This window comes from Apus apus, chromosome 12 (assembly GCF_020740795.1).
Source record: "Apus apus isolate bApuApu2 chromosome 12, bApuApu2.pri.cur, whole genome shotgun sequence".
In the NCBI taxonomy this organism is placed as follows: Eukaryota; Metazoa; Chordata; class Aves; order Apodiformes; family Apodidae; genus Apus; species Apus apus.
The window spans coordinates 3,567,291-3,850,474 of NC_067293.1; the positions used below are offsets into that span (position 1 = coordinate 3,567,291).

A 283,184-nucleotide genomic window follows, 5' to 3' on the forward strand; every position below is an offset into this window, starting at 1 on the left:
TGTTTACTGTATGCAAATAATTCCTGAATTATGCATGAATAATGATGAATGTGCCTGCGGGTTTCCTGAGCTGGCACGTTGCCAGGTAAAATTAGCTTCACTTGAGTGTGAGGGCAAAAACATGTCTGAGGTGGTCAAATTAAAATTGAAAGAAGAGCTCACCTTGAAGGGAACACAAAGTATCAAGCTGCTGCTAGACAAGAGCAAAGTTCAGCTGGGGCCTGGTAGATGCAGCCATGATCTGAGGACTTGGAGGGGCAATGGGTTGCAATGGGACATGGTCTTTTTGCATGGTGACACCTCTTCTAGTTGAAAGGGATCTTCCAGTCATCTGTGCTCCTTGCTCCATCCAGCAAGTGATAAGAATCATGAAATGAATCCAAGCAACATCCCCACTTATGGCCAAACTTGAAGGAGAGGGTCCCGTGTGAGTAAATCATGAATGCTTCCTCTTGCCTCCCTGCTTTATAACCAGACTCCTGTATGGGATTCAGGACAGGGGCCATCTTTTGGCTGCATGCACATGGTCATCACGTGTCAATGAGCTGTGAATGTTGCTGGGGTTGATTAAAACTGTTGTCTTTCAACAGTGTCTTCTTGACTTCCTTCTTTAAATCCTTTCCTTGCTCCCTGCCTGGGGAGGGTCTGAGGGATGCTGACCTGTGGTGGCCCTGTCTGTAGCACTGAACTGTATGGATTTCTGGGCAGGTGGCCTGATCCCTCTTCCTCACCTAGCAGCTCCACAGACACTGCACAGGGCTGGTGCCACACATCATTAACACCCTATTTGATTATTCACCACTTCAGTGGTGACCATTTCCCAGCTAGAACTCTTTTGGTTCTGAATCAGAAAGTGATTATGGGGTCTGTGATCAAATTGCCTTTTCTGCTCACCTTTTCCCCTCGGCAGTTTATCCTTGACTCTTTATAGCCCCTGTGGCTGAGGCTGCTGGGGCTGCAGCAGGTCTGTGGGCTCAGGAGGGCACACACCTGGTCCTGGCTCACCCACCATCACCACCTCCCTTCTCACCCGTTTGTGATTCATGTCTGGGTGCTACTGGGCCCAGAGTGACAACCTTGTCTCTTGATGTGTGTGATGGTTTCATTAACAGAAATTCAGGATGATCCTCTGGGTGCAGACGTGTGTAATCTTCTGGATGGGAATTTCAACTGGAGAAATACAAACATCTGGCACTGGGTACAACTCACAAAGCTTAAAGAGTCCCGAGAGGGAGAAAGTAGATGAATAAAAAAGGGAATTTCTGGTCCCCCTGTCAGAGAATGGAGGAAATGGGCAGGCTGTGAGCAGCCTCTTCCACTGCTGCCCATGGGCACAGCTTGCTGCTGGGCTGTGTTTTCACCTGCAGACTGTCTGCCCCTCCCTGCCAATACAAAAGGATGTTTAATTGGTATGAAAATTAGCCAGCAACATCCTACATCCTCTTTCCTCTTCCTCAGAGGGTGAATGGGGATCTGAGCTTTGCAGAGATCTGAGAAATTTTTTTTCCCCCAAATATTCAGCCTACTCTGCTCTTTCTCTGTCCTTTTATATTTTCCCTGTTTTTCATCTGCTTTCCATGTTTTTCTTATCGTGACAATGTTGGTAAAAGTTAAATGCTGCAGCCAGAAATGCTGCTCTAATAAAGCTGCAGTTAAAATAGCAAAAATAATGCAAATTAAATACCATAATAATTTAGAAGCTGTAGTTTCTATTAAATATAAGTACTTTCTACCTCAGCTTTAGAGCGTGGGTGGATTCTATTAAGTGTAATTATTTTCCTGGAGGTTTGCAGGGTAAAGGTGTCTCACAAGTGCACAGATTGCAAATGAGGGTGATTTCTTTTCAAAACAGCACAGAAAGGCACAGTTGTTAAATATATGGATGATAAAGACATTGTTATTGACTCAGCCTCTCTTTCAAGTCTGCATTTGTCTGATGTTGCTGTTCTCCAGAGCTCCCAGAATGAATCTTTCAGAAATATTAATTATATATTTATAAATATAAACACTAGTGAAGTTTGCTCCTCAGCGCGTTGGAAGGAACTTTCCTTTTGGCTTCAGTCAGAGCTGGACTGAGCACTCATAGACCTGGGCTTTTGAGCTTTGTTGGACTTCAGTGCTGAAATCCAGCTCTCTGCTCAGCTGCTGCCTGTCTCCAGCAGCACTGCCTGGCTCTAGACACTATGGTTTTCAATATTTACAGTTTGCACCTGGACATGAGAATGTTGTGCCCAAGTCTTGGCCAACAGAAGACATCTGCTTTCCTTTCAGATCTTTGAGGCAGCTCCCATGTGGCACTCATGGAAATCACCCTGTGGCAACCTGCTCTGCCCAGCTACTGTGCTTGAAATGGAGTCCAACACTCAAACCCTTCTGGAGATCTGGCGACCATCTTCCCAGGTAAATCTAACTCTCCAGGAAACCTTGCCATCCTGATATCTCTGCTTAGCCAGTAAATAAATGCCACTGCTTTACAGGAATGCTGAGCAAAGCTGACTTCTTACAGGTCTGTGAGCACAGCTGAAGGTTGGCTGTAGTACACCACGACCATGTGCTGCCTTCCAGTTGGTTGTTGGCTCTTCCTGAGCCATCCTGTCTTGGTGACTTCAGCTGTTGGTGTATTTGTCTGGAGCACTCGTCGAGCTCTGGCAGGGTGTGGACCTGGCTTTGCTAAAAGCTCTGAAGTTCCTGTAGTTTTTACCTGCCAGAGGATCTGAACCACGTTTTCCATTTCATTTGTGCTGAATTTTCCTTCTGAGTAAAAAAAAAAATCGAGGACTTGGAGCCAGGAGGTGGCTGAGGGAACATCCTTGCCTTTCTCACTGGCTAAATCACTGAGCTGTGTGTGCTGCTTGCATGAAGATACGCTAGGTCCAAGATCCTAGTGCTTGTCCATGTGATGCTTATGGATGTAGCATGAATGGCCACACTCCAGAAATGGCCATGCTGAGCTGGAGATTGCTGCCAGGCCTCTTGTTTTGCTGCCAGGCCTCTCATTTTGCAGGCATTTGGTGCAGCCTGGGAAGGCACAGCATCCCCTGCCTGGGAGCAGCAGCACAACATGAGTCAAGGGACACCACAGCATGACATTTTCCATAGGGAACTACCTCTGGTCAGAATTATCTGTGAAAAATAGTACACCACACTGGATGGTGCAATTAAATTATGGATGATGCAGAGAGAAAAAGAAAACTAAGAAGTCCCTGTCCCACCTTCTGTCCATCTGCTCTGCTGGTCAGCAGCATGTGCTGAAAACACTGAGAGTCCCTTATCCACGGCGGGTTTGGGGGCATAAGGAGTTAAAAATCTGTGCTGGTTGTCTGACCAGAGATACCTGGTGGTGCCTGAGTTTGAGAAAGTCTCCTGAGTTCCTGAAAAAATGGCAGCTGTGTCTGAGATCAGGACCCAGCTCCAGCAGAAAATGTGAATCAGGTTTTTTTAAACATCCGTAGTGCAGTATGGAGAACTGGCACCCCTGGGTGCTTTCCCATTTATGTTTACATGAAGTACAGCAACTCTGCTGAAGTCTAGTCTGAGCTAAACGTGGGCATGTGAGAAGAAAATTAGCTTTCACGTTATTCCATTTCATGAAAGCAAAATAATAACAAAGCCTGGGGATGTTTTTCACTGCTTTATGGTGAAAATAGAGTGAGGAAACAGATTCTGGCAACTATCGGTGCTAAACCTCATCAACTGTGTGTCAAGTTTGGAGAGTAGCTGTTACTAGGTCTTTCAAGGTTAATGTAATTGATCTTGTTTTGTTGAATGAATAAATTATTAGTTCCAGAGGGATTAGTTATAATCCAGAAGTTAACGCATCATTTCATCCTTGATGGTGTTTGTCCAAATCTTTTGTATAACCTTTCAGGCAAACAGCCCTGCTAGCTCAGCACTTTTTATGGAGGGGTTTCTTCCAAATCAAGCTATTGTGCTGGATCTTCACATTAGAGCTAAAGGGAAATAATTTGTTGAAATGCTTTCTCCTATGAAAATGCCAACTCATTGAAAATGAAACGTTTTGTAGAACTTTTGCCAAGATGTATGACCCGTCCTTGTTGCCTTGCCAGTGGGCATGCTGAGAATCCTGGGTTGCTACACCCACTTCCCTTGGAATCCTGATTTGCATGTATCCTTTTAAACATCTGTAGCAGTTGTTAAAGGGCAAATTCTGCAAACCTTGTCCTGAAAAGTCCCTCTGTGGACTTTGTGCCTGCACAAACATGGGTTGATGTGTAAGGAACGTGAAACGGGCTGGGAGGAGAGGAAGCTGTGTGGTATCTGAAAGTGCATCTTCTGTAGGAGCTGCTGTTGTCTGCTCAGTCTGTGCAATGAAGTTACAAGTGGTAGGACAAGAGGTAATGGCCCTCTTTGAGCATCCTCTGCCTGGCTCTGAAGAAAGTACAGCTGCCAAATACATTCCTTCCTTCATCTCCTATGGGGGTTTGTTCCAGCAGCAAACTGATCCCACTGAGGGGATGGGATGTGCTGCTGGGCTTGGTCCCTGCATCCTTTCCATCTCTCCCTGTGCCTGGTACCTGCTGAAGCCCTTGGTGCAGGCAGGACCCAACTGCCTCCACTGGGGCTCACTGGAGCTGCCTAGGGCAGGCTAAATTGAGATTGCAGTCTTGGAATTAATCACTATTTTGACAGGCTGCAAAAAAATATTGCTAGTGGCACCAGGAGCAGAAGGAACCCAAACCAAACAATGCTTGTCTGGCTGGGGGCTTTTCTCTCCCCTGAATTTCAGTGTCTGGCAGCAAATGGCAGAGGTGTAAGACCTTCTCAGAAGTAGTGTCAGGCACCATTTCCAATGGGAGAAACTAGACAAACTCAAGAAACAGGCTGCAGGGAGAGGTGAGACCTCTGAGCTGGTTTGCTTATCAAATACACTTCCCATATGTAACAGCTTCCAGGCTTCAGGTGCAGTAATGATTTCAGTGTTCCTGTCAAAGACTAAATGAGCTGAGACTGTAAGCTTCACTCCCTAGGCTTGTATATCCAGTGTTTCATAGGATGTAAAGTTTTCCCTGGGTTTTTCTATTTACTTGTGCACATAAGAGATGATATTGAACCTGTTGCATCTGCCAAGATGTGCTCCTTCTGGGGAAGATCCTTGCATATGTGTGAGGATGAGCTGAAGGGAAGGGAGACATTCCCAACCAATGTTGCTTGTTTCTTATTTTTTGTACAGAAATATAATGGTTTTATGCTTACCTTTCTCTTTACTGTTCTGGGCCACCTACCTGAACAAATCTGTACATCTGTACTGCAGAGAAGTGTGGGAGATACACCCACTGCTGCAGTCAACATCATGCTATACAGGATTTTCCATAGTTAGCTTCCTTCAGCTGTAGTTTTTCCTTGCAGTTTTGTCATCCAAGTGGCATGACAGTCTCCTGATGTTACTGCTAACAGATTTATACATACCAGTGGTACAAAATCTGATCTATAATTGTGGCTGTGGATCCTTTTCTATGATGTATTGACTTTTATTGCTTGGCTTTCAATTAACACATGGGGAAATAGGTATTACAGGTACTTTTATTGCTGCATGTGAATAAGTAGTATATTATAATGGTGTGTTTCCACTTTCTTAGCAAGCATATGGGCAGTTTTGTTTAGATATAAATTTTCCATCACTTGCCTGATATGCACAAATGTGGGTGATTTTCAAAGCCCAGCATTTTAAAATCAATATTTTAACATTTTGCTGTTGGTTCTCCAGGAGTTTATTCTAGGAAAATGAAAGAAATCAGCCAAAAGTTTAAAAATTCTTCCTGTGAGATGATCAATCTTTCTCAAATAGATTTGTTACCCCTAGAATGCTTAAAGTAATATTGATTTTATGGTAAAAAACCCTCAATATTTATTAGTTTTTATTTTATTTGGCCTTTGCTCTTGGATCCCTCAATACCATAACAAGGTATACAAAAAATTTATGGTCGTATAATAAATAGTATTTACAATTCAATTAAAAATCATGCAGCATAACTATTTATCAAGCCTGATAATTAAAGATCCTGCCATTTTTATGTCATAAATCAGAATATAGACTGTCAGTTTAATCTTCTCTGTTTTCAGCTGATGCCCCCGTGGCATAACATTGTGTTGGTTAGGAGCATTTTCTATAAATGCTTCATCTAGCCCAAGAGCTTCAGTAAGTCCAGGCTGCATTTGTATTCCTTATTGCCCTCAGCAGTGGATTTTCTCTGCTCTTTGCTGGTATCTCCCTGTGCTGACCCATGTGTGGTGGCAGGTGATGCTGGGCATGGTGCTGTGTGGCTGCTTGGGTCCCCAGTTAAACATCTTTTGGGTGCCTCTTGGCTCTTGCCACACGACAGTGACATTTCTGGATGGGAATGTGTTGTTTAGTCATGTGGAAAGCCACTGCTGCCTGTTGGCGTGTTGATATTTCAGTGCTGTAAAACCCTTCATGTGATGCAATCTGTCGTGGTGGTGGACAAATGGATGGGTTCATTTCCTGGTGTCCATGGGAAGGTCAGCTGCCTCTGCCCAACTGGGGAGAGATTCTGCAGCACCTCCAAGAGGAAGAGCTGGAGTGCCCTGTTGTTCTGTTGCAGTTTCTGTCTTGTGTAGACACCAAGATGTTTTAGGTTTCCCTGGATTTTATTCTGGCAGGGAAATAAACTGCATTCAGATGGGAACCTGAAGCACAGCATGAGCTAATTGCATGAACTGGGCCAGGCCAAAGATATGCAACCAGTGCTCTGGAACTCTTGGTAATGATGAGATGAACTGTATATTTTGGGTGGGAGGATAAGAAATGCTCCAGAGTACCCTGATCACCAGAAGAATCTGTAGGTAAACGTGCAGGGAATTGAAATTCAGTTCAAGCGAGGCAGAGTAGGTGTTTGTTCAGCAGATTGTTTAGACTTTAATCATGGATAAATCTTTCTAGTTAGATAATTGTTCTACCAGCTGATAATTTGAATTGTATTAAAGAACAATACACCAACACGACTTCAATGAGAAGCAGCAAAGGAGATTATTTTGCATTCCTTTTTGTTACTTTTTTGTACATTATCCTCTCAGTTCTTCTGTTTTATAATTAATTTCGTTGCACTACAGCCATTTTTCCCTGCAGACACTGGCTCCAAAAACACATTTACTGCCACTGTGACTCTATGGCTTGGGAAGCCTGGACTCATCACAAAGGCTGAGGTCTCTCCAATTTTTCTGGGGTCAGGAGATGTTGTTGCACTTCCAGCTGTGCAGTGGGAACTGGGACAAATTTGCTAGCAAGGACTTTCCTGAGTTTTCCATTTGTGTAATTTTAGGATGAGGGGTCTGTGTTTCTCACAGGCTTTGCTCTACTAAAAGCCAAGTTTCTTGATGGTTTCAAAGTCTGTGAAGTAAAACCATATACTTTTTTTTTTTCAGTTGGAAATTAATTTAACCTGTGATTTGCTGCTTTGTTTTCTTCACTATATAATGGTGCTGTGTGCTGGGACACAGAGTATGACAAGTGTAATGGCTTTTGTGGGGTCCTTTTGTAGGAGACAAGCCATTGAAGGGGGCTGTGTCCCCCCAGATACTCTTCAGTGGGTGCCAGTGACCTTGTCCCCTGCTGGGCTGGAGGAGTTCAGATGCTTGTGGCAGCTGGAGGAATTACTGTGTCCAGCCAGTTCCCTGCAGCTCCCTGGGCTGATGCTACAGTGAGAAAATCTGTGCACGCTGCAAGTCATCAGATGTACCACGTTCTTCATGTTACCAGGGAAACATCCAGTTTTAGACAGAGCCCTAAATGTGCTTCTTGTTCTGTTTGCTCAGTCCCACCTCCCTCGTGGAATGCCAGTCTGACTGCTGGTGTTGGGAACTGGGATTGCTGCGAAATGGGACAGGGAAAACTGGCTTGGAGACATTGGCAAAGAAGAAACGTGCAAAGGAAATGGAAAATTAATAAGGAAAAAGGGATGCATTTTGTTTAGTGGTATGGTTTGGTTTTTTTCCATCTGAAGGATGGAGGGCTTTGCTTTGCCTCAGGTATTTGTGCATTTGGGAATTTCCCGTGTAGGTGCCAACAATCATAGAACGATAGAATGGTTTGGGTTGGAAGGGACCTTAAAGATCCTCCAGATCCAACCCCCCTACATGAACTGGGACACCTCCCACTAGATGGTGATTTCCCAGGAAGGGGATTGAAGTGACTCAGGGAGCCTCCGACTGTCCCTTGGGAGAGTTCATGAGATGGGGTTGATAAGCTCCAGGCGATGCTGAGCACCAGGGCCAAGGACCAGTGGTCTGTGATGTGCATTTCTGTGTGGCACTGTCCCCGTGCTGGGGCTCCACCTGCTCTGGGGCATTAACACTGGCTTCACATCCAACTGGCAACTGAAGCCAAGGGCAAAGCACTGACTGAATTCAGGAGCAGGCAGGCTGAGCCAAAACTTGCTGCTGTTATGTCTCATTTGCGTGGAAGTTAATTACCTATACCTTCAGGTTCACTTATCTTTATGGAGATGGGTATTAAGTCCAGCTCCCCCCTGCTGGTATCCAGGTCTTTTTTGGGCTGCTTTCCAAAGGCTCTGTAGCAAGACCCATTTCAGGTGGGCTTTTTTCTCATCTCTGCAAACAGCGTCTTGGTTGGTGACACTCACATTTTTCTCCCTGTTCCATTATTCAGCCTGTAAAGGAAAATTGCTAAGAACATATTAGTGAGGTGGAAAATCTGCTTGGACTGCTAATACATCTGCCAGATCTTAAACTTAAAAATGGTTTTTTGAACATATCCCAAAACAGGATTTCCAAAGAAGATGTTCTGTCTGAGTGTATGACCCTGAGAAACCTTGTCCAACTCTGAATTTGGCCCTGCTTTGAGCAGGGGATGGAGTAGAGAATTCTAGAATCACTTCCCAGCCTAAGTTTATTAATAGAATCTATTTATAATACTGCAGAGCACTTGTTTAAATGGAAGTCTAAAAATCCGGCTTCTGGTTATCCTAAATGCAGCCTGCAATCTTTCAGGGTTTTCTTTTTTTAGCTTTTGTTGCATTTTCTATCTGTACTTGAATGCACTAATAAAGAGAGAATTAAAAAACAGGTCATATGACATGTCATGAACCTGGTAATGAAGCTAAGATTGCTAATTGCCTGTGGCTGTTTAAGCTCATTTCAAGCAGCTGTGATTCTGCAGTGGAGTATTTTACTATCTTGGCAAGTAAAACATAAAGTCTTTAAAATGAAAGGGAAACCCTCTCCTTAGATAAGTATCTTGTTTCCCATGTTGGCCTTTCCACTGGGGAGCAGCCAGTTATCTGTGTAAGTCAGTGCCTTGCACTGGGAAAAGGGATATCAACTATTTCTTCAGTTATGGGCTGCTATGGATGTCACCAGAGCTGGGGGGGCAGCAGGGCAGTGATCAGGCTGAGATGGCTTCACTGCAGCCCTGAAAGCAGCCCAAAGTTGGGGGATATTTTAGGTCTTTTTTGTATCCCATCTGAAATACGTGTTTTTCCCCCTCTTATCTCCTCTTTTCCTCTCTCATCTATTGCTTAAATAGTTTCCTGGATTGAATAGTTAAGATTTGCCATTAAGAATCAAATGAAGTTTGCCTGAAAAATGATGAAAAAGAAGTATCCTGGGGTTTGCATTTGGATTTATACCTGTTTTAAGGCTCTCTGCTGTCAAGATCATTTAATGGGTGGCAGGTTCCTGCTTGCACTTCTCTTTCTTTGGCAATGGGAGTAGGAAAGGAGATGAGAACAAAAAACCCCTCGAGTTAGATTAACAGAAAGAGTAAAGCCTTGAAAGAAAACCTGACACTGTTCGTGCCCATGTGGTAAATATTAGAAAACACATGCACAGATTAAAGAAAGTAAGATGAGAGTAGTAAAAAAGCCTGGGAAGCAGCACCAGTGGGTTTATTTATAGAGGAAATTATCTGGGGTGGTAGTGACCAGCATTCCCTGAGTTGTTGTTGGACAAGGACTGTGGTAGAGGTTGGTGTTTAGCCCTGCTGGCAGGGGAGTGCTGGAGGAACGAAGAGCCTGCAGGATGAAAGATGCACATCAAAAATTCAGAAGGAAATGGCAAGCAAAGGTTGAGGTGAAATAGCTGGTTTTCTTTGTGGCGAAGGTCAGCAGCCAGGGCCCTGAGGTCCTGCCCCAGGTGCCACACTGCTCAACACCTGTTCTAATGATCTGGGTAGGGAATAACACAACCATCATGAAGACAACACAAAGACCTAGGAAGGACTGTGGGGATCTTCAAAGAGACATTTTAAGTGAGTGAAAGAAATGGGCAATATGGAGGGAATTATTCTGGAATACTATAGGTTTTGTTGGTTGGTTGGTTTTTTGCACTAAATGCAATTCTTCCCCCCCCTTTGTGGCTGTTAGTAGCTTCATTCTTTAAAAAATGTATACCATTTTTTTTTCCTAAGCACAGGAAGTCAAAGAGCTGAATTTTAGCTAATAAGCTAAAACAGCCTAAATAGGTGATTGTTGCTACATCAGGCAGCAAATGTGCACCCAGCCGTGTGGCCCTGAGAGGGGAAAATTACTTCTGTTTCATATGACGACTGAGTTGATTAAAATATTCAGTAGCTGTTCAGTTTGTGCTTTATCAGGAATATTTGCATTCTCCCCTAGGTGAGAAGAGAGCACAGATTTCCTTCTTGGCACAAAGTTTTAAAATGACCCCATTCATCTGTGTGCTCGCTGTGCAGCATGTGCTGTGCTTGTGGGCAGAGGTTCATGCAGATGTTTGTGCCTGTCCACATGTTGTCCCTACCCTGTAACACATCTACATCTCTCAACTGTTAAAATACAATGCCCTTGATTGTTTTAGCTCACCTGGACCTGGTGTACTGCATGTTTCCACCTCTGCAGGACAGCACAGAGGTGGTACAGGAATTTGCCAAGAGCCCTTTGGTTGGGGGCACTGTGATTAGCCCCGAGTGTAACTGCCCTGGAGAATTTTTGTGTTTGTTTTGGTAGATAGAATGAAATACCATCTACCTTATAACTATTCCCAGACACCTAAGTATGTTAAACTGCCTTTTTGTTCTCTCCAGCTTTTTGAGTGTTTGTGGAGCTTCAGCTGAATCCAATTTGTACCATCTGCAACTGGAGCTGTTCTGCATTTGTCACTGTTGGCACTACATTTCTCCTAACCATAATGAGGTGACACTGAATTATTGAACTCTTTATGCTGCTTTAATAATGCCATCATTCAGGTGTTAGGCATCTGTAGCAATGTTAAGGCAGCTAAGCTATACCTCTGGCCAGATGAAAAGGAAAGAGTGTTCCCAAAGAATTTTTGACCAGGTAAACTTAATCATGATTTAAGCCAGAAATGACTCTCCTGCATCTACCTCCCCTGCAGGCAGTCAGGAGGGTGTCTTCTGAGGGTCTTCCTAAAACTTCTCAAATAAATCTTATCTTTCAGGTGGAGCAAGACAGGCATTGGGATAATAGCTTTTTGTGCAGAGACACTCAGGTCAAGCCATGCACTCAAAGGGTGGCTAAAGACACCTTCTGACTAATTTAGAACCCAGTGTCTCACTGAAGGTGCAGGGTGCAGCCCTGCTAGACCCTACAGATAGATTCCTCTGAGCCCAGTGGCAACCTGGAATCAACCCCTCTGTGGCCAGTTCTCCCCATCAGCAGGAGCAGGGCAACCAGAAACTGAGGAGCCAGACAAGAGGTAGGAGTGGGAACGTGCCTGGGCTGCCCCAGAGGCTGCAGAGCCAGAGCACTCCCTGCACCCCAGGGGGATTCAGCTTTGTCCGTGCTGAGAAATTTGACCACTGTAGCAAAACACAACCACATTTTCAAAGCTGTTTTAGTGAGAAAAGTAAGCTCAATTGGCAAATGCAAATCATGCTGGCTCTATCTCTGCTACATATTTTGCCAGCAGAGAAATGTGGCAGATAGAAGCAAGTGTCTTTTTTAAGAATTCCACCACTAGTAGAGCTTGGCAGAGCCTGGTGCAAACCTGGCATGAGATGTCAATTCACTTGATGCCCAGAGTGCTAAGGGAAGGATTGAAGCAAACACCAGGTCTTTCCTGGACACTCACTGAGAAGCTTAATGAGGGCACTAAGCAGAGGCAAAGTCCCGCTCAAACTTTACGCCAAACTGCCCCTTGTTACCAGAGACATCTAGGAGAAGAAATGTTCTGCAAACTTCAGTTCTCCAATTTGTTTTTTGGGATGTGTCTGCTAAATGCAGGCATCTGGGGATGGGAGGCAGATCTCCCCAGGTCCAGAGCCTGGTGGTCACTGTGGACTGGGCAAGGCTTGTGCCTTCATGGTGTTCACGAGCTGTTGCTGCTGGATGGATCCAGGTGCTGTTGGATCCCCTGAGTCAAACATTCAAAGGGTCTTAACTTTTTTTTTCCTGGCTTTTCTGCTGAGTGCAATTTCCAGATGCCTTTGGAAGGGAAACTGCCAGCTGGTTTTCACTGTTGGGCTTATTGAGTTGGGCACTTTGGTCTGCTGTGTGCTGCAGCATGCTCCATTTCTCAGACCTATTAGCTTTGAGAAAGTGGATGTTTGAGACTCAGTGATTTAAGCAGTTTTAGTGCTTTCTTGGGGCCTGATATATTTATGCTGCAAATGGATCATTACAAAACTTCATTAGGAGAAACTCTGGTATTGGTAGAGCTCTACTCCAGTATAGCCCAGGTCAGAGCTGTATGTGACATGTTGAGGTTTCTTTTCTCAGCTTGTTACACAGATTTGTAGAAGTCAGGCTTTTGGACAGAGGGAGGGAGGATCTGTCCTCTTTTACCTGTTGAAATTAATAACAGCCAGAAGCTGTCAAGTGATGAAGGAAGAGGAGTGAATCTGAGGAAGGAACAGGATATGGCTGCTGCACATCAGTGTCCTACCAGAGCCAAACTCCCCTCCATTATCACCTTACCTTTTGCCTTTTGGGATTTCTGTCATGAGAACAGAAGATATGGAAAGCAAAGAAAAATGGCACCAGGTCACTTAGTTGGTGAGTCTCTGGCAAGTGCAAGAAGGTCTGTCCAGTTCCCAAGGTCAAGACCTCAGAGCAATAATGTGTATTCTACAGGGACAATTTTTCTGTTCCCTCCCAGGTGGATGTGTTGATTGAAAATCTCTTTACATTGCTTCCAGAAGGAAATATCTGCAGTGGCTTGATAAAAACCTTTCAGAAAGCTGAAGGGCTGGCTTCAGCTCTGCAGATTGTGGCTCTTGTGGCTGTTTCTTCAGGGGGTCGCAGGACCCCAGTGGAGGAGCCTGGTGGGCTTCATCCTTCTGTTAGTATTGCTTCTCTCCTTGGAGTTGCACAGCATGGTCCTTTCTTGTGTCATGAGGACCACAGCCAGCTCTTCCTGCAGTTTCCATTTTCTCCCTCTACTTTCTCGTCTTTCAATGAATGAATGGGTATTAATTAAAAATAATGTGACAGAATGAGTAAAATGGGTAACTCTATGTATATATTCCTTCTTAATCCCCCAAGAATTTATAATCTAAAATCCTGTTTGTTTGCTGCATCCAGACCTTGTCCACCAGCAAGCTGCTCTGCTGGACTCCCAGCCAGCAGAAGATGGTGAATGAGAGAGGTGGGAAACAGGGAATAGCATATTTGTCTCAAAGCATGAGACAAAGTTCTGCTCTACTAGAGCAGAAACAATGCTGGGTTACCCTGTGGGATTCTCTTTCCCCAGGAAATGGCTTTGGGGGGAGCCCAGGGGGCTCTGCACTCCAACCATTCCCCAGGGTATCTGAGCAATCGGCAGGATTGAAAAGGGTGTGTGGTGCAAGGGGCCAAAGCCCTCTGCCCTGTTGTGCTGCTGGGAAGATTTTGCTTCCTTGCTGGGGAAAGAAAACCAGGAAAGAAATGGTAATGGAAAAAGGCAGAAATGAAAGGCAAATAACCTGCTTGCTTTCTGTGGGGGTGAAGGACCAGTGAGACATTCAGTGGGGTTTGCTGGGTGAGATGCCACCTCCATGTCTCAGGGGACCTCCCTGTCCTGTGAGCACAGCTGTGGTCCTGGGGTCACCACAAGCCATAGGGCACAGTGCACTGGTGCAGCCTTTGCTGTTCCCACACCCCCTGGCAGGCAGAAGTTTCTTTTCTCCCATGTTCTTTGTGCCACTGCTGACAGCAGTGGTTGCCCAGGTAGAAATTTTTCTTACAAGAATTATGTTCCTTTTCAAAAATTGCTTCCACTGCTGATTGCTTAAAAAGAAATCAAATGGCTGCCACGCCAGCTCTTCAATGAGTGCTGCTCAGAGAGCAGCTCGAGGGAAGCAGCAAATAAAAAGTCTCTTCTGTTTCTGGATACTTAATCTGCTCTAAAGGAGGGTTGGAGAGGCAGCAGGAAAGGGGTGAGCTGCATCCCCCAGAATGGTGCCAAGGACTGGAGGGGCTGGCTGTGCTGCTTGGCTCCCTCAGATCCAGGTCTGGGTTGCTCCTCCCTCTGTGCCTTGGCTTTCTTTTTGATTTTAAAACCAGTCTTTGGAGCCAAACTGGCAAATCAGAGACCAGTTGTGTGAAGACACTGTGGGGAGAGACCTGACCACAGTAACACCTCGTGGACCTGAAGTCTGCAAAAGGAACGGGAGGAAATAAGTGCTTTGGGGTGGGAATAAGGTTGCTTTTTCCTGCATTTTGCTGCCAGAGGGATGCTGGAGGTTGAGAGATACTGAAAAGCAAAGAGTTTTTCTGGCAGAGGAATGTGGGCCTCCTGGCTACACCCCGCTGCGCTGAGGATTTGGCACCCAAACAAAGTAGTTCTGTGTGGAGGCGCTTTCTCCCAAAGGTCTGTTTGAGGGGAGAAAAATAAAGAGCAGGAGTAGAAAAACAGCCAGCAGAAATCCCTTAGAAAGAGCAGCTCCTGGCTAACACTGCACTGCAAGCTTTGAAAATCAATGTTGACAATTGGAAAGTGCTGCACAAGAAGAATCATTTGAACTGCAGATACAGAGCTCCAGATTATTTGCAGACACCTGGGCCAGCAGCAGGGTGGAAAACTACATCTCAAAGTGCAGGAGTAGCAATGTCATAGTGTGAATCATGGGACAGGTGATGGCCCTCAAAATATTATGGTGACACCATTAAATAGCATGCCCAAAGCTTCAGACTGTCCTAGAGTTGGCAGGGTTGGAACAGAGCTCTGAAGATCATCTAGTCCAACCCCCCTGCTAGAGCAGGATCACCTACAGTACATCACACAGGAACACGTCCAGGTGGGTTTGGAATGTCTCCAGAGAAGGAAACTCCAAAACCTCTCTGGGCAGCCTGTCCCAGGGCTCTGTTACTCTAATAGCAAAGAAGTTTTTCCTCATGTTTAACTTGAACCTCCTGTGTTCCAGTTTGTGCCCATTGCCCCTTGCCTTGAGAGGTTCTCCTGTCTGTTCCCATCTTTAAGAGAACAACCTCAGAGCAAACAGCTATGTCTAAAACAGCTAATGGTTGGACTCAGTGATCTTGAAGGTCTTTTCCAAACTAAGTGATTCTGTCTTTTAGGTGGAGATTTCTGGCTTGGCCCTGTGTAGCTCTGAGCTTTCCCCAGTTCTCTCCAGCTCTGAGCATTCCCAGCCTGACCACCTTAGCACCGGTGCAGAGACACTGACTGGTGAGGAAACCTTGATGGTGAGGGTCAGGGAGCTGTGGGTGCCAGGATCTGAGCCACCAGAGAAGGATTAAAGCTCTGAAGGGCTCAGACTCCTTCCTATGGTCTGTATGGGGATATCTGAAGCATGTCAGACCATGGACATCCCTCCCCTGTGTCAGCCTTGTCATGTTGTGAAAACCACGTGTCAGTGTGTGTTTGCATTCAAATACAATTAGTGGCCAAGATAATCCCTTTGTGGCTGATCATCCTCAATTTTCTCTCTTGCCTGAAGTTGCTTTTTGATGCCTCTCTTCTTTCCTATTAAGAGCTCAGCTCTGTTTTCCAAAACTAATACTTAATTCTCTTTCACTAAATGCTCCATTAGCCAAAAGCTGTGCTAAAATATTTTTTAAAGAATGAATGTAATCAATATACCAACTTTGCCATTGCAAAAATACTTACTATTCAGTAAGTGCCAGGATTCCTTTTTCCTGAATGATGAGTTCTTTGAAATGGATGGGAAAACGGAGGATGAGATTATCTGTAAATGCAAAAGCAGTTTCTTTCTCTTGACTCTCAGGAGGGCAAACTGGTGTCTTGATAATGCCAAGGTTTTTAATGGATTCATTTTTTTAATGATGTGCAATATTTCTCTTAGACTCTACTTCTCAGATGTGATTTTGTGTATATATGTATAATTATTATCAAAATGTGTTACATGTTGGAAGCAGTGGGGTTTGTGCTCTCCTCAGGCTTACTCTTCATGCTGGTCATTTTTTTCTGTTTATTTTATTTCTGTGGGGTCATTCATGCTCAAACTAGAAGCCAATGAGAGCACTGCTGTTGCAGTGAAAGGTTTTCTCTTGGAAGTGCCCTGGGTGAGATGGGTAGATGCTGAGGGCCTGGCTGCTCCCTGCTCCCTTCCTGCAATGCTCACTGCAAGGATGGGCTCCTGTTCCTGCTCCTGTGTGGCTCCAAGAAGCCTCCAGAAGTGCCTTCACATCTTGGAGATGCCAGGTCCTTTCCCAAACATGCCCAAAGTGGGAAGGGAGGGGGGAGGACCATGGGAATAACCAGGCAGAGTAGTTTAAAGATTTTTTTCTTCTTTGACCCCTTAGGGAACCACACTAACAAATCATGTTTTCAAACACTCAGGATGTAAATGTTTTATTTCCAGTAAAATAAATGTTCTGCAGTCACTTCACTCCCTTACTGGTACTTGGAGGAGCTAAGCCAGAAACATAATGTGTCTGATTTAGTGTCCACACATTCTCAGCAGGTACTTTCTCCCCTCCTGTTACTGCCTTGCATGGTGGTCTCAGCAGTGGTCTGAGAGACAAGGGCCTCAAAGCCCTGGTAACAGCAACGTGCTGGAGGGAAGTTGTCTCTGTCTCAAACACCTCCTCTGTCAGATGTCTATATCCTTGGAGCATGGGAGAAGGAGTGGGGATGAGGAAGGGGATAATACTGCAATGAGAGTATTTTTTTCAGTTTGCTTTATCAATACTTAGAAAAGAAGTAGATCTTGTTACTCTGTTGAGGAGCTTGTGGTGCAGTGCAAAGAAAACCAGCCCAAATGTTGCTGTTGGGTGCAGAATGTTCTAAAAGCAGGAAGACATGAGAGGCCTTTGCTGGGTAGTGGCAGACAGCCAGTGACTACAGTGAGGTGTCAAATCTTTTTTTTTTGTGGAGGGGCTGTGGGATTACCTGGACATCTTTATGAAAACAGGGAGCACTTTGCTAGGCTTTCCCACCAGTGATGGATGGTGGGGGCTCAGGATGAGAAGGGTTGTTCAGCAGAAACATGCACAGAGCCAGAGGCAGTGCTGGGAGAGCTGCTGTACCTGCCGTGCTCTCCTCACCACCACAGTTCCCTCTGTGTCCCCTGACCTCTTGCAGCTCCATCTCTCACCAGGACAGCTTGCAGGGACCTGCAGAGAACTGCCAGGCAGGCTGAGGCATGGAGGGGGTGGCACTGATTTATTAAATGCCTTTTCTAATTGTATCCCACTAGAGGAGTTTAACCAATCCTGGGAAAGGGCGTTTGCCTGTGGAAGTCATAACAAGTAAGTGACATTTGAATTACCACTTTGCTACTATCATTTCTAAAGAGGGGTCTATGAACATGTTCGCTCAAGGCTCATGTCTTGCCTTGCAGGACTGGCCACCAGAGTCTGTCCTGATGCTGCCTCTTCCCCAGTATCTCCAGTGATGTGCAAAGTGCTGGATGCTGCCTGCGCCTTTCAGATTTATCAGTGCAATTTGCAGATGGTTAATATTTGTGCCTCACTGATGTAAAATTTGATTATTATTGGCCTTTACTAATTTTTCTTGTGAAGGTCATTACATTGCTTTATGGAGGTGTTTAAAAAATGCAGAACTTAATGTAGACACATTGACTGCATACATAAAACTTGTAGGAGATACTGTGATAAAGCTTATTGAGCAGCCAGTAAATGTCCTCCTGTTTGGAAAGAACTGGATGTGCTTCGTGATTCATCAACATTAAGGAACAATTTTCCATTTATCAGAGTGTATCACAACTGCAACTTGCCTCATGTGCCAGTGTGGGTTAGGAAAGAACCAAGTGTCACTTCCCCCCGAGCCTGAATCTGCTGCCAGCCACGTGGGGAACCTTCCACCTCTTGCCAGTGCTCATGTCCTCTGTTACATAGTACAGAGCTCTTAAAATGTTGACTTTTAGCAAGAAGGAAAATGTAAAAGGTGATGAAAATTTAACACTGAAGAGAAAAATAATCTTACTTGCTGGCTGGATATGATTTTTTTTAACAGGAAAAAAAAAAAATACCCTCTAGTGCTTGCTGGAATGAGAACACAATTCAGAAAAACATGAAGGAACATGGGGAAAGTTTTTCTGCCAGATGCAGTATATCCAGCCAAACAGGCCTTCATGTTTGGCCATCCAGCTCTACTAGTGGCTGCTGAAGGTGTAAGACAAGGAAGAATTGGACTGGGCAACATGAATCAGTCTTCCATCCATCCCCTGGTACTGAGCTTGAAAACATCCTGAATGATCCATAATTTATCTTTTGCATGTAGAGATTCCTAGTGACTGATTTCCAGTTTGTGTGTTCTGAACTACAGTCAGGAATGAACGTTGAGCAATTAATTCATTTATCAATCATGTTTAGTAAATGGAGATTGTCTGAGCTGAATTACAGAGAGAAAAATTAGGGAGGTTAATGCCTTTTTTCAACTGAAGCAAAAGCAGTGATCAGAGCTGGCTGAATGAAGCACAGGATGAATTGCCATCATTCCTGCAGACACAAGTGGTTTCTGTTGTGTTTGGGGTTATGTTACTCATTGTCCTCCAAGCAGTTGGGCATGCTGGCAAAGCTGGGACGTTTCAGAACATCAGCCCATGTGATCATTCGTGCCAGTCTGCCGATATCCGATTTTTATTGGCCTTTATCCTGTCAAAGGAGGAGGAATGGCTCAGTGTTTCCACCCCTCTCCCTGTCAGTGCCTCAGCCATTATGGGAGAAACTGATGATGGAGCCAAGAAGGTTTCATTCACAGATGAGAGGCGTGCAGCAAAAAGAAACCTCCCTCCCCCAGGGACAGCCTCTGCCTGCCTCCCAGCCAGGGAGCTGAGCTCCTGCACTCCCAGGGGAAGGGACCTCTCTTTGCTGAGCAAATAGAGCCAGGCAGTCCTGGAAATGGGCCCGGCTGGAGGCAGCAGAGATGCTATGTGCTGGGCAGACCATGTCTTTCCTTCCATCCCACTGCTGGTGGGAAGGGGCTGTGGCATCTCTGAACCCACCTCCCTGCTGTCCTGCCACTGGGGAAGTGGCTGAAGCCCTGGAGGAGGAGTGGAAAGCAGGAGGGACAGCAGGGGCTTTGTGCTGCCGAGTATTTAGGACGTGTAAACTGAAGAACTTGAGTTCTTGTCAAGCTCAGAAAATGCATTCAAAGAGGCCAGAGGGCTGCTCAGTGCCTGCTGGTTGTTGGCTCCCCGTGGAACCTGGGCTGAGAGCCTAAACTGAAGGAGAGACCTGGAAAGTTTGTCGTTGGATTGACCAGGGCTCTGAACTGGTGACATCATCATGGATGTAACGGGGGAAAATAGATCCATCCAGGAGGGCAAAAGCTGAAATGGGCCAAGTCAGTGGCTTCCCTGCCATGTGCCACAGCCTTCAATTGCTGCCCAGAAACCAGATCATCTCTTGGAAGCCATGCAGGGGGGGAGAGGAGCAGCTGAGCTGATCCACTTGGCTGTCCTTTTTATTCCTGGACAAGCTCACTACATTTAGAGCTTCTGAAAGCAAAGGCTTGCCCAGAGCCAAGCAGACTGTGGGAAAGCAGATCCCTGCCTGCCAGCATCCAGCTGCCCCTGGCAGGCAGCAGCCCCAGCCAGGCCATCCCATCCATCCCTGCCTTGCCCCCAGGGACACCCTGCCAGTCAACCTGCTCATCCTGCCAAGTTTTGCCATGTACTTTGTGCAAGTAAGTTACCCAGGGAGAACACAGAACTGCAGAGCTAATCTCTGCTCTTAATTTGCCATTAACATTTATTTTCAGCAAATTATTCATAAAATCCATAGCACAGCTGTTCCACATTAATCTCTTCCTTCTTGCAGATTTTTCTTTGGCAAAAGGCAGTTTCTCTCTCCTTTTGGTTGCAGAACCATGTACAGGAGACAGGAGTCTGAGCTGAGCACTTGGGGTGGGAGTCTATGGAAGTAGTTTTTATCTAGTAGGAATTTGGAGAGGAGATGAGGAAGAGAAACCTGTCACCTGAAACATCTCTGCCCCCATGCCAGGGCAGGTCAGGAGGGTTCCTGGAGCACAGATTTGCCAGCCTGCTCTGAGGTTTGGGCTGAGAGGATGTGGTCCAATTTATCCTGCCAGGCGTAGCACTAACAGCTGTAAAGTCCACACATGGACCATCTCATTTCCTTCTCTAGTGAGGAGATGAATAATTAATGTTTCCTTAAAATCAGATTAGTGCTGTGTTGCTCAGTGGGCAAGAGAGGGCTTCTTGGGTAACAGTGTCAAGTTGGGAATTTACTTTCCACTTTTTAAAAATCACCCTTCAGGCAGCTGAAAACCACCCACTCCCAGGCATAATGGAAATGTTCTTCAGCAGAGCTGTGCAGCCCCAGTGCTTCCAGTGGGGCCTGCCCCTGGTCTGGGGGAGGGATTTTCTCAAGATGCCTCATTTCTCTCCATTACAAAGCTCTGCAAAAAGCCACCTGTGTCAGGATGGCATTCCCTGACCAACGTTCCTCTCCAATCTAGAGCTCAGTGTGACAAGCCTCAGGGGCTGGTTAAGGGGGGTTTGTCAGCCCTGGTCCCCAGCACACACACTCCTGCACGGGGACCACTGGTTGTGCCACTGGTCTGGGAGAGCTGGATCCCTCAGGGTCACAAGCAGAACGCTCATTGTTTCTGGCTGTGACCAATTAAGGAGCATTTTAAAGCAGAAATCCCCACTGGAATTAATCCAAAGAGTTGCCTAGCAATTGATGGTGTGATACAGCTGGTGGGTTAGGAGGGGGTTTGAATCTTTGTGATGAATTTCTGGTGAGCAGTGTTCTAGCTCTGGTGCAAATGCTTTCCTGGGAATATCGTGATGTTGAAATAGCTTGTTGGTATTGTAGGCTTGAAAGCAAGTTCTCTTTGCACAGGTCCCTGAACCATGAAATAGGTGACTTCAATGGAAGATTAATTATTATTGAATTTCATTATTTAATATTTGCATTAAATAATATTTAAATTAATAATATTTATCATTCATTTTAAAATGTTGCTGAATTAACTATTAACTGTTATGGAATATTATTAGATACTACTTAAATTAACTATTAACTATAAATACAAGACAAATTGATGCCTTTGAATAAAACAATCCAAATTTATAAAGCAAAGTCACTTTGTCCAGGTAGTTTTAAGCTAATGGTTTGCAATTGCTGTCCTCTTTCTCAGTCCAGTTACTCAGAAACATGTCTGCACTACTGTGATCTTTTTCAAAAAGTAATTTATTTTCCTGGCCACTTCTATTTTCCCTTGTTAACAGACTCTGAAACAGACCAAAGCAGAAGGAGAATGGGCATTCAGTCAGAGTGGGAAATGTCAATCCTGTAAGCTGGTAAATGTTGCATATCTCAAGATGGAGAGTTGAACACAGACAAGAACTGGAAAATACACACAGCATCATTTTTCTTACAAATTTGAGGCTGAACTCTTCTGACCCAGCCATCCTGTGTGCCATACTAATAGCTGTGCCACTGGTTTGGCAGTCCTGCAGCTGGAGGGGGAGTACATGTCTTACTAGAAAATGTGTCTTGTTAGAAATTAGTTTATCCATTACATCTATTGTCTTGTCAATCAACTGATCTTCAGCCTTCCCTTTACATTTACCCCATTCAGTAGCCTGAAAGCCGTGAGGTGTCTCAAAAGGGATATTTTCCTGCTGCTTAAATCCTGCTGGAGTCTCAGATGGATATCCCCTGATATTCAACCAGAAGTGTGTTGCAGAGCTATTTTGGAGACTAGACTGGCAGGGCTGGGAGTGGGAGCCACGTACAGCAAATAACACTAAGTGAAGATTAATGCTGGAAAATACATCTGAGGTCTGTGAGTTCAGTCTCCTCATACTCTCAAAACTTTCAAAAGGTCCTTCAGTGGGAAAAGGGAGGTGGTTTTTAAACTTCTCCTGCCTCATTTGGCTGGCAAGACACTGTGCAGTAAAAGTTAATTTATTTTTGTTTTCAGTTGCTCCAAAAGAGGTGCAAGAAGTGAAGAGGAAAGTAAGAGAAGCAGAGCAAGATGCACTGGGGCAAGGTCATGCCTTGGAAAGAGACACCATGGAAAGCATCATGAATGGAGGAAGGACTGAGGTAAGAGGATTTCATGTAAAAGGAGGAGAAAAATTATACTAGAGCAGGAAAGTGTCAGTATGGGAAGGCAAAGCTGTGGCCAGTGTTTGGGGAGGGAGCCCTGGCTACATCCAAGTCTATGGGAATTTTTCTGTGGAATTCTATGGAGCCAACATTTCTGCCTTTTAGCTTGTGGTGCCATGTTTTGAATCCTGAGCAAGATGCTTTTCTCCACTTAAGCATAACTTGCAGTAGTCCGTGATGCACCTCCCAGAACTGGAGGTAATGAAATAGTCTTTAGTAGGTTTCTACCTGCCTTTCAGTTCAAAGGTTTCATCCTTGAATCTGAACCCCACACTATTAGATTCATGTGCTCTAGTAGGTGCTGCCAGCACCTTGTGCAAGATGATATCTGGAGGCATATTTTATGGAAAATACTCATTCTGGGAAAAAACCCCAAACATTATTTTTCCCTAAACTGCCAATATCCTTGGGCAGGGAACTGTATAATGTCTGGGAGAACTGCTTCATCTCACCCCTACAGCTGGCTTAGACCAGGGGATTGTTCCTGTGGAAAGTCCAAATTGCTGACCCAGTCCTCAAGTTTTGGGCTGCTCTGGGGGGACTTGGTGAGTTTTGTGAAAAACATCTCCTGAAAGCATTTTTGCTTCATCTTGCTGAGGAATGGGAAATCTTTGACCTCTCAGGAGGTGCTCAGATGAAATCAGACACCACTGAGAGAGTCGGAGCTCCTCTCTGGGATCCTATCAAACACCACAGCCAGAACATACCCTTTCTTTAGGTAAGTTGAGTCTCTCCCAAGCTGTCCTTTTCTGCAAGCCAGAGCAGAGCTGAATTTCTTCACATCAAATGGATGTAATTTCCTCTTGATGCAAGTTCCTCCTGCTGTAAGGGCTAATTGATTGCTTGCAGGGCACTTGTGTTTTCCAGGCTGTTGGTTTTGCTCTGAGGACAAATTTACTCAGTGATGAGAATATTTTGACAACTCTGCCTAGCTGTGCTCAGGAACTCCAGTTTGGTGTGAATTTTCTGGGTGTGTTGACCCAGTTTTAAAGCTTAAAATGAGCATGCTCTAGATGAATATGGGAATGCTGTGGTTGGCGAAATAAAACAAAGAAATGGGATAAATAAGCAGAAATACACTATGTTCTTCACAAGAGCTTTCAGGAGAGGTTTTGCTTAGCTGGCAGCAGCATGTTGTTGTCCTGACACTTTCTTCAGAAGGTAATTGTTAAAAAATTATGTGATCCAGTATGCAAGAATGTGTCATTCTGACCCACTTGCACATCCCCTGCTCTTATCTTCAGTAAATCCCTGCATAGCTGTAAACACACAAAAATGAATGTGTCAAACCCAGCAGAATTAGTTTGAAGATAAGGCATGTGTTGCTGCATTATTCCTTTGCCTTCCTGGATCTAATCTCTCATTTAGAATTCTCTCTCATTCATATTTGTGGTGTTTATTTTTATATCCTTCTCAAAGCTTATTTTTAGGCAACTCATGGCTCATTCTTTAGGAATAAAGAAATCATTTCTGTTTTTATGGCTTAGTGTGTGAGTGGAGCTGGGAAGACTATGCTTGTTTTCTTTAAATGATATGACAAATTAGCTTCTTCCAAAATATTGTGCTCTGGAGACTATGATTGCAGGAAGCATGAGGAAATATTAGAATACATTACCAGAGCTCTGTGCAATACATTCATGCATGTTTGTTGTGTACACAGCAAGGTTTTAAGTAGAAATATTCCAATAATTTTGCTACAAACCCTCCTAACATTGTCTTTGTGCTGTCCAGAGTCAGAAAGAAATCTGGAAGTTTGCATGCTGCAGGGTGGTTGATTTGGGTGCATGTTTGGAATGTGGACAAGCATTTATACTGGTTAGACACAAAAATAGGAAAGAAGGTCTCTGCTTCTCTGTAATTTTTCTGATTCAAAATCTGGCTGTAAACAAAGGTGCATTTGCTTCATAGAGAAGTATTATCACTTTGCTTCACCATTTGTCTCTTAACTAAGATTAGCTGGGTTGTTAAGTCATCAAAATGCAGCTGAAAGGCTGATAACGATGAGCCCAGCTGAGCACCTTGTGCTCCCATGGAATGGTTCCTTGTCCTTCATTCCCTGCTGCCTTTTGTCTCTTCTCATCGAGGTGCACACAAATTAATTTGTTGCCATTAAATGCAAATTCATCTTGGCCACTATTTATTTCAGTGGCTGGTGGGAGGGTGACACGGCTGCCCTGTCCCCAGCCCCCAGTGCTGGGGGGGCTGTTAAATTCTCTGTTAAGCCCTCTGGAGCTGACAAAACAACCCCTGATGAGCCAAGTGTTGTGGCACCTTTGTTGGGTTAAACCTGGTGGCACTGAGACTGATTTCTGGTCTTACCCCCAGGCAGACAAATGAACAAATAACCACAGGGCAAATCTGCCTTAGTCCATAAAAACAGAGTTCCCATGGGAAGTGTTGGTCAGGTTTGCCATTGGATCAGTGGGTCTGGGAGGAAGCCTACCCTGTGGGTCAGGACACCACCTCAGGAGACTTCTCAAGCTGGAGTGACCTCATCTTTGGTGAGTGATAATTCTTCTAGACATATCTTGGAGTGAGCCTTGCCCTGTTGGGCAGGTGATTCCAGGTGTCTGAGGGGAGGGCTTTCCTTTTGTCTGAGCAGACGTGCACAGGTGGGATTATTATTATCCATGTTAAGACTAGTCAAAAATAAATCTTGGGAATCCTTAGGTAGCTGTGCTGTGGTGTATTAATCCTTTAGCAGTCGTGCTGTGGTGTTTTCCTGACTGACATCCTGATCTGTGACATTAGTTTTGATTTGTTGGAGTGCTAAATAGTGTTGATTAGAATAAATCATCCCTAGCAAATCCCTGTGTGTTTGTGGCTCCCTCCCTCACACTGTCCCAGAGGCTTTTTGACTGGGGCAGAATGAGGAACTTTCCTGCTGTACAAAGGCAACCGATTACTGGTTGAAGCAGGTGGTTATGGTGCTGACTACAGCTCAGAAAGGGAACATCTTGGCAAGTGGTTTAATTTTAAAATCAAACTTCATCCACACTACGCTCTGTATGCAGAGGAGCTGTGCTATTTGCATCTGCTCAAGCCAAAAGAGCAAATTTGGATCAGACTTCCCTTGCACTGAGATGGTAAGTGTGGGATTTCACATCTGGCCTTTCAGGCTGGGCTTGTTTTGATAAGGCACCAGCAGCGATTTCACTTTTTGAATAAAACCATCAGAAATTCCTTCCCAGGGTTTTGCAGCGTGGTGAAGAGCTCCTAAGTTTGCCTTGATGGGTTTCCTGTTCATCCCCTTTGCTTTCATAGTGGAGAGGAGAGTTCCCAGGTGACAAAAGCAGCAAGGAAAGGAAAATTGTGTTGGCAACTGCAAGCTGGGTGAGCATTCAGCCTGCCCCCAGTGTGGGTGTCTGCAGAGTTCCTGCAGAGCATGGTGATGTTCATAAGCAGCTTACTGACTCATGAGCATGTTTTGAATGTGATTACAAGCAGAGAGACAGAATTAGTCTTTGATTTCCCTAAAAAATTAATGAGAGAGACAGACAGGGACAGACAAATTGAAGAGTTCACTTGGTTAATTTTCTAGCCAGCAGCTGTTGTAAATGTTCCTCTTCTTTAGCAAAGGATGACACTGAGTCTGTGTTGGTTACATTGGCCAAGAAGGACCATTAGTGTGCTGGAGGTTTACCTGAGGGCAAACTGTCAGCAAATTAAAAAAGCAGCAACGTGCTCATTTTGGGACATTTTGATGCATCTTCTACAAGTGCAGTCATTTAAGAGCTCCTCTGGAGATGATGTTTAGCTGCTGTGCTCCTGTGTGGCAGTTCTGTCCTTGTGTGAGCAGCAGGGAAATCATTCCCTCCCATAAAACCAGAGTCCAATTGTGTTTTAAAAGGTGATTCTTTGTGTCCTGGTACAGATGGGATGAGCTGGGATGTGACCATCATTAGTACTACACAGACAGCAAGTGCAACATCTCTATGTTATAATTTAATTTCTTTTTAATGAATAGCTGCAGGCCTGTTTGGAACTGAAATAATACAACCCTAGCAGTAGGTCTGTGATGCAGGAGAGTGCAGTTCACACCCTTTTCCATGGATTCCTGTTTTTTGAATCTCCCAATCTCTTAGCAATCTTATTGCTGAGACAGAAAGATGGATGGATACATGGGTTAAAAGTTTTCAGATCATAAAAAACCAAATCCCCAAATGAAGACACACAGAGTAGGTTAGAGCAGAACAGAAGCACAGGCAGGAAAGGGCAGCACAGCCCAGAGAAACAGGAAGCAATGCAGGTATTCAGCCAAAAAAAGCCAGAGGAACATGTGCCTTGATTCCACATTGGGAAGCCCAAAAGGAGTCCAAGAAGAAGTGGAAACCCTAGTGACCAGTCCATGAGGAAGCAAGTGGTCTTTCCAGTACACCTAGTTTTCCTGTTTCAAGTGGCAAAACCAACACAATGGCTGGATTCTCCCCAGCTTTCTCTTCAATTTTTATGTTTGTGGGAAAGTGTTGCACAGTTTCTCTATAGGTCATCCCAGAAATTTTCTTGAGGGCTCTTTGTGCACATTAGACTTGAAACCTTTCCTTCAGCAGCAAGAGGCACCGCCAGGCCCTTAGAGCTTCTCTTCTGTTTTCCATATCTGTTACTTTAATGGTTGCCTTGTGAGTGGAGAAGCACAGAGAGGTGAGAGATGATGACTTTGATAAATGTAGTAGCAGATGCACATGACCATATTTTCATATAAATTTGTGTTTTCTAGGTGGAACTGAGTTTGTGGTTATTACAGTTTTGCCCTTCTCAAAGGCGTGGAGATTTCAGAGCCCGGAGAAGCACCACCTCACAGACTATGCAGCTCACAGACGTGGTGGGACCTCCTGTGAATCCCATGCTCGTGGTGCAAGCCAATCTGTGCTGCTGAGGAGAGATGCAGATGCTGCAACTGAGAAGCAAAGCCCTGGCTGGACATACCTTTCCAGGTAAACATCACATGGAGCTAATAATGAAAATAGTGTTTGGAATTATTATGTAATCCTTACCTTTGTCTAAGTTGTTATCTGTGTTAGGTGGGTCATTGACCTTGGAGAGGTAGGCATTGATGCTGGCATGCATTGACTTTTTAGAGATTGTCTAAAACTACCAGACTTCAGAGATGGATTTTAATCAGTGGGCAAAGACCCCAGAACTTGAGCTGGGGTCTTTGCAACATGGGGATGGGTCTGTCTTTTGAAGTGCTTCCTATGGATACAAGTGTTTTTGATGAGGTCTATCTCTGGTGGAATTAATCACATCCAGATCTCAAGTCCTAACTCACTGGTATGTGAAAGAGTCAAACTTGGGTCTTGCTCTGAGGGAACCTAGGAACCTGCCATGAGCAGGGTGCTGGAGGGGAGCCATTCCTCCAAGAGGACATTGAGATCAACCCTCCAGCTGGTGGGAACCCTGAACTGCAAAGAAAGTAGGAATGGAAACAGGGAGATGGTGGCTCTCAGGTCTCTGACTTCTAGAGTTACTGATTTATTGTACGTTGTCTGTCTGCTTCTCCTAGAAATATTATAACTTCTCTTTCTCTGCTAAAATCCTTCACCTAAAATATATTAAAGGGTCTAAGCCTTGATTATATGTGGCATCAATCCTTCTTATTTAGAAAATACCAGTGTCTTTTTTTGTCTAACAAAGGTTAAGTTTAACCTTCAGGGCAGAGTGCAAAGAACATGTTTATTCAGCTATCTAGCCTGGGGGCTGAGAAGCATGGTTTGTATTTGGGACCTCCAGCTGACATTTGTTAACTGAGTTTGCATACATTTAAATGTGGTTTCTTGTACCCAGAAGGGGTTGTTTGGAGTATAATATGCTGGGATAGATATAAATAAATATGACCAAATGATTATTTTTCCAATTTATCCCTGCTGGAATACGAGGGAAACTATTTCCATGCCAAATATAACTGTCCCAGCATCATATCATGCACTGACACCAGGGCTTTGGACAGAGGACATGACTTCCATGTGTGCACAGGCTGCATCCCTGCTTGTTGGGGGCACCACTCCTGCTTGTTGGGGGTACCTGGCCCCAGCAGGTGGCTGAGTCTTGGGTCACTCCATGAGACCTCTCAGAACCATCCTTGCCAAAGCCATGCTGCATGAAATCTACAAAGAAAGGTGTGTTTACAAGAAAGGCAGAATACATATATCCAGCAGAAATTATTCTAAGCATTATTTGGAACATTTTCATTGCTGTTATGATTGTATAGAGCTTCTCTTAATGACACCCAAATCTGGGGCTAAACTGAAGCTGGTGGCATCTCATTAAAGCCAACAGAATAAAAATTCTAATGTGCATCTTCCTCCAAGTGTTCACTTTGCAGCAGGAGCCTATTATCTTGTGTGACAATGTTATCTGCAGTGACTGTGTATCTCTACCAGTTTGAAGGTAGAAACATTCCAACATAGAAGATTCTGAGTGTTTCTGATGCTCAAGATAACCAACAACCTGCTTAAAGGGTGAGTGTCGTTTGCTTAATGAAATCAAATATTCAAACGTGCTACTTTATTGTTGGCATTACTGCACTACAGAAGCAAATTGAGGGACAGTCCCCCTGGCTGGTCAGGCCATCTGGGAACCCACAGCTGAGCTTTCTGGACCCACAGTGCAGGGGACACTTCTGCTCACTTCTCTGACTATGCCCTCCTTGATGAGAAAGCACTTTCTCAGCCTAATTTGTGGGGCTGATGAAAATTTTCCCCTGTTAGAAGGTCTTGTGCCTTCCCAGTCAGAGGCAAGCAAGAGCAAAAGCATTCTTTCGTGACTTGGTATGTAAGTAGATAAAATTATCACCTCTAGGGATGGAGTGTTAGTGTCTCTGCATAGGTTTGTAGGAAAAGCCACATTATTGCTTGGAAACCACACACCCACTTGAGGACGATCGTCTGCAGTGGGCTGCCTGTCCTTCAGCACTAGGCACTTCAGGAAAAACAACTCTTCAGGGGGGTAAAGAGAGTGGAAATTTTCATCCCAGTGTGAAAGGGAGAGGAAGGATCCCCAGAGAAGCCATTTTGACTGCCTTCTTGTGTTTGGCCCTGCAGGAGGTATGTGCAGCCACACACCTCCTGTGAGGTGGGGACTCTGCTGTGGGAAGGGGCTGGCTGCAGGGCTGGGGGCTGCTCCAAGCTGCATGGCAGAGCAGGACCCTTCAGTGCTGCAGTTCCCCAGGGTTCCAGGGCAGGGGATGGGAACTGCCCCACTAGCACCATCCCTGGGGAGTTATGGCCCCTCTGCTGCCATTTCCCATCCTTCTGTGATGCTCAGGGGTCAGGGGCACTGTCTGTGCTCTCTGCTACAGCTCAGAGGCATCTTTTCTTTCCAGGCCAGAAAATCTGCCTTCTTGGTCTTCCATTTCACAGGATGCTTCTTTGTGGGAGAGTCTGGAAAATTCCCAGCTCAGCCAATGCACTCAGGCAGTTTGTAAGTGTTACATCCAGTAAGTTGCTGTATCCCTGCCTGCAGGGTGCTGTGGCCCTGGAGGTGCTTTTCATCCACTCTGGATACATTTCAGTATCACTCAATAGGGTGAAAGCTTATCATCATTAATTATGAAAGTTTATGTTGGCAGCCACTTAGTTCCTATGGTTACACCTCTAAGAAATTGTGAAATAAGTACTTCAAGACTCTGGGCAGAGAAACAAATTGACTGTCACAGAATTCATGAATTATAATAACTCATTTACTTACAATGCTAATAAATAATTGGTGTAAAATCATCTAGTTCAGCCTTAGAATGTGTAGGATATTTAAAGGTCAGTGCAGCTCTTAACTCTCCATTAAACCCCTCAAATAGCAAGAATGATCCCAGACAGCAATTACAGTGTTTCAGAGTATCCACTTAGTGAATCCATAATCTGCTCCCTTCCACAGGGTGCCCTGTGTTCCCCTGGCACCACAACATGCTTCCAAGCCTGGGAAGCCCCATGTTTCTGGAAAGCTAAAGCTGTGCCATGGGAAAAACACACACTGCCTTAGTGTCTCATGCAGCCCTTTGGCCAGGCCAGAGCAGGGTCCTGAAAGAACTGCGGCTCTGTGGCAGATAAATACCCCATTATAGGCCAACCCTGTTATCCCACCCCATGAGGGGACCTGAGTCCTTCTGGTCTTCAAGTTCTTTGCCTGGCTGTTGTGCTCATTACCTCACCTTTCATTTTTCAGTGGTAGGTGGGGTATGAGAAACTGCTTTTCTAGCTCTCTTTTCCACCTTTTTTTTTCTTCTGGCTTTCACACTTTTTCATTTCTTTTTTGCCTGTTCTCTGCTTGTCTCAGAGGCAATCAGGCACACACCAGGCTTTGCACTATTTTAGGATGATCTACTGTGTCCTGTCCTACTTGTCTCATCACTACATGTACAACTTCAATTTTTGTCAGTCTTTCCCTGCACAGATCTTGCTTTGCCTGCGATAAAGTTTGTATTCCTTTTCTTTAGCTTGCTGCTTCTCCTGCCTTCTCTCTTGAGAGCTGCCTACCCACAGTGAACCCTGGCTGAGGGAACAGCATCCATTTCTATTACTGTGCTCCCATCCTTGCAGTACTGCTGCTCCACAGCTGAGCTACCCTCACCTTTTTCTTCTGCCCATCAGCACTGTGTCCAAAGCGCAGGCTTTCCCAAGCTGCCCGTGGTGTTGCCCAGTGACTTCAGTTAGTTTAGAGCTTACCAAAGCATTGAGTTGACTTTAAATTCTTCCTGCATGATTCCAGGCATAGGATGAATCAAGATGAATCACAAAGTGATGGAGGTGATTCCTCCCCTCAGCTGAGCCATGAGCCAGTTGCTGTTTTTCGCATAGTAAAGATGCCATTTTGTGTGTGTTACTAAATAATGTTCCCTGCTAAAATCACGAGGCTGAATAAAGTGGTCCATTAGGTACCAGCTTGCAGACTAATACCCAAAATGAATGTCAGCAATACAGCCTTCAGTGGAAGCAAATGGTGTTTAATAATTTGGAGGAGGAAGTCTGGCTCCAGATCAGGAGAAGTCTGAACACACCATCCTCTAGAACTGTATGAACAAGCTGTTGGTGCAGATGGGAAAACAGGCCCATCACAACCCTGTATTTCCTAAAGTCTCTGTAGATCCTGAAAGCAAACTCAGATCTACAGAATGTGTCTGACAGTAGGTGCTGCTGTTTGCAATATTTTTTTTAAAACCCCAACAAACAAAGAAACAACAACAAACAAACCAAACCAGAGAGTGACATTCCTTCAAAATACTCACAGAAATGTGATGCTCCCTGTAGTCACCTTCATTGTGCTTGAAGTCCGTGTGTTGTGGATCTAATGCATTCGTGGTGATTCAGCATTTGTGTCGGGTGGAAAAAGTTCCTTGTTTTGTCCCTGGGCCAAAACCAAGATGTGCACTCTCTTGAGAAAAGGGCGTAAAGCCTGGAGATGCTCTGGGCAGCTGGTCACTTTTTTCTGTCACTTCAAGTTAACAGGCTGTGGTATGGGAGACAGGGGAGACACCAAGACCATGTGGAGAGGTTGTGCTGTTGGAAGTGTGGGGTAACAGGAGGATAACCTTGGAGTTCAGCCAGGGAACAGAGCTTCAGAGTGGGCTCAGGAGCATCCAGCCCTGCAGACTAATCCCTGGATCTCCCATGGCCATGCTGCTTTGCCAGCTGTGCACCAGCACATGCTCCAGGAGAGCTCTCCTGGCTGGGACATGCTTGCATGGCAAGGCCAGTGGGCTTCAGTGGCTCCTTGCTTAGATGGAGGAGGAAAATTGAGGAGCAGGAGATGGCATAAGGCCTGAGGCTCCTTGGCTAAAGGATACAACCAAGTTCCATCCCTGTTGCACACTCCTCTTCTGGGCACAAAATAGCCACATTTTCTTATGAATTGACCTGTTTGGGAAATACCTGCACCTTCTTGTAGGTGTAAGGCTGAGAGATCTGCAACACAAACAGGAGCTTCTGCCCTTTGTTCGTTATGTCTCTTCCAGCATTAGCTAAATAAAGAAAACCCTTGCTTGCTTCACTTAGATTTGAAATGACACCAAATCATGATTCAAACTTGCAGTGACATTTATCCAGTCAGATGATGTTTGCTATAGGTTGAAGGAACTCATAAATACAGTTGTCTTTGTGTCTCAGGCACATTTCTTGGTGTTCCTTGACTGTTATCAAGTGCATTAATTCTTCTGATGCTAATTTCTGTGTAGTGCTGATGAAAAATGCATCTTTCCCAGGGAGCTGGCACTTGGCAAATATCTTGATGGCAATAAATTAAAGTACAAACTAAGTTTCTGTTGCCATGGTTTTCTTCTTCACTGATACCAGCAGGATGAGAGTCAGCTCTGATACTGTAGCTTCACTTCAGCCAGGTTAAAGAAGCAAAACCAGAGCCCAGGCCAGCTTGATGCATGAAATACTCTCTTCTGGCTCTCTCTTGGGTTTACCCTGTTGGTGCTCTCGCTCCTTGCAAATTCCTGTACAAACAAGTTATTCTCATGCAGTCTTGCTGCACACCCAGACCCAGGAGGGCTCTGGTCCCTTTAGAAGCTGGATCAAAAAAAAAGTTGGATCTTGCTGAGTAGGGTGCCCAGACGTGGGAGTTCTTCCCTCTGCCTTCCACGTGCCTCTCCACACGGCCACCCTGCTGCAAGGCAAACCTGGCCAGCACTGCTTCCCTCTTCTTCACCCCACTGGCTGATGAGGCTAAAAGCAAAGTGGTTGAGCCCCAAAAATAAAGGGGCTAGGTTCAGAGTTTGGTGCCCTCACCTGAAGTTTCCTGAGGCTTCCCAGATGCTTTTGAAGGAGTGCAGAGGAACTTCAGTGGCTCTGCCCTGCAGCAGAGGGTTAGCTCATTCTGCAGAAACACCTTTTGTTTCCCAAGGGGAGCCAAGGCAGGGTCATAAACCAGTGCTGCTGCTTCCAAAGGAGTGAGGAGAAGCCAGGCAGACAGCAGTGGTCAGAATATGTTCTTAGATTCTGGATGAAAGGAAAATACTGATTTGAGTGGACCTTCTGCTGCATCTGCAGTACTTTAGCTATAGCATTATGACAGTCCCATTTACCAGGAGAGCTCTTTTCCACCTGGTACTTGATGACTACCTCTGGTTAAAGAAAAGTTAAGTCCTCAGGACTGCTGCTGAGGTCTCCCATCAAGCATATCAGCTCAATTCAGACAGGATCATGGACAGTATATGGAAGCAAAACTTCCCAGCATCCTAACCAAACCTTACCATTTGAAGTAATGATGGCAACTATCTTGATCCAAAGGGAGCAAGCTCCTTAAGATTGTCCACTGGCTCATACAGCTGTGCAAGATCCTCTTATGTATCTTTTCTCTCATCTCAGGTCTGTCTTCTGCTTACCAGAGCAGGTGATCATCACATCCATCCATCACTGCTTTCACCTCCAAACTCTTGGCATCTGAAGGGAAAGAAACTGTAGTTACACAGAGGTCACTCTGAAAAATCAGTATGTGCACAACTTTTATTGATAATCCTGTTATTAATGCTAAATAGTTCACCTAGGAAAAAATGGAACAAATGCAACTTCACAGAAACTTGTTCCCTACAGAAAAAAAAAAATAATAATAGAAATGGATTGCCTGGCTGGCCAGGTCTCTGCTGAGCTTCTCTCTTTGATGGACTGGAAATAGCTCTTTGCTCTACAGCTGGAGACAAAAAAAATATCCTTTCTGCCTTCAAAGAAAGACTCCAAATAAGTGGAGTATTTTACTTCTTTCAAATTGTGAATGTATCTTTGCTCCTGGATAGAATCACAGTTCTGTTTTTCCTTTAAAGTTTGTTGGTTTTATTAAGGAAGACTCTTAACTACTTTTGTTTCATAGACAAGAACTTTTAGCACCATTTTAGCCCCTCTAAATATGGTTAAGTATTTCTCTTTGCAATATACAAAGACCATTCTCTGAATCAAATAGAACACAAGTCCCTTCTTTGCACTGATTCAGAGATCTGTCCTCTCACTGAAGCAAATACCAGAGTTTCTAATCTTAAGATTTAGCAGTTTTATTAAATATATTTGTATACTTTGAGCAGGAAACAATACTGCTGAAAGACAAGGCAGAGTGCAAGCAAATAATAAACTACTCTGCGTGGTATTTTGGGGTGACTGTGCTGGGTTCCTTGGATGAGCTTGGGTGTAGCTGGAGCAAACAGCTCTCCCCCAAGAGGCTCCTCCTTTTATCCCTGGTTTAGGGCAGCCAGACCTCGCTCAGCACTGAGTACCCTGAGCTCTCCCTAAGTGAGGAGTTTGCAAGATCAAGCCCTTGTAGAAAGGCTGATAATGTAATCTGCCTGTATCGTGACTTCTTCTGAAAAACAGGATGTAAAAATAGCATGTAAAGAGGCCTAATCTACATGAGTTAAAGCAATCTGGAATCTTGCTGCAGCCTGTGTTGAGCAGAGATACAAATCCTGGGTGCCAGGGTGCAGTTGCTGCCAGGCTGCAGTCTGTGCTGACAGCTCCTCCGAGTCCTAGCAGGATCACAGCTGCTCTGGGATTTTCTCTTGATCAATATTCAGAGGGCTTGATTTAAGCCCAGCAGCTCAGCAGCAAAACTACCAGTGATCTGCAGCGTGAGGAGCAGGTCACAGTGAGATACACTCCCTGGCACACGGGTTTGCAGCCTGAACAGGAAGGAGAGGCAGGGGGAAACCATCAGCCTGGCTGCAGGCAATTAATATCTGACAGCCACTCATCTCATTCTATACAATACATCTTTAAAAGCTTGATTATAGAGATCAGATCATAATTTTTCAAAGAACGTTTGTTAACAGGCAGCACAAAGTCCTTTCCTTTTTTTCTTGCATCTGTTTCTCAGTGTAAAAGCAAAAACAAATAGCATTCCAGCTCTTTTACTTTAAACAATGGCACATCTAGGGTTCATACATTATTGAATGCTTCTATTTTTTCCCAATGACCTTTTCTTTTTTAAAAAAAATTCTAAAATCACCTGATCTTTGTGCAGTAATTCTCTTGTCACCAAGTCACAGAAGTACCAACCTCAGAATTTCAGAAAAGCCTTTGCAAAAAAACCCAAACAGACCTAAAAAAAAAAACCCCAGTAGCTTAATTTACATCACCATTGCTGAGGGCTCTGCATATTTCTATTCTAAACCCCCAGTTTCAGCAGGCTGGACAACATGGGTTGGTGTAGCTGCTTTCAGCTTTCAGGAGGGAATTTGTTCTTGGAAATTGGGTCAAAGAATTTGGTTTGGCAGGACTGACTCAGGGTGGTTCTGGTTCAAAATAGAAAACCCACAGGCCAGCTCATTAATTTCAACAATTAGGTTAAAACCTTCTTTGTTTTAAAAGTGAGAATAAATTTTAATCAGCTAAGTTATCTAAAGGTGAGCTGAGATGTACAGGTGGAATAAACAAACAGGAGCCACCCAGAAGCCAGGAAACAAAGCAAATTGACAGATGGATTTTTTAATATTCTTCTTCTGTCTTGCTTCCTTAATCCTTCATAGTGTCAGTAAAACTGAGTCTTTCTCAATATTGTGTGTCCTTTGTGCATTTAGCTTTGACATTGAAGAAAAGGGATTATAAATTACACATCTGGCTTGTGGAGATGGGCTTTGAGGCTCCATGGACACTGGTGGAGATGGGCTCTGTACCTCCATGGGCACAGACCTTCTCAGAAGCCCTTGTCAGAAGATCAGGCTCTAAAAATAAACACATTGCAATCCTGCTTTCCTTTGCTTCCTTGTCTCTGGGTCACAGAGATGGCCAGTGGGTCTGCAGGGACATGGAAGCACAGCAGCAGTGCTAGGGTGGCTCATCTACCCCATCCTGAGGAGGGCAATGCCATCACACGAGCCCCTGCATCGTGTGCCTTCCCAGGGCCCTCCTTAACGTGTCAGATCTTCTTAATGATCCTGAAGCTGCTTGGTTGAGAGTGTATTAATTGGGCAATTCCCCCGAGAGGCTCAAGCACTCAACATTTGTGAACGCTTGTCAATTAACTTCTTCCTTTCAAGGACTAATGACTCTAAATAACACCTTCAGCTCCTGCAGCACGGTTGCCACCTCAGGGCAGGGGGACCTTGCACTCAGCACAGCTCTAGATCTGGAAATACATCTGCTAAGAAGATTAAGGCTGCTATGCTAACCCATCAATATTTATACAGCAGGCAAAATCCCTATCAAACCTGTCAGGCACAATCTGTCACCCTGGTGTTTCTAAAAGGTTACCAGCCTCGGGATATATATGTATTATTATTATTTTTCACTTATAAACAGGTTCTAAGACGAATTGTTTTGCAATTTGAGTCTTTGTTTACTGCTAAACTGCCATATTCCTTATTGAATTAATACATTTGCTCTGGTCAGTCCTCAGGCACTGCTCTTGTGCACACAATGAATAGCAATCTGAAGGATCAAGAGGATCAGCTGGAAATGTTTTCACTTCAGAGAAAATGTCTGATTTGTTTGACTGCCCTTTGTCTGTACAAAAGGCAAGTTCTCAGCAGGCATTGTTGGCCTCAGCCATGTGGTCTCTCTTCTGTGCAGCCTGCCCTTGGCAGCAGCTGCTGTGGGGAGCCTGGAGAGGAGCACAAGTACCTCTTTAATATACCAAAAATCTGAGTTGAACATTAGTGCAACAATTTAATTACCAAATTGCACCTCCCTGCCTGTGCTCCCTGCCCCCAGAACTGGACTGAGGGGCAGAGCTATTAGAACCTTTAGGGAATAAAAAAAAACAGGCAGGAGTTGAGCTTTTGCTCCCACCAAGTAGAAAGGGAAGAATCCCAACAAAATGGGTGGCACGGTAGAGCAAGATCTGCTATGCAGAGGGCTGTTAAACACAATTCCTCTTCTGAAGCATCATTATGTGACAGACAGAGCCAAGGAGGAGGTTACTGAAAGTTTCTAGAGACCCACAAGACCTGGAGAGCATCCTTCTCATCCCTGCCACCTCTGACAAGCACCTTCAGCTCCCTGCTCAGCATCCCAGCCCCGTCCTTTCTCTTTCACCTGAAGACATGCAAACCAGGGAAGGGACATTTTTCTGCTGTACACATGATATTGTGAGAGGAGGAAAATCAGCATGGAAGAAAACCATCCAGGTGATGTTTTTCTGGGGAGCAGAATCCCTCAGCCAGCTGATGCCTTCCCCGTGCTGCTGCAGCTCCCTGCGGCAGCGTGTGGGTGAGCAGGTGCAGTGGGAGGAACCCAGGCAGTGCTGACACTGCCTCTTTGCTGTTTTCTTTCCTTTGTCAGGCTCCAAATATGTAGTTTTGATTCTGCTTCTGTTGGTAAGAAAAGTTATATAACCGTGTTCCCAGGGCATTATCTTATTAGCGTGGCACAAGAGTTTCCAGCCTCCTGAAAATAATCTTCAGTACAGGCAGAGTCCTGCCAGGCCACTGCATGATAAATACCCTCAGGTAGCTGGAAGTAATTGATAGAAGCTGCAGAGGGTGTAAGAGGAATGCTTGCAGAGGATTGGCAGGCTCCTCTGTAGCTCCTGCAGGATGTGGCTCTGAAATTACTAGTTTAAAAACCTCAGTAAGGGAGCTTCACAGCTCAGCAAGCTGGAGAGGGACTTTTCACAAGGGCAGGTGGTGACATTGGTGAGAGGGAAATAGATTAAAACTGAAAGAGGGAAGGTTTAGGTTAGACATTAGGAAGAAGTTCTTCAATATGAGGGTGGTGAGACCCTGGCCCAGGTTGCCCAGAGAAGCTGTGGCTGCCCCATCCCTGGCAGTGTTGAAGAGTAGGTTGGATGGGGCTTGGAGCAACCTGGTCTGCTGGGAGGTGTCCCTGCCCATGCAGGAGGGTGGAACTAGATGATCTCTAAGGTCCCTTCCAACCCAAACCATTCAGTGATTCTATGATATGTTGGGACTTCGATCCATTTCCTGTTTGAATCAATTAAAGGTTGCTCTTGATCTCAGTGGAGGTTTTTTTTGAGACAGTCTCTATGTTTTAGCCATTTTTCAGTAGATTAATTCCCTCCTGATGTGTTGTTTGTCAAGGTTAGTCCTCATCAAGTTTCTATGTGTTTTGGGAAGGAACAGGAGCATAACAGAGAATAAAAATGGTCATTTCATAAGCTTGAAATGAGCTGTTAGAATATGCAAATGTGGCTTGCAGATGATGGCCAGCATTGCTTTATCTTGAAGGCCTGCAGGTATGATGGCTAAACTTGATATATTTCATCCATGGTGTAAAAGCTGCCAAGTCCTTTAAAGTCTGATGCAAAGTGACATTTGTGTCACATTTTATCTGCTTCCATTGGTTTATGTTATGTCAACTGATGTGATGTAACCAGACACAGCCTGATAGCCAGTGATGTGCAAAAAAAGGCTTTTTTTCTTCTTCCTAGGCTTAGGACTATTGTAAGATACCACAAAAGAGTCCCTTGGCTTTGTGCATGTGACCTTGTCAGGAGGCAGCTACTGTAGGGCTACACTCTGTGTTTGGCCCCATGATGTGACCCACCTAAAGAGGCAACTCAGCTACATCTTCAGAAATGACAAGGAAGCACATGAAATGCCCTTAATGGCATTGGTGATTCCTGTCTCCAGGCATCAGCTGCAGTTCTTCCCATGGTGGTTTAGTTCAATGAAGATATATTAGAGGGCTCTTTCAGGCTAGTGAGCTTGGAAAGAGGGGAAGCATGCAAAGGGACCACATTCCTGCTCTGTACTTGGGAAAACCTGGGTGACAGAGCTGTAGCAAAGCCTGAAGAGAGATGGAGCCAGAATGTCCTGTTGGCATTTTGGTCCCAGCCAGTGCCACACATCCTAGGGCTCCTTTGAGCAAAGTGCAAGTTGGAGGGGCTGTGTTGAAGTTACTCTGGGAGCAAATCCATTTCCAGCTGTTTGGAGGATCAAAGTACGAAGCACACTCAGCTGCTGCCCAGCTGCTGGGGACTGGTGCTGAGTGTGGCTGTGCCTGGGAGGGTGCACAGGGCAGCTCTTGGGTGTCACAAACCCTCACTAGGCAAAACCCCAAAGACATGATGTGGCCTGTTGAGCTGCTCTTTCAAAGTTGACTCATAATGGGTCTAAATGCCATAACTCACAAACACAGCATTCATTGTGTCATTTTGAATTTTGCCACCACCAGAAAACAATATGTCAAAAAGGTTTGGTGTCCAACACTCTACCAACCAACTTTAGGCATCATAAAACTCATGGGCAGGCAGCTATTCTTGAAAAATGAGCTAAGGCAGCAGGATCATTCTCAAACACTTGAATTTCTATAGGACTGCTCCTCCTTTAAGTGATGGCCAGCTGGCCACCACAGTTCAAAGACCACATATATTGTCAATATTCCACTTTCTGCAAGGTGAAATACTGCTGGTAGAAAGGTCTCTTCTAAGCAGACCCTAAATGTACAACACCAGGTGATGTATTTACAGCTAGGCAATCAAAAAGCTAGAAGAGGTATTTGTCAGGGCAGCAGTGGGCTGGGTAAGTCAGATTTTGGATGAAAGGCCACTTAGAACACTTGAAAAACCAGCATGGGACTTGCTTCTCTGCAGTGAGCCAGTCCTTGTAGTCACACCAGCTGACATGCAGCCCCACAGGGAGGCAAGAGCAAACTGCCTCAGGATTGTCAGCAAGCAAAATGAACCTGCTCACTGAGCAAAGCAGGGCAGGAGCTGCTGCACATGCACCCAAGCATCAGCTGCTCTTTAGCAGCCCCGCATGGTGAGGAAGGTTTGGCTGCTGTGTTGGATCACCCTCAGCCTGGTGACAGCCTGAATTCATAGCTAAACGTGGTGGAGAGGAAGAAGATTAAAGGTGTCAGGAGACGCAGGATCCAGACCTGAGCTGGGAGACTGGCACATCTGCTCCTTTGCTCAGCATTGTTATCAGAAATTGATTGCATCCAAGTGCATCAGCAGTGCTGTCACCAGTGCTCTCCTGGACAGCTTCATCTGCTGGGCCTCTGGCTTTTCTTCATAAATGATGTTATTTTTTTAGACTAGCAAAATCTACTTGATAAAACCAGTCTTAGCCATGGTTTAGGGATATAAAAACATCAGCTCTGCTGGGAATTCCATGCACAGGCAGTTTAAGCCAGTGTCCATGCCTGGAGGGTGTCCAAGTGGGACTGGTCCAGCCCAAGGACAGTGAGGATGGTGGGACTGGTTACAAAGACACCCCCTCCTCCAACACCATGCTGAGGTGAGAGGTCCTCTGCACAAGCACAGCAGGGCAGGGCCCTACAGCAGGAGCTCTCTGCACAGACACAGCTCAGCAAAGGTGGGTGACACAGGGCTCAGCATTCATCTGTGCTCTGTGGATCTTGCTCAGGGTTTGAACCTAGATTTCCCAAAAGCCAGTGTCATCCTTCTCCTGACACCTGTGAAGAGCAGAGTGAGGGCAAAGGTTTTCTTCTTTCTGCCTCAACTTCAGCTGCACCACATTTGCAAGCTCAAACACGGCTAGAGGGAAATTTTATTAGTGGTGCTGATCTGATTAGGCTGGCAGCAGAACAGAGACAAATATAAACCCTTCCCACTAGTCATTACTATGTCCGAAATATCTCTGTGACACCGTAAAGGTCCTTTATATTTTTCCCAGTTCAAGCCATTAATTTATATGGACTGCTCATTATTTTTTTCAACTCAGGAACTTACAGGAACTGTTGTGATAACATTTAAATGGCAAGAGGTGGCTGAACTGTACCAGGATTGGTCTGAGTCCTCCCTCAATCCATTGACATTTCAGGAGGCCTCTCATTATCCATGCTGCTCAGCTGTTTCCAGCATGATCGCTTCTGTAATTTTTTCCTAGGGACATATTCTCTTCCCTAACATTATCTTGTGCTTTCTGTAACTCAAGAAGCTCTGATGGGCAGATGCAATTAATTTGATCACAGCAAAACCTGTAGCACACTGGGAATGAACTGGCATGTTCTGGCTTCTCCTGACTGAGAAAACCCTGACTGCTGAGCAGGGTGTGCAGAGTGTAACCAGGGGGGTGTTCAGAAATTACACCTCATGATCAGATGGGTATGGTCAGGAACCAATTTTTAACAAGATTTTGCTAATTACAGTAAAAAGTTCTAACAAATGTGGCTTTCTACCTTTGCAGCCGTTTGTAAACACACATTGATCTCCCTTCATGATTTCTCCTCGTGATACCTGTAGCTGATAGAGCAGCTAATACACACCCCTACTTTGTCCAACACCTACAGCTAGTTTCTTACTGGGATGAAGTTCACTCCTCCAGAGAATGGTACAAAGTAACTTGCTGAGACACCATTTCCCAGCAAGACAAAACACTGAAAGGCAGAGCAAGGCTTTGGAAATTCCCCCAAGGAGCAGAGGATTCAGTCAGGGATCCCTCACATTAACGTTCACTGTTTCTCTATATAACATCTTCAATATGTGAACCTCTGCAAGTGCTGCTTCCCAATTCCATGTGTTGCATGCTCTAGGGAGAAGATCTAAACATCATCTGCAATGCCAAGAGAACTTGCCACTCTGTGACTGAGCCCCAAACAATGTGTTAACCATGAGGAACAAGCAGTGGATAGCAGTTACCCCTTGGGATCATTTTTGGGAATGGTGCCTTTTGTGCTCAGTACGCTGCCAAAACGTTGCAAGAAAAAGAAACATGCTCTGCACTCATCCACGTCCTCAGAGCTCAAAGCCTTGGCACAAGAATTCAGTTATTCCTGATATTTTTGGTCTGCAGGTCCCTCACACACAGGGTGGGGCAGTTGTGCCCTGAACACTGCACTTCATGCAGGGAAGAGAACTGCAGTGACAACCTTGCAGGAAAAAACCTCTGGGGAGAACCCCCTGCCAGACACCACTGACCAGAAAGGTTTCTGTGCTCAGTGAACTGGTCACTCCAAGCCTCAGGGGGGACACCTCTGTCTGCATCTTGCTTTCCAGCAGTAAGAAGCCACAGATGTAAACTAAAGCACCAGCATGTACAGTCTTGACATCAGCAGTAGTTGAGCACCCAGGAGAGCTGTGCCCAAGGGCCCTGCTGTGCAGGGGCTGCTCCCCTGCCATCCTGCAGTCCCTGCACCCACCTGGCTGTGCATGTGCTTGGAAGCAGCACAAGGACACAAGGCACTCATTTTCTACTGTGTTCTTGCAGGAACTTTTCGGATCATGACAGATTTTTTTGTTCGGTTGGGGTTTTTTTGACCCATCCATTTATTTACAAACTTAATCTCGGGGCCTGAATTAACCTGTCAGGGTTCTCTTCAGCAGAAAGAACATTTAGACAATTAGCCCACTGCCCAGGGAAATGGAGGGACTGTTGTCATCAGCTCTTATGACAATCCTAGATTAAGGTTGCTTTAGGAATAAGAAATCAATGAGACAGTGGCTTGAAATGACCCAAGGACTTTCCAACCCAGTGATTTAATAACATGGCAAATAAAAAAAAAAAAAAAATCTCAGTAAACACTAGTGTCCCTGAACAGAATCTGCCCTAAGGAGTTCTCTGATACTAGTTTTATTTGCTTGTCATAATACATTTCAGCTGTGTTTTCCCCCTTTCTGTTCCATATATTATATTAAAGATGAAAAAAAGTTTCATATTGAGTTTTTCACAGGCCTTTTTCCCTGCCAGTTAACTAGAAAGGCATTAACATACAAATGTTTAATTAACTGAGAGAGCATTGTAACCCAAGTTTGAAAGTGGTTCTTCTGACTAGAGATGCGTGCCTGGAGAAGCAACAAGGAGAAAAATCCCTTCCTTTGAGATGTGTTTAAGTTTTTCTTTCTTCTTTTTTGAGCAGCAATGAACCTTTTTGATCTCACTCTTTTGTAAAGTAACTCTTTGTCAGATGAAATATGAAGATCTCTATCAAAAAAAAGCACTTGGCTTTGACAAGCCTGACAGTCCTATGCAGCCTGCAACTTGGTAATGGCTGGCACTGAAATGAGAAGCACTTGGATAATGAATAAAGATGATTTTAGCAGCATGATTCATAAGTAATACAAAGGCAGCCCTGGCAATGTCTGTACTAATTACAGACTAGTTGCTATGTTGCAACAATCATGGGTATTAAGTGTGTGGGATGCTGAAATGTGTGGGCATCCTGCTGAGCTTGAGCTCAGTTCCTTGCAGCTACAATCCTGCCTGTCCCAGCTGGGAAGTGGGCAATGTATGTAGGTGCTTAAATATGGGCTGAGGATGACTACCTGGGTGTATATATTCAATTTCTTTTCTCTCTTTTTTTTTTGCTTAGCCCTTCTGGTCCCAAACTTCTTGAGCTGTCAGAAATCAAGGAGATGATTACGTGCTGCACAATTTAGCAGCCAGGAATCCTGATGGGTTGCTCTGGGTCTCTTCCTCACCACCCAGCACTGCCACAGTATTTCCAGACCATCTCGGTGTGATTGAAGAGCAGGAGCAGCAGCATTTCCAAGCTAAGTTAGTTCTGTGCAGGCAGATGATGTTTGTTTTACCTCCAGAATACCAGAGCACAAGGTAACATGAGCTGTCATGGCTTTGAAAAGCAGAGTTGGGTTCAAAAGGCTGGTGGGAAATCTTGGATGGGCAACTTGGAGCTGCTCGATGGGAACGTCTGCAATGGGACCATCCCTCTGAGGGATGGGCTTCCTAGTTTGGTTCCAGAGGGATAGACTTAAGCAGTAAGATGTCAATGTGACTCCAACATGTAATTTCATGAAGCCAGGTCCAGATGTGGAATTTACTCCATTTCAACACTTAATGAATTGGAAAATTATCCAAGCTCAATTTTCTATTTCCTTCAAGGTTCTTGCTTCCTAAATATGAGTGATTATTTCCCTTGTCACCATTTGCCCTTGCACACTCCTTGTCTTCCTGTCCTTCAGACTTAGAGGATTTCTTTCTCCCTCTTCTGAAAGAGGGGACCCTCTGCTCATTTTCCATATGCTTTGCCAGATATGAAACACAGAGCTTGACCACACAGAGCAGTGCTCAAAGGCTGCTCTGTCTTAACAATGCCATGGGACTGTCCTACAGATGAATACTTAGGTGGTGTGTGGTGAGGAAGGTGGCCCCTGTGCTGGGAAAGCACAGAATCCATGGGTAATAACTATCTGTGGCTGCCATCTGATGTTTCAAAAGTCATCTCAAGCATGCCAGCAAGCTGAAAGCTCACAGACTGCAGGTGGGAAGGAGAATGAAAGATGTAAGATTTTGGGAAGAGGGAGGGGGGGGGTTGTATTTGGATTATTGTCTCCGGTAATAGAGAACTCAGAGAGGAAAGAAATCTCCTCTTGCACTGTGACCACCTTCTCTAATCATGCTAATGTGGCTGTAATGAAAATTACATTTAGCCTGTCATTATTCCTCATGTGATGCTCCCCTAGATTCCCTGCTTTGTTGCCAACATTCTGGTGAACAAAACCAGGGATATTTTTCAAACATCTCAGTTGTAACAGAGAGAAGAAGCTGCCAGCAGACTGCACTCATGCATTTGCTTTGGCACCAGCTCTCCCTTGCTGGGTGGTGCAGGGTGCCAGCAAAGGCTGACCTGGAGCAGAGCCAGGGCTCTGCTGTGCCCAGCTTCCACGTGCCCAGGAATTGGGGAGCAATGGGAAGAGGTCCCAAAAGGCTCAGCACAGCTCGCTCCATCTCTCCCAAAGCTCTTCAGCACTTGGTGGCTCTTTAAGGCAACAAAGTAGTACAGAGGATTTGCAGATTGTCTGATTGCCATTTGGGGAAAGGAGCCTCCTCCTTGTCTGGCAACTGCTCTAGATCACTGCTTGCAAGCAGCTTTTTTTTTTTATTTAAAAAAACCCAACAAACTACATAGAACATAATCTTTTGTGAACTCTGCTGTTGAGCACAATCTCTTGTTAGATCCTCTGCAGGTTCAAACTGGCCTGTGCTTCCTTCTTCATTTCCCCTTAAAAGGAAGACAAGCTGAGACCAACCACCAGAAGGTTTTCCAGCTATTTCTACAAGTGTATTTTGACTATGTGACCACTAAATCCCCAGCACTTTTGGTTTTATGTTTTGAAGAATGTAATTTCCCATATACATTTAAATGAATAATTGCAACTACAGCAATGGTGCAGGTTGTTATTTAGCTCCTGAATGCACCTGGAGAACATCCTAGTGAAGGTGAGCTGTGAACTCAGCCCAGTGCCAAGGTGATGCTGGAGGATAAAAGGTGAGGACAAAGCAGGTGGGATGTGCAGAGGGGAGTTGGAGGGCATTCAGCATCCCTCTTGCTGCTCTTAGCAACACTCTGGGCCAATCCCATTTCCAGGCAGCTCTAGCAGGAAGGGAGCAGAGCCTCAGCTCTGCCCAGGGGACATCACAGTCCCATGGGAGGGTCCAGGTATAGGAGGCAGAGGGAGGATGTGGCAGAACACAGTGTCCCCTGAGTCCGACAGCCCCGTTGCCTCAAGCTTGTCCTTATTTTGCAGGCTGAATTATTTCCAATACCTCACCCAGGGTGTGCAGAAGCAGGATAGAGATTGTTTTTGCATGGGTCCTGTCCCTCCCACTGCACGTGCAGCTCCCAGTAGCTCTGCAGCACAAACCCCACAGGCACTGGGGACAGATCACTGTGCTTCTGACAGCCTGATCATAGACCAGGAATATGTCCAAGAGGTTGCAGTGAGAAGAACACACATAGTGCAGGACACACACACTGTGCAGCATTTGCTTTGTGTGTACATTGCTTGAAAAGGTTTATCAGAGGCATAATGGATGGCCTGCAGGCAGTGGGGTGTCATTTCAATAAGCTGATAACTTGGTGTCCTCGTTCAGGATTATCTTGAAGTATCCTTCATTACCAACTCTGTCAGCAAGGTCAGCACATTTGTGGAGGAACAAGCTCTGCTGTCATCTCCTTGGCCAGCACGTGGAGAACTCTGCCAACACACTAGCAGCAGAGCTGCCCTTCCATGAAAGACAAACTCCTGAGCAGACCCTGAGACCAAGGGAAGCTCTCAGAAGGGCTCAGCCATTGCTCTCACTCATGCCCTGGGATGGACAATCTCCCACCAGAGGCTAAGCCAACCAGATGCCCTCTACATCTGACACCACCCCCACCACTTAACTCCTGCCTATCAAATATTCCTGTACTTCAATAAGGCAGTAACAGGGCTCCAATATTTACATTCACTTTCCAGGTTAAATTTTAGGTGTTTATTGTTGAGAGTTATACATTCCACACCCCAGGGTGGCCTTCCAAGTAGATCCTTTGTAAACCAGTGGTAAATCCATTCATTGCCAGCATGTCAGTGTGCTGTGTGTTGAACAGCAGCTGCCCATCATGCTCTGGAGTGTGCTTGTGTTTGGTCTTGAACAAGAGATGAGAGCAGACATTATCTTAAATATTCACAAAGAAATGCCAGCACAGATGAGGCAGTACAGAGAGAGGGATGGATGTAGGTTTGGAATAAATAATTTATGGGCATGAGGCATTAATAGCTCTTCTGGTCCCGTAATTCTCAACAATATTAGTTTAAAAATGTAATGCAAATCTTGTCTTTCATGGTGATCTGTAAATAGAACTAGCACTTATTGGAAATGTATTGGCTCGGGAAATCTGGCTGGCAGCTTGCAATTTTAAGAATTGTTGTGGGACTTGAATTAAATAACCCTGTGGGGAGAATCCTCCCCACTGCAAGCCCTGACAAAGCTGGTTTGCAGAAAGTAGCCACCTGCACTGCTGCTGAAGGCAAGAGCCCAGCTGCTTGGGCATCTCTTAATTTCAGAAGTACCTGAAACACCCTAAGCACCCAGAAACAGCAGCCTTGGAGAGGTGAAACTTACCCAGCCAAAGGTGAATTTCCTATTCCTTTCATGTACAGTGCAGCTGTGTGGGTGATGGCATTCAAGGACTTCAGTGTGACCACTGCACGAGGCTCAACAACAAATCTCTCAGAAGATGGTTTTGAGGTTGCTCTGTAAATTCATATCTGCTTTTGCTTTCTGCAGCCACCTTGAATTATGAACTGCTGGCTCAGCTGTGCTTCACAAGAGGCTCTGGTGCAGAACAGTTGTGCTACAGCTGCATCACAGGCTATTGAACACCCTTATTCCCAGGTAGGCTCCCCAGAGGCCCTGCAGGTAACCTCCTGAGGCTGCTCCTCAGTGTGCTGCTGCATGAGGGCTACTCTGGGCTGCTTCTTGCATCTGAAGCTTCATATACACTATTGATTTCTGCTGGATAATGTCAGCTACTTGCACTCTCCTTGCCTGAATCCCTGCCTGCTTCACGTGGTGTGTATCTTCTTGTCTGCAGACTTTGATATAATGATTTCTCTTGCCACTCACTGAACATGGCTTCACATATGAGACTTTTTCCACTACCATTTTTTTTTTGCCAATATACTGACAAGCCTTCCATTCCAGTTTGTTTATGTTCTCTTCTGTACTCTTTCAGGTGTTGTATTAACTTTGTGAGATGTTAACAGGCTTGTAGTTCCAAGGCTTCCTTACACTTCTTGGAAAAATGAAATTTTTGCCTGCTCTGGATGAGGACAAACTTTCCCCTAACATATAACATGACAGACTAGGTCTGGCTTCTCATATTGCTCTTCTCCCACTATTCAGAGGAAATTTCTTAGTAATGCAAGGATAGAGAAGGCAAAAAGCTGCCTGGTCTTAGCTGAGTGTATATTTATGTGTACCAGAATTAGCTGGATAATGTCATTCCCTGTCTGCTCTGCAGGAGATCATGGCTGGATAACCAACAAGGTGACTATCAGCAGCAGAGAACTGTTGATGCTTAGACTGTACATCCTGAGTGGCAGAGAAGACTAAAATTAATTGGGGAAATCAATTATGAAAGAGCAAAGCAGTCACATCAGTGTTCTACATGACATTAGAAGCAGCAGGTTGGTTTGTGGGATGAAAAACACAGAGGCTGGGACCAAGAATTTAGTCTGGGGGCACAGGAGTGGAAAGTTGTTCTCTATCAAGAGCTGTCATTAAAAAGCCAGCTCTGTCTGTGACATTTGCTGACATGGAAAATCTAAGCTGCCAGGTATCATCTTCACCTTCATATTCTAGCTACCATTAAGGAAAAAAGAAATCTTGAACACACTAGGTTTGTGTCTCAACTAGTGAGACATTTGAGAAAGACACACATAGTTAGGAACAATGTTTTGAATTTTTGTAATACCCAGGATCATTTCATCAGAGAGGTATTTGTGTGGTGATGCATCACATTAGCCTAGTGCTGTGCAAGACATATGGAAATGAGTGATGGATTAGATTTTAGACAGCTTATAAAAAGAGCCTTGTAAAACCTTTAACCTTAAAATCGTTCATAGCTGAGCAGTCCATTAAAATCAGTATTGAAGTAATCCTTGGCTGGTACAGTAGTAAGAAATATGCTAGTGATTAATGGGTTTTGGTTGTTTTCTTGAAAGTGTAATTCATAGCAGCAGAGAAAATATCTCTGATAATGGCAGCCATGAGACCTCCCCCTGTTGTCAGAAAAGTTGGATCTAGAGCTGTGAATGTTGCATGTCCTTTTTCCTAGGATCCCATGAACTTTGCTAAGAGCTGGATGCCTTTTGCAGCCTCCCTGCTGGCTGCACTGGAGCCCAACACAGGGGTGGTTGCTGCCAGCAGCCTAAGATACCTTCTGCCAGGGCAACTACAACACCAGGAGTTTTGAGGCTTTGCTTCACAGAGCTGCAGCTCATGCACAAAGGTTTGTGTGAAGGCACTTTGGGTCTGCTTGGGGATGCCTGGTGCTGGTCAAGTCACAGAGTGGTCAGGGTTGGAAGGGTCCTCTGGAGATCATCTAGTCCAACCCCCCAGCCAGAGCAGATCATGTAGGATTAAGTGCAGGCAGCCAGGCAACCTCCCTGGGCAGCCTGTCCCAGGGCTCTTTTACTCTCAGAGTAAAGAAATATTTTCTTATATTCACTTTAAATCTGTGTACCAGTTTGTGCCCCTTGTCCTTTCACTGGACACCACTGAGAAGAGTCTGGCCCCATCCTCCCAACACCCCCTGCAGATATTTATAAGCACTGATGAGATCCCCCCTCAGCCTCCTTTTCTTCTAAGCTGAACAGCCCCAGCTCTCTCAACCTTTCCTCACAGGGCAGATGCTCTAGTCCCTTCATCACCTAGTGGCCTGTGCTAGACTCCCTCCAGTAGTTCCTCGTCCTTCTTGAACTGGGGAGCCCAGAACTGCACACAGTGCTCCAGGTGAGGCCCCACCAGGGCAGGGTAGAAGGGGAGGAGAACCTCCCTTGACCTGCTGGCCATGCTCTTCTTAATGCACCTCAGGAATGTGTCCCCAGGCCGTGGTGTCTCATGTGTGGAGCACCAGGGGTCCCCAGATCTTGTGGTGCCAGCACTGGTGTTCCACACTCATGCAAGTCACTGGCTGGGTCAGGGCTCAGATTTAGCCATGCACTGGTTTCCTCAGTGTCAGAGCAGATTATTCTGCCAAGGCAGTGTCCTGACAGCCTTGTCTGCACTGTTCTGTGGAGCCTGGCTGCCTAACGTCACCCAGCAGAATTTTCAGGGCTGGAAACAGAAGCTTAATGGTGGAAGTGCAAATCAGATGTTCCTTTTGGGACATCACTAGCACTGGCAGAGCGTGGGGTTTGCTGACTCCACAGGGAGCAAGATCCCTGGGGAAGATGCATCACCAGTGACGAGTGCTGGAACGTACACATCTGCCCAGAAAGCCATTGCTAAAGGTCTGCATTTTGAGCTGCTGGGGGGAAGCTTAAAGTTGCAGGAAAGGAATTTCTTCTGAAGTGCAAGGAAAATTCACTCCCACCACAAACTTGCCTTATTCCCAGTGGCTCCTTTTGCTGCCAGTGTTCAATGCCAGCTGCAAAGAGGGGCAGGCTGGCAGCACCAATTTTTAGCAGCAGCATTGGATGCACTCTGGAGACCCCCAGGCTGTCAAGAGTCATAGTGTGAGCATCTCTGGCCTCGCTGGGCTGCCCTTGCTGCCACCCCCCACCAGGGGACTGCTGCGGGCAGCTTTAGTGTCAAAACTGATCTGGCAGTGTCACTGCCTTCCCTCCCAGGGAGAACCAGGAGGGGGTGGTGGCTGTTCCTGTGCAGGTCACATCATCCAGCTGAGCTATACCCGTACCAGAAAAGAGCAGGTAGATCTGCCTCCCCCTTGGCAGCTGGGCAAAAAGCAGAGGCAGGATGCACAGGCTGTGTTTCTGCACAGCTCCTGCAGAAGCAGCATCACCTGCACAGCACCAGCCTGCCAGGACCATGATCATTCAAGGGCCAGAGCTGGTCTTTTACCAGGTGTCTAGAAGGTAATCCCTCTACAGTTCTGCTGGTAGAACATTCTTCCATTTAACAAGCTATAACAATCATTTCTTTTCTGATCTAGGCCTTCAATTTGATGTACACATGTACACCTGACACATGCTTTTTGTTCTTTTAAAAATAATTCTTCAACTCATCCACCCACTACTAACACATTACCTTAGTTTCCATAGGTACATGCTGCTAATTCCAGTGACCACCTACTCAGGCATAACACACCATTTGATGATATTTTTCCATCACTATTCTCAAGACCTACTTTTTTATAGTTGCAAGACTTGCCTTAGCTCTGCTGACCAACTAAGGCCATTACCCTTGGTTGCAGCAGCTGCTGAAACAGCTGAGGTGACCATCAGTGTGCATCCTGCAGCAACTTTAAGAGCTTGCTTTGCCTCCCACCTTTCTCTTCCAGATGTCAGGTGTTAGTGCCAGGGTTTCAGAGTAGCAATCACATCAATTTGAGCAGAGAACAAGCTGTCATAATTCACTAATGAAAATTATGATGACACCACAAAAGAAATCTTTGCCAACCTAATCATCTCACACCACCACAGCACAAAGTTATTTAAAGACTGATGTTCTTTGTAGCATATACAAGCTTAGGAACAATTTCTGAAGGTGATTAAACACTAAAGTGGAGTTGTATGGGTAAGTTAGTTGCTGTTTTGAGAGGATGCATTCCACAGAATTTCACAGAATCATCACAGAATAGAACTCTAAGATCACCAAGTCCAACCAGGGATAAAACCTCAGAGCTCTACAACCAGAGCTCTCAACAGCAGTAGCTGCTTCCAACTAAACACAACTCCAAGAAGCCAAACGCAGGCACAGAGCAGGCCTGCTGTGCACACCAAGGACACCACACTGCTGCAGCAACCTCCCCTCCCACCACCTCCAGACCCCAGCCCCGGAGAAGAAAGCAGCAGCACCTTCCCTTCCCACCACATGAACCACATGCACTGACCTCACTCCAGAGCCTCGGAGCCAAAGCAGCAGATCTAGGCACACTTCCCCGATCAGGCACCGAGCAGCAAGACCTCCCCAGGCACCACTCCCCTGCCTGAGGGAAAGACTGACCCCCAGCTGCTCATTTATCTCCCCAGGACTTTGCTAACCACCCACAGCTGCAGGCCCTGGAGATGGCGAGTGCAGGCAGGTGTTCTGTGGAGGCTTCCCTGCCTGCCCACCCAGCTCCTGTTCTCCTTAAAGGTTCATCTTCTAGGTTTGGGCTGATGCATCAAAGGATAACTTGCTGCTGGCCACCTGGACATTATCTCCTAGCTCATATCTGAGACCAGCATGGTTACCAGTGCTGGCATTTCTTATCTTCCAAATCATTGCTGTGTTTCTACAGCAGGGCAATTCTTCAGAGCAGGGTTGCTTCCCTCTTTTTTAAAACAATTTTTGTTTAATCAAGGGTTATACGAGATCTGATCCTCTCCTTATGGCCTCAGCTCCTTAAGTCCAGTGAAACTGGCTGCCTTAAAAACTAAAAAAGAAGTCCTTAATCCTCCTACCTGACAAGAAGACAACAGATGAAGATCCCTACGGTCTATACTGCAGTTCAAAAGAGCCCACAAGATTTTTAGCTTTCAGTGTTTCCCGAGTTACTTCATGACTGTGAAAGCCCAACAGTGGAACACTGAGCCCAAATCCCCTCCTGTTGTGCCCCAGGACACACTGCACATCTAATCAGCCCTGATCCCACAGTGAGAAAAGAAAATTCTGGCTTAAAAATTCTATAAGCACCAGCTCTATCCCCACTGGAGGAGAGAAAAGAAGATCAACAAAGCAAACTAGAAGGTGGGGAAAATTATTTTTGGCCCAAGAAGTGCTGGGATTTCAGTGTTGCTGCCACGCAGTACTTCAATAGGAAAGACAGATATGGGGATGCATACTCTGAATTTCCTCATTGTGGAATAAATAATAAATTAACTGGGGCAAAAAATTAGAGGAAGAACATGTGATTCAGACTTTCAGTGGTGTGTTAGCTTAGCACCAGTGCAGAGGGAAAAGGAGAGAAGTTCTGGGTCCTCTCCATCCCCAGCACAGAGTCATCACCATGTGTAATAAATACATGTATTTGCTTTATCATCATCTGGGGGGAGCATGTGGAGGAAAGAATCTTCAAAGGTTTACCAAGGGGGTAAAAAAACCCAACATGAATTCAAATTAGTTCAAGGGAGTTGGAAGAACTAGTTTGTATGATTTGATCTACTTCAAACTCTATCTGCAGCCATGACTCATGAAACAGAATGTCAAACTACAGTAAATTCAAGGAGCAGATACAGCATTGAAAGGCTGAAGGAAAGCCAAAATGGGTGTGAAAGTGGGAAGTCAAAGAAAAAGAACAAACAGGGAGGCTAGTGGGAGGATAGAGGGGGAGCAAAGGGAATCTGAGGCAAGGATGTGAACTGGGAATGTGACAATATGACTGATTCCACTGGAGTCTTCTCTTGTTTCGCTGTATATTCTCTACCACCTTATGTGGAGGTATTGTTTCTCAAAAAAAAATTGAAAAATTGGTTTGAAGGAGGAATGGGAGCCTCAGGGAGACAAAGGGACAACTCTGTTCAGATCTGTTCCTCCTTGGCTGGTAGACAAGGCCAGGGAATATTCCTTGGGAAGTGTGGTAATTCACAACTTGTGCTTGTCACTCAACTAAATGCCCAATTCCTGGGTTTCTGTGATGCACAGAAATACCTCACGTTGAAATACAAGGCACTCATGGTACTTTCTCCAGAGCAGAGGTAGGCTGTGGTCTTGCAGAGGCTTCTGACAGCCCAGGGCCAGCAGCCCTGCAAGCACCTTGTTGGTTCTGTGCAATTTCTTGGCTTGGTCCTTCCCTGGGATGAATTTGCTCGGGCTGAGGAGTGTCAGCCAAGCAGCCACAGCCATAATAACCTCAGAGGAGGAGATGATGACTGAAGACTGAAAAGAAAAATCATGGTAAGCCACAAAATTCAGGCTGGGGTGCTGATGAAGAAAGGATTTGTATCCTAGCAGCTCTCAGCATCCTGCTCTTGTTTGACTTTGCAGACCACCACTCTCATTGCACACTTAGTCAGAGTTGCTCACAGCCAGCCTGTGTGTGCTGGGAAGATTTCTGCTCTGATTTCTGAAGGAAATGAGGTGTTTGCAATCAGCATAACTTTTTCTCCCCATACCTGTCCCTGGCCATCCTCTAATGATGTGTGATATTATGGATTCCCATCAGCCAGACTTCACAGGACTATACTTGTCTGTATAGACAAGGGAAACCTGCAGGCCCCAAAGGCTAGATGTGCAGACATCTCAGCCCTCCCAGTTCTGGAAATATTTCTGCAGAGCCCCCACACAAAGATGCTCAACCTCTACAGCCACCTGTCTTTGTTGCTGCTCCCTATATCTGGAAAACCTGTGAGTCCTCAGCAGCATAAGAAGGACTTCTTTGTAAGCTGGAGTAACAAGAATGCCTGCTACTGGTCTTAAACATAAGCCAAATGGGTGCAGAGCCAGCACAGGTTTCTCTGCCCCGCATGCCCCAGTACACCCAGGTCCAGGGTGGTGGCAACAGCTCTTCTCAGTCATTCTCAGGCCAAGATATCTCACCAAGTGAGAGGAACACATACAAAGGCAACTTCAGGGGCTTCAGACCTGCTCAGCTCTGTGCCCTTTGAGTAGCTTATGGATACTGGGAGACTGACTGCAGGCACGTGATGAGCTAAGAGCCTGTATTTATAAGGCATGAGGGCTCTTTTTATTGTACATCCCACTAAAGCATTTACTGTGTATTTCTCTCTATTGATCTAGAACAACTGTATTTTGTTTCTTGGGATTTTAAGTCTCTCATTCAGTTAAGGCAAAAAGAATATATCTTTCCTGTGCAAAAAGGCATTAAATTGCCAGTAAAGTCGTTTTGCTCATTCTAGAGTCTCCAAGAAATGCCTGTGTGTGCCTGGAGCCAGCACTCACAAGGCTGGTAAAGAAGGTGAGGGTGGGACCCAGCTTCTTGCCTGAGATGACACCTCTCTGAGACCTGGGAGCCACAGGGAAAAACCTACCAACCCAAAGGGAAATTTTGAGAAGAAGAGTTGATGAAGTCTCAATCCACACACTGCCTGAATTGCTGAACTCTTACAGGCTGGAAATCTACCCTCCAAGAAAATCCTAGGATTTAAGCAAGAAAGTAGTGAAGGATGTGTTTTGATTCTAAAGAGGACAAGAGGGAAATGCAAATTAGAGAAATCTTTCAGAAGAACATCAGGTATGTCATGATGTTCTTCAAGCCTGTCTTGCATCTAAAGTGTAGTTTAGAAGGTTAACAAAATCCAGACAGCCTCACTGGGAGTGCTGAATCATTACATTTTACACAGTCCTCCGCACTAGGAAACCTGGATGGTTCCCAGGAGTGAGCAATCTGGAAATAAGAATGTGTCTGATCAATAAAATGAAATGGCTTGAAGAAACCTGAGTTTAGTGCGCTGTAAGTCCTAATTGGTTTTGCAAGTATCAGAGGTGACCTTGCCCTTTGCAGATGAGCTGTTATAGTGGTGAGCAGGGTTATTGTGAGAGAACAACAGCGCAGTGGTGATCCTGGTGCTAGTTGGCAGCCCAAAAGACACTGGCCACAGGAGAAATCAGCAGTGAGAAGGCTGGAAAGAAAGGCAAAATGTGCCAGTGGCACCTGATGAGCTGAGGTTTTTGTGCCTTGCTTGGGTTAGGAGGCTGTAACATCAACCCTCCCTCCATCAGACTCTGGTTAATATCTATTTGTAGCCCTACATGCTTATTTTTTTGAAAGACACCAGATGCAGACATACAAATTGCTAATGTGGGTGAGCTAATAAAAAGGCAAGTATGAGTATTGAAACATCATGGGCTATTTAAACTGGGAAGTGAAACAAAATCCATCCCAACTGGCTTTCAACTTTCAGCCCCCTGCTCTAAAAATCAATTGATTTTACTTCCAGAATGCTGACACCTCCAGAGGAAACCCTACACTCTTCTCAGCAGCTTGTGTGGACAGAACAAACTTCAGAGGTTTCAGAGAAGTTACCCAACAGAGACAGCCCAGCAGAGTCCAGGCATCTTCTTCCACAAGTGCTCTTGCTCTCTAGCATGCTGCCCTGCCCTTTCATCAGCACAGTAATAAAATAAGGGAAATGTACAGAGCAAAATATATTGTGAGGCCTCACAGAGGGAACTGGAAACACAGGGGGCTTTAACACACTGCTTGGCTTCAAAAAGAGTCAGGTTTGAGTGGAATTTCCAGCACTGGCCAGAAGTATCCCTGGAGAAACGGTTTTGAATCACTCTACCACAAGATCAGCAGAAGCTCCCAGAAGGTTTCCCTTCCCTTGCCAAGTGGATCTGAGCAGATGAGAGAGGTTTGCCTGCTGGACAACATGCAACCCTGCCAGGCTTTTGCTGCCATTGGTAAAAGTCTGCATATTTCATTACCTGCGCAGTGTAACCTGGCACTGAAAGCTCACTTTGAGCTACAACAAGGTATTTCTCTCCTGTCATGAGAAAATCACACCTTTGCCCACTTAAAAATTCTAATAATACAAATCCAAAATGTGTATTTAAACACTTTTAAATAAAACACTTGATGCTGGTGATGGATGAACAATGACAGCTCAGCCTAGGAGCAGGAGAACAGTTTTGCTGTTCATGTTCTCCATGCTCATCCCAGCTCTGGAGTTGGGATGCACTAGAAGGTGCTATAAGGTCTCCCCAAGAGCCTTCTCCTCTCCAGGCAGAACAACAGCCTGTCTCCATAGCAGAGCTGCTCCAGCCCTCAGATCATCTCCAAGGCCCTCCTCTGGACTCACTTCAACAGCTCCATGTCCTGCCCGTGTTGGAGGCTCCAGAACTGGGCACGGTGTTTGAGGTGGGCTCTCACAAGACTGGGGCAGAGGGTCACAATCACCTCCCTTGAGCTGCTGGCCACGCTCCTTTAGATGCCAGATCTTTCGATCAAGCAGCCTTCACAGGGCCTCTGCAGCTCTTGCAGGAAGGCAACCAGTGCCAGCCTCATGGCTCTTTGGTTTGCCAACACAGTGGCCATAGCTATGAGGTTTGCTAAGCCTTGGCAGCAAGGAATTGTCAGGGGGGAATAAAAAAAAATAAATCCCTTTTCAATAGCTCTAGCAGTAAATCTATTGACATCCAGTGGCAAAACCAGTAACTAGGGACAAGCAGTGGTGCCCAGGATGATGTGCTGCTCTGCTGATGGCAAGGCAAAGAACCAGTGTCATTTCCTTGAAATGTACTTCCTGCTTTATCAGGATAAACATTAAGAGAATACAGCACATTTCTTTATGTTTTTCATTTCCTATTAAACTCCTGGCTGCTTCAGTGAGCCCTCTGTACACAGCTTGGCTGTGGACTGGTGATCTGTAACTTTCTGCAGAGTGATGCTATCATTTCTCAAGTCCTGTGCAACTCCAGCTGTGACTTTTCATGGACAAAGATGGATGCCATGAGCAAAACCCAGGCACAGGCAAAATTTATCTCAGTTTATCCTGGGAAGAAAAAGTAACTGAGGGTACCTTGCTGAAAGCAAAATATACTGCCTGAATGAATTTACAATAAGTAATAAAATACAGCAGGGAGAGACCATTTAGTGTAGGGGAAGCAGGTAATATATTATGTCAGTAATTCACTTTAAAATGATGCTATTAAGCAAGTATAAAGGTGATTGTCACCTTTTTTAGGCATTAAAGTTATAAGTTGCTCTGTGACATCTATCAATATGAAAGAGCCACTTCTAATTTACTCCAGAAAAAGCCATATATGTTTTATACCACTTCCAGGACTGGCAGCTCTCTCAGCAGTAGTGGAGGATGAAGGCAGGCTCACAGCTCTCATGAAGGCAAAGTTCACTCTCCTCAGGACCAGGTTCTAAACACTGAAAAGTGAAACAATTTGCCCAAGCCATGGAGGAACTGCTGAGGTCAGACTAGGAATTAAACCAGTTCTTGGCATTAGTCACAACAAACTCATCTTTGTCCCAGTGTTGCAGCAGCCAAACAAGAAACACTGTCACAGACATTGCGAGCCAGGAGCATCATATACAAAACCAGATTATTTTAGCATAGATTCTAAAGGGAATATAGTTACATAAGGAGGCATCTGGAGATGTTTCATCAACAGAGGCTTTTTGCAACTTTGGGCTCGTTTCAGAGAAGCCACTTTTGGCTCCTCAACCCCAAATCACCACCCAGCTCCCTCCCCAGTTTGTTTGCCTCAGGTGCCCCCTAGTCCTGGAGCTGCCCCAATAAGCCACTTGGACCCCTGTTCTCTGTATTTCTGCCATGGATTTCTGGCTTCTTTGTTTGAATGTGTTCCCTGGGAATTATACAGAATGTGCTTGCACAACACCAGTAACTTTCCTGTCACTACAGCAAACACGATACCTGCAGCAGCTGGGTGTACCAGCTCTGAACCCCTGTGATTTCACCAGCTCTTCTGATACTGGGTCCCATCTGTGGAGATACAGCTCCGAGAGGCAGGTGATTACAGAGGGATCTCAGTGTCTTCTTTGATTCCTTAAAAGATTCAGAATAAAGGCTGAAATATGTGCATTCTAAAGACCTAAATATTAGAAGGGAAGAAAAAAAAAAAAAAGCCAACAAACCCAGCTGTATGACTTTCTAAATCTCATGACTTGTAAGTGAATTTCATGATTTCAGGGCATTTGGGCTTGGCGAGCAGTCTCAGAGCAGAATCACACTCCACAAACCCCCACACAGGGAGATTTTCCAACACAGCCTTGACCCGTCTGTCTCTGCACAAGCAAATGCTGATGTGTTTCAGTGACCTGGTGCCTTTGGGATTACATTTTGATCCTTTAGTGCAAGAAAGTTTAAGGCTGGCTGTGCCAGGGCTGCAGGAACAGCCTTTGGTCTCTGTCAGGAGGGAGGCAGAGTTTAGCACCGGGAAAGTCATTGGACAGAAAGCAGCAACATCAATCCCTGCTGATCCTTCAGCTCAGTGCAGCTGCAGCGGCATCAGAGCAGCTGGGGAAGGGATGAGGAGTGGGAAAGGAGAGCTTTAACCAAAGATCTTCTCAATCCCTGGATGAAATGGCAACTGCCTCAACGGTCCCTGCTTTTAAACCAGTAGCTCCTTTCCCCATCAAGAAGTGGAACTCTGGCAGTGCAGGGCAGAGAGAACCTTTAGTCTGCAGGCAAGGCATTCCTGTTGAGTATGTTATGAATATTGCTTTCACAGAGAAGCTCTCCCCTTCCTTATTAGATTATTTAGAAAACCCCATAATTACCAGGGTTTAATTTATTAACAAGATGGGCAACTTCAAGACTATCTTTGGAGGTAGTGAAATTGTGCTAACTGAGGATGAGAAAGAGGACACGAACACCATGGAAACTGTCACTGACAAAAGCCATGACACCACAGAGAGGTAGTTTGCCCACCTTTTGAGAACACCCAGCACAATTTCTCTCTTAATATGGAAACAGGACAAACATTACTCAGGCTGCACGTGATGCTGGCAGAGAACGAAGGACCAGTTTGTGGATTTCCTTCAGTTGCTGCACCAGTTGTGGCACTGACATACCTGAGAGGTGAGGCAGGATGCATTTGGTGCAAACTCCAGACCACGTTGAAGATAACTGATCTCTCCTGGCACTTCCAGAAGTATGTTCCCTTCCCCAGAAGCCTATTAGATAAAATAGTGAAAAAAAGAAAAAAATAAAATGGTTGCTTCTGCCTTTCCTTCCAGTATGAGGCTGTTCACTAGCAATGACCCACACTGAGGTGCTGCACCCTGCCTGTAGAGCCCCAGAAACAGCAAGCACCCCATCTCTGCTCCCCATAAAGAGTGTTTCTTTTCCAAAAAGCGAAAACCTCAGGGACTGCCTGCGAGGGACAGAGCCAGCCTGCAGGAATTCCCTCTGTTCAGCAGCCCTGGGGATGTGGCTGAGCCTTTGGTAAACACCAGCTGCCATCAGCAGTGACCCTTCCCTGGCAGAAAAGTTGCTGCTAGTGGAGCAATCAGAGGGTTGAAGAAGGTATCTTTAGCTTTAGGGGCTCAGCAGCAAGATGTCAAGGGATGCTGTGAGAAAGAGAGAGGTTTCAGAGGATGCTGGAGAGCCCCAGCTCTGGCACCAGGGTGGCCTCTCCTTGCAGAGCACAGGGAGACATGTTGCTCCATAACACACCCCAGCACTTGGAAAAGGCAACAGGAGAGGTGAGGAAAGTCTTATTTTCTGGTGACAGAAATATTTCTGCCTCTTAGCTCAGGAGCAGAAATGCTGCCCTGTAATTACTCTTGATCCAGAGCACACGACAGCAGCTACATGCAAACCAGGCTTCCTGCCTGTAGAGACTTTAATGAGCAGGTCAGTGTATTTTGCATTAAGAGATTTGGGATTTGTACATTAACTGGAGTGGCATGTGTTAGAAGGACATGTGAATTAATGACATTATTCATAACCCATCTCATCACCACACACAGCTTGATGTCTCAGACAGTCTCTAATTCTCTTAAGCAATTTCTACTGCCAGAAATAAACCCACTTTGCTTCAGCTGTGATCTGTTAGAAGAATGCTGTTGTTGTTAAGTTTCATTTTTTAATGCAAGAAATTCTTTTTAAAGAAAGGTTCCATGATTGCCTGGTGGAACTCCCTGGAGTTCAAGTTGCAGATACAAAAATATTCATGTTGAGTCTGATAAATGAACAATGAACAAATTACATGCTTGATCCCCCTGCTTTGCCTTGCTTTTAATCTCTAATATTAGATTGCTATAGTTGTTTTCCAGCTCCTTGTGTGCATATTACCTATGTGTATGTTGCTATAGAAATGTAAAATTCAACATATTCTCTCTTAGATTTTAAAAGAAACACATCCTTCCTTTTAGTTCTGTCCTATTCTTTGACACAAAAATAAGAAACCATTGTCTGACAAATACTAAAGCCCCAGGTATGATTCCAGCCTTTTCCCTCAAGAGGTTGTAGCATGGCAGTGGTTTTTCTGATGCTTTCAGCTGCAAGAGGAAACTGAGGCCTTCTCCTGCTTACATAGAAAACAAGTAAAAAGGCACTTTTTTGCTCTGTATATCTACATCTATACATTTATAAGGGTTTTAAGGGCTTAGAAGCATAAGGAATAGTTACAAGGAATCAGAATGGTTTCCTAAACACAGACATCCAACAGCAAAACCCATTCTTTCTCCTTGAGAAATCTTTTTCCAAGAGGAATCACTATTTGCAAGGTTCACTGCCGAGGGACAACATCTCTGACCTGTCTGCAGTTTCCTCCTCCCACACTTGCACGATTCATTTGTAGGCAAAGAATAGTAAGTGTCTGTGCATCTGCTGGGGGGTAATGAATGCTCACCTCCAAACCAGGGGGGATTTTTACTCCTCACGTGTGCTTCGAGCTGGTACTGGCAGCACTTGAAGGACCCAGAAAAAAATGTCACCTCCCACCAGACCCTCAGGGCTGTGCAGAGAGGGAACTTGCACTTGAGATGGAGGCCTGGTGCCTTCATCTTCCCCTAAATGACTGGGGAAAGAGGGGAGAGGCCACACTGGGCCTTCTCCCTCCACACATGTCCCCAGACAGCCACAGTCATTTCCTTCTGCACTGTCAGATGATATCTTGCCATCCCTGGCAAGACCTGCCTGCTCATCCTTACTAGGATAAACAGATTATACAGTCTAAGAGGTTAATCACAGTGACACCTCTACCTTGATATGAGCTATCTTTAGCTCTATGCACTTACAACAGTGAAGGCATCACCTAGAGTTTGGAGGAATATTCTGTATTAATTGTGATAGAAAAATTAGCTGTGGAAAATATTCCTAGAGATTTAATGATTTTTGTACTGAGATGCTTGAAATACTTGGCACCTATTTTTTATTAATAGTATCTAGTTTCTGGTAAATAAAATATGTCCTAGAATTTGAGTAACAAAAATTTTTCTAGAACCTTTAGTACAAGGTGTAATGACTATTGCTGAGCATTTCATGAGTGAAACTTCAGTCTTGCTGGGAAGCTACTGAGTGTGTAATAAAAATGTGGAAACTGGAAGCAGCTGGATTTGCTGGTGAGGTGTCTCAGGGTTACCTGAGAAAGATGCAAATCCTGCCCTGGTAGAAATGCTCCTGCTGCAGCTCGGTGACCACAGGAGCCTCTCCTCTCCTCCACACGTGGGCAGGGCACATGGGGGGTTTCTGCTTTCCTCCCCCTGCCCTGCCACAGCCCCAGGGAAGCCTGGCAAAACTATCAATACAGTATCAGGTAAAATAACTGTACCTGACTAATGCTACATACTAAGGACAGCAAATAAGCAGTGCTTGGGCTCTCCTGTCCTCTGGCTTCAACCAAGATTTTTCTAGTTCATGCGTGAGGTTGCAGTGAAGGGTTGAACAGATAATTACCTCTCTCTGGCTCCTACTCTTCCTCTGCATTATAAGCATATTTAAAGGGCACTCAGGAAAAGCAGCCACAACCTATATTAAAATGTAATATGAAAAGAAAATGTTTGGTAGGCTGTAAAGGAAAGTGATGTATCAGGTATTACATACTGGAGCAAACGTGACCTTTTCCTCCCCCTGAGATTGCTCCAGGGCTTCTGTGCTTGGTTGTTTTTATAGTTTCACAACTTCTCTCTGTTGCTGTGGCAGGAATGGTGCTGTAGGCACGATGGGGGAGCTGCCACCTTCCCACCCATGTGCAGTGGGTGGCAGCCCATTACCAGTGACCCTGTGCCTCCTCACTGCCCTGGGACTCAGGGCTGAGCCCCCCAGCCTCTGCCTTTCCCCCAACCTCTGCCTCAGAGCATCACCTTGGCAGTAGGAAAAACTCTGATTTCTTATTCCTCAGCTCAGAATTTCTCGATCTCAGTGGACCATAAAATACCACAAGAGTCTGCAGAACAGCTGAGGAAAAGAAAATAGAAAACCACACAGACACGTCCCACACAGGCACCAAAAAAAGGGCAGCATGGGAACAATCACGAGCCCCCAAGATCAGCACAAGTTTGGTTTGATTATAAATGAAACCTAATTATTGTTGCAACTTTAGAAATAACAAGCTAAATTCAAGCCACAGAAGATGGGAAAATGGGAGCTGGCAGGTCACTGGAAAACTGCCACATAGATAAATATATTTTATCTCCCCAAGAGGAGCCAAAGCTGGTGTGCAACACCCTGACAGGTGTGACAGCAGCTTTAATAATTAAGTCTGCAAATAGTGAGATTCAAAATTTATCCTGAATGAAATGAAGTTATTAGCAGGACAGTTTCCCCCCGTTATTCATTTACCATATATAACACACCAATAGAGATGCCTTCTTTTGAGAACCCCAAAACCCACTGCTCAGCCTCTCTGAGTGCCTCAGGGCTGCTCACTGCCTGGGCACTTGCTTTAACACTGGAAGAGCAATGAAAACATTCCATTTTGCTAATGGTAGGAAGTTTGGCAACCTCATGTTTCAAAAGGAAAACTAATTTTGACTCCCTAACTGGAAGATTGTGAGAAAATGTTGGAAAGGCACATTTCAGGGATTTAAATCTTTCTTTTCTGTCCTTTTTAATAGAATTTCTAAAGCATAAGATTCCTTGAAAACATCAGTTCCATATTCTGCTATAAAATATGGAATATTTAGCATAACCTAGGATTATGCCAAAAAAGACCCCCATGCAGTTGAGAACCTGTCAATTATTCCTCTTACAGGAATCCAGGAAGAACCAGGCACCTGAATGGCTGAGGAGACAATACTGAGTTATAGTAACAAACAAATAAATGAGGAAAACAGAATTATTCATGTTCTAATAAATCCAGATGACCTATGATGAGCTGAATTAGTGTTAAGAGGACTCTGCTGCTCAACAAGGGCTGTAATGGAGCTAGGGAGCTCTCTCTGATCCTCCTGAGAGCCCCATGCCTCTCTCACCAGGGTGCTTGTCCTCTTTGTACACCAGATCTTGGCTCACTGGGTGACTCCTGGTCATACCAAGTCACAGGCATCACAATGAGATCAGTCCCATATTTATGGTCCTTGGTAGAATCACTGAGTAATGACTTGGCACCAAAAGGAGTCCCCAGGTTTTAAATACAGTGAGAGATTGAATTTCTGACTGTACATGTGGGCTGTAAAGGGCTTGTTGCACCCCACACACAGCCTGTGCCTCTGCAGCCCTCAGTGTTTTGCAGGTGATGCTGTGGCCACCTGGACCTGGTAGATTTTTATGTTTCTCCCCTTTTCTGACAAGTTCAAATAACTGCACTCCTGGCTTGATTTAACACTGTGGCTGGTTCTACTGGGGACAAATGTAGCTTTAAGTTTTAAAAATGTTAAAGAAAAAAATAAAAAAGAAAGATTGTTTTTATGCTTTCCCTTGCTTAAGGTGCTTGCCAGTACATATAAATTCAGGACAGAGTCTACTTCTTCATAAAAGTTTGATGGTGTTCTCAGCTGGAAGGCTGACAAGACATTGAATTCCAAATTCAGGAAATGTTCGACTCTATGATGTGTTTATAATTAAATTTATTTCCCTTGAATGAGGCTGAGTGTCTCCATGGCTTATTGTGCAAGGCAGGTGCATGTTAAGAATTTGCCTGTGGAATCAAATAGATTGATTACATGACTTAGGACCTTTCTGGAAAGATTAATTGAATTAAATACAACTTACACAATTTGCCTTAATCCTCTGAGGAGAGCCTGACTGATTTCACACCTTTGCTTTACTGCAGAAACCTTATTAAAAGAGAGAGTGGGAGAAAGAGTGATTGTTTTATATACTTAATTAGGAGTTTTAAATGTTCAATAAATTACTCCTCTTTGGAGGGAAACTCTGAAATATTTATTGTCTCATCCCTTGTTTTGCCTCATTCACTATGTTTTTTTTGGCTTCTTTATAAATCAGCAGGGTGGCTGCAGACCTCATAGTGGGGCTTCCAGGTCCCCACCACTTGAATGACCAGATCCTCACTGCAATGTACACACCACACACAGGTTTCCCTATGTGGATGCAGTACCTGGGCCACGGATGGAGCTGGAGGAGTTCTGAGCTGCTGACAGAACACTCCCACACACAACACTGCCATTTCCCACATTGCTGTTTTGTCTTCAAGTTCAAAATTGCACAGACAATTCAAACATGTGATTTAAAGTAGGACAACATTTTCTCTCAGTAACACTTGAGGGGCTTCCCCTGCCATGTGCATTACCCATCCGTTCTGACAGAGCTTTTCCAAAGGCTCTTGATATTTTGTCATCCCTCCTTTCCACACCAGGTTCACTTTGGCTCCCACTGACCATAAAAGTGGGGGAATGTCCCGGTAGAGTGACAAGAGCCTCAGGAGATGAGTCTGCACCTGACAGGGTTCCCTGGAAGAAGCTCTGAAAGACTAGCAAAGTGTCATTCACTACATTGCTAAGGTGCTCTGTTCCATCACCTGCCTATGGAGCAGAGAGGAAAAGCAATACTACACCATATTTTCAGGATAAACCATCAAGAAGTATATCCAGGCACTTTGGTATGCAGAAACTTGCTCTTCAGCTTGGATCCGGGCCAGGAAAGAATCTTTAACATCCCTACTAGGGTGGGAAATGGGATTTTTAAATCTCAGAATCTTCAGCCAAGTGATTAGATGGACAATAAAATTCACACCTTCTCACCCAATAGGTAGCCAAGGGCTTTTCAGTGGTAGATACCTGTCGATTTTTATTCTTTTAGTATCTTTAATGAAAGCAGCATTGACATGTAATATCCCTTACAGTATGAACACATCTTCTAATCACATAAGGCTCTATTAGTTATATATTTAATTACTGTGGCCCTGTAGATACATTAGGATCACACTTAGAACTCTCTAGAAAAATGGCAAATTTCCCATACAAATCCAATAAGATGCAAAGCCTTAAAGTGCAGCATTTTTTAAAATAACAGCAAACTGCACAGTTGCTCCAGCACAAAAGCCTGAAAACTCAGTGCCACAATTTCTCTGCTATATAGTCTATTCATCATTTAAATATTTGTGTGTCTAGAAAGAGTGGTGTTCTGCTAGGACACAATTTGTACAGCATTTGTACAATTGTACACACTTTGTACACAAGTTGTACAGCATTTAGGGGCTATTTTTACAGCTTGTAGCATCAGAGAAAAATCCTTCCCAGAGACACAAAGCAATGCAATCAACCACGTCGGGCAGTTGGCTGCTCCCGTAATGAGCAGGCATCACATCCCTCTTCCAAAAAGCCACTTCAAGTACAGCTCTGTTCTGATTGCATTGTAATCCCACCCCCATCAAAAGCCAAAAATATTTCTGCCCGCTGTATTACATTATAAATTTATATTTCTGAAAAGCAATGAGTTATGACATTACTCCGGGGCGTGATAATTGAACCTCAGGGCCCAGCCCTGCTCAAGATGTTTTAGAGCTGTCCTACCAACAGCAAACTTGATTTTGGGGGGTTAGAGTAACCTCCAGGTGGCATTGAGGATGTTAAAAATAAAAAGAGATCCAAGCTTATAGACTGACTTTCCACCAAGGGAGATTTCTAATTATACATCCACTTTGCTTTCCCCTGCAACGTATTGGAAGCAATTATTTTAAGTAGATAAAGGGTGACAGTGAGGTTCAGTTCTCCTATCAGCTGTGCAATGTGGACATGCACGGAGTAAAGACTTACTCAGCCATGGATGTGTCTTGAAGTTTCATTCTGACATTTCTGAGTCTCATTAAATGTGTTTCCTTTTTTGATTTGTTTGGTTTTTTGTAATTGCAGCACATGGACGTTCTTAATTTTTCATTTCCACTCTTGGCATTTAATTTGAAGTGATCCTGAGCTGAATGCCAGGACACATATCAGAAATGACCTTCAAGCTCGAGAGAAAATAATGTCATTTTAGAATCTGTCAATAAACAATAGGCAGAAGCCTTGTACTTTTAATAGCATCTATCAAACATTTTCCCACAAGAACTTGCTGACCTTCTTGGCAGAGGCCACTGAAGAACAAACCACTTGCTACTCCCTGCCTTTATCAAAGAGATGGGATTGCTGCTCAGTCATTTCTGCACTCAGAAATCAGGTCAGCTATCAACAGATTACAGAACTCAAATGAGCTGTTCTTTCTGCTTGATGAAAGGGAAGCATAAAAGTGGCCTTTCACTGCTTTATACTCAAGACATCCTCATCTCAGCTCTGCTCCTGCATTCCATGATTCTCCCTTTTAGGACAGCAATGATTTAAGGAAGAGGATATTTAGTTGTTACATCCTGGTTTTGCTAACAGGAAACTGGATACCAGCTGATCAGATAATTTGTACTGGAGTTCAGAGGAGTTTCTCATGCTTAACAGCTGTAGGATCAGATCTGGAACAGAGTTGGCCTCATTGAATTCCACAAGCACAGTTGACTGAAAACTCATTTTCCAATTTGGACATCACAAGAAGGGAAGAGGAAATTCTGAGTGACAGCCTCTTCAATAATAGGCTTTTGATTACACAGTAGAAAAATTACAAATGAAGATTTTTTTGGAAAGCAGATGATAAATTAAGAAAAGGAAGTGTTTTCAGATGATCTGAAGCTCTAAACACCCATCCCAATCATGATTTACAGTTTCAGCAGAGTGATCATGTTTCCAGGATGAATTCAGTAGCAACAAGCTCAGTAGAAGGCAAACAGTTTCAAGTATGTTCCTGTATTTTATTTCCTACCACACATTAATTTTGAGCTAGAATCCCTTTTGTATTCTCACCAGTAGTGGGCTTGGAAATGGTTGGGCTAGTTATGGATGCTAAAGACACTGAGCTCTCAGATATCCCTGTCACAGAGGGATCTTGCAGATGTCCACAAGCTCTGAGCAGATGGTGCACCAGAGAATTTCTGCAGACTGAAGGGCTGTGTAGAGTTAAAAGGAATTTTTATGAGCCTACCAAGAAGTAGCTGCAACCGGAGTTAATTTCCAGCTATCAGACATTCAACAGAAACAGGACAGGGCCTCTGTGCTGTGTTGCAGGCTGGGATAGAGAAAAGGCTTTGAACCAAACTGTCAACAACACCAGACCAGAATCAAACTGGTCCTGAGCCCAAGCCCTCACTCCTGTCCTCCCCAGGTCCCTGTTGGAAGAGGGTGGATCTCCCTCTGGGAAACCCTTGTGTGAGGTAGGGTGATACTTTTCTTTTCTGGTTTGCAAATGTACAAGATGAATGAAAGAAGGTAGTGTTTTACCCTAAATTGATCTCAGAAAAGACATTTATTACTAAAAGTATCATCATTTCCTTACTGGAATTTACTTTTGCATATTTATAAGCTCTAAGAACCATGAAAAGAGTGAGTCTCTACCATTTATTCCTTCTGCAAAGTAATGCTTCATGTACAATAGAGATTTATAGGAACTGAAAAGGTAAAAACCAAAAATCAATCTACTTCTCATTCAAAATTTAAGATAAAACTTTTGGACGAATCATTATAACTGAGCCATATTTCCTCCAGACTCTGAAACTAATAGTTTCAATTGCATAACAAAATAAATTTGCCAGCTTTCTAGTCTACCACTTTTTCTTTTTTTTTTTTTTTTATGGTTCTCAGCAATGCTGCTAAGTGAATTTGATAAGTTAAAACTGACAGGAGGTAAGTTGCAAGGAATATACTGCAAAGATGCAGACACTCCAACAGAGCTCAGGATGAATTTTGGAGAGGAGATACTTAACTGTTGAAGCATATACCTCTACAACAGCAAGAACATATGTTTTAATTTGTGAGATCATACAGATTCTTGGCTGTCATCTCACAATTTGAAAGGATTTTTTTTTTTAAGCTTATTCTGCTTAAAGTTGAAAGTAAAGGCATATAATTACATGACATGGCTCATGATTTTTCCTACCTGCTATAGTCTGGGACTTTTTTTTTCCCCCTTATTATTATTGCTAAATAAGACTGGAAAAAAACAGTATTTTTTTTTTTTAAAAAAAAGGCAGGTATACATTTTAGCCCTTGGCTAAAGAGTGATGACCTCTTTCACCTCCTCCTGCTCATCCCCAGTTGCTGCCAGCTGCTGCCACCCCAGGTCACCACTTCCCTGTCTGCTCCAACCCTCCTCCATCTGTGCCTACCAAAAACACACAACTCAGCTGAAGCATTTTAAAGAGAAGGTCCTGATCCCAGGAAAAAAACAAACAAACAAACAAAAGCCCTTTTCCCTCTGCATTTCTCTATGAACCACTGGACTGGGGGTGCACTAGAAGAGCTAGAGCAAAACTTGCTGCAAAAATAGCTGCAGGTGGAGACCAAGCTCTTCCTTTTGGGGCTAGTGTAATAACAATGAAACCAACATACCTTCCTGGTTTGGCTGTTTATTTATTATTTACTTATTGTACTAGTAAAAAAGACAGCTTTTGTTATTAAAACATTCAATCATATTTATAAATAATAAAGTAAAACCCAAGCATTGTCTTTCTAGTCTTCTCAGAGCCCTATAGAGCCAGTGCAGATCTTCCCTGAAAAAACTTTTAGATTTTAACTAATTATGTTGTTAATCAAGAGCATGACTGCATTTTGATTGCATTCAGTTATCTCCCATCTCTTCCTTTCCAAAACAGCACAAAAAAGATCCAGAACAAAAGGTTCATGTCTCTCCCAGCTGCTCTTTATGCACATCTGATTAATCTTGGGACTATTAAAATTCAATACAATGCAAAAGTGGTCAATACCATAACTAGATAAATGAGCTCACACAGCAGTGAAACAATCAAATCAAACAAGCTTCATCAAATATTCCTCATAAGTGACAGAAGAAATACATTTCACTGTCTTTTTTTAAATTCCCTGATGATATTAAGATAGCCCTGTCTAATCTTTCAGAAAACAACAGTGGTGTCTTCTACTCCATGTGATGTAGTATCTATCCCCTTTGAAACTCAGAATTTCTCTCTAATACCTTTCCAGATCAAATACTTCTTGAAATTCTAAAACAACTAGAAAAGGCTATTCCCACTCCAAGAGAACTCAGCATCTGCAGATCAAAGGAGCTAAACAAACATTTCCTGTCTGCAAACCTAACAAGAAAATCTTTCCAGTAGCAAAGCGATTCACTACATAATCACCACCTGTTCCTTATCTCTCAGCAGCTTTAGATTTTTATATTCTGAAATGAAATGGATATTATTTGAAACAGGACATTATTCCTGTCTTGATAATCATGTTATGTTCAGAGTCTGTCATGAGAGATTATTGAAATCCTCCTGAAATGCTGTCATGAGAGAGTAACTGGGTAGGTTATTTTTGTTAGTTACTTAAGAGTATCTCTGAACAGCTTCTCAGAACATAAATATCTGCTACTCAGTAGGAGAACTGTCTCCTACAGACCTTCCAATAGTTTAATTGCAGTTTTGAAGACAGGAAAAAAAAAAAAAATCCACCTTCTGAAGTAGCCAGGCTTTGGAGTCCTGCAGAATGATGGCTGATTAATGGTGCTGTTATTCTTCCTGCCATCCACTTTGGTGCCACAGAGAAAATCTCAATGACTAATGCCACCTGAGCTCATGCAATGAAATCATGTCAGGTCCTCCTAGGACACTGGATGTATTAATTTATTAGTAGTGGAGGAATATGAGTATGTCTTGACTGCTTCCTGTGCTTTATTTCATCCACTTACCAGCTTTGCCAGGTGCTATCAGAGGCAGGTTTCCAATATTGCTTTACCAGCAAACCCTCTCAACAGAGATGCAGTTTGTACACACAGCAAGCCAATACATTCATACCTCTAAGATGCACCCCTGGAACGGAACAAGCTACTTACTAGCAAAAATCACTTTTTAGTGACCATATTTAGATTAGAATGCTTGGCACCACTGCATGAATTGATTGGTTTCTATGCCTAATCCACAAAGCTCTGGCAGCAAAATCATTACATGCAAATTACAGATTATTGGTATTGAGCAGAGCTCTCCCCAGAGCGACAGACCAGGTCCCTGCCTTATGCCACTCCCCTTCAGATCACTCATATTTATGCCAGTCTCTCCAGCAGATGAGATTTAGATCCCCCATTTGTGTAGGTAGCTACTTTCATGAGCCCATTCATCAAAAAACTTGGGGGAATTTGTCAGTGTGACTGACAAATATATTAAAAAAATGTTCAAAATTAGTTCCCTTTCCAGTCTTTCATGATCCACATCAGGTATCAGACAATTCTTAGTGAAAATCTAAAGAGCATGTGTTAATTCAAATTAATCCTAAGTAGAAATTGGACTTTTAAACTTAAAGCCCAGTAGAGCCCAGGGCAGCACTCTGGGTGAAGGAGTGGAGGTGTTACCTCATGGAAACCCCTCTTCTGGCTGTGAGGTTTTTTCTGCTGCTTGAGCACAGTAGGAACAGATGTTCCAGGCTGCTGCTCCATGAGGTTTCATGCTGGCTACACCAGGGGTCTAATGACTCCTCATGCTATGCAACACAGTGCATAAGCATCTGGATAATTCCCAAGTTAAATCAATTTGAAAAATCTCTATGTACTTTGTCCCCCACGTTTATAGAATCATAGAACCATTCAGATTGGAAAAGCCCCTTGGGATCACCGAGTCCAACCATCATCCCTGCTCTACAAAGTTCTCCCCTAAACCACATCCACCAACACCACATCCAAATGACCCTTCAACACATCCAGGGATGGTGACTCAACCACATCCCTGGGCAGCCTATTCCAGTGTCTGACCACTCTTGCTGTGAGTGTCTGTTTCTTGTCACTCAGAGTTGAACTGGGATTGAGGAGTCCCAGTTTTACCCCCCTTTCTGCCACAGTGCCCCTATGTGACTCTGCACAGTTTATGCTCACGTTATATGCTATAATAAAGGGAAAATCTCTTTTTCATGCAAGACAAACCCTCAGTCCCAGCCTGAAGCAAACCAACAGCAGCCTTGACTAGGGAGACCAAACACAGTGGAACACCTACAGACCCCAGAGCCTGTAGCTGAGAACATGCTACATTTCTCCTGCTCTACCTGCCCTGGAGACCCTCTGAACCCTCCATTTATCTTCTTCCTTGGATGTCAATGCAGCATCAAAATGACAATTTCTGCCTCTATGGAGCCGGTTTCTACTCCCAGGTACTCAGAGCTCTTTGCCTTGTTCCACTTCTCTTCCCAGGAGGGGAGGGTGGAAGCATAATCTGCTCTTCTCAGGGGTGCTTGGGGCTTGCAGATCATTTAGAAGTGCTCACAAATTGTGGATTTTGGTAACCTTGAGCATGGTTATCTGTCTGTCAATTCCTGTCAGTTACATGTTTATCATTTTCTTGCTATAGTTTGCTGTCCACAAGACCCACGTTTAAAAACAAATATTCCTAATATTTAGAGCCACTGAAAATTACAACCAAGTATCACTTAACTCGTCTCAGCTTTGGGAGCTGCAGAGAGCTTTCCCTATCCTCATGTCATCAGTGAATCAGGCTATTTCCAAGCCAGTAAGAACTGGAGGGTTTTTCCATCTGGTCATGCCCTCTTTGCATGGTCTCAGCTCTGCTTCTTCAGCAGGAATTCAGCACCAGGAAATAACTGACTCATTATCTGCTTTCCCTCTTTCCGGAGGATCTATTCCCCACTGCTTCACACTCAGCAAGGGCTTTGCTTTCTCACCCCATGGTCCAATTTCCTGAATTCACACTGTGCTGTCTGAATAAGTGTCCCAAATTACCTTTTTTTTTCCTGACTGTGTGTGTGTACATTGTAAATTGCAACTTCTTTCTTTCTTGAAATCAGGTGCCAAAATGTAACATCTTTACAAGTTAACCTCTATATCTCAGGGTGCATGTTTATGCCTGTGCACAATTTGGTTTAGAAACTTTGTTAGATCTTTAATTTAACCTCTCTATTGATTATAAAAGATTCCTGACGATTAAGTTATTAGGAAACCATAGAATCTAAAGAGTGTTAATCAATCTTAATTTACTGATATTTCAAATCACACCGGAACTATAATGATGTGGTAAAGCACTACACTGAAATCTCTACACTTAAACCTTTTAGTTGTGAACTGTTGACCAAGTGTGGGACTAAGATTGGATTCAGCCACAGCTGGACTCCTCTCTGAGAAGGAGCTGAGAAAACAAAGGGGTCCACTCTGACCCTTGTGACTCAACAGGAAGAGTCTTCCTCCTTCTTTTCCCTAATTCCTGTGCAAATCACTACCCCGATCTTGACTTAATCTCCCTTATGCCTGTATAAATAATTTCCCTTGATCTCTGTGTAAGTCACTTCCATCTATTTCCAACCCCTACACATCCCTTCCACATAGTAAGAGAGTGAACCTTGCCATCAAATTCTGTTAAATCACACTTATATAAGTATGTGTTAAAATCACCTTTTCTCAGTATCTTTGTCAGTGATTCTTTAAGTGACCTCAAAATCTCCCACTCTCATCTGTGACACAGCCCAGCAGTGACTGAGTCTGCAGGAAGTGAAGGATGGAGGCACAGGGTCAGCAATAACTCCACTGAAAAGGTGGAAATTTGGTGCCAAGGGATTCCTGCCAAAGTTGCTGCCTTGCAGAGCTCGGTACAGAGGCAGTGAGGGATCTCTGCTGCACCTCTGTCCTTCCAATCCCACCAGATCTTCACGGCCTCGGAATTCTCATCACCAGGGCATATCAGGGGTGTTAGAATGAAACCACCTTCTAACTCATCGAGTGCCAGAGGTTTCCAGTCCCCAAATGGCAGAGAAACCCAGGGCTTAACCCTGACCTAGCATGAAAACCACTGGCAAAACCCCCTTGTGCCTCCAGACTGAGCCCTCCATCACTCCAGCAAGCAAATAAATCCCACAAAATAAGCCATTAATGCCTCACATTTGGGGATTTCCAGCATTTTCCCTTTAACTACAAAACTATATTAATATTTAAAAGAAAAAGAGACCAGATATGTCACCCTAGTTGCCAGGGAACCTCCAAACACAGAGGCTCATTTCAGCAGTCTGGCTGCCACCCCAGGGGCAGGGCTGCTGTGTGCTGGGGAGGCTGGGATTTCACTTGATGCTGCAATAGCATAAAATATAAAAATCCATGGGAGAAGGTCAGCAACACAACACCTGGTGCCTCCAGCACGTTAATGGTGCCTCTAAGTATTTAACTTCTCTGTGGAGTTACACAGCAGAGAGGTCTTGCTAGAAGTTTGGGTCGTTTGTCCACTCTCCTGCTTTCCTGGAACCTGTGGGATCTGCTGCAAACCCAAACTCACCAGCATAGATGAGCAGAAAGGATGAACGACCCAAGTTCTACCCCACACACCCTCTTCCTCCTCCTCTACACAGCCCTCTTTTAGCCCTCTCCTGGCTGAGCAGGCAACAGAGTATGAAGATGGCAGCCACCCCCAGCATCTAACAATTCCCAAGAGCAGGAAAGCAAGTCTGCAGCACCTTCTGTGCTGGAGAAAATCAGTGAGAGACACTTCTTTGTTGGCTCTGCACAAGCAGGGCCACCATGGAGCCTCCCAAAAAGGAGCTGGGACTATTTCTGGAGGAAACAGTACTCTTAGTTCTCATGAGCACCAAAACAGATCCCACACTGTCTGAATTTTCTTGTTCTTGTGTTGTTTCTGTCTGAAATATTATTTTCTTGTGGCTTAAGCTCCCTGCAACAGCCTAGGGAGTTGAATCTATTCATATCTACCTATATATAAAAATATATATGAGTGGTTCTGCAGAAATGTGGCAAGTCAAAATGACACAGCTGTGGTGAAATCAGAACATATTGGTTTAAAGGCAACTGTAGCTCCTTCCCAAGCCTAGTTTCCATAAGACATACATGCACAATGTCCCTGAAAGTGATTTTAAATCCCCTGCACTTCTCCCTCATGGGAAAGGTGGCCCAGCTCTGTGCTCCTGGGCACATCCTCAGCACCAGGATAAAACCCAGCCCTGGAAACAAGGAGTATCACAATTTAAGGAGTACAAATAAAAGGTCAAAGTCACCTGGGCAGGCAGCTGCATAAAGCTAATCTGCCACAGAGCCAGTGTCCTCCTGGCAGACTTGGCTGCTGCCTCCATCTTTCCACTCCTACTCCAGACTCCAAGGAAGACGTGCACTTTCTGACATCTCATTCTAAGATGTCATGTCAAGAAGATCTATATCCTAATTATACAGTGTCCCTAGCACAGTAAACAAGATCCACTTCGTCTCCCCCCACAAAAAAAAAAAAAAGAAGAAAAAAGAAAAAAAGAAAAAGGAGATATTTCTTTTATTCTTTTGTTAGTGTGTGTTCTCTCCAGCTAGGCACCCTCACTAACTTCATTTGGCAGTTGCATCTCATTTGTTTAATAATGATAGGGAATATTTCTGGGTGGTAACAACATACAATGCTTTGATGCATAATTGATAACAGAAGTCAATGTATGCTCAGAGGGAGAAGGCAGTAATCAGAGGAAGGAGAGTTCTGTGTAGCAAATACAATCCGTGGTGTCTTCTCCCAGTTTCCAGCTCCACGTGTGTTATGGCCCAAGTGCCAGAGAAACCTCTGCTAAGTCAGTGTCAGGGCACTGGAAACTGCAGAGATGCTCAGACAGCTGCACTAGTGAAGCCTGTTCCATTTCTGAGCTGTCACCAACATTGAGTTCTTCCTTGATGGATGACGCTGTGACCAAGCTGTTTCCTCATTGTCATGACCTAGAGAGGAGAGTTTGGCTCACTGGAATGTTTACAATTAAGTTGCTTGGACAAGGAGAGTGCAGCTGCTCAGAGCTTTAAAGGAAGATGTCTCAAAGAGGAGGAGCAAAACACCATCACTGCAGTTTCCAGGAGCTTGCCTGATGTCTCCAGCTGGGAGGAGGGTTCTAAGTCCAAATGAATGCCCAGTCCATGAAAGCAAGCTACCCGTGAAAGCTCAGGTCCTCACAGGAGCCCCTTTGCGGGCGTGACAAGCAGGGTGACAAGCCTGCACATCACAGGTGCCCTGTCACCGTGGCTGTGAGCATCCCAGCCAGCACATCCTCCTTGACACTGTGTTTTGGGACAGGGACCATTTGTCATTCCCGATGTTTTGTAAACCATGTTAAAACCTGTAGGCACTGCTCTGCATGCAAGTATCTGCTTAACTCATAGCCACAGAATAAACTAGGTGGGAAGATGCCTCATGGCCCTTCACTGTGTTCCTTCCAGATGAGCCTAGCTCCTTTTTCCTTCTGGCCCCCACTTCAGGTACTTGAAGATGGCCATTAGTTCCTACATCATCTCCTCAACTTCAAGCTGAACAGCTCCCTCAACCCTTCCCACGCTTCCCACACCAGCCACACCCAGCTCAGGTTATGTGTCTCAATAAAACAAAAAAACAACCAAACAACAAACAAAACCAACCAGGTAGGAAATTTAGAAGGTAAATGCCTGGTATTTATCATGCCTCCAACTGATATCATTACATTTGCAGCTTTTAAAATATATTCCATGTTCTTGGCCTTCAACCAAGTTTAGATGCTCGGTTATAACTTGGAAAAAAAGCCTTTAAGGATCAACAAGCCAAGGCAAAATTTTAAACACTATTAGTCTGGCTCAGACTCCCAGCATTTGCAACATTTCCCATGCTAATCCTGCTCATTCATATTAAAGCATGAAAGATCCATGTTAATCTGATCAAAATGCATCCCCAATTGTTGTGGGCTTATTTATTTAAAATAAGGTTTGTCATCAGAATGCAGCATTAAGAGAACATTAATACTGTGAAGGCAGCAGGGCTTGGTGATTCACCAAGCTTTGAGGGTACATAACCAGACTTAGGGCAACACTATCCAGAATACCTCCAAAGTTGATCAAACACTTTGTGGGAATTATAGACCAGGGAATTAGGAGTCATAATGTACACAAGGTACATGTGCTAGTTTTTGAGTGATTTGGTAAAGCAGAACTAATCCAGGAAGGAATAAATTTATGTCCAAAACGCTCAGTGAGAGAACAGAAATGTCACAAGAAGATGTCTCAGGATGAAGCCAAAAGTTTCCAAGTGTTGTTTTGTCTGAAGAAGGGGGGAAAAAGCCAGTTAGCCCATGATAGTCTTCAAAATCTATCATGAAAGACAACTCAAAAAAAATCCATTTGAAGGTACATTTAAATTAATTTCTGCCCAGATAAAATATATTTTTGGAAAAGTTGTGTCAACATTTTAGCTCAGAGAAGATGCAGGATATAAGGGAAAACTGAATCTCTCCTTACACAATAACTCATAGGAACAAAAGCAGCCTGGCAACCTTGCACATTTGAAATAGATATTGTTCTCATTCTTGTGGATTACATGGTGCTTGAAAGCTAATGTTAAGAAGCTAAGGGAGGTGAGAACAGTTTTATGAGTACTACCCTTTCTCCCCTCCAGACAGGATTTTAAAGCTTGCAAAGTTGATTACATTCCCTGCATTTTGCTGCTGCCATGTCAGTTATTTCTATTTCTACTGCTGGTGGATAGATCTCTCTCCCATACAAAAAGCCAAATCTGACTGTTTTATATAAAGAGTTGGAAATGAGAACTGCAAAATGCTGAGTGCCAGAAAGGGCAGCCAGGACAGACACAGTTCAGATGGTATTAGTGGGAACCACAGGGTCCATCTTCAGGCTTTTTCTCTCTTTTTATGCCCATCATCTCCCCTCAGCTGATTTTGCTGTCATTTCCAGACCCATCCTAGAAATATACACGTCTTAAATAAGGATGTTCCAGTATTACTCGTTGATAAATCTGATCTTTTGAAGCTCTGAGCATCTCAGCTACCATCTGAAAGAAGCTTTGCACTCATTATTCCAGCTCATTGCTGCAATGTTCTCAAGTAACGAAGCACAGCACATAATCTGGCTGATCATTTAGCTCCAAAGGACAGAAAGGCAGAATTAAATAATAGCAGAAATTGCACTCATGTCAAAAGATATTTTTTATAAGCCATTCTGAAGAATGGAATTTTTTTTTCAGAGTTGAATTTACCATCACTCTGGAACCTACGCACGCTCTAAATCTGGACAATCACAAGAGCAAAAGCTACTGAATTTAATGAGCAAAAGATATTTTTTCCCTGCCTTTCCTGCAAGATAGGTGGTACTTTGTGGTCCACCTGGAGCTCATTTCAGCTAGTCTGCATAGAGAGCCACAGCAAGGCTCCCTCCTCCTTGCTCTAGAGCAAAGGGACACAGTTCCTGCCTAAATCAAGCTCATGCTTCATTAAAGTCTAGTTACAGCAGCCCTGCACAGCAAGGCATGGGCCAAGGCCAGGAAAGGTGCAAAGAGGGTAGAAACAAAAAGTTCTCTGGAGTGTCCAGAGCAGTTCAAGCAGGCAAATGTCAGGCATTCAGCAGAAAGACTCCCACTAGTTTCACTGGACTTGAATTAGGGCTTCAATTATTTCAGTTAGCAGGAGGCACCCTCTGTGGAGCAAGGTGGAAGGGAGGGAAGGAGGAGGCCTGGCTTCCTTAGGAACCCACCACTTGTAGGACAATGTAATTGCCCAGGGGAGAGTGGGACTGAGCTGGGCACAGGGACCCAGGCTTGCTCTGGGGACAGTCTTTGCCATGGCTCACATTGCTCAAGAGCAATGCTGCCTGAAGGCAGGGAGCAGGAAGGGCAGTGGAGGGATGCACTGTCAAATCCTACGTCATCTCTGGACCTTGATACAGAAACAAACTTGAGATGCACACACATTTTTGCCAAAAGAGTGACGAATATTTTGCAAAACGATGACCTATATAACAAGAAAACATCTTTGTCTTCAGTTGCCCTTTATGAAAGTGGCACAGCTTCTTTCATAACACGTACATTGGCATTTTCAGTTCCACCTCTTGGGCCCCTTTCCAAAAGGATGAGTTGGGCCTAGGTGCTCAAATTCAGCCTGCCCCACTTTGGGGTTTAGCCAGTCTGTCTGGGGAAAGTCAGCTCTCCAGTGATACATCATGGGGTCTTCGTTGGTGAATTCAATAGAAATATAGCCTAATAAAAGTTTACTAAAATAATGAATTTGCTATACTAAGGGTTGCTTTTAAAACAAGGTGCTATCAGTCAACTATGTCAAGCATCCTGTAGGTTGTGATAATATCGAGTCTTCTAAGACCCTGTGGCACCTACAGACACACTGATGTGGATTCTGACCCACCTGGGCAATCTACCAGCGGGAGACTGGAGACAGGACCAGGACAGAGGCAGGACAAAGACGATAAAGGACTAGAATCAACAAAGACCCCACAGGAGACCCTCGAGCAGGCATAATTACAAAGATAGCCAATTCCAGGAAATAAAATGACTATGTAGAAGAATTCTGGGAACTCATTGACATGGAACTGAATATGCATGTTTTTTGGGCTATATTAGTTGGGGTGTTTCACTGACTCGTTGGAGCACTCATGGTGGATAATTCCCCAGTGCTTCCCAGGGCTTCAATAAAGAATGCCTGCTCAATAACAGCTTGTTTGTTGTTATTGGGTCTTGATCTTGGAATCCTTACCCAGCTCCACCAGCCTCCCACTATGGTGAGGAGTGTTAGAAAGCAAGGGGGTTTGGAAGCTCCAAATTTTTGTTTCACCAGCAACTCTCATGAGCTGTTTCAGGGATGCATATTCAACTTCTCCATCCCTAGCAACACGTTGCCCTTCCTGGCAACGTGAAATCTGTTTGCTCAGGTAGAAAAGATGGGCCAAGGCTCCAGGCAGTTGTTCTGCACTGCTGCAGCAAACCCCACATTGTTGAGCATCTCCAGGGCCACAGCTTCACAGGGAAGATGAGGGGAGCTCAGATGAATCAAACAGTCACACAACATCCCCTGTGATCCACCACCACCACCACCACCACCACGCAACACTCCCTGTGGGAACTCTGGAGGGGTAATCCCAAGGGAAAAGCCAGTTTAGCAAACAGTTATTTCAGTGTGATGCCTCCCTAAATAAGCTCCTTGCCTTTGATTCCCATCAACATTCCCACACTGCTTTCTGCCTCGGAATTGCTGTCTCTACCGCTTTTACTTGGCTTTTTTGGTTGCTTAGAGTTTTAAGGCAGGTTGAAAAAAAAAATCCCTGCAGCTTTCCACAGCACAGGAAAGCTGCTGTGTTGGGTGGAGTTATTTTAAACCTGCAAATGCTCAAAAAGAAATGCTATGATTTATAAATCCAGGGGGATAGGGGTAAGAAAGAGCTGTGAAAATACATCTGGCTATTTTCCTACTGCTGTCTAGCTCTAAGAGTTACAGTGCAATTGTCTGTGTGTAACTGAAGCCATCCTGCTTGCCATTTTTGGTGCCAAATGACAGGAAAAAGTTTGACCAAAGCAACCCCTAGAAAAACTGAAGAAGCATTTCACAGCCCACAGCCATTGCCAACACTCAGAACAAAGTGATTACTAACCTAAAACATTTTTACAAAAGCAGCCTTTGTGAAGCTGTTCCTCTTGCAAGCAGGGTTGGTGGAGAAGAGACTGAAATAGCAGGTCATTAGGAGACTCATTACAGCCAAGCCACAGACATTTTTATGACCTAGTTAACATTTGATGGCCAACATTAGCAAATGCAGCCATCCTTGTCATACCACCTTGGTGATGCCCATCTTTGCAAACTTCTGAGTGCTTGCTGGACCTATCAGCAGGACTGTGACCAGGCTGTTTGGGTGACTGGTTTTAAAAACACAGACAGAATCCCTGTGGCTGTGGCAGGAGTAAAGACAAGGGCAGGATTTGCTCCTTTCTATCTCCTGATTCACCAGAAGCTCCCAGTTTGGTAGCTAATGGTACCAAGTGGTCTTTGGTGCCAGATGGCCCAGACCTGAGCAGCACCCAGACACATAGCCCAGCTCTGCTCCTCATCTGGCACATTCAGCTCTTGGCACCAAGGCTCCATGTCAGCCAGGATCTGCAAAGCAGGTGTCAAGTGTCAAGGTATTTATCCCTCTGGCTCTTCACCTCAGCAACCATGAGACTTCTGGGGTTCAAGGGTGAGCATCCACTCCTGCCAAACAGGACACTTCAAGAGCAGGGTTTGTACCCCAGCAAGCTTGGGAGCAAGAGGCTCTCAGATTTGGGAGCTTAGGATCCCAAGCCAGCTTCACATGGGGCACTCAATGCCAGAGCTCAGGAGCTTTTTTCTGCAGCCTCTTCTGAGCTCAGGTCACCAAGGCAGAAACAGCAGCAGGGGCAGCAGGAACACCACAGACTCCCATGTGACGTGCAAGCCAGGGAGACAGAAACTGCTGCTCCTGTCCCTACTGCCCTACAAACCCATGCAGACATTCAACCTGCTCCATCCTTCAGTTCATCAAAGACATGGGGCATTGACCTGAAATGACTCCTCTCCTCCTGGTGGTTTCTTTTTCTAAGCAAGCAGCTGAAAGACACATCCAAGAACTCCAGGGTTCATAATAAAGATTACAAAACTCCTAACTTCTAAAATTAGACACAAACTCAATGAATCCTCCCTGCTTTTTGTGTGAGTAGAGGGGCTTTTTGGACTGTTTTTTTAAATTTAATCTGTTTAATATTTTGTTTGTTTGAGTTGCATGGCTTATTCATCCAAACAGCCTCTGCTGGACAGAAATGCCAAGGCTCTCTTGTCTCCAGAGGGCATTTAGCTCTGTAGTAACACAAATTAAGATATTTTTTTCAGAGTGTAATTAGGAGAAATGGTATTACCCCAAATAAACTTTTGGTAGTGATTCAGAATGAAAAGAGGAGGTCACAAAAGAAAAAACACCCTATAATTAAGTACCAAGCTACTGATGTAGAAGTGTATCATTAGGGTACTATATATATATATATATATGTACACGGAAGCTCCCTGCTTAGAAGATGGCTTATGGCTGCAGGAACTTTCAGTTAAATTAGCCCTTTTCTCAGAAAAATTTTAAAACATTCTTGTTTTTACCAACAAATGCTGGACCAGGTGATCCTTGAAAGTCCATTCCAACTTGGTATTCTGTGAAAATGTATCTATACATTCAATACATGCAGCATATCATAGGAACAGATGTGATTTTACCTTACCTGTAATGAACTCTAGTTAATTACAGCTTTTCCTATCCAATAGCAACAACAACAAAAAATAATCCCACTCTGCTTTAATTTTAGTGTCAAAAAGGGGTGATACAGCATGACAAGAGACCCAGGTAAGAAGCTTAAAATTTTGCTAAATATAACCAGCAGCTTTGCCCTCAACTGCATTTTCATTTCATGCAAATGGGAAGCCCAGTAATTATTTCCTTTCAATGGTGAATACCCAGTTCTTTCCATGGGACTATTACCTGCCTCTCCACAGGCCATGGTGGAAATATTGTGTTTCATCTCCTCCTACACACAGTCCAAAGGTGGCGAGTCCCAGTCTGCACCCTTGGCAGTGAAAGGGCTTTTGCTTCTAGCTGTGCAAGGGTCCTTGGTGCCCTCTGTCTACAGATCTAAATAAGCAGAAGTTCACTAGATGCAGGAGATCAAGCAGAATGGCTCTGATGTTTTCAGTTTTTGCCTAATCTGTCACCACAGGAGTCTCAAGAAAAGGCTCACGGCTTTTCCCCAAAACAGCAGCTTCAATATAAATGGATATTTATGAGGACAACACAGCAGCAGTGGGGGGCACAGCTCAGCCCAGACAGATGCAAAGTTAAGCCTTCAGAATATGGTCTTTACCATCAACCTTGGGTGGCAGCTGTAAGGCAGGACGGGCAGCAGCAGAGGACAGGGAAGAAGAGAGAAGCACCACATCCCACTTCACCCCAAACCTCCTGCTTCAAAGGAGTCAAGAGCCACTGCTCATTTTGGGTGCAAATCCCACTCCTGGGCAGCCTTCCTCAACTGGGCTTTACAAAGAGGAAGGAGCAGACTGAAAGACATCATGTTGGAAGATTTTGGTAAGATTTGCAGAGAACTCAATGACTTTTAATATCAAAGGGCAGGAAGCAGATTGGCAGGGGATGTAGAAAGCAAGCACGTTCGTTTTACTTAATGCACAGTGTATGTAACAGTGATTTTAAAGAATCTGAAGCTGCCCACTCTCTTGTCATTTAAAAGTTCAGCTATTTCCCCCACTTGAAGATGAATCACAGTGTGATGAACTTGCCTACCAGCTAAGAACACCAGTCCAGCACTGGGCTGGTTGGCACTAAGCCCTGCCCAAAGCCCCACTGGCTTTGTTAAGACTCTCTGAACTCTCACAGCCACGTTCGTGCGTCACAATGCAGGACTGGGATTTTCATGCTGGCTCACACAAACCAGACTTCTTTCCATTAGAAATTCTCCAGCTGTGCATTGAAGAAAGATTAGACTGTGTTTAGTGGGGAGAGGAAATAAAACAGCCAAATAGATGCCTCTGTGTAATGCCAAGAGATCTCAGGATGGCACGCACCAACAGAAGCTGCAAATCCAGAGCCAGACAAAATGTCATCTGTATTACTCAGCTTCTTATCATGGAAGCATTTAACATGTAAATTTGTTACAGTCATAGCAAAGGGTTTCCTGATTGATGCAGTTTCATGCAGGGCAAAGAATCAACAAAAGGTAAGTTCCTGGTCTGCAAATCTGGGCAGTTTCCAGAAGCAGCAGAAGAGAAGGGACTCATCAGAGCAGACTGGTGGTTTGGTAGATCACCTTCCATGTGGTATTGAAACTACTCTGTGGTTTTGGATATGGACCTGCTTAGCTTTGACCATATGAGGTCTTAGATTCTCCATGGTTAGAACAAGATTTATAGTAAATTGGGAGCCCTACTGACTCCAAAACCAACAAGCTTCTAGCCATGGAACAAAGAAAGCAAGACCCCATGGAAAATCACCAGAGGAAACATACTACATTCCACAGTACCAGTGCCAGAACACTTACTGCCAACAACCTTACAGCTCCTGTGAAGGAGTTGAACTAGTTTCTCCCAGCTGAGTCTGTCTTTCTCTTGAAAATGGATCATGAACCTTCCTGGCTAATCAGCCTTTTCCTTATAAAGTTGTTTAATCAAGATTTTCTATGCAGCTGGCTCAAGTGCATCCTCCCTATTGCATTAATATATGCAAATGGATGGCATTATTGATGCAAGTAAAGGAATAAAAGGTCACTGAAGCAAGTTTAATCAAAGAGAAAGTCTGAACTTGAGCACGATTAGCTAAACTGAGACACATCGATTAGCTGAGCTGCTTTAAATTATTACAAGACAACCAGAAGTTTACTTTGATATTGAACAGAAAAAAATCCTTCAGATCACACTTTCATATCTCTCTGACATTTCCAATCACTTGGGAGGTTGGTTAGACTAAAACCAAGAGAATAACTAGAGGTGAGCAGAGGTCTCCAGCCTGACAAAGTTCAAAGCAGATGCTGCTGCACAACACCTTTCTGTGGGGTAAAGAAGTCATCACCATCTGTGTAATAACTGATCCCTCAGAGCAGGACAGGAATAGCAGAGTAATTTAAATCATGTAATTATACAGCCAATACATATTAAAAATTAAAAAAAAAAAAATAGCATCACATGTTGGCCTATATGTTTAAATAAGTAACTAAAGGAAGGAAGGAAAGAAGGAAGACAAAGAGATAGGGGGTAGTCATCCCAGATTTCTAGTTGGTGTGGAGGAGGGAAACAAAGCACAACACAGGGAACGAAGAGTCAGCAGCCCCATTCCTGAACAGAGAACAGATCCACCAGGTCTTTCTGGGACTATGACCTACTCAAGACAACCCTGAGTCCAAGCAGATTTTTGGCTGAAGGTTTTAAGTATCTCTTACTCTAGGGAAACAAGTCACTTCCACCAAAGCTCACAGTGCTCATTTTCTCTACTTAACATTCTTCCTTTTCAAAGCTCATTTTGTTCCCCAAATGAAGAGATATTGCCTGCATATTTGCTCCATTAGATGTGTGATCTGACAGGGATGCCATTGCTTAGCAACTACCATGGGGAGGAGGGGACTGGACTTTATGAGAATGTTTGTAATCCTTGAGACGATGGTCGGAGCTGAGAGTTGATTCTGGTTTGATAAGAGGGGCAGAGAAATGACTCCAACCTCCACACCACAGATGAGGTTTAATAGAAGAGAAATTGCTTCTAATGAGATGTTTCAGTATCCTGAACAATCTGATACACAAGGAGACACAGCATAAAGCTCTCAGAAAACCAGCAAGACTTTTAATCATGGCAAACTCTAACACAAGAGCAACAAAATCAGGGCAAATGCTGCCTAAGTAAACCAGGAGAGATAGGATCAGATGTGAAGAGCTAATTGAAATTATCCCACTGTAGCTAAAATAATTAAGTTGAAGCTTAGTTCTAATAGGAGCTAATTCTCCTCGAAAGGGGGCTCCCTCCAGCCTCAGCTGTGCAGTGATCCCTTGCACCCTGCCAGCCTCCACCCCTGCACCAAATCCATCCATTCCACCACGAAAGGTCTTCATCGCCCCAAGACTGGGCACTGCCTTTCTGGCTTCAGGTCCCTGCTTATCTCTGGAATTCCAGGGCTTGGAGGTCCAAGTGCAGTAAGCTCCTGCATGGCACAGGGCTAGAGAAAAAAGGAGCCCAGAGGTCGAGGCTCACCCTGCCCTCCTGAGCTGATGCCAGAAGGTACCAGAGGGAAAGGTCGTTTGAGGCCAGGGAGTTTTATTTCAACTACTGCCTCAAGAAAAGATCCTCCTTCCTAAAACAAAGGTGCTTCAGATTCACCCTGAAATAAAAGGTTGGAATCAACCAGCCAACCCAGCAGCACCTCAGGCAGCTTCTGCTTCATACACAGCAAATAACCTTGGAAAGGAAAGGGACTCCTGTTACACCCATCTCTTTTAGACTTGTTTCTCACTTACCAGTTCATTAGCTGCTGCCTGCATATTCCCACTAGTCTTTCTCAGCCAGAGGGCCAAAGCCACCTGGTGTTCATTTCCATGAGGCTCTTCCACCCTGCCCTGTGGTCAGCTTTAGGCATTGGCTTCCAGAAGCACCAGAAGCCGATCACCTGCAGGCTGTCATCATTAGGGCTCATTGCACTTCAATCAGTAGCCAGGCCCAGGGAGCTTGGCAGCTTTGATTTTTCTTGACAAGAGAAAGGGATGTTAGATATATTCCAGCCTTGATCACAGCTGGCCAGGTAATTTTTTTAAAGATAAAATGGAGCAAAGATTAAGGGGAAGAGATATTCCCCGCCCACCAAGCCCTCTGCTTGGCTGAGCAGAGAGGACCAGGAAGGGGCCATCAATACAGCAGCCAAGCAAGAAATTCAAAGGTAAAGAGGTACAATATGGAAGACTCAAGGAGTTTCCTGCAGGGACAGCAAACTCCCAAACCCAACACCATCTACCTCAGGAGCCTGACTCTCTTCAGGTCCAGGAGATAATGAACTGCAAAGCCCAAACAATGCTGTAAGCCAAGGATTTGTTCTAAGATGCCTGGATCTGTTTGCTTTCCCATTGCTTAATTTAATTCATGAAAACTGCAGGATTTCGCAACAGTCCTTTCAAGCACCGTAATGCTGCAGGTAGAGAGACAAAACACAAACCATAAAGGAATTTTGTGCATCTCAGAAAAGGGCCTAACAGAGCAATGCAATGAAAAAGAACAAATTCTAAGCAGCTGGAAAAGCAGGAAAGGGAGTGAAAAGTGCTGGTGATGGAAGTCAGAGAGTGCAAGAGAGCAAACACTTGCCAGCCAGGGGATGCCACTGGGCTGGGAGGGCAGCACACGGGAGCTGGCTGGCCTGTGCTCAGTAGTTTCTGTTCTGGCTGTGAAAAAGCCTGTTCTTGCCAAAAGAGTGAAACTGGCCCAAGAAGCCACCCTTCCTGATGTGTCTGCATCGGCACCTCCAAGGAGGCCACGTGCATTTCTGCTTTTTCTAGCACAGCTCCTCTGCAAATGGACCAGAGCTCCTCAGTGCCTCCAACCACCACGTCAGACAGATTTCACTGGGTATCCAACCAACCATGACAATGTCATTTACAAACAATCCATCAATTATCCATCTGCTCAAAACCCAGAGTCAATTAGACACCGCCTGGGCTACCTGGGTCAGTGAAACATTCCCAGATGAACAGGAGCAGCAGTGAATAGCTCTTCACATCTCCCATCTTTGTGCCCATGGGATCAGAGGTCTTGTACTAGGAACTGGCTTTATTCTCATCTTTTTGCTTTTCATATTTTAATTCAGATCTGGGAGGAATTTAGTTCAAGTTCTGATGTGCAGTAAATGCAGACAGTGTGGATAAATTATTAGTCCTCTTGCACAGCATGCCATTTGGCAAACCCATGGAGAGCTCCTTGCCTTTTCCCATGGCAAATCAAAGGGCATTTGCTTCATAACTCTACACTCAGATGAGTTCAGTGAAGCACAGAGAAGTGTCATTGTTTACCAGTCTGAGAAAATGTTCTTGATCCAGGAGGACAGAAAATCTACCCAGACCTGCTGCCAGCCCCTTGTGTGCTGCTCTTTGGAAAAATCTCATTTGATGAATGTGAGGCAGAGTGTCCCATAAGAGCCATGGGGACACGTGCCAGTCCCACCTGCCACCTTGCACTGAGTGTTACACAAACACAGGCACCAAGTACCAACAAGATGAGCATCTGGATTTTCCTCTGTGGAAGACTAGCAATAAATTGACTGGGACACAAACTCTCAGTTGGATTAACTCTTAGTAATTTCACATTTCTAAGATAACTCCTTGCAAAAGCTACAACAAGCAGGCTAAAAATTCACCTTCTGGTGTTTCTGCTGACTTCCTTGCTTGGGCAGCTCTGTCTGGCTCTGGCTAAAACTTTTGTGCTGTTCATTTTCAATTTCTTTTGCTCCTTTCTGCATTGAAGTTGCTTCTTCCAAAAACAACAACAAAAAGCAGAGAGAAGTTACCTGACAGTGGAAAAACTTTAGGCTGTTCAAGAGGAAGTTCTGTCCAAGTGAAGAAAATGCCTTTTAGATTTGTCTTACAAGAACTGATGAAAGGCCTCAAAACTGAGATATAAAATCTGAAAAGTGCTGCCTCTGAAATGGTCAGATTATTAACTTCTGCTCTGAGGATATTTGCTAAATTAGAGCTTCTTTCCAACAACAGGTATCTTTTAGTAAGAAATTCAACCTGGATAATCAAGAATCACCCACTGTGAAATTAATGAAGTATGGTCTCCATAGATACAATGACTTTCTTTACCACTGCTGCCCCTCAACAAAATTATAATACACCCCTGACTTCACAAACGTGGCTTTGGAAAAGAAACAGTATGTTTTAGTTAGTTATTTATTGCAGACAGATGAAATTGTCTACTAAAATAAATCAAAGTCTTACGGAGTAATATGTAGCAAACAAAGAACAAACCTAATGGATGGACACTAAAAGCAGAGTCCCTCTTATAAACTGTCATCATCAGCTGCAAGCTTCAATGTTTCATTCAGAAGAAACTGAGAGAGCAAAAGCATGAAAGAGAGCTATATTATTATTTTCATTAAAAAAATACTAGTAAGTAAAGTTAGAAACTAGTTAGAAGAATGCTGACAGCATCTCTGTCTCACCCGTGAGGAGAATGAGCCTTGTTTGCTGTCACTTTTTTTGTAGTGAAGCCTTTGGGATCTGGCAGACAGATGTGCAGGAGGAATTTGCTGGTTTATACAGAATTCATCATTTCAGTGTTGGCCAAGTTAGGTGGCCCTGAGGTGAGCATGGCTGGGCACAGCAAAGCCTCATCCCAGGGTTCTTTCCACACAAAACACAGTTAATGAGTTCATCAAGCTAGCCCTCTAGGCCAGGATGGGCTGTCCTGGGGATCCTGCACTCACCACCAAGCAGGAGACTCCAACAGGGAAACTCCAACAGAAAACTTCACTGCAAAGCAGCAAACACCATGGGAGCTCAAATAATTCATCTTCGTGCACAGAGAGAGATCCAATAAGGTGCCCAGCCTCCCCTGCAAAGGCTAGAGGGATAAACAGGCAAAGCAGCCAGTTTTGTAAAAAAGTAGTGGAAAGTTTCAAGAAAAGTAACTGTTTTGTGCTTGTTTGGCCTGGAAAGAAACGGATGTGCTTATTTGCACCCTGCTGCGCAGGAAGCTTGACTCTATGGGTGTCTTTTGCACAAGACAACAATATGAAAGGTCTGCAGCTCTTAGCACTTAAAGAACTCTCAGTAGAGCTTAATTTTACCCTATTTGGTGTAAGTTTTTGTCTGCTGAGCTTTGCTTGTGGAACAGCAGCAAGAGGGACGAAATTTTTAGAGGCTGTGTGATGCAGATGTCTCAAGCCAGGTGAGAAACTTCCAAGTAAGAGAATTCTCTTTGCCACCTGTAAAAGCTAGGCTCTTATTTCCACTCCCTGTGAGCTTTACCCACCTCCTGGAGTAGCAGGACATGCTCTGGCAGCAGATCTTTGCCAACGTTGGCAGCTGTGCTGGGCCAACATGACCCCGATCTTCCCAAGTCAGCAATGGGCTGTGAGATCTGCATTTGGACTCACAACAGAGAGAAATCTGTTTTTAAAGAGCCTTTTGACCAAACTATGAATCTGTTTATTTTCTTCTTTCATAAGCATCATGTGATATTCTTACAAAGAATAGTAAAAAAAATACTTTGCCTAAGAGATGCACCAGGACTTAGCACAGTCTTTAACAATGTAATGATCTGATCCACAGAACCCTGACATCATCCATTAATTTTCCTCCAACTTCCATGGTTGAGTATTTCCTTTACTCCCACAGAAGTTATGAGTGGAGATGTAGTTTGTTTGGTGTTTTTAAAATATATTACTGGATGTGATTAAGATCTACTTTTTAACAACTGAACCAGTGCATTTTGAAAGGCAGATTTTTCCTCTTTTTTTGCCTCTGAGGTAACATCATTATGTTGTTTGTTGGAATTATGGTTTTTTATCTTCCTGTCAACAAAATTTGCATTATGAGTTAGATTATTTATAAAGCAACATCAAATTAAGCTGCTTGTATAATGACTTCAAACTGGTTATCGCCATCCTGCATAATATCTGTTTAAACACACCACTCGCACAAGCTTTGCTAATCAAAGAAGGAAACCAAAACACATCACTAATTTTATGCTTGCCATCATGTGCTGAACAAACCAAAAACTGTACCCACTGCCTGAGCACTTGGAAGCTCAAAAGCCTGATACATGTCCAAGCAGATGAGGGCAAGCAACACATTTTGTGAGCAGGGCTTTCGAATGCGGATGAGGAGCTCATGGTCCATGGACTCCTGGCATGGACACCAGCTCCAAGCCAGGAGAGGCTGCTCAGTGCACACAGGACAGTCCTCATCACACTGAGGCACATGAGAGCCTGGCGGGAAATAAATTGGACTTTCAGAAGTCTGGGTTTGGAGTGTTGCCATTTGCTCATAGGAGAAAGTGCAAAGGGGCAAATTCTTCCCTTTTGTTCATCATAACTACAGCTCTGTCCCTCCTGCACTCAAAAGATTGTGTCAGTCAAAGGACAGGTATTCCCTTGCAAGACTGATGCTGGTGGCCAGTATGGATTAGGCAGGACAGGCAGGTGAGGAGGAACAGAGCCCTCCTGTCCTCCTAAGATCTTCTGCCTTCACCCTGCACAAGTTCCTGCTGGAAAGATAAGAAGGAAACCATCCCTCATTTCCAAAACTATCACTGAAATGTAAAAGCAGTGAAAAACTGAAGGCATTTTCTTTCCTCAAAGGGAAAAAAGACCAAGGGAAGGAGAAACAGACATTTATGGATCCTACTTTAACTCAGTTTTGCACCAACAATAATGTATTCAAAATGGGAGCAAGTCCTACCCTACTCACAGCCTTCTGTTCAGAGAAAATTTGCTTTCCCAACATTTCCCAGCAAGACTATGGATTCACTGAACTTTAAAAGTGATTAATCAGCACAGTGCAGGATGGCAGTGCAGGCAGGAGCAGTTCTGAGGGCACTTCCTAAGCTGTCAGTCTCCCTCTGAAAGGCACATGGATGTGCTGCTGCTTCTTACAGTCCTCATGGATGCCCCAAAGGTGATAGTATTTCTGATAATACCTGCCAGTTCCTTGGGTGTGTGACAGATGAACTGCCTCTAATGGCTACAAGATTTCAACCATAGGTGTAAAGTAAAACAAGGTTAAAATCCTGTATTTGAGACAAGATGTATTGACGGACGACCTGGATAAAAAAAAAAAAAAAAAAAAGACTATAACACCAAAGCTGCAGTTGTGGGAGAATCTAGGGGCTCTGAGGATACATTTTATACATCCTGCTGAAATGTATAGGCAGATGTTGTCACAGGAAGGCTTCCTTAAATCAAATAATCATATTTCGCTGATGGTGTAAACTACTTGGTCTGTACCCATGTGCTGCAACCACATGGGGTAGGTATGATCTTGGAAAGATGTCTACAGCCAAGGAAGTCCCTTGAGGTCTGGGCCAGAGAACCTTGCTTCCTGCAGCTGGACATGATCCAGGTGGCAACACTGATAGTGGCCAAACGGGCACTGTGGCAGGGCTGGGGAGCTTCACACCTCTCAACGTTGTTGCTCGAGCCCCTCATCAATGCCAGACCTGTGCTTCCCTGAAACCATGGCAACCAGAGACTTATTTTTAAAATAAAGAACTGCTGTGTTGCTGGCAGAGAAGAGAGCAGCTTCTGCAGGGTGTGAGCATTCTGTCTTCCTGTGCCCCTGATCAAACCTGGGCCAGATTTAGCCCCTGTCCAACTGCACAAAGGAAACTCATTATTAACAAGGCTGCAGGATTAAGGAGAGGCAGTGTCTGTGCATATGTAAGCACGGATCCCAGCTGGCTGACAGCAGCCACTGGGAAGTGAGCCACTGGAAGAAGAAAGCAGTTCCCAATCCAGGTGCATGTCACATCTGCCTCCACTAAGGACCCAGTAACAGCAGTTTCCCTTTTTCTGCCCTGCTCTGCAGAGCAGGTGTAGTCCCTTCCACCATGGTGGGACCTGGGTGGCAATGGGCAGTGGCTGGCACCCCAGGGTGGGGACACACATGGTCCAAGCTCCATGGTTGCAACCCAGCTGCTCAGCAGGACATCTGGCATCAACCCCCCCTGAGAAGCAGCCACACAGCATGCTCTGCTGAGGTGAGGCTTCTGGGAACCCAAAAAGAGAGACCTGCATTTCTTTGGACAGGCAGCCCTGCTCAGCAAGACACTTTCTACAGCCAGAAAACTCGTTTGTGACCTGAAGGAAGAGGTTGCCAGTAAATCACAGAAGAGCCCTGAGAGATTTGCTCAGTGGTGGAGGTAATCTGAGTGAACAGAGGTGCTGATGTCTGCTGGTGTAAGCTGGTAGATAAACAGCTCTTTGGCTGGACTCTGAGCTTCAGACTGGAAAAGTGAAAAAGGGGAAAAAAATAGTCAAACAGGGACTGTAAAGCCTGGCTGGAGAGAAATTCAGGCCCCGCTTTCTCCCCCCTGCTTGACAGCTTTCACATTCTGACTGAACCATGATATTAATAAACAATGTATTGTGTGTTCTCACTTTCCCAGGCTTTTTACTGACATGTTGATGTCTGGTTTCTCATCCTTTTTTAATACAAAACTTGAGCACAGCACCAGGACTCTTCCTGAAGCTAAAGCTGACAGCTTGGAGTTTTCATTCATCACAGCTGAAGACATTAATAAAAGCTATTTTGCTCATGTGCATGAAGACGAATCTGGGCTTAATAGCTTTTTCTGTCACAAGAAGAAAAACAGAATTTAAACAGTATATTCTGAAACTACTTCAGTTTTGAACAAATAACTGAGTGAATAGTCAGGCAAAGGGAGGAGAAAGTTTTTACTGAAATGTGCTCAGGCCTCTGAGCAGAACTTGAGGAATCAGGAAATGCCAGGAAGAAGAATTCTCTGCAGCAGGCAATTGTTGTAGAGCCTGCAAATTGTACTTAAACACTGAATTGCTCCATTCTTAGGAGCACTTGAACATAAAACCGAGCAGAAACAGGTTTCCGTGTACCAGCTGTGGGAGGTAGTGGAGTTTTACATGAATTGTTAGACAAATCTGCCTCTAGTTTCAACCTAGGTTAAAAACTATTCTCCAGTAAATTAAAATCTGAGTCTGTAAAGTGGTTCTTGCACCAAGCTTTCCTTTCTATAGATGTCAGGCCGTGGTTTTGCATTTTAAAGTGTATCTAGAAGCTTCACTTCTCTCTCACAAGAGATAGGGGGGGACACTAGAAGGATGTTGATGCAGGTATAGCAGAGGAGTGGGCTTGCCCTGAGCTTCCACCACAGCCACTCCAGTAAGGCCCACCAAAAAATCCCATCCCAGACAAGGGCTGACAGTCCACATGGATGCCACTTGGCTTTTATGGTAGCAAATCTGGAGGGCAGAGGGTAGCACTAAACACATACATGAGCACACCAAACACTGCAGAGCCATGGGTGCAGAGTTCTCCACCATGGCACCAAGCAACCCAGCCCTGTGGTCCCCCAGTGCTTCACTCCCTTCTGTATGACACAACTCACCTCTGAGACCAACAAATATACCACACAATCCTCCTTTTTCTAAGGCACTTGGCCTACACCTCCAAAGATATGCATAAAATGCCTCATAGTTCAAAATCACAGAAGTCTGCACTTCTAAGGTAGGGCAGCTTGTATGAACTTGTGTTTATGACTCCCTCCTCTCTGACTATGAGATGTATCTGCTCCTCCACCTCTCCAGAGCAAAGCTTATGTTTCTGGAAGATCAGTGCTGTAAACCTCCTCCTGGGGTTGCAGAGCTCAGTAAACAGTGCACAGTTGATCTAAACACAACATGCCTTCTTGGCAATGGCTTTAAGCTGGAAGAGGGGCGATTTAGATTAGACATTAGTAAGAAATTCTTTACTGTGAGGGTGGTGAGACACTGGCACAGGTTGCCCAGGGAAGCTGTGGAAACCCCAACCCTGGAGGTGTTCAAAGGCAGGTTGGATGGGGCTTGGAGCAACCTGGTCTAGTGGGAGGTGTCCCTGCCCATGCAGGGGAGTTGGATCTGAATGATCTTTAAGGTCCCTTCCAATTCAAACCATTCTGTGATTCTGTGGAAGCTCATGTGTGATACAGTGGACACTTCAGCCACGGCCGGTGGGATAATGGAGGATAATAGCTGCAGAGTTGGAAATCACAATGGTCCAGCCTACACAGTGTTAATTTCCAAGATGCCTGGATGTCAGAGCTCTTATTCCTTTTATTGGTTAACTACATGGTTTTATTGCTGTTTATAGAAGCATCCTTCCATTTAGAGCAGCAAGGGAACATGTTGAGACATAGAGCACTGAGATTGCCCCAGCTGTTGTGAGAGAGCAGCCACCCCCTGGCCAAGCCTCCTTGAGAGGGCTGTTAAGTGTGTATGGGAGGCTGCCTTCATTTCCAGGTCATGATCCCTGGCTGGTGTGTAAAAGCAGGGTGAATGCCCCTGTTCCTGGGACTGCAGCTCTCACCTGTGCTGGCTGACCTGATACTGCCCTGGGACCCCCAGTGCAGCTGGGTTCTTACAGCCTGGCTTTCGGGAGGGTGACTCCATCTGCTGCAGAGCACCAAGGTGCCAGGTCAGACTTCAGCCTGGAGCAAAGGACACCAGGAGGGAATCAGCCACCTTTGGGGAGCAGCACATGAAGTGCCATCTTAGCAGCAGTTCTCTCTGCTCCTCACTTGGTGCAGTTTCCTTTGTGGCTCCCTGAGCCCATTTTGGCAGGACACCTGCATCCTCCCAATAGCAGGAGACACTCCCACATCCAGCTGTCACCCATGGAAGTCCCCAGACACCTGGACTTCACATAAAATGAGCTCAAACTCCCTCCCTAGTGCATTCAGTAAAGGCAAAAAGAAGCAAGGCAATAAAAAAAGCCCTCAAACACAAAAAATATGCAGCCACAGAGAGGCTGTGGACATTGGCACATTAGATACTGCAGCTGTACAGGGAGATCCTTGCCCATTTCTGCAGTTTCACTGTGCAGAACTTGGCAGCCCCACAGCATCCCCCTGCCTGTGCGTGGGCTCAGGCCACAGCAGCAGCAGGGACCCAGGGGTCCCCAGCTCACAGCATCCCCTGTGCCACCTGCACAATGGCTCTGGGGAGAAGAAAAAAGGAAAGGAGTGGGAGAGAACAACATGCAATAGTTGTATTTTTCCTTTGCATTAAGGTTCATTTGTCAAGTAAAATTGCCCTCTCATGGGGCTTAGAGCACTGAAATGCTGGGATATTTAACTACCTCCCCTTCAAGGTTTACTCCAGCCCCTTAGTACAGACTGAAAGCATTCTGGAGATTGTTCTAGTCCCCCTGGAGCAGCATTGCATTAATGGCATCTTTACAGCCCTAATGGATGTCCTTGGTAAAGATTATAGCCCTGCTGTTAGAAATTGGTTGCAGGACAATGCTTAGACAGTGATAAAATAGCTACTGGAGATTGAAGTTTAGTGGTGCACTACATGAGTTGTGTTTGCATCCATACATTCTGTGGACACAGAAACATGAAGCATTAGAAATTGTCATTAGCATCTGACTAATTCATTGGACTATTTTCATTTCATTTGGAAAACATGTCAGGACCATACAGACTCATATGCAAATCCCTCACTTTTCTGCTCTAGTGTCACAGGCAGTTTCTGATAACCCTGCTCATGCTGCAGAGCACAGAGAGCCATGTTTGAACCCAAATCATCCCTATGACATCTTGTTCCAGACTGACCTCCTCCCTATGGCAAACCCTCACACACCCAGCCAACAGCAATCCCTGCCCCAATAGCTCAAGGTTTGGGTCCCCTCACTGAGGGACAAAGTGCTGCAGAGAGAGTCAGATCCCAGCTTTACATTTCTATGTAGAAAGCTGCCTCATACCCAGACAAGGTGTGGAGCCAGTTAGACAAAAGTAGTCCCAAGGTTTGTGTCTACATCCTTCACAGAACAAAGAAATGAAATAGTCAGGTCCTTTCAGAGCCCTTCAGGAGCCACCTACTCATCATATAACTGACAGAGATGTTATAGAGAATTATCGAATGGTTAAGGTTGGAAGGGACCTTAAAGATCACCAGGTTCCAACCTCCCTGCCATGAGCAGACACCTCCCACCAGACCAGGCTGCACAAGCCTCATCCAACCTGCCCTTGAACACCTCCAGGGAGGGGGCAGCCACAACCTCCCTGGGCAACCTATTCCAGTGCCTTCCTGCCCTCATGGTGAAGAATTTCCCCTCTTTCAGTTTAAAACCATTACCCCTTGTCCTATCACTGCCCTCTCTGGTGAAAAGCCCCTCCCCAGCTTTCCTGGAGCTCCTTCAGACACTGGAAGGTCCTCTAAGGTCTCCCCAGAGCCTTCTCTTCTCCAGGCTGAACAGCCCCAACTGTCTCAGCCTGTCTTCATAGCAGAGCTGCTCCAACCCTTTGATCATCTTCACAATAGATCATACAACACTAATGATAATCAAACTACTTCACCATTGAAAATTGCTTTAATGCTACCTCAGTGCATTAATGAATGATCCATTAATTAATTCACATTATTAAACATTGGCCTTTCTGTCCTGCTGAGCTAGAATAAACTTGTGCCAAATCTAAGCAGGGAAGTGGTATTTAAGGCTTCTCTGAAATCATGATGGTCACAAGGACCCCAGATATCCATGGGCCATCAGCAGCCAGTGCTTAACTGCTGCAGTGACACTGAAGGTGTTCTGAATATAGCAGGAATCCAGAGGCAACCAGTAGCTAAGGGGCAATAAGTTACACACAGGAAGGCATTGAGATGGGCTCTTCCAGATTCCATGTTGATGACAATGTCCAATGCCTGGAAGCTGGAGGCATTCAGTCTTAAAATAAGCAGAAGTTTTTCAGCTTGGTGGGAGACTAGACACTGAAGGAACAGGTATGTCTTTAAAATGAGATCTTTCTGAATGGCAAGATTTCATCTGCATCCTAGGAAAAAGTCCTCTGCAGGATCACATCAGCCTTGCTGCATTCTAAAAGAGCTGCAAATAGCAGCTGGGTGGAAGAAATCAAGTGTCCCTAGAAACTCCACGAGCAGGTGAAAAAGAGAGACAAAATTACTATGGAAGAGACAGAGATCTCCCAAGCTCAGACTTTGCCGTCTCACACCTTTTCTCCAAGGAACTGGGATGCTCATGATGCAGGACCTCCCATAAGATTGACCTCACCACATTGCCAGAAGAAAGCTCAATGCACCCAGCTCTGTCCCAGAGCATCCTGACTCTCTGGAAATCACCGAGACTTCAGAAAAGGGGGGTTGGTAACTCTGATTCACAGCCAGGAGGAAGTGCAGCACTAATATTAGTGGAAACAGAATTCGATACACTCCAGTTACTAGGGAAAATCTTCCCGAATAATTGTTATTATAATGCAAATCTCTATGGCATCAGCCAGCAGCACATTTTTAAACATTTCCATATTGGAATTCATTAAAATGGCAAAAATCCCACGAGGGAGGGAGCATTCTTTCTTCCCAGTAGAGAGCAGTGAAGAAGGAAGCAAGAGGTGAAAGGACTCACCCTTGGTCTCGCTGTGCATCATGGCAAACCAGCACAGTCTCAGCCCCATCCGTGCTTTGGAAAGCAGCCAGGTCCTCACATTGTCCTCAGGGCCAGGCTGGAGGAATACAGGGCAAGCTATTAAAGCAGAAAAAATAGCTCCTACCTAATAACAATCCCCATCCCTTTTTTTAAATGACTGGGGGATCAAGTGTGACTGTGAAGCAGCATAGATGGGAGGGGAAATAAAAAAAACCCACCAAATCTCCACAACCCTAAGGTGGTGAGGATTAGCCAATTATCCATTCAGGAAGCTGTGTTAATTAGAAGCTTTTCAAGAGAAGAGTCAAAGGACTTTGCAAACACAGATGGAAACCGATTTTAACAAGCAGTGATGAATCCCAGTGCTGGAGAGGCACCAGCCGAGCAATGTCCTCTGCTGGCATCTCCAGATACTACAGGGGACGCCCGCCCTGCACCAGTGCCAGCAGCCACCAGTCACTCCCCGAGTGCAAGCCAGCAATTAGTTCCATTGATTTGGGGGGGAATATTGTTATATTAAAATGAATAATCATGTAGCTGGAACTGGTAAGGAATTATTGCCTGCATATACAGTCACAGCTCTTTGTGAGAGCCCAAAAGCACCTGGGTCACCTGATGGCTCAGAAGGGGCCCATCAGTGGGAGGAGGAATTGATTTTTCCTTTTTCTTAATGATGGTGAGGAATGCTGCAGCTTTATGCACTAGGCAACAGAGACTCAGGGTGCTCAGGAGGATGAAGCAGATTGTTGTTGGTTTTTTCTCCAGGCAGAGGAGAGCGCAGCAGACAGTGGAACAAGTCACAGTCCATTTGCTTGTTCTTTAAAGATGCTCATCTCCTTAAGTCAGCTCAAAACACGGGTGAGGACTTGTTTACAAGCATCAAAACAGGTTCCTTTGTGTTACATGTGCCTTCCTAAAAAGGGCACATGAAAATTGTTCAAGAATTAAAAAACCCAACAAACCAAAACTAAGAGACTGACTGGAGCTGGTTTAGTTTATCCCCAAATGAACACTACCTTTGAGGTGATTCTTGAGATTTATTGCAATAACCAAGAAAACCAGGTCATGCAAAATGAAAAAGCCCATATTACCTCTGCAGGCAAAAGTGCCTTCTCAGCAGAAACTTGTTCACTCTGTACTTGTCCTAGACCATTATTTTCACTTTCCTGAGATACACTTTGTGAGGAATACTACAGGGAGCAGACATTACTTTTGGTGAATTGTACTGCATGGGGCTGTGAGTCAGAAACAAGGGCTGGGAACGTGAGCTGTGACAGATGGAACATCCTCATCACATGCTCCTCAACCTAAACGGGTGTTCTCTCCATGTAAAACATGGAGAAAAAGAAGAACAAAAGGGCTCCTAAGAAGCATTAGAGGGAAAGAGCTGCCCCACAACCACAGGCACAGAAGATGGAGTCCTAGAGCCCAGCAACTACTGATCACCTGCCAGTCCTCCAGCCCATCCTTGCCAGCAGCTTGTGTAGTGACACAGCAGCAATGAGTGGATATGATTTTTGACACATGGGTTTTGTCACTATATGTCCCTTAGCAACCCCTGCAGTGAACCCAGCTCCACCAGTCTGTCTTACTGGTCTTGAGGAGTTATGAATGATACATGGGTCCTCAGATCTTCAGCACTCATGAGCTTGAAATGGGGCCTGCCTTGAAATTAAATCACTTTATGAAAATGTAACTTTCAGTATTTCGTTAGGATCTCTCCCATCTGTTAAACGTCATCCCAGAGAGCTTGGTGACACTTTAAATGAAGCTGTGAAGTGATGTGTTTGTTTTAGATGTAATTGGACAGCTGTCTTATTATGAATCATTGAACTATGATGATTAAAAAGAATCCAGTTTTCACAAACCATGTATTAACAATTACCCCTGACTAAAATCACAACTAAGCAAGTGCTAGAGAATTTCATGACAATGACTGGAAGCAGAAGATGAAAAAGCAAAATCAGTGAGGTATAACAGGACAGAAGGTGCCTCCATGCCAGGCTTCCTGCATCAGGCACGGGTTTCCATGACATTTTGGCTAACAGCAATGGCGAGTTTTCACACAGTGAAGTGGTGTCTGGGTCTGTGGCCACATCCCCATCCCAGCTGCATGTGGAGCTTTCCAGCCCTGTCCCTGCCTCTGCCAGGCAGCAGGCACCAGCCCTACCAACATCTTCCTGCAGTGGGAGACTGAGCCTTGGTGCCCACCAAGGTGTCCGTCTTGGTCTTCACCAACCTGCACCACGCATCCAAAGGTGTCTTCCCTGGAACAGCAGCAGCTGTCACTAGAAAACCTCCAGGGATTTGTAGCATTTATCCAACAAGTCACACTTACAAGAGACTTCAGCCTGGCAATGAGTCATTCATGAAATTGGATCCATGGATTTACTTACACCAGCTGGAGGAGCACTCAGGATGTCACAAGTGAGGAAGCATGAGGTGTCCAAAACTGAGTGACAATCCTTTAACAAAATGCCTTGAAAAGGAGGTTGGAACCATAGCCCAGATGTGAGGAGCTCGTTGCAGCTCACCAAAGCTGTGTATAGTACCAATTTATTTTTACAATGTATGCAGCACTATCAATTGCTAACCAGGAAAAACTCACAAAGAATGCAAAAATCCAAAGAGAAAAATATTTTCTTACAATGACTTCTGAGTTACAAAGCCACCTTTCTTGCAACAGACATTTCAGTTTAGTCTGCAATTTATGATATCTAAACCAACTGAATCCAGTTCATTTCACAGGGCATGACAAAAAGTTCATGTTCCCAAAAATTCTGATTCTTTTTGGACACCAGTAGCAGCAGGTCCTGTCAGCATGAAGGAGCACTAACCTTCTCCATGTGAGCACAAGTCTGGGGAATGCAGACTAGACAGATCACATCTACTTACAATAGGTGCTTGGGAATGTCCTCCTCCTTTTCAGGTGTCCTGCCCATATTAACACCTTTTTATTAAAAAAAATGTTAAGCCTTCTGTAATTTTTGAAAGTTTGCAACCTCTAAGAGATTTTATAAAAGAAAGCAATGAGTGATGCTTAAAGAAGAGGAAAAAAAGCTGTATTTAAGAGGGAAAAAAGACTGAAAATCCAAGATGGCAGTTTTCTATTCTGTGAGAGTCAAATGTGCTTCCTAAGATCAAAAAGACTCAGCAGCTGGTGTGAGACGTTTTGTTACATTTGCAGCTTATTTCATTTTGCTTATTTTTTTTTCCCCCTCTTGTTTAGGTAGGTTTTAAACTAAAAATCTCTTCTAACCTTCCTGATCAAGGAGGGAAAGGTTACAAGGCTGAATCCCCCAAGCCCACAGCACACTCTCACCCTGCTAGCATCTGGCTTTTAAATGGCCTAACTAGTGAGTTAAGTGAAGTGCCAGCAGCACTAGTAACGCCTCCACAGCAGCTCCTTTTCAAAATGTTGATGGAAAGATAAGGTCTGTTAAGATACAGGCTGGTGGAAAGCTTGCAGTCATTCTCATGAGAGTTGGGTACCACATTACTGTACTGTAATGATGAGATATCACACCACACTAGACAACCAGGGTGATGCCATTAGCATGCTGTCACCAGGAGCACAGTGAGAAAGGAACTCTGGCTCCTCTTGATGGAAACAAGCTCAATGACAGGCTCATCAAGGGCAGTGGCAGGGACACTCTGCAAAAAGAGGGTCAGCAATAGCCACCTCAGTTTTGGCATTGCACATCTGTGCAGGGGGTCATGGTGAGGCAGCTGGGACTGCTCACACAGCCAGGTAGGTGCACCCAAGATGCTGGGTTACAGGACCCTGTGCTTGCACACATGGAACTGGTGTTTAGAAATGCTCTGTGGTCACAAAGAAAGGGATGGACATGAAGATCCCAGTCTCACTGTTCCTCATGTCCTGGCTGTTGCTGCTGCTTGGCTGAAAGGCAATCGCTGCTGCTGCAGAACAGGGCACCAGGAGCATCTCTTCCTGCCAACGTTGTGATTGTGAAATTACATTAAATGCCTTGGCCCTGGCAAGGGCCAAGCATGCCAGGACTTGCAAATGGCTGAAAAAACCCAGGTGTAAATCTTGGCACCCAGACACCCAGGTAAATTTAATCTTCTTCTTCTCCTATATCCCCTGCAGAGTTCCAGGTTGATCAGGAGAGCTACATCTGAAATACCAGCAAGTGTCTGAATGGCTGAAGACCAGCTGAGCCATTCTTTGCCACAGCCCAGGGCTGTGCCCCAGCAGCCCCCTCAGCATCCCACCCAGGGCCACTGTGAACCCACTGGCCCAGGAGCATGCAGGGGGCTGGCAGGACCCCAGAAGGTTGCATCTAGGAGTTACTAACATGAAAAAAAACCTTCCTGTAGGAAGGCAGTGGCATGCATTGCCACCCTGGCTGCAAAGAGTTTTTGCTTGAGTCATGCTGACTAACTAAACGTATCACCTGTGTTTACCAGAATGACACAGCTTGGAGCTGGGTGGGCAGAGCTCAGCACTGTGGCAGCTCACACCCTTCCTGGGCTCTGCCCCATGCTCTCCACCCCAAGGAGCTTCTCAGGAGTGCAATGGGTATTTACATAATTTTCTCCAGTCCTTGCTATGGTGGGACTAACACAGGACACTAGGCTGCATTTCCCCAAAGATAGGCTCTGTGACTGCCAGTTATCACAGCCAGTTAAGCTGTTCTCGGCCAAAAAATCATCTTGCAAATCAGTTGCATTAAACAGACGTGGTGAAGAGGAGCAACATTTCCCCTATCTCAGAATAAATGTGCTTTGGTGAAGGAAACTCAAGCCAATGTTTGTGGCTATAAATGCAGATGGGGAGTCCATCTCACATCCAGACTGCAAACTTTCCTGGCAAAGAAATCTACTTCAGCTACATTTCACATTTAAATCAATAAACTAAGAAATTATGTCCAAAACCTCAGATGATTTAGTATTTGTCAGTCAGTAAAATTGTCATTGAAATGTAGGAGTGCCTTTAAATTATTTGTGCTCTTTGAATTGAATCTCTATTGAGTCTGGAAAGTGTTCTAACCAGAGACTGAACCAAAACCAATGCTGTTTTATCACTTTGATGTTTTTCCTGCATTTTGCACAACATTTTCCCTGGTGGGTCAGGAAATACTTGTCTCATTTGGAGCAGGGAGGTATTTACTTTCCTTAGACACACAAGGCTCTAAGGCCAATTAACAACTAGGGAAAAAACCCAACCATCTGAAAGGCTGCTGAAGGGAAAATTTTCAGAACTGTTTAGTGATACTATCAAAAGTAATACTGCAGATAATCAAAGTGCATCCAAGATCAAGGGGAGGAACTGCACGGGAATAGAGCTTGGGGTGTTGGCAAGGTTATTATTTAAGGACTGAGAGGGTGAAAGACGTAAGACAGATGCAGCTCCAACTACCTGGCTCCTGGCCCCAAGGAAAAACTCCCATTTATAGAGATGCTTTACGTTTTTGAGAGTACAAAGCTATTAATACTGAGGAAAGAAGAAATTCACAGCAATGACAAACACACTTTTTTCTCTTTCATGAAAGCTCCACAGTGCATCAGGACATAACACAATGCATTTAGCCAGCCCAGTAAATGCACACCCCCCTGACCAGGCTACAAAACATCTTCACGAGCCTCACCCATTCCCTCCCCTCACCAAGCCATTGCTTGGTACCCATCAGTGACTCATCAGCAGAGTGCAACCATTATTTCATAACCATTAAGCTTAGAGAGGGAGTTACTGTATGGCAGTAACAACTTGTTCACAGATGCAGAATTATCAAAGCTAGGCTTAAAGCACCATTTTATCCCGCCTCCCACATCCTTCTGCCAGGAGAGCAGGATCCCAGCTCTTCAGCAAGCCCTGGACAGTACAGACAACTCACACACTGCCGAGCTGCACAGATGTCCCCCAGGCTTCCTCTGACCCTCTCTGCCAGTGAGGAGCACAGATCTGAAGATTTTTGAGGAACAAAGGAAGAGGCTGGCTCAGAGAGAGCAGAGGATGGTTTGCAGCTGTAGTGGTGGTGCAGGCTCTCGACATCTCTGGTTTCTGTGTGAGATTGATATGTAGTTTGTTACACTTGCTGCACACTGGTGCCAACTCTGGAGATGGAAAACTAAACACAAAACCTCACAGGACTCCATCCCAGTCCTGCACTATCTTCCCATCCCTTCCACCACCTCAGACTCTGCTCTTGCTGCTGACTCTTCAGCAAGGACCAGCACCCACTCACCCTCCCCTCCCTAAACATGTACACAAAAACATTTGGGGAACTGGATCTGAAAGGCCACAAAATAGAACCCATTGCTCTTTGTAAAAATCCACTGCTCTTTGATTTCTGACTGACTTTAAACTGTCATTCCAATTTGATGATTAGACTCAGTGATCTTATAGATCTTTTCCATCCATGACAATTCTGTGATTCCCAGTACCTCAATTCTGATTATTGCCAGCCTATTGCAGCAATGAGAAACTTGGATTCTTTTCACCTGTTCTTTTTCTCTTTCCACAGCCACAAGAATGAGAGAGTTTGTTCCTCCAGAATAAATATCCCCTGTTTAATTTTCATTAGATTGTATGATAATTTTTTTAGTCATATGCACAAAAGAAATCACAGGAGTATTCAACTGATGAAAGTCTTATTTCAGACTGCTGTTTTCATGTGCTGTGTCCTCAAAACCGAAGGGCTTACCAGCAGGCTGCCTTTTGCATTCCATGCAAACTTTTTTCATGAAAGCTGTGATGAGGGGCAGAAGATAATCTTATCTTAGAATTCTTTACCTTCCCCCCATCTAATTAAATATGCAGCAGAGCTCTGTCTTGGTTCCTAGATGAGATAAACAAGCAAACCTGCATGGCCTCCTGGCTCATGAAATTCTAAGCAGGTCAGGAACTATTCCTCCACAAAACTGTGTATTCAATTTAACACAGCAAGGGAAAAGAATTGCTTTGAAATGTCTCACTTACCTGCAGACTCCCAGCCCAAGAGCTTGTCCCCGCCTCTCCAGGGTCCCCAGGGAGCAGCACTCCCAGGGTTTCCTTCTCTCCAGGAGGTGAGTCACATCCTCCCCATATCAGAATATCATCTACCCTGAGGGAACTTCAAATGGAAATCCCAAGAAACTAAAAGCTCCTTAACACTTCTCACCGTGGGCAAGTCAAATCAGGGGAACAGTCACAGCACCTTGTGGCAAAACCAGATTCAGAAGGTTTGTAAAGAGCTGTGGAAACAAGCACCAGCAGGAGGCTTTAATCACTTCAAGACACATGGATTATTTTTTTTTACACCCTTGAGTGTTATCAATAAAGCAAGGCATCTGCTAAAAGAGAGCACTGACAGTGAAGGAGTACCTCCCCTCTTTCTACATTAAATATCAGCTTTGCTTTAAATAAAATGAAATCAGGATTCCTGTATCCAGTTACTGAAAGGCCCTACGTTTTCTATCAATGTTGTCCATATTCCTCCAAATTTGACAGCACCACTACGCTTTGAAAAACCTTGCCTAGCAACCACAAAGAAGACACTAAGCCATGCTACTAAAAAAAAAACAAACAACAAGAACACACCACAACAAAACCAAAAAAGGAAATGAAAAAACAAACACACAAGCTCCACTGACTCTGGTCAATCTTGCCAAATTTATACCGTATGACCCTTTCAGCATCAGTCTCTTGAGAGGGAAAGGAATGTCACACACTGGGTATTTTCTTCAGCAGGAATAGTCATTTCCCCCAGGTGAAACAGATCTGAGCTGTTCTCTGTCTGCCACTAATGCAAGAACGAGCAGGATTTGGTCCTAAGCGTGTCTGAGCAGAAGTGCCTAACATTGCAAGGACAGGATCTCCACATGATTCTTATCTAGGAAGATTCTTCATCTCTGACATTAAGCACATTTATTCATTCTAAAGGGAGTTAAACCCCAATTAACATCCTGGATGTTTTGCTACTTAAGGTGTGTTCACCTCAGGAGCAGCATGAGAAACCACTTCTACCTGTCCTGGTGGTAATGGAAATGGAATAAAGGAAGAAATGAGAGGAATATGTCTTTTCCTTGGCTAACAAGTTACAAATTATATTCATGGTAGATACCTCTCTGAGAACTCAGCAGAGATAAAAAGGGCAGTTAGGCCTGATGACAGCGCTGGTACCTGAACAAAGCGTATCAGCCGCTCAGGATGGATGCCAGTTGCTCCACCTTTCCTGGTGGTGCTTCCTGTACCTTCCAGCAAAGGGACAGGGGCTGTCTGCAACCTTAAATAAGCTAATGAAGCACACACGGGGTGTCACACCGCGGTGACACGAAGCGAGCCAGCCCGCACGGCTCGCCAGGCCCCGCAGCGCCCCTGGCCTCCTCGCACCCTGGGCCGTAACTGCAGAGTCATTCGTGTTGACAAAACAAGTTTCCAGGAAAGCAAAATTACACGCTGAGGAAATTATAAGCAGCGTTGTAATCAGATGTGAAAGGGAGATAATTTCATTACCCGAAGCAGGCCTCATCGTTTCCCATTTCCCTGGCACGAGCTGGCAGGTCGGGCTGACGGCTCCGAGCGCTCCGGGGGGCGGCGGGGGCTGCGGTGTGCTCGGCAGGACCAGAGAATCCAGCCTCCAGCCACAAGTAAAAGGTAAAATATCAACTCCTCCATTGTAGCACTGATATAAACTGAGAGGGGTTTTACCCACTGCTGGCTCAGTCTTTCAGAGTAACCCCACCCGGGCTGTGGGAATGTTGGGGCTTCTCTGTGGCCAGAGATGGCTCGTTAGGGAAAGCCCACCAGGACCAACAGCACCAGCTGGAAACTTCTCAGACTCTTCTGACAGTTAAATATCATCCTGGGCCTGGTTATGGCACAAGGAAGGCATCAACAGAGGAAGAGGCAGCTGCATCAATACAAAAAAGCACAGTAGCAGGATCTTTGCCCCACTTCTGTGGCACTTTAGTTTCATTAACTCAGTCGCCCGTTGGCTACCGTGGCTGGTTTTCCCTTAAAAAAAAACCCAGAGAAACAGCAAATACATATTCGCTGTAGAAAAATCATTTAAACAAACAATCAACATCAACAACAACAAAAGAAGCGATGGGAAAGAAACCCTTAGAAAAGGGGAGAAAACCTCTTTAGCAAAAGTGAGTTCTCAGAGATGCAGCTACCTCTGTTTTTTTCTGTACTTTCTGCATAACTCACAAGCAAGGTGGGCCCCAAATTTCATATGAAGAACCAGAAAATTTGGCAAGGCTCCTCTGGAAAGAGCTTAGACACTAACGGCTAACATAAGATGAATAGCTACTCATACAGAGAGGAACACAGGCGTCCAGACATTACGGGGAAATGCTGCCCTCCTCTGTCTCCCAGTGACAGGTTTTATTTTCCTGCCTACCATAATGAACCATTCATCACCTCCAGAATGAAAAGGCGATTCTGTTGTTGAAACCAGCTCTCAAGTCTCTGCCTGCACTGGAACCATTAAGCAACGACTCCAGTTACCAATGAGAGAAATCTGACCAGGTTGCTGTAACGGAGTTCAAATGCAGAATTATCTTGATTCCCTGTATTGAAGATAGTGTCTTGGGCCAAAAGAAGAAAATGGCTTATACATTCTTTGAAATAAAACTGACCAAAGAAAAAAATAATCCTTAATGCTTGGAGAGCAGGAGAACTTAGAGGCAGCACTAGGGTTCAGCAAGAGCAGAGTAAGCCCTGCACCCAGCAGTGATTTGGGGATCTAGGTGCCTGCAGCCCAGCCTGTTACAGAAAGCCACTGAGAACAAGGCTGGTTTGCCTCTTTCATCCACATCATTGGCAAAAATCCAGCATACACACGGAGTGGAGGAACACTTCAAGCACCATCGGTGGCCCTCAGGAAGGTGAGATCAAGGAGAAATTGAACATGCATCCATATGTCATAAAAGCATAAGCTTTGAAGTTGGAAAACAACATCTGGTATATGAAGCATAGGACTAGCCAGCTCTGCATGGGTTTGGGGTGTAGAAGGAACCTCCATTAAGTCTCTGTGAGACAATGCTGCCAAGGTCCTCAGAAAGTTCTCTGGCTGGTGAAAGTGCAGATGACAGTTCATACCTGCCAGCAGTTGCAGGGCTCTGGAGGTGCATGGCCCTCACAGCACATGGAGATGCTTCTCTATCAAGGCCTTTTAATGAAGTTAGCCCTGCTGAAACTCCAGGAAAGTCTGATTCTGCTGTCTCACAGTTTACTGACATTTCTCCTTGCTTGTGCCTTTGTCCCTAGACTCCCATTCCTTCTGATTTTATTTTTCTGTAATCAGAGTCAGTCTCTCCAAAATTAAATGTAGAGCTGCCTGGCATTTTTATACGTGGAGCATCGTCCCAGCACAAGGGACCCTTCCCAGGGATGAGCTACTGCCCACTGTGACAGCTTCAATGGATGGTGCTCTGGGGGATGAGCAGCTCAGCCTCCCTCCCACTCCCAGCCTTTCCAAGCACTGGGGTCAGCTTTCTGCTGGTCCATGGCTAGACCATGAGGCTACAGCACCTGGAGTGCAGGAAATGGGTCCTCTTCACCAGTTTCTGTTACCGACTGTAGTCCCACAGTCCTTTTTATAAATTCCCACTCAATTACCTTATTTTCTGAGCCTGCTCCAAAACAGGGCTAGATCTCAACTTCTATAAGAACAGGCTTCTTGGCAGTTCAATCTCCCAAAAGTTTAGGACCATGGAATAGTTGGTTGTACTTCCCACCAGCTGCACCCTCCCACCCTGACTCCATACAACAGGTTAAAACTCCTGCTCCAAAATCATTACAAACAGAACATCACATTTTATTTGCCATAGTGTTGATTTGTCACAAAAACAGCAGTATAAAATATACACCAAGGTATGCAGCTTGGGCAACAAGCCACTACCCACACTCCTTCATGTCCAGAAGCAGTGACAAAGCCCTGAGAGGAAGTGACAGCTAAAAACCCTGCTGCATTGTTCCCAAGGAACCATTATCACAGTGAGAGAGACAATCCTCAGCACACAAAATGTATCCATTCAATCCACAGGTCTTTCTTTTCTTTATCAGGAATTGACTTGTTTTACAAGTGGTCAGGTATCCTTAACCCAACCCACTAGTTCCTAGGTGGAAGCATGAATCTGCATTCCCAAATGCATTACAAACTTCCTAATTTTTCAATAATTCCAGGATTTCAGCAAATTTTGGAATAATGTGCTACCAGGCAGCTCTAACCTTTGATTGGGGTAATGATTGTCTTCTTTTAGCTCAACCAGAACCCTGATAACACTGTTTTGATCTTTTAAAAAGATTCTCCTTTGGAAAGGAGAACCCAAGCCTGAGTGAACGATGCAGAGAACAAACCAACAGGTGAAGTCTTGGTGGGTGTAGGAAAAAGCACCAGAAATCAATGGTTACTATTTCATTCTGCAGAGCCAAAAGCCAGAATATGGAAACATGGGATTTTTGAATTCCAGACAGATGAATGCTGAGCATGGGGCATGACACAGAAGATGGCTCTTTGGAGGATCCCAAGAGGAATAATGAGAAATAGAAAGACCATGTTAAGGCCTCATTTGCCAATTGCCTTGATGGCATTTTTTTTTTGCCACTCAGCATTGAGGTGCAGAGACACAACAAACACACACTGTAATCAACATCGAATCCTGAGCAGCCTCACAGCACTGAGCAAGACTTGGACAGAGAAAAATTATTCCTGTTCCCTGAGCTGTGGTGCCAGGCAGCAGCACAGCCATCCACCTCCCTGCTGACTGCACCCCACTTGTGGGTGGCAAAGCACAGCAGATGGAAGGATCTGCCTGTAGGACATGGGGACCTGCAAGCACAGCACCTGGTAGCTGAGGAGCACCAGGATGTGTCTTTCTCCTCTTCCACACCCAGACCTGCATGGATACTGGTTGGATGGGGTTAAGCATGCCCAGTCCATCAGCCTGGGGAGCCTGCAATGCATTTTCCTGCCCGTTCAAACCTAAGAATCTGGGGAGATCTCAGTGTCTAATTTACCTGTTCCTCCCCAAACGTACAACGCTAAAAATAAATAACATGGCTCGCTTCATCTGGGGCCTGGGTTCTGAAGGGCAGAGGGCTGATTTGGTTTTGTTATTCTTTTCATTGTCACTTTCTAATAGTTAAAGAAAAAAAATAAAAGAGACGTTAAAAAAAACTGTCATCCAACAGGCCATCTCATTGCTGGGTGTATACAAAGCCAGACACAGTAGGAATCTCATGTTCCTTCTCCTTTTTGGGATCCACAACATGGCTGTATCTTTCTCCTCGGTGACATTCCAGGTAGGGACCCCAGTTTGCAGCAGGTCTGCAGCAGCTTAAAATGCGCTGGAAGGCAAAAAAACCAAGAAACACAAACCCCAAGAGTTATTTGATATCTTGCCTAAGTCAGGGTATTTTTAAAGTTCAGTGAAGCTGTAACTCTAGATCTGTTGTGCAAGTCCACAAATGGCAATCAAATCACCAAAGTTTAAAAAAATCACCCCAACTGGCTTCAGTGAATTCTGGACACTGAAGTGAAATCAGCAGGGGAAAGCTGTGACCAACAGGACTCTTTGACAAAGCTTGGCAAGAAGAGCAAACCTCAGATCTTGCACTTGCTTGTTTCTGTGAAGAATGGGAGGCAAGACTCCAGAAAATAATATAGGGATAGAAAGTGATAGAAATTCTTCAGAGAATTTAAAGCAGCTGGAATAGTGGCAGAAACCACGAAAATCATTCTTGAATGTGTGGGTGCATTCCCAAAGAATTAGACTCTGTCTTCTGATCAGGACCCAGGAGGGTACATTTCCCTCTGGTGCAACTACCAGAGGTGTGTCCAATTAACAAACACCTCAAAGTACTGAACCTTTTTTTGAGAAGACAGCACAAGCATTCCTGATAATGCCAGGGAAAGTAAGATCTGAGGCTGTGACAGCTTTTTGTGTGCCTTTACCTGACAAAGGTTTCCTTCAGCTTTAATTATTTTAAAAATAGCGACGATGGGAATCCAGATGACACAGAAGATAATCATGCACCAGCCAACAGCAGTTCCCCAGGCTGGATATAACACTGAGCCATAAGTGGGAGGTGAAAATGTGACCAAAGACCAAACCAAAATTGCCTATAAAAAAGAAAAAAAAAAAAGGGAAAAAGATTAAGAGAGAAAAGCCTGTTTCCAGCTAACTTGAACTTGCACCCTATTTCCAAATTGGTTGAAAAAGGGCTATCTACAAATTCTGCCCAGTTGCCTCTTGCCTCCTGAGTGTGAGAAGAGTTGTGCAGGATTTGGTTTTCAGACATGGCTGAGCAGTAAGACTGAAGGACAGGGCTGAAAGATGAAACTGATAAGCACCATTACACTTCAAGTACATCTTGTTCCCAAGCTGTGTTACTTACAGGAATATGGGAAAGAATCTAAGATTAAACATTGGCAAACGTTGTTGCAGAAATAAGATACCTTAGGAGCAGCATTTTCTGAACTGCAATCCAGACAGATTAAAGGTGATAGGTTGGCCAGAGTGACTTCTCGCTGCTCTTGGATTTGGGATCTTGATAAATTCTCTCCCAGTAACATAATCCAAACATCTACACTCACAACTAGAAGTACAGGAGTAAAGAAAAACTGAGACATGCTTGACAGGACATTAAAAAGTCTCAGTTAGACAAGGGAAAGCTTGGACATTCAAAGAGCAAACCCAAGCCAGGGATCTGTCCTGAAAATGAAATTTCCCTCAAAGGGGAAAAATCCAGGTTTTTCAAAATATTTTCTCAGTCTGTAATGAAGATAATGCAGCTTCTAAAGGTGAAGAACCTGGTTCCTCTGTGTTACTCCTCAGGGTGTAGACCCAGCTCACTAGCAACTGATCTGAAGGTCCAGTATCTCCTGGAGAGGACCCAAGGAGGAGCACTATGCATGGGGAAGCACCCATAGCACGTATCTTGCTTCACTGGCGCTTTCTTTTTACACAAAGCCTGGGCATTCAGCCCTGCATCTTTGCATGGAAACCTCTTCAATATCCAGCTACTGTTCTGTCACACAAACACAATCCGGTCATCTACACTCACCATTAACAGCACAGGAGTAATGAAAAACCAGCATATTCTCCACCACAGCCAGAATAAACAGCCCTTCTTTCCAATCATCATTTCAATGTCTTCAATGAACCTGTTTCCTCCTGTTGAAAGACAATCATAGGGTGCAATGTGAAGCAGGTGCCTCCCTTGCAGGTGTGGTTACTCAAAAGGGTTAGAAGAAAGGCAATGGTCAAGGTCAGTTTCTCCAGTTCTGTGGCAACTGTGGTTCTGTGATAACTTAAAAGCATTAAAGCCAGTTAAGTCATAAATGCTTTATTGCAGTAATTAATATTTACTATATATTGGCCTGGGATGGCAGAGTCAAAGAATGGATTTTCAATGAAAGTAATTTACCATAGATGTAGACGATGCCTATAATCTCCAGGACAGCTGCAATAAGGATTCCCCATCCAGCACAAAAGTGATCTATTAGGTTAACCCAGTAAATTCCTGCCTGTAGAACAAACAACAAGGAGGTAAAAATGTACCCAGTCCCAGTAACGTTTTTATGCAAATAAGTTGTGTTGTGCAAGCCAGTTTAACTGATCACCAGTCTGAGTTTTTTAAATTCCCAGTTCTCTAGGTCAAGTGCACATCTGTGAACATTATCTCATTTAAATATCTCTATGACAGGTTGAAAAGCACCTCTGATGAAATACTGTCTATCTGTAGATTAATAACAAGAGATATATGCACACAAAGTATATCTAGACAGCTGAAAGCAAAATGTAAATTTGGAACTTACTGTATTAAAGCTGATGCTGAAGTTTTAATACTGAGCTACAGCAGCATCTATACTAGTTATCAGTTCAGGTAGGCTTGTACACTCCTACACACACAAGTTTTCCTTACGTGTTAAACAGAGCTTTAAACAGCAGCATGGAATACCAGGATCCTATAGCAGGAAACAAGCTTGGAGCCATTTCACACTCTGGCACAGAAAGTCCCTCACAAGCATCCCTGTCATCATGTTTCATAACTTCTGTGCTTTGCACAACTATCTATTCACCACAATTATCTGCTTCACATCCTCGGTTTGATTACATACACAAATCTGCATTTCTAGGTGGAGTTACTGCAATCAATCTTTACATCCTTAAAAACAATTGCCTCCAGAAATGTTACACAGTATACTTGAAATTCCTTTTATGTATGTGTGTATACAAACACACACACACAGAGAAGTAACCACACAATCTACAGATGCTTGTGAGCTAATAGGCTTTTATGACTTCAATGGGCCATTTCTCAAATCATGTCCTGTTTGTAGTCAGTTCTGAACAAAAAGATCCCATCAGCCTCTACCACCAGTACCCCCAGTGCTGCAGACACACTGTTTGCCAATGCTTGAGATTACACAAATTGTCTCCTGATCTGAGGAGCAGTAAATCAGGTTGGTGGTTCCCAGGCTCTGTACAGGTCTTCTATTTAAAAGTATATCTCGGTTCAATAATCACAGAAAACCTCAGGTTCTTCAAAGCTTCCCTCTGGGACTTCATTTGCATGTCCAGGCACACTGGCAAAATTCAAGAGTCTCTCAAATCGATTCACACAAACAGGGAAAGTTGGAAAGGAAATTTTGACTCGAGTTCATCACTTGCAGCATAATTAAACTCATAGCCAAAACCAGAATTCAATGTCTTACCTGAGTAACACAGATGAGACCGAGAAGGAAGAGCAATATGCACACTCCCAGGGTTATAGGGACTCTTAACTTTTTCATCACTTTGGGATATATATCTTGTATGGTGGTTGTAAGTGTTTCTGCAAAGGAAGGAGTGGGAGTTTTGAGCAGAAGCAGCAGAATTAAGAGAGGTAATGGTCATTTGAAAAGCCATGGGTTACTTAAAATCCCACTCACCTATGGTGGCAAACTGAGAGTCAAGGCCCAAGAGCAGAAGCATGAAGAAAAACAAGAAGGACCACAGAGGAGAAACTGGTAACTTGGAGAGAGCCTCTGGGTAGGCTACAAATGCCAGATCAAATCCTGGAAAGTAGTGAAAGGAAAAGGTTATTGACATGGCTTGGCCAAAGCAAGTCCTGATAGTGACAGTGTGATGATCAGCCTACCTGAGTCCACGACCTCCGAGACTTGTCTCTCAGACACGAATGCCATGTGTCCCAAGATGGAGAATATGGCAAACCCAGCAAATATGCTAGTGAGGCAGTTGATCACACAAACTAAAATGGCATCCGAGTAGCAGTTGTTGTGGAACTTATTGTAGGAAGACAAAGCAACAAGGCCACCCCAGGCCACAGACAGGGAGTAGAATATCTGGGTGGCTGCATCTTTCCAAACCTACCAGAAATAAGAACAAAGGAATTACTGTACTATTTAGAGTATGTATCATAAATATTAAAGTCTACCCTCTGTTGAAGTTCCAGAATTTTTCCACATTTAGCCTGAATATTTAATTCTATTTCAAATGAATTTTAGAGTAGGTGGGATATAGCACACAGGTGACCTTGCAGTCTCAAGCACAAACAGTACCTTCTATGATTTACAAAGGTCACATCCTGAGTATGTTGCCAGATATTTAAATCTTATTGGGCTAACCCTAAAGAAGAAATGAGGGTTGTTGAGATATGAATCTTGTCACACTGCCAATGAATAAGGAAAATCAGGAGCAGGTTGCAGGAGGGAGAACTTCCCAGGTGCACTCCTGCTTGAGTTCCTCACACCATGACAAGACAAACCACTTCTGCCTCTGCTGCAGCCCCTCAGTGAGCACCAAATGCCCACAAAAAATAGGACAAATATTGCACTTGATGTCTGTGTTTGGTAAAACTGAACCAACGTTGGCATCAGCCAGAAAAAAAAAAAATCCAGGCTTCCTTTGCACAAGGTGCCCTTCTTGGTCCACCTAATTTCCCAAGGTAATTTCCCAGGCAAAGCACAGCCTGAATTTCAAACTTAGGGGTCCCTCCCATCTGCTGTTAAAGTCCCTTGAAATTATCAGCAACCACAGAAAGTGGGACACACACAAGAGTAACACTTGATCCCATAGCAAGAACTTTCTCAGCAGGCCTTGCTAAAGTGAAACTCCAGCATGATCCCCTGAGAGCTGCTCAGAGGCAATACCACAGTTGTCATCACAGTCTGGTGTGGCAGGAAGGGGGCAGAGGGTGGCTGCTTTTTAGGTTACACGTAGCTTGGACTTCTGACAGAGTAAGAAGGAGCCTGGACTTCCAATAGAGCTGGAGGTTGCTGAAAAAACAGAACCCAACTGCAGATACAAAATACACAAGTACCTCACTGGATAAAAAGAAAAGAAGTTGCTCTGCAGGTGACAAGCCCACAGAACCAAAGAACTGTGTCATATTTCTGGGGCCAACACCACCTCTCACCTCTGCTTCCATCAGCTTGGTGATGTTGGACTGTCTCCCAATATAGTATTCGATGCCATCCAGAGCACCTTCCAGGGTGGCACCTCGCACCAGCAAGATGAGCAGGATGACATATGGGAAGAGAGCAGTAAAGTAGACAACCTGCAGGAAGAAGAGCAGAGACGCACGTGAGAAGTGAGGGGATGCACAGACTTTGCAGGAGGAATGGCCAAAGTTTTAGAGACTGCTGGTACATGAAAAACAGGCAACCAGGGAAGTGAAGGCATGCTGAGCACTAAACCATCTGGCTTAGCCAGTTCTGGAGCTGCATTCCAGCAGAAGCAGAAGGCACAAGCCACATATCCACTTCTCAGATAGCACTTGACCAGTTCCAGCAATGTGTTTTTTGACATAGTTTACTGGTGTAGCAAGGCCTGGACTCAGCTACCCCAGAGGTCTAGTGCTAGGCAATGCTTCTAGCAAAGGTGAACCAAAAGCTGGTCAAAATTAGGTGACCAGGATAGAATGATCTCTTGCTGAGAGACTTCCTTGACTGGAAACAAGGACTTTTAGGATCTCTCAGACACAGATCTTTCTTATTGTTTGCCTATGCAACTTCCAGCTGAGATCCAGGCCAGAGGCAGGGCTAAGCAGTGCTATTATCATGCAGGCCACATTCAGCAACACTCTTGTTTCTGGACTCTTAGTTTCAGTGTTACGCAGACAGGTAATTGAGATGGTACTTCTGGTTACATCAAGCCACAGCATTGCACCATCATAGGGTGACTCTGCCATTTCTGAACACCTCCTTCATATTTGCTTGGAATGGTGAATTCTCTCCGTTCTTCATCTTTGCCTTGTTCCAACACAGCTAGATTCTTCTGAGTCTTACCTTCCACCTCAGAGAGGCTTATCTTCATGCCAGAAGAGAAGTGACAACAGGAAGAGAAAATTTCCAGGAACCCAAAGAATGTGAATTAAGAGGAGCCACGCAGAACAGCTGTGGCTGGGAAAGCACAGATACTCCACCCTGAAGTCCTGAGATGGACAGTCAAAAGCTCAAAAAAGAAAGTAGAATAGGAGACATCAGACTGAGGAAAGCAAGTCAGCAATGAACCATGGAAAGGCACAATGACAGAAGGTGAGAGAAAGAATAAAGGCAACAGAGACTGAAGAAGCAAACGATGGAAATGCAACAAGAAAGGAGTATGGGGAGGAAGGAACTAAGCCAGGAAAAGGGCTTCAAGCAGGGAAGAAGTGACATTCAGCCTGCCTGAAATCTGGAGAAGAACTGACCCAGCATGTGGAAATAGGAGCTCAGCAGAGCCAGAGTCTGAAAACAGGCTCCTATGGACCTGGACCCTAAAAGTAGCTTGAAATCTTAAGTACAAATAATATGTCACAACCTGGCAGGATCCTGCACATGCACATCTGTTTGCAGGACTTGACCTGTATTGTCCAAACATCTCAACTAGTCAGAATGTGCAAATAATTATTGTGTGTTCTCAGGGTGTGTCCCTGTGCATGTAATCACAAGCACGTGAATCTTCCTAACAGGCTGGGTGGCTGCCAAAAACTCAGCTGGAGTCACCTGCATGACAGCAAGATCCCCAAATACATAGCAGCCCTGGTGGAGCTAAGAGACCCATGTGTTAAGTAACTGTGGTGTCATCAGCACCTTAGTCGTATTGTACGTAACTATTACAAAGTCAAGGAGCAGAAAGGTCTAATGCTGATTCCAGCAGAGGGCTGTGGGTTAGGACAGTATCCTGCCTTGTGCTAACCTTCCCCGAGTCCACCTGACGTTGGAGGAGCAGTCTGCTGGTTGCTCCTCTTCACCTACCTTTCCAGAAGATTTGATTCCTTTAAACAACGCAGCTCCAACAATCATCCAGGACAGGAGGAGGCAGAGAGCCAGGTACCACACGATGTGACCAGTCTCATCCAACCCACTCGAGCGCTGAAGAGCCACTTTACTGAAAGCACAAAATGTTGCAATGAGAAGAAGGTGACAGAGGCACACAGAACTCATCTTCTTGAAGGAAGGTGAGCTAGTTTCTGCAGATATTCCAAGACCCTTCCATGAGCGTGCAGTTAGAACTGCATGACCAGCTTGAAAAAACTGAATATTTAACTGCACTTTTTCCATCTTTTTTATCAGCCCTCAGCTCTCCATACATCTCCCATCAGACCTACCTCAGCTCTTTCTTGTTAACCATTAATTCTAATGGCAAGAGAAGAGCCTGCAAGAATCAGTTCCCAGGAATTCAAGGAACTTGTGGCAAGCTGAAACTATGTGGCTAAAGAAATTTCACAACAGGCCCAGATTCAGAAGAAGCTGAATATATGTTGCACATTAAGTACTGAGAAAAGTACAGGCTATACAAAAAGATGCTAAGTAGTCCCTGCCAGGACTCCAGAGAAGAGGATTTCTTTAAGCTGGAGTATTTTTCAGTTCAGTACAGGTTGACTCATTTGCTTAGGTTTTTTGTTTGATTGTTTTTGAGTGGTTTTGGGGTGTTTTTTGTTTTGTTTTGTTGTTGTGTTTTTTTTAAGGACCCAGACTCACCAATTAAATTTTAAGTCTCCTCTGCATGCCTTGCATGCTGCCCCAGCTTGACTAGACTGATTCTGGACAGCAAAAAAAAGACAGAAATAGAAGGTACATTCAATACTACAATGCATTTTTAACAATTTCTTTAAAACATTTACTTACTCCCAGTATTGCTCACTGGGAAACTGCACTGGTTTGTAGTTGATGGTGCCATTCAGACATGTGAGATTGTTGCTTGTGATGAACGAGTAATTTACATTAATGATTTTTCCATCTATGGTTGTATTGCAGTCGCTTACTGAAAGCAAGGAAACAAGCAAGAAAAAGGGAATGTTAACACAGTGATGACTATTATAGAAATCAGACTATGACAGCCAATGTTTTCTAAACAGTTACAGCATCGGTTTGCCTGCTAACAGTATTTAGAAACAAACCTGAACTATCACTTGCAGTTTGACTTTTGTTACTTTAACTGTAAATCAAACCACCAAGAATCTGGTGTGCTCAGCTCCACCTTTCACTTGTCATCAAGAACACTTGCAAAAATCAGAACTGAAGGTAGTTAAGATTGTAGCCTTGGTTACACTATGAAAATCTTTGTCCCAAACCAGTGTGAGAGACAGATCATGCTCTAGCAATTTCATCTTATGGCAGAGGGCTTAGTAGAGCTCTTGTAACACTTTCCTTAGTGGTGGGTGAGGCAATATTTGGTTTTTTGAGGTTGGGATTTTTATATTTTTTTTTTGCCAGAACATACAGTAAAGAACAGTGTATCAACATTTACTGGAAAAGCCTTGTTGAAGCCTATTTCAGGACAGCTTCTTCACTTCAGTGTTGTAATCCTTCAGCACTTAGAAAACTTATGCTAAAATATTTTTGTTTAGCCCATAAGCAAGAATCAACTTTTTGTTAAACAAAGCATCTCATCTTTATTTTATGAAACCTATGAATCTTAGAAGAGATTTTCAGCTATTTGGCAAAGAGAGTTAAAATTACATTAACGTTTGGCAGCACATTTCCAGCTACTAACTACTAATTATCTCACCAACTTCACCTTTTGCCTTAAACTGGTCTGATATGGAAACTGGTGAGATAACAAGTGTGCTGCCAAACATCACGAACAATAGCATAGAGATAAGTTCTGAAGAGTTAATAAAGTGTGAAACCAGTGTCTCACCCATGCTCAGGACTACCACAGCCACAGGGGAGGGAAGGGGCAATGGGAAAAACCCCATAAAAGTTAGAGCAATGATTTTGCTTCAGGAAAGTCGGGTATTTGCTTTGCCAATGCAAGCCCAATGAAAGGCAAACAAGGTATTTCCAGGACCATATGTAGTAGAAGTAACCTTAGATTTATAAAGAAGGGGAAAAAAAGGATCCAACAAGGTTTCAGTCCAGCTCTTTGTAGATTTCTTAAGAACCCAGAACTGGTAGAAACGATGCAGGCAAGCATCCTGCCCATGGGGCAGAGCTAAAACTCCAGGATGGACTTTTCAAGCTGCCTTACTCCTGCCATTTCTCCCAGAAAACTCTACCAACTACAATTATCCAAACCAGCAATATTAAGCCCTATTAAGCACAGTACCTATTCGTGTTTTGCTGCAAAACTCATCTGCCCAGGAAAAGCAATCAGACCATGGCAGCACTTTTTGAAATGAGGCAAATAAGTAGTAGAGTGCATAAGCAATGATAACGTTGTAGTAGATTGTCACAAACGTTGAGATGATGACCATCGTAACACCCACTCCTAGGAAAGACAAAAACATGGTCTCTTAAGTACCTCAAACTTAAGCAAAAACAGGTAATAATGGCCTTCACTTGACATTTAAAATGCTACATGGGAAGAAGTAGAGGTTGTTTTTACGCTGTTGGCTGTTTTTTTAAAAAATAATTTTAAGCAGGAATCAAGCAGGGAAAGAGTTAAGCCACAAACTGAGGGATGTGACCCAAACTGAGCATCTCAGGTGTAATTTTGACACAGCGTTTGAACCAGGCCCACAGAAAAATTGGACCAGTTGCTAAGTCCAAGCCTACAGGAGAAACTCAAAAGTCTAAAGGAGAAATTCAGTATTTTGCTCTCAGTTCAGTGGGAAGCACTGACTGATTAGTAAAATAAAAGAAACTGTACCAAGCCTGACCAAGCCATTATACAAGACTGTATTTAAAGTATGTATCTTCACAGACACATGAAGTATTTGATGTGTCTATAGAATTTTGCTTTAAAGTTCAATACACAGCTCTCATGAAAGGTTGCTTGTGCTGCAGAACTGAGATTGGCAAGAAGAGTAGGTGCTCAGGGAACCAGCCAGACTCTGATCCCTTTTGTTTCGGTAAAGGTGGCAAGTAAAATTCTTATTGCATCAGAAAGACACTTCCTTGCTCCTACATTAATTCCTCTGATAAGGAGGATAAACAGAACCAATTGCATAGTCCTTTTTACTCATCAGTACAGGACCTGGATGTACTGGAGTGAGTAAAGCACACAGAATTGTTTCCAAACAAATCTCCCTATGAAATTCAAACCCCCAGAGAGACAGAGTGCAACTATTTCTCTTATCACAAGAGACACCTCACCTTAGATGCTGGAGTCTAGCCTATTTTATCATGCCAGCAGATGACTCCCAAGGCAGTGAGTTGGATGAAAATGTGCACAGTATTGCATAAAGCAATCAGACCCATGAGCCTGTGCGAACACTGGCAAGCAAACACAGAATTAGGCCATCCAACATGGACCTGCCTTGCAAGCTACACAGGACATAAAGTGTAAAGAAACAATGATAAAGGTAACTTCTAGAAATTCTTTTCAGTCTGCTGCAGACAGGTGTTTAACTGAGGTTTTCCTCTCACAGATCAAACAAGGTGATTTTGTTCTGCTTGGACAGCTGGAGTTAGGGAGGTGTGCTGCATAGCAGCAGGAGAATCATTGATAAAACCTCTCAGAGTTGATAACCTTTTTGGGGAAATCTTTAATCCACATCTGTTTATTAATTAGATAATAAGGAAGATCTACCTGGGAACATAATACTAACCTTGTAACATTCCATTCTCTACATGGAAATCAGCTTCTCAGAATTCGTAACTTTGTTAAGAAATCATTATTTAAAATCTGTTTATTACTAGAATAATAAAGATCTAAGGAAACATCATAATACCAACCTTGAAACAATGGTAATATTCTCCAGACAGAAATTGGCCCTAGACTGGCAAACTGGCCAAGGGAACATTCCATGAAAAATAAGGGCAAGCCAGCTAATGCCAACATCAGGGTGTATGGGATTAGGAAAGCACCTGGGAGGAGAGAGGGGAAAAAAACAAAACACAAACACACACACAGAGAAAACAATTAATCTTTCAGCACTCATGAGAGTTCTTCCACATTTTATACTCCCCTTTTTCCCCGCCTCAACTATCCCTCTGTGGGTTTTTTTCCTTTTGCAGAATACAGAGACATGCTTCTAAATCCTGTTTTCTGTAAGACTAAACGTGATGAGGAGACACCTATTACCAGGTGAGCTGGTGATTTACATGGGATAGTTCTTCTTATAGAGTGAAAAGGATTTTACAAAGACACACCACTCTTATACAAGCAGGAACACTGCTCAGCTGTAGGCACCATTGGCTTGGTCTACTTTCTAGTTTATCTTCCAGCTTTTAATTTAAAAAGAGCTATTCCTTCATGTACTTAGCCATGATTTGAAACTGCCCTGTTGGAGTAGCTACTGGACATCAAGCATGAAAATTATTTTCTATGGCTGGCTGACTCAGCACAGCTCTTGTCCAAGTCCATTTTAAGGTGCACATTAACCTGGTATCAATGAAAGCCCTGTTCTGGGAAAAAGACTGGCATGTCTTTGTGTGCTGGGAGAAGATAGGGCAAGCGAGAGCACAAGTTTCCTGAACACAACCCGATACCCCCCACAGGAATCTGTTCTCTTCACTCTCAGTGAACTTAAAGCAATCAAGGACCCAGTTCTGCAAGGAATTGCAAATACCTGCTGTAATTTAAGGAAGTAAATAGTCCCACAGAATTAACTGGATTACTCCTGTGTTTCGAAACAAGGATGTAACAGTTGCCTTTATCAATGGTGGGCAAGGGACACTGAGCAGCATACCAGCAGCAGCACAAATATCCTTAAAATGCAAAGCTTTCTGCTGCAGCAGCTAAGAAAAAACACACCTAGTAGAAGGGCCAATGTCATGACTTTTTTTGCTGTCATAATTTGCCTCAACAAAACTGTAAGTAACACAACCTGGCCAAACTCATTCCAACAAAACTTCTGTACCAAGAATGCCACCTTGTGTTCTACAAACAGCTCTAAGGACTCTGCTGCATTTACAGTCCAGAATTTGGCTTCTAACGAGTGTCAGGTAGAGCTAATAAGTACATACAAGGAAGTCCTCTGCAGTTACTTGGCATTTACGTGCTCTTTAATTACCAGTGGTTGCCTGGCAAGTAGACAAAGCCCTGGAAGAGCAGCCAGTGCCTCCATTTGGCCTTGCCACTAATTCATTGTGTAAGCAGGTAGAGGCTCTCTCTGCCCTGTGCTTCCCGAGTATCTGATGGGGATAATTATTGAGCTTGGCTAATTATTCCAGCTAAGCTTGTTTGCCTGGCAGAACAAAAGTGCAGAGGGGATTCAATTGCTCTCTATAAACATATCAGGGAGGTAAGCACTGGGGAGGGAGCATAGCTGTTTAGGTAGGCAGAGGATATTGGCACAATGACAAAAAGATGCATGTTGGTCTCAAGTAAATCAGAAGAGTTCTGGAATTCTCAGGTGGAAGTTTACAGCTAAACACGATTTCACTCTTCAGCTGGTACCCAAAAAGCAGAGAGGTGCCTCTTACTCCTCTTCCCACACCCATCATAGCAGGCACTATCCCACTTCCTAGGCTGATGCTCACATCCAGCTTTGAAAAAAAACATGCCCAGCCTCAAGGCTGGCCCTTGGAGCTGGCCCTCCCCTCTCGGTGATAGCAAGGTGTGCCCACCCAACACTGCCATTCAATACAGGTACCTCCGCCGTTCTGGTAGGTGAGGTAGGGGAACCTCCAGACGTTGCCCAGGCCCACAGCATAGCCCACCATGGAGAGCAGGTAGTCGCCTTTGTTCGACCAGTTGCCACGCTCAGCGTTCTCATCGCTGGCACTGGCGTGGGCATCTTTCTCATTTGTCAAACTGAAATCCTTGGAAGAGAAGAAGAGGGAAGGCTCAGGATCATCCCATAGACAACTGGGACAGTCATATCCTCATTTCTCTGTCCAGAGCAGCATCTTGGCACCATTTGGCAGGGCAGCTAGACTTGGTGGGCAGAGCCAGGTGGGCTGCCAGTCCAGCTGACCCCTGGCAGGACAGCACAGACCTGTGAGAGAGGCTCCCACCAGGCAGTCCAAAGAATATTCATGGCCAGTTTTCCCCTTTTTCTACCATAGTCCCCTATGCTGTTAGCTCCTGGGGCAGCACCTCCAGGGGACTCCCCTATACTGCCCCTGCCCATGCCCAGATGCCCTCATACCTGCTCAGATGTTCACCCCAGCACATCTTCACGTGCCAACTTTAAAAGCATTTCTCCAGGTGCCTTTCACACCTGCCCAAGTGCTCATCCCTCCGTACCTACCCCAGTCCTCCCCTCTTCCCATATGTCTGGATCTCATCTGCCCAGATAATTTCATACCTGCCCAGGTGCATCATACCCCACCAGCCCAGTGCTCCTGTGGCTGCCCAGGTACCTGCACCCTACTTGCCAGAGTGCCCCTGTGCCTACCTGGGCACCTCCGTATCCTACCTGCTCAGATGCACCCACACCTGCCTGTGTTCTTCCACACCTTCCCAGGTGCACCCTCACCCCACGTGCCCAGGTACCCCCAATATCCCACCTCCTCAGGTACTTTCATACCTGCCCAACCGTCCTCACACCTTCCCAGCCACCCCCGGCAGCCTCACCTTCTTCTTGCCGCAGGAGAGGAAGCCCGGCAGGCTGAGCATCCCCATAGCTGCCGTGGCTGCTCCGCTCTGCCCGCGCCTACCTGTGCCCTTTATCGAAGCCGCGTCCCGCCCCGCACCGCCCTACCTGGAACTGCGGCCCGGGCGGGGCCACAGGTGATGCGGCTCCCCCCTTGGCCGCCGGCCCCAGACCCGTGCCCGCTTCCCCGCCCCGCTGATCCTCCTCCAGCCTCTCGCCCACTTCCTTGGGAACACCCACCCACCTGCCTGACCTGACCCTACCCGGCCTCCTGCCCACTTCCCTTCCTAAACACCCCCTTGCCCTCCACACGCCCCCTCCTCCCCGCCTTACCCCGACCCACTTCCCCTGCCACACACCAGCCCCCAGCCCAGGCTCTTCAGCCCTGCTTGCCCACCTCTGCCCCCCGCTCCTTGCCCTTCTTCCCTCTCTACCAGTACCTACCCACACTCCCACCCCCTCGTCTCCTACCCAAGAGGCTGCCAGCTCCCCCATCACACGCTGAGCTTCTCCTGAGCACCACAAGCCCGACCCCACTACCTCTCTGCTCCTTCCCACACAGCCACTGCCCAACTGCTTCACCTGCTCCACCTGCAGCCATTTGCCCCCAGACCCTGCTCGTGGCTCCCTCTCCACCCACACCTGCCTCATTCCTTCTTCACCTGCTTCATGCTGGAGACTAGGAGATGAAAGCAAAGGGCACAAGGGGGTTAAGCAAGTATGGAAGCTTCAGCTTTGAAATGCACCTTCCACATGCACGTGACAGGCACAGAAAGGGAAGGTCATAAAAGCAAAGCCACCTCCAGAGGGGGAATTTAACAAGCAACGACTTGAAGACCTTTTCTGAAGCACTGCCCTGCTTCACCCACCACAGTGACCTTCCCCAGGCATCCCCCAAAACACGCAGGAGGACACTGCCCAGAGCACGTCCCACGTACAGGCACAGGGGGACACTGGGTGACTGGCTGTTTAACAGCTCTCCGCCATTTCTAACTGCTCTTTCTATGTGTCTTTCAGACCCACATTGAAACAAACACACACTTTCTGTCCTCAGTTAGTGTGACTTTTTGAGTAAAGCACTACTCAGCATGGCTCCATCTAGCCAAGGCTGAGAGGTGTATCAGGAGCCAGGAGTGTGTGGGACAGTGTCTGAAAGATAGGAGGGTAAAATCAGATTGTATTTTATCACCCTGTGCAGCAGGTTCTCTAGGAGACTTCTATTTTAGAAACTGGAAGGATGCCAAGCTACTCCATCTTTGGAATGAAAAGTGAGCACCAGAGAAGTGTCCTGCCAGGACACAAGCTTTGGGGACAATAAATATATTTAAAAAAAAAATAAAATAAAATCTGTGAAAATGCTCCTTCATGGGCTGCTTGGGAATTCTGGAAGCAAGTGGCCAAGCCTGAATGCCAAATGCAAACCTTCAGGCTGGTTCTGCATGGAACAATACAAAAGTCACCCACATTGAGAACACTGAGAAATCAGTCAATGTTCTTCCAAAGACTATCTCACTGTGCAGAAACTAAGTGAACCTTTTTGACAATCCTCACCTGAGTTACAAATTGAAAACAAGATGAGATAGCACAGTTTTGGGTTGGATTCTGGGCAACTTCAGTATCTGTGGGACACTGTCTCCCCAGGGGGAAACGGAAATGTTCCTGTAAACAGTGCTGGGCCTGACAAAAGCTGTGAGTTCTCTTCCAAACTCATGACTGAGAACTGGTATCGGCTTCTTTAGAAATGAGATGAGATGAAAAACAAGCTGTTAGCCACAGCCTCTCCCCCATTAGGATTAAGTGCATGTTGTAATGTTGGGGAGTCACTGACTGTGGCATCCTCTCTGTGCAACTCAAGATGACGAAAAGTAAAACTGTGCTGGAGGTATCACTCCTGGGATGTGTTGTGTTTCTGACCATGTGGAAGTTTCATCTCTTAACGTATTTTCTGTATTTAAAGCAAAATAAAAATCACAGCACTGTCAAAATTCTTGAGGTGAGAGTTGGGTATCATTAAGGAGAGAATTGTGCCTGGAGCAGGGCTTTGTTTTTCCTCTGTGTTAGCTATGCAGCTGAATAGCACAGCACTTGGGTTTGCATTCACTAGAGTCCATCAGGTTGAGCCCTGAAGGCTGGTTCCTCACAGCTGCCGTAGCCACCCATGGCCAAGCACCCTGCAAGCCATTTACCACTGGAATGTCTCAGTTAGAAACAGAGATAACAACCAGCAAGCCCGAGTGAGCCTGCATCTGCCACAGCTGAGAGATCCCATTGCCTGACCAGCAGCATAGCTGAGGTACCCAAGTAACAGTTTTAGTTTGGAAAGCACGCCTGGATTACTGTGAATTCCACCTACTGAACACTCTGTTCATCCGTTGTCGGGGGGAGGGGATGATAACCTTAACATTCTGACAACACAGCAAACAGTTTGGCCATTTCCTAGGAGCAATGAGCTCCCATGTTTTCCGTTTGGTTGCACCAGTGCAATTATCAGATGTTGGCTATTGCCCTCAGCGAAGACAAACCCAACTAGAGCAAAGCAGCAGTTGTGTTTGGTGTGCTTATTTAAGAGCAAGATTAGTAAATTCTGTTTCTTAATCTGTATCTTCTGCAACAGCAGTGGATGCGTGCCCGGCACACACACTCAAAACTCATTCAGCAGACAAAGCTGGGGCTCGTTTACTTCTCCCACTCCCGACTGGCAGGAACTAAACACCAGAAAACCCCCTCTGCACATAAGAGCAAAGTGTTTAGAACAGCACTGATCCTGGCATTCAAGTGGTAAGAGGATATCACTGCTGTGCCTACGAGGCAGGCAGTCCTCTCTAGGAAACAGTGATCCAGAAAAGGGCCAGGAGTGAGCACAAGAGTTGCCTGCAGCCTTGCCATCTCTAACGTGCACGAGTCCTGGAGAAAGAGTCATGCATCTCAAACCAAATCAACTTTTCTCCGATCCAGAGAAGATCAAGCAGCACCATCAGCTGCACATGGAAGTGTGCACCTACCAGACATGAATAATGTAATTCAAAATAATGTCTACTCTAGCTGAGAGCCCAAAATAAGCATAAGCCCAAGTGCAGGAATAATGACTGTTGTTCTGTAAGGCTAAGAGGCAAACCCACCAGCAGCACAGGGATGCTACATGCCAAAAATTGTGGTGAAGAACTACATAGCTGTATTTGCTGGCTGACCAGAAACAGCCTCCTCACATTTTATTCCAGCATCAGCACAGCAGCTTCCCTACAGCTACAGGCAAACATCAGGTAGCAGTAAAACATGCAGCCAGAAAGAAAAAAAAACCCTGAAAATACCAACCCTCCTCCAAAAAGAACTCAAAAAACCAACAACAACAAAAAAAGCAAACCACAAACAACCAAGGAAAAAAACAAACCAAAACCAAACCACCACACTGTGCTGGCCGTCAGGATCAGAGGAAGATGACCTAAACCATCTCACCACCCCAGCAGCATGTAATGACTCTCACCCAGAACCCCACGACCACATAGAACTCTCTAGAGGAGAGGATCAGGAAGCTGGAAGGGACTGCTATGAACTGCCAGATGAATCAAGGCAGAAAATTTAGGGTGTTGGCTCCTGCTGCTGAAGGAATTATTCACTCCTCTACATGTGAACAGAATCAAGCCCTATAGTTCACATTTAAATCAATGCTTTCTGGTTAAGAAAGCATCCTCCTCAATTTAAAAACCAGGTGATAATGAGCAATCCAGTTTCCTTGGTGGTGAATTGAGCAGTAGGTGACTGAGACCAAAACTTTATCCTCCAATTTTAAAAAAAACAACAAACAAACAATAAACCCAAACCAATAACTGGTCAAGTAACCCATGAAAACAAAGCAGCATTCTCCATCTGTTGAGAAATGTATTCTTTCAGTGTGTGCCTGATGTAAACAAGGTGGAAGTGTATGCAAAAGGAAGGCATGGCAAGCAGTGGCCCTCCTGCTCAGAAGAGAGGATGGAGAGGTTTTTTTCAGATTTTATTTATTAAAGGTGTAATGAAATGGAAATACAATAAATTTTGATTCAGAAACTTAGAAAAGAGGCATTGAAAGTTTCCAGCAGTGCCTGAAGCTTTTGGTTCACTAATATAATACTAATTAATACACTTTCCTATGCATGATGTAATCATATTCAACACCTATATTGGCCTAATCTCAATGATTGGTGCTTGATCAGATTTTTTCCCAACCTCAGCACTTTTGGATTTGTCTGTGTGGCCATGTCAGAGGTGATAAGGGCAACAAGGTCATTCCTGCTGAGCTACTTGCCTCTATTCTGCTATCATAATCTAGAAGAGGCAGCTGAAAGCTCCCTCACTCATGTATCTCCTTGTTACAGAACAGTTACACAAGTGCTGTAAATACAAAATGTCTAAGCCTGCTAACTCACACTGCCAGGAAAATCTCTTTTTATATTTGAGGGCAAAGGCTTGAGACTATATGGGCAGCAGATTTGCCTTCAGGTGTTTTTAGCAGGCTGCAATCTGCAGTTAACCTAACACACACTAATCAAGGTAGTGATGGGGAGGTTTTACATATGCATGTAGGAGATATACAAGGCAGAAATAAGCTTGCTCAAATATACCAGTAAAACTGAAAGGCTCTTCAGTACTGATTTTCTACTACGTTGAGTTTGGAAGATGATTTTATTGTCCCTGGCACTCCAAAGGGAGCCACAAGCCTCCATCCATAAAATTAATAAAGATGTTTTCAAGACTATTTGTGAGATTGTCAGTTTTGTGTCTGTGGTCCATTGATCTCCACATGAGATGTCCCAGTCTCTGAGAACTTGTCCATTTGGCTGATAATACTAAAGTTGTCATATGGGAATATAGGATGCTTCTCAAACACAGAGTTCCATCTACAATAAGAAGCAAAGCAACCAAAAATGGACTAAGGTGTTTGAAGTAGGATTAAACAGAGGGTGTCTATATCAACTGTGCAAACCTCTGAAAATCTCTGCTGAAATACTGACTTGCATGAGAGTTACCAAAGTGCAGGGAACAACTTTATTTGCAGCCCAGGGCTCCTAATTCCCCCAGGTCTGCTTCCAGACATGATCCAGAGCATCTCAGCTTTCCCTGGACAAAGCAGCCTGGTGCCAAAAAAACATCCAAGCCTGTCCGAGACAACTCAGGCAGGTCTCACTCCACCTATCCCATCCCTGACCACCCTGGAGGCACGCTCCAAGCACACTCAACTTGTCTTTGAAGGACTGAAACACTGTATCAATGCAAAACCCCAGGTATCATCTCATGGAAGACATAACAACATGAGAACTTGCGATTATCAAAACTTAATGACTGGCGAGTGTGGAGGTGCTGGACTACAACGACTTGTCCATTGGGAAATGTGTCAGAGGTGGGGCCAGGAGAAACTAAGGAGTCATTTTTAATTGAGGAAAATAAAGCCTAGGCATGAGTACAATCCTAATTACCAAATATGCTGAACTGAGTTCATCAATCACTAACAGTTTAATTTTCAAATTCTTCCCCAGTGTCAAGTGCCAATGTCTGTGGAGCTCAGCAAGGCCAGGAGATGCTGGAAGGTGGCTTGTCTGGGTGTTTTTTTTTTTTGGTTCTGTACCTTCTTGCTAACTTACACAAAACAGCTTTTCACAGAAGATAACAGAAAGGACTATCCCTGAGGAGCTTTTGCCTGACAGTAATGGTTTGAAATACAGGCATTGACCACCACAGAGCAAAGAGACCTTTCAGCTCAGTTCACCTTTCCTTGAGGTAATCGTATACATTAACATGGAGTTATGTGTTGTCTAAGAGAACAATCCCTATGATTGTTCTCCTTCACAACAGAACAGTCAGGCTGTTAGCTGTGCCCAACATCTTAGGAAGGGAAATACCTCCGTTAACACTTTCCTTTGTGTGATAGCTCATCCTGCATGTTAGCAATTACTCTCAGAAATAGCTCAGCCAAACCAGTGGGACTTCTCACATAAGCAAAAAAAAACAACCCTGCATTATGTAATAAAACCATAAAATCACCCATTACAATAAAACAATTTCAATCTAAAAGGTAAAAGCAGGATTCACACATTATTATCCACTGTAATGTAGTACTTCTCCATGCTTCCAAGCCACCAAAGTTACAAGGACAGTAAAACAAAAATTACTTAGATGAACATCTTCAGGATTTTTTTTAAAAAAGGGCATTCAAAAGAATAGGAATGATAGAGGTGTTAGTTTTATTCCCACTACTATCTAGTGCTTCTACAGCATCTTCCATTAATTGCCTTAGAAATCCTTTGCAACAGAAATTGGTCTTTCTACACTCTTTTTACAAAGAGGAAGGCACAGGTGAAATGTTTTATGCAGAGCCTGTTGAGCAGGAAACATGTGAACAACAGTGGACACAAGGACTGGACCCCATGAATCTCACAACCCATAATCTCCTTGATTCTCAGCACAGAACCTCCTCCCCTTTAAAGCCAGGGACAACACTTGTATTCCTCTCAAGCAGGGAAGAAAGCCGACCCATAATCACTTGGAGAAAGCTTTAACTACAAACACCATAAATTATTTTAATACCCACAACACACGCTTTGGTTGCCACAAAACTTGCCACTCCCCTGACTTTCCTTCCCAGGCCTTGAGACTCTCCTTCTCTGGCTCAAGATCTTCTGAACTGCCCATCCTCACAGTCCAGCACCTCCTCTTCTCCAGCAGTATCAGGAGCAGCCATATCTGGCCCCAAAAGCTCAGTGAAAGGGCCAGAACCTTGGCTGGGTGACAGAGGTGAAGGCAACTCCCCCTTTCACCTGGCTGTGCCATTAGCAAGGGGGCAGTGGCAACACCTGCTTGGAGGTGCATCCCCTGAGCATGCTCCCAGAGCACCTGCCCCAACAGCCAAAGGGATGCAATTTTCTGATTTAAAAAAATGATTTTATTTAGGCCACTCAGAGCTGTCAACACTGAGGAACCTCAGGATCTTCCAGGCTGCCTGAGTTCCCATTCCTAAACACAGGGACCATAGAGTTTGAACATGTTAGGGTTAGGCAGCATCCTAGCATGAGACTTCTAGGATTATAGTTAGGGATTATAGTTCCACTTAATTGCCACTCTGGGTTGGTAATTTATTTTGAGGAAGAGCCAAAGTCTCAGTCAGACTTCAAGGAGTCTCAGAACATTAAGGGACTGAGTGGAGTCCTGATGTGAGGTCTCAGTGCAGATGTGCATCTGAAAGGAAATTCTCAGAAGACATTTTGCTGTTAGTCATGCAGAGTAAAAATTCATCTTTCCTGGCAACTCAGCTTATTTACATCTTATGGCAGCATTTTAGGGTCTGTGGGTTCTGTGGGATCAGGGCTCTGGATGGAACAAATAGAGTTTTACCTCTTTTCCCTCCGTGGCAAACACCACTGCACAACGAACAGAGAAAGACTGTTTATCTTTTTTAGTTCAGATATAAGAAGAGATTGAAAGATACAGCACTGCTACAATTAGCAGGAAAAATGTACAGCTACCATTTACAAGAATGCTGCTGCTGAATGGCTAAATGTATTAATACACTACTAGTAATTTAATTATAATTATATAAGTATTATTATACCACCAGGTTACAGCTGCTTGGCAATGTGAAGGGTGCCCACTTCTACAAATATTTTACTCTATAGGACTAAAAAATATACACTGCATTGTGCTCAAGCCTGAAGAGATTGAATCTTCTTCAGAACATGTTGTTTTACACTGTTCCTTTTTTATTCTCAAAGAGCCTGCATTTCTTGTAGCTGGTTTTAACAAGTTCAAGTGAAAAATACTTATGAAGGCACATTTTTCCTTCAATCTGGGGCAGTTACCAGCACCTGATGGCACTCAGCCACCTTACGGATCCTGAAGCTTTGCACAGTTTTCTTCAGTCAATAACTTCTTTGCATAATCTTGGTCTGGAAATCCAGTAATCTCCCGCACTCCTCATCACAAATCTCTCCTTGACTGGCAAGCAAGGGAGTAAAGTTTGCACAGGAGTGTAGGAATGTGAAGTAAGAAACAGTGGTGACATCCTTTCCATGCCGTGAAGCAAGAACCTGGCAAGGGACACCAGGACGTGTCACAACAGCAGTGATTACTGGGACAGGAGGATTGAGTAGCTCTGGAAAGTTGGGATATAATCTGTGATGAACAGTAAATACTGATCTGTAGAGGACTAGCTGTGAGAAATGCCTCGGTTTGTAGTGAAAACCTGGCTGTGATGGCTGGATGATGTTCAGTTGTCAAGGGCTCACCTTCCACCTGGGTTTTTTTTACAGACAGTTGCAAAAGCTGCAGGAGAGAACCAGATTTTCTGTCCATGATCGAAAAGTCTAGAACTGTTTCATGCAGCATTGAGGATGTGCAGCTGCTTTTAGGACTGTGTAAAGAGGCTGCACAGGTTTCTTGCTGACTCCTGGTAGCCACTAGGAGGTTAAAAATAGTAACAAGCCCCAGAGTTTACAGGATGGCTCCTTCAAAACCAAGAAATGGTCACAGAGATTTGTTTGTTTGCATATCCAGATACCTGCTTTGCAGCCATACCTCCCACGACAGCATGAGCAGGCACTTCTGTCATGTCCTAGCAGCCTGAGGTCTGCAGTGAAAGCTTCATCTTTTCAGGCTGTGGAAAGGAGAGGACCTGCCTCGATTAAAGAACCTAATCATGGGATGTGGTTAGATGCTTTAACCAAATCAGGCTCTGTCCTGCTGACAATCATGTCACATAATTGTTTTGCCAGTTGCACAGCCCAATGCCAGGAGTCCTGGGAAACATCCTGGGAAACTTCCCTCTGTTATTCCATCTGATTCCAAGCACATTTGAGCTGATACTTCAAGATTTGGTACAAACCCTCCAGAGCTGTTGCAGTGTTGAGAAACTGATTCATTTGAAACAACAATTTTTGAGCGTTAATTTTCATTTTCAATTGATGATTCATGTCCAAGCTCTTAGATCCTATGTTTATTGATTGTAAATTTGTACAATTTCATTAACTCATCCCATGCCACTTTGTGCTGCTGGTGTTTCAAGGTAGCTTTTCACTGAAGTCATCCTAGTGGTAGATACCAACCAAAGGGTAACCTTACAAGCACTGGTTCCAGCAGTACTGGTTCTGGGACCAGCAAACCTTCAGTTCTGGGAAACATGCCAGTCTTGCTTATACAAGATTCTGTGGGTAGGAGAAACTTTTTTTTTTAGGCAGAGCTTTGTTAGTTCCATGAAAATTTGTGTTCTGCTTTGGAGTGAGGGGTCTTTTTTGCTTTTGTTTTTCACTTGTTCCCTAGAAAATGAGCTTTGATGTTGAAATGTAGTTCCAGGAAGAAGGAATTGTTCAGCATGTACCTTGGTCACCTCTGTGCTGCTTAAGTGAGAGTTCACTGAAGGAAAAAAAAATCAGTAGAAAGAAAATTGGCTTTATCCTGGTCCAAACCAGGACACTCTGTTCTGCTATGCATGCTTGGAGATAGAACAAGACATCCTCTGCATCTTCCTAGGGTGTAAATCATGGTTGCCTCCTTCACTGGAACACTGAGGAAGGGCTCCAGGTGTGTGTGCAGCAGGAAGATGACACTGATACTAAAGTAAGCACTGGTAGTACAAGGGGCAACACGTGGAGTCCTTCCAGCACAGGGTTAATATTGGCTGCCTTCCTCTTTCAGACATTTCAGTGCTTCCCAGTTCCTGGCTCTTGCCAGTATTTGGTGTTTCTTTACAGGTTAAATGACACAGTTTTGTATCCAAACTTCTTTAACTACTATCACTCCTCGCCAAGTGAACATTGAGCAGAAGAGGAAACACCGTGGTAGAAAATCAAGCCAAACAACGGGGGTTTGTATTTACCCACTTGCTTCCAAGATAAGACACTCATGGTTTTTTCATGTGCATTCAAATGACATGCACTTGGGGCTCATTCTGGGTGTGTGTGAGGCAACTGGCTGAGACACTAGACAAATAGGTGTACTCATTTGTTAACCTCAACAAGTTTACGAGGAAGTTGATGTTGTGAAATAAACCTTTTCCTATCAAAGACTAAATGACTATTGGTGATACCAATTAAATTGGACACTGGTACATTCTGGCACATCAGGATTGTTTCCTAAGGCTTTTCAGGATTCACTGGCTCACTGGGCAATGAATAGCTTTCTTCATGGGCATGTGTTGCCTGATAAAGTGGGTGTGGATGGTGGAGAGGAAACTGAACCCTAGACAAGAGTTCAATCTGCCATCCTGGCACAGAGTTACTGCTGGCTGTTTATGTAAAGATTGAGGTCTGGTCCTTCCTTATCTGCCTAAATCAAGGCCAGATAATGTCTCCACTAGTTAGACTATTTCAAGGACAATGTTTAATGACATGGACACCTGTTTTATGCCTTTCACTTAGAAAGATAAAGATTGCAAACACAAGAATCCACTCACCATGTGGCACAGGTGACACCACAAGGTCAGGGGTTTCACAGGCACACTAAGGTCACAAATGATGGAAGAGGCAGCAAATGGCTAACTTGCTAGCTTTGCTCCAAAATAGTATAGATATTTACCACCTTGGCACTTGGGTCTTCTTCTTTACCAAAAAAAAGGTATCAAGCATTCTTACTACAGAGTCAGAAAAAAAATAAAATTGAACATTTCTATAAAGACCTGTTAGAATGGATGATCTGGAAGGGCTCGTCCTAGTGGTGTCTTTAGCAGGAAAGATCACTGTGCTGTCAGAGGACAAAAAGCAGAGGTTCTGGGAAGGGCAGGTCGAGATCATGCAAACCAATATGCTATGGACAGTAGAGTCATTCCATTCCCCTCTCAAAGTGATGAAACCTCAATTTAATCAGTTAATGTTTTCCCCTGCTCCTCCAGACAGAGCTTTGTTCCAGTCTGACACCTCTGAAGTCCAAACATCCTTCTTTTATCAACTATACTTGTGCTTAATTAGCTTTTTTTCCCCTCCTTTGCTGCTATCCTCCCCTTCCCCTTCTTCCCTCCCATCTTTCCTTTTGCCCTTTGTCTATGGAGACCTATCATATCTCCTTTCAGGCTTAGGCATTTCTAAGGTAAATAAAGCAAATTCCTCTAGTCACATCTCAGTTCCTCTGGTCATTCTGACATCCCTTCTCTGCAACTCTTCCACTCTGGCTTAAGCTTCTTTGAACATGAGTAATCACAGGCAGTGTCAAAGAGTGCAGGAGGACAAGGACACAACCTCTGAAGACAATCTAAGCATCATGTTTACATGAGAGTCCAAACAGAAGAGAAACCCTCTCCAGCCAATTGAAAACTGTTGATCCCAGGAGGGTGATACAGCAGAACCAGCAAGTCTAAAGCTTTTATCACTTTAATACATTTATTTATGCAGGGTTTTGTTTTGGGGGCTTTTTATGTTTGAAGGCAGTTTACCACTGGAGACAAAACAAGCTAAACTATATTTGCAGAAGATTAGATCAAATTAGTCTGGTTTAAAATGACCAAAGTGTCTGGGAGGAAGTCACTGGAGGTGGGACACATCTTGGTCAAATTGCAAAGTCATCAGAACTGATTTTCCAAAAGACTAAATAGTCTCAGATTCAGTAAAAAGACACAGGAAACTGAAGCCTTGACAGGAGCCATTAAAACAAGAAATCACAGCACCTATTAGCCCCAGAGTCACTGCTGTCTACCCCACGCCTGGACAAATGGTGGTTCTATCACATGCACAAGTGTTGTGATGACACTATGAAACCTTGCAATAATGAAATAATAAAGCTCTGTGATGTCACCCAAACCCTGCAGTTATCCCTCTGCAACTACCTCTGGGTCAGTCTGCTGGATCTATCATTGGATCTAAATATATTTCAGAAGTTATTTTGTGAGACCACAATGTCTCTTCTCTCACCTTTATTGAGAATTGCAGCCTCTAAGGCTTTTGACCACACTTGTTTTGTGTCATGAATGAAGAATTTGCAGATGTAGTAGATAAGGTGTGTTTGTGTGTGTTGGCTATTTCCTTTTCTCTCTTCTACCAATTAGCCATGTCATACAAACTGTAGCATTACTTAGAAAGGTTGGACCAGATGACCCTTGAGGTCATTTCCAACCTGGCATTCTATGATTCTATTAATTCCTCACACATCTGCTCCTGTTTCTTCCAGTTTGGACTGACTGATACGTAACCCAAACACCATTTAACCAACATACATAAAACCTAAGCCACGTGCAATCACAACAGAAATTCCAATTCCATAGCAGGATGGTGAGAAAGAGACAAAGTTCAAGCTTAATTGTGGAAGAAGGATAACAAGAGTAACTTGTTTGTTTGACTAACCCTAACTCCATTCCCCACCCCTCTAATGAGATGCCAAGCTAACCTGTGTGTATGCAAAGCTCAGATGAGCCTTGGAGCCTGTGTCACTCACATTGGTCAAAGACACTCAGATGACCTCAAAACTATTTGTATAAATACCTACTTCTTCCTCTTCCAGAATCTCCATGACAACTACTTTCTGTAGCAGGATTACTTGTGTTTACAGTTGTTGGAGAAACTAAGCTGTGCTGGCAGCACTGAAACCCCTTGGGCTGCTTCTCCTGATGACAAGGCCAGCCCTCCTCCTCGGCCAAGTTTGCAGCAATGGTCTGGGACCTTGTTTCTTGGGCATCTGACGCGAGACATTTGGCAAGGGAATGTGTTGAGTGTGCCCTCTGCACGCTGGCAAGCCTTCAATGTTGGGAATGATGCCTCTTTGCTCCAGGGAGGAGCTCTTTCAGAGGTAGCTGGGAATAATGCTTTGTATTCAGTGGCAACATTCAGGTACTGGAACGGAGTCCTACACGTGCGGTTTGACTGTGTCTATGAACAAAACTCAGCATCTGGATAAAACAACAGTACAGCCCAAAAATCACATTCAATTCCTGCATCCAGATCATTTATAAAAACATTAAAGGGCTTCTAAAACTGAGCCCTGGGCAATCCCTCTGGTGACCTCACTATGCCAGGATTTCTATTTGTTGATGCTCACCAACGGATGGAACGAGAGAGACCCCCACAGGTGGGCATTAAGTGGCTGCAGCCCATGTCCTGCTGTGTCCCTGCTTTGCTTTTCCCTGCTCAGGGACTCCCAGAAGCAGGTACCACTTTGTGAAGCCATGGCAGGTTGAAACAGGAGGCTTTAATACCTGTCACGGAGCTGCAGAAAAAGGCAACTCCCAGATACTGTCAATTGTTGGGCTGTTTTTATTCTCTAGCTGGTTGGTTTCAAAGGTGTGAGGTTTATTTTTTAAACTTTCCTTCAAGTTACTTGGCCTGGCATTTAGAAGGTAATTTATTTACATAGAAGTGGCTGGAGTTTAGACACAAAGATAACCCAAGATAACCTTCCCTTCTCTGTTTTACCCCAAAGGAGTTTACTCAAGGCCTTTATCAAACCCTCTCCTCCCATAAACTTGTGAGCAGGAAGATGGAAAAAAATGGATTAACAAGTAATTCCACCTGCAGCAGTCACAGAGTAAGGGCCAACCAGTGAAAAGTTCAACAAAGTAGGTAAGATTGTCATACTTCCAAGGTCTGGGGATCAGGTCACCAGAACCTTGTGAAACACACATGGAGCAGGGGGCTGGCCCAGTCTTGGAACCAAAAGGTGAAAACAAGATTGAGCCTGATGCTGCAATGAGAGGAAATACCCAAGCTCAGCAAGGAGGAATGTGCTGGATTGCTCACTGCAAGTTTTTATCCTACATCTTCCTCCCAGTAAAAGCACACGAGGGGCTCAGGAGGGTTGGCTCTGTCCCCACCCATGGCACAAGGAGCAGCTCTTGGCCCTTCTCTCTGTTCAAGCCTCTGGTTTAGCTCTGGATGACAGAGGCTGTGATGAGGGCTGCATTGTACCAGTTTGTACCATCTTGTACTGTTGGTGTTCTTGGACAGGTAAAGAATGCCCAAGTCCCTTTTCTTAAGGGAAAGATATTAGATATTTGCTTAAAAAAAAATACCACTGAAAAACTTCAGCTTTGAATTAAAATTCATAACTATTTTTTAAAGCTAAAAATCCTCATGCAAACAAACAGACAAAAGAAATCAAAAGCAATGGGAACTCTAGTTCAACTGGTAGGGAGAATTGTTTTCAGGTCTCCTATGTGGAAAACAAAAATTAAAGTCTCCACTGAATGTTAAGATGATGTTTTCCAGCAGAAAACATCTTTGGCTATCTTGAGTGTTCTCTGAGCAACCCCAAATTAAATATTCTTGTTGATTGGTCAATTCTGATGTTAAATAATTTCATGTTTCCTACTAATGCTGATAAAGTTAAATAAGTTGCAACACTGGGTTTGCCTTTGTAGACTTGAATTCTGTTTTTGTCTGGTAACATCCTGTGGCAACTTGGCATGATCACCTGCCTCTAATTTGTAGCATGTCTGAAGTTACAGCTTCATCTATTCATTAATACTTGCACCACTTCCAAAGTACTGAGCTGGTGTAGTTAGTTTGTCTCTTTCCTGAGCTGACTTTAATTTTTCTTAGTTGGCTTTCCATAGAATTATATTTTCTAATGCCCAACATAATTTTTTTGTGTGCTCAGTTTCAGTTATTTTTTTATTAATGCAATTTTCAAAATCATAAAATCATGATAGTCCTTTGTTCAGAGGCACTCTCCTGTTTTCATGGGGCATCTTTCTGCAATAGAGGTGCTCTGCAGGTGAGGAACAGTGTCATAAAGACAACAATTATTGCAGAAGACCATTGTTTCATGCCCTTCAGAGATAAAAGCTCATCAGGGCCAGGCTATGGTTGTAGCAAAGGTGAGAGGCTTTATGCCTCTCACAGCTCGTTCTGTTTGTACTTGGCACCCCAGTACAAACTTGTTTCTATTTCTCTGTATTCACCGAGATATTCCAAAATGGGAAAAAAGTTCATGCCTGAATTTGGATCAAATTAGAGTGCTGAGAATTAGGTTCAGCTTCTTAGAACTGGAAGCTCATACCAGCACTCCAAGTCTGAAAGCAAGACTCAAAATCACTCCTTTTTCAGTTTGGATTCTACTCAGGAGAAGCCAAGCAGACAACTCCACAATATAAATCAAATGTTCACAACATCATGAGCATCTTTAACAAATCAATTATGTTTCTACAGCTCTCTCTTTCCAACTCCAAACTGCAATATATTCTTGTAATAACTCCCAACAGCCTGAAGCAAAATGCCTCCAGAGCCAAGAGGAACATGCTGAAAGATCTGTGAGAAATAGTGGTTTATTATTTTTTTCAAACAGGATCTGACTGATGTTTTATGAAGATTTAAGCCACAAAAGTATCAAGCTCACTAACTCCCACCAGCCTAGAAAACCAGCCTAGTGTTTGTGGAAACCACACACATGCAGAATAAGATATTCTGTTGACCTAAGTAAAGAGGGATTTCACCTCCTCCTGGTGTCTGTCTTTCTTCCAACTTCCTTCTCTTCAGATAAGAGGAAGTTCCTGTATTGATTAACACAACAAATTATGTCCTACACCTGCAAAAAAATCTCTCCTTGCACTGCCTCCAGCAGCCTCCTCTTCCCACCCAGCACCACCGTAAAGACCTGCAATGTTCTTACCTAAGAACCAGCAGCAGAGTTCAACCATTTTTTGCTTTCATTTTGGTCTCTCCTTCTCTTCCTGCCATTGCCATCACCTGATCCAGCCCTGGGTTTTACCACAATTTAAATGTTTCTTTGAATAAGTAATTGGCCTACAATAAATATTAGCTTCACTGCTGCTGCTAGACAAAGGCTGCATATGGGAAAATAACATGTCCAAAATCCTACTGAGCACAAAAGAGATCTTGGAAGTCACATGCTTTGGGATACAGACACCACTGCAGCCACCATTTCTCATTTGCAATCTGCCTGGACATAGACACCTTGGCAATGGATGCACAGGAGCTGGACTGGACAGCAACTGCTGCCTGAGAGTGCTGAGGAGTTGGCAACAGGCAGAGGAAATCTAATTCTTGGCACAAAAGCCTTGGTTATCTTGGCCAGGGAGCAGTTGTCCCTCTCCCTGCAGATCCCTTTATTTACACAGATAAAAAGTTTCCATGCATGTGTTTCTGCAGTGCCCACAACACTGACCTGAAAACCCCAAGGTATCATGGTGACAGAGTGTGTGAGCACAGAGGGAGATGCTGTTCCCACTGGACTGAGCACACAGGCACTGCTGGGATCCCTGGAAGGAGAAGGGAGCTCAAGATCACAACTAACAGAGGAGCAAGAACCTTTGAAGTATGAACCATCTTCTCCCAAAGTATCCAAATCAGAACAATGTTAAGTACAAGATACACACTGAGATGAGAGACACTCATGTGCAGCAAAGGTCATACCTGGGGAAAAGCACACGTAGAACCCTCCCCTGCAGTTGCTCCTTCCCTGTGACATCCCTCCCTGAGAAAGCCTCCTCATCCCATTCCTCACATTTGCTGTTCCCTGCCCTTGTATCTGCCCCTAATTCATGCAGGTTATCAGAAGACTTACCTTTAGGTAACTCCAGCTATAAACAAGTGTGGGTAGGATCTCACCATTTCATTTTATTGCTGTTGGATTGGTTTGGTACTGGTGGAGAAAGGGCCTCAGCCCATGTGCCAGATGTACTGAGGGACAGTGCTGGTTCCCAGGAGCTTGCTGGTCATGCTGGTTGAAGGCAGATGGGTGCTGATGGGTACAGAAACAGAGCCAGCCAGGAAATCTGATCTGAGGCAGAGCAGCCGTTCCATGTGTGGCTGGGAGAGGGCAAATGAAATCTCCTTTCCCTGGATACTTGCTGTGGTAAAGCACTTCACAGAAGGGAGATATTTTACAGGTGCTAACTCCCACCTCCTGCTGGGTTCTTAAGCTGGCCAAGAAAAGATACTTTCCACTAAATATATATATAAATATATATATTTATACATATACATATCTATCCTGAACTTCTCAGAAGAAAACTTGCTCTCACAAAAACTGCAACCCAACAGTCACCTAAAGATATAAAGACTGAAAGGACTTACATACTTTGGGGTGCTTCTTGCCTATTTTTTTAGAAGACCCTGATGCATACATACAATGCACGTCAGTTCCTGCATTCTCTGACACCTCTGCTGTGACACTGCAGTAGATAAAATAAAAGACATCCTTGTAAAGAAGACAAATATCTTGGTGTTTGTGCTGCTGAGGAAAGGTGGGTGGCAGGAGCAGATTCACCACTGAAACGCAGAGGCTGGAGAGCCATCTGGCAGTGTTCAGTGTCAGCTCCTGTGGGAGCTGCACACATTCTTGTCCTCTTTCATCATGATCACTGTGGCATTCAGGTCAAGGCTGGTATGTGTCTCAATCTTGTCTTCCTAAATGTAGCAACACCAGTTATAGGAGTTTGTTTGCTCTTTTAGGTTCATTTCTGCTTCTGACATTGATTTTCTTACCGTGTGTACATATAGGAGGGAAACTTAAATGGTGATGTCAATGCAATATAATTAAAGATAGTTTGTTTGAAGAACCATAAAAATCATACAAGACCACAGATGCACACAGGCTGCTGAGAGTAGAATGTGTAAACCAAAAGAAATAACTTGTATAAGCTGCTACAATGTTCTTAATCAGGAAGTTTCCATTGCCATCAAGATTAGTTGGTCATTAAGCTCATTGCTAATTATAACCCTCCCAGATTTTACTCCCTAGGATTCTCAAGATACAGACTTTCTGACTGGTGCAACCTCTGATAGCAACGCCACCAGAAATGAACCTCACATTACACAATGAACAATTTGTTCAAGCAGCTCTTTGCAGTCTGTGAAAACTCTCACATATTGTTCCAAACACTCATGAAAACCCCTTCTTTCCTGTGATCTAACGTCCTTGCTTCTGCCCAGGTCTCACGTGCCTGTTTATGGTTGGACTTGATGATCTTCAAGGTCCCTTCCCACCAGGATGATTCTATGCTTCTATGCTATATAGACCTTCTGGATGCTGATCACAGGGAAGTTTGCTCACCTTTCAGTTCTCAGACTCAAGTGGACTTTCCCACTGAGTACTTGATCTCCCTGTGAAGGTGGTGGGATGAGTTGTGAGCACGTTGTGAAGACATTTTGTACTCACTGTTGATAAAGCAGTATTTCTGTATATTGTACACCTTCCAGAAAGGCTCTCTGTAGAGTTTTCTGAATTAAACAATGTGCAAAAAACCCCAAATCCATCAGTGTTCCCAAGTTTACTGAGTACAGAATTAATGATTGCTTATGTACAATGCTCCCCTTTAATCTTGAAAAGACACCAATAAACATGCAGATTCATTAGGATGGCTGTCAGGACCAGAAAGTTAAGCTTTGGAATTAAAAGCTGTTCTTGGGACTGCAAGTAGAGGAAAGACAATCAGCTGCCTTACTGTCTGAAGGGCTGAAATGTGATAGGAATTCCAGTTTATCTGAAGAACAACTAGGAAACAAGATTAAGTTCAGAAGCAGAGTCACTGGACACATTCAGAACCAGAGCTCTGAACTGCAACCCAGGGCTTGGGGCTGAGTTTCAATCTGTCATAGGTAAAATATAGTGTCCTTCCATAGAAAATGTGGATTAGAAATCCAGTAGGGAATCATAGATGATCAATAATATTGTATGAAGGCACGTACCAAGTTGTGGCCAGAAAGCAGCTTAAACCAAAACTGATAATCACTACTATTTCAAGCACTGGATTGACTGAGGGACATTGTTACTGAGCTGGTAAGGAGAATTTGGTGAGGCTTTTGGCAAGAAAATACTTCCAAAGGTCACAGATAATCACTGAATGAATGCCAAAGTCAGGGAGAGGGCAAGGGGGGGGGTTCCAGGAAAGAAACGGGCAAAAAAGACCAGAAATAACTGTCAGGTCAGAACCACTCATTCACCTGAGAGCTGGAATTCCCCGGTGTAGTAATAACCCAACCTGGCCCTGTGGAAATGACTTAAAGGCTGGGGAACAGCAAACAAAAGCACACACCAGAAAGCTGCAAACAGAACTGGCACTGCAGGATCAGGATTTCATCACCTCCAGGAAAAGACAGTCTGAGTGTTTCCACAGGGAATACCAAAACAGTCCCTCTTGCCCTGCAGCCACATGACTGGACCCAAGGCAATTGCAGAGGAGAAGTGTTGTGGAGAAACCAATTATCTGCCCTTCCCTTACAGGGCACGGGCAGCTCCCAGTAACACCATCCCCGTGGCAGTTTCAAGGCTGAATTCAGAAACTACTCGCCAAAAACAACTGGCAGTTGCCAAACCAAACCCCCCCAACTAGATGTTTTTCTTGCTTCAGAATTTTCTGTTTGTATTTACCACCTTGCTATGAAAAGCTGTGGCACTTCTCATTAAAAGATGCTCCTAATTCTATGTTCCTATAAAAATGAATTGCCCTAGAGACTTAAGAATGATGGGAAAAGCCCACGAGCCCCATTCCTGCTGATGCTGTTAGAACTGGCTGGAACTTTACTCACAGAACAATTCTCCAAAAGAGCAGTAACTTGGTGGAGTTGTGGACTGGGTCTCTGTCAGCACTAATTTTGTATCTGTTCTCTACATAAATTATTTGTTCGAGTTATATGAATTCAATGTTAATGTTCCTTTCAGTCCAGTAGAACTAAAAACATATCGAGTTTAATGTTGTTGCAGTGATAAAGTCATTAAATACCTTGATGTAGTTAATAAATATATTTTAATTAGGTGGGTTTCATCGAATCACAGAATGGTTTGGGTTGGAAAGGACCTTAAAGATCATCTGGTCCCACTCCCCCTGCATGGGCAGGGACACCTCCCACCAGACCAGGTTGCTCCAAGAAAATTTATCAGGAAAAAATTTACTATCATAAACTAAAAATAAAATAAATACATCAGCTTTTCATAGTGCTTCTAAAGAAAAGAATTGTCAGAATTTCTAGACAGACAAACTTTCCTTTCTCACTGCCTTGTAAAAGCAGGTGAGATAAATGGTGTTACTGGCATCATTTCACTGTCTGATGGTTTTCAGAGCATTCTTACACAGTTTAAAGCAGAGACCATAGGGTCTGCCAGACAGATCAGGGAACTTGGAACTACAAACATCCACCCTGAGCCTGACACAGACTCATTGCTGACCAGCTTCCATCATCTTCCTCACCAGCAGCCACCAAGGAGCCCGTGGAAGGCTGGGATATGCCTGGAATGCAGACACACAGCTTGAGAGGGCAACTTCAACTTTCTGTTGCCCCCTGTATGAAACAGGGATAGCTGCTAAGTGATCTACCTAACCTGAGACTCTCCTGGAGTAGCACTTTGTGGTGCAGAGCAACTCCAGACTTTGCACCTGTTTGGTTCACCAGCAGGACTAGTACAGTATAAAAACGATGTGTGGTTATTGCAAGAAGCTGGATGTCTAGGTGTGTGTGTCCTCAGCCCTCAGAGCTGATGTGCCCCAACACAGGCAGAACACAGAGTTCTTGCTACATCCCTTCCAGAGACTGAGTGCAGTGAGGAAAGAGGCAGATGTTCTCCAACATACAACCCAAAGCTACATCTCCTTCACCTCCTTCGTTTCCTCACCCACTAGTCTCCCCTGGAATTTGTAATTCCAGGCTCAGACTGGGAGCAGTTAGTCCATCAGCTGTGGGGTGCTGGCACATGTTCATAGGACATTGAAAGCCAAGCTTGACCAGCTCCCAGCTTGCTCCCTGATGCCTCCTCAAGGATCACACTGAGAGTAATAATGTCAAGACAAGGGGAATGCCCATGGACTCTGAAGCCCCTCAAGACAATAAAGCTGAGCTTCTGGTAGCCTCTTAGAAGCTGGAAGCAGATCCAGACAAGACTAGGGAGGAGTACTAGGAACAGAAGATCCTATTTAATCGTCCATTAACTTATCAGGATACTGACAGGTGACATGCTATTAAGTCTTAGGAAAGTGTAGTCTCTAAGGGCTATTTTTGGGTGTGGAAGTGAGGTGTTTTTCTCTCTCCCAAAAGTCATGTACACATTCCTCAGCTACAGTGACCTCACTGAAAGGGTGGAGGACGGGGAGGAGGAGTTCTCAAGATAAAGGAGTTTCTTCTGAAGCAGAACGTAAAGGTCAGACTGATACTTCCTCCTTCTTCCCAGGCCCCTGTCCCACCACAGTCCATGGACCTACTTTGACTTGCACATAGCTGTAGTTGGAAAGTGTTCCCACTCATCTGGGGCTCTGCTTTCCCAGCACCAGAGCTGGTGAGCACAGTTCTCCTTAACTGGTGTTGGAGACCTCTCAGCTGAGCACAGTGCAGCAACCAGGCATGGACCACAGTGTCATCTCCTCCAAACTGCTCCCAGCAGATCTACCACAGATCAGCCCGAGGCAGATGTCAGATTTGCAGTCCTTTTGCCCTGTAGCTACTCTGTGCTCAAGCTGGACCTTTCCAAGGTAGTCATGCTCTAGAGGAGGCCTAAAACTGTTGCTCAATAGGGAGAGTTTTCTGACTGTATAAGACAAAGCTCCAAGAAATTGGAACATAACCAAGAACATGTTGGCTGCCAGATCAAAAACAAACACTGACCAGTTCCTCTCCCTCCCTCCATCAGAAGGTAAATGTAACAGCAGACTTTTTTTTTTTTTTCTTTTCCCCTCCCAGGTTCTCCCAGCAAGTTTCCCTTTCATCAAGAAAACAAGTGACAGGAAAACCTGTGACCTGACACCTGAAGGGAGAAAGAAAAAGAAACACTGCCACTGACTGTGTTGGATGGTGTCCCAAAGAACATTGTTGAGAATGAGATAAATACTTGTTTAGAGGCTTAAGGCCTGCAGCAAAACCTTTAGAGGGTTACACTGATGCAACACCTGACCAGCTCTTCAGGAACTACATCACAGGTTTCTCACAGCATAATTTTGGGGGGGGGGGGGTAGTTTTTCTGTGCAGTCTGTGCAGGGAACCAGAGGAACATTCACAGATTTACACCTACACAAAGAATCGCTTTTTAGGACTCACACAAGAAGTTTAGAAGGCTCTGAAAAAAAAAAGAACTGACCTTTAGAAAGCTATTAGGTCAGAAATCTTGGACACTACTAGGTTTCCAGTACAGAAAGACAGTTAGGAGGTCCTAAAGAAAGATTCTCTGCAGAGGTGTCTTCTTCTCCAGTACCAGAGCCTGGGACAAATTTAGATGCAGGCATAATGGTTGATCTAGGGTTTTCCTTGGATTTATCTCAGTGGACCAGTTTAAAGAAATGTATATGCCAAAAAGTAAGAAAATTGCAAGCCTTTTGGACTGGATTCTCTTCCCTGAGGAAGCTCTGTTAGAAGCTGTTTTCTACATGTTGGAAAAGGGAGAAAGAGGATTTGATGCTGGTGGTCCAAGGTGCCTTGACAGCCCACCCACACTTTTTCTTCTAAAAGAAGAGTTACTGGCTTTCCTGGTATTACAAAACCTTTCCAACAGCAAGAAACTTCAGTTTCTGATGCTGAAATGGAGGAAGGAAAGAAAGAAGCCACAGCTTCCCACTGAGTAAATCAGGCAGCAACCTCTGACAGGCAAAGGAGGTGATTTGCTTGTTTAGTGGAGTACAAGGCAGGATCCCAGTGTTAAGTCCTGTAACAGTTACATATGATCAGAGCAGTGCCGGGATGTTCCTGGCATTTGTGTAACAGGGTTTGAGGGAAGGAAGAGGACAATGTTAACAAATTCTGAAGAAACTCAGTGTAGAAAACCAAGTCTTGGGGCTGAGCATATGCAACCTGTGTAAAAAAAAATAAAATCACTCAGCAAAAGGTGTTTTCTATCAAAAGGAAAACAAAAATAAAGCTTAACCAGTTCTACTGAAACAAAGGAAGGTCAGGAGAAGGAAAGTGGCCACGGCACAGGGGCCAAAAGACAAAATCAGACCCTAAATCTACCCTCGGCTCTGAGGAATGTGATGTGAAAGCTCTGTAAGAGCTGTGAGTCAGATAGGAAGTTGGAGAGATGGTAAAAAGTATGCAAAGTAGAAAAGGTGGGGAAAAAAGAAAAGTAGAACCAATGAGATCGTTACTAACCAGGATGACTGACTCAAGCCCCACTCACAGCAGGGGTGGTTAAGGTTCAGTAGACAGCTTTGGTAGCAGGCTGGCATCACAGCAAAGCAGGGGAAAGGGAAAGCAAAGTGAAGCTTTGGGTGCTTCTCCCATTCATCAGGACTTACTGTCACGAATGAAACTAAAGGGCAGCATCAGATTCCTCAAGATTAGCTTTAGTTTTTGTTGGAAATGGGAAAAAAACCTGGTAGTGTCTTGTTAAAAAGAACTGTCCAGAAGAACGTTCCCTCTTGGCTGAAATGTATTTTTGTTCTGGTATTGTGTGTTCATTCTGTGTGCAATTTTTATCTGTATTATTTCTTCAGGTGTGGAAAGTTAAGCCATTAATACTACTGGGAAATTCTGAAGCTTATCAGGAAAGTTCTGGGGCATTCCTCTAGTTCCTGTAACTAAAGGGTTTACGAACATTTCCTCAACTGAACATAACAGCAAACACTAGAGGACTCTGCAGGCAGAACTTAGCACTGGGAAAGGAGAGCTGCTGATAATTCTACCATGTGCTATTTATTTACTCAAGTAACCCTTTTACTTTGATTGAGGATGGAACAGCTTTTATTAAAGGTACAACTGAAAGATGCCACAAATTTGCTGCTTGGGACTGTAGACATTGGGAAGAGGAGTCCACTGCTCAGTTGCAGCCCAGAAGTTCCCCAGGGGAGGGACTGCTCCCTGCAATGAACACAATGTTTAACACATCATTTGTGGACTCGAATTATAGTGCTCTATTCCCAGAGTGTGTTTTGGAAGGGGACATGAGGGTACAGTTGCCTGCTGCCTGCTAACAAAGTTAACGAGCCACAAACAACATTTCCTCCCAGACAGATCATTACCAGCAGAGACCAGTGGATTTACCTGAAGTATTTCTGAGAGCTTTTGATGACCTCCATGCAGTCAGTGTTTTCCTTCTCCATCATCAGCTGAACTGGTTTGCAAATGATACGGATATCAATGGTTCTGGGCGGAGGCCCCGCTCTGCAGACGTAAGAGGGTCAGTGTTAGTGCCTGTGACACCTTTTGGCTTGAAAACATCTGGGTTTGCCTGTGTGCACCTTGGCACAGGCACTTTTGTTGTCAGCATGGCACAATCTTATTCAATCACACAGGTCAGGGTTTTCCAATCTGTTGGAAAACACAGCTCAGGGGTTTGCAGTCTCTTGTCTGTGGTCCCTGCAGACCAGTGGGCTCCTTCTAAGGGTCTACAAAGAACAACCCTAAAACAACAGCCTTTTCCTACTCTGTTGGGCTTGCACTTTCATCAGACTTCTTTTTTTTTAATGGACTTGTGTCTACAAAGAGGTAGAAAACCACTGATTAAGTCCAACCACAAGTCCTGGCTGGAGCAAGACTTAAGTCACGAAGCTCCTGTGTGGGAGATAAGAGCAGATAATTACAAACATCCCTCCTGTCTTAAAATCTTGGCATTTCAGAAATTAGACAGGCAGAGAGAATAACCTTAACCTTAACAGTATCCTATGTGAGCTGTCCTATACATGGACAGAGGACATCTCTAACAGGACACCTGGGACAGACCTGCTATGAGCCAAATAACTGGGAAGAACCAAAACCTTGCGCTGGGGGCTGCTCCTCCTCTTCTGACTAACTCAGATTCCAGCAAATAGAAAACAAACTGCTTTGCTCTGAAATTCACTGAATACCCACATAGGTGCCAAACTGAGTTAGAGCTTCTACTGAAATATGGAAAAGGTCTGGAACTGCCCCACAAAACTGCCACAAGAATTTTCCAGATATATTAAAGATTTCATTTAACTATCAAGCAATTATCACACCTGTGGAGTTTGGCACATGGAATCCTTTAAATATGGGGGTTTTTTTCTCCAAAGTGATGCAACTTTTGAAAAAGTAATAGTTTTTTTTTTGCTACTCTCACCTGGTCTGGAAAACAACAATTTAATGCCTCAAAAACACAGAACCAGACTGATTTTATCAATGTGTGACCTTAAATGGAATCTTACCTTGTCTTCTATTCTACCTTTTACTTTTATGTAGAATTTTTTTGGGGAAGTGATGCACACCTGAACTCTGCTCTCACTGTAACTAGGTTAAAAAGAAAAAAACAAAGACAGACACACACAAAACCTCAAAACCAGAACAACAAAAAACAAACACACACAAACCAAAAAACACACACACAAAAACCAAAACCCAAACAAACAACAAAAAAACTCAACCCTCAAATAGTGTAACTATTACACTGAAGTTAGGCTTTATTACCTTCCAAGATTGTTTTCTGCAGCTGCCTATAATTCAGCACTAGGTGGCCTCTTTCTTCTTTCAGAAAAGGTCTGATGAGTTATTCTATCACTTAAGGACTTAACCAAAAGTAAAAAAATAAAATCATTAAGCCAATCTAAGAACTTTGCTCAGAACAGTTTTAAGAGGAATATTGCAAAACAGGTCATTGTTTTCTAACTGGAATGCATTCACCAGAAGTCAGAATACAGATCTGAGTATCTGTAACTTGGCTTGCAGCCTGAGCTTTGAGTATTTCAGCCACACAGCAACCTCCAAGGAGCTACAAATAGTATTTTATTTCTGAAAAAAAGCCAAACAAACCAAAAATAACCCCACAACGTCCCTCCATTCAACTCAGAAGTGCAAGAGCTTACAGAGGGGAAGTGGGTGTGAGGATGGAAGTGGTACTCTTTGATACTTTGCTTAGGTTTTCCCAGGTAAAGATATAAAAAAGCAATTGGAGCCTCACCTCTGCCTTTGAACAAAGTCCATGCCCTCAGGAGGGTGCCATCCTACTGCCAAGGGGGCTGCAAGAGCAGAAAACTGTGGAGGCTGGAGACACTTTCATGGATGGTAAAAAGATCTAATGGGATTGATGTTTCTAATGCAAGAGACCAGCCTGTAATAGTTTAATTAGAGCATTTAGCTTTCTTGATGAGGCCAATGAGGAAACGAGGCATTGCCTACAGCAAGTGAGCACTCTGGCAAAATGGCTTCAGGAGAGAGATTCTTAACTTGCCTTCCAGTATTTCCTAACTACAGAAAGCACAATCACTTTATTGCAAAATCCCTGTGCTTCTGCAGGGTGAGCATTGTGCTAGACAACTGCCTGCAAGTACGTCCTGCCCTTAGATCAGTATGTGCTTTGGGAGTTCATATGAGGAAATAAAGCGAGTTTTGCCATGGTGGGGCTGAGCAGCAGCTTCCTCCACCAGGTGAAATGGGATGAATTTGTTTACAGAGCAGGTAAATGCTTCATGCCAGGCAGAGAATGAAGATTGAAGCCTGAAGAGCCACTAAGAGCCAGCATAAGAGTGATCTACAACAGGCTGCTTCTCTGGGGAGTCATATGGACACCCCCCATGAAGAGGAAAGTGCTCAGTGGCTTCTTTTGGTCACCACATGAAGGAGAACACAGCTCTACCTACACCTTGCTTTGCTGCTCTACCTCTGACCTAGCTCCACTGCTGCTTTGGAATATCTTTCGTCTTAACCAGTGGCAGGGAGGGTTTAAGACCCCAAAGAAACTAAAGGCAGATTTTTCTCTTTGTGCTGTCATTAAAAATTGGGTCTGTAAAGAGCTTGGAGACACAAAGGGAGCAAGGGCAAAGGAAATGCTCTGTACGACAGCTGTAGATGTCAACTGCCAGCATTGTGCTACTTTATGATAAGCTGTTCAGAGAGGATATTAAATGTTACTGAACTTACTGTTATGTTTTCAGCTGCTCTGACATCTGTACCTGCAGTAATGTTATGGCAAAGATTATAGGTGACAACAAGAACACAGCAAAGATTTATTATGGGATCCACGGCAGGAGGGAGGTCCAGGAACAACCTCTCAATTCTTCACGTGTCTCCAACCACATCCAGCTTGGTTCACTGGGCCATGTGTTGCCAGTGCCCAGACACACCAGAATAAGTACTCAGTGCTGTCACCAGCTCTTCAACACAAGGAAAACCTGTGAACATTCCTCAGGAATTATTCAGAGGCTTTCAAAAGACGTTCCTGCTGAATCCACACCCTGTTCCTTCAACATCTGACATTTTCTCAAATTACAGATTTTTGTATGCCTTAGAAGAGTCTTGCTTAACACAATTGCTGTCTTAACCATCCACAGCAACATGATTTCCCACCCAGGTTGGGCATGGATAAAATCTGCTCCTGCCTTCAGCATGAAGTCTGCTCTGGGTACCTTTGTAGCAAAATTAGCTACAGAGCAGCCCAACATTAAAAACTTTCCTATCTGTTTTCATTACCTGTTTCCAGTTCGTCCTAGAGTTATCTGCAAAGTATCAAATCTCAGCAGAAAAGTAGTTATTAGCTAGAAAAGCAACCGGTTGTCTTGCAATTCAGATCCATGCTGGACTCAGAGCTGAAGGAATAAACATTCCTGACTCTTCTGGGTAATTTCTTTTTTTGAGTGTTCCAGTGGATGAAAGAAAGATCTCTGCATTCCTGAAGGGGTAAAGATCAAAATAAAATCAGATTAAAGATTGCCAGATCCCAGGCTGAGAGCCAGTGATGCTCAAGGGGCTCTCCCCAGTTAATATAGCACATCTAGTATCATACTCTAAAATCTGTCTTTCTGGACTTACCCTTGAAAACAACTCCCTTGGGTTGTATCATTTCCCTAAGAAAAGCCCACATGTCCCAAAGTGCAGCAGGTCTATCACCACAGATCTGAAAGGAAAACAAATCTTTTGACTGTTAAGTGTGTAGGTTACATTACAAAACTTATCTGAGTCTGAAAGGACATTGTTAAGCAGACCTTTGTCAAGCATAGTTGCTGCATACAGGATTGCACATGGAGGAATCCTCTCCCAAAGAAGCCCAAGCACTTTGAAGAACAAATTATGCACACCATTCTCTTCTAAAAGAGGACATTTAATACTGTAAAACAAGGACATTCGGTGCTTGATAATGATAAAAAGGGATTCATGAGGCTGTAAAACCCTGGAGTTCACACCAGCAGAGATTGGTGTGAAGAGCCAAACTGTGCTGTCCTTACTTGGGAAGAAGCCTTGCTGCAGTTGCTGAAGGTGTTTGCAGGGTAAGCTGGAAGCAGGAGGATGATGGGATCTGTTCCATGATGTGTAACACTCCTTACAGCACTCACCAGCAAAGTCAAACACAGAGTAATGCTGCTCAGCACCTGCAAAGAAAACCTAATATGCTCCCCTGCAAGTGAGGACACTAAACAGTTGCATGCCACATAAACATCGTTCCATCAACGATTTTGGGAAGCAATATATTTTAAGATGAACTGCTTCACTTTCTCCAGAGACAGGGGTAGTTGCTACATTTTTCCTGTTCTGTCAGGACACAGCTGTGTGCCTAGCACATGCTGTCTTCAGTCATTTTCACTTTCCTGTCGTTGCGCAAGAGCTGCATGTTTGGGTGCTGCACTAAACACTCGGGCCAGATGTTCTGCTGTGCTTTTTGGAGGAGGCTGTGCCTCGTGTATGGCACCAAACCCTGGCCAGTGGGGCACCCAGAAGGCCTGGGCCAGGGCTGGCATCTCCCCTCTGCCCAGCCTCAGGGCCCACAGCCCAGCTGCCCACGTGCCATCTCGCAGCAAAGCACAAAGGGGCAAGTTTAGGGCCCAGAGAAGTTATATATCAGTGTTCAGCCCCTGCTGCCAGCACAGCAACCACCTTTACATGCATGTGCTTTCTCCACCAGGACTGAACTGCTTTATTTGTGGACAGATAGCTTCAGAGCCCCTCTCAGAGGCAGCCCTGGGGAATGCAGAAGACATTTGTTGATCCAAAATGGAAACAGCAATAACATTCTGCTTCCTTGTGGATATGTTATATGAGCATGACACCTTTCCCTTTCATTGCACGAGGTCTCTGCAAGCTCTCCCACACATCTTTCCACAGTAATTATATCATACATGTTTGAGGCAGGATACAACAAATTTTCTTTTAGTAATTCTGCTTTTCAGTTAAGTCTCTTCCAAGTAGCTGCACTTGCTGAAATTAATGTCATGTTTGTCAGTCACTGTCTGCTTCTACCACTGATAATGCCCAATGTTTATAGTTCCTGCTGGAGAATGGTGTGCAGGACCAAGGGCACTGCTTGGGGCTGGAAAACATCTTGTGGTCCAGAAACAAAAGGGAGTGAAGGGGTCACACCTGTGGCCCTCCTGTGGGGAGGGGCAGACCAGAAAGGTGACCAAAACTGACCAAACGAAGTATTCCATCCCATACATATCTTACCTGGTATAAATCTGAGGGATCAGGAAGGCCAAGCTCTCTTTGTCCATGACTGGTGTCCTGGGAGGATTCCATCTTTGTCTGCCTCTGATCCCAATCTGTGCATTCCTGCATCTCTGCATTCCTGCATCTAGCTCCGTCTGCCACTGACTCCACAAGCCAAGTCTGGGACTTTTTCAAGGCTGCCCTGCAGCTTTGGTGGTGATGTGAGTGTTACTGGGGGGGACAGTGATAGTGGGTTTGTGTTATGTTTGTACATATTTGTATATATTCCATTACTTCCCTTTTCATCACTACTGCTCCATTAAAGCCGTGCAGTTTAATTTCCAAGCCATCAGCCTCTCTCCCTTCCCTTTCTGGGGAGAGGGGTTAGTAGAGGGCAGCTATCAGTCATTTAATTGCCAGCCCAGCATTAAACTGTGACAATATACCAAATAAATCTCTGTCTAGATGCATTTAATGATGATGCCATTTTCCTTCCTGTGGGAAAGGCTTCTTGCATTTGTTATGAGTCTGATTTCTAGAGCCAGTCTCATCCTCTGTTTCATTTTAGCTGCCTGTCATCTGAGGTGTTACTTCCCTTTAAAAACACACATATACAAACCTGCTGTTTCCCATGAGCAAATCTCTGGTTTCACTCTGGGTTTCTCAAATTCTTTCTTTCCTCTTTTGACTCAGATGAAACCCAGCAAGCAGGGGGGAAGGGATGGTTGGCTCTTGGCCAGGTGCCTCACTGGATGCTCTGCCAAACAGCAAGGCAACAGGCTGACCACCGTGCCCAGACCAGGAGATATGTGATGTTGAAGACAGCAGCCCTGGGCTCCTTCTGTGGACAGGTTAGTGGTCCAACAAAGCCCTTGGACACTCTCAAACCCTTCCTGGCAGATTCCATGGGCCAGAGCCACATGCCCCTCTCTGCTGCATCCAGCTGGATCCCGCAACAGGCAGATGTGAGGAAGGCACATCCCAGGACCTTGCTGAATGGACCAGCCCTTCCCAATAACAGCAGTAATTTTCCTCCAAGGGAAGGAGATTTGAGAAGACAGCAACAAATCTGCCAGCATGGAGGAAAGGCTGCCAGACTGTCTCAACCCCCACACTTCAGGTTTCCTGCCAGGACCACTCACATGCAGTATCCAGAGATCCTCATTTTCTTGGGGAAGCATGAGCAGTTGCTCCATGGCACCTCATTGTCTTTCTGCCAGGACAAGGGCATGTGTTGTGAAGAGCAGCCAAGTCATGGCATCAGGCTGCAGGGTGGCAAGATGATATTCCTGCCCAAAATCTGGTCTGAGGAATGGGACAAGTGTGCTGTGTGACTGCCAGCACAGGCTCAGGCTGTGTTGATTTCTCAGGGAGAACATGCTGTACCAAACATTTCTTACTGTATATCTTGCATAAACAAAGCATTTAGCTCACCACCCAGCACTAGCTCACGTTAACAAATGCCAGTGACTTTCTCTGCTTCAAATATTGAAGTTGTGTATTCAAGTCAGCTCAGGATGCTCAGTTTGGGCTGAGACTCCTTCTGCAATTCATTTAAGCTCCGAGTGATCAACTACAGATAGAAAAGGAAGCTGCAAAGAGGATTTGCTGCACAAACATGGCAGAGACCAACTGACCCTCGTAGGAAACCATTTTCCATCCCTCTTTGGAGAAAGACTCACTGACAGGCCCAGAAGTGCTCCAGGACATTCCCTTGTCCAAAAAAAATAAATAAAGCCCTGCTGCCACTCTCAGCTTTGACTCCAAATCCATCAGTATTTCCACCTCTTTCACCACAGGCTTTCCTCTCTGCTGCCACCAACTGCACCAGGGCAAAGGGGGTGCAGCCCCAGCCAAAATCCATCTGCTGCTCAGAAATGAAGATCCCTGCACTTGCAGACAGAGCAAGAAGCTGAGCAACCACACACGTTCCCAATGTCCCTGTCAAAATTGGGTGTATCTCTCTCAGGCACAATCTCATGGTCAGGTCTGGGGGTTACAGGATGACAAGGCTGGTTGGGGTGGGCTCCCAGGCCTGTGCACTCTGCCAAAGGGCTGCAGGGCTCCTGCCTTGGGTGGGCTTTCCTGAAAGGAAATGTTCTCCTGAAAGTGGAAAAAAAAAAAAAGTAGCCTTTAAGTTTGCAAGGAAAAAAACTGCTTAAATTTTTATCTGCATTCCTTTGTGGAAAATCCTGAAGTGATAAACACAGCATGCTGAAACCACAAAACCCCCCACGTTTCCCATCAAAAATATCTGAAAAATCCCATGAGAAACCTGAGGACGATGGAAGCAACTCGTAGAGCTCACCATTATTCAATTTGCTCTAAAAATAAAGCAAACCCCTAGAGTCAGCACCTCCCCCACTTTCATCTCAGGTTCCTCTGCAGACAGAGGTTTTGGATGTTTGTTTAACCATGCTGCTCAGGTTCATGACCTGTTAGAGGGACAAGACAGACCTGGCAGGCAGTAATGTCACATTGCCAAGCTCATGGGGTCACCTGGTTTGTCACTCTTGCAGAATATGACCTTCAAGGTAGTCTTTTTTTTTGAAGGAAGGGATTTTCCTCCCCTCTCAGTTTTGCCTCCCATTTAATACTCTTTTTGGTTCCCTGTTTCTAGGAGGGTACCACTGAGCAGCTGCCTCAGGCCCAGCAAGGGCTCAGGAATTCCTGCCCTCCAGCTGCAGCAGTGGGAGACGCTGTGTTGCTGCTCTCTCCTGGGGAAAGCTTTGCCCCCATCTTCTCCAGCCTCTCACAGGTGTAAATGCAACTGAAGCCAGATTTCAGATTCCTGTAGGATTTCCCTGTCTGGATAGGTCTGCACAACAGGCCGAAGACATAAAACATGTTAAAAACTCTTCCTTTTGAGCAGGTCCGAACTGAGGTGCAGGGAACGTGCAGTCTGGGCTTTGCTCAGGATGGGCACAGCTGAAGCTCTGGTGCTGCTGGGGGCAGATGTGGGAGCTCAGCTTTTGTTTTGAGACTACGAAGATGCCAGTTAATGGCACAGTCATGTTCTTGACTGACCTGTATTGCAGCAAAGGTAAAAAGCCTCCACAACCTCTTATTACTCCTCTGACCTTGGCTGCTTTGAACACCTGGTAATTTTCTTAGCATGATGTTTTGCTGTAGCTTGACTGTGTTGTGCTCCCCACTAAGCAAGTCACAGTTTTTCCTTCTACAAATCCCCAACACCCCAGACATTATCAGTTCCTCAGAACATTTTCAACAACAAAAAAAACATCCCAAGGAAGGCACATTAGCTGTTCTTCCGCTTTCTGGGACAAGCATCTCTCCAGCTACATATCCACTACAGAACACCAGACCAGGACAGGGAGAAGTGGTTATTTGTGATCAAGCCCCCATTTTGCCAAGTTCTGCACAAACTTTTCATCTGGCACCCCTCTGAGACTGGCATATTCCTTGAATTATCCCATTTTCATGGGCACCAGTAAAGAAACTTACACCCACCCTAACAGTAAAGGACAGTTCCTGCACCAGGTTCCCATGGCATCCAGGCACCAGCCAGTGCTGGGACTTCCAGGGGGGCCAGCCTCCTGGTTACCCACCTGACAAGTATAATTTCTGACACAAAACTGCCAAGGCAAACCTCAAGAATACCCTGTCAGCAAGAGTTCCCTGAAGCTAGTGATCTTTCAGTTACCCTGGGTCACCCAGCCTGGGAACAACCTGCTGGCAATTGAGAAAGTGCTAATAGATCCCTCTTTTAGATTGAGCATATCAAACCCCACCCTTTCTGAAAAGCCCAAGATCCCTTTGGAAAGGAAAATTCCACATAACCATCAAAAGTGACCTCAAAATATTTGTCAAATACTCCCATCCCCCCCACCCCCCTTTTCTTTTATTTACAAGTGAGTAAACTCCCATACTGAGATTTAAGTCTTTGGAGTCACACCACAGTTTTGCTTCTGGGTGCCAAGACAGTGACTTTGGCTTTCTGTACATACTACCTCAAAATTACAGCAGTAAACAACATTTAAAATGCAAATTCTAGACAATCAGCAAGTCCTTGCCCAAAGGCTGCTGGGCAGCGTGTGGGACCCTGCCTGCCCATGGAGCAGTGGGACATGGTGTGTTCAGTTCCTGGGGTGTTACTGTGAGGAATGACTACACTGAACCAAAGCAAAGGACCATCTGCCCTGCAAAGCTGTCATCTGCTAGGAGAAAGATATAAAAAGATGCATGTGGTTGTACTTTTCCCCAGGAACACTCTCCTGCCTCCAGCAGCTTGCAGGACCACATCTCCACCTGTTCTCAGGGTCCCAGGCCTCAGCCACCAGGAGGTATTTTTGTTGCATTTTACATATGACACCTCTAGTAATCTATTTTTAAAAAATTTTATCTATATGTACACACAAAATAAAGGTCAAAATATTTTCTTGCAGATAGGTACAGAAACACCTGCACTGGTTTGTTTACATATTCTCTAGTGAGAATCTCTTTTAGAAGATCAGTTTAGGGTAGAATCCTCAGCACCTACACGATTGTAGCTAAGGTGCAACGGTCCTTTGGTATCTATTGTATTTTTGTGCCACATTAAACACTCATGTGACCTCAGACATGCACAAGCTGATATTTAAAATGTCATCGATATATTTATTTGCCAGAATCTTCCCTCTCTGCAAAGTGCTCAGTGCAGAAGGAAGAATACAATCCACATGTATGAGAAAAGCAGCTTCTCCAAACAGCAAATGGGTGGGCACAACACAAAGGGAAGGGGAGAGAGGAGTGTCCCCACTGCAGGGACAGCCAGCTGCACTGCCATCACCCCACCTCGTGCCCCAGTGCCTACAGCAAGGACTCAGGCCCCTCTTCCCTGCCCACGGGGGTCTCAGCATCTCTGAAGCAGCTCCCTTTCCTCAAAGAAGAGTTCTCTCCACGGCTGTTGAACTGGTGAACTCGTCGCTTGAACAAGCGATGGAGTTTCTCCTGGAACTGGTTCCCAATGAAGCAGTACAGCAAAGGGTTGGTGCAGCTGTTGGTGAATGCCAAGCAGATGCCAAATGGCAGAGCTGTGTCGATGAGCCCGGTCACGCCGCAGTTGTTAATGATGTTCATGTGAGCCAAGGCATCCAAAAATGTCAGGATGTGGAATGGGAACCAGGAAATTAAGAAGGCCACAACAACAGCAGCCACTAGCTTTAGGACTTTGTCCCTCTTCTGCTTGGTTTTCCCAAACTTCTGTGCTTTGAGCAAGTGCCTCCTGATCCAGATGTAGCACGTGGTGATGACTGTCAAGGGGATGAAGAAGCCGAGTGCATTTTTCAGGAAGGCTGTTGCCACAGACCATTTTTCATAACTCTCATGAGGAAAGGCCATAATGCAAGCATTGACCCCCAAGCTTTCAACATAGTGAGCTTCACGAAAATAAAAAGTGGGGAGGGAGGACAAACAGGCAAGGCCCCACACAACCACTGCTATAAAATAAGCTTGTTGTGAAGTTCTTCTTTGAGAGCGAAGAGGATGGACAATAGCGTGGTACCGGTCCACGCTCATGCAGGTGATGAAAAATATACTTGCAAACATGTTCAAGCACAGGACAGAGCTGGAGATTTTGCACATGAGAGACCCAAAGAGCCAGTTGTACCCCTGCGAGTAGTAGGTAGCCCAGAAGGGCAGGGTGGCAAGGCACAGCAAATCCGCCACGGCCAGGTTGAAAATGTAGATATTAGCCACCGTTTTGGGGCCACTGTGACAAGAAAGCACCAAAACCACCACGCTGTTGCCAACCAAGCCCAGAACAAAAACCACAGAGAAGATTGCTGGAATTAGTGAGAAATGATAATCTGAAGAGGTGAGTGGGCAGGGAGGGGGTGGGTGCAATGCAGCTGATGAGTTTGTCAGTGCTGTGTAGAGGACTTGGAGAGTTTCTCTGGTGGTGACAAGCAGGGAGTAGTTGCTCTGCATGGTGGTGCTGGTGGAAAGGGAGGTTCTGCAGGAACTTCATGTGCTAGCAGCACTTTTCTATCATCTTGCTCACCTGCAAATCAGAAACTGTGTGTTAGATGTGCACTCTGCAGCCACCTTAGCTCTGGAATCACAGTCACCGTAGAGTAAAAACCATTTAAAATTCTGTCAGTAAGCTGAGTGCTGAATTACCAGGCAACCCTGCTGGACTCCTTTCCTCTGTCCCACTGACAGGACACAATTAGCCTTAGTGAGGTCACAGCACTTTTTAATTAGCCTGGCAAAGAAGCAAGCAGCTGGGTTTTATCTGTGATTACAGACGGTGCTTTCTGTGGCCAGCAGAGCAGAAAGATTATTGACTCAGGAGCTGGAGATATTCAGGGAACTTCTGTGCCCAAAGGCAGCACTGAAGCTCCTTGTGATCCTTTTCTCAGCTTTCTCCTACTATTTCCAGCACTCTGCACAGTTAAAATAATGTAGAAAGGCAGCACTTGCCAGTGGGGATCAGGTACTTCACCCCTGAAGGTCTCCTGAGACTTCACAGGCCTGAAAGCAGCCTTTTAACAAGGCTATGAGGAAAGCAAGCTTTGCCTTTTTGTTTAATTCATTGGGCTGGATACAAAGACCTTGAAGGGTTTTTGCAAAATGTCATTTACTGTCAGATTCCTTCTCAAAGCAACTCTGCATTTCCTGCCCTCACGACAGCTTTTAATCAAGTGTAAAATAAATATTTTCAATGTAGAAACCAGCAACAGACAGTCAAGTGCTCAGTCCTTGCAGGCATTGGATTTAACTAGTATTTGCAAAGCATTTAGAAAGACCAGGACTGGGTTTCAGCAGAGGGAAAATGTAGATACAAACCAGCTAAAACAGGAGACTTTCTTGACAGTTATGTCTTTGTTCCAGTCCATCAGCTCAAGTCTTCACCCTTAGCAGGACATTTTTCAAACTTTGAGACTTTATAGGCAATAAAAATTATCTCATACCCAAATATTTTCTTTTGCATAATAGAAAGAGACAATTCTTTTTTTATTAATTCCTTGTAGAATCAGTCAGGCACTTCAGAATTCTCAAGCCCTAATAATTCTTGCCCTAATAATAACAGAAATGTTGACCAAGACAATGGAGTTGGGTAATGATCTCTCAATCAGCAGAAGGCAACTGATCATTTCAAACAGATTTTTCTGTATTAACAGTTTGGTGTAGCTTAGCATTTGCTCCATGCAAAATATGCAACATGCTACTCTGAACATACTGACAAAAAATTAAGTTTCATTGTATTGTCTCAAAGACTATAAATTAATAAGAGAATGTTACTGCACATTTCTGCAGAGTACTGGTGTTTAAATTCCCAAATACTTGATCACAAGCCCACATTCTGTAACCAAACAGGATGACAAAGATTCAGGAGAGGGTCTGGGGCTCCATTTCACCCTAAGCTCTTGTGTCCTGAACCCCTCACTTTAACCTACAGAAGCTGAAATCTCAGAACTAGTCACCAAGCATTAGGTGTCTGACTTACTCCTAACAGAGGGACCACACCACACTTAATTTTAGCTCCATTACTGAGAACAAGGTTTCATTGACAAACAAGCTCCCCCCTCTGCACATGAACAACTGGTGGCTTAGAAGCTGCCTCCAAACTAGTCATTCCTACTATTACTTAAGACACAATGAGACATTTTAGGACAAGCTGAATCAAATCAATGGAAAGCATGTTCTAACAGCAGATAGAAAACATACCTCTCAAATCTCACACTCGTCTGGAGGCAGCTCTAGAATTACATGCTCCTTTCTCCTCTTCTCCTTCCAGCAAGTATCACCCCCAGCGATCTGCTCTCTCATATCATCCGTTTTCCCACTGGGAGACCTTAACCTACATAACTCAAGAGCTGAAATCCGAAAGCCTGCCAGCTTCTTTTCCTTTTGGAAGCAAAGCAGTTGGAGAGCCCCCCTTTCCAAGGCCACGTGAGCACATGCAGTAAATCAGGAGAGAGGAACAAGATGACAAGAAAAAAAAAAAAGAAAAAAAAAAAGAGAGAAAGAAAAAGGAAATCCACACAAATATCTCTGTGGGTTTTCTCCTGCAGCTCTTGGGCCAGGAGGATACACCCACATGCAACCCTCTTCTGTCCCCCAGGTGATCCTTTGTGAAAGGATCCATGGATCCCTGAGGGCAGGGGTATTCCCATGCACTCCCTGGAGCCCCAGCACTTGCTAACACATTTGAGAGGAGAATAGGCTGTTAGTCCTGGCAGGACTGACCACAACGTGAACACACACAGACAGAGACTGGAGGAACATCCCAGCATTCACACCAGTATTGCCTGTGTGAGGGGGCTGATCCTGACTCCCCATCAGCAGGAGGGGAAAGCCACTGCTCAAGTCCCTGTGGGGGGACACTGCTGGAACTGAGGGGGGCAGCTGGACAAATCCACGTGGCAGAGCAGAGGCTCTGAGTCTGCACTGGGGTAGCACAGGACCAAAGCAAGCAGGTGACGAGGCTGCAGGCTCACAGCTACTTCCCACTCACACAGAACTGAGTTCTTACATCTGCTTCTTCCTGGTGGTCCACCTGGCCCCAGTCTCGGCTCCATGGAAGAAGCTGCAAGAGGGCTGCTGGGGGATAAACACAAGGCCAAAATAAGCATCTCCTTCAATATTTTGCCCTGATATCATGAGCGTGATGTCCTCTGCAGCAGTGGCCCATCTACTGTGGACATGTGTGCTGTGCTCTCCAGGCATTGCTGCACATGTCACGTGGAAAGCAACCACAGAAGTCCCTGTCAGTGACATGTCCCTTTGCCCCAGCTCATCACCAGCCAGGGCCAGACTCAAGCTCATCCCATTCTTTAAACACCTTTGAACACTGCAGCCTTGCAGTGTGGGTGGGTATCCAGTTGTGGTGGCTTGGGGGAATCCTGGTGCCTGCCCTTGCTCTTGGACCTGGTAGCACACCAGAGGCAACAGGCATCAGAGGCTCCATAACCAGCTCTGCTTACAGTGAGGTGAACCAGAAGAGAAATGAAACAGGGAAAATAGCCTTTTACCAGCATCTTCAGAGGAATCAAAGGCTGAGCAGGCTGTGGGGAACAAGCTCCCTTTTCTGCCCAGCTGTTTCTTCGACCCAGAAACAGCTGCAGAGGGTGCTGGAAAAGCTGATCAGTAAATTGATGCACCTCCTGGAGGACAGCACTACTTGTCAAGGCAAGGAGAGTAGTCCTTGGCAGCTTTTGGCTTTATCTGCCTCATACGAAGAGTCCAGCTTTTGGAATTTTCTGTGCAAAAGGAGACTGGGTTATTTGAAGAAGGGGAATCCCACACAGCATTTCCATTTATCACTGTGCAGCTGATTTATGGCTTTCTGGACACAATGACAAAGTAGTCAGTGGTCAGGACCGTCAGGTTGCCAGTGCACCCAGTGCCTGTACTTAGGGCAAACGCTGGAAGGGAAAGAAAGCTGAAATAGCCCAAAGAAAGTACATGCTGAGAGCAGATAAACCAAAAATAGGCCCTAACATCACAGGTACCTTGAGGAGGGTAGTAGCAAATCACTGCACAGGATGGGAGACCTCGTTTGTCCCAAAGGGTGAAGCACTGCATGTCACAGCCAGAGTTAGAAAACATCCATGTCAGCACAGCTTTGTTATCTCTAGATATATATGAAACTCCCCAGTGCATACCTTCACACATTCCAGAAATGTTCAGTCTGATTTTCAGGCATCCCTTCCTCTTCCTTTTCCCACTCATTTGAGCTTGTCATGGAAAAGGCAGAGGTGGGGAGAGACCCTGGAACCACTGAAATGTCCATTAAAAAAAAAAAACATAGAAAAAAAAAAAGAAAAGAAAATTTGTAAAGGCAACAGTAACATTCATGACAGCTTGGGGACTGAAAAAGTCAAGATTTAACTAAAAATAGCAACTTTTGATAAACTATACAAATTAAAAATAAAAAATTATTCATCCACCCTAAGTCCTAGGTCTTGTTTTTTTGCAGGGAACTGCTGCTGAGAGGGATGGAATGTTCTGGACAGGCCGTGTACCCAACTGCACCAGCAGACCTGCCAGAGCCAGCTCCTGAGGTCAAACCTTGCCAGCCTGCCAGATCCTCAAAGAAACTTAGGATCCAGATGCAGACTGTATTCATGGGCTTCATTTGCTCCTTTTGGAGAAAGCAAGAGGGGAAAAAAATCTCCCATAACTGTGCTCCCCAGGATGTGTAACCCACGTAAGCCAGTGCTGCTCTGACCCCTTTGGTGCTGATTTACAGCAGGATGACCTGACTGTGTGGTGCTGGTGGCAGAAGCTGGGGACCCACCACCCACACACTGCCAGGAGAACAATGATCTCCATCATGCCAAACAAGAGGACTTTTGCACACATGGACTGAAACCATTCTCCTGGCAGCTGGGTTCTCCTAGCACTCCATAAACTTTTCTATGTATTCCTCCTCCCTGCATTTGTTTGTTTAAGGGTTTCTTTAGGGATTAATTGCTCAGTCTTGCAGGATTGGAGTATCTACCTCATCCTTCCCCAGCTGCAGAGCACTCCTGCAGAGAAGGCTGCTTTCTTGCATTCTTTTTGGGGCCTTAGGGTGGAGAGCAGTTGTGAGCAGTGACCAGTTGAAAATTTATGATGGCTGAGGCACTGAGTCCTTCTTGCATCTACCATCCATGGGTCTTTCCTTGGCCTGCTGGGTCTAAACATTGTCTCACATACCTCTAAAGCATCAACAGTTCTGACTGTGGGTGTTCTGCAAACAAATTGTTTTGGCTAGGAGGAGGAATTACTGGCAATTTTAAAGGGAAGACCTTGGTCAGTGCTTCACTTTCCCTCCTGGAGCCAGGATTTCATGTGGAAGCACTGAGCAGGCCTGGGAGAAGCCTTGCATTTCCACTTTGCAGCAGCACAGTGGTGAACACAAGGGCCAGCCAGCCAGGACCCATCAGAGTTCAGTAGCAGAGACCTCTGGTCCCACTTAACTGCTGGAAGAAGACAGTTTTTTAAGTAGTTCAGTATCTAGGGTGTGGTAGAAGCAGTTTGAAGAGCACAAGGATGCCTCTTGTACCTCCAGTGTGTAGACAACTTTTCCAAAGCATTTCTTTTACGAGATGTTTGAGTCCAGCAGATAGCACTGCCAAGACTGAAATGATCCTTTGCGAGATTGTTTGCTCCGACAATTGGCCGTAAGCGTTTTACAAGTTACTAAAAGCAGTAAAGCAAAGAAGCACTTCAGTGACTTTGAAAACACCCCTTGCTATGAAGGGCAGCGGGTGCCCACGGGCGCTGGCAGCGCCGCTCGCGGGGGGAGCACAGCAGCACGTCTGGCCTTGCTGCAGGCAGCACGACCTGGCCAGAGCTCCCTTCCTGAGGGCAGCACAGCTTCCAGCCATGGCCTCAGATACAGAGAAACCACCAGGGCTTGCCCACAATCAGGATAGAGCCTAAAATCCCCCTGGTGCTGCTATGTCTGAAGAACATCACGTCTGGAGCAGTTCAGCAGGGGAGACCTGCTCAGCCAGATCGCAACGGGAACCCACACGCAGCTGGCATCACAAACCACTTGTCATGTAATTTTCTCCTGCTCACTTCTCCCAGAACAGTTGCTGTGACAAGCAGCAGAATCACAGAATGGTTTGGGTTGGAAGGGACCTTAAAGATCATCAGGTTCCAACCTCTCTACATGAGCAGGGACGTCTGACACCAGACCAGGCTCCACAAGCCTCATCCACACATGAGAGTTCACCAGCTAGCTAAAGCTTTGGGGAAGTCCGAATATTTTTGACATTTTTGTATTCCAACTCATTTAATCTTCCTTTTTAAGCTATCAAGTGATTCTGCTCACCTCACCTTTGCCCACCAGAAAGTTTACAGAAAGCAAACCTGGCTGTTTTAACTCATTAGACCAGCAAAGCCATTCCAGAGTAGATGTTTGGACTGCTTGTATCAAACCTCAATTCTGCAAAGAGGACAGGGCTCCTTAAAATCTACAGCTTCAGGCAAGGCTCTTGACATCAACTGCAAACAATTTCTGAAGTGGGTGTGATGGACTATAAATCCCAAGTGTCAGATAAATCAGTGACTGAAGACAAAACACAATCATGGTCATGCAGTGGGTGGAATACATTTTAACAGAAGACCTGCAGTGGGTCAGCCTTTCCATTCTAGCCAGAAGGATGAGCCACCTCAGCCAAAACACATGATGCACTCCAGAAAACCCTCCTAGGGAGGTGGAGCAAGACAACTAAAATCCCTGCATGTAGAGCACAAAGAGCTGAGCCTGGTAAAAACAGCCCAGGAGCTGAATGCTCATAATTGAACAGATCATAGTGGGAAACTATTTGTTTAAAAGAGCAGCTAGAGAGAAGTTATGTGGATTGTTCTTCTCAAGGACCATGTCTTTACCTTGTCTCTGCAGCATCCGATGTGATGGCTGCTGCTGCCTGCAGTGATGGTGCTCAGGAAGCTGAGGCAGGGCAGGCTAAGCCCCAGGGCTGCTTCTTGCTAAGGGGGCACTGCAGCACACACAGGAGACACCTGCCATCAGCATCTTGGGTCAACACACAGCCCCCAGCAAAGGTTTAGCCCTCCGTGGTGGTGAGTGGTGGCACACCACTGCATTGCTTCCACTCCAAGGGCAGCTGTCACCAGAGCTGCCATCAGTAGGTGTGGCCCAGGCAGCAGCCAGAGCCAAAATCCTGGCAAGGTAGCTGCCACCTCCAGCGCATGATGGAATGATTACAGGGAGCACCTGGAATTGCCAAACTCGTGACAAGGTGTAAAAATCTGCTTGTTTTGGTACCTATGGGCTTCCTTGGGCCTACAGGGTCTGAAGCAAGAAGACATTCTGCAGCTGTGTGGTCCTGTTTCATCACTATGTTTTAGTCCAGTTAAGTGACATCTGGCAGCACTGAGCTCTGAGAGCTGCATGCTTTTGGTCTCTGAAAGTTTCCAATATGAAATCAGGGAGAATCAGAGCAACCACTGGACTTAAATAAGGGCTAGAACACGGCAACAGCACTGGAATTCCAACTGGAAAAAAAAGCCTACGACAAATAACAAGGACACCAGAGCAAGCAATCCCTCTTCTTCAGCCTGAACCATGAAACTTCAACTAGAGCTGAGACCATTCCTGGCAGACACAGCAGCTCACTCATCCTGCACAGAGACCAGCAGAAACCTGTCTCCTTCACAAGGGTGCAGAGGCAAAGTCATGGAGCAATGGATATTTATAGCTGTGCTGCAGCAGGAGATAAGAGAAGCTGTGGTGATCTCAGCTGCAGGAAACGCCTCCAAAGAGATGTCCTTGAAGGACCAGCCCCAGATGAGCCAAAAACAAAGATTCACCCACCAAAACCTTCAGCACGGCTCCAAATGTGAGCATCTGGGTGGGGTGAGCAGTGCATGTTTCCCCCTTCCTCTGGAGCTCCCAGGACAAGCAGCTTGGAAAGGTGCTGTCACTGCTGCTCTCAGAGTGAAGACCAGTTTGGCCCCAAGCAACATTGCAGCAAAGCCTGTCTAACTAAATAAATGATGTTGTTTACAGCTGGAAGGTAGTCTCCATTACACAACACAACCATCCCAGCCAAGCTTCCAGGGAGGAGAAGCTGTTCTTTGGGGGTTTGTTGTTGAAAGAAAATAATGTTAAGAAAACAGAACTAGCTGAAACCAACCCAGGGATTTAACAGCACAGGAAACCTATTCTGCAGAGAAACCAGTGGATCTGCAAATTTGTCTAATTCACTTACTGTTGGGCATATAATCTATCTGAGTTTTTAGCCACTGTCTGGACAGAGCTGGCTGAGCAGCAGAGAGAAAGTAAACCCACATCTGTAAAAGATGAAAGACAAAAAAGCTGAGACAGACCAAGAAATTAAGAGAGAGGAAATGTACCTGAAGGGAGAGGGCTAAGAGAAGGTGCTTCAAGCACAGCAAAAACATGAGAACTCCAGCAGAGAGAAGTGAGGGGGGCAAAGAAAAATTAAGAGTGAGAAGGAAAAAAAGCAGCAACCATATCACTGGTTGCTCTGTTGGCCCATGAGCTGCAAGGTCCTGGTCTAGTCCTTTTGGCATTGTATGCAAAATAATCAACCTGCAGACTGCTGATCCCAGGCGCATCCAGCAGCCCCCCCCCCCAGTCCCACTTTTCCTTTGCACTCTGAATATAGGATAAAACCAGGAAGGGGCCCAAGGACATGGGCTTTTAGGGACCCAAGCTGAGCTCTAACTGCTCAGTGGCACCTTCAGAGCTGCTGGAGACAGGCAGGGCTCTGGAAAGGGCAGCTTGCCCTCGGGGTGCTCTGCTCATGGGGATCGTCTTTTATCACTCGTAGATGGCTCAGGGCTTATCCCCAGAAGAGGCTTCACCAGACCTCAGCACTCCTCTGCACCTTCCTGGCTCTCAGCCTCCTGAGTCTCCTGTTTTTCCACAGAGGATGAACAGCCATCATCAGGGCTGTGCTCAGGGCTCAGCAGCAGCTCTGCTTTCCTTGACATGGGGATCCTGGCCTGAGCCCAAGGCATCTGCCAGCCCGTGCAGCCACACCAGGGGCAGAGCTCCCCACTTAACAACCCCATGGCAGAGCTGCTCTCAGTTGCCTTTTCTGAAGCGATAACTAGAGAAAAGTACAAATATCCACCCCCAAAACTGGCTTTTTAAAGCAGATCCTGAGAACTGTGAGCAACCCAGGAGAGGAGCCTCTCCCAGACAGATCCTGAGGGGAGTCTGTTACCTGCTGCTGTTTGCAGAGGACAGGAGGTGGGAAAAACCACTGTCAGAGCATGATGCTCAGCTGAGAAACCTCCCTGCCTCCCAGTAATGCTCTTTCCAGCAGGGCGGCACTTAATCGGCTTCTGTCTGCTAAAGACTTGATCCCTGCTGGGCTGCAGCAGGAGGAACCAGCTCATTCATTCTCACTGTGCACTACAAGCACAGCCCAACCAACACCGCCATGCTCGTGGGTCCACCTATCGAAAAGGTACATGCTCTTTTTCTTGCCTTCTCTACTGTCCACCTGGTATTAGATGCAGCAGCTGACTTGTGGCTGGTCATGTTCTTTCTTGTTATATTTGTATTTACTTGTGCAGCCAAGGCTGGACTGAATCTGAATCTCTCTGATTCGTGCCCAAGCATGTGCAAATGTGCACCTGAAGAGATCACCTACTGTACCAGAGCCGGGCTGAGAGCCCTCCCTGGAGAAATAGCAGCATCCACCATCTCTCTAAACCTCTCAAATAACCATTTGCGGAGTCTGACCACCACCACCTTCAGAAACCTGACTTTCCTCCACAGCCTCTGGCTAGATGGAAACAACCTGACTTTCCTGTCCCCGGGGACCTTCCATGCTCTCAGCAAGCTGCGAGAGCTGCACCTCAGCAGGAACTCACGCCTCACCTACCTGCACGCAAACACGTTCAAAGGACTAATAAACCTCATCAGCCTGGATTTGTCCCACTGCAATATCTTCGAAATACACCCACTTCTATTTTCACACCTGCCTTCTTTAGAAACACTTGATTTAGCCTCCAATAACATGCGGTACGTCCCACAAGCCTTTAGGAATCTCTCCAGTCTCACAAGGCTGTCACTGGAGGGCAACCACATAGAAGCCATCGGCAGAGATTCCTTGAAGGACCTGGAAACCCTGTATGATCTGAATCTCAGGAAGAATCGGATATGGATCATTCAAGACGGTGCGTTTACAAAGCTTCTCAGATTGGGCATGTTAAATTTAGGACACAACTTCATTGCTGATTTGCCTAATCAGCTTTTTGACGGGTTGATCCAGCTCAAGACCATGCACCTTGAAGCCAACAGAATCACTGCTGTCGGCTGCACCTTCAGACATCTGCTGAACTTGAGAAACTTGTACCTGAACAACAACCAGATCTCCTCGATCTCAGACTCGGCTTTCTTGTACATAAACAAGCTGCACTTCCTTCACCTGAGCAAGAACAACCTCAGCTCCCTCCCCATCCGTTTGTTCGCCGACCTGCCGAAACTGAAGTACGTGTTTTTATCCCAAAACCCCTGGAAATGCGACTGCAAGATGCTTTGGTTCTGGAGGTGGACAGCAACGCACCGGGGAGCGATCAGAGGGCTGCACTGTGCCTTCCTGGGCCCTCACAACACCACAGCTCTTCATTTTGCCCACCCAGGGGACCTGCTGGACTGCACAGTGCCACCTGAGCTGGCAAGTGAAGACAAGTGCAGGTTGGCCAGTACCAGCATGGCTCCCAGGACCTCCACTCTCCCCCGCAAGGTCATCCTGCTGGCACTTGTCTGCCACACATGGTATTTTCTGAGGGGATGGGACACCCCAACTTTTGATAGGCTTTAAATTATAAAGTGGAGGGCACTAATTGACTTTCTTGCTGTTTTTTTGTGAACAAGGGTTTTCATTACAGGTGGGCTTTATACAGAAATAGAGGGACTTTATTATACAAGAATAAATGCTTTCATTCCTGGGCAATGCTCCCATCTTGAATGCTGATATGAAAAGTCAATGTTAATGCTCATGGGGTCAAGTCACAACAGGGGAGCTTCAGATTGGATATCGGGAAAAATTTCTTCACAGAAAGAGTGGTGAGGCCTTGGAACAGGCTGCCCAGGGAGGCGGTGGAGCCACCACCCCTGGACTTGTTCAACAAACAGGTGGACATAGTGCTGAGGGAGATGGTTTAGTGGTTGGGGGCTGTAGGGCAGATGGTTGGACTTGATGATCTTGAAGGTCTTTTCCAACCTTGATAATTCTGTGATTCACGTGAAGAGGAGAAGTTCACTTTACCAAGTTCAGGGCTGGGGTTTGTGCTGGGTGAGGCAACGACAGACAAGAAGGCTGAGGTACTCAACAATTTTTTTGCCTTAGTCTTCACTGGCAACCACACCTCCTGAATGCAGAGACCTCAAGGTAGAGACTGAAGGATCAAAGTCCCTCCCACTGTAAGAGCAGATCAGGTTCGTGACCACCTGAGGAACCCAAATACATATGTAAGTGTGCTTGCAGCTCAGGCCAACCTTATCCTGAGCTGCATCGAAAGAAACACGTCCAGTAGGTCAAGGGAGGTGATTCTGCCCCTCTGCTCTGGCAAGACCCCTCCTGCAGTGCTGCCTCCAGTTCTGGAGCCTTCAGCACAGGACCTGGACATGGACCTGTTGGAGCGGGTCCCGTGGAAGATCACAAAAATAATCAGGAGGCTGGAGCCACTCTCCTATGATGACAGACTGAGAAAGTTGGGGTTGTTCAGCCTGAAGAAGAGAAGGCTCCAAGGAGACCTCAGAGCACCTTCCAGTATCTAAAGGGGGCCTATGAGAAGATTAAATTGCACCACGAGTAAGTCTGCCCCTGGAGACCTGTCCTGCAGCACCAGCATGGCCTTCCCTTGGCTTTGGCTGCTGGTGCACAGAAGACAATCTGCACAAACACCATTTGTACCTCAAAGCTTCTCTTTGTTTTCCACCTTTGGGAGACTTCAGGAATTTGGTAATTCCTAAAGCCAGGCTGAGCCCACGAGGCTGCCTCCCTTGCTGTGACCTTGGGCTGGTGGCAGCACAGCCAGGTCCCAGGAACATTGTTCTCTGGTTTTTTCTCCGAGGTGCTTTCAATGATTATTTCTCACCTGACTTCTAAAAGCAAGAATACCTAGATAACATTGCAGGGGGATAACCATATTTTCAGCAATTCTCAGTGTAGAAACACTTGCCACAAGACATGCCCAATGTGCACTGAGCACTCACAGGAGGAAGCAACAGAACGTGTGGCAGACACACCACATTTGTTCCTGTCTTTAGAGGAATTATCCCAAGCTGATAAGAGGTAAGACAGAAATAAACCTTTGCTTAGTGCTGCAAAGATGCAAACCAGCACATTTTGGCAAGAGAAACCTGCTGTGGAATGCAGAGGCTGACCAACCTCTCCTGTTGTACCAGTGAAAGGATCAACTGGGGCTGCACAACAAACCCACACATGCTGCATTTTCCTGGCTGTCAGGTTTGTGATTAGATTCATGCAAGGTATTCAGTGGTCAATACATTCTTTGCTTACATTTTGTTTGTACTGTTTCACCATTTTGGTTGTGTCTTCAGCACCATCCCTTGCTTCCCTCAGCTTCACTTACCTTGGGAGGCAGTGGAAAAAAAATCTCTTCCTTCTGCACCCCTTTCTGCTCTCTCTCTGCAACAGAAAAAGGCAGAAGTAAAAAAAAAACAAGCAAAATCAACCTCAACAATTGTTAAAGTCCCTACAAATTTTTTTTTTCCACTGAAAGATCATAACTTGGTGAAAAAATGTATATGAAGGAGAGACCATATTTGGTAGGTGAATTCCCACACTCCTCCAAGTATCTGGCTTTGAGGAAGTTTTGAAGTGGCTTAATCTCCCAGCTGTGCCACTTCGTTGGCCCAAAATGCTGCCCATAAAGAAGGCCAGGCATCAACCTGGTTTCTCCACAAACTCATCCCCATTCCATCAGCAGACAAGCTGCAACATTCCTCTGGCACAAAACACCTACCTCTTTTCACCACTGGAAAAAATAAATCATTCCAGACATGTCAGGAGGGGGACAACCCAGACCAGGTTTGCATAGTTAAGGTCACAGATGTCTGTTGACATGACACCAGTCCCAAGCAAATTGTTCTTGATTTTGATCAAGCCACTGGTAGTTCTGGGGACCTCTGTGCTGTCAGGCCATTGTTTTGGCAAAGCTCACTGGACCCCCAGGTCCTCACCTGTGGGTTGCACGAGTGAAGGAATTGTTGGATCAGGATCACCACACCCCTCCAGCACCCACAGCTCTGTTCCAGCCTTGCTGGACACAGCAAGTAGGCAAATATTCCCCCCAGCAGCCACTGGGCATCCTCTCTCCCACCACAGCAGCCAGAAACCCAAATCATGCCAGACTCGTGTCAGCTGCCACTATCTCCCCAGACCTTTGATTTCTGGAAACCAGCTCAGATGGCAGGTCCCTGACACAGGGAACAACTTTTCTTCCTCATTCCAGGTTTTGCCCTAACGGGGCTCTTCCCCTACACCCACAAACTTCATCTTTAGGCACTCAACAGGACTTCAAGAGCAAGGTTCTACAGAAGCTACCATAAAGACAAAGCTGTGCTACAACACGTTGAGAATAACTTCACTGTCAGTGCCCACTTTAAATAAACAAGAGCTCGTCAAGCACACTCTTATTCCAGGTATCTTCGATATCAATGGACCTGGCAAAACAAAATGTTCAATGAAAGCAAAGCTAAAAGCAGCTGAGGACAGGTTGCCATGCTGGCTCAGAGTAAATAAGGAGAGAAGCATGTTATTTAAATGTTTTTATTTCAACTAATGCTTTGCCACCATATTACATCACTTTGAATAGCTTGGAATAGCAATATGATCTCAAAATATAGCAAACAGCTTGCCAAAGCAAGATAATATTAAATCCTATGGATACAGCATCTTCCTTCTTTGGCGACAACACTTCCTTTTGTCTGTAAAAATAGTTTTCTGTTCCAGCACATTTGCTGTTCAGTTTATTGAACTCTCCTGTTTATAACATTTGCCTTTTCCCTACACAAAACCTCCCCACAATGTAGTATGGTTTTATATCCAACAGCATTTTAAATAAAGTTGTAATTTTCAGGCAGATTTTCATAAAAATTATTTTCTAGGTGCACAGAACTGAACCAAGATGCATACAAAAATGCATTCACTTCCATTCTCAGGTGGAACTGTGCCATCAGCAACATGATATCCTGGGTTACTGTGAGAGGTCCAAGGGTGGTGGTATTCTCATATATAGTATAATTTAAAAACAAAACAAAATAGCAAAAAAAACCCCCATTTCTTAAGCAGCAAGAGAAAAAAACTGCCATGCTTTATTTGTAAAGTAATCAAAATAGTTAGATGTATAAAAAAGCACCATGTACAGAGAATACCAGAGGAAGATCCATCTTCCTAATTACACATTTCTCAATTAGCATTGTGAGCTGGCCTGCAGGTCCCAACTTGTTCTGCAGCTTTCTTTGCAAAGTTAAGGAAGGGGTCAAACTTAGAATATGCTTGGACCGTATGACAGAAATTAAACTGGATTGCAGACAGAAATTAGATTTGTTTCCATTACAACTCATACCAACCACCTTATAGCCCTCAGGGGTCAAAAACCCCATGCACCAAGTATCTAATAATGGGATGAAAACAGCTCCAGAGCAGTATTGCAAGATGCAGCTCTGTTACAAATGCATTTCTGTGAGCTCTTGATAAGTTAAACCTTCCTTCGGGAAAAGAGCACATCTGTTGGTTAAAACTCCTCTCCCTGAGAATTTTGATAAGAGTTTGTCCTGCAAAGCAAAACAAAGTTCTTTGAACTTCAACAGTTCCTAGGCCAACAGCATTTCAACGTGGTCACAGCTGATCTGCTACTTATGCACCCAGGGTGGCAGGTTGGGTTTTTGTTGCGTTTTGTGGGTTGTTTTTCTTTACAAGGACCAACCCTTTTATACTCGCTTCATTCCTCTGCCCATCAAGCAAGCAAACACGGTCATGACCATCTTGGGTTTCACCTCCACAAGATCTTCTGGAAGAGCATAAACCCTGGCACCAATTCTTCTTGCCATGGACACAGCATACCTATTCACCACAGAAAGATGAGTGGGTCAGCACTGAGACTGCTACGAAGAGATAACAAGTCACCTCCTGCTGTTTCCAACACAATTTCACCTCTTGCCCTCTTTATTAAGATTTAAGATGTGCAACAATCACACCACATCTGTTTGGTTCAGAAATTTTTCTTGATCTTTAGCTGTATTGCTTTTCCACAGTATGGAAAGTGTCCTCAATGCACAAAATTGACCTTAGAATGTCAAGTCCACTTTACCAACAGTGAAAAAGAATTGTAATGAATATTTGTTAGGGCTAATAGATAGCACGTATAACCAAGGATTCATCAGCTAACACATTCCCCCCTCTATTTCTTCTTTAGGAATAATCAAGCAAGACTAGTATCTGCAAGAAACTTTGCTGTCAGTCTGTCATTGCAGGTCACTTGCAGAATACACTTCTCAAAGGCATGTTTTACTAGGGGTACTTTAAATTGGACTTTAAATTTGACAACCTATGATGATTCAGCAAGAAATGAGACATAAAAGGATTCAGTTTCAAAACCCTGAGCACTCCATATCACTGAACAAACGGGTGAGAAACAGAATGTAATTGCTGAAAACTGCTTGGGCTGCTCTGCATGTCTCTCAACAAGCAAGAGAGTCCAGCCAACTACTCCCTCCAGTGGTACAAGCAAGGACAGCAACCAGATTTCAGGAAGTGCTGCCTGTCTAAAAGGTAGTGTTCAAAATTGAAAACCACGGTAATAAACTGTTCAGCCTGGAGAGGAGAAGACTCCGGAGAGACCTTAAAGCACCTTTCAGTACCTGAAGGGGCTACAGGAAAGCTGGGAAGTGGCTTTTTACAAGGACATGGAGTAATAGGATGAGGGGCAATGGCCTTAAACTAGAGCAGGGTAGATTTAGATTGGGTATCAGGCAGAAGTTCTTTACTATGAGGGTGGTGAAGCCCTGGAACAGGCTGCCCAGAGAGGTGGTGGAGGCTCCAACCCTGAAGATATTCAAGGTCAGGCTTGATGGGGCTCTAATCAACCTGATCTAGTTAAAAAGTTCCCTGCTCAATGCAGGAGGGGGCTGGACTAGACGACCTTTCAATGTCCCTTCCAACCCCACACATTCTATGAAAACAGCTTTTGAGATGGCAAACTTACTTAGCATTATTCTGTTTGTCATCTTCTGACAGATGACCAGTCTTTACCAGGTCATAGTTGATACAACCAGGCTGAATAGCATCAATTAAATCCACAACTGCCAAGCTTGTGCTGATAGTCTTGTCCTAGAGAACACAGAACAGACAAAGATGAAGCTTTAAATGATACTTCTCACCTCACTTCAGCTGCTCTGCAATGTGCAACAAAACAGGCTTTAAACAAGAAATTTAATAGCAGCAGTGTTAGTGCTTACTCCCAGCTGGACCACAGGGAAAACCAAACTGCTGTTTAAACTCCTTTGATAATACTACAAGATGATTGCTCAAATTTACTGGACATGCTTTGAAAATATGAAGCAGTGACTGATGTTCAGGCAGCAGAACTACCCCACTGACCAGATCCCAAGGGCCAATGCTCACCTACAAATGCTCACCAGCTCCAGCCCCTACGCTCGCCAGCATCTCAGCCCCCACTTCTGCCCCAAAACCCAACCACCCTCCCCTCCTCTGCCACCCCATCAGCTCCACTGCTATCCCCCCATCATGGGCAGTCCTAAGAAGTCTCCTCTCTGGAAGCCTGAAGCTACTTTGTTCCCAGCACAGACTGAATCCTGTCCTGTTTAAACTCCTTTCTAAGATGCCCCTCCTGTTCCTCCAGCCAAGGAAATCCTTTTGGGGCATCTCTTCCCCTTTTGCATGCAAGAGTTGAACCTGCACCTTGAAGTTCTGGATGGAGGTGGACTTGCCAGCTTCTTTCAGGGTCTGGTTTACCCAGCTGACTATAATGTCATCATTAGCTTTTTGACCATCACCCAGGTCCTCGAGGACATTCAACGTGTACCTGAGAATCAGCAAAGAGAGTAAGATCAGGCATAGACTTTGGGAAAAGTCCTGGTGCAGCCAGGATGCAACAAGAGCCCATGGCAGCTTGGGAAATATTCATAGTCTCAGCTCTACTTCTTTTGTGGTTTTGTTTGGGTTTTTTTAAACTCCTTTAGCAAAAAGGAAGAATTATCTACCTTAAGTGTGAATTCTGTTAAAGCATTTAGTCTTTCTAGCCTTTCAAGCCCTTTAATACCAGATAACAAAACTGCCTGAGCTCAGGACACTTGTTAAGTTGTTTCACTATTGACCATTTGCTCCACAAGGTTAACACATTACCTCAAAGGTGTGGATCAGCTCATGTACTAGAGGCTTTCTGACCTCTAATGCCAACAAAAGGAGCTACCATGCACCTATTTTGCAGATACATGTTGTATAATTGCATCATCTTGGAATTCTTCAGAAATAGATGATAAAATGTAACCTCAACTATATCTGTTATGAAGTTTCTCCTTCCCCCAATTCCAAGGCAGAAGAAGGTCATAAAGCAGCCCTGGAATGGTTCTCTCTCAATTTCTAATTAAAAATTAGAACATAGAAGTTGTGTCAATGTTCCTGCATGTGGACCAGACTCAAGCAGGTGAGAGAGAGGTGATTCTGGTCAGCAGGATGTTCACAAATCCACCAGTGGCTTCTCTGGAGGTCTCTGCTCCAGCCTCCCATGTGTGGCAGGATCAGCTCTGCCAGAGTTTTGTCCAGCTGTGTCTCAGAAACCCCTGAACAACAGAGGTTTCACACTCATTCTGGGCGATCTATTCCAGTGCTGCAGTGTTCTCATGAAAAACCAACTTCCCAAATTCTGTACTTCATTCACAAATGTGGCATATTTGAGCTGGGTCCTACCTTCTCATCAACTGCCAGACTAAGGCTAGTGTCAGCGTTGGGTTTCCATCATTCAGATCCTGTCCTCCAATGCCAACCAGGGAGAATTTAGCTGGATGCTTTCCCAAGTCTACAGCATAGTTACAATTTTCTAGCTGCACAGGAAAAGAGTTTAAACAGAAAATCACTCACAAATACACTTACTTGACAGGAAGCCTCAAATAGGAATTTTTATTGTCAATGGCCTCTTTTAAAGGCTTTGGAAATGTTTACCTTTTTCATATTTGCTCCAAGCTTTGGGTATGGAGGCTTGTTAACCTTATTCCAGTCAACAGGAACTTTGATCTTTTCATATAATTGTAGTATTACCAGAGCATCTTGGAGATCACTGAAGAGGAAAACATTGATTAAGCCTAAAGTTTCAAGACTTAAATGCACTCTGACTTTGTCACATCATGAATTAATTACTACTCTTTACAGGCTGTTGCAATTTCAACAACCCTAAAAGAAAAACAAAATAAATCAATCAAAACATCCTGTAGTTTTCAGAACAGAAGAAATGCTCCATGCTTAACATCAGCTAACTGCTGAGCTAAAGCAGGTTTTGCATGGTAATCAGCAACAGACCCAGGGTAAAATGTTTCTACCTAAAATCCAAAGCTTGCCACCTCTTTCCACTGGCTACAGTGACCCAGAGTATCTTGCTTCTTAACTATGTCATCTTTGGTGAAGCTCAAGAAAAAGAGACAGGGAATTTAGTTCCAGTTGCTCTAATGCAAATGCTTGACCAAAGCTGAATGGATTGGGATCTCAGGGTACCAATTTACCCAAGGCAGCAGAAAATGAACTGTCTCCAGCCCTTAAAGCCAACTGCTGGTGTGCCAAGTGCTGGCTCTGAAATCCCTGAGCTAGGGACTGCAGGGAGAGGAGCAGTGAGTATCTCCCACTCCCTACCATTGTTCCTCTTCAAGATTTTTGCTCAGCACAGTGGGCAGCAGGACACATCTTTAGTCTGACCTAGTTGGTTTCTCTCAAAAGATGAACACTTACCCATAGAGGTGATTTACATGGGGGTTCACACCAAGGGAGTTCATCCAGTTGCGGAAGGTCCGTTCCTCACGTGTCTCTCCTAGATAAGAGAAAACAAGTTCATGCAACTTTTGCAAGCTCAAAGCTATGCAGAGTTTTCCACCTTGCAAGGCAGGGAGCTTTGGGCAGCACAGCTCAGCAATTAGATTTTTTCAAGCAGAAAAAGGGTATTTCTTCTACTATAATTTTGTCAAAGGTTGGATCTAGCTTTGGATATCAGTTTGATTCCTCCAGGCCTCAGAAGGGCATTGCCCTTTGCACTTTCTGCCAGAAAAAGTAGCAGGAAGGTGTTTTCCATGGGTGCTAAATGTTGTGTGGGAGCCCTGCAGACAAAGTCCAATCCCAGCTTGGCCAACAATTAGTGCTCCCATGAACACCTTGCTGCATTACTGAGGTGCTTCTGACCACTGCAGGAAACAGCAAAACCAGGTTCCCAGCCCTGACATGGGGACTGATGGGCTGCTGGCAGTGCTCCTACAGGTTCAGGCACCACATCAGGGTCAGAGCAGCTGAACAGGCTGTCAAGTACCCTTCTCACCTGCCCCAAATGAGTAAACAACCACCGCAGCACTGAAGCCTCAAATCACAGGTGTTACTTTAATGGAGACACCTCCGCTTGGCACAACCCCTTGTGACACAAGTGTTTACATTAGATATTTCCCTCATGCTAATTTTGTGACTGATGCAGCTATTACCTTCCAGTAGGGTCCAGTCGATGTCTTGGTTTTCAGGCTTGGTGAGTGCTGGGTACTTGTTGAACAGGTTGGCAACAAAGGCCAGGTTGAGTTTGGGGTTGCCACTGACCACATCAGCCGGCGTGACGAACTGCCGGCAGCCCAGCCGATCCGCCTGCTGCAACATGTACTCTGCTCTCCGCAAGTCATCCTTTTCCTGCCAGGGATGGAAAAGGACAAGAGCTGTCATGGAAAACATCGGGATACAAAGCAGATGGGAAGCTCCTCTGGCTGCTAGCTGGGGCAGGGCTACAACTCCACTCGCCTTCGTTAGGCACCAGTGGCTAATCAAACCAAGGGGTGAAGCACGCACGCTAATCCCTGCTGCTATGGATGGAATTGTTCTGTTTGCCTTGTGGTTTTTTCTTGGCACGGAGCTTTCCAAGTTTCTACGCTTTCCAGTGTTGATGTTTTTTGAACTGGGTGGTTCAGAAGCAGAAGACAGCACGCTCCCAAATGAAGCAAACCCACAAATGATTTCTCAATCACACATGTTAATTGGCAGGTAGTGATCAGGCTGGCAACAACCACTCATTTAGCACAGATCTGAGGTGAGCACATGCCCACTGACACTTTACACGCTCTAGAAATTAAGATACCAGGTTACCTGGATGTCACAAGGCAATTAGAGGGTAGAGGTGGTTGGTGATTCTATGGCATGAGGATATGACAGCCTAAATACTTACATTGAAACCAGACATGTTAATATCGATCTGAGGCTCTCCTTCTTTCTGCCCTTTAGGTGCAATTTGATTGAGGAGGTGGAAATAAGCTCTGGAATCCTGAAATGGATGATGAAAAAGAAAATTTAGGTTTCCAACACAGCAGTGAATACACCATAACAATCCATTTCAGGCTCATCTTTAACAAGTCACTGTGCAAAACTGGTGTATGTACCTTTACTGAATTACCAAAATCTGTAAGCTTAAAAGAGAAGATGATGGCAGAAATCCAGGCAGCAGTAAAAGAAACAGAAAGGGGGAAGGTTAGAAATTTTGAAGATAAAAATTATGGGTTTAGACTGTTGAAAAGCTGCTTTGCTGAATATACTTGTGTCACAACCCCTAAAAAGGCAGCCATTCCTCCTGCTATAGCAACAATGAAAATGGCTCAGCAAAGACAAAGTGCAGGCAAAAAGCTGATTATAAGAAGCCTGAATGTTTTCTCCTGTGCCTGCCTATTAGCTAGAATAGCTGAAAGGAGAGAGGCCAGGGATGATCACAAACTAGGGGGAGCAAATTACTGCAGATCGATCGATCTATCTATCTATCTATCTATCTATCTATCTATCTATCTATCTATCTATCTATCTATCTATCTCAACTACAAGTCCTTTTAGTCCTCAGCATTAAGAAGGAACTCAGCATACCCTGGCAGCTTATGGGTTGCACTGGACAAGCCAACAGCTATCAGCAAAGCTTTAAGTAATCTTGAAGCTGGAAATAAGAGTAACATGCATACACACACACACACAGAGGGGAGCTCTGGGCTCACCATGCTCCTCAATTACCAATTTTTTTTTCCACCTCAACAGCCCTTTAGCTCGGAATCCACTTCAGTCCTCCTTCTCCTTCTCAAAACTGCTGGCCATGTCAATAAACTCCAGAAACCTTCTGAGAGCAGTGTCCAAAAACCCCACACTGACCCAGAGTCACCACCCTCCATTTCTCACTAGTGCTGAGAGAAAAGGGCAACCCTCTCACATCTGAAAAATACCTGTAAGACTCCCTGCTCTCATTTCTACTCAGCCCAGTGTAGAGAATAAGGACTCATGTTTCCCTTCCTCTCCCAGCACATGATGTGGCTGAAATGCTGTCACCTGCCAAGAGTGTGTGGAAGTCATGCTCTCCAGGGATGCAGTTAAGTATTTCACCCTGTCCAAGCAAGCAGCATGCCCTTGAAAAATTATTTCCATCAAAAAAGATGGATTAAGAACATTTGAAAACACACGAGTAATGTCAGTTTCCTACTCAATTACAACATGCAACAACTTAGCAGCAGGATCCCACCAGCACTTGAAGGAAACACTCAGTTCAACACCAGGCTCAGCCTCATGGCAAGAGAGGACAGCACTGCAGTACCTTAAAGACACCACCCATAAAACTCCTGTTAAGCACACTTGGTGTATTAAGGTTCTGTCTGGAGATGAAGGGCCTCATTTACACATGCAAATACAGCCCTGGCCAGTTCCCAGCCTTTTCCCAGGCACGTGCAGACCAGAGCAGCTCTTGGTACCTTGATATCCGAGCTGAAGTTATTGATTTTCTGCCAGCCTGCGTTTTCCAAGTGGAAGTTGGCCCATCTTAGGAGCAGCTCTTCTGGGGATAGTTTCATGAGGTCCTCCAGATTTTCACCATCACGAAGTAAGGCAGCCAGTGCTAGGAGAAAAATGCTTGTGAGGGGAAGGAAGGAGTTTTCAAGAGGCAAATCTACATGCCAAATTCGAGCTGCAGCAACATTTCAGAGGGAAAAAGAAGGGACAAAACCAACTACTGATTAAGTCAAAATAACCTGGCTGTTAGTGGAGTTCTTCCAAGTTGCTTGTTACACAGTAAAGAGATGAATTACCTAGAAAACCACATGTAAAAAACATTTTCCATTCTCCTGTACAAAAACTTGTCTGGATTTGACATACAGTCTTTCAAGTTGATGACAGTAAGCTAAATGTAAACATGTCTCAAAGAAAAAGTGCCTCCAGTTTCATATGCAGTTAAAAAAAGACAAGGAAGTTAAACCAAGCAACCTTTCAGCTGGCCAGTACTTCCCTTGCCATGGATTTTCAATCTAAGCCAAACAACATTACCACTTCATGATTGGGAAGTTTAAACACTGAAGGCCCTCTGTCTACCTGGGTGCTCTGACAGCCCATGCAGGAGTAACGGAGCACTCTGAATGATCTGAAAAGTCTACATTTTGGAGGCTGTTGTGCAGGACCAAGTGAGCACAGGAAGAGGGTGAGAGCTCAGCAGCAGTGACAGTAGCAAGAAGGATTTTATGAAAATTAAGTCCTTGTAAATACATTCCCAGAGAGCTGAAGCCCTCCTCTTCTGTTTGTTTTTTTCTCTGAGGAAGGTGTGCAGCTGTCTATAATCCTCAAGGAATGCAAGCAGTATTTGCCATCTCCCAACACTGTTAGGTGCCTGTGGCTGAAGCACTCCAGGGGAGCCTGCCCAGCCCAAGGCATCACAAAGCCAGGCATGGCTTGAGACAAGATGTGTCTTGACTTAAGAGAATTGTGTTCAGCCAGTTCTCCAGGGCTGACATGTCACCAGGATGGCACAACCCACTACAAACAGGCTAGAGGGCACTGAGCTTGGCACATGCCGTGATGAACCCAAAGGTGAGGAACCCCCTTTTCAGCAGAGAGGAGGGGAGGGAAGAGGAAGCAATGGGGCTGGAGGTGACAGTGCAAGCAATGTGGTGTTCATGCTTTAGAAGTAATCCCTTATAGTTTCATTTACCTTCATTTCTGCTGAGCTCTATGTCAGCGAACAAGCCGATCTTAATGATCTGCCAGAGAAGCCCAAGGACCAGGTGGGGTTTCCCTTCCCTCAAGTCCTCTGCGCCAATATTGACAACATGACACCCGATGGCAGATGCAGAATTCAGTGCCAGGTTCAGGTTCTCCTGCAAACAGCACAGCCAAGTGAGACACTGCCAGGGGAGATGCTGCTTTGCCTTTCATCCAGCACCAGCAGAGCTGAGACTCCCCCCTCGTCCTTGCTCCACCAGCAGCAGCTCAGAGGAAACACTCCCGACCGCTCCCCAGCTGAAGTTTTAACAGAGCTGTTGTGGCACCAGGCTGAATCAATAAGAACTCCACTAGGCACCAGGATTTAATTTCAGCCTCTAGTATTTAGTTTCAGCCTCTGAGTTAGTTGCATCTAGTGGTGCAACAAGAATAAGGCTGGAGAAGTGTTAAGTTATCCATACGTGCACACACAGGCACCCTCACGAAAACAACCTGTCATACTACAAAATAATCCACAGGTAGCCAAGAACAATATTGTTTTAAAAAGACAGCTCTGCATAGAATCACCACAGCAATATCAGGTGTGCACAGCATTTCAGCCCTTTTGTCATTAAGTTAGCATTTTTCTCTCTCTGTCAGTCATACACAGCACAAAACCATTTTTAATAATTAAATGTAAGTCATAAAACTCACTCCTTTCCAGAGCTCCACATTAATGCCTCGAGGGACTCTGCTGTTCTCATTAGTTCTATCTGAATATGAATTTCAGCAAAAAAACCCAAACAAAACAGAAATGTGGTATACCTGAATTATGAATGGTGTGAGTTTCTTCTTGTTAATTGCTCTTTCATCAATCGTGTCCGGAACAGAAAGATTGATCATTTTGCTGGTAGGAGGTAAAACAATAATATTTGTACAATATTTAGTATTTAAACTCAACAAAACTCAATGCACTGTTACATACCCACCACAGTACATTTCCTCTTGCCTGTTTGGCTTAGTGCATCATTTTTAAAAAAAATCAAGTTGATGTAAATCAGAAGTTAATATTTACATTATCAAGAATATATTTGTAATTAATAGCTAAGCCTGAAACCTTAAACATGTTACTGGCCACTACTGATCTCAGCTGGAGCAAAGAGAGCACATGAATTATTCACAGAGCAGTCAATGAACTAGCAAAGACTCATTGCTCTGCTGACATCCACTGCAGATTCTAGTAAGACAACACACTTCCTCCTATTGCAAATGTGTACTACTGCTGGCAAGACAAAAACTGCCCCAAGAAAAGCACAAACACTGAGAGCTCAGTTGGGAGCACAAGGAATTTTTTCGTCAACAAAAAATATGGCAAGTTTTCACTTTATATTACAAACTACTTTCTACTCAGTTCAGTCTCAGCCTGAAGATCTGAGTTACTTGATACTGGGGAAAAAAAACCCAAACACACAACACAAGTATTACAAGAGAAAACAAATTAAATGCAATGGGCCCACTAAATGCTTATTGATACAGAGGTACTGAAATGCCATGCTGATCCAGCTCTCTGCCATATTAATTCACATACATTTAAAAAACAAACCAAAGACACAAAACCAAAAGAAACTCCATACATAGAAGGTACCTGGTGTTTCAGAGCCCTGGATGCCTTCTGTTATCAGCATGCAGCAAAGTTACTTTAATAACTTAGTGCAGCTATAATCAAAAGCAACAAGAGGACTCCCAGAAAATCCAGGTTGAGTTAATTCATCAAGTCACTAATATTCCCACAGAGGCTACTGTCTGTCTAAACATCCAAGAAAACAGGTTGTTTAACACACCTGCCCTCCCCCAGGCTGCCTAGCATCAGGCCAAGTTTGCAACAGGACAACTTCTGCTCCCCCAAGGCACCTTCTCCCTTTCAGCAAACTTAGTCTCAAGCCCTAAAAAACACTGGACAAAAATGCCAGCTTGTGAAGGTGGCATCAAAGCTGAAGCATCACACAATGCCACTGTGGGTAACTGAGCCTCTTTTTATACATGCAAAACATTTTTCACACACACTAATCAAGGAAAACAGCCTAGAATAGGGTGAAAACTCCTCTAACTACAATTTTGGGGAGTTATTTCAGTGGTTTGGTTTTTTTTGGTCGTTTTTAATTCAGGAGCCATCATGACTTACCATAGCACAATCCCATCTCCCACAGCTTTGAACAGGTCATCTGTATTTGGATTCATTGGAATAACGTGCCTACAGTCGGGATCATTTTCCAGGGCTTTGTTTATCCAGTTTACAAAGGCATATTTTTCTTCCTCTAAGATAACCAATTGTAAATTTAATACAGGCTTTTTTATAACATAGCAAAGATTTTCCTAAAAGAGTATGTGTACAATAGCCCAGGGAAATAAAAGCCCCACTATCATTACCATACTATTTTATTAGTCACACAAAATCTAAAGAAATACAACTTTCACTTCCAACTACCAGAATATTCCTGTAATTTACTCATTACTCAACACTTTATTACATTCAAGTGTGACACAAAGACTTCATTAGCAAGGACAGTTAACAAAACAAATAAGCACACATTTAATTTACACACTGTTAATCTTGCATTACCCTCTAATTCTGTCCTGTTCTCACCTTGATGTGAGATCATTCAGCTACTGGAGAACAAAAGCCCAGCACATGACAGCAGAAATCTACAGTTTTGGGCATAAAGGCTCCACTCACCCAAGAGAGGAGCTGAAAGGTACCTGAGTAGGAGTGCTGGGTCCCCTCACTGGAGAGCTCCGAGGTCCCCCCGATGGCACAGATTCCTTCTTTTCTGTTAATTGCTTTCCTGAATGTTTTAGCAATATCGCTGCTTTTCACCTCTTGGAAAATCTACAATTTAAAGTGCTCTGTTAGACAAGAAAAACTTGACTTTGTTAAATGAAAGGACCACACCAGGAGCTATTTCTTCTCGGCTTTAAAGCAAATTCTGTCATAAAACGAGCAAACGTGAAGGGCCCAGGGAAGGTGTAGTGGTATTAAATTTAACATGGATAGTGGGCAGAGAGTCATCCCACTCCCTGAAACACATACTGCAAGTGCTTGTTCAAACAGAAGCATTAGGCATGAAGCACCTCACATACATTTACCTTTTCAAGTAGATTTCAAGAGAACACGAGGGGAAAAAAAAGCATGAAACCTTTGCAGTCTTGAGAGCAGGGAACCATGCAGCCCTTCCCACAGATCCAAAGATGAGAAAGCTGTTGTGCAATTTCAACCTCTCTGCATGAGCCAGATGCTCGTGACTGTAGTTCACACCAAAGACTTTGTGCACAACCCAAGAAACAATTCTCCTTAAGTGTGGAACAGTCAGATCTGCAATAATGTGCTACAAGGAGCCCTCCAGCTAAGGATTCCCCCTCCCTCAACAGCAGGCTTGCGCTAACTGACAAAACACCCTCATATTTGGGAGTAGATGAGATGCTTTAGCACAACAAGATTACATGTGCCACCTGCATAGGTTGTATGTTGCTAGTAGTGGCCTTGAAGTTCTCTGAGCAACTATTAGAAAAAAGGCACATGAAAAGGCTGGAAAACCTACTGCAGCTCCCTCAAAACTTCAAATCTTTTGAACATGATGAAAACACAATTGAAACATAGCAGATTACCTAAATACTACCCAAAAAAAGGCAATGAAACAGCAACATAAAGCAGAAAACAAAGTGCTTCTGGTAAAAAGAGAGGAGGAGACTTGTCCACCTGGCTGCAGAGGTGTCACCACAGGGCCTGTCATGCCTTACCTCCCCTCTCCCTCAAACACAGGGGAGGTGACAGGACAAGATGATGATGCAGAGCAGTTAAACCACCTCCTGATGGTGCACAGAGGTTTTGCTCACCCCAGTAATCCAGTAGAGCCAAGTGAAGACTCAAAAGCCCAAAAGCTTTGGGTTTTCTGGTCGGTTGGGTTTAAGCATAAGGATTTTGATACATATTTATGATTGTAAAATTTGCTGGACTAATTACTGTTACTGCATACCTCCTTTGAAAATATGAGCTTCAATGCTGAGCTACAACTAAGTTACTTGGCCCCAGCCTCAAGTCAGTTCATGTCATCCTTTGTACCATTAAGCCCAACAAAAGTGCTCAGAGTTAGAAAACAGCAACAGATCTGTTTGTGAAAACCCCACAACTAACCATTGCTTCCACTGTATAGCTCAGTTGCCTGCAAGACATTTCATGTTTATCCAACTCATTGGTACCATTCAGATGTGACAGAAAAGATTTATTTCTTCCTTCCTAGTACAAAGTTAAAGAGTTATGGACCAGCTCAAACCAACAGCTGAAACATGCACCCAGCATGCAAGTGTTCACAAACTGCAAACAAACTCCAACTTACGAGTTGACTCCGAACTCAAAAGTTCAGAGGGTCTGAAAACAATTAAGGAACAGAAGGCAAAGATGAATTAAGAAATATCCAGAAAAATAGTCGACATGAAAACAGCTCCTTCAACGTACTGCACATACTTTTGTTACTTTTTCAGCATTCAGTCATCAGAGGATGAAAAGGATGAAGGGATGGATATTGAACCAGTATCTCAGAAGTGTTGTGTTTTTGTAAAAATAAAGAACAAAATAAAAATGTTGACCTATTTCTACAGAAAACAACTGAAGGTTAGTCCCATCCTCCAGCTTCTCCTATATCCTCACTTCTGCTCTTCGTTTCTAAGGCAACAAACAGATTTAAATTTTCCTAGATCAGTACTTAGAACTAATCTCCAAGTGTGTCTTGAAATGCCCTCTCAAATCTGCAGCAAATACTAGTAAGTCCCATTAAGTTAAGAAAGGAAATTATACTGCTTCAACGGGAATACAAGCAGCTATCTATGTGCCTGGAAAAAACGAGCAGCTTCCTGTCAATACTGTAAGCTTGGAGAACTGGAGATGTTTTTTTCCAGTTGTCACTTCATGTGGAAATGGTCTTTCAGCCTCCACTGAAGTTTTCATATAGGAAAACCATGTGGATTTTCCCTCTGTCCAAATCTACAGGCTGGCAGTGACAGCTCAGAAGACTGGTCATATGCAGAGATCTGTACAAAGAACTCATTTTTACATGGCAAGTCCTCAAAAGTTATCAGCTTGTAGAAAGAAAACTAGGAGCAGGGTAAGTGGCTGAGAAGCCAGGTTCCACCTCTTCTACCCCTTCCTTAGCTTTGTCTAGAAGGGGTCCCCAAGGCCACTGAGAATTCAGAAATACCACTTACATAAACAAACTCTTCAAAACTAATCTTCCCATCTTTATTCTTGTCACCATCAATCATGAGCTTCTGGATGATCTCTCTCACTTTGTACCCAGGGAGAGGCAGGTTGGCTTCCTTGAAGAGCTCATGCAACTCGTAGTCACAGATGAACCCGTTGCTGTTGAGGTCTGAGGAAGAAAAGGGACAGAAGAAGTTTTTAGAAACATGCCAGTACCCTGATAGGACCAGCCCTAGAGAGCAGGGCAGAAACACAACCCCCAGTGCTCAAAACTTCTTTACAGAGAGCAACCTGTGCACTGGGGACATCTACAAGACCCAGAGGCAAGGAGGACGTCCCAAGACAGCATACCTGTTTTGAGGCCACACTGTGCAGGGCATCTGTGTTGTCATAAATGATCTCCAGAGCATTTGTTTTTATATCTAACTGCAGCTGGCTTTGAGTGTTAAAAATAGATGGTAATGAAACACAGCACTTCTTACTCTCTGAACTGAAAACGCGAAGTCAGCATTTACATATTTTTATCACGTTGATACTGATGTTATCCATTTACTGCTGACGGAAATTTGCAGCCAGATATTTTAATGCTGCCCAAGAATGCTCTGCAAGGACATTTTCTTTGACAGTCAACCACCAAGCCACAGCAGCATTGCACGCTTAGTGAGACATCATCACCGTCTAGATTTGGGAAGAAAGAAAGTAAGAATCTGGTGTGAACCTGGAGCATTTTTCATCAACAGATCCCAGCCCCTTTGGGGACATCATCACACCTATGGATTACACAGGGCAAATCCAGGAGCCTCAGGCTAACCATGATGTGCAGCCAGTGCTGTTCACAGCAAGATATCAAGCTTGTTGTTCAAGCTGGTATCCAGACTTGGGCAGAGTTGGGTCCACAAGAAGCCAGAGCATTTGAAGCAGATTCATATCCCAAGACATAAGCAGGATTCTCCAGCATATCTGGAGACAGGGATTCAGAGCATGTTGTGCTGTTCCTGGCTGTTGATGTTGGAATCCCTTTGCTGCAGGCAGGTGATACAGATAGCTCAGGGAAGTCAAATCAGTGCCTGAGTTGTCATGTCATCCTCCCTATGCCTGGGGCAATGAGGAGATACCAGTCCTGGATTACTGCTGCTGCTGGGGAACACCTGGACGGGCTGAGGATGTGGAGATTTTGGCAGTCTCCTACGATCATCAAGCACAGGCTCTGCAAAGTCAGCACAGTGCCTGTACTGAAGACATCAGCCAGGGCCTGTAAGGCTAAGTGAAAGCAGTCTCTATATTTAAGCACGGTACTACCTCTTCCCCCAGCTCCAGAGCTCCGGGTGCTGTGCTGGGTCACTGCCCAGTGCAGCTCACCACCACCAGCTCCCAAAATCACACAATGCTGCAAAAAAATCACACAGTGCTGCCAGGCACCCAGCCCCACTCCGCCTGGCCCAATCACCCTCCTGCCCATATCCCCTACATAAGAATTTATAAGGCAGCAGTCTCTCTCTAAGGCCATAGAGTTAAATTCCATTCAAACAGCAGCTTCTGCTGCCCAGTCACCCTCCCAGTCTGCAGGCTGCTGCCAGCTCCCCAGGCTGCCCCATGGAAGAGCTGCACCAGCCCCAGGAATTGGTTTGGATCAAGAGGGAATCCCCCACCACAGCCACTGGGCTCACTCTGCTTGGACGAACTTTCCAGAATGAAAGAAAACAATCAGGATAGATCTAAAGCCTTTGTTCTCTTTTCTTTTTCTTTTTTTAGAAATTTTTTAAAGTCAATTTACTTTTAATGAGGTGTCAGTGGTGGTTTTTAGGTTTTTATTTCACAGCAATGTTCCAGCAAGCAGCAAGTCCTCACCACCACTCCAACCTTCCTCGATTTGCAGATCCATATGGGATTTTAAAATAGTTTTTGTAAGCTAGCAAGAAAATGAAATTCAAATGTTTAGTGGCAAACATCCAGAGTAGCACAGAGCAAACCTGTGTTCCCACTCCTCCACCTCAGTCCCTAGGTCTCAAACTGAAGAGCAGCAATTCCAGTGGATTAATAAATACATTAAATTACTTTATGAAATGTCAGTGTTTACAATGATGCTGATGAAATAAAGTGGTTTGGGCTAATGATTAATGATAGCAACAGGCTGCTGCCCGGCCTTTAATTTTAGAATTTTATTCCAAAAAAATATAAGCTTACAAAGGCAAGCTTTATTAAAAATTCCAGCTTGAGATGTCACCAGCTAACTATTTCCCCTCTAGATAAATCACAGCTTCTTCCATTACAGTTTCCGTAATACTAAATCTAACTCTATAATATGCATCTTTTCTCTCCCTTACAGTCAAATGCTGTCAAATTGAGCAGGTAAAGCCAGAAACACCTGCTCATCCCTTCTTCCAATCAATCCACCACCTCAGAAGCTAAGTTTTACATCTACCCAAACATTAGCAGGCAAAGGACAGGTAAAAATAAGGCTTCAAAATACATATGGTATCCTTGGTAGTATCACGGGTGTGATTTGGATGGTAATTGTTTTCCTCTTGACATGTCTAGCTTAAGCATTCCAAAGTGCTTCTGAACCAGGCTTTCATGTTCCATGTCTGAGCCTATTCAGAAGTGAAAGGGAAAAATCACAATATATGGTGTTTCATGAGGCAAAGCCTGCTGGGTTACACAGCAGGGAATCAAGCTCCAAAGTCCCCATCTCTAATACACAGGAGTGAAGCACAGGTAAAAGGATGTTTAAACCTGTTTACAGCTCAGTTCTACATGCAAAGCCCTCCATGTCTTTTAAGGGTACAATCTAGTTCAAGGAATTAATCTCCAGCTTTACATTTATATTGGTTTGCTTGCAGAACAGAAACAGTAGCTTAAAAACACTGATTGAAATGCAGCTGCAGATGTAGCCCAGGCCATGGTCTGGTCCATCCACACTTGCTCAGCAGACCTCAGTCTCAGCCTGAAGGCATCAAACCAGACATCAGGAATTTACTGCAATTAACATCTGCCCATTTTCAGGGTTTCATTCACCCCTGCAAAGCAGCATCTTCCCAGTCCTCCAGGTGTGCCTAGTTCAAAGCAGATTTACTTACTTACGCTCACTGGAAAAAAAATAAATATAAACTAGCAGCCCTGCAGCATGAAGAGCCACCAGCAACACACTCAGGTATGAGCACAGGCAACTGGGGAGCACCAGGAAAGATGCTGCCCACCAGGAGAGGCTGCTCACCCCTGGCTCAGCACCTGCACTGGGCTTGGACAGGCAGCACGTAACCAAAGGTGAAGGACGCACACTGCTGAGTAAAGTACCTTAACTCACTCAAAACCCTTGAGTCTCAGGATCTAAGTTCTTCCAAACTCTTAACAACATCCCAAACACCTGTTTGAAAGAGTTACTCTTCCATAGTATCCTGGGGAAAAAAATTAACCACTGATTTACTTAATAGATTAAAAGGGTATCTATAACTCAAACACTTTAGGAGCGGGATTTACAACCAAGGCAAGGTCTGGCTGTTGGTTCAATTTCATGACCCCACACCTTGTTACTGGTTTTTCAGTAAAGGTGCTCTCATTTCAAGTTTTAGCTTCTTGGCCACAGAAGTGCAGATTTAAGTTGAAGCCTGGTGGATGTACTAGCCCTTGGTTTTGTCTTGGTAGCAGAGAAGAGCAACATTAACTAGTGATTGACTATGTGGTAAAATATGGAACCATTCCTCTATTAACATTTCAAAACATCCTTAGCCCTGTAAACATGATACATAGGCCTGAGACCCCTGTCCCACAGGGCCACTGCTTCCCTTCCTACACTCTTTTTCCTCTGGTATCACAGACAAATGTACAAAGTAACAGAATAAAACATAACAACAACAAAAAGAAAGCAGCCATCTTTGTAGCACCAGCAAGTTCCATAATTATTTCCAGCCTTACTGCAGGCCCACCATATGGTGCCTTGCTGGACGCCCTGCAACAGGGCCAGACTTCAGTCAGAAGGTGGTCTAAAATCCCTCTCTGACAAAATCTAAAATAGCATCCAACAGCTGAAGAGGCAGTTGAAATAGAAGCTATCCCGAATGAGACCCTTCAGCCTACGGCCCAGAATTCCTAACGGAAGAAAGCAAAATTGTTTTAACAGACAAGCTCTTCATTATAATCTGCCTGATGGAAAGGAAACTACAGCACATCTGAAAGTTTCCTATTTCTACTGAAAGATGCATGCATGCCAGGCTGCCTGACCTGGGAAAGGTCACTGCAGGGATGTGCAGCACCATCTCCTGCCCATACGCAGGTGGTGCAGCGAAGCTCCACCAAACACAACCCAAAAGCTGCCTCAAGCTCTGGCTCAGCTTCCTCCAGACAAGTACTTAAAATAGCTTAAATAACAGGATGCAAGAGGGGAAAGTAACCCACACGTTTCCTTTTAAGGATATATGTTCAGCAGGCCACACTCTGGCGGGATCACAGATGCCTATTTGCCTGAAGCTCGCTTTTCAGAGCATTGTTTTACCACCCTGCAGCACCGAACAAAGTGTTCAGCTGGGTTATGATTTTTAAAGTACTTCATGTTACCAGAAAAGATGCTTATCTCTGCTACCAGAAGCAGGGAGAAGGAAGACAAATAAACAGAGCAAGTCGACATATCTTGTTCTGCCATGCCTCCTCTGCGCAGTGCTGCTGTTTGGCCAAGTACATCCATAGTCACACCTGTTCTACAGAACAAATCCAGAGAAAGCTGAGATTTGAAGCAACCTAGTCTTCTTCTGCAGGTCATTCCAAGCCTGGACAGTTCTTATGCCCCACTTAATTACTTATTTCAGATGTTAAAAGGCTTTTTTTCCCCACTCCTGTTTATCACTTGGATCCATTCCAATACAAATACCTGGTTGTAGGATGCTGGGAGCTGCTTGTCTGAGCTGTAACTGACTTTAGTGCTAACCTTAAGCCCACTGACTGCTTCTAGTAAGCAGCAGGTAGCTGTGGGGATCTTGCCTTTTGCTGGCTGCCAGAGAACAGCACACCAGCTGCATGGGAGAGAGGGAACACCTTCTGGTGGTGTGGAAGGCAAGTGGAGGCAGAGTACTCAGTAACACACCTCACCGCCTTCTAGCAGCCCCAGATGTCTCAATCTGGTCCAGCTGCATACAGAAAAGCTGATCAAACACACACCTTTAAAGTACTATCAACCTACACATCCAGAGCAGCAACATGCCCCACGCTGGAGTGACAGCAGTCACACAGCTGTCACAGTGACAGCAGGGCTCCAGGAAACCCACTCAGCCCTGCACTGGAGCAGCGCATGTCTTGGTGAACAGAAACCACCTCATGAAGACACTTTCTCCTCACTACATCTCCTTTCTAACTTCCTAGAAGCCAACCAGCTGAGCTTTGCTGTAATTCTGCTTCTCAGCTGTGCTCCAAGTTTTCCAGGTAGCTGGGAGATGAGAGAAAGGCTTCATTTTAAATAGCAGCCTTAGTCCAACTTTTCTTCACGTGTACTAGAGACGGCATTACAAGACTAAGAGTGAAAGTCAGTCACTCAATTAGCAACAAGTTCTATATCCCAGGGCAAATACAGCTCCTGTAGGCAAGAATAAAAGGAATGACAGCACCAAAGACACACCTGACAGGCATGTCCCACAGCAGTGTTTGCAGATTGTATCATACCTAAAGCACACAAAACAGAGGCAGATGAAAATGACTAGCAGATGCCATCTCCCCTGTGGGTATGTCCAGGCTAATCATCACATTTCTCCATAATACCTAAGTTTTGACACTGCTTTTATAACTTAAAACCAAACAGGGGTGCACCAGTTTCCTAAAACAAACCAAGATTTGACTTGGGTTTCTCCATGTTTCCAGTGCAAAGGCAGCCAGCCAAACTACTCTCAATAACTTCTCCACACACTAATGACAAAAAGCCACCACATTCCAGCCAAGTTAATAATTTTAAGTTTATCCAAGGACAGAATGGGCTGCCTGCATCCCAGCCTTAATAAGGTTTGCACCCAGAGGCACATTAAGCAGCAAGACACATGATGGTCACTCGTCTCCCTCTACAGCATCTTACTTCCACTTGCTAGAAAAGTCTCAGGAAGAGTAAGACAGGAGAGGGAACTGCCTAAAATGCAACTTGCTTTGAGTCCCACCAGGGAATACTGCTCCATGAAAATCACTTGTCTTTGAAATTCATATTTGTCTCAGACGACTGCAAATCTCGAGCAAGCGAAAGTGTTAACAGCCACTCTGCTCTAGAGGGCAGTTTACACCATCCCAATGTGAGGCAACTCCCAGTGTGTATTTATACCCAGTGCACAAGCAATGCCAATGTCCAGTTAGGAAAAAACACTGGCTCTGAGCACTTGTGCAACTCATTCCCACCCAGTGCCAGTCCCGGGTGTGGTTCCCCAGCTGCACACACTGATCTCAGCCCACAGTGCTGCAGTCCAGCTCCCATCCTGCCCCTCCCTGGCATTTCTCCGATCCTCCAGTAGCCATATCAGGAAACTAAATCAGCAAAAAACCCAGTTTTCTCCATGATGTCAGTTTTCTGCCCATTTCTGCTTCCCAAAGCAGCTTGCCAGAGCTGCAATGCCAGAGCAGGGGGAAAGCTTGAAGGCAGGTGGAGCAGCTTGGGGTATGCAACCCCCCGGACATTCCAAGCTGTTAGGAAGGTGAGATCCAGAGAGGAAATAGAGCCACCAGAGGGCAATGCACACGTACTGCAGCCACAAAGCATTTTATCATCACCACAAGTTGCACCATAATGGCCGGGTAAACAGACACTAATCAGGCTTTGCCTACAAGCACACCAAACACCAAAGGCGTTTCAAACGCACCCGCACAAACCAGAAGCGTAGCACCTACACATCTGCACAGCTCAGCCAATCTGCCCAAACCAACACCACCAGAACCAAGCACTGTGCGAGCCCTGAAGTGCTGCCTGGGCCACAGTATGTGCAATACCTGTTTGGATATTTCTTCTACCATCAGGAAACAACAAAGCCCACCCTGGAGCAACAGGGCAAGGTTGTCTGCCAAGTGCTCACAGACAGCCAGACTGCTCGTGTCCCTTCCTTTGTGCTCCTTGGCTAAAAGTGACGCTCCAGAAGCAACAAGGCTGCCAAGGGACTCCTTGGCATGAACATCACAAGATTCTGCTGGCACTGCTGCTTACAGGGGTGGAATGAAGCCATTTCAAGTGTACAGCAGACAGGAGCAAGGTGCCCTCCTCACTGTAACTCACCAACTTTGGCAAAGGCCTCCTTGAGTTCCTCCAGCTCATCTTTGGAGATTTGCATGGTGTTGGCCATCTCATGAATTACCTAAAGAGAGAAAAAGGACAGTGTGTGAAAATAGACACCTTTCAAATGCATGCAGTTTTGAACAGCAATACAGAAACAATCACTACCAAGGTCACTACAGCTCTTGAAGCCACGTTTATCTTTCCACTAAGAAAACAGATGTGTGAAACTCCAAGTGGGAAATGCCCTCCTTAACAAGTAAAAAAATCCCATTAGCCTTGTTAATATTTAGCTCTGTGTATTTATTTTATGGGCTATGCTGTTCTGCACACATTAAGGTACCTGCTGCTACCAGTGTGTTCTGTAGGTCAGAAAAGCTCACATCTCCAGGGATTTTCAACTACTTTGACTGAGATCAGAATCCAGAGGTAAAAAAATTAACGCAAGAGATACTGAATGCTGTCTGCCCATCCCTTGAGAGCACACAGCCTCCAAATCCAAATAATAAAGATTCTGAACTGTACCTGGTAAAGGTCTTTTTGCACAAAGGAGTATACCTGATATTGTTTGCAAAAAGGAAATAGTCTGATTATCTGCAAGAAAACTATTTGAATACACACCTGCTTATTTCCAGAGTCAGCCTCACAATAAACCATGCAAGCAACAGGCTGTTTGTACTGCCACTGATCCCCTCCACCCTCCTGAGCAAGGCACAGCAGGAACACTGCAAGCCAGCGTGGAACAGCAGGCATCAGCTACACTCAGACCCTGAGCATGCAGAAACTCTCCTTTGATCAGATCTGCCTGGTGTTCAAGAAACCGAGAGGATGAAACACACTGTTCCTGCACCCATCTGCTCTAATACTCCTTTCCAAGCACTGATTAGGTGCTGCTCAACCAGCCTGGACAGGAGGTATCACTGTATGGATGGGAAAAGGCCAGTGACGTGCCCACAGCCCCTTCCCATGACATTAGTGACAGCAGCAGCAGATGCTCTGTTGGCACTTCTGCCAATATGACCAAGAGAGATCAGTGTCTGCTGGAACAATGCAAAAAGGGCAACCCCTGTGCATGAAGCTCTTGGAGTGAGTCCAGAGAAGGGCCACGAAGATGATGCAAGGGCTGGGGCACCTCTCCTTCGAAGACAGGCTGAGAGAGTTGGGGCTGTTCAGCCTCAAGAAGAGAAGGATCCAGGGAGACCCCATAGTGGCCTTCCAGTGCCTGAAGGGGCTACAGGAAAGCTGAGGAGTAACTTCTTACAAGGTCTTGTAGTGAGAGGACAAGGGTAATGGTTTTAAGGTGGAAGAAGGGAGATTTAGGTTAGACATCAGGAAGACATTCTTCACTGTGAGGGTGGTGAGACCCTGGCACAGGTTGCCCAGGGAGGCTGTGGATGCCCCATCCCTGGAAGTGTTGAAGACCAGGTTGGATGGGGCTCTGAGCAACCTGATCTAGTGGCAGTTGTCCCTGCCCACACAGAGGGTGTGGAACTAGCTGATCTTTAAGATCCCTTCCAGCCCAAACCATTCGGTTATTCTGTGAACCAAAAGGTAGGCACTGATAAGCACATTCTAGCACACATGCTGGCTCTAGTCAGGAGTCTTTAAAAAAGGAGATCTGGGCAGGCTCAGTGCAACTTCAAATGAGATTTGCATCCCAAGGTTTTCCAGCTCCAACTTTTTTAGCTCCAATCACTGCAAGTTGAGAAATAAAAGGTTCCTCCTCTGCCTATGGGAACCGACAGAGCTGTCTCTGTAAGGAAAAGGATGAGAGGTGAATTCAGGTTTACAGACTGTCAGAAGGCAGGATGCTGAATGGGCTGGCTCACTGCTCAAGAGACAAGAGGCTCAGGTTCACAAATGCCTGTGCTCTGATTAGCAAACCTCTTTTGTCTGAGTCTCCCAACTGCCTTCACAAGCACTTGTTAGCTTCAGAATTCAAGTTTGCCTGTAGCTGTGAAGATTCTTTTTCTGTAACACTTCACTCAGTCTGGAAAGAACGAAGTCATTAGAGATGAGAGGATGGGCAAGTGTGGCAGCCTGGGAAAGCAGCTCAGACAGGTGCTAGCAGCAGAGAAAGTCAACAAAAAGTTGCATCACTGCAGAGACATGAAGGAAAGCACATCAGACCCCGCCTCCCAGCACCTGCAGAGCTGCCAGTGGACAAGACAGTATGTTGAACTGTCAGTAAAAGACACCAACAGCAAGACAGCCAACTTAATTGTTTGGCTTCTGGTGCAAGAGTGGGGCAGGGAGAGGAACTGCAGTGAAGATGCATCAGACTGCCAGAAAAAAAAAGTAAAAAGCACCACAGTAATATTTTTATACAAGTTTTATACAAGTTAGGCTAGCTGACCAAGAACATGCTAACATGCAGGTCCTTGCAAGATGCAGGAATGCTGTGTGCAGTGCTGTCAGCCTTGCTGGATGCCCAGCCTGGGACCTACCCTATTCCTGAAGCAGCCCCTGCCCTGCAGCCCTCCCACAGCTGTCCTGGCCTTAGCACCACCAAAACCTGCCTGTTATTTCCAGGGGATAAAGTAGTTGCTCAGCAAGAAAGTCAGCTCTGAGCAAGGTTGGTGCATGCTACAGGAGGTGGATTTCACAACTGGCAGAAACACTTGGGGAACACTATGGAGAACTGGTTTTTGCTTTGCAGAAGGTGGCATGATCTGCCAGGAAGGGGAGGCTGAGCTAAAAGTTCAGCCAAACCTCCTTCACAAGTTCTGCGTTCTTCCTAATCCTCATTTGCACCAATTCATCTTCAAAGGTGAAGATTTCCCTTAAAAAGGGATTTCCAAAAGCATCATTTATCTAACCACTTCACTGGAATTTAGTTTGCTGCTGACTATCTCCAGCATCTTTAACACCAAAACAAGCAGGGAACACCAACGTAAGCCAAGAGCTTTTAAAAAATCTACTCAATGTTTGACTTTATCAGGGAAATATCATGCTCTGGACATGCTCTGCAGTTGTTTGTGTGGGTCTTCACTTAAAAATAATTTCCCTTCCAGCCCCTATGCTGTTCAGCTTATTCAGTAAGTCTATAAAACAGGTTCAGCTACAGTTGTCACATTGCTTCTTCCTTTTTTGTTTCTCTGCTTGATAGAAGAGAGGGAGAATTTGAACCAACAGGTAAAAAGCAGACACCTGACCTTGTTGTAGCTGTCTGGAAAGGGGAACCTATTATGATATAACAAAACAGCATATGAAAAGGTTAGTGGGCTGCAAAGTTACAAGGTGACGGGCTGCTGGGCAATTTTACTGCCTTTCTGCAACACCAACACTGGCACACTGGGCTGGGGGCAGGGGAAGCTTCTCAGTTTTTTGTTGTGTGGGATTTTTTTATTTGTTTGTTTTTAATAGCTGGGTCTAGGGCATTCAGAATGGTGCTTTTCATTCAGTTGCTTTTTTAAACAAGAGGCTTTGTCTTCACGGACATAAAAAGCCCTTTTATCACACTGGCAGAGGGATCACACATCAGCTGCCTGACACGAAGCCCTGTGGGGACACAGCACCATCACGCCTCACCACCTCACGTTCACTTCTACCTCCAGCAAAGTCCCTGCCAGGGCACGCAATGACAGCCAGAGACAAACTGCCATTTAATGACCCATTTTAGAGGGAGGAAGAGAGAACGAGGGGGAAAGAGGAGATAGTGATCCCACACACTCATTTACACCCTGGTGATAGATGGTCCTTCAGTGAATGCACACATGAACCACGTATAAGGAGGCAATTCCTGCTCCAGCTTCCTTTTACTCCAGCCTTCATCCCTCACTCCATGGAAAAAAAAGCAAAGGCAGCTCTGTAACACACAGATGCTCAAAAGCAGCTTCACAGAAGAGTGGCTGGCAGACAGTGCAGCCCGTTTCTGCTCTCTAAACGACTTCACTTGCTGCTGCAGATCAGAGCTGCTTTAAGTACATCTCAGCTTTTCAGACACCAACTCCCCTCCCAGAGAGGGGGTGTATAAAGTTTCTATGCAAACAAGTTTTATACCTTCTAAACACGCTGCAGTCACTGAATCGGGGGGTTGGTTTATTTGCTGTCCAGACAGAACTGCAATAGAGGCAGGTCACACCAAGCTGCCCCAGACCCGTGTGTTTTCACAGCTGTGAGCCACCTGGAGACACACCATTCCAGAGGGGACATCCGAGGGATGCCTGTGCTGCAGCACTCAGAACTTCCAGCACAACTGCCAGAAGCTAAGCAGGACATTTTGGATGGATTAACTGCTCAGACAAGTAACTTAAAAACACTCAAGACCAGAGAAAAAGTCACAAAGTCTCTTCCCCAAGAGCAGAAGCCCTGGGAGCAGCATCCTGCAGAGAAGATGGGTGGAAAAAGGGGCAGAAAGGAAGGGGAAAGGAGCATTCAGGCATTTGCACATCTCCTTGAAAGATGGAGGAATAATTCAATTTTGAAAGCCCACAGCAAACCAAATATTTCCCAACAGCCACTTGAACACTTCCAACAGAAACAGAGCTGGAATTTGTTGCTGATCCAAATGAAAGAATTTGCTTTCTTAGCAGCTCCCTGTTAGTTTGAAAACTGAGCTGCTCTGTCCCTCCCAGACCCGCCCTGTTTTAATATCTCTACAACTGACTGATTAACAGCATCGATTTGTTTACTCAAACAGGCAAATTCAGAGACACATTAAAAGTGTCAACAAAAAGGTATTAATGTGTCCTTTTTCCATCCAATTAAAAAAAAAGACCAAGATAGGCCTAGTCTGGAGCAGTGACTCACCCTGTACGTGTTCCCCTTTCCACAGGAACCTGTGGTTTTGCTGCTTTTTCATGACAAAGGCTCCAGACATGAGAAGGCAAGTCCGTCAGCATTAGCTAATTAAAAATACTTCAAAACCCACGTCTCTGACCACTAACCCAGGATGGATCAGTGTTGCTTTAGGAATAAAGAGCTGGACAACCAGGCACTCAGGTACCCTGCAAGCCATGGCAAGTGCCAGAGCCCAAGGGCTTGCAGCCACCTCACTAATTTGGAGCTAATTTGGAGGGAATCCTGGTGATTATGCTGACGTAGGATCCAGTCCCCAGACTTCCTGTGGCTCACCCCATCCTCCTCTTCCTCCCTGTTCTGCAGAGCTTGGCCACACCATTCTCACCCACACTCCCCTGCTTCCTTTGCCCCTTTCACACCCCCGGCTCCTTTTCACAAGAAATGTGAATCTTGCAAACCACTAAGTCCTTTCCAGCCCTCTGTTGCAAGGGCCTCTCCCCCACTGCCACACAGACCCCTCCACAGGGCCAGCAGCATTGTGACCATCCCTGCATGGCTGTGCAAGCTCCAGAGGTGCTGGGCAGCCCGGGGCAGCCACTCTGCTCAAGGCAAAACAGAGAGGGAAGGAAGCCAGCAAGGGCTCAAAGCCTGAGTTTTCTTTGCATCCCTTCCCAGGTGACTGGGATGCTGGAATCTGCACGGATCTCCTGATACTGCAGGAACCCTCCTCCAGAAACATCAGCCAGCCCTGTCCTCATGCTGCATTTGGAAATGCTTGTGAGCAGGAGAGGGCACACATACCCCTCCACACTCCATCACTGGGCACATCCAGTTGCTCTCCTGGCTCCTTCTTCTGGTTCAAAAACTTTGGGTTTTTACAGATAATGTCTTTAAACTTCACAGAACCAGGAGAAACTGAAAGCTTACAGTGCACAGACAGGAGTCCACCAAGATAAATACTTACTGCCACTTTGGGGGTAGACAGGGAAGTTTAGGGATTGATGGCCTGTAAATGAAAACCTAGCACACACTCCATCCTCTCCTGATCATAATCAGTTTGTGTTTTAAACAATGTTTTGTTCATCCAGTTCCTCCAAGACAGCACCCACTTATTACATGTGGTTATTAACAAACACCAGGCTGCCGGAAGCACATAAACTTCAATTTGACAGTTATCTCCCATACAGGCAGTGGTCAGAGGCCCAGACTGAAACCAGACCTTCACCACACTTTTGTCTTTCCACACAGAGATAGTGCCATCCTCATAAGAGCAGAGACTGCACTGCTGGGGTGTCCAACACCTTGCCAGCAGTGTGACACTGCTACAAACCACTTTCCCCCAGAAATGACTTTGCTGCTGCTCTTTGCATGAGCACAGCACTCAGGCATGCAAAACCCAGATGTGTTCTTGCTGACTCAAGTGTTCCCCTGCCTCGGGAGGAAAGAGGTATGAGAAGCTTTGAGCAGGTATTTCTTTGCAGTGCCAGACTTGGTCAAGTAGCTGCATCTCTAATCTGTGGCTCTTCCCTTCAACCAATCTTTCCCAGCCCCGTGCATGTTGGACTCAACAATGTCTGCAATGCTTTACCTGTTGAACAGCACTGGGCTGTAATGCCAGCAAAGCAATCACCCAAATCCAGCTTTATTTCACTCTTAATCCAGCTTTCCTTGTCTATGCACAGCACCAAACCACTCACTTCAGAAGGCCAATGACCAACTACACACAAATGGAATGTGAATACTGAATTACTAGAAGATTGTCTTGATGTTTGAATTGTCTACCTCCTACCTACCAATTCTCCAGCTTCCTCAAGCTGCTGCCTTTACACACAGTACGCCCTTTCCACAATTAATGTACACTTTGACTTGTCCATACACCAGCCCCCCAGCGGTCATACAGCCACCTGCTGCATCACAGGGAAAGGCCACAGGACTGCAGACAGCAGTTCCCACTGCCCAGGCACCTTACAGCTCACTCCTTCCCAATCCCATATAGAGATTACCTCCAGCTGCTGTTTCTGAAGCATCACTAAATCAGCAGAAGTCCCATGAGTGGGTTTTTTTTTTTATACACTTTCAAATCCCTGATACTGTCATGCTGGGAAAAACAGTCTCCCTGCTATGCTTATTTTCACCTGGGAACAGACTGTGAGACTTTGCCACTGTTGTTACACAACTCACCCCTGCTGCAGAGGAAAAATCTGTCAAATCCATCAGAAGCAGAGACACATGCTGGATTTAGTGACTACACTTGGCTTGCTGGTGGCTCTCTCCGGATTTGGAGGCATGTCTCCATGGGATATCCAACTCTGGAAAAGCATTTTCCTCCAGCAGGCCCAGGTTAATAACCCAGTTTCTCCTAGCTAGACCTGGGTAGAATGATGCCAAACGTTGGGGGCTTTTTTGAGCAGTGTTTGGGTAGATGCCCAGCTGGGATCTGGGCTGCACTGAGGCAAGGTCTCTCCAACAAGCCAGTTTTCCTATCCCTTCTGCTGAGATTTTAACTGCTTCCCCAACATGCATGGACAGCCTGGATAACCTGATCCTTCACTTTCTGCATGCTGGTCAAAGTGTTTTTTCTCTCTTCAAGACAGAAGGAGATTCTCTAGCTTTGATAATCTGAAATCCCTACAAAAAACAAGTGCTGACCCATTCACATGCCTTTGACTCCCCTGAACAGCCAAGGAGGTATTTTTGGTTGCAGCCAGGCCTGGATAATGGTCAGCATGTTCAGCACCCTGACCCAGAACCGAGCTGTAGCCAGTATCTGTGTCCACAGAAAAGCCAAAATCAGTATCAAACCCACTCACAGCATCAAGTAGGAATCACCCCTTGCTAAAAGCCCAGGAAAGCCATGTCCTTTGGGGCAGCATCCAGTGTCCTGCAAGCTGGGACATGACAAAGAAATCTGTGGAGATTTGAGAATATAAATCCCTCTGTCCCACAGATACAGAAAACAGAAATACAGCAAACAGCTGAGGATGCTCAGCCACCCATTTGTCCAAAGGCTGGAGCAGAAGTCAGAGTAACACAAATGCCTCCAATCCAGCTGCACAAGGGAGAGAAAAAAAATCTTCCCCAGTCCTCAGTGCAGTCTCCCCCAACACATCCCCACCCAGCCCTGAAGGACTATGAGCCAGAGCTGCCTCTGTTGTTGTTAAGGGGTGACAGCAATCCTGGAGCAGGGCAGATGGATGCTTGCTTACCCTCATGACCCAGCGTTTACTGTGATGAGGCTGAGCCAACAGAAAGGTAAAACTGCTCTGGGACTCAAATGGAAGGGAGAACCACAGAAAGCTTTCTGCAGAGCTACACTCTTCTCTGAAGGCTTCCGACTTGGAAGATGAGGGCCAAGGGGATTGGATGGATGGTCAAAGCAGGGGCAGTGCTGACTTTCAAGGAGGAGAGCAGCTGCCTGCTAGACCTTGCAGCTGTACTCGCACACACCCATCATGCTGCAGACACTGCAGCACCTCCTTGCTGCCTCAAATCTATTACATCTATCTACTGAGTGCTTATAATCTGTAGGGTGTAGTAGAAACCAGATAAAATGCTGCTCGAGGCACCAATGAATCAGTCCTTAAAAGCCTCTTTGCCAAATACTTCTAAATATTGCATTTTGGCACACCCCTGGTTTTAGCAGAGCAACTACTCCAGGATTAGAGCACATTTGAGCACATACCTCGCTGGATTGTTTTAACTCACTTTTGAATTTCAGTATTTTGTTCACATCAATGAAAACAAAACAGCAACATCCCCTGTTAACTAACTAGTAAGACATGAAACAGGTGATCCTTTCAAGACCTTTCAGGAAAGCAAGAGCTGAACACTCATCCTGCCTGGAACTTACAAAAGCAAGTAACATCCAGAGATAATTTAAACTTAAGTGCAAGAAGGTAGAAAAGAGGGGAGTGGGGGTGAGATGTCAGCTAATGGACTGAGAAGGCTTCATTTAAATTCCTGGCTCAGGCACAGAAAAATCATGCTAGTCTCTCAGGAAATTCTTAGGCTGATAGTAATACTTGTTCTTGCATAGTCCCTCAAATAAAGAGCAGCATTATACACTTCCTTCTGCTTATTTTGTATCATAACCATAAATGACTTCAAGAAAGGACCCATTGCAAAACTTGACATAAGGCATCCCTCGTGTTATGATGGGATGTTCAGTCACAGTAGGAAAGCCAATGGGTTCCCCACCTGCAGCAATGAGGAGGGGTGAGGATCACAAGGCTAAATCAGTGCGAATTTCCTACCCCAGAAGTGACGAGACCTGCTTGCTGAGGCCTGCAGGTTACCCTCAACATGCTTTAAGCATATGTCTTCAGATTTCCCAATATTCAGCCCAAAGGGAGCCCAGTTCCTTACAAGGCTGAACTTCAGACCTCTGCCTGTGCCCTGGCCCCCAGCAGCTGGATAAAGCCCTTCAAAGGCTGAAGGTAGTCGAGGCCACACAGCCCAGACCCATCTCCATCCCCACCCAGCACCTCCAGTCTCTGCTCTCAGGTAGTGCCCTTGCTTGGCAGGTCAAGTGACTGATACTCAATATACCAGGATAAAGCAAGAAGCCTTGCTCAGTCTGTTAAACTTCTCTCCTGCCTGGGCGGGGGAATCAACCTGATCCCTAAATTTAATCACAGTACAGTCACTGCTTATTCAATGCCAGCAAACAAGCTCCTGCAAGCCAAACACCCGGCGTGACGGTGCTGATCCCTGGCGAGCTGGACAACAGCAAGTTTCAGCAATTAATTTTGGGAGGGTAGATTTCATGCAACCCTTTAGAAGGTACAGCTGTGATTGAGCAATTTTGCAGATTGTTTTATCACTTTGAAGGTAAACAGAGCTGTCCTGAAGTGGCACAGCCAGGGCTGAAATCCTGGCAGCCCAGATGATAAACTTTATGAAAACATTCATTGACACATTTCTCTGAACAAAGAAACAAAACACTAGAAACTACAAACCATACTCTAAGTATCACAGTTATATTTCAAAAGTGTCTTAAAACCCAGGCATTTCAGTAACTGATCTTAATGGAAAGAGCTACTGATAAAAGAAGAAAAACCTTTTTCCATCTTTGCCCTGTTGGCTGTAATCTTGTTTAGAAAGGATGGAGAAAAGGGAAAGAAGTAAAAATAATTTGATTCTGAGCAAGAAAGCAATACTAGACTGCAATAAATCAGTGCCACTGCACAGCTGTCCTAGCAGCTTTTGGAAGCAGGAAAACCCCTGTAAATTCAACACCCATTTTCTCTAATGAAGATGGTACAGATTCTATCTACCCTTAACAAAAGCAGAAACATCAAAGATTAATGTGAAATGGCTGGAAGAGCAGGAGAACTGCTGTCTTTGCCAGTCAGGAGGCTGCCATGAGAGTGAAATAATGTTTATTGTAACAGGAGGGTGTTCCCCACACTTCTCTATAATTTAGCTTACTACAGGGAGGAGTGATAGAAAGCAAAAGGTAGCAGTTGCCAGTCCAGAACCAGACAGACTCTTGGATTTTGGACAAGCACCAATAATCTCTGCGAAATGCATCCTAATTAGCAGATTTCAAGGCCAGGAGCTGAGCACTAACTTCTCATTGGGTCCCTTCAAGCTGCTTTGCCTCCTCCTCCTCCCTTGGTTTAGCAGCTCAGCCAGTGCCCTATACCCTTAGGACAGATGTAATGGTTAGAGAGATGCATGCACTGTAAACAGCAGGCAACCTCATAGCTATTCTGAATTTCAGGAGGGTGTGAGAGTCCTCCAGCTGTGGAAACCACTCTTTACAGCCAGATGTTTTGCAGAATAAATTTAGGGTAGGAGTAAACTATAACTAATCAAAACCTCAGAGCAACAAAGTCAAGATAAACAACAAAGACGTGAAGAAGCTACACTATGTGTTTTACAGGTTTTCAGACATGTTAAGTCTAAGTTTTTCAGCACAAAAAATATCATTATTTCAGTTCAATACTTAGAAGTACTTGGTATACAAGTGTTTTAGCCAGTAGTGACTGCCACAGCATTTGGAGAGGGTCTACACTGGCTTTCAGCATCAAGCATTGCCTGCCTTCATCACAAACATAACAAGTAAAATAAACACCTCAGTTTGGAAACAAACTCCTGCTAGGCTATGGATGCACATGGCATCCCCACCAGAACAGCAAAGCAGCACTCAGAATCCAGCTTCTCCAAGCTAAAGACTCCAAAAAGTTAGGAATCCACCACAGCCTCTAGCCATTCTACAAAAGTACCCAGAGCTCCTCGTACTTTCTGCAAGGCAAATGTTTAAATATTTAACACTTGTACCATGAAAGTTTTAGTTCTGCTTTTCAAAAGCCTGCTGCAGACTGAGATAAGGAAAGACATGCCCCAGACTGAGATTTCTGGAAAGGTACACCCTCAGTTCTCACTGGAAGAATTAACTACTCAGTGGTGCAAAGTCAGCCCCAGCACTTGCTGCTGCTCCGTTCGCCGGCGCTGCTCAGTCAGGTGCACAGATAGATTCCAAATTTAAAATGCATTAAAACATGAAATTAATCTTCTCATTCTGCCAAGATCTATTTTCCATCATCTACTACAGCACTAGGAATCACTAGTCGTTTCGCAGAGAAAAATAAAAGCAGAACAAGTCCTTGCAGGGCAATCTCTGGCATGTGCTCGCATCCACCCAGCCAGCTCCCTGAGTAAGGAGCGATGGGGACGAGCAGCATCCCAGCCCTCAGCAGGAGACACCCGTCCTTACCTTGCCTCCTCTCCCGGGAAGGAGAATCGTTCCCTCGGCCGGCAGGAGTGTTGAAGAGTCTCCCACGCCCACGGCAGGGATGTGGACAGCCAGCATTCCTCCCACCATCCCCGCCCAGCAAATGGGAGGTCGCTTCCCCGGAGCCGCGGAAGGGATGCGGTCGCGTCGCAAAAGGATGCGTTAGGAAGGCCGAGGGACAGGCAGGGAGCTGGGAGCACCGCAGAGAGCAGAGCAGGGGTGCAGGGATCCTCTCCCAACAACTAGCTTTTGTTCTTTTATTGCTTGGCACTTGGGAACGGGAGGCAGTAAGACTTAAAGCTTTTAGGTAAGGCAACTATTTAAAACAAAATAAATGTAAGACATTCTTTCACCTTTAATGTTTTAAATTAAATGCATTTTTGTACTGTTAGCTCTCAGCTTGCCCAGCCAAACAGTGCCATGGAGCTTGTGTTTTGGTTTGTGTACTTTTTTTTATGGGTATCTTTAAAACCAGCAGCTCACAAACAGAGCAATCAGGACACAGATCTATTTAGCCTCAGTCTGCACTGAAGGAAGATGCTGCCTGCTATTTCACCCCACAATTCTGCCAAAAAAAAAAAAAGTGGTCTGAATGGGTGGTAACTGGTCAGAGCTGGTCCATATTGTAATATATTGCCTTACCTCAACAACTAATCCACATCTGCTCTAGAGGAAACACAGACAGACACACACTACAAACCAGGAAGACAAGCAACAGGAACATCATGTACTATGTTGCTGATGATGCAACGCACAGGAGCAGAATCAGTCACCAAAAAGTCTAGGTGGGATTTCCAAATGATGATCTCATGTTTCAGAAACTTCTGTTCCTCCTAAGTCCATAACATTCGAGCCCTTTTATAGCTAAAAAGAAAGGATGTGACTTACTAATAAACACAACACTTGAATTAGTGAACAACTTGAAGAACCTGTGACCATTCTAACAATTGACCAGTAGAGTCATTGGGTTTTTTGGTTGGTTGGTTGTTTTTTTAATTATGTCAGCCAGGAAAGCGAGTCATTGCCTAGTCTCATTTCTTGGGTATCACCTGAAAATTTAGCTTCTGGCTGCAAAGTTTCAAAAAAGGTATATAAAAAGAACAAAAACCAAACCAAACAAAAAACCCAACCCCAAACCCACAACCTGCCAGCTTCCTCAGGATGGTAAATATAATGGAAACCAAAATAGAGGGTTTTATGCCCAGACTGGCAGCTGCAACTTAAAAGGAAGGAAGTTGGCTTGAAAAACACTTTTTCACTCCACCAAGATCAAGCTACCTGCACATCAGATAGGGTTGAGGGGAGAGCAACTTTGATTCTGCTCTGACTTGCACTGGCAACCAGCTTCAGCACCGCTTCAGCTCCTGGGCGCAAGGAGCCCATGAGGTTGCTCAGATCCAAACCAGTGACTGCATCCAGCCTGAAAAGTCTAGGGGAAAACATGTAACAAGAATGAAGAAACTTATTTCAGGAAGCTTAGTCTCTCCAGTTTTCCCTTGAACTGTGAACACTGCACAGTGTAAATTCACCCTGTAAGGAATTTCTTTACTATGAGGGTGGTGAAGCACTGGAACAGGTTGCTGGCCTGGAGACATTCAAGGTTGGGCTTGATGGGCCTCTGAGCAACATGATTTAGTTAAAAAGGCTCCTCCTCACTGCACGGGGGGCTGGACTAGATGACCTTCAAAGGTCCTTTCCAATGCCCCACATTCTAAGATTCTAAGGTTTAGAAGTGCTGAGGCTTTGAGGTTTCACAAGTCCTGGGGAGAACATGCCAAAGCCCAGCTCCCAAACCAGGCTGTGACTTCTTCTCTGAATGGTAGAGCAGTTGCAGGAGCATTGCCTGCCTTCAGGAGAGAAAAGAAAAAGCTCCTCTCTTTGTCTCTGGCATCTTCCTGTTGCTGGGGTAGAAAAGCAGCACTTGCAGGTGTGCAGGTGGCAGATTTGCACTGCAGAGGCAGACACCTAAAAGTTGCCAGCCCATGGGATCTTCACACCTCTGCTAACTCACTTTTTCCAAGTAAGTGCAATGCATCCTCCAGGGCTGACAGCTATTCCCACACCCTCTGCAGGGAGGGGAAAGGACGTTACTCCCCACTGTATCAGTCAGCACAGATCCTCAAAGGCTCCTCTGTGAGAAGCAGCTTAACTGATGCACACACAGCACCTGTGAAATTCCCATCTTCCACATTTGCGAAGGATCAGCGACAGCCAGTTTTTCCACAGCCTTAAGAGCACGCAGTTCTCCAAATACTCCAAACCCGGTCCTGTCAGCCCAACCTGCAATTACACTCAAACCTAAAATAGCACCGTGGCAGTGCCAGCACCACTCATCTCTGTGTCATACCCCGAGACTCAGCGCGCCGGGGTGTGGTGACGGCAGGCAGCGGGTGCGCAGCTCCCCGGGCACTCCCAGCCCGCTTCCTCAAGCACAGCTGCTCACACACCGCTCCCCACACTCTTCCAAAATAGGAAGTTTTATGGTCAGGCCAGTATAGGAGTGCATTTTCCTCTTCCTCCCTCTTTAAGGAAGCCCTTAGGGAAGCACGAGATGTGCTCAGAAGTTACTCTGCTCGGGTGACATCTCTGCTACCCTGCACGGAGCATCAGGACCAAGGTTACACATAAGAAGGATCTGCAGCACTGACAGGATCCCTCCAGCCCATCATTACGCAAGGATGCATCTCCTCCCCAGCTCCAGCTGCCAAGTTTCACTGGGAGGCCACTAATACATACTTGCCCTCCAGAGGTTACTCAATGGCAGCTGTGGGAGCGGCAGCCACTGCCTTCCAGGTGATGAGGGAGCAGAGAGAGTAAAACTAGGAGTCACCTTGTTCCCTTCCTCTCACCACTAGCCTTCAAGAACAGACTCTCTGGCAAAACTCTGGGGAGGAAGGGAGCACATCCAACATACAGGCCTTCAGCTACAGTGGGCTGTGCAGCCCTACTGCTCTCCCCATTGAGTCCCACCACCCAGCAGAGGACTACCACCTGCTCCTGGACAGCAGGCTTTTCTGCCCCGTGGAAAGGGAGCTGGGGATCTTGGTGAATAACAAGTTCAACATGAGTCAACAGTATGCTGCAGCAGCAAAGAAAGCCAACAGCGTGCTGGGCAGCATCACCAGCAGACAGAAAGACGTCATCATCCTGCTCTACTTGGCACCTTGGAAGGATTTGACAATTGAGGAGCAAGCATTTGATCTTAACTTCTCAATTTGTCAGGGAAAAAAGATCCATCTTTGCTAGATTTCTAGCTTCCTGAGATGCTCCTTCAGTGAGCCTTTAATCAGGAAGAAAGCAAGACATTAGTCAGGCTCATGCTTATTTAATAAAAATCTTGCAAATGCATTAAGGGACTGAAAGTTTGTCTTGATTTTAAAAATTGCAAAGCAGAGTATGATTTTACTGTGCAAAACAGATCTAAGGACTTTCTCCGTTTGCCTTGTGCTCCAAACAACACCCAGCTTAGTAATTAACTGACTAGTTATTCACAGCTTAGAGCAGGGAGCCAGGCAGTCACCAAAGAAGTCAGCAAGTATGCCCAGAACACTGTGCAAAGGGTACCTCATGTCTTGCTATTTCATAAGGAAATTGGAGGCTCCACTGATGTCAGCTCCAGGAAATGAGCCACAGGCAGATGATGCCGGAAGCAGGATTTATATTTAGTACTGACTCACCCACTTTGTTGAATTTGAAAGACACAAAAGGTGGGTGTGGAGAGGGGGATACGTAGAAGAAAAAAAAAAAAAGAAGTTATTCCCTTGAGACCACAGGCAATGGGGTGTCTAGGGTCAGGTGGGTTTATTTTTTTGTAAAGGGAGAAACTACGTATGATCTGGAAACCTTCCTGTGTTTCTGCTGGAAAGGCAGCTGCCAAATCTGCTGCACTTCCCAGATCTGCTGGGCTTCCCAGGGCAGCAGCCAATGCTGAAGATGCTGCAGGGATTTGCAGCCCCATTGGGGTTTGCTCCAGTCAGTCCTGCAGGCAGGTCTCAGCCTGAGCAGGGAACCACCAGTTTTGAGGCACTTTCTCATCCTCTCTGCTACATTTTCTTTGAGCCAAAACAGAGACGGCTGGAAGGAACTTGGAGCAGAGAAAATTCTCAAGCCAGTTTTGCAGCTCCACCCAAGCCACCATGAAATTCACCTTGCACCTATCATGCCCCAAAGAAAACTTCAGAAGACTGAAGTATGCAAAGAGGAGCCAACCAGGAGACACAGTAAAAGCGCACCCAAGGAGGGCAGACACCACTGCAGGCTGCCATCCAAAGGCCACCCTGTCCCTCTCCTCCTTAGCTTTTCAGCCCCCTCACCCCAACTAGCTGTGGGGTCAACTGGACAACACCACAGTGTAGGAGGGGCAGAGCAGAGCAGGACCACCCTTGCACAGCACCCCAGTTAGACCAGCTCAGCCACACCACAGACCAGGCCACTGGAGAAAGGGTGGCATGGGGTCTCACAGGGTCTTGCAGGCACAAACATACTTTTCCATCTTTCACCTCAGTCACCAGGTCTGTCCATCATCCAAGCTTGACATGGCTTAGGCATCCTGCTCACCTGGAGAAGATACTCTGGATGACTAACCACCTAAAGTCACTACTCAAAAAATAGTGCTTTACACTGGAATTGCACCATTGCAGACTGTTAGCCCAAGATTTCTGAACAGGGAAGCTGTTCTGATCCATTTTCTGGCAACATCCAGGTTAAGACACATTTTCAATTGAGAAATATAAAGCATTTATGTGGGCTGCATCCTCATGGAATAAACTTCAGATGAATTTGGAAAAGTTGCAGTTTAATAGTAATGTAGTTTTTTGTACTAAGATCTTTTGACCTGCAGAAAAAAAAGTTTTAAGAGACAGCAAAAAACAATCTTAACTGCAGATTGCAGCACTGTACCAATGACAGGAGTACAGATTTGTTCATAAGAGGTTCATATTTTCATAAAAGTCTATCATAAGCCTTTTCACGTCCTGTCAGTGATAAATACTCTGCAGCCTGAGCAGCAGCAACAGCTCTGCAATGTTTTCAGCTACTTGAGCCAGGCTTTTCCCCTGAGAAGACTCTCTTTCCAAGTACTAAAACATGCTGTTACCAAAGCCAAGCACTGTATCTCATTTTGATTTAAAAAGTCAACAGCAAACAAGAGCTACCTCTAATGCCAAGCACCACGAGTGACTTAGTGACTTGCCTACAGAAGCAGCCTGTTAGATTACTGATAAAGTTGGTCTAATCTCCAAAATAAGATTACAACAGCAAAAAGGATGTGGCTTGAAAAATAAATCCATGGACTACAGCAAGACTGTTAATTATGAGAAACCAGAGGTCAGGAACTGCTTAGTATTTCCACCTATACATTAGAAGGGGTTATACCACTGCAGTCACAGCCTGCTCCCACGAGCAAATAGACATTTAGTCAACTGTTGACCACTGCCCAGACCAGTCTGCTGCAAACTGCTTCAGGCTAGTTGGGAGGCTGTGGGAGACTACCACTGGGTGGCTCTTCAGCCCCATACAACCCATCTGCAGGTGACTTCCCACTATGAAACAGTTTCAGTGCTGGGGAGTGAAGGCAAAGCTGGTACAGTCACAGACCAACCCCGGCAGCAGCCCATAACACCCAGCCCAAGATCATCTTTTAGGAGTCCCTGGTATCTCCTCTGGAAGTTCGGCCAGATGCTGGAGGTAAAAGATTTTGGCATGCAGCTCATCATGTTGTGCAAGTGGGCCTACAAATTCAGCTGTGTTGAACGAGTCCAGAATCAAGGGACCTTGAATCTTTTCCTCATATTTAGCTCATGTCCTTTTCTCCCCTAACTACTCCTTTTGCCTCAGACCCTGACAGAAAAATCTTCTGCAGGACAGACCTGCTGGATAAGCTAACTTCCCAAACGTCGCATTCTTTTCAGATGTGTAGAAAGGGGAGGTTAAGCTTGATTACCACTCACACATACACTGCAAGTTGTCACCCATAGCCTTGAGGTGCCCAGAGAGCAATTTTCACCCTGCTCATTACCCTGTTAATTAATAAGCTCGCTCACATTTTCCAGCCCATAAAAACCAGCTACTAGTAGCAGACTGATCTCTATGCTGTGAAGCCAGTCTTTTTTGACTGCAGATCTCTTACACTCCCAAGTCTGTTGCTGCTGCTGAGTTTAATGCTTTATGAATTAGCATTTTAAAAATCTCCTCATTCTTTCAAATTAAATATCCTATATAAAGCCAAGACGAAGCAAGGCATGCTGTTTGATTAGAAGGCACAAAGCAACTTCACAGGTCAGGTAGGAGGAGAGTATCTATAGATGGGAGAAGTAACACCACAAGGTACAGCATGAATTGCACCAAAAAGGTCCACATGCTGATCAAGAATATTAGCTACAAGTGTGACACATGAAAGGGTAATGCACTGACAAAAAGTGCAATACCTTGCTGTGTGCCGAGTTGATATCAACCCTGTGCACAAATTTGTAATTGCTAGAGTGAATTATTGACTGGTACTGGTTGTAAAGGGTCATGCATAACAGGTTTCAAGGCCATTAGTACAGGGCAGAATCTTACTCAGTTTCACGGCTCTCTAAGACCTCCCTATATAGACCTTCAGAAGACAGAGAGCAAAGGGACCAACTAAAACAACCCTTCTAAACGCTAAAAGGTATATACTCTTTTTCTGGAAGAGGGACGCAGGAAGGGAGGCATAAAAGGTCTTGTCATTAGCAATGGATCTAACTACTGTTGGCTGGACACTGCCATAACCATCCATCCAGGAGAGCTATGGTAAATTCCAGGAGCTTCTTAGCCGGTCGTGTCAGTTTTTCACATTTTCAACAAGATGTCTGACTGTGCTTGAGCATTTGCTTTATATAAAACAGCGCAAGAGCCCAGCTGGAAATTAGATCAACAATAATGTTTCAAAGGGGTGGGCAACAGAAGGGCAGGATTGCACTGGAACCTCTCACCCACGTCCCCAAGGAAAGCTTAGTCCCAACCTCAGCCAAGTAGTGCAGAAAGGAACAGACATTTTCAGTTTTCAGAAGGCCCAGTTTACCCTCTCTCCTTATGGAAAGGTGTATTCTACCTAAGTGAAGATTCAGAAACTTGCTTATTACTTCCAGGAGCACTGAGAAACATGAAAGCATATGTGAAGGTATTTCCATTTGCTCTCTATCAACCTCCTTCAAAGTGTTGCTATCTCAGAGTCAGTTCTTAAAAGCAGGGGACAACCTCCTCCCTGCTTGTCTGCACAATACCAATCATAACAGGATAACTTTACATCCACCTACAAACACCCTATGTATGGTCTCACAATCCATTCTTGGAGGCAAAATATTCTGTGCAGAATACAGGAAGAAAAAAGCTAAGTTGCAAGATTGCTTTGGAATTCACTTTATTTCTGTGACCAGCTGGAGACAAACACCTTGTTCTATGCTGGGTCAGGGCAATGTTTAATTACAGGATTTACAGTGGAATATATATATATATATATACACACACCACCACAGCACTGCAGCTGCTCAGCAGTTATAGCAGAAGGCAAACACTGCTCTAACCCAAGGAAAACAGTGACAGGCTGGATGGACTATCAGCCTGCTTATTAGCATCCTGCTGCAGAGGCTCCAAAGCAGGAGAGCATCCAAGCCTGTCCCTGGGATGAGACTCAGCATCCTGGAAACTGAAAACCACAGCCCTGCTCCAAACCCAAAAAATGCTCCACAGACCCTTCCCAGCTGATTAGCAGGAAGGAGCACAAGACTGTGATGGCAGCATAAACAGGGACCTGGGATTTATGAGCTTTGGGATGTTTTTTTGCAAGTAACTCAGCTGAAGCACTACTTCACAAAATACAAATGCCAGTTAAAGAGATGGGCAGCTGGAATTCAAGCTTCCTCTTGGTTCACACCCTTCCGGACACACTGAGAACTTTGGTGCCCACCCAGCAGCTACGCCTGCCAGGAGGGGCTGTACTGAGTTCTCCCAGAAAAATGGGGCAGACTGAAAGCACATGGGACCTCATTCACCATCCCCATCCTTCCCAACAGGGCAGAGTCAAAGGCAGCCAGTTCAGTCCTAATGTGAGTGAAAGCAGAGCAAGACACTCTTCTATCTGGGTAGGATGGAGAATGTGGGGGGAGCAGATCAGTGATCCACCTCCCCAGGTATTTTAAGCACAGATCATCAACCAGAAGTCTTGGTACCATGAGCTTCTGTGGCCAGGACGGGGACAGTACCACATCCATGAGCAACGTCACTGGGGAAAAGACCAATGCAAACACAAAGAAAGCCAAAACTTGATCAAATTACAAAGAGAGAGAGAGAGACACATCACTACAAACAGGTGACCATGCAACCTGTTTCAGTAACAGCCCACTGCACATCATCTGCCATCTAATCTACAAGGGATACAAGCTTCTATCAGCCAATGTCTTCAACCTGCATTTTAAACATCTCGTGCACTCAGCTCTGGAGAGCCCTAATTTGATCACTAACATATTGACAAAAATATCAGTCCCATAGATATAAACTGAGTGCAGAACCACATGCCTTCCTCTTTTTCTTCTACTATCAAAATACTTTTCAACTGCCAATCTTCAGAAAAAAAAGGTGAGGGACAAGAGAAGGGAGTTTTCTTAAGCTTCATTTCCTACCACCTTAGTGAGACACAACTTCAGAAGGAATCCAAGAGGATGTCTAGAGCTCTACAATTAATTGTTTTGTTGTATTTTTTTTTCCCTAGCAAGACATTCTACCTGGATATCCTACTCTGTCTGGAGGCAAGGTGACAGAAACAGTTCTAGCAAACAAAACTCTGGCAGGAGGTGCTCTAATGAGACCCAGGTCAGGGGCAGGATTACGTACTGCATGCCAGAGGCAAGCCCTCTCTGGCTACTGCACCAGTAGTCACTGACCCCTCCTGCAAAACACAACATCCCCCAGAGCCAGAGCCTCCTTCAGCACCTGATATTGGAAACACTGATAAAGGACAGCAGCACGTCTGATGTTATTCAGTCTGTCTTTTCTCCTCAGAGTATTTGATTTTCTTCTTTAAGCTTTTTCCCCGATTGGTGTTCTGCAGGTTTTGCCTTGTCTTGACCCTGCAACAGGTCACATTTCCTTGTTTAAGTTCCTGTATTTATACAAATTTTTAAACCTTGTTACATTTTTTTCCAAGAAAAAAAAATAGTTTCCTCTAGCAAAAAAAAAAAAAAAAAAGGCTGCAGTAAAGACATAACTGCAAGAGTCAGTTTTTCCACTATAAGAATCTGATACAAACAAACAGCCCCTTGACTTGCAGCTGAAGTAAAAACATGCAACTGAGCGAGACTAAAGCTGAAGGTCCTGCCCTTAGGCTTTGGGAGAAACAAAATCCTTCCAGTGTGCTTCTACAGCCAGTTTCATGACTGTTTACAAAGGCTTAAAGTCAGACAAAATGTTACCTTTTATAGATTTTTTTTTTTTTTACAGCCTAGCCTAGAATAGATATAACAGAAAAAGAACAGGCCAAAGTGGAGTCTCCCAAAATTGAAGAGAAAATGGCATTTTAGAGAGACATTTGATCAACAATGTCACATAAACCATTCCAGGCCCACAGAGCATAAACAGGGGTAGAACAGGCAATGAGCAGTCTCAATGCCCTCCCCTGCTCATTTACTCCCACCCCAGCCCTAAACAACCTTAGAGGCTCATGGCTAAGCTGGAGGCTTTAGCTGCTAGGATGCCCACATCCTGGATGAGCCTCATGCCACCTTCCCTGCGGAGTGGGCAGGAGCCTGCGAGCAGCTGGCACTTGCAACCACCCTATAAAACAACCTGCTGCCTCACACAAGCACAGTCACAGGCAGTGGAAGACAGATTAAAGAAGAAGTCAACAGTCGAGGTTCATAAGGCAGAGAACAGATGCTCAGAGCAGGAAGACTCTCAGCTCTTCCCTTCTGTCATCCCATGGCCAACCACTTGGGCTTGCTGGAGAAGTCTTGGTTTTGAGGCTTGGCTTTTCCAATAGGCAGTGGGGGAATGAGATCACCACACCAAATACCAGTCAGCCTCTTGCCCTTAATGTTTTCTTCTGTTTCATAAGAAGAGGGAGGAGTGTGCAGCTCAGGTCTGGAAAACAGGGCTGAGCCAGAGGCTGTGGGGCAGGAGCAGTCTCCTGGCCCTCAAACCTCTTCCTGGAGCACTTGAGCAGTGATAAACTTAAACTGCCAGCCTAATGCAGCCCCAAAAATGTTGCTGGTTTTATTTGCTGGGCATCAAAACACTGGTCAATACGAAGGTAAGATAAAAGGCTGTGTTTTTAGGCTAGGACTGCTGTCTCTCCCCGAACATGTGGCCTCCAGGCACCAGAGCAACATCCAGGCCTTTTCTCACTCAACTCCCTACCAAGCTCATACACCAGGTAGCAGAGCAGTTGTAGGAGGCATTTGCCTTCATTTTTAGCTGGCCAGAACTCTGCCCTTCCTTCCTAGAGCTACTGACCCGCGAGGCTGGTGGACCTTCTGTGAAAGCACTTCCCCATCCAGCACCCCTTCCATCCCCAAACAGTCCCTCCAGAAAGCAGACCCCTCAGGGTTCTCCTGCCACCCAGAAGATACCTTGCTGTTGCTCTAGGATGTTGCCATCATGGGTAATGAAGCAGAATAGCTTCTGACAGTATTTTCTTAACAACTGTGTAAACCAAGAAGGGTATTTAAGCCAAAAAAAAAAAGGCCTTGACTCCTTCCTGTCCCTTAGCTCAGCGATACAGCATCCTTTCATCTCTGCATCCTGTCCAGCCACCTCTCTCCACTAACAAGGATGGACCAGGGTCTCTTTCCAGGCTTATGGACTACAGAGCCTGTGGTCTAGTTTTCAGTTCTTTTGGGTCCTGCAAGAAGCATGGCTAAAACTTCATTCAATATTTACAATAACTACAGAGCTGGCACTTGGCTGTACACCTCCCTGACATTGGTCACCTTTGGATGAATTAGCAGCAAACACCTTGTCTGAGATATTTTACAGCTGAAGGGCTTCACGTGGCTGCCAGTGCCCCAGAAACCATGGTGTGAACGTGTTGTGTACAGTTTTCAGCCTGCTGAAAAGGCTATTTTAATCCAAGCCTACGTAGGGTGGGGCTCAGTCTCCAGCCAGGCCAAAAAGCCACTATAATCCACAAGACCAACGTCTGGCAACCTTTGCTTGCAGGCTGATGTCTATTTTGGGGATGGGAGTAATTTAGCATAAAAAGATATGTAGATTAAAAACAAAGGAGGCTATGAAAAGTGAATAGAGGGAAGGGCCAGACAGACTTATCCTGTGTATTTTGGTCTAAAGAACAAGGCTTTAAAAGAACACAAATGAGAATTTACTTTATTTTCCATTTCCTACAGCCACTTATAAAGTATCGTTTGCAACATGGCCTGAGGAGAGTACAGCACCAGCATATACTGTACAGGAGAAAGAGCCATGGTCTCATTTTCCTTCCTTGTTCTAACCATAAGGGATAGCACCAACTACCTGCTCTCTCACTTCCATCACTAAGAGCAGTATGTGATGGTGAAACAGCGAACGAGACAGCAAACTCTTTACTTTCAGCTTTAGAGAGAAAAACACAAAAAAGCTTACTTCAAAATATCAGAAATTAGGCCTCCTGCAGAGACACTACACCTTGTCTTCTCTTGAAGATCACAGTAATAGTCTCTCTTTCCAGCTATGCAGTGGGGGCTCCCAGCAGCATCTGTGAGCTGTCACTCTTTTTACAGGAACAAAAAACTTACTGAAGAGGCAGGAAAAACAGCTGTAAGCATTTCAGAGAAGGAAATGAAACAAGGAGCCTGGTTAGAAGCATATGGCCCATATGGATTGACATGAGCAAGAAGCAGCAGTCCTAATCAGAGCTTCCAATTTCAAACAGTTGTCTTGCTCCCCACATCCTCAGATGCATGTCAAACCCATAATTATTTTATTTCTTCAAACCAATTCCCAAATGTCAGTAGTGCACAAGCCACCATGCCCCCTGGGGACAGTCTGGATGTCGCCAGAGTGGCCAATTAACCCCCAGGAACATGCACAGGTCCCCACAGCACAGGGTGTTGGAGAGCACAGACTAGACAGGGCAAGGGGGCACCTAAGCCCACCTGCCAGGGGTGCTGCATTCCACAGGCAGTGCAATCACCCTCATGGCTGCTGAAAGGTGGAGATTAACTAACAGGAATCAAAGGGCAAAACAACCAAAAGGGAAATAATGGCTCTTAATAGCTCCATGACTTCTGATAGCAACTCCCTGGGGACCAGGAGGCTACCTTTGCATCATCACGCTGCTTACAAACCCAGTGACAAAACCAGCTTTGAGTAGCTCAAGTGCTAACCCACAAAACCCAGACACGAAACACTAGCTGCAAGAGGAGATCGCATGACATAATTCTTCCCAGTGGGACAGGCAGGACTTGCTTGTCATTCTTGGCATTTTTAACCTATTACCAAAGAAGCCAACATGCTACAGATTCCCAGGAGACCAGCAGATGCCACAGTGACTTAAGTGCACTGGCCATCCCAGCTCAGCACCCTGGCCAGGGAGGTCCACACCCCTCTCATGGGAACAGGCCTGCTGGGAGAGGGCAGAGCAGGCCAAGGAGGCTTGCTGCAGTGCTCCAAGTGGATCTCACAGCACAGAACATCCATGATGGAGAGGTATTTCCAAGGTCTCAACTTCAGAAAAACCTGACCTAGAGGCAAGAAGAACATCCAGAGCAGGAAACACTAGTGAGGACAGCCAGGACAAGCCTGACCCATCACCTAGAACTTCAGCATTGAAGAGCACAAAGTAGGCAGCTACTAAGGCTGAAGCTGTACTAAATGCTGCTGTGTCTAAGCACCATACCCACTCCCAGTACAGACCCTGCCAGTGATACCTACTTTTAATTCTCTGCCATCTAATAAATCCAAGACAGTTCACCCATATGAGCACCCAGATCCAGGTGTGTGGAGCAGGGGATACAACAGTAGCACATTCATAGCAAGCAGTCCCAAAGCTGAAAGTGGCTACAGCCACCCAGTCACTGGCAGGTGAGCTGCCACTGCTCAGAGGACCTCCAGGATGGCCAGCTGGCATCATTTCTCCAAGTCACACCATCCAGAGCTCAGGTGTTAGACCATCACTGAAGTGCCTTCCATCAGGAGATCACACCTCTCACCCTTCCCACCTACTCAGCTACCAGGAGCAAGAGTAGTAGGTACATCCAGGCTGGCAAAGGGCTTTAATGGTGCTGGCAGAGAAAACTGATTCTGTTAGAGCCAGAGTGATCCTCTGGGATGGTCAGAGGGAAAACAGTCCTCCCATGCACCCTCCTCACCAGCAGCACTGGAGAGCTCATCCATGACCTGCTCACCACAAACACAACCGCTGCTGCCTGTGTAATGAGCCAATTCCCAAAGTGCCAACAGGAACATTTGTGCAAAGATGCCTATCAAAGGGTTTGGGGACCAGGGACAGGAAGGAGTAAGATGATATTGTAGGATACATTAGAGTAACCCAACAAATACTGATTTAATACAACCTTGCATCACCCTCATTAAAAGAGTTGGTCTCTATTTTGCAACTTATCTTTTCAGATGGTCAGGAATGTTTTGGTCTGTATATCCATTAAAGCTGTTTGATAATTTTTTTTTTTTTAATTCAGTCTTTGACTCCACCTTTTGCACAGATTTGATGGCAGAAATTTCTGGATACATTCAGCTTTTTTTTTTTTTTTTAATGTAATTAGCAACATTAATTACTCTGTGAGCTCAATGTCCAAAAAGATACACAGAATACTTAACACACACTAGTACTTAGTTCAAAAAGTGCTGAGTATGTGAAGGTCAGCAAGTAGTTAATAAATATAAACACCTCATATTGTGGCTATTTCCAATATGACAAGAAACCTCACAGTAGGAACTAATAAGTTAAAAATTAATATATGTTATTGCATCATGCAGGTTGATAGCTTGTCAGTCACATGTTTAAACAGCTGGCACTGAGAGATGGGAATCTGCTTTTCCATGCTGAATTACTGCTCTAATACACAGGGAGGCAAAGGTAGCATTCAAAGCCTGAGAAAAACACCCAACAAAACACCAACTTCAACCACGTTTCTTTTGCTGCTTATTGCTACTATGTGGTACATAGATAAAAACCAAGTTGCAGCCACCTAAAAATTTCACCTGGCCAACTCCCTGCAAACTGCAAAGCAACACTGTAGCAGCTGACATCTCTCTCCTTACTTCTCCACATTTGCTTTCTTCCTTTATTCTTGATCAGGAGCATCACCACGTCCCTGCATACGCTTAATCTGCCTCCCAACACGGCAGGGCAAGAGCCAAACACCATTAGAGAGCTTTGCACTTTGCAGGGCATTGCTGGATGTGTATGAAACCTGGAGTGGTATAACACAAACTGGCCAGATGCTGCTTTACCATCACACTTCTGCCACAGGCAGTTCACGTGGCATAAAATCATGCTAACAGGCCTGTATCTAAAGAGAGACAAACATCCCCAGAGGATTCTGGTCCATAGCACTCAGAATTCTAAGAAGGAAAGAGATGCAAAGCTTCACAACTTAAAAACAAAACAAATCAAACAAGCAACAAAAAAAGCAAAAAAAACCCACCAAACAAAAAAACAATACAACTGAAAAATTTGCTATAAAGCAGAACTCAGCCTTGTGAGTTGGTGTTGCTGAAAACACAGCCTCTTTGTGTCTCTCCACCCATCAATTAATGCTATGTAAAGCAGGTTACCAAGAACACAGGGTGGAGCTGGGAAACATCACCAAATAAACTACTACCACCTGAAATATCACCAGCAAGACAATCTCAAGTGCTAAATTAAGCTCTCATAAGTGATCAAAGTGTACTTAAGACTGATCACTACCATCTACTTTGATAAGGAAGTGGATTAAAACATCTATATAGAAAGATGATAGGCACACCTTCCCTAAACTCACTGCCCATGGTGTGAAAATAAAAGGATTTCTCTTCTGGCACATTACACTACACACATCAGCAAAAATGCAACTCTTGCATTGTGATTTTTACGACCCAAAAGACAGAGGCAGTACTTCCCACATGTTTACCTATAAAGCTATTCACAAGGCACTTGGATCACTGGTCGCTGCTTAAGCAAAATTAGTGAATTACTGCTCCTAACATCCTTTTCAACCAGTCACTGAGTAGCACTCTCATTTGCTTCCATCAAGTCAGAACTGTTTTATTTCCACTTCTCCAAAGCTTGTTAAGTCGCTGCACTAGAAAGCCAAGCAAACACAGGAAAGAGTTACTAGAAGATCCCACATGAGTGGATTCGGCAGCAAACCCATTTCACAAGGCTTCAATTTCTTCACTCACCATCTTAATCTCACAACAATTGAAACCCGGAGCAGAGAAGTCAGTAAGGGAGCCCCAGGGGAAGGAGTTCCTCCGCATTTATCCCAAATCCAAGCATCCATCAGCCGAATACCTAATGAAGTTGTCAGTCCCCAGAGCCCTTCCCACTGTGAAGCTAATCTAGCCAAAACTAGTAAATAGGTTTCAGGAGTTTGGGGCATTCTTTAATCTGGGGAGATGTTTGCCTACTTTATAGGAGGGGAAACTCGGTCAGATTAGCTTTGATAAAAGAATAAAGACCCTGGTTAAGCATAATTCTCTAGCACTGAATAACTGAGTTTAATAATCACATTATGATCTCTTAACCCAGACAAAGAATGAGCAATTCATCTTTCACAAGCAGAGAATTCCTTCAAAGGAGCTTAGTTACAACCAAGCAACATCCTCAAATTGTTAAAACTTTTGGCAAGATTAACTGTGATAACAGCAGTGTTCCAAAAAGACTTCTCTTTGCAAATTATTTTATAACTTACTTTTCTTTTTTTTTAAAGAGTTATTCAGATGCAAACCAGCAGATCTAGAATTGAGGTTCTCGTTGTGCACACACCCCACAGAAGGCCATCAAACACCCCCGGGGCAGAAATTAACTGCAGAATATTGCACCCAGGAGACTCCCCTTGTGTCCACTAATCCCCCTTGAAACACCACTCTCCACTCACCAACTACCAGCAGCTCCTCTGTGCACATTATTTCTTTTCAAAACAGATTGGATTTCTATACATCATTATATCACTAAGCACAGCACTAACACGTGTTGATCTCTGTAACTATTCCCTCTTTATACCCAGGTTCCAGCTGTTGTCTTTAAAGTTACTCTGAGCAAGTCTCCCAGCATTAAGGAGGCTTTTCTTCTCAGGTTACCAGGCTTACTGAAGAAGTCACAAGTGTTACTGGTTGAACAATGGCTCCAAGTTCTCATGCAAAAGCAATTTATCCGAGTTATCTATTATCTTTTATTGTCTCTTCTACGGACTGCCCCAAAACAGGAAGCCCAGCTCTCCTGTGCACACGCATTCCACTGGGATTGTGTAACAGCACTAACAACCTCGGAGGCTTATTCAAAGGCATTGGCTCGGAGCTATACCAACAGCTCTTCTGGAAAGAAATAAATGAGTTCAGGTTATGCCCTCCTTGAAGGTATGGATGCTACTACAGAGCAAACACACGCAGCCTGTCCCAAGGAAGCACTAACTGGAGGCTGGGTTCCCATCCACACGTCTCGCCCCTATCTGCACTTCAGATAAAAACTTTAGAACTGGAGCACAACCACACCTGCAGTTTGTTCCCTCTGTGAGCATCGGGACTTGATGGCAGCAATTAGACTATTTATAGCCAGTGCCAGGGTGCCCTGTGCAAAGGGAAGAGTAAAGCTTCACCTCCTGAAAAATCCCCTGCTCTTCCATTTCCCCTCGCAGGCTCCCAACAAGAAGCCATTGTTCGGGGTAGCAGGGTGACACTTCCTCTCCCAGTCCAAATCTGAGATGTATAAAAATAAACCCACACAGCTGCCCCACTACGTTACTATATTTCAACCCCCTTCCAACGAGATGAGAAGTCGGCTCCGATTTTCCTCACTGTTTCTGCTTCTGGGAACACTATCCTGCACAAACGATGAAAGTCACATGCAAACCGAGTCCCCTTCTCGGTACTTCTCTGCGGGAAGGCGCAGCGGGAAGCGGCACCTCCCCTCCCCTGCAGCCGGGCTGCACTTTCTCGCACAAAGCCCCCAAGTTTTGCAAAGCCGGGGCTGTCGCTACTCGCCCCTCTCGCTGCGGGCGGCGGAGCTCACGGCCCCGCCAGACCCGCCACGGGGCGAACGCATCCCCGGCGCCGGGCCCGCCCCGCCTCAGCCCGAGGGTGAAGTTTTCCAGAGGAATGAATCAGACAAGGGCCTCTCCACCGCCGCGGGGAGGCTGGAAGGGGCAGCAGCAGCAGCAGCGCGCCCCGCGGCCACGTACCCCGCGGCCGGGAGGGCACCGATGCGCGCAGGGCTCCGCGCAGGGCTCCGCGCTCTCTCCCCGCCCAAGGACCCCCCCACCCCGGGGGCGGCGGAGCGGGGACACGGCTGGCAGAGCGCGGAGCCGGGCGGCAGGCAGGGCCGGGCCGGGCCCGTGGAGCCGCTGGGGCCGGTCGGAGCCGCCCGCCCCGTCGCCGGGATGCTCCCGGGACCAGCGCTGCGCTGGGCGGCGGGACAGGCGCCAGCAACTTTCCCCAAGTCGGAAGCGCTCTGGAAAGAGCTCCAGAAGAACTCACCGCTCGTGCCGAGCCGAGCCGTGCAAAGCCGCGCCGTGCCGTGCCGTGCCGACCGAGCCGTGCCCCAGCCCCGCTGCCCGCGCTCGGCGCGCCCGGCCCCGCCGCCCCGGCCGGATTGGGCCGCGCTCCTGCACATCACGGGCTCCCGGCGCGGCGATTAGGCGGGCGCGGAGTCACTCAGGGCGGGGAGGAGCTGCGGGCCCAGCCGGGGCGCGCCCCCCGGCCCCGCCGGGCTGCTCTGCCTTCCCTCCCTCCCCCCGTGCCTTGCCCTGGCTGCATCGCTCGTGTCCTGCGTGCAGCCCACCTCCCGTGCATGCCTGTCCTCCCGTCCCGCCGGCATCCCTCATTCTTCCTCTGCACGCAACTCTTCTCCGAGCAGACACCCCTTGTTCCCCACACGCATCCCTGCCTCCTCCTGTGCCTGCATCCCTCCTCCCGTGCAAGACCGCTTCCTTTCTCCCGTGCATGGTCAGCTCTGACTCCCTCAGCCCTGCCGCACAGACAGGACCGCTGCGCTCCCTGTGCCATCCCCCCCTGTACCCCCTGGAGCAGCCCTGCTGGGTGGTGCTGAGAGTGCCCAGGGGAAGCGGGTGCTCGTGGGGACACAGGACACCCCACACAGAGGAGCCAGGGGCTGGCCGAGAGCCTGGTTCCCACGGGGGGTGTGTGGGGTGTGGGTCCCTGTGCCCTTGCACCCTGTACTCCGTGTTCCCGGGCAGGGAACATTGCCACGGCCTTTCCCCAGCCGCTCTTCAGCTGTCCAATTTGGGAGAGGTGGCCTCATAACTGTCCTAATTTCTACGTTTGCCACCACACAGATTTTCACAACGAAAAACTGCTACAAGGGCTCAGGAAACCAAGGGCCTCAGGGACAGCTTTTGCGGAGAAGCGGTTGGAGAAGAGGAGTTAATTCAAGAGGGAGGTCTTGAACTGAGTAATGAAAAGCAAAAAAGCTGCTCTGGAAGGAAGGAGGTGAATCGAGAGAGGAGATCAGGGGGGCAGAACTGCACTGGCCAGAAGAGCTGACAGCTGTTTCTCCAAATGGGGGACCTCAGACTCCCTGGCAGCCTGACACTGGCATCTCTGCCAGGCTCAGGAGAAAACATGGGCTCAGGTATCAACACCTTCTTCTGGTTTTAGGAGAAGAGCAGGGATGTTTTCAGGCACACAAGACCCTTTTTCAGGACAGAAAGATGAACCGTTCCCATGCCTGGAGGTGAGAACAGCACAAAGTAATAAATTCAGACACAGAACAGGAACATGAACTCAAGGTGCTAGCTCTTGTACAGAGTAATAGCACATCCCCTTTATTTTATTATTTTTAATTATTTTCCTTTACTGTCAGACAAAATAAACTCACAGAAAGCTGACAGTTACCTAATAAACTATTAATAGATAAGGTACACATCAACATTAGATCATTCTCTCTCTTCTCTTTCAAAATTAAATAAATTTAGGGCATATTTAGCTCAAACTGGCCAGCAAAATCCATTGTAATGAGTATTTCTATATGTTGCCAATGTTAAAATGTCCATTTCTGGATCTGAACTGCATAGTCACAGATTATGAGTCTTTGTACGAATCCTTTACAGAAAGACTCTCAGTCTGATCATTACAGAATAAAAAACATTTCATTGTCAAAGCAGTCAAGAAAAGTAATTGTGCAGTTAGTTTTCCAAAGCTATGAAACGACAAGGCCTCACAGAGTGGTCCCACATGATGGAAGTGACACGGTTCACAGTGGGAGTTTCCTCATCACATCAGCATGAGCAGCTTCCTGAGAAGAATTAGACTTTCTTCCTCTCATCCTTTGATTCTTTTTGATACAGTTGGATTTCTCATTGGATGCTGGAAATTCTTACATATTCATCAGTTTATTACACTAGCTCTGGGGAAGCAGGAGCACTAATTCTATACTGATGTAAAGGATTAGTCCAATTTTACGCTTTGTGGTGCTGGTCCTGGGTCCAGATTAGGCCAGTGCTTCCCACTGCATTACAAACACAACAGAGCTGTGAATATTTCTGATTTTGGTTGCAAATTCAGCAAAAAAACCCCAACAAAACAAAACAAAACAACCCCAAAACTTTAGATTATTTTTTCAGGTTTTGCTAGCCTGTCCACATAAAAGAGTTAGAGACATGAGCACATCTCTGTAGATCTGGCCTATTCAGAAAATGCAGATGACATGTTTCCATGCCCTGCTTTTGTCCAAACCAGTAGTAAGAAACAGGCAACTCTTTGTTCTCCAAATGAGGGAGCGAAGTATGAAACATATTGAACATTTACCAGTTGCCTCTTTATTAGGACTTCCCCATGTCTTCATGCACAAAGAAAGTTAAGCTATAGTAGACTTCTCTATTAATTCAGCTACAACCATGGCTCAGTATCTTGATTATAGTCATTAAGCTCAGTGTAAGATTTTTATAATTACTCTATTCTGAGTGAGATGTCAACATGTAGAGATTTATTTACACACAACTCTCAAATGCTTTCTTTGCAAAAACACACAAGTGCACATTCTTAGGTGATTATTTATGGTTAAAAACACTCATTAATACAGATACTAGGTCCCCTTTCTCACACAAAGTAAACACAACACTCAGCACTCGCTTTGTGAAACACTGAACAAACTTCTTCAAGGGCACATGACAGCATGCAGCTGAATTCTTATTTCACTGCTTCCACAGGTGATGCAGAAGGGGGAGGAAAAGGTGAAATTTTGGCAAAGATCACAGGGGAAAACCGGTGCCCTAAAGAAAGTCCCGTGGACGTTTAAAATAGAGGCTGAAGTACCGGGTGGATCTGGAATATCAGTGTTGATCAGTGTTTGAAATGATGTTCGGGGCATTTTTCAAGCCCTCTCTAAAAGACTGTTATTTAGAAAATGACAAAAAGAGGGACTTTCCACATAATGGTATGCACAAATAGAGAGGTTAGGGCCTGACAGGCAACAAGTATTTCCCACTACTGTGGGTAGTTTTATTTAATATAAGGTTGTAGTGAAATATTTTTTGTAGAAAAGACACACAAGATGCTGGCTTCACAAAGTACTAGCATATAGAAACTGAGGAGGGAGGAAATAGGCTATGTTTTTTGAAGATGACTTTGAACATGCTTAATTAACTCTCTTCTCCAGCAAAGTATGGTGAACTTAACAGGTATCAGAAAAAGCCCTGGCTATAGAGCCACAATGGAATCATAGAATCATAGAATGGTTGGGGTTGGAAGAGATCTTAAAAATCAGCTAGATCCAACCCCCCTGCATGAGCAGGGACACCTCCCACTAGAAGGATTGCCTGCTAGATTTTTGTGTTGAACATTTTTAACTGTAAGGATATGAATTTCCATAAATGCACTTTATGGTAATAATCATCACCAGACAGATGAAGGGCTGACCCTGCCTCCAGTACAATTTTGCCACTGACTCCAGTGAAAGCTGGACCAACCCTTAACAGACTTTGCCACTGCCAGATTTATGTTAGTGTGTCTCTGTGCCTACAGAAGTAAAATTAATTTTAATTATGGCTGTTTAAATGTAATCTTCTTATCTGGCAGCTTAGTGATACATCTCCTGCACTGCTTTTCCTTTGTGTAAAAGTTACATCTTTGCTCTTGGCTGGGTTATTGAATAATACATTATTTTAGCATATAATTATCATCACTTACCTGTGAAGCTGCCCTATTCGGGCAATGTTCAGGTGAAATAAACTTAGATAGGGCCTATGAGGATAAATAATGCTTGTCTTCTCTAACTCATTTCTGATTAAGAGCTCCTGGCAACACCACTAACAAGAAAAAAAAGCTCATTGGCAGTTAAAGAGGGACAGGAAAGGGTACAAAAGAAATAACGTGGTCCTAAAAGATGCAGTGACAGATCATGTCATGTGCATCTTCACACCTGACACCCCGTGCGTGAGCTGGCTGCTTTAAGATCAAGATCATCACGGCCTATAAGTGAGGTCTGGTGACAACCAGGAAGAAGGGGAGGAACCCTGCTGGGGTAATTAAAAATTCATGGCTCTGATGTGCAGTGTGCCAAAGAGAGAGAGAAATGCGGGAGTGGTGAGCACACAGGTTCAGAAGTGGCCTCTAAAGAAATGGGGTTTAAAGGAGATGGTTGGAGTTCTATTAGAATTAGGGCATCTGTTCTCAACTAGACTTTTGTTTTGTTTTCTGCAAATACTTATCCACAACATCAACAGAATCTAAGAACCAGGATATTAACATCCAAAACACTTGTCATCAATCAAGGAGAACAACTGAGCGGTGCTATGAATAGATTAATAAGCTGGAACTGTTTGTTTTTTTCCATTGCAAGAAAGCAGATGGAAATCTGCATATTATTTTGAAATACAAATTGAATTTACCTCCTGCTAAAAACACTTACTTAAATAATTCTGGGTACTTCTTTACTTAAAAACAACTTTTGGGGAAAAAATATCACTGAGTTTATCCAGCGAGGTTGGCCCATGCAAGGAATCCATCTGTATTCAAAGTCTACAGAAGTCTGTGAGACTCCTCATGTGAATGTAGATTACCCACCAAAGGTAACAGCCTGCCAGGCTGCATCAAGCTGCCTGCCAGCTGCCTTCCCTCTCACTGTCCTGGCTGCCAGATAGCAGGTCACGTCCTGGGACTCTGGACTGTGTTGTGAAACCACTAGTGCCTCCTGTTTATTCTCCTGTAAGGCAAGCTCGTGCTTTGGTGAAGGGGTTGCCCAGGGTTTCATGCTGCCTCCATTCTGCAGTAGAAGTGTTATTTGTTTGAAATTGTCCTCTTTTCTGTCAAGGGGAGTTTTTCAGTGATTGCCCGTGCAGCATAAGGAAAGCTCTGCACTTCCAACCCAGCAGTGGCAAGCCAGAGTTATTGACACCATGTCTTTGTACAACCCTTAACTACAGTTTTTTTATGGGCTGAGCTTCCAGAGGACTCACTGACCTTTGAAGCATGCAGGAGAGTGGATGACTTGAGAGCCTCTCTGCAGTTCTTGTCAACAAGGTGAACTACCCTCATTTAGCATTGTGGACCAAAAGATGTGGATGGGGCTTTGAGCATCCTGGTCCAGTGGGAGGTGTGTCTGCCTTTGCAGGGGGGTTGAACTAGATGATCTTTAAGGTGCCTTTCAACCCAAACCATTATATGATTCTATGAAAAAAGCAGCATGGCAATGAGAAGGTGTTTCTGTCTCTTTACTTCGTTTATCAGCCGGTCAAGACCAGGCTCTCAAAAGCCACCGAATCCACACCCCCTTTCTCCTAGCTGAGGTACAGCTGTCTCCAAAGAAAATAATGTTTCCAGAGAGCAGGAGATGCAGAAGGTCAGATACAGGCAGTTTGGGGCAGAAGAACCAAGCAGAGTTAGCTGCAAACTGTGGAGAATACAGTCACTGCCCATGCAATTGACCAGTGGTCGTTTTGGCCATTTATCTAGGTTAACAATTTGGTGTGCAGTAATCTGGTTATTACTGTAGCTAGAAGGACTGTGGGCAGCTTCTTGTTATTAAATTCTGGCAATCTGCTCAGAGCTGGACAATGTCACTCTTCAATGGGGTTTTAGGAAGGATCTGAGGGGAGAAAAGGATGGTGGGTTGGCAGTCTAGGGCTGGGTGGATATTTCATGCATTTGGTTCTGCAGTGGAACCAGACTGGAGGCAGGAAACAAAAAAACTGCTGATGCAGGGAATTCTGCAAAGTATTGAGAGCTTGGGATGAGATGAACTGGAAAGTGTAGAAGGCTTCCAAGGAGGACTCCAAGGAGGAAGCACTGGCCTTCATGCTGGCCAGGCTTGCAAGCCATGGCCTTGCTTTCCTCTTTCTCTCCCTTCTGCCTTCCTTTGGCTCAAATCAAGTTAAAATGAGGTACACAGAGACTGTGTGGCAGCTAATGAATGATGTTCATCTGCTGGATAATGAACGAGGGTAGCTCTGTTTAATAACTGAGGAAGTGTTCTTGCTGCTCAAGGTCACTATTCCTCGTGTTCCCAATGTCTCCCCACTTGCTAGTAACTCATTTGGACTGTTTCGTCTTTCTAGTCCATAATGTGTTTGTGAATATTTTCTTCTCATTTTCTTGGACTTTCATCTTGCTCTTCCTACTTTTTTGCCCCTCTACTTTTTGTCTCCCTTTCCATTTTACTGATGCTGACACACAGCTCCCCCAGCTCCTACAAAACTCAGCCATCTCACAGCCTCCAAAATCCACGGTGAGTGGAAGCAGAGCAGGGCTGTCTACATTCCTGCAAGCCCAGGGCTTGGGAGATGGGGTGGATATGTGCCAGTGCTAATAAACAGGGAACTAGTAGTGACTGTGTAAAGCAGGAAAATTGCAGAGCAAGATAAGACTCACAGAATTCCCATAAACAGATTTTGGATATTTACTAAGGGGAAAAAATAAGTGATCCTTAAATGCCAGTCTCTCTATTCAGCCACAGGTGTTTGCACAGGCACTGGGCCGTGTATAAAAGGCTGCAGGATCTTGTGATGAAGAATATCAGTGACACATGCTCAGCTCCTCTGCACTCTGCCCAGTACAGAATCTGCTCTGGAGTTTTGCAGCCAGGCTGTGACTGGGGGTGACTGTTCCAGCTCTGACGCCAGGCTGCACCACGTCTGCCAAACTAAACACCTCATGTAGCTCCAGTCGGGTCCAACATGCACAAAATCCAACGCAGTGGCTGGAACAAACTGAGAGGAACAGTTTCTCCTACAGGTTCATAACTGCAAGGATTTATTGCCTCATCCTGTGTCCTGCAGAGCAGAGATCAGGCTGGGCACCCTGATCGTACAGGCTTGCATTGCAGCAAGACAGATCTGCAGATCTGAGGAAGCTGTTTTGCCCTCCTGGACTGAATTGCATTTCCAGGTAGCTGAGTGCTGCTGGGACAGGGGTGACCCTGCTGCATCCAAACTGGGAGGCTCGGGTGGGTGCCTGCCTCCCCAGAGCAGGTGTGGTGCATCAGCCAACATTTACATACCAGTGCTTTGCATTTCCTAAGCTTTATTGCTACTGTCACAGCAGGAAAGAGAGAACTGGCTGGGAAGAATGTGACTTTTTTAGTTAAGTGATGGTCAGGACAGAGCAGAGAGCAGAGGAACTGCTTGTGATGGACAAAAACAACAGGAGGAACTGCAGAGACAGGGCAAACAAAAATCAGTCTAGGGTAGTTCAGGTTCAGGTTATCCTGCTTGGGGCATGGGACAGAATAGCTACCTTCTCCAAGGCCCTTACAGCTTTATCTCCAGCTATTGCAGTTTCCGTTTGCTGCAGGAAAGCACCTCCTAGTGCCAGTCACACTGGGATTTCTCTCCTTTCCCCTCGTGCAGGACCCTGAGCAGCACTCAGGGTTCAGCTACAGTGCCTGCAGCAGCTGCAGGATATAGGTGCAACAGGGTTAGCCTCATCCCCAGCCCCACAAATGGTGCTCAGCTCCATCCTCCCTGGCACAGGGGCTGGATTGATCCTCAGGGCAGCAGTATGTGGAGTCCTGGATCCACCTGCCAGCAATGCTTTCTTTTTCCTGGAACACTGGAACAAGTTGTCCAGGGAAGGACTACCCCATCCCTGGCAGTGTTGAAGGGCAGGTTGGATGGGGCTCAGAGCAACCTGGGCTGGTGGGAGGTGTCCCTGCCCATGCAGGGGGGTTGGAACTGGATAGTCTTTGAGGTCCCTTCCAACTCTAACCATTCTATGATTCTGTGACTCCTTGTTCTCAGTTCTTGCTGTTCTAGTTTTTGCTGATCTAGACGTGTTAAAATTAATTTTTCTCTTGGTGCCTGACTCCAAGCAAGGTTATTAGGTAGCTGGGTCACTGCAGTGTGTGACTGTCAGCTGCTGAAATCATTTGCATCGGGCTGCGGGTGGGTAAACCACTGAAGACTGTGTTTGGAATGATGACTAATCAGCATCAAAACTGCAAGCTTCATTTTAAAAACAAGGAATAATTTTCTTCAAAAAGAAAACTGTATTTCTGGGTTGTAAAATGATTTGGTTTCATGTGGCAAGAGCCCAGCTCATTTTCCCTCCACTCTGCATTCTGGAATCATTACTGTGCTTCTTTCCAGTAGTGCAGAAATTCTTTTCTATATATCTCCTCTTCAGCCAATAGTCTGTAGCTAATGTTTGATGTTTCCTAGGCAGGAGGAGATGTGGACAAACCAACAGCTCTACTGTGATGACAAGCACCTTAGAAAACACAAAACCTTTCTCTAGAAGCAGTCGCCAAGTCCAAGCAAGCCCAGCCCTGCAGACAGAACTTCAACAACTCCTCCAAGTGTGCAGCCTTTGGACAGTCCATGTGAGGAGTTCACAGAAAACTCCTGTGTCTCAAAAAAACCTCTTTGGCCAGAGCAGGATTTTACCTTGTCCTGGCTGAGGGGAGAGTGCTGAGCAATGAAGAAGTTGCACGAAGTTAAAAATCCACTTGGAGAGGCGAGTCTTTAGGAATTCATAATGAAACATGCTTTGCGTGGATCTTAGCTTTCACTGACAATGAAGAGCATTTTGTGCCATTTGAGATGGGTGAGCAGGAACCTCATCTTCTGCACTCAAGTAACTTCCATCACATCAGCTTTTGTCTGGAGGCTGCCCTGGCACTTCACATTCCAGCCTGACAACAGTCTGCAGGTTTTGACCAACATGTTCTATAAAAAAAAAAAAAAAAAAAAGCCATTTACTGGAAAAGGACAGTAAAAAGCTCATAAAAAGTGTTTCTCAGCACCAGCTCCCAAAAGGAATTCCTCCCAGAAGCACAGCTCACTCTCTTTGTGAGAGCTGACAGGGACGTGCAGGATGGAAGGGTACTCAGAGTGCAATGTGGCTTAAAAACAGAAGAAAATAATACTCTTGTGGGAAAAAAAAAGGGAAAGGGTCTCTAGTGGGCTAGGCACTGGCAGAATTAGAAAACAGGCTGTGTTGTCCTCAAGCAAGGACACTCCATGTCCTCCTTCTTCTGCAGCAGGCACTGAAGGGCTTTTAAGCATGGCATATCATACCAGAGAGGTCTTCAGCTCCCAGATGTGAAGGACACCTGAGACAACAAGGCCCTGGCCACACTGACCTATACAGAAAGGGCACTGTGGGCCTCTGCTCCCAGCCTTGCCAAGACAAGGACATTCCCCAGAGCACCTGCCCCAGGTGTTTTTTCACTCCAAGGTTTAAGGGCTGGGCCTTTACACCTTTTTTTGTTTCCCTGCCCCAGCAGCCACTCCAATGGAAGTGCTCAAAGCTGCATTTCTTTAGAGATCCAGCTCTTCTAATGAGGGGTGGGTGGTCCAAGACATTTTCCCTCCTTTTTCACGACCCTTGGTGTCTTCAGAGTTGTTCCTCTCACATATTCTCACTCTGCTCTCTCTACTGCTATTGTTCCACAGAGGTTTTTTTCCCCCTCTTCTTAACTATGTCATCCCAGAGGCACTACCACCATATCTGATGGCTTGGCCTTGACCAGCAGCAGGTCCATCTTGCAGCTGGCTGGCCTTGGCTCTGTTGGACACGTGGGAAGCTTCTGGTACCTTCTCACAGAAGCCACCTCTGTACCCTCTCTGCTCCCAAAACCTTGCTCTGCAACCCCAATACAGGTGTAGAGTTGTGGTTCCATTTCACAGCCCCAGGGGTCCTGGTTCATCCTTCTGTGCTGCCCTGCTGTTGCCTCTGGGCTCCTACTCAACCACAACAACATGAGACTGGCCCCTCTCATAAAAGCTGGGTGGAAGCTCCACAGTGGATTGTAAACTTCCCCCAAAAGGTCAGCTCTGGTGAGCAACATGAAGTGTGGGGAGTCAGGTCAAACTCAGCAAGTCACTCTCAAATCCTGGGGAATACAAATTCTAACAACACATTCAAGAGCAACATTTTAAAGCAGCATCACTTGACACTTGACATTTAAAGGAGGCTTCAAGAGTTGAAAGTGTTCAAGTCAATGCAAAATGAAGATTTATTTTCACTCCAGCTATAACTGATCCTCTTCCTGTTCTGTTTCACCAGCCAATTCTTATTTCCCCATCCTGTCATTGGGAAAAATAACCTAATTTCCCCACTGGGCACCAGACCTGGGAGGCAGAAGATGCACTGTGTGTAACTAACCAAATAAACCCTTTGTCCTGCAATGCAAATAAGCCTGTAATGGTTTTACATTCCCAGCTGGAAGGAAGGTTTTTCTGCATACATCCATCTTTGCAGTAGCTCCTTGGATTCAAATTTCAGCTTAAGAACCTGGCATCTTCTCATCATGATAATAATTTAATAAGGAAACAGATTCTTAAAGCTTCCCCTATCAAGTCCCACCCTAGCTAATGCCACCTAGATATGGGATCCTTCAGGCCTGTGAGTTGCATATTCCCCTTGGCACATCCCAATCTTTTTTGTTAAGGCTTGCACTGTTTCAAATTCTTTTTAAGACCTTAGAGCACATTCCAGTATCTGAAGGGGCTACAGGAAAGCTGGGGAGGGGCTTTTTACAAGGGCTTGTAGTGAGAGGATAAGGGGATAATGGATCAAAACTGGAAGAGGGGAGATTTATGCCAGACATCAGGAAGAAATTCTTCGCTGTGAGGGTGGTGAGACCCTGGCACAAGTTGCCCAGGGAAGCTGTGGCTGCCCCATCCCTGGAAGTGTTCAAGGGCAGGTTGGATGGGGCTTTGAGGAACCTGGTCTGGTGGGAGGTGTCCCTGCCCATGCAGCGGGTTGGACTAGGTGATCTTTAAGGTCCCTTCCAACCCAAACCATTCTATGATTCTATGATCCTGTGCAGCTCTGCCTTACTGGTGTGGCAGCTGCCTTCACCCCAGGAAGGATGACACAGTTCCCAAGCAAGCCCTCCTCCCCAGCTGGGAATTGCCATGAAGATGTGGGGAGAAAAACTTTGATCTTTGTCAGCATGAATATAAAGACTTCTTGGAGGCTGCCCTTCCTCACACTCCCAGCTGCTCCAGCCAAGCAGAGCTGCAGCCATTGCTGGGAGCACTGGGCATGCCAAGGGAGCACTTAACAACTGGGGGGATTAGGAAGACACAACTGCTGACACAACAGCCTGTGCAGGTCAAGCCCTGGGTGCAGGCAGCTGCCTGCAGTGTGGACAGCCAGGGCAGCTTATGGAATCACCTGTTGCAGGGGGGGCAGCTCCTGTCAGCGCTCTTGCACACCCATGTGTGTGTGCAAAATTGATTGTAAGTCTCATGATTACTGTTGTGTGCATAATTCACTTGGTGACACATGTGTAAGAGCATAGTATCTCCTCAGGTGCTGCACAAACAGCAGGACTCAGCTGGGGATGGCCCACAGTCCTGCTTGCACCTGCATCTTTCTTTTCCCTTTCCTTGTAAAATGCTCAGCACGAAGGAAACCAGGCAGAGGGGAAATCCCATGTGGTTGGTCCATGGCCTGTTTTAGCAGGATGGTTGGGACCAGAGGGGTGCAGTTGTCTCCAGGGAACCACAAGTGCATATTCCCCAGTGTTCAGCACTGGTGAGGCCACACCTCGAGTACTGTGGTCAATTCTGGGCCTCTCACTACAAGAAGGACATTGAGGTGCTGGAGTGAGTCCAGAGCAGGGCAATGAAGCTGGGGAAGGGTTTGGAGCACAAGTCTTACAAGGCTCAGCTGAGGGAATTGGGATTGTTTGGTCTGGAGACTAGGAGGCTGAGTGGAGACCTTATCACTCTCCACAACTACCTGAAAGGAGGTTGTAGCAAGATGTTAGTCTCCTCTCCCAAGCACTAGAACCAGAGGAAACAGCCCCAAGTTGTGCCAGGAAGGTTTAGGTTGCATATTAGGAAAAAATGATTCACCAAAAGGCTTGTCAAGCACTGGAACAGGCTGCCCAGGGAAGTAGTTGAGTCACCACCCCTGGAGGTGTTTAAAAGACATGTAGATGTGGTGCTGAGGGATGTGATTTAGTGGTGGAGCTGGCAGTGCTGGGTTAAGGGTTTTACTTCATGATCCTAAAGGTCTTTTTCAACCAAACCTATTCTATGATCTACGCAGCAGGGTCCCAGCTGCCAACAGGTCATTCCCAAGTTCTTCTTTACTGCTTCTCTGGCCTTGACCATAAAGGAGTTGATAGAAGCTGCTCCCTGCTTCCTTCAGCCACCTGCTGCAAGTTCACCAGCTGCTGAGCAAACACTCATTGTTTGAATTTTATTGCCTGTGCTATCTCTCTCCTAGCAGCCCAGTTATCTGCAGCATGTATATCATGGCAGCTTTCCTGTAAAGCTGCTCATGTTTATGGTTTTGTCAATGAGGACTCTCTCCTGTGACATTTCTATCCCTTGGGCAGGCCTTGGCAGGAGGAGCAGGGCTGGCAATATTCCATGCTGGGGAATCAGGAGGGAGAACCAGACAAGCCATTGATGCAGATGTTTAAACTTCCACACATGAAACTGCTGATCTGGATAAAGTGGCTGTCCTGGATGAGTTGGAGACAGGTTTCAAGTGTCTGATAAACACCCATCCTAAAGTGAACAGTGTTGGGAATCCACATGACATGAAGTGCAGAAAGCCAACCACAAGTACCACACACCAAGGCATCGTACCGTGATGCATCTTCAAATGAGCTTTTGCCAAGCTCAGAATCCTCTGAGTCCTCCTGTCTTGCACAGTAGGGATGCCTTCAGCAGTGGCAGCTGACCTGCAGTGTGGTAAGGGACATCCAGCCACGCAGGCAGGCACTGGTGGTGTGGCAGGGCCACTCACCTGGCTGGGGTCACAGCTGGAGCTGCTCCCATGCTGCCCCTCCATGTGGGAGGATGGGGATAGGGATGAGGCTGCTTCCTCTGCTGCCCACCCAGTCAGGTTGGCAGTGGAAGTTGCTCTTTCAGACCAGATGAACAGTCAATATAAAACTCAGGATGAAAGAGGAACATGTCCCTGTCTGCCACTCGAGTACTTCCAAGAAAGGTATGAAGGATAATGCAGGTCTGTGGTGTTGGATCTGCCCGAAGCAAGACATGCAAGAGGACCTGTTGAGGTCAGGTTGGCTCTTTCACAAATAAAAAAATCCACCTAGGGAAAGAGTAAGCATCCTTCCTTCCTCAAGAGAGAAACCTTGATGCTGGCACTCGGGTTTCTGCAGCTCCATGAGCCTGCTCTGCTGCAGCCCTCACCTGCAGGGCTCAGCATTGCTGCCTCCAATGTCACAGTCCTCAATGTACCTTTTCCTAGCTGGCAGAGAAGAAAATGTACTGGAAAGCAGAGATGAAGGTTTCAAATTCAAAGAGCTCAAGGCAAATGAGAAGGCAGGGGGAGACACATGAGACATACTACAAGGTGCACCTACTGCACTGGTGTTACAGCTGCCCTCCAGCAGGCACAGGGGAGGAAGCATTTGTCAGCTCAGAGGTAAAAAGAAACCAAAATCAGAATAGGTTTGGGTTAGCAAGGCAGGGAGAAGAAAAATATTTAATCTTAAGCAATCGAAAGCACTTGGTTCAACCTGAACAATGCTGTGTTTTCTAACCCTGCAGTTAACTCTCCTCACACTTAAGGTCACTTGTCATGGAAAAAATGCATTTTAAAATCTTCCACTGTGAATTCAAATAGTTACAGAGATCCTAAGGTGAAACAAAGGGAGAAAAAGATTATGTCGAAATGAGTTTGTTTTTCAGATGTATCTTTTGCTGAAATCATTAATAATTTCAGCTCTCCCCAAAAACCCTCATGCACACATTTTGTCAAGGGGGGATGTGTGAACAACTCATGGGCAGCAGCTCCAGGGCAATCCAGCAGATGAGAAAATCGTTACAAAGTTTAAGGAGGAGGAGGCAGCTGAAGCCTGTACCTGTGCCCAGGTGCTCATGAGATGAAACAGGTTCCTGACTGCACTGAACTGATTGCACACTTGTTATGAACCTATAATCATCTGGCTGCAAAAAGCAGTGGGTGCCATAGTTCATCAACCCTTGAACCTGGCATCTGGCCTGGACCTGATAAGCCTCCTCTGGCTTAGTTTTTGGAGTAGCCAGCACTGCAGGCAGTGAGGAGAAATTAGAGCCTCCTTGCCATGATGCAAGACAGACTTAGCAGCTCAGAGGTTGTTGGTACCAGGGGGAGCCAAGGATGCTGCCAAGCAGGGGGGCCTGGGGGTTTTGGCTTCTGTGTTGTTAAGGTTTGTCTGGAGGGTGCCAGACACGTTTTGGGGCCAAATTTCCTTCAGAGTGTTTACATGGGACTCATCTCTTACCAGTCAGGGGTGGCTCAGCTTCAGGAGAGCAGTGCATGGAGGAAGCAAAGGGTGGGATGTATGGCACCCTTTCTTCCTGCCTCCCTGTCAGGGTGCCTCAGCCTGAGGACTTTGTAGCAGGTTTTCCAGGTTCCCTCTATGGGAACATTTGGACCTCAGCGTGTGGTGCTTTGCCTCGTGTTCTGAAACAGGAGATAACTTTTCCATCAGTTGAAGTATGAAGCAAACAACTGATTTAAAGGGGATCTTTGATTGTGAAGGTTTTGGAGAACACATTTCCAATTCACGAGCTGATTACCCAGAGAAGAGCAAATGTGGCTGTGCAGGGGGCTGCTCTGCTCAGCTCCTGCCTGCCAGATCCTGACACAACATGTTTTTTCTCTTTTCCAGAGGCACAGTCCCTGCCAGCTGTGCATCCCAACGACTCTGGTGCCCATGAGGAGCACTCAGGAAAGATCCTGTCCCACCCTGTGACAGCAGCAGTGGTGGTGGCTCATTTTTCAGAGTTAGCATCTACCCCCACAGCAAAACTTCAGCTGCATTAGAAAAGCAGTGTCAGCATCAGCAAAAAGAGTGTCCCTCAGCTAGAGTGACAGTCTTAGGTTTGGACTTTACCTTGGACTGTATTCACTGCAGAGCAAAGGAGGTCAAGCCCTTATAAAAACCTTTCTAATGGCTTTTTATATCAGAGACCTTTTGATCCCGATAAGATTTTAAGTTAACATATAGTAAATGCCAGAAGTTCTTTGAAACATTAACTTTCAGATTCAGCAACACCTTTCAGTAAGAGGACAAGCTCCTACCCACGGCACCGTGGTGTCAGAGAGGTGAAACCCCCCAGAGCAGCACCCATCTCCTCCCCTCATCTGGCACAGCAATCCTGGGGACACAAGCCAGGGGCTGGCTCCCTCATGGTGAGAAGCTCCCACACTCCTGGATTGCTGCTGGAGAACTGTCCCCCAAAGTGCATGACATGCACAAAGCTGGGACACAAACCCAGCCCTGCCACCCAGTCTCCTCTTGTGCAGTCTGAGCAGCTTTTCCTGCCATATCCCTCCCTTAGCTCTATAGAAAGCACTGTGCAGTGACCATGGCTCCTATCATAAATAAGGTGTCTGATCCCCAAAATAACATGCATGTCACTGCTAAATAAGGATGAACTCTGTGCATTTGAAGGTGGATCTTCCTGATATTGTACTGGCTTTTGGGCCAGAAATACAGGAGAGCAACGCCCTGCCCAGCACCCAGCACCAAAGCAGGTGAGCTCCTTGCAGTCTTCACTGCACTGTACTCCTGATGCTGCCAGCAGGTAGGTGAAGACCCCGTGTTCAAGGGGTCTGTAGGCTGGTGCTGTGATGCTGTTTGGACATGGGCCACAGTGCCAAGAAACTGCAGAGTCCCTGCCCAGAGTATCACCAGCAGCCAGCACCATCCCTGCAGCACAGCAGGGGCCAGCCCGGGCTGGGCCATGAGAGCCAAAGAGCACTGCCTTCTGCTTTTTAGCCCTGCAAAGGTCTCCCACAACACCACAGAGAAAGCTGGCAGTCAAGCAGCACTGCTCGGCCAGATGTTCTGCAGAAATGCCACATAACTTTCAGGCTGCTGAGGCTGAAGGTATCACCGCAGTTATGACACTCTCTCCCTTTTCCTTTTGTTTACACTGTACTTACTGTTTCCATTTAAATAATAACCCCCTCGTTACCCAGCATAGCCAGAAAAATCAAACACGTGTGTCTGGGAAGCAAAGGCTTGATTTCTGCTTGGGATTTTGGATGTCAATGGCAGTAAATCAGTGGTGTTTTCCTAAAATGAACTGCCAGGACGAGGACCGGGCGGCAGCCTGTTTCAGCTGCGTCTGTGATTCCTTTGTTATGATTCACCTTCCACAAATATCCAAATAAACAAGTTTGCTGGCAGGAACAGCCTGGTGAGAGGCAAAAAAACTGCAAAAAAAAAAACAACCCAAAAAAACAACTCACCAAACTCTCACTTTGACAGCACAAATCTCCTCCTGACCATTTGGTCACAGACAATGCCTTGGCTTGTGCCCCACGACCCTTTGCACCAGCAGCAGGTACCAGCCCTGTGGGCTCAGCACAGTGCACAGTCCCACCAGGAACATCTGCAGTGCTCTTCTAGCATATCTCAAGGAAATGCATATTTTCCTGCTGTGCTGTCTTTCTGAATCCTTACACTGAAAATTAACACTAAATGTGGTACCAACATTTTCCTTGGTTTTGCTGATCCCGGCATCTGGAAGCAGATGATGTTGTTAACAGTGATTTCTCCTTCATGAGGGACTTCCACAGCCTCTTTCATTTCTTGATTGATTCTATGTTTCTGAAAAAGGTGGCTGATTTCCCAACTATAGTGTCCAATGTATCAGTAAATCCAGTTACTTCAGTAGATCAGTGGATATCTAGCATTGCTTTTACTTATCTGAACAAAACCCTTAGAATTTTTGTGCATATTATAAAATACAAAAATACAATTTTTATGCATATTGAACTTGTCTACCTGCTGTCCTGTTTTTAGAATCAAAGAATGATCAACTGAACTGACAAAAAAAAACATTTTTGGAGGAGAGAGAAGTAAATCAGGAAAAAAATTTCATGAATATATATGTTAATAATACAGAATCATGGAATCATAGTATCACAGAATGGTTTGAATTGGAAGGAACAGTAAAGATCATCTAGTTCCAACCCCCCTGCATGGGCAGGGATACCTCCCGCTAGCTCAGGTTGCTCCAAGCCCCATCCAACCTGCCCTTCAACACTGCCAGGGATGGGGCAGTTGCAACTTCCCTGAGCAACCTGTTCCACTTTCTCACCACCCACACAGTGAAGAATTTCTGCCTGTTGTCTAATTTAAATCTCCCCTCTTCCAGTTTTAATCCATTACGCCTTGTCCTCTCACTACAAGCCCTTGTAAAAAATCCCTCCCCATCTTTCCACAAGTATCCTTCAGATACTGGAAGGTGCTCTAAGGTCTCTCCAGAGCCTTCTCTTCTCCTGGCTGAACAACCCCAAGTCTCCCCTATATTTCCCTCTATGTTCCAAGAAAGAGATAAATTAACTAAACCTTTCACTTAAGTAATCTCTACAACTGGCCACATGTAGCTTGGCTTTGGTGTCAACAGCATCATCCAAGCAAGGCAGAGTCCCTTCCCAGGATTTCAGCACGTACAGCAGTGCCAGGCTCACAGAGTGACAGTAATGAAGTGTAATGTGGCCTCTTTACCCCGAGTGAAGCCATCACGGTGGTGTCTGCAAAAATTTAGTCTGGTTGCATGAGAGAGCAGCTTGCAAAATATTTGAGATGCTGAAATATACCCAGAAGACAACTGCTTTGGACAGGCTGACAAATGAGCCTGTTATCCTCTGTCCTTCAGCAAATCTCGTGCCATATATTAACTCCTGTCAGAAACAGCTCAGGGCTGATCCCCTGGGAGCAATGCTCTAATTTTTTTGGGTTGTGCATATGGGTCACATAGAAGTCCAAGGCCTGGAGCATGCACAGCCTGAGGCACCCACCTTGCCACACAACAGCAGCCTGCTGGCTCTGCAGCCATCTGCAGCCACTGCCCAGGGAAGGGGGTCCAGGCAGGGGTGAAAAGACAAAACAGAGATGACCCTCTCCCAAATTCAGAACCATAGATTGTCTCCTTTTTCTCCTTCTTAAGAAAGAATTCACAAAGCATTTCTGGGTTTAGGCTGCTTCTATGTTAGCACATTATATATTAAGTTGCTAGTTAATAGGTATTCCAGAAAAAGAAAAGAAACTACAGGCCAAGGTATTTTGAAGTGCACTTAGCTGTCTATATCCTTTCCCTAAAGCTAAGCTCAAAATTAAAATTATTCCTCCCCATTTTCTCTAGACAGTGCACACTTTCAAGATACAGAAATAGCCCAGCATCCCTTTTCAATCGTTTATGGGTTGTCAATTGATGCTCACTGTGTTCTGTGTTTAGAAATCATCCAGAGCAGCAGGATGTATGTAACAGGCCCAAGAAGTCTGTTTATATTTCATACACATAGTTATTTAGACCAGCTGTGCTTGTGAGACTTCTTCTTATTACTGCTATTGTGCAAAGACACACTGAAACACTGTATTTCAGAAGGCTGCTAAATGGCAATGTTTGAAGTCTTGACTGAAGAGCAAAGCCTCTCTAATTTGGATTTCTGGAGCTTTTCCTGGAGTCATGTGGATATTTCAGGAAGTCATTCAAAGGAGCAGTTTTTGGGAAGGGAGATGGCTCACAGGAGGATCTTTTCCTCCCAAACCAGTCCAGGTCTTGAGTACTTCTGAAGAAAGAGCAAAGTGTTGAGTTGTAGGCTGACTGATTTTCTTACCGTTTCACCAGATATGTGGCCCAAAGACTGCCAGCAGAAGGCAGTGCATCCAGGGAAGGGCTTCACAGGAGCACACAGGAATGCCTGGTCCCACCCAGCAGGGAACCCTGGTCTCCCTCCCTGCTAACAAATGCCACAAGGAGATAACGTGCAGAAATAACGACCACAAAAGAAGATGGAGAAGGGGCAGGAGGAGATAAACATGCAGAGACACTAGGCAACACCATCCTTTCTCTAAAAGAAGCCAAGTCTGTGTGGAAACATCTTCTTCCCTGCTGTTCACCCCCCTCTAACTTAGACAGTGTCAGCAACATCTCTTGTAAAAGGGCAGAAATGTACAAAGTAAATAGAATAGCCACCATAGACTAATGAAGAAATAATTAGTAATCATTTGGAGGCATGCAGCTCCACACAGCCTGGGCTGTGGAGCTCAGCTGTGCTGCTGGCTGCCTTGAAGGGCAAATACTTCTCCAGCTGCAACCCTCCGGCCACGAGCTGTGCCTGCTGCTCTGAAGAGCAAAGGAATTTGTCTCTTCCACAGCTCTTGAAACTAGAAACTCGTCTTCCACAGTGATTCAAAATATTCTACAAAACTTATGTTTTTTCGTATGTCATGCTTTTTTTTTTTTTTGTTAATAATTACTGAAGTGGTCAGCATTTAAAAAAAAATAAATCAGAAATTAATTGAAAAGGATACTAAAAATGCCAGTCTGTTTTCTCCAAATCTTCAGATTTGCTGCAGCACGACTGTATTCATTTGGCCAGACATCAAAACATTTTGATAGAAATCCAGAATTTCCCTAGGCCTGCAAATCTAGTGAATTTTGTCTGTTTAAACAACAAATATTTATTTGTTTGTTTATTTTTGTTCTTTGTTGGGCAAACAAGGGATGAACTGAGAGGCTTATCGTGCCCTTGGATCCTGCTTGCTACAGGCTGCAGAGAACCTGCTGAAGTGGGAGCTAAGGATGCAGGCACAGGTGGGAGGGAGTCAGAGCTGCTCCATGAATGCTGTCACTGTACGGACTGTTGCCTGAGAGCAGCTCTGCCTGCTGCATTCCTAAGACACTTAAACAGAGGAGGAAGGAGGCATTTCCATGCAGGTATGGCCAGGCATCTCCCTAGGTTGCTCCCACAGAGTGTAGGAGATGTGGCAATGTCTGGGTGTAGCCCAGCCCAGAAAGCAGCTCTCTGCGCTGGAGGAAAGATGGTCCCCAAGGCATCGCCTTTCACATCCAGTGCTCTGCAGCAGCCAGCACTGTTGCAAATAATAACCTCCAGGCAGGCAGGAACTTTCCAAGTGAGGCAGGGTTTGTCTAGAAATACCCATTGAGAGCTGCAGGAAGCACGTGGTGACAGCCCCGGCCCGAGGACACAGGCTCAGGGTCCAGGTGTGGAGCCATGCTTGGGGATGGAGTCATCACAGCCCTCCTGGCACTCGGTTTGAGAAACCTTTTAAACCCTAAAAGCCTACAGAATCCTCATAAAGCCTAGAGAATTCCCACAGAGCAGACGGAATTCCCACGAAGCATGCAGAACCCTCGTTCGCATCCCTCTCCAAAAGGATGGCAGGAGGTGAGCTCTCCTCCCTTGCCAAATACGCATATTTAGGAGCCCAAACCCCACCCAGTCTGGGGTGGGAGAGCAAGCCAAGCTGTTCACGAAGCCATGCCTTGTGTCGTTGGTGTTTCGGTGCCAAGTTACTAAGCTAAGCTCAAGGGAGTAACTGAAGTCACCTGAGTTACCCGAGTGACTCGCGCCTCGCCTCCCCGCTCCCTCAGCAGCCAGCTCCCCTTCGCCTCCTACATCTGCCCTCAGCGGCCCAGGGGCGTCCGAGGTGAGGAAGAAGAGACCATCCCCCGTCCCAGTCTCGCTGCCTTTCTGCGCACGCAGCCGCTGCTGCTGTCCCCGCCGTCCCTTCAGGGCAGAGCTGCAGACACCGGAGCTGCCTCCGGGCAGCGCGGGTGCCTGGGGCGCCTGGAGCCCAGCGCTGCTCCTGCTGCTGAACCCCCCTGTGCTCTGCGCCGTCTCGTGCCTTTCCTCCCCCCCCCACCCCGGCCTTCTTCTTCTTGCCCTGCAGTACAGAAAAATCTACGGATTACTGCCCCCCCCGCCCCCAGCAGAGTTGTTTTCCTTTCTGAGCACTTCTCGGGCAGAGGAAGGTGCGGAGCCAGCGAGGCAGGGTGATGTTATGGAAAGGAGGGGCAAAGGAAAATGTCTTTTGTTGGTTTTGGATGAGTTCACCCAGAATTTCTCTTTGTTTTTCTGCCAGGGCTGCTTTTAAATGTCTGACTATACGCTTCTCAGTGGTTCTTGAAAGATCATTGCTTCCCGCAGCTCCTCATTTTTTCCACCCGGCTGGTAAGCACTCAAGTGCTGCACATCTCTGCCCCCCTGTGCTCTGCCCTCCTGCAGCCTACCCAGCCCCTGGGGTGGCAGGAGAAGGAGGGCACCTCTGCAAAACCCAGCCTTTTCACATCTGATCCGCTACAAAGCTAGGAAAGTTCAGGGGGGAAAAAAGGAGGAGCAGCACCAGGTGCTAACGGTGCTGAGCGTGATGCAAGCCCTGTGCAGGGCTGGGTGTGAGGGACCTGCTTCCAGCTGGGAAATTGCCTTGGGGAGGCTTAAAGGAAATAGCAGAGCAGAAGTGGTGTCAGGAACAGGGAAGCACGTTCTGCTTGTCCTACAGGCAGTCCTGGCCTGTGGCTGTGATGGGCTTGCCCATGGGACATCAGCTCCTCAGCCTCTGCTTCTGCAGTGAGCTGGTGCCATCCAGCTGGGAGGTCAGGGTGCTGTGCTGTCCCTACTGATTCCTGGCACTAATCACCCACTTCACAACAGCCTTGTCCCTCAGGCTTAGGTTAGGGGAGTGGCTCAGGCCACTGCAAATTTGGGGCAGTAAGTTTTGATGCTCTGGGAGGAGTCTGCTTCGCTGGGCTGTCTCAAAGGCAATAGGGACATGATATTTTGCAGGCCTGGTGGGAATGTGCTGTTCTGCCATAGCTTTCTTCCTCACCCAGTGTAATAGATGCTGAATGCTCTCTTCTTTGTGTCACCCTCACAGGTGCCTTAATTTTAATAGTGACAGACAAAGCACCAGCCAAGCAACAAGCATGCCAGGTACATAAATTCTAACTCAGAACAAGTGCACAATGAAGTTGGAAATCTTACTCCAGCAAACCAGCTTGACCCCCATCTGTCTGCAAAGAGCACCAGCAGTGTGGAAAGGCAGCTGGGGAAATGGGATGCTAAAGGTGGAGGGAACTGAGCAACCCAGCCCTCGGGACTGGGTGCCATGCCCTGTGTGGCAAGGTCAGGGATGGCCCAAATGAGACACTGACTCTTGTGAGGCATGAGCCAGGGTAGGCTGCCCATCTCCTGGAGGCAGTTAAATTGACAGCCTCATGTAGCATGCAAGGCTGATGTCCCTTTCCATGCCTCTGACTGCGGTTCTGTTTCAAAAGCAGTTTGTTATTTCTGGCTCTCACAACAGCAACCTGTGTTTGGTCACCAAATGAACTGGCCTCCTTTTGCTGCTTTTAAGTGCTTTTAATCCTTGTGCCCTGCGAGGAAACAGACTGGCTCCTGGAAGAAAAGAAATACTTACGGTACATTCAAAGCGTTTCAGGCATCCCAGCAGTGCTCTAAGATGTTTGAGATGCATTTGAGGAAAGCTGCTCCTTGTTGAATTGCTTCACTGCACTCTGCTTAATGCAATTTCTGTCTCCTTCCCTGGAATAACATAATAACCACCGTTAGTCTTGGTCTCTGGTGTGTGAATAACGAACAGCAGCAACGGGCAGAGGTCGGCTTTGGTGAGGAGGCACGGTGCTTCCACTCTCATCTCCTCAGGACAGGAAGTCAGCAAACACTGCCAGTCCTCATAAAATAAAGGATTAATGCACCCCGCTGTGCACACAGTGCATTACTCCTTGGACAGACAAATACATCCTCTGCCCAGAAGGTTCAGCAGTCAATATTACCACCCAGCTAAAACTGCACGTGCTGAAACACCATCAGCCATGAGAGGGGTCACAGCACTTGAGAATGGGCAGTAAGAAACATAAGGAAGGAGTTTCTACCCTAGGGGAGGAGAAGAGAATTGTTCCAGCTACTGCCAGGTACCAGGATGAGAACTGGAAGAGAAGTGGTCTTTTCCCAAGCAATATTTTGTTGTAGTGGCCCCTGGAGCAAGAATCACCTAGGAAGAATTATGACATGCATCTGATTAGGTGGTCCATGGAGTGAAGTGTGGAGGTGAGTTACAGAAGGAGACTAGTGCACACGGGGGAGGGTAGAAAAACAGGCACCCAGGACTGTAGCAGAGCAGCCAAGATAGAGGCATTAATAAACATTTTTTTTCCACTATGTTGCAAAGCAGGGTTTGAAAACGGTCATGAAGGAATTTAAAATGTTTTAATAACAACCTCTCATCACGGGATCTCAAACACTTTCCCGATGAGCTTAATACCCCTTGTGCCCAAAGAACAGATAAGAAAACTGAGGCTCAGCTAGGGAAAAACACCTCACCATCAGCTAGGGAGAGAGCTCTGCCTGAACTCCTGTCCCACACCAAGGTCTGCTCTGTCTCCCACTCCCCGTTGCCAAGAATTGTGTAGCAAAATCCTCCTTCTCAACACATACAGTCCAAAGAGTGATGAAAAGAGCAGCATTCCTCAGTTACATAGTCCTAATATTCCCTGCAGTCTGGCTGCCACCACCTTCAGCACCGTGAGCCGTGGCAGTGGAAGAACATTGTCACGAGGAAGGTGACAATGCAGAATGTTGAACTCACAAAGATTATTCTTTGCATCTTTTGAGACTGAGATGTAGCAGGCACACATAAATTTCCCTTCTGACTTATCTGTAATGTCCACTCAACTGTCTGATTTTCCTAAATATTACAGCTCAAGAGAAAGTCGAGAAGAGGGAGAAGTCTGGAAGCTTTTCTGTAAAACTGTCAGCTTTCCACTCTGCTTTCTTCACAGGCCAGGCAAGCTATCCTGCAGACATCCAGCTGATTTTGCTAATATTCATCACAGGCCAGGCATGCTATCCTGCAGACATCCAGCTGATTTTGCTAATATTCATTTCCAAGTGTAGGCAACACCTTGACCAGCATTGGTTCGAAGACCTGCAGCATCCCTGATGCTAACGACAGCCTTGGTTTATTTCAGCTGGTGGGCAGCATTCTGCATCTGGCTGATAATGTCACACAGGGCAGTAAGAAACCTGTTGTGGTAATTCCATCCTCTTAATCACCAGCTGCTCCTAAATTTCTCTGGAGCATGTTTGAAATCAGTTAGTGTTTGCATAATCCTGCTGCTGGCCTGGATCTTGGCAGCTGCAGAGAGGTCAGGGCTCACCAGTTGCTGGTGCTCACAGCCCTTGTGTTTGCCACTCTCAGCAGCTCCGGGGGGAGATGCCTCTCAGCCCCTCATGCAGCAAGAACCAGCCCCACTGGAGCCTTTGGGCACCACGTCAGTGGAAAAGGGCAATAATAGAAGCAACGTATTTGTGCCTGCTCCAGAATTTCAAGGAAGGAACGTATGACACGGTGACCTCTCTTTTATTTCTGGAGTTTCCTGCTGGAGTGCAAAGCTCTTCAGCTTTCACAGGGTCTAAACTTTCTTGGGTATTAATGCAGGGGAGAGAGGGAAGGCAGCAAAGTGCCCTACTTCTTGCTTTCATTTTCATCTTGGCTTGACAACACATTGCTGCCTCTAGCATCTCTCCTTTTCCATCCTCTTTTATTACCAAATGCACTCTGACTGGTTGAATTATTCATTGCAAACAATTTCCCAGGCCACATAAGGCCAGCTTTTCTCTGCTGGTGAGTTACCCACAAATGAACCTGTACTTTTTTATTGATGTATTTGTTGTCAGTAACTGCTCAGTAAAAAGCCTGTGCATACTTGAGATGGTGAGTTGTTTCTGAGCTGCTGTGTGCTTGGCCTGGCCTGTCTCTGGGAGAGAAGGGAGCAGCTGGGCATGGGATGAACACGGAGCAGTCTAACCCCATTTATACTGACAGACATCTAATAACCATGGTCCCTGCTGTCTCACAAGTGCCCTGATTTGTCAGAGCAGCAATGCTAGCAGAGCCCTGTGTGCACAAATGTTTGCACAAATGGGACAAGACAAGGTGATGCACTTGAACGTATCAACTCAAGTGAACATTTTTGCAGCATTAGGTCAGGCCAATTGCTCAGACATCCTCAGCTGGTGCTGTGGGGGAGATCTGAGCCGAATGAAAATCCCAAACTTGCAAGACTCATTGGGCAATATTCATAGTAGTTCTGGGTAGCCAGAACCACAGGTTTAGACAGTCTTCATCTGTTATCAAATCAACTGGATTTTCTCCAAGTGTCACTCATTTACTCTGACATCTTATTTTTAAGATGACGCTCAGTGCCGGTTGTGCAAAATTTAACCATGTCATCAGGTCTGGAGGCTCTTTATACTGTAAAAATATAAGTATTCATCTGCTGTAAAAGAAAAAAACTTAGCTTGAGGCAATGAAACAGCACCAGAGAACACCAGAGAAACATTTCCAGCATACAGCACAACACCACCCAGCTATTTCTTTTATAGAGATGCTAGAAGTCTTGGTTGCTGGAATACAGTGTTCTGGGAAGAGCATTTCTCACCAAGGAGGGTGGCAGGAGATAAACAATACAGCATGCAGAGGCTGCTAGATCCACCTTTATCAGCTGGAAACAACTACAACCCACCAAGGATGCTTCTGTGATAGTCTGAGAACAAACTGTGTTACGCTGGTAGAAAAAAAGATGCATGATGAGAAGGGCTCTTTGCAATACAGACTTTGTCTTGGTAACCACACTGTTTGTTCCCTTGCAGAAGGACTTTTATATCTTTGCACACTTTCCTCCTTCCATAGCAAAGAAGTTCAGGGTAGGGAGAGAGAAGGAGCTGCAAGAGACTGCTCACCATGGTCTGCATGCACTGCAGACAGGCTTGCTGCCTTCCTAATTCTGCTGTGCTGCAGTAAATCCTGCTGAACATTACGTTTTATTCACAAATTCAGGGTCAGGCTTGAGCATGAAGCTTCCACAGACATATCTCATCTTAACATCTGCAAGTGGGGAGAAAATCATTGTTGTGTGACTTGGTTCTGCAGCAAGATAAATGTGAGCTTTGAATTTACAGTTGCTCACAGCTCTGCCTACTGCTGCACACTCTGGTTTCTTGCTTCCACATTGACTTTGTCTGAAGAAAAAATCTCCTATTTTCGTGTACTCCATGAAACAGCCTGACCAGGGTTGAAATTGGGATGCTGAAGGCATGAAGTTCCTTCACCTCAAGAGTACAAGGGAATGAGTGTTACCGTACTGGGATTTATCCCCAAAACAAGCTGAAGAATCCCTCAGAAATGAAGAACTGCTGGAGAAAAACTCTAGAGGAGGTACCATACTACCACTGCAAGCCATTTCTGGGGATTTTTGCTAAAAATTAAAACGAGATTTCCAAGTGATGGAAGATCTGTATTAACTAATCCTGCAGATGCCAGTGTAGCCATCATCTTGCTAGTGAACAGAAAAGCTTTACAATATGCTGTCAAGTAGCAAAGATTTCTTTCTGTCTCAGTGGAGCCCTTTTCCTGAAAACTTATCTTGACTCATTTCATGTTTCCTTAAGAACATGGACTGTTGGAAATGATCAGAACTGTCTCCTCCTCAGTTCACCCTCTTCCTCCGTCTATACTAGGCAGCGATGCAAAAAAGCAATACAAGGAGACTAACAAAGAGCTCAATCAGCATTTCTAATTCCTGAAATCCGGGAATGAAATAACAGAGGACATGGACTCATCAGCCCGATTCAGCCTGGGGCAGTCGCTTCCTGCCCCATTGCCACCAGTCCCAGTGGGCTGTCACTGGAGCAGCTGAGCTTACCCCATCGCTGACATTTCACAGCTGCCTGACCAGCTCTATCACATGCATAATTGAGGACAGGTGATTAGGAAAGCAGGCAAATTAGAGAGGAGCTGACAAATGGCACTCAAAGCAGGTGATTTGTTAGACCCGGGTAAATGTCATTGTTCTGAACTATTTTCTTGGGTAATGAGACAAAAAAACCAGGCAAATTGTTGACTGCTGGTGGCTTGCTCTGGTTTGAGGACATGGTGCTTTCCAGGCAGCCTCACAAGATGTGGCTGCTGCTGTCTAGACTGCTGCAAACCCAGACCTTGTGCTGGCACAGCTTGAAACCTCATTGCCAGCCTCAGGTCCTGCTTTCAAATGCTGTTCCCCTTTTGCAGCTGAAACTCCTTAGAAAACAAAATGGCTCCCTGCTAGGGTACAAGTGACTCTGCTCAGACAGCTTCGCCCACACAAAGTAAGTTGTGGCAACTTGAACTTGAGATCCATGCAGGATACTCAGTTGTGCCTAAGAAGCAGAAGTTTGCTCTGCAAAGCTGAGAGAGAGGAAGGGGAGAAAAACAGGCAAACAAAATCCAGCACCTCCCAATGCTTGGAAGACATTCAAGGGAGAGCCACAAAAATTACTTGCAATCTAGAAACATACCTTCAGCATGAGAACATGGAGCTGGGCTGTGTCTTTAGCCAGGAGAAGAAAGGAGGGAATTCTCTTCCACTCACCATCCTCCTTTTAATAGTAATAAGATTTACACAAGTTCTTATTATTAATATTAGTGACACTTTTCTTCACATGCCTCAAAAAGCAAGGGAGAACTGCTGAGCTGATAAGGATTCTGCAGCACTGATACCAGATTCTTCTCTAAATACTGTGAGCAAGGACTTCTCAGGAGCAAGGCTTTCACAGGCAGGTTGAGCCTGTGTAGGTAGTAACTAAACCTGGGTAAAATGAGCCAAGTCTGAAAGCAGGAACAACTCACAGTGTTCATCAGAACATCCCAGAACTTTTGGAGTGACTCTGGACACAATTTGGGGTTAGAGAAAAATCATAGAAGACTAGGGAGTGTTTATTCCAGCAACCTTTCCAAGACAGCTGCATCAGATGAATTTTTCTTCAAATTCACAGTCCCTGGGACCTGGAGCCCCAAAGCTGGGTGCCAGTGACACTGCAATTCTGGGATTAAATTATACAAGCAGGAGAAAAATTCTTCACATCCTATTGCAAAATGATAAAGCAACTCCAAGTCATGTTGAACTGTGGTTTTTGCTCTATAGCTCTGAGCTTCTTTTCCAACTCACATTCTCTGGAAAATCTCTCTGCTAAAACACACTAGTTTGTGGTGACATACTTTGCTGGATCTGCTCTGTCTCAGCAAAGATACAGCACAGGTCAGGAATTAATTGGCTGAGATGAACACTTGATGGCTATCTTAGGTCTTGCTAATATGATTATTCCTTGTTGAATCCAGCTCTTTAGAACTGGTATGTATATTGGCTTCATGTGGTAGCTATAACACCCCCTGAAGAAGCATGTGGGGTGTTGGTATTACAGAGAAAATACAGATCAAGCTGTCATTTGGCTGCTCTTGGAGCCAGCTCAGGTGTTGCTGTAGCATCCGTGGGACCAGAAGGAGGTGGCCAGGGTGCCCAATCTCACTTTAGCCCAGCACCCACAGAAGCCCCCTCCCTGGAAGTGTTCAAGGCCAGGTTGGATGGGGCTCTGAGCAACCTGGTCTACTATGTGTCCCTGCCCATGCAAGTGGGTTGGAACTAGATGATCTTTAAGATCCCTTCCAACCCAAACCATTCTATGATTCTATGAAGGGCACAGGAACTCCTGGAGCACCTGGGTTGGGATGTGGCACAGGGAGCTCCTGGTGGCTTATCCTTCCTCCCCACTTGGGGATACCCCCAAGCAGCAGCATCAGGTCAGTGTTGGCTGTGATTCCATGTGCTCCTCTACCTGAAAGCAGCTCATCTCAATGGTCTGGATGTGGCTCCAGGTATACCCAGCTGTCTGTGATAGCCATGGGCATCCCTCAGACCCATCACCCTGAGCCTCAGGCTCAGCAAGACACTCCTGTCACTGCTGCTCCTCCTCCACAGCACCAGCTTTTCCTCTAGGATCTGCCATTGCGTGCAAGGCTGATGTGGCAGTTCAGGCTCCAAGCACTAGGCATGGCTCTGGCCTCTCTGCATGCCAGCTTCTTTCCACTACTCTGACTGATCCCCTTCTCTGAGGACTGAGGGACTATTCCTGCAAAAATGCAGAAGGGTTTTAACATTTACAGTTTGGCATGTGTGATGGCAAAGGCACAAAGATCATGTTAGCATTTCAGACTTACACCAACCAAATTGTAACAGTTAAACACAGAACTAGCTGGACACTGGACTGAAGTGTCTCCATTGTGAAAAAGAAGGTTCAGATACAGAAAACCTTATATTTTGTTTTTAAAATACAAAATAAAGTTCTTTGTTTGCAGTTTCTTGCTACATTATTAGGTTTTTTGGGGTGTTTTTTCTTTTTAAAAAGGAAAATAAAGAGTCTAAGATGCAGATAACATTTCCTGATATGTAAAGCAGAAAATACTCCTAACACATTTTCCAAGGTCAGCTTGGAAGGGGAAGCTGCTTCCAGCCTATAACTACAAAAAATTAACAAGGCAAAAGTTAGAATCCACTTCTATAGTTAGACTGTTTATAAAAAAAGACTGAGCATCTTGGTCCTCTCTTCACCCCAGAAATATCCTGTCTGACCTCAGTGGGAGATTCTGGGTATTTGGTACTTTAAAAACTTGAGCAAGTGTCTAAATATGGACTCAGGAGCCGATGTTTGAATCTGTTATGTAAAAAAAAACTCCCAGTCTGTCATTTCAAGCACTCAGGGAGCAGAACAGCAATCTATAGTTTCCATGTCTTCACATAAATGAAGTCTGAATCCGTTCTCTCTCCTCTTTGTTTACTGTGCAAACTGCTTCCCTACGAAAAGAAATGAGCTTCTCAATCTAAATGTCACTTTCTTTAAAGCAGCGGGTAAAGAGTTTACCCTGGGAGGTGGTGAGCACACTGCAGTGCTTGCTGACCTCCCAACAGGCTCCTAAACAAACAGAAGCCAAAGTGCTGATCATGGCAATGCAGCCATGAAATGATTCAGTAGCAAGTTATGTACGTTCAAGGATCAGCAGGCAGGCAAAGCACCATAATGAGTTTTAGCTTAGTTTGCTGAGGGCTAAGAGGACACACAGTGACCTGCTGCAGCTCAGCAGATCTGCAGTACCTCCAGAAGCTGAAAGATACACCCAAGTATTCACATTTGAGTGGATGAATAAAATACATGTGCCCATAAACTCTTGCAGCTCCCCAAATGGGAGTCCACCTTACTCAGGATGGGTCAAACACACCAGTTAGCTTCCCATTATGATTTAGGGCAACCTAAGGACAGGCTCCAAACCAGATCAGCTGCTTTGCCATAGTCTTTGTCCACAGAGATGCCCGTGAGGGCACCCAGCAGCTGCCTTGGAGGAAGAAGGGGCAAGTATCTGCTCTGTGGCTGAGCCTGGCATGTTGTACACCTGCAAATCAGAGCACTATCCCATCTGTTTTCTGGGTGACAGCATCAAGCAGAAGCAACAGTGCTCCGAGGGTCCCTGTGAATCTTTCACTTACAAGAAGGTAGAGACATGGAGAGACAGGAAAACATATCAGGCAAGGAGACATTAAAAACAAAGAAAAAATGAATACAAAAGCAGAAGTGCAACATCTTTGTGTACTTTTGTTGTCCTGTGATGATCCTGAAATAGCATGTGTGATTCAGAAGCAAGCCCAGAGCCAGTCACTCTCCTGACACCTCCCTACCAACCTGGTCACCCCAGCCACAAGACCCCACTGCCCCAAAAGCTGCTGTTCAGCTGCCCTGGCTCCAAGTTTAAACAAACCTGGGCTGTACTTGCTGTAATGAGTATGATCAAGACTAAGCACATGGGACATAAATAATCTGAAGGCAAGTTAACTCACAGTCTAATCCAGTTACAGCTTTCATTTGCACATTTCCTCTTTGAAAGCTGCTCTTTTATCTTCTATATAGAGCTGAACCTCTCCCAGATGCCATTTGCAAGCCAGGAGAGGTGCTTTGCATCAGAGCCAAGGCAACACAGAGATCTGCAAGAACATTTCTGACCTACCCACCATGCTCTTTACATGAAGTGCAGCAAAGAGTCTCTGCTCTTCAGCAGTTCCTCAGCCTCCCCCAGTCAGCTCTGGGTCCAGATGGGAGAAAACTCCAGAGTTTAACAGTCCTTAGCTGAGCTTCCCACTCAGCTACTTGTTACAAGTACAAAGCCAGAGCAGCTACAAAGAGCTGGCCATTACTAGGGCAGTACTTGTGGCTCTCAATTTATAAAACCTGCGCCTCGTTTGCATCCCTGGCCCCTCATTATAAAGCAGAACAGGCTACCAGCTGTTCTCCTTTGCTGATTCCTCTCAGTTCTCTGCTCCTTTCCAGATCAGTGTGGCTGTAGGTGTGCTTGTGGAGCTCCCTCAGGGCAGAACAGCAGAACGCTAAGGAGTAGAGCTGCAGTTTTCTGTCTCTGTGCAGGAGGAAAAAGGTACGTGCATAGAGGTGGTTTGTGATCCATCCTGAATCTGGGCTAAAAAAATCCCAACTTTTTGAAAATCATCAGGAAAAGGACTCAAGTGCAGCTCTGTGTTGTTGTCTGGTCATCTTGGGAAAAAGATGTGTTTCCAGTTTCTGTGGGTAGCTCTGTTATTGTGTTATTGCCTTTTTTGATGTTATTTGTCATGCTCCTGTGGAAACAGGTGTCATCCTAGCTGTCCCAGACACGCAGCCCCTGTGAGGACGTGCTGCTGGGGCTGTGATAGCCTGGGCACATGTCTTAGGCCTTTGTCTCTGTTTACAGATCCTGCCAAACAGCAAAGTATCACAGAAGCCTACTACTTAAAAGACCTTGTAGATGAGGTCTGGCAGCTGCAGACAATGACAGAGGAAGAGCACAACTTATAGCTTACTTTTATGAAAACATTTATTATTTACCATTCCAACATTTCCTGCTGTTTTGGGATGTTATGGCTGAAAGGTTTAATTAACAGCTCTTTAATGAAACTGTTCTGTTCTCTCAGAAATCTCCTATGTATAAAAACAAATAAAACATAAGGAATAGGTGCTGGAGACCTGGCTTGGCCTTTGAAATACCTTAAAACTAATTCCAGAGCAAAGCTGTGTATTCTTAACTGGTGACACTGCTCTGAGAGCCCAGGTGCCAGCTAAGCTGGCTCTGTCTCTGCAGCTCTGCCCTTACCCCACTCCTGCCCATAAGACAGGGTCTACCTGCCACCACCTTCCCACCCACGGGGGGAAGCCTGACTTATGTGCTCCTCAGCAAGGCTTCTCCCCAAGCAACCAGGGCTTTAACCTCAAGTGAAGCTGTTTTCATGTATTTGGTGTGGTGGCACAAGCTTACAGCAACATGTAGGGATGTTATCTGGGACAACAGGGTCAGGCTTGCCAGCAGCAAAGTGAGCAGAAATGCCATTGCTGGCTGGTGAGCCCTTTAGAGCTGCAGACAGAAGGCTGGGAGTTGCTACAAAAGGCAGCTCAGACATTGTGGGTCCTGCTGTACAGCTTACTGGAGAGGAAAGTGTCACATCACCTCAGAGCTCCTCTGTTCAGCAAGAGCTTGGCTTGAGCAGTGCTTTACACCACTGATGATCTTTCCTGATGGCAGAGTTTAAAATTACCATTATCCACGGAAAAGAGATTTTTACCAACTAAGGAGAAACCTGTATTTTCCTGTACAGATAAATGGAAGGATTTCATATTCACAAGTGGAAAAAAAACAAACAAGAAACCTGGAAGTGGCAGTTTTTTCAAAGAACCCTGAGCCTGGCTTGGCAAGAAAGTTCAGGAACAAAATTTGAATCTCCAGCTCCTAGGCTAAGATGATGTTTAGCAAGTCTATTGTTTAAAATAATTACTTTAGCTTCCTTTTTGAAAGCAAGTGCCAGCCAAGACTGGGAAAAAGGGTTTTGTAAGAAAAGTAACAGGATATTTCAGTCACGGCCTTCTAGAAAAACATGTTTGTGTTTATTCAATAGAAGCAAGTCATTTTCTGGATCAATATTTGGACTAGATCAAATTAATCACTGTTTGTCCAAAAAAATGGGACAAATCCACCTAAGAATTGTCATATATTGGGAGACTGGTAGTGGGTTTTATAAACCAACTTTAGCTGGCCCTGATGCAGTTTAACATAGAGCCTCTGGGCTTTGTAATTTATTCTCCTGAATTCCTTAAATCAATTCAGTTCCGGATCTTGGCTTCCAAGGCCTGGCCTGGTGTATCTTTCTCCACCAGGTAACTGTGAGTATTGCTGGATGGCAGATGTAGGTCCTGAAGGAGCAGGAGGGTCAGTAAGCTCAACACACTGGTGTTGCTGTGAGACACATTGATTACTCTGAAGAAAATATTCTGAGCAACTCAGTTCTGATCATTGAAGTCCCTCAAACTATTGTAATGGAGAATTCATGAGGATGTTTGCATACTTCTCAGGTTAGGAGTATTTGCCACAGGAGATTAACACTTTCCTACTCAGCTTCTGTAAAATATGTCAGCTCAAAATTATCTTGTACTTTGCAGCAGCAAAAAAATGAGTGTAATTAATACAGCATTTTTAAGACTATGCATTTAATAAGGATGCACATGGCATGGCCAAGATCTTCAAGAGGTTGTACATAGATGGAGATGCATCCCTGGAGGGGCTGCTGGTCTGGAGTTAAAGCAATGGCATTTACTTGGTCTTGCTCAGAAGTGAGTGGCATGGGGGAAAGGAGCAGACTGTCTATTCCCAAGTGATTAGTTGCCTGGGTTTAATGTGCAGTTGTCCTTAAGGACATGGACTTCAGAAAGAACGTGCTATCTGGATGTGCTGGTTTGGTGGGGTTTTGGTAGCAGGGGAAGGGCCCCAGGGGTGGCTCCCATTGGGAACGGAAAAGCTCCCCCAGCTCCAAACCAGCCGGCAAAGGCCAAGCCATTACAAAGACAATGGATGGGCCTCTGCGATTCACATATGAAGGAACTGATGTAAGACCTGAGAGCAGAGTGCAAGGCAGAGGAGCTGAGCTGGTGACAGCAGTGTCAGAGCGGAGATCCCGAGGTTGGTGGGGAAGATGGTGCCTGAGCAGAAGTTCCCCTGCAGCCCACGAGCGAGGTGGCAGCTGTGCCCCATGGAGGGGAAACATGGCAGAGCATCGCTTGGAGGGGCTAATGTGGAGCTGCAGTCTGTGGACTTGGATCTGCAGCCATGGAGGACCCTGTGCCAGGGGAGGTGACTGCTCCCAAAGCAGCCTGTGGCTCTGGGAAGCCTGTGCTGGAGCAGCTCCTGAGGACTGCACCTTGTGGGAAGGACATCTCCCATGAGATGGACCCTGTGGGGAAATGGGAAGACTGTGTGGAATCCTTCTCGAGGAGGAAGGAGCAGCAGGAAATGCTGAACTATGGACTCTAAACCCCATCCCTGTGCCACTGGGGGGAAGGAGGGAGAGAAATCGGGAGCTAAGTAATTTGGGTTAGGGAAGAAGGGAGGGGTGGGATGAGGTATTTAACCCCTGCTCTTTGTTTTGTCTGTGTCCTGTGTGCATTTGATCAGTGAGAAACTGGTATTTTTTTTCTTCGGTTGAGTCTGTTTTGCCCATGACCATAAATGGTGAGTGAACCCTCCTTGTCTTGACCCAGGAGTTTCTAGTTGGCCTTTGTCCTCCCCATCCCACAGTGTGTGTGTGAGTGTGAGTGAGCAGCCATGTGGCTGGTTCTTTGTTGTTGGTTTAGGCCCAAACTACGACACCAGAGAACTACACTGAGCCTGCTTTGTTCTGTAGGGATCATGAGGCAGAGCAGCAAGCTCAAACGGTTCTGCCTCCTGAAAACCTCAAGCATGTTGATCCACGTGTGCTGGGAAACCAGAGCTCGGCATGGTGGTCAGACTGCGCTGCAGTTCGCCCAGAAATCGGGCAGAGTTAGGAAAGTCAGAGCTGCTCTCCCACAGGAATTTGACATTTCAACCTTCCCAGCCTTTCTGTTTAGGGGAAGATTTACCAGCTTTAAACAAAGCTTCCACCCTAGCGATGCATGAAATATTGTGCATCTCTGCTCATGCAGTTTCCCTGTGGTTCCTGCCACATTTACTTCTTTCAGGCCTAACTATTCATGTAACTGCAGCCTGTGGGGCTCTGAGGGGGACCGAGCACCTCCTGATGGATTAGATGTCATCTTCCTTGTGGAAAGGAAAGACTGACAGCAAAAATCCAAGGACTGAGCTCTGCCTGGTGGCTCCCACACCATAAGCTGTAGCTCCAGCAGTCCCAGATGCCACTTGCAAGCCAAGAGAGGTGCTTTGCCTCAGGGTCAAGGCAACACAGAGCCCTGCAGCTTGTGCATTATTTTCTGCCCCAGGTGATACAGGGAGTGGAACTGTTCACTCCTGGCAGAGCTGGCTGCTACCCAGCTTCCTTCCATTGATGAGATGAAACAAACTCACGTAACTGCTTGTAACAAGGTATTTCTAGGCAAACAGGGCTGCCAAGCAATTAGTGTTCAAACTGTGCCTAATTAGTCCCTTGGGTACATCTTATTACAGAATAAAGCAGAAGATGTCTTTGTCTGGGTATTGAATTGGGAGTGTGTGATTCTGATCTGGTTTGGGCTGGTGCAAGGCACAAGGAGTTGGGCTGATGATCATTTCTAGGACGTGTCTGTAGAGAGACCATCTCTTGCTCTCACTGCAGGGATAACAGTTCTGGCTCATGCTGGCAGGGGAGGGCAGGAGCAGGGCTCTTGGTAAGCAGCACAATATAGGGGTGCAGTTTTTATTCTTGGTTAGCTCCAAAAAATAAGGTATGAATGAAAAGGCAGTTTTGTGTAGACTGTTAGACACACTGTAGATCTCAAAGACTACACAGTAAATGCTGCAATACAAGTACTAGCAAAACACGTGTTGGGCTGGGGGGTAGTCATGAGAAAGAAATGGTCTGCTTCTAGTAGGCAACACCAGAAATTTCTTAGCTAAAATCAGACAGACATTCAAAGCTGACCAAAAATTACCATTAAATTCTAGATCCAAAAATAGAATCTGAATGGGGACCGAAATCCTGCTCAGTAACTGTTGGTAAATCCCAGCAAACCACACTTCTGTGTTGGAAGGAAAACACAGACATGCATCGGTTGGCTTTGGCAGAGCAGAAACAGATTTGCTTTCTCAAATCTGCTGACGTTTATCGGGGTGACATGAATGAATGAATGAATGCACTTGCCACTGCAGCACACAGTGGCAGCAGAAAGTAGGAAATGATCTGAAAAGGGATGAGAGATTATTTGGCTGCACACAGAGGGCTTCCATGTCCTTCCAGCACATGGATTGCACTTGTGAGGGGGATGTGACCTGGCAGCAGAGCTGGCTGCTGACCTGTGCCAAAAGAGTGAAGGGAAATGTGGGGACTGTTCACCCAAGCCCTGCAGCACCCAGTGCATCCCTCCTGCTTTCCCCATGGCCCTGGACCTCTGCAGAGGCAGAGAGGGTCTTCAGCCTTAATGGGTATTTGTTCTTTAAAAGCCTGAAAAATCTTTTCATCCCATTTGTTTTTACATTGAGTTTGGGCTCCGTATTGTCTGGGTGGAACAGAGAACATGCAACGACAGGGATAGGAGCTAATGATGAAAAATGCTCTTTGCTTTCAGCTTTCTGTGTCTGTGTTTGCTGGAAAATAACAGATTTTCTTGGCAAATAGCAAGGCAATAGTTGTGACTGAGCTTGATCTAATGGACATGAACTGTGCTGTGCCTCTTAGGCCTGTTGCACTTTCAGATGATTTCACCACTTTGCAATTCAGCTCTTATGATAACATTTAACACACACTTGTTAAACCGGTCAGTGCAAAAGCAACAGAAAGTCAGGAAAAGGGTAGCATTGTGCACAAGCAGATTCTAGATGGTCTCCCTCTTAGAAAAAATGCAAGTGAACAACACAAAGGGCTGAGTTTGTTGTGTTTTTTTTAGGGTAGGGAGTAGAAATTTATTGATGGGGTAATGAGATTTAGCAAATTGAGCAAAATAACACGTGGAACTATATTTTGGTTCTCTTGCATTGTGTGGGTTTTACTTTGTCAGTTGTTTCAAAAAGCAACCAGCAATTTCTGGGAATGCTGAGTTTAAAAAAATAGGCAGTGAGGGGGGAAGGAAAAAACTTATCAGTTGTTTCTATTGCTTAGTAAACATTATTAATCTGACACAGCAAGACTGAACCAAAGATAATTTATTGACTAGCTGATATTCAGAAACATTTTTTTTTACATATAGCTTAAAAACACACAAAAATTGAATCTAGTCCTGAAACCTTGACAAATGCAAAGTTCTTATTGTCTGGCCTTATGGTCAGATCTATTTTAATGCCTTTGAAAAATCTAAATGCTACTACAAAAGCAGAGAGTCATCAGGGCTTTTGCAGGTCATAAAGGAATGCAGAGCAAAAACCAATTTAAAATTAAAGTGTTTGGCCCCAAACATGTTCTTCATATCCCCTTTTACTTTCTCCTCTTTGTAGTGGCATAGCCAACCACATCCTGGGCTGCATCAAAAGAAGTGTGGCCAGCAGGGCCAGGGAGGGGATTCTGCCCCTCTACTCTGCTCTGGTCAGACCCCACCTGGAGTACTGTGTCCAGTTCTGGAACCCTCAGCACAAGAGAGACATGGAGCTCTTGGAGAGGGTCCAGAGAAGGGCCACAAAGATGATCCAAGGGCTGGAGCAGCTCTGCTATGAAGACAGGTTGAGACAGTTGGGGCTGTTCAGCCTGGAGAAGAGAAGGCTCTGGGGAGACCTCAGAGCACCTTCCAGTACCTGAGGGGGCTCCAGGAAAGCTGGGGAGGGACTTTTCACCAGAGAGGGCAGTGATGGGACAAGGTAAATGGTTTTAAACTGAAAGAGGGGAGATTTATGCTAGACATCAGGAAGAAATTCTTCACCACGAAGGTAGGAAGGTGCTGGAATAGGTTGCCCAGGGAGGTTGTTGATGCCCCCTCCCTGGAGGTGTTCAAGGGCAGGTTGGATGAGGCTTGTGCAGCCTGGTCTGGTGGGAGGTGTCCCTGCTCATGGTGGGGAGGTTGGAACCTGGTGATCTTGAAGGTCCTTTCCAACCTTCACCATTCCATGATCTGCTGCTGGCAGGGTGAAGGGTGAGACATCCCAAGTGTCTCCTAATTTGCCTTTAGACAAAGGAGTTGAATGTGCTGCTCCTCCACCAGCGTGCAGCACCAAGCAGCCCTGAGGAGCAGCAGGCATGGGGACAGCTGGCTGTGTTGCTGTAAATGTGATGTGTCACCCGGATCCATAGAAGTGGTGGATAGTAGATGAGCTACTTTCCTTGGCCTCACAGCCCATCCTCCCTGGTGCCCCCCATCCCTGCTCCAAGGGAGTCCCTTGCTGCAGGGGGGCAATGCAGCAGCTTGGCCAAAGGGCCAGCCAGCACTCAGCAGCACATGTTTGGGACTGAACTGTAGAAAATGCAAAGCTTACAGAGCTGGGGGCAGGATCTTTGATCATTTTTGTGCCACCCAAGATGTTAATCCAAGACTGGGCAGGAGGAAATTCATTGCTGCTGCAAAAAGATACAGCACCTCTGAGCAGGGCCTCTCTGAGCCCGTCTGATCCTGACATACAGGTCACATTAGCTTCTGTAATTTGCCAAATATTCTTTGAAAACCTTTAAAAGATTTTCCTTCACCACATCCAGAGTTACAGCTTACAGGTCCCCGTGGCTGTTGGAAAGGAGAGGACAGATGGACACAGACAATAGCAGCTGTTGCAAGGGAGATCTGTTATTATGGCACCTGCAGAGACTGATACGATGTGGAAAGGAGGCCATAAATTGTTGAATGGTTCTAGGACTTGATTTAATGTATGCAAAAGAATCTGAAAAAAGACTGAATACCCCCTATCTTGTCAGGACACTGGTATGTAATAAATAATCCCTATAAAATATTTGCCTCCTTTGTTCTCAGCTGAGAGAGCTTCTGAATGAAACAGCATTTTCATGAAAACATTCCTGGTTCTCTTCAAGAGCTAGGCAGGGTTCACCTGGACAAATGAAAACGTAATTTGTCCATCTTTGCCACCAAAATGATTGGTTTTAATATTTAAATTCCCTGTTGTGGTTCTGTCTCACAAAAACATCTTTGGGAAGCATGAATGACTGTGAGCTGGTTTTTAGCAGATCCAGGGCCTTTCTCAGCTCTACCTCCCTCCAGCTTTCTGTGGTGCTTGGAAGTTGCCCATGTGTGTGGCAAAGCAAAGCGAGCAGCACACCAAGAGCTGGGGTAACAGAGTGTCTGCCCCTGGCCCAGAGGTGGCCAACGTCCTCAGCAGCACAGATGAGCAGGAAACCTAGCTAGAACTCAGCCAATAGGCAAGCATACCAAAGATTTCAAGTGAGATGGAGCAAGTGCTGGACTGAAGGCTTCTGCAAGGGTTTTCTGCACATGGATCCAGAATGGAGTTGGGCTCTGACAGCTCCAGCACAGTAAAACCCTCCATGGCAGCAGTTGAGCTGGTGGAGCATGGGCCTGACAAGTCCAGGGTGGGCAGCAATCCCGGTGCTTTTGTGCTATGAGCTTCCATTTGCCCTTGTCAGGACACCCCAAGCACTGTGCCAAAGGAGGAGCTGCACTCTGACCAGGACTGAGGAGCTGCTGCTCAGCCGCTGAAGAGGTCAAGGTCCTCACAGTACGCATGGGGATGGATCAAGGACAAAGGAGAAGGTGGGGAGCTAGTTAAAGGAGGGAAGTGTGGCCAGCAGCTGTGTGCAGTATGGTCTGTACAGACCTTGTTTCTAACAGCCTGGGGCAGGATGGCTCAGAGACAGTGAAAACTCTGCCCAGGCCCTGCACGGCTGCCTGGAGAAATCCTGCCTAGCCCACCAGGATACCACTTAGTCCTCCATTCCCAACATTTTGAGTATTTTTATTTTTATTTCCTGGCTGGGCCCTGGTAAGAGCATCTCAACAGAGATTACCAGCTGGTAATTTGAGATGGTTACCAAAAGGCACTCCTCTAAATACACATGGTCTTTACCACCTAGCCTATTTTCAAGCAAAGACAACCACATATAGAAAGATGTGATCAGCAGCTTGAATTAGAAGATAAAACCTGGCATGAAAGCTAGTTGCTGGGTGGAAATTGCTACATTTTCACATTCTGTTTGTTGCTGCATTCTGTTATCTCCCTGCTTTAAAAGTTCTGCAATTACTGTCTATTTTAATGAACACTGCTGGAGCTGATATAAATACATCCCCAGTACATCTTGTATGCAGTACACAAAAGTCTCTTTTCCTTCCAGAAGTGCTGTGGTGTTCAATTTGCATCATAGATTCGTGACCAGGCACGTTTACCAGCAGGAGTCAAAGTGCTTCTAAATGCAGTGTTAGATCCATTGCACCCAAGGGGGGCTCTTCATGTTCATGAGTAACTCCAGGGCAACTGCAGAATCACACCAGGTGGAGCTGTACCTCAGGCTGTTGGTGCGTTTCTGGGTTGCTGGAGAAACACAGCAACCCAAACCACTCATTTTTTCACCCCAGGGGTTGCTTAGCAGGGTTTGCAGGAATCAGGGTGCTGGTCATCCAGCTGCCTGGACAGTGCTGGGGTCTCCCTGCCTGAGGTGACCCTGGGAACAAGGGGGTCTTTGGTGCTTGTTAACACACAGGCACACCCTCCAGTGTTTCATGGCTGTGCTGGGGTGCAAAATGACTCTGTCTCACCAGCTTCCTCCCTGCTGCCAGGGTTTCCTAGCCCTGGAGGAGGTGATCAGGGGCCACAGATATGCAACAAAGGAGAGCTTTGTGCCAGCAACTGGAGGTGCCCCCTTGAGCAAATGAGATCTCTGCAGTTCCCACAGGGATTTATCTCTTTTTCTCCTCCTGTTGCAGTCTCTCCATCTTCCCCAGCCTTCTCAGCTGTTTGATGCCAGGGTCCAAGCAGGGCACTTTCCTGATAATCCTTTCCCTTTTCATCACTATCAGCAAGGGGAGCAAATGTATGTGGTTTGTTGTGTTTTTTTTTTTTCTGGAAGGAAAAGAGAACAAATGTATGTTTTGTCCCCTCGTGTAGAGCTGGTGAACTCTTAAAAGGCTGGTTTTTTTCTTCAAGAACCCAGATTTCTGGGGAATCTGCCCCCATTGCATCATTCTTGTGTTGAGGTGGACTTAGTGAAATTTTTTGTCAATTATAGCAGTTTCTCAGAAAAAGGGGCAAGCTCTGGATATTCCATAGTCACAAAAAAAGTGAATCAATCCTGTTCTAGTCTCCAGCTGTTCAGGCTATGTCTCTTTTCATTGCATACAAGCAACTTCCATTACCAATAATATGAAAAGAAAGTTATTTGCCCTGTCTTTCCTACAGGGAGAAAACCCTCAGCCATGCCATGTATCCTACAGCCAAGGCCCGTCGCACGTCAGACCATATTTTCTTCCCTAGCCTGAATCCATGTAGGCTAAGAAACCCACAGGCTTCTGCATACCTAGAGTTATTGGAGAAGACCCAGACCTCTAAGGATGTTTCAGCTCAGTCCTTCATCAGGTGAGGTTTTTCACAAGTTCTTTTCCAAATCACAGAAGCATTACAACTACAAAACTCTAGTGATGGAAACTGGGACTCAAGCAGGGTATTAGGACTGGGATTTTTCTGTTTTGGGGTTTGAGAAGAGCTCTTAATAGGGCTGGGAGAACTCTGCTGAAAGAGGCAACTGCAAGTGCTCAGGAAAATGCAAGCTGGGGAGGGACTTCAGCCTATATACATTACGGGGGGGACACAGGACAGCAGGGAGGGAAAAGCCATTTCAGCAGAGGACAAGGCTGCCTCCAGAACAGGCAGAGATGGCCATAAACTCATTTAGGATGGAAAACTGAAGCTAGGAAGGGTCTTCAGAGCAGAGGATGCCCCTGGCAGAAGTGGAAGGAGAGCCTGTCTGCCCCAGGTCCTGTGGGTGCCAAGCCCCTCAGCTCTGGCAGCCCCTTATTTCTCCAAGGACAGTCAGTGTGGGAACAAAACAAGTGCAGATCTTCACCTGTTGCTGGCATGGCTAGTAACACAGAAGGCTCCATGAGGTTTATGAATGCTCCTGGCAAGAATGATAAAAAGCTCTGGCTTTTCAACAGACAGGGGAGACTTTAGAATCTGCAAATAAACTCCTAGATAACATAAACCAGCGCCCCTCCCTCCTCAGTGCTTGGCTTCACTTCCCACCCTAGTCTGGGTTTCCCCTGGGGGTCCTGCCAGTCACCACACTCCATCTTTACCCCACAGTGCACCTTCCTGATCCATGGCCAGGGACATCCTCAGCCTCCAGGGATGGGTGGCCTGAGAGCAATAGTGCCATTGTTCACCTGAGGGCACAGGGTGGGCAGCCCACCCCCTGTCAGCTTCTTCCTAGAGCCCAGCAAGAGGAGGGTTAATTGTTGCAGCCTGTTGTGATTTAGAAATTAACATCTTCTCCAGTCTTGACTTAGGAAAAAGCAAATCTCATCTTTCTCAGGCACATGTCCTTCTGCAACAAGCTGGGGCCATTACTGCAGAGCAGCAAAGTGCTGCCACAGTGGGGGATGTGGGGATGAAGGTCTCCAAATGCTGGTGGTGGCACAGTTTCCCATTCACAACGAGATGTAACTGTGGATTAATTCTTACCCAGCAGTGTGCTCTGCACATTTGGAGTCAAGCTCCAAACATCACGAGGTTGACTTAGAAACGTGACATTGGAAAAAAGAAATAGTTAAGAGGTTCCTTGTTTTTCTGGCATCTGATGCCCAAGCTTTTAAGGTGCTCTGGGGTCACAGTCTTCCCTGTACAGCCACAGCATTGCAAATTGACTTTTTAATAGAGGCAAGCTGAGATTTTCACTCCCTGACCTGCCTCCAGGAACAGGGTTTTAACTGCACCATTAAACATCACAGGATTTTCAGTAAAACCATGAGTGCTGGCAGCAGTCCTGGCATAGCTACGAAGGATCTGCTTTAGGACAGGGCTTAATACTAAATCCTAAATCCCTGATCTTGGGTGGATAAATCCCAAATCTGATTTTTCTGTTCCTCTTACTTTCATATTTTAATGTTTTATGTTGTGTTGCCTATAAAAGTGGTCAGAGTTGATCCAGTTGAACTGTGGGAATAAGAATACAGGGAATTAAATCTGCATTGAGGAAAAATAACTCCCTTGCAAATGGAAGTTAAAGGGCCATGAGTTGAAGTCTGGAAGAGTTTATTCACTTTTCCAGGGTATAAAGCAGAGCCAAGTCTCTGCACCTAGTGCAGGGCACAGGTTCCTGACAAAGCCAACACTGGCTTGGAGCAGCACTGGCCATGAAAGCAGGGCATCCTGCTCATTACTGGAGGGGCTGGGATTGCCTGGGGCTGGCTTGGGGGATGCTGCTAGTTTTTCTGGTCCTCTAGGAAATTGTGGTAAAGCCTTTCCCTAGAACTGTGCTGGGGTAGCAAGTGGCTGTTCTGGTTTTAAAAGCATCTGGAATGTAAGGAATTATTAGGAAAGGAACAGAAAACAAAGCAGATCCTCCCTATTAACCCATCTCAAATGTCATGTCTGCTTCAGCCCTGCTGTCTCAGGCAGATGCAGCAGAGCTAGAAAAGGAACAAAGCTGACCAGAGGGATAGATTTGCTTGCAGGCAGCAGACAAGTAGGTACAGCAAGGCTCTTCCAGAAAGGAGGTGAACAAGGGGGAACACAGCACCAGTCTACACATTGCAAAGGGTGTAAAGGAATGAATATTCACTCATAATATCAGCCTTTGGAGGCACAGACAAATAGAAAGTAAGCAGCAAAATATAATAATGGAAGAAAACCTCATCAAGTGCTGTTAAACACAGTAATACAAGTGGCTCAAGAAAGAAATCACCCATGCTGTGGGTTCAGTGCAGTGACCCGCTGGGGCCACGTGCCTGGTGCTCCAGGATTCTCTTCTCACCTTGTACAGTTGCTCTTGCATTTTAAAAACCTTTCAGACACCATCAGAGGTGTTATTCTGGAGATGGCTTTGGCGGGCCTGGAGTAGATTAGAAATGTTTTCCAGGTTGCACAGCTGCCCCTTCCTGGTGGCTCCAGCCTGAAAGCAGCCATCCTGGTGAGGGGCTCGGCCAACAGTCGGCTGCTGCCACCTCCCGGGTAGGGGACAGCCAGACACTGCCACCAGAACAGTCAGAAACAGCCCCCATTGGACAAATACATCTCCCAGGAGAAGGTTAGAGAAGCACGTTGAGCTGTGTCACACAAACACCCCCTCCAGAGAGCAGCCGGGCTCTCCACAGCAGCTCGCTTAGGCAGGACGGCAGGGATCATTTTAGAGGTAATTATTCTGTGGTTTTAGTGCTGCAGCAGAAAGGGGTATTTAATGCTTGTTGGACTGAACTGACTCTGTGCCCTCTCCCGGTGTTTTTTTAGCACAGTGGTTATGCTCTTTCACTACTTATAAAGGCAGTGCCCTTGTGTGCAATGCCTGGTTCCCCTCTTGCTGCACGCACAGGCACGCAGCCCTGTGGAGAAATCGAGCTAGAAAAAATGGTATCGTTTTTATCAAGCCCTCAATTTTAATATAAGGAGTCCTTAAAAAAATATAAAGTGCAGATTGCTAAAGAACATGTATTTGGAGAATAGTATCAAAGTGTGGTCCCAACACTGAGGGGATGGTGAACATTCAGCTCTTCCTTCAGGACCAAACGGCTCCATCTTTTTGCTTTGAGAAATTACCAAGTTTTCTTATCCAGTTTATCATCTTTTCTCAATACTGATGTGTAACTGAAATCAGGGATATTGCCATTTTTTTACAGTGTTTCTTGTTCATCTTCCATGACATCCTGAATACTTGCATGAAGGGGTGAATTCTTCCCTTGAGTTCATGAACCTGGAAGTCAGTTTACATTTGTTTCGCTTTGGACATACTCAGAGTCAGGTCTGCTCTGACAATTTTGCCAATCATGGTAAAGGTAAAAATTAATCACAGCAAAGATTTTACAAAATATATATTGAAAACATCCCACTGCTTTGGCTGTGCTTTGGAGCCAGCTTTGCAAGCAGCAAACTGCCTGTGTGGCCAGGCCAGTGCCCTGCTGCCCACAGATGGGCACTGACAAGGGAAAGTGGCCTCCTCCAAAGCTCTGAGGTGACAGGCCATGTGGCCAAACATACTGTGCCCCACGGTGCCCTGCTGAGAAGCTAAACTTGCATCAAAAGCCTGTTGCAGGAAGGGAAATAACCAGAGGTGACATTTGACAAGTTAGTTTTTTATTCAGTGTATTGGACTCGTACATCACCGCTTAGGCCACTAACAACATTTCACACATTCCCGTAAAACCAACGGTGAGTTCAGTCTCTTGTTAAAGATGCTCAGTGTAAAATGTTAAGCATTCTATCAAATATTTACTTTAAGAAGTAGAGCTCTGAGCCCAGTAACAGGCTGTGTCCAGCATGCTCGGTGCTGGGTTGCAGCAGTGGGTGGAGAATGGATCAGTGACTCATGGTTAGCGCAGGGCTTCATTAACAAATGTCTAGACCCAGCTCATTAACATCTCAGCCAATATTTCTCAGACTGCTGTAGAGCCTGGCCTCCCTCCTGCAGCTGCTGGTTTGATTATGCTGGTGCTTTGAGCATGGGGGAACTGCACCTCCACAATCCCTAATGCAGAACTACTGCCACACGGGAAAACCTGTTTTGGGCTGGGAGAACCTGCCTGTGCTCCATGTTGAGGACAGTCACTCTGGCAGCAAGGCACAGCACATCTCACCCTGTCCCTGCAGCTGGGCTGGCAGCACCAGTCAGAACAGCACAGCAAACCAAAGGGAAATGCAAGGTGCTCAGGCCTGTCCATTGGAGCAGAGGGAATGATTTTCAGGATGGAGGGGTCCTACACTGCACAACTCCAGGCAGGGATGCCTGCACACCCAAGGAATTGAGGCAATTAGGTGGATGCTGGGGAATGCCAGCAGCTGGAGCATCTCCACTGGTGCCACTGCTGGGGAACATCCCTTAGCCATGTGTGTGCTCTGCTCCCCACTCTGTCTCCTACACAGGCAGGAGCACTGTCCTCAACCCTCTCCCACCCATGGGACAATGAAGGGAAAGCTCCATGGGTACGGCTTGGAGCTGGTAACCTCTCCCTCTTGCAGGAGTCACCCCTGGCAGCACAGGGTGTCCTGGCAGGGGGATAGGGCTGCTGCCAGCCCCCCAGCTCCCCAGCACAGCTCTCTTAGCAGATCCATCTCTGCTCATCCTGCTCCACCACCCTGCTCACGTCCCACCTGCCCTGACTCTCATCCTGCCTCATTCCTGCCCTCACTCACTCACTCATTCTGCGTGTAAGGAAGGAGACGGCGCGTTGCCAAATCAGCCATCTCGGAGGAAATCTATTGAGTTTTATTGAGCTGCCCATGACAGGGCATGGACTGTTCTGGGCAGTCCCTGTGATGAGCATGTGGTGCTAAGGCATGGTGACCGTCCGGCCGGCACTCCTGGCTGCTGTAAAGCGCCTCTTATTCCTCAGACCAGAGAACCTCTCATCCAGCGTCAGGCTGGTCTGCAGGGGAAAGGGAGAGTGAGTCAGTCCCGTGCCTCTGTGGCAAAGCACAGCCAAACTTGTAGCAGGGTATTGATTAGAGCCCATCAGTCAGGACGGTGCTTCACAGCCAGTTAGTCAATTAAATCACTCAGCACACTGAGACAAGGAGCTCGACAGACTGTGTGTGGCTGCCAAACCTCCAAGCAGCGCCCAGCCCACAGACTCCAGGTGTCCTTGCCAAGAACAGGAGCAAGCAGATGGCATTTGAGCACAAGGCATCAAGTAAGACCAAACCGACCAGACAGGAAACACGGGCAATGAAGAAGCTGGAGCAGGATTTCTGACCCGCCCCAGGGCTCTTGGACCACACTTCGGTGTAAAACATGGCACGAAAAAGGTCACCAAAGCAAGGAGAGAGCAAAGCCCAGAAGTGCTGTGTGTCCCTGAGGAGTGGGGAGCTCTGACAGTGAAAATGTCTCCCCTGGTCAGGACTGCTCACAAGGAGCATCTTCTCGCTCCCAGCAAGCACATGGGCAGGCCAAGAGGGATGAACAGAACGGTGAAAACTGGGCTGAGTCTTTAGTTGCTGAACAGTCTTCTCAAGTGCCTTCAGCTTTGTTAGCAACCTGGCCAACACGGCTACAGGACTTTCCTCCTGGGTTATGCTAGATAAACCCAGCTGGCAGCCCCAGAAACCCGAGCATGATCTTAACAGCTTAGTGGCAGGGCTGCTGCAGGGTGCAAGGTGTGGCCTGGCCCGTCGACACTCCTCTACCTGGTTGGCCATGGCACGGAAGTTGAATCTCAGCAGGACCCCCTTGGGCTGGGGCTTGGCCGCCCGCAGCGGGGGCCTCTGGCTTCGCAGGAACGGGCGCTTGGATCCAGGCCTGGGGAAAGCACAGATCTGCAGTCACTCGGGATGCTAAGGCAGCTCACTTCCCATCAGCTGCAAACCAGCAAAGGAGTCAAACCACACACCCCCTTTGTCTCATGGCAGCCTGGGTAAATCTAAAGGGTGCCAGAGAGCTGCTTTGCAGGCAGAGTGCCAGCACTGGCACTGCCTCATGTCAAGGCTATCATGGGTGGCCTCTGTGCCCAGGACATACCAAATGCCTTCACCCACCCTTCTTTCTGCCCTCAGCTGGGTGCCAGTTCCTGCAGCTGCCCCGGCTCAACCTTGCTCCTTGCTGCCTCTGTGCTGTGCAGTGTCCCTTTGGGGCACACAGTGTGTCCCCTGCAACACCCCTGAGCCAGCACAACCAGCCTGACCTCTCCCATGCACTGCTGGTGCTTCCCTTCCTCCTTCCTCTAGATAATGACCTGCACAGGTACTTACTGTCTCCCTTCAGATACATGGGGAAAGGACTGAGACACCATTTGCTCACCATTCTGGGTCTGAACCTTGTGCAGTCAATAGAGAAGAAGCAAAGCTGCAATAATGCTAAAGGGACTTGCAATGGCTTTTGTAGGGCTCCCATCCTAACAAATCACCTCATTTACTTACATGCTGCCCTGGCCTGCCCAGGGATTAGCCACAGACACCGTCAGAACTGCTGCAGGGCTGGGTTTCACTTGCCACCTGCTGAGACAGGGAGATGTATCCAGCTTCCATTCAAGCGTGAAAGAGCACGTTCTGTTTGCAGTGTGCCTTTGTTCATCAATTACCTTCTCATCCTTGGTGGTTTCCCTTGTCCATTAGCATCCATCCGCTGTGAAATACATTTTAAAAAAAATGACTTAAAGAACCAGCTCTCATAAACAGTGATTCCTTTTCCAAGTATTTCCTTTGGTACATGACTAGCTCTTTCCTTGCATGTTGACAAGAAATTTGCTCATCTTGTGTACAATGATTTGTATGGGGTGAATTTATTTTGCCCTGCCCAGGTTTTATTTTCCAGCTGCCAGAATATTAAGCTGCATTAAAAGTTGCCTGTCCTGCAAATACTTTTCTAGGACTACATTCATTGTTAAACTCATCCATCTCTCCTACTTACTTCTGGAAGCACATACAAGTGGGCAAAGGCAGATAAAACTGAAGGCTTGTCACCATCAGCAGGTCACAAAAAGAAATGTCTTGATACTGACCCCTCTCTGAAAGCTGGCTTTGGAGAACTGCTGCTGCATCTGCTTCTGCTGGAAGGCTGGTCCTCTGTTCAGGAGGAAGGGCCTGCTGGAAGAGGAGGAGAGAGAAAAGGATACAGGTGATTACAGTGCCAAGTCTCTGCTAAAATTTAATGCTTAAACACCTGACCCAGTGCAGTATGAAAAAGTAGTATAAGCAAAGGAAGCTGTGTGTTACCAAGCTCAGGCCAACAGGTTTTTCTGCCAGCAAAGGATTTCAGAGGACCTAGTTTTTCTGCTCAAATGGAACAACAGCTTGTGTCTGTTCTGAACTATGCTCATTTAAAAAAAAAAAAAAAAAATCATGGGAAGAAAATTGTGGAAAAAAATCAGGTCAGAAGGGACCTCTGGAGGTCATTCAGTCCCCACTTTGCTGAGAGCAGAGAGAGGTGGGATTGCAACTGAGCTTCCTCTCAAGATGAGAGAACACAAGGACTGCCCAGCACCTGCAGCCTGCCCTCAGCACAGCTCCTGCAGCTCCTCACCAGGACTGACTCCCTCTCCCTGCCTACCCCTTACAGCTGGAATCTGTATTTCCTGCCTTTATGAAAAGCAATGCTATTTCACCCTTCATTTTTTTCCCCAAAGACAGAGGAAAAGTTTAATAAGAAAACCAAAGGTCATGTTTCCCGTGCTTTCTACAACAAAATGACAGCTCTAATGCCTGAATTACTAACCATCAGCATGAGGTGGTTTTATTTCCAGGTGCTTTCCCAACATACCCAGTGGTGTTTTTCTCACGTTGCACGCACCAACTCTCAGCTGGCACAGACTGAGAGCAGAGCCCCAGGAGCTGCACAGGCAATCACTGAAAACTGAGTTACCCAAGATTTTACCTTCTCCCTGGGGCTTGGGTGCTGGCAGCAGCTGCTCTGAACCTCTTGGGGCCTGGGGGTGGCCGTTGCTGTCCCTCGGGCTGCCCACTGCTGCTGCTTTTGGCAAAGCCATCGTTGTTCTTCTTGCCCTGAAAGACCAGCCAGAGCTCAGCAGCTGCAGACTCAGTGCACAAAGCAGGAGTGACAGCACCCAGAGGTGTCCTTCCCTCCACCCACTGCTGCTGCCTGGAAAGCCCAAGCATTTGTCTGGCATTTTCTTTGGCTCTGTCTAGGGGGAAACCCAGCCTGCTCCCAAGTGCAGGTGGGGATTGCTGACACTGCAGAGGTTCCCTTGCTGCTCCTGGACACATTCAGCACCACCTGCAATTGCTTCATAGGGGGCTCAGCCCTCTGCTGGGTGCTCCACATTCCTCATATTCTTATTACTGTAAATGGACTTGGACAGGCTGCCCAGGGCAGTGGTGGAGTCAGCATCCGGGGAGGGATTTAAAAGCCATGTAGATGTAGTGCTGAAGGATGTGGTTTAGTGGTGGGCTTGGCAGTGCCGGGTTAATGATTGGACTTGATGATCTTGAAGGTCTTTTCCAACCAAAACAATTTTATGACTGAATGAGATGAAACAGAATTTGGTTTTTTATGGATATATTTTTGAATCTTTTAAGAACACATTTTTAAAAGATCTTTTCTGTAAAACCCATGGGAACTGATTCAGTACAATTATGCCATGTCATAAGCTTATAAAACCAACTGGGAAATGGCTATTTTCTATGCATATGTATCTGTACTCACCTATGCAGACAAATACTTGGCACAGGCATATAAAAAGATGGTGCCTGTAAATTTTTAATGTAGATTGTTCTTTGGGGGAATCCAGGATCATAAAATCCAGGAGAATTCTAGGTGACATTTGGGAACAGCTGTACCTTCCCTCCTCCCTTACCTCTTGAGCTGATGTCTGGCGATTTAAAGGGCTCACTCCGTTTAATGAAGCAGCTGCTCTTCTCCTGGGACCAGGACCAGCATTTCTCAACTGTCTCCGATTGTATTGTTGTTGTCCAAACCCTCTTCTAAAACGGTTAGGTCCTATAAAAATAAACTGACCTTAGCATCCTCCAAAACTCCCTTTATTATTACAGCTTTGCAAATGGATCACAAGGTTAACTCCATATGGTACAGGAGCATCTATAAACATAGTGATGCAGAAATCACCTGAAGTTATTCCAGAAAAGTAAATGAATTTTGCAGAATATTAAATAATTTATGCTTCCAAAGTCTCAACCCTGTTCTTATCATATGTAGGACTGACACACACATTATTTGATTTGAAGGAATATAGAAAAGAAGAGCCTTCCACAGTTCTGATTCCTAATAAAGGCAGGAATACTTGCATCAGGAAACCTGTCAATCTGCTGTCAGAGCTCACACTGGTATGAATTAAGCATGAAATGGAAAATGCCTTTTGATACAGATACACAAATGAATCAAGCATCAGGAAGCCAACCCCACAGCAGCCTGGAATAGCTCTGAATGCCCACATTATAGCACTTGGTAAGTGAAGACTGGACCATAATTTATAAATATATTTATTTAATTTTTTAGCTTGACATGCAAATTCACTGCATCTATTGAAGGGGGCACCTTCTGCTGCACAGTGCATATACATCAACAGCCCATCTTGCATTTAACATTCTCCCCTAAGCCCATTTATGATTTGAAGAATACTGAGGGTGTTGAGCAAGAGGAAAGCACTTCATCAGATGGAGGCACAGTGCATTAAAGCCTAATTACTCCACTTGATAAACTTCTGTAGTCCTAATGACGTTGACATTTCCTGAGTTGTTGTACCAGTGGAATGTGCCCACAAATGCAGAGGGGTGAATAAATCAGGCATAAAGCTGTGCCTGGCAGAGGGCAGCTAATGTGTGGTTAAACCCCTGCACCATGTGGCAGAACCTCACTGATACAGCCCACGGAGCAGTTAAGATGCACGTATTGATCCTATACCATTGATTCCTACATCACAGCAATTTATAATGACTTGGAGCAATTAGAAATGAAGTGTTGGGAGGCAGCGGTGACATTGTTGTCAGGGGCCATCACTGCAGTGATTAATTAAGCCTCCAGCCCCAGGGTGAAACACCAGTGAGCACCAGCATGGGCTGGTTACACTGGAATACTAGTGAAGATGATTGTGCTGCTCTGGCTCTAAAACAAAAGGACACCTGGGCATGTCCTTGGAAAGCACCTCCCAAACACCACACTGGGGTGCTTTGCTCCCTACAGAGGTGCTGGTTGGGACACTAAGAAAAATGCAATGCTGTTCACAAGCTCTGTGGGGCCAGGACTTATTTTCTTTGCAAATTATGCCCTCTCACCACAGAAGGGCAGGTGAGTAAACGTTTCTTTCCCAACAAACATCTGGATTTTGGCACTCTGCGTCTTTTGGACCAGACGTGGCCAATTTTCCTTTTTACTGATTTTTTTTTTCCCTCACTAAGCTTTCTTTTAACTAGCAACACTCTGTTCTAGCCAAGGCTGATAAGACAGTGGAATGTTTTTGTAACTGCTGGGGCTTCAAGGTGGCACCTTCACTCTGCCAGCTCAGACACTACGGGGAGATCTGTGACCCCCCCCGTAGGAGGCTGAGTTAGACAGACAGCAAAACTGGCTTCATCCTGGCTCAAACCAGGACAGGTTAATGGCCCTTTTTTTCCCTCCTTGTTCTGTCCCCACAGTTTGTTTTTGTTCATGTCCCATCCCTGGAGATTTTTAAGGCCAGGCTGGGTGAGGTTTTGTGCAGCCTGCTCTAGTGGTAGGGGCCTCTGCTCATGGCAGGGGGGTTGGAACTTGGTGATCTTTAAGGTCCCTTCCAACTTTAACAATTCTATGATTCTGTGATTCTTGCTGGGCTTGCCTCTCTGTCTTGCCTGCTTGCCAGACCACTCTCCTGCAGGCCACCAAGCCTCACAATGCAGCTCTCCTGCACCCTGGAGTGGGAAACTCCTCTGCAGCAAGACAGACTGAGCTCAGCTGCCACTCTTGGATATTTCATCAGTGCAGCGGGAGGGACAGATGCAAAAGGTAGCCCTGACTAGAAATTCATGCCCATGTCAGTCCATATAAGAGAGCCTCTGCTCAGCAGTGCACTCAGGCACATCTCATCCAGTGTAAATAACTAACACTGGAGCCTTCAGCTTCCAAGGGGTACCCCATGGTACCAGCTGGGGACCAAGGTCTCGGTCTGTCATGTGTGTCCTGAAGTGTGAGACCTGGGAGGTTGCATCTCTGCCAAAAGTCTGGCAGATATTTATTAATGAAATAACACTTGAATAAACCCCCACAGCATCAGCAGCTGGGGAGAACCCCCCCAGTGTCTGGGTGCCTGCTCAGAGCCTGGTGCTGAGCACACCTGGGTTGGCCAACAGGCAACTCTGCCCAGCAAGTCCAGTTTGCAGAGAAGCCCAAATATCTGACAGACTCTTTTGCTAAGGAGGTGTGAAATTCAAATTTATGGTAATTACAAATCATAATGCCCCATCCCTGGAAGTGTTCAAGGCCAGGCTGGATGGGGCTTTGAGCAACCTGGTTTAGTGGAAGGTGTCCCTGCCCATGGCAGAGGAGGCTGGAACTATATGATCTTTAAGGTTCCTTCTCACCAAAACCTTTTCATGATTCTCTGATCTTTTCCCCACTGGGGAGATGGTTGAAGCCATATTCCAGGAGAAGTAACAGCACTTCACTTGCACAAATTCTCTTGCTGATTTAATCAGCATAATACTATTATCCATCCTCTGTCATTACAGTGCTGGGCTGTTCTGATCATCATTTGATAGTGTTTATCATATCTCAGCCCAGAAGGGACTGCATTTCAGCAGGGACTGAAGTAACACAAGCTCCTAAAGAATTATGGGCTGAATTCCCAGTCATGCTAAGCTTCCCCAAATTGCTACTGAAACAGCTCCATGAAGCATGGTGGGTCTCTGCATGTGGCAGGGCTGAATTCAGACTCAGTTAAAACCTAAGAAATACTAAGACTAGCAGAAATAATTCTATATATGAACAGAAAAGTTCTCCTTTCTAAGGAATAGCAAATATATATATACTTTTGAGGGCAGAGTATAGTAATAGGACAAGGGTAATGGTTTTAAACTGAAAGAGGAGAGATTTACATAAGATATCAGGAAGAAATTCTTCACCGTGAGGGGAGGAAGGCACTGGAATAGGTTGCCCAAGGAGGTTTTGGAAGCTCCCTCCCTGGAGGTGTTCATGGCCAGTTTGGGTGAGGCTTGTGCAGCCTGGTCTAGTGGGAGGTGTCCCTGCTCATGGCAGAGAGGTTGGAACCTGATGATCTTGAAGGTCCCTTCCAACCTTCACCATTCTGTGATTCTATGATTTATTTGACTCTGCACACAGTAGTTGCTTGATTGTGGAAGAATATCAAAGCCTGTGTTTTTGACAGAAAAATCAATTTGCAGGGGGCAATTATCATCATTCTGCTTTGAACTGGAATGAGGCAACATGTGGTGGAGACCAAAAACATGAGAGTGGGAGGCAGACTGCAGAGAAGCAGGATTTCTCCCAGCAATCCCACTGTCCTGATGTGCACTCCAAGGGAAGACTGCAAAGACATTGCTGCAAAATGTCACTAAAATCTTCAATGAAGTGATTTACCAGTAATTTTAAAAAAAGAATCAGGATTTGGATAAAGGTGGCATTTCATGCAGCAGATCCCCTTGGTTTTGTAGATAAAAGCAGTGGAACCAGTGTGACCACACAGTGTTATAAAAAACCTCATCATAGAAATAGCATGGTTGGCAAAAGGGACAAATTAGCTCCAATAACTGAGCTATCAAAGACAGTTACTAAAGGGGTAATTTAAGTGTGTTCTGGGAAAAAGAGGATTAGGAAGAGGCATAATTAAAATATGCAAAGCCAAAAGGGAATAGAGAATAGATACTAAGTCACTTTGAATTAGTAATTCATGAGAGGGTGGAAGGGAGAGAAATAGATTAATTTATACTCTGAAAGGGCCCTGATATTCCATTGCTGCAGAGAGAAAAGCTGTTCAGAGTCCAAGTACATCTTATACACACATAGAAGCTAGATAGGAGATGAATTTAAGAGCTGTATTTGGTTACATAAATGTGTTTTCCAGCTTGGCAGGCTTCAGCCATCCCAAGGCACATACCCACCTTGCAAATTCCTCTGCATCCAGGCACGGAAACGGGGCCTTCCATACCCATAAGCCAAATTCCTGTTCTTCACCTGCTGCCTTTGCCTGTTCCCCATGGTGCTGGCATCTGTCTGCTCCTTCCTGTGGCGTTTTATGATGTCATCTAGATTGAAATGGCAAAGGGGAAACCCATAAAACCTGCACTTTCTCCCAGCAGCGATTCCCATTTTTGCTGCTTGCAACTGTCCACAGTGCAAATGGAGCCTGCAGTTCTGTGAGCTATGCTGGCTGGACAATAAAAGATTAAGCTTAGCTCAGAAAGTATAGGATCAATTTATTCAACTCCTGCAGGCTGGAGATTAGAGTGCAGCACATTATTTAAAAACGTGCTACCATCTGGCTCATATCCACCCTGTACCGGACAGAGATTTCAGACCCACATCCCATGGAGGGATCCGATCCTGCTGATTTCCCTTAAACATCAGGGAATATGTTTTTGCAGGGGCACCAGAGCTCAGTGCTGGGCAGAGAACATTACTGAGAAGGTCTGACTTGGGAGGCTGCTAGAGAGGTGGTCCAGGGGTGGAGATGGGGCAGAAGCCCTCATGGGTGCAGCCACGCTGTGCTGGCTGCTCCAAGGGCTCCCCATGCCACACGTGGGACATGGGCACTACCTGGTGCAGAAGACATGCCCCTGATGTGTAAACAACACAAACACTGTTCAAGTGCCATGGAACACAAGTGGGATGAATGTCCCCTTAGCTCCTAAATCTACAAAGGGGAGAACTGAAGCTTGGCACAGCAAAGGCTGCGGGGAAAGAATGTCACTTGTACAGGGCAGCTGTAAAGAATGGGGACATGATGGTCCTGCAAACAGTCATGGTTCATCAGGCAGTTGTAGGACAGTTTCCTTTCAGTTCTCATCTTTAGGAGTAAGCTACCTGTATGTCTTTTCTTCAGTGCTTTCTTCTTTTAACTTCAAATCTTCCAAGAACATTTATCAAGGAATAAAGCCACATCTGTTAAGCTCCAAGCAGCATGTTTTAACTTTAGCAAAACAGCAAGCAAAGAAGTGTCTAAATCAGGCCTTTTCCCAGGCAGTGGCTACTCCAGCTCCTTAATGAATCACTGGAGTGGAAGCACAGAAGTGCCATTAGCTTTCAATGAGTGACTATCACAAACAGCACATCATACCTCCAGTGCCTGTCACTTGTCATTTTCTATCAAGAAGCTGCTGTCTCCAAAATAATACAAAGCCCAAGGAAAACAAACAAGAGCAGATGTAAGAACAGGCTGTACGTCTGCTTTTGTGATTTCTCTAAGAAGTCTGCCAGGAAGGGAGCACACTGGGAGAGGCTGGGCGATGTTCTTGATATGAATGCACTAATGTTCTCAGCTAAGTGTGCCTTTGGGACATGTACTATTTGGGGCACAGACTGCTTTGAAGCGTATCAACAGAATCCCTGCTTGCTCTGCAGGGAGGTGGACACAAGACATCCAAAGATGGGCTATCTACAGTGCAGGGCAGAACTGGCTGGGAATGGAGAGGAGCTTAACGCTCAGGTGCCTGATGTGTCACCCTTCAGTGTCTTTTTTGGTTTGGGTATGTTGTTACCCTGTCTTTTGCACCCATAAATATGATGGGGTTAACAGAACAATGTAATGGAGTACTACATAAGTCTAGAAGGGGTCCTGTGAAGTCACTTAAGGTACTCCTCTGCCCTCAAGACAGAATTAGATATATTAGGGCAAGTAACTCCTGCAGTTTCCTCTGACTGCTAACTCAAGTAAGGCTCAAGGTATCTGAAAGCACAGAAAGAAGCACCTGACAGTAACAGTATCAGTTCTTCACTAGGGATCTTGTTTTCCAGTTCTCCCTTCTGCCCTCAGCAAGGTGTACTCTGGAGTGAATACAAAGGTGGACCACAGGTCTGACCGAGGGAAGCACTAAGGGAGAGCAAAAGCAAAGGGAGCATCACACACCAGCAAACAGAAAAAGGGTGTGGAACACCATGGGAAAAAAAATAAATGAAAAATTAGGGACCCACTATTGCTGTAAAGCTGCAGAGCACCATGAAAACAAGGGTGCATCAGCCCAGGGATCAGCCTGAGTTCGCAGTGGAAAATGTTCTGCTGTTCCTGACAAGTGGCTCATTGCTGGGAATAAATGACATCAGGGTTTGGTTAAGGAAGCTGATCCAATAATAAAAGGTGCTGGTGGACTTCCCTTCCTCAGCAGAGATGTCAGCATGATGATCCACCAAGACCTACTGCCCAAGCACCGGAGCCCAGGCTCTCAGAGTTAATGAAAGGCCAGTTGTTTGTGCACAGATCCCACACCCGGTGCCAGAGGAATGGCGAGCATCACGAGCAAGCTGCTATAAATAGCCTGCGCACCGAGGGGATGGCCGAGCCGGATTTCAACAGAGGCCACATCCCCACCAGCCTCTCCGCAGCCCGCGGCGCTCGGCACCGTCCCCTCGGGAGCTCGGGGCGCTGCCCGCAAAGCGCCGAGATGGCTTTGAAGCCGCGATTGCCACACCCCAACCTCTCCCCCCTCGGCTCTTTCTCCGCCTTTTTCCTGCCCCTTCCCCTTCCACGCAGCCTGGAGCGGCTGTACCGCAGGGCACCAGCCCAGCGGGGCCACCCCCCGCGGCGCTGCCCGACCCGACCTACCCCGCAGCGCCCGCACACCCCACCCCGCTCGCACGGACCCCGCGCCGGCTCCTGCCCAGCGCCCTCCGCCCGGAGAAAGACCCGAGCTCCTCAGCGGACCTACCCAGGGACATGTCGATCTCCTCGGCTCCCGGCCCCGCCGCGGGGCCCGGCCCCAGCTGCGGCTCCGCGGCCTCCATGGGCTCCGAGCAGCCGCCGCCGCCGCCCGCGCCGCCCAGTGCGCCTGCCCGGAATGCGGCGGCAGCGCCCGCCCCGGCACCCGGCCGGGCCCGCTGCTCGCGCCCTGCCTCTGCTCCCCCGGCCCCCGAGGTGATGGCGGGAGCGGCTGGAGCTGGGACACTCGGCGATGGCTTCTGAGTGGTGTGAACGAAGGAAGGGATTGGCCTCATTTTGAAGACCAGGATAACCTCACAAGCCAGAGGCGCTCTTGGCTTCCTTTCGGGCGCGAGGGCTGCTGTTTGTGAGCTTCTTGGGGAGCAGGCATCTGTTTGGGATTGGTCTTCCATGGAATCATAGAATCATAGAATCATTATGGTTGGAAGGGACTTCAAAGATCATCCAGTTCCAACCCCCCTGCCATGAGCAGAGGGAACCCTCCCACTAGACCAGGTCACACAAAACCTCGTCCAACCTGGCCTTAAAAACCTCCAGGGATGGGGCATCAACAACCTCCCTGGGCAACCCATTCCAGTTCCTCACCACCCTTAGAGTGAAGAATTTCTTCCTAATATCTAACCTAAACCTCCCCTCTCTCAGTTTATAACCATTACCCCTTGTCCTATCACTATCTTCTCTGATGAAAAACCCCTTCCCAGGTTTCCTGGAGGCCCCTCAGGCACTAGAAGGTGTTATAGGGTCTTCTTGGAGCCTTCTCTTCTCCAGGCTGAACAGCCCCAACTCTCTCAGCCTGTCTTCATAGCAGAGCTGCTCCAGGCCTTTGATCATCTTGGTGGCCCTTCTCTGGACCCTCTCCAACAGGTCTATAATATCACAGAATGGGTTGAAAAGGACCTTAGATATAATCTACTTCCAGCACCATCACAGAAATCCTGTTCTTCAGTCTCTGTGTCACCTTGGGTATGGCACTGGGGCTATTCTGCAGTTTGAATATGAAATGTGAGCTAAACCATCTTCCTCTGCTTTTAAAACCAGCTGGAAAACAAAAGCAAACAAACAAAACACAAAACAAACAAAGTGAAACAAAATGGAAAAGAGGAACTGGGAGAACAAATCACTCCTCTTCCAAAAGGCTACTGTGCATTCAATGAAAAGCAGGGTTTTTTCCCAAAGGTTTCTATTTAATAAATGTTCTGAAACAATATTTCACACCACACAGATAATAAAGGCCACATAAATCTCAGAAGAAAGTCTGCATGTTCTGGGTTTTTCAGACAGTTCCTCGTGTTTTCAAGACAGTTTCTTCTACCCACTTTGCACCTCAAACAGGAGAGAAATTTCTCCAGGCAAATGAAGCACGGCAATGATTGCCTTCTGGTATGTGTACAGCTCTTAGCACCATCAAGTGCTTCTGAAAGTGCTGGTTTAGGGAACTGTCTGTCCCTTTATGAAATAGAAGAACAAAACTGTGTTCAGAGAGCAGCAAATAACCTTAGCTGTCTTCTGACACGACACTGCAGGATGATCTTTAAAGCACTTTTAATGTGAAACGTTAGGAACTACGGTCATGATGTCCCATTTGCAATGTTCTGTGATATGCAAGGTGTGCCTGGGGGTGCTGCTGCTCTTTGGGAAGCCCTGGCTCTCATGCTCCACTAATCCAAGAGCTTTCCTTCAAAGGGCATCATTTAAATTTCCCAGCAATTTAGTCAGAGCAGCCAGGGGAGCTGTGGCGGCTGGGGAAGGGCTCGAGGTACCTGTATAAGCCAGAGAAATAGAGACCAGCTTCTGAAAGAGCAGGTATTTTCAAATGACTGTTTTTTTGTTTTTTTTTAATTGAACTACAACACAGCTTTTGCAGCAAATTCCACTTCACCAGGTGAGAGTTTTAATTAGCTGTTTTTCTCTAAGAACATGGTTTTGAAGGCAAAACCTTCCCGAGCCATATTTCTGCATCTGGGAAGTACTGGCTGATATGGACTCTGTTATCTCTCAAATGCCAGTCTGTGACCTCTTCATGTCTTGGCAAGTGTCCCATTTGCTTAGTACTGCCATGAACTCAGTTCTGAGTAATTTCTCACATTAACAGTGTAGGTGACACGTGCTGGAGTTGGTGAAAAGGCCTTCAGAGCCTGACCCTCCTCTAAAGCACAACACCCCCCCTGCACTGGAGAGGATTGCAGGTGTCCAGTAGACAGACTTGACCCTGCATCCTAAGAAAGGAATGTCAGTTATGTGACTTTCTAAAGGTTAAAGTGGGATTATTTAATAGAACTGGTTTGCTTTGGCTAAATTATACAAGCTAAGCCCTCAAAGAAAACTGAGGCACCTCTGCTGAAGGTGCCAGATATTCCTTTCTTGGAGGACACATGCTTAATTAACTTTTCATAAGGAACAAGTGTTATTTTGGGGGACTTTCAATGTATCAGGTGTTCTTCTTGTCACATAAGCAAGCCCCAAGGAACCCTAGAAGGCTTTTAGCTAAAACCAATAAAAATAGAAGTCAGTGGGAGAAAGGAACACATGCCAGTGTTCAAGGACTTGTATTATCTGAAATGGTTTATCAGTCTCTCAGTAGATTTAGTGAATCTTCTGCATGTTAAATAACTTGTGATGACTTGTTGTGACAAATCTTATGCTGTCATATAAAAATATGTCTCTTAAAATTAATTCTAACCCCTTTGTCTGCTGTTTCCAGGGGTGCCTCATATCACAGTTATTTAATACAAAATTACAAAAAATATGAATGTTGACTTTCAGTGAACTGGGCCCAAAACTACAGGATGCAATTGCAAAAAAAAATGTGGTGGGTTTTTTTGTTTGTTTGTTTGTTTTTTTCCCCTTGGGAATTAAGCCTGAGTGGCTGCAGGAATACGTGTTTAGCATCTGCACATATATATGTTTTTCTGTGGGTGTGGAAGCACCCCAGCCTCTGTAAGAATGGGTCAAAGCATTAACCAGTACTTAATGGGCCAAAAATCCGATCACTTTGGTGATGTTTTGCATTTTGCCCACAAGGGGGGGGTGTTTAAGCCTTTTCCTTGGTGACAACTACAGGAGCATTATTCTCAGCTCTTAATGAGGAGCACTGGTAGCGTTCCAGCTTTGTGAGCTGCCTCCCAGCTTGGTGAGCCACCACCGAAGAGCTCATGTTCTATTGTTAGTTGCTGAACATGGCCTTTTAACCATCTGCTGCTGCTTGAAAATCATCTTCTCGAGAAGATGGAAGAGGACAAAACTGTTCTTCAGGCTTTCTGAGAAAAGGAAACTCCAGATTACACCAGGACTTCTCTACATTACCCAGTCTCATCAGGATGTGAGCTACAGTGATGGTAATACTTCAATTTTTATGCAGAAGTTCTGACTGGGTGCCATAAAGTGGCTGAGGTGCACAAACCATTTCAGTTCTGCTCAGTGAAAACAACTGTTCACTGACAGGTCAACCACTTTTTTTAAACAGTTAGTTACAAATTCCATTATTTGCTTCTAACACATTAAGCAGATGCAGCCTGTACATGGTAAGACTGAAAGATGGTTAGGGAAGGGTTGTTGGGGGCTCTTACTTTCTCTCTCTCTGAATGTGTATTAAAATTGAGCTGTCAGCCCAGTACATGCAAAATCCCTCTTATAGTACCCATTAGCTGTACCTCTGAAATATGCAGAACATCCTTGAAGTCATCCCATAAAAATGCATGTCTGGATCTGAAGGTCTGCAGGATGGTTTAACACTTGTATTGAAGCACAAGACAATTGATCACCCAGTGTGCAGTTATCTGGAACAAGGTGGCAACAGTTACTTCTTATCTTAGACTGTCTTTTGGGTATTAGGGATGTGGCTGGTGAAATGCATGGCATACTTGATAAAAGACAAGTGCAATGGCATGGGAGGACTT

At 45.5% G+C, this 283,184-nt stretch overlaps 5 protein-coding genes across 17 annotated transcripts; 1 reads left to right on the forward strand and 4 right to left on the reverse strand.

Annotated features, from left to right (window-relative positions):
- Positions 1-107,763: 107,763 nt before the first annotated feature.
- Positions 107,764-150,864, reverse strand: SLC6A14 (solute carrier family 6 member 14). Of its 9 annotated transcripts, XM_051630600.1 has the most exons (17): positions 150,637-150,864; positions 150,464-150,548; positions 150,125-150,323; positions 139,353-146,866; positions 121,944-122,112; positions 120,082-120,213; positions 118,511-118,672; positions 117,088-117,223; positions 116,215-116,347; positions 114,393-114,533; positions 113,115-113,343; positions 112,906-113,031; positions 112,690-112,808; positions 111,399-111,498; positions 111,036-111,145; positions 109,924-110,091; positions 107,764-109,316 (listed from the first exon to the last, which is right to left on the reverse strand). In XM_051630600.1, exons 5-17 carry the CDS (start codon positions 122,011-122,013, stop codon positions 109,167-109,169), a joined length of 1,776 nt encoding a protein of 591 aa, XP_051486560.1. In that variant the 5' UTR covers positions 122,014-122,112; positions 139,353-146,866; positions 150,125-150,323; positions 150,464-150,548; positions 150,637-150,864; the 3' UTR covers positions 107,764-109,166. The 9 variants fall into 9 exon arrangements, with proteins under 9 accessions (XP_051486560.1, XP_051486557.1, XP_051486558.1 ...); XM_051630597.1 differs by having other exon boundaries at positions 150,464-150,864; XM_051630598.1 differs by lacking the exons at positions 150,125-150,323; positions 150,464-150,548; positions 150,637-150,864 and adding an exon at positions 148,617-149,352 and having other exon boundaries at positions 139,353-148,224.
- A 5,803-nt stretch (positions 150,865-156,667) lies between these two features.
- Positions 156,668-160,022, reverse strand: AGTR2 (angiotensin II receptor type 2). The gene is made up of 2 exons (XM_051630604.1): positions 159,743-160,022; positions 156,668-158,072 (listed from the first exon to the last, which is right to left on the reverse strand). The coding sequence occupies exon 2, from the start codon at positions 157,997-157,999 to the stop codon at positions 156,881-156,883; it is 1,119 nt and encodes a 372-aa protein (XP_051486564.1). The 5' UTR covers positions 158,000-158,072; positions 159,743-160,022; the 3' UTR covers positions 156,668-156,880.
- A 7,027-nt stretch (positions 160,023-167,049) lies between these two features.
- On the forward strand, positions 167,050-168,339 carry LOC127389759 (nyctalopin-like). The gene has a single exon (XM_051630576.1). The coding sequence runs from the start codon at positions 167,050-167,052 to the stop codon at positions 168,337-168,339; it is 1,290 nt and encodes a 429-aa protein (XP_051486536.1).
- A 2,960-nt stretch (positions 168,340-171,299) lies between these two features.
- On the reverse strand, positions 171,300-222,438 carry PLS3 (plastin 3). 4 transcript variants are annotated; one of them, XM_051630587.1, is made up of 17 exons: positions 222,331-222,438; positions 193,206-193,284; positions 185,986-186,149; positions 183,487-183,616; positions 182,912-183,044; positions 181,555-181,636; positions 180,740-180,905; positions 179,514-179,656; positions 178,176-178,202; positions 177,965-178,060; positions 177,240-177,435; positions 176,506-176,584; positions 175,729-175,843; positions 175,477-175,610; positions 174,469-174,592; positions 173,753-173,877; positions 171,300-172,611 (listed from the first exon to the last, which is right to left on the reverse strand). In XM_051630587.1, the coding sequence occupies exons 2-17, from the start codon at positions 193,270-193,272 to the stop codon at positions 172,479-172,481; spliced, it is 1,914 nt and encodes a 637-aa protein (XP_051486547.1). In that variant the 5' UTR covers positions 193,273-193,284; positions 222,331-222,438; the 3' UTR covers positions 171,300-172,478. The 4 variants fall into 4 exon arrangements, with proteins under 4 accessions (XP_051486547.1, XP_051486546.1, XP_051486544.1 ...); XM_051630586.1 differs by lacking the exon at positions 222,331-222,438 and adding an exon at positions 220,039-220,131; XM_051630584.1 differs by lacking the exon at positions 222,331-222,438 and adding an exon at positions 204,667-204,789.
- A 44,642-nt stretch (positions 222,439-267,080) lies between these two features.
- Positions 267,081-279,392, reverse strand: LOC127389722 (UAP56-interacting factor-like). Of its 2 annotated transcripts, none has more exons than XM_051630498.1 (9): positions 279,278-279,392; positions 276,518-276,661; positions 272,266-272,408; positions 271,326-271,453; positions 270,454-270,535; positions 270,034-270,077; positions 269,873-269,947; positions 269,144-269,255; positions 267,081-268,386 (listed from the first exon to the last, which is right to left on the reverse strand). In XM_051630498.1, exons 1-9 carry the CDS (start codon positions 279,351-279,353, stop codon positions 268,291-268,293), a joined length of 900 nt encoding a protein of 299 aa, XP_051486458.1. In that variant the 5' UTR covers positions 279,354-279,392; the 3' UTR covers positions 267,081-268,290. The 2 variants fall into 2 exon arrangements, with proteins under 2 accessions (XP_051486458.1, XP_051486457.1); XM_051630497.1 differs by having other exon boundaries at positions 270,454-270,538.
- Positions 279,393-283,184: the final 3,792 nt, after the last annotated feature.

Coding starts and splice junctions, on each gene's coding strand:
- SLC6A14 (XM_051630594.1), bottom strand. CDS start 122,917: ATGGGGATGCTCAGCCTGCCGGGCTTCCTCTCCTGCGGCAAGAAGAAG. Junction 120,214..121,943: donor CACCTACCAGAACGGCGGAG/GTACCTGTATTG, acceptor CTCTCCTCCCAG/GTGCTTTCCTAATCCCATAC. Junction 113,032..113,114: donor CTCGGAGGTCGTGGACTCAG/GTAGGCTGATCA, acceptor ACTACTTTCCAG/GATTTGATCTGGCATTTGTA.
- AGTR2 (XM_051630604.1), bottom strand. CDS start 157,999: ATGCAGAGCAACTACTCCCTGCTTGTCACCACCAGAGAAACTCTCCAA.
- LOC127389759 (XM_051630576.1), top strand. CDS start 167,050: ATGTTCTTTCTTGTTATATTTGTATTTACTTGTGCAGCCAAGGCTGGA.
- PLS3 (XM_051630584.1), bottom strand. CDS start 204,774: ATGGTGGGAGGAATGCTGGCTGTCCACATCCCTGCCGTGGGCGTGGGA. Junction 178,203..179,513: donor ACTTCAGCTCGGATATCAAG/GTACCAAGAGCT, acceptor TTCTCTTTTAAG/CTTACAGATTTTGGTAATTC. Junction 173,878..174,468: donor CCTCCATCCAGAACTTCAAG/GTGCAGGTTCAA, acceptor TGTGTTCTCTAG/GACAAGACTATCAGCACAAG.
- LOC127389722 (XM_051630497.1), bottom strand. CDS start 279,353: ATGGAGGCCGCGGAGCCGCAGCTGGGGCCGGGCCCCGCGGCGGGGCCG. Junction 271,454..272,265: donor GCCAGACATCAGCTCAAGAG/GTAAGGGAGGAG, acceptor CTGGTCTTTCAG/GGCAAGAAGAACAACGATGG. Junction 268,387..269,143: donor TCCGTGCCATGGCCAACCAG/GTAGAGGAGTGT, acceptor TTTCCCCTGCAG/ACCAGCCTGACGCTGGATGA.